The 288358-nt window shown below is 47.4% G+C and overlaps 1 protein-coding gene across 1 annotated transcript; it reads left to right on the top strand.

Moving 5' to 3' along the window:
* The first annotated feature begins 112013 nt into the window (after window positions 1-112013).
* prkcq (protein kinase C, theta) lies at window positions 112014-236070 on the top strand. The gene is made up of 17 exons (XM_086010751.1): window positions 112014-112328; window positions 132376-132575; window positions 137084-137144; window positions 153660-153822; window positions 156499-156530; window positions 156632-156717; window positions 161557-161686; window positions 163087-163196; window positions 168153-168267; window positions 177345-177499; window positions 182780-182953; window positions 193846-193937; window positions 198660-198722; window positions 204168-204306; window positions 215526-215714; window positions 218444-218572; window positions 232844-236070. The coding sequence occupies exons 1-17, from the start codon at window positions 112178-112180 to the stop codon at window positions 232994-232996; spliced, it is 2142 nt and encodes a 713-aa protein (XP_085866877.1). The 5' UTR covers window positions 112014-112177; the 3' UTR covers window positions 232997-236070.
* The last annotated feature ends 52288 nt before the right edge of the window (window positions 236071-288358 follow it).

The following is a 288358-nucleotide window of genomic DNA, read 5'->3' on the forward strand; positions in this document are numbered from 1 at the left end:
GGGAGAGCCTGGGTGCAGCCGTGCACCTTTGTGCAGTGCTTGTCAGTGTTTGCAGCACCTCAATGCTGCAGAACACTGACAGCACAACTGTCAAAATGAATTTGAGCATGGTCCCTTTAAGGAAACTGGCTGATGACGCGTCATCAAATTACGTCATCAGACCCGCTTCCTTTTAATTGGCCGGGAACCTCGCAGGGCGGGCTTAACAGGCCCAATCAATGGAAAATTCTTCTCACAGAGTGAGATGTGGCTGGGAGCGGGGTCGCAACCCACCACCTACCTCAGCCGCACTGAGCCCGCCTGGGTTGGTGAAGTCTCAGCCTTTGTGTAGGCTTTCAGATAGAGAGGCAGAGGCAAAAATCTTGTAGTCATTTAATACATAATTGAATGAGATTGGAGAGTGGTCATGAGAACGTGACTTTTCCTAATAGATGGCCTTCCTCTTCCATATTTTTCTTGTACCTTATGAAGTAGAAGTGGTTCTGTGCTGTTTTGGAGCTTCCACACCACTGACAGCAACAAAGGACCTACATGAGTTTGTGCAAGGGGGATTCAATGATGGTAATCCCCTTGACATTCAATGGCATTACCATCGCCGAATCCTCCACCAGCAACATCCTGGGGGTCACCATTGACCAGAAACTTAACTGGACCAGCCACATAAATACTGTGGCAACAAGAGCAGGTCAGAGGCTGGGTATTCTGTGGTGAGTGTCTCACCTCCTGACTCCCCAAAGCCTTTCCACCATCTACAAGGCACAAGTCAGGAGTGTGATGGAATACTCTCCACTTGCCTGGATGAGTGCAGGTCTAACAACACTCAAGAAGCTCAACAACATCCAGGACAAATCAGCCCACTTGATCGGCATTCCATCCACCACCTCGGGTCCAAGAACACCATTTTTGAAACTTGTTGTTTAGGGGATTTGCCTGACACACACTCTCCTAATGTAGTGATGTCTGAGGATTGTGCTTCTCTCATGCACTAATGGCATAGAGTGCTTTTTGGTTAATGGGCATCTTCTCCGCACGAACAGCCCCTTGCAGCTGGCACCTTCTGATATCACACCGTCAGTTATGTAATATCTGCTACACCGCAGGTTTTGTTCTGCAGTGTATTCAGTAATCATCTTGTCACTAAGTGAACCCATACAGGGATGCCAGTTCCAGCTTGCCCTCAATAGCACCAGAGAGAACCATGCAGACTGATTCCTAAAACAAAGTTATGTCACCTCTACCACCTAGAAGGACAAGGGCAGCAGGCGCATGGGAACACCACCACCTCCAAGTTCCCCTCCAAGTTACACACCATCCTGACTTGGAAATATATCGGCCGTTCCTTCATCGTCGCTGGGTCAAAATCATGGAACACCCTCCCTAACAGCACTGTGGGAGCACCTTCACCACACGGACTGCAGTGGTTCAAGGAGGCGGCTCACCACCACCTGCTCGAGGGCAATTAGGGATGGGAATAAATGCTGGCCTTGCCAGCGATGCCCACATCCCATAAATGAATATTTATAAAAAAGCACAGTCGTTTGAAAGTCACAAAATATGACTTAATTTCTGGCAGCTGGTCTAACCTGGCATCTGGGGGAGGTTGATACTGCGACTGGCAAACTGCATCACTGGTCTCTCATAGGTGAGCTCAGCTGGCCATGGCAGAGAGAAATGACAGCTGATGGCACGAACAACATCACTTATATTGTCGATTGACAGCACTGCTTCTAGGAAAACCATCCCTCAGGGTGGTTCTCAGCATCTCTGGAGGCAACAGCATCATCTCATTTGCTTTACAGTACAGGTAGACTATCCTTTATCCGAAAACCTCGGGACCAGCCGTGTTTTGGTTTTCGGAAAATTTCGGATTTCAGAAGGTATTTTATAAGACTGGGAAATTTGTCGGGGGTGGGGGTCAGCGGGGGGGTCGGCGGGGGTCGGGGGTCGGCGGGGGGTCGGGTGTCGGCGGGGGGTCGGGGTCGGCGGGGGGGTCGGCGGGGGTCGGCGGGGGGTCGGCGGGGGTCGGGGTCGGCGGGGGGTCGGGGTGGGGGTCGGCGGGGGTCGGGGTCGGCGGGGGGTCAGTGGGGGGTCGGGGGTGGGGCTCGGCGGGGGTCGGGGTCGTGCGCACAACTTACGCTGAACGAAACCTTTCGGTTTTCAGAGGATTTCGGTTTTCGGGAGTGCGGATAAAGGATACACTATCCCTTATCCGAAAGGGTGGGGGGTCGGTGGGGGGTCGGCGGTGGTCGGGGTCGTGCGCACGACTTACGCTGAACGAAAAAACCTTCGGTTTTTAGAGGGTTTTGGTTTTCGGAAGTTCGGATAAAGGGTACACTATCCCTTATCCGAAAGGGTAGGGCGGCAGCATTGTAGGAATATAGGAACAGTAGTAGGTCTTTCAGCCCCTCGAGCTTGTTCTGCCATTCAATGTTATCATGACATCTGTGTCTTAACTCCATCCACCTGCCTTGGCTTCATATCCCTTAAAACCCTTGGCTAGCAAAAATCTATCGATCTCAGATTTAAAATGATTGTTTGAGCCCCAGCATCTACTGCTGTCTGTGGGAGAGAGTTCCACACTTCTACCACCCTCTGCATGAAGAAATGTTTCCTAACTTCTGTCCTGAACAGCCTGGCTCTGATTTTTAGATCATGCCCCCTAGTCCTATACTCGCCAACCAGCAGAAAAACGTTCTCTCTATCCAACCTATCAATTCCTTTCAAAAACCTAAATACCTGTAAAAGGGGTCATCAGACCAAAGCCGTCCTGGACACATGTGAGCAGCGAAAAACGCTAATCAATAAATAATATAAAGAATACAGTGCATGCCAACAAAGTATACCGAAAGAAAGAAAGACTTACATTTCTATAGCGCCTTTTGTTGGATCCGTGGTTCAGTGGATAAATAATCACACGGATGCTGTACATTAACAAATAACAGGTCTTTACTGGAGGAGGGTAGTTTCTAGACTGGGGGTACAGAGGCATGCGCAAAGCTTATATACCAGTGTGGTCACTGCCGGTACTACAGTATACAGGAGCTGTAAAAGTAGTTCTGACTTAAAGGCACATACACTACAATTCCTCCCCTTTTAGATTAGTAATACCCCTAATATTCAAATAACAATTAACATTTCAACATGTACATTAAACAACAAAAGTCCATTTATAGATTCAGTCTTTGAGGAGGCTTCCGGACCCTTTCGGGATAGTGCCTTTCCAGAGGTTCTTGTTCTTGGTGCAGAGGCGATTTTGACCCCTTTTCATCAGGTAGTTCATCGGGTTCCACTGCTATTAGGTCTGAAGTAGATGCTACCGGTATGTCGGGTTCATCCCCAGGTACTCGAGACATGGGTTTGACGCGTTCCTGTGACGCTAAGATCTGATCGACGTGGCGTCTCACAATGTTCTCCCCGACATCCACTGTGTACATTAATGGCCCCTGCCTTGTACATATCGTTCCTGGTTGCCACTTCTCTGTTCGATAGTCACGGGCCAAGACTGGTTGCCCTACATTGAAGCTCCTTGTCGGCTTCTCATTGATGTGCTGGAATTGTTTGTCCTCAACATTTCTTCGCACATTTGGCCTGAGCAAGTCCAGACGAGATCTCAACCTTCGGTTAAAGAACATCATGGCCGGGGTCTGGTTGGTAACTGCATGTGTCGCGTTTCGGTAGGCTAATAAGAAATTGTCCATCTTATGCTGTAGTAGAATTTCATCGTCGCACATGGCCTTTATCGCCTTCTTAAAGGTTTGTACGAACCTCTCAGCCAATCCATTTGTGGCTGGATGATACGGGGCGGATGTGTAATGCCTTACCCCATTCCTTTTCATGAATTTTTGGAACTCGTCGGACACAAACTGTGGTCCATTATCAGAGCAAATCTGCTCTGGCAAACCGTTTGTGGCAAATATGGTCCGTAGGACTGCAATCGTTTTCTCTGAAGTGGTTGAAGACATTTTTATCACCTCAGGCCACTTTGAATGAGCATCCACTGCTATTAAGAACATTGAGTCCATGAATGGACCAGCGAAATCAATATGCACCCGTTGCCATGGAGAGGAGGGCCACTCCCATGGGTGTAGAGGGGCATCTGGTGGTGCATTTTGGACCTTCTGGCATCCTAAGCAGCTCTTAGTTAGGTCTTCGATTTGTTGATCGATTCCCGGCCACCACACATAAGCCCTAGCAAGGCTTTTCATTTTCACTCCCCCCAGATGACCTTCATGTAGCTCATTTAGCACTCTCTCCCTTAACTTGGGTGGAATCACCACTCTGGATCCACACATCACTGTCCCCTGGCATACTGACAGCTGTTCTCTTCTGGATGAGAATGCTGGCAACAGTGAGTCGCCATGCGTTGGCCATCCCCTCACCGTCAATTCATATACCCGTGACAGCGTCGGATCATTGTGGGTCTCCTTCTCTATATCCGTGTTTGTTACTGGCAATCGTTCAATTATTGACGAATAAAATATCTCGATAGGGTCCACTGCTGGTGCTTCCTCCACAGTAGGCAGTGGCAGGCGCGATAGCCCATCAGCGTTCCCATGCTGTTTCGTGCCTTTATATTCTATTTCATATTGATTTGCCCCTAGAAACAGGGACCATCTTTGTAACCGCTGTGCAGTCATCACTGGAACGCCCTTCTTAGGATTAAAGATGGAGACAAGTGGTTGGTGGTCAGTCAGCAAGGTGAACTTCTGCCCATGCAGATAGTGGTTGAATTTTTTTACTCCCCATACTAGGCTGAGCGCCTCCCTGTCAATCTGGGCGTAGTTGCGCTCGGCTGAGGTTAGTGACCAAGACGCAAAGGCTACTGGCCTCTCCAACCCGTCTGGGAATTTGTGCGACAGCACCGCTCCAATACCGTAGGGTGATGCATCACATGCCAAACGAATTGGTAGTGCTGGGTTGAAATGGGCCAACACCTCTTTTGATGTGATCAATTCTTTACACTTCTGGAAAGCTCGTCTACGTTCATCATCCCACTTCCATGGTACCCCTGTTTGCAGTAGGGTGTTCAGCGGGTGTAATACCGTAGACAAATTTGGTAAGAACTTGTGGTAGTAGTTTACCAGCCCGAGGAACGACCTCAGTTGTGACACATTTTCCGGTGCTGGAGCCTTGACTACTGCCTCAATCTTGTCAGGGGACTTATGTAACCCCTCTTCATTGATGACGTGGCCACAATACGAGATCTGTTTCTGGAAAAACTCGCACTTCTGGCGATTAGCTCGTAGCCCATGTATTGATTTCCTTGTGGGTTCAATGATGAGACATTTATAAAAAAGAATAACTTTTAATCTAAGGTTTGTTCAAGACTTTATACAGCTTTTCAGGAGACACGATGCTTCAGCTCCAGCTAAAGTGAAACTAAAAACTCTCAGCCTGCTTGTCTCGTCACATGACCTCTGCTGGTCAGGCACAAGCAATCAATACCTGCAATCATGCTATTAAGGCATCATAATCGAACAGGCAAATAACATCACTATTTGCTGATATCATTACATCTCCCTTTCTTAAAACAAAAGTATTTTACTTTTAACTAACAACATGTTTTCTTTGTATTAATCTGCATTTTAACTGTAACACTTAATGAACTTACATTATCATTATCATGATCAAGGTTTTTTAACCTTGCTTTGTGTGTTCACATGAAATATGTCAATACACTAGAACTTGAAGAAAGAATAAGATAACATTACTTCCTTCTATAACAATAGTCCTTAAATTTGCTCAATGAGTCTCTCAGGAGGCTTCACGTGTCTTGAGGATTTTCTGATTGATTGTCCTTGAATCTGAGTTGTTGCCTCAGATGATGTGTTCTCAGCTGTGTGATCAGGTTGTTCAACAGTATCAGTCTCTTGACCTGCTGCGGCTGGTCCCATGAGAAGATCTCGACGATTTCTTCTCAGAACAGCACCCTCATCTGTCTGAATGGTGTATGATCTTGGTTGAACTTCACTCAGGACAGTTCCCTTCTCAGTCCATGTGTTTGTTTTGTCTTTGAACCTTACTTGGTCACCAGTGTGGAGTTCAGGTAGGTTTTGTGTTCCTCTGTCATAGTAGTACTTTTGCTTTTTTTTCTGTTGTTCTTTGAACTTCCTCACTTTCTCCCCCTCTTTTGTTTTCAGGAGGTTCTCCGGGATGGGTAGGTTTGACCTTAGCCGACGTCCCATCAGGAGTTGGGCTGGTGACATACCACACTCGAGCGGCGTTGTGCGGTATACAAGCATGCTTTGGTAGAAGTCAGTTCCACTGTCTTTTGCCTTGCACATCAGTCTTTTCACTGTCTGGACCAATTTTTCCACTAGTCCATTGGACTGTGGATAGTGAGGACTTGACGTTGTGTGGACAAAGTCCCACTCTTTGGCAAAGTGTCGGAAATTTGCATTGTTAAACTGGGGTCCGTTGTCTGTGAAGACCTCGCTTGCCACGCCATGTCTGGAGAATATGGCTTTCATACTTCTTATCACAGCTTCTGCTGTGGTGGTGTACAGTCTACAAACCTCTGGATACAGGGAGTAATAGTCTGTGACGACAAGATAGTCCTTCCCTTGACATACGAATAGGTCAGCGCCTACCTTCTGGTAAGGTCTGTCTGGTGCTGGGTGTGGCTTTCGTGGTTCTACCGGATTGCTTGCTCGATATTTCAGGCATATTGTGCAGTTTGACACCTCATTTGTCACATCTTGGTTGATTCGTGGCCAGTACATCACCTCTCGTGCTCTTTTCTTACACTTTTCGATTCCCAGATGTCCTCCATGGATCTTTTTTAGCATCTCTTTTCTCAGGCTCTTTGGGATAACTATTTTACTTCCTTTGTAGATGATGTCTTCGACCACTGATAGTTCCGCCCTGCAGTTCCAGTACTCTGCTATGTCAGGTGAGCAGTCTTGCTTCATGTTGGGCCATCCATCCAAGGTGCTTTTCTTCAGTCGTCTCATTGTTTCATCTTTGTTTGTCTCAGTCTTTATGAGCTCCATTTTTGCATCTGCTATGGGCAGTGCACTTGTGATCATGTCCACGTAGGCGTTCACTTTTTCATCCATTGTGGTGTTTGCGGGCTCACTTGGGTCAACAGCTCTGGACAACGTGTCTGCTGTATACATCAGCTTACCCGGTGTGTACGCAACATTCAGTGTATAGCGTTGCAGCCTGATCATCATTCTTTGTATTCTAAGCGGACAGCTATTCAGTGGCTTTTGGAACAATGCAATCAAGGGCTTATGGTCAGTCTCACAATGCAATCAAGGGCTTATGGTCAGTCTCTACACTGATTGCTTGTCCTGCCACAAACTGGTGAAATCTTTCACAGGCGTATGTGATGCTGAGCAGCTCCTTTTCTATTTGAGCATATCGCGTCTCCGCCTCTGTCATTGAGCGCGATGCATATGCAATAGGTTGCCAGTAGTCATATTGTTGCAGAAGAACGGCACCGAGCCCACTCTGTGATGCATCTGATGATATCTTGATGGGTCTCGCTGGGTCATAAAACCTCAGAACTGGTTCCTCTGTGAGCAGTTTCTTTAGATCGCTCCATGACTTCTCATGCACATGATTCCATTCCCATTCTATGTTCTTTTCAGTTAGTCTTCTCAGTGGCGCTATTTTTTCTGAGAGGTTGGATATGAATTTACCCATGTAGTTGATCATTCCATTAAACCTCTGCACGTCCTTTTTGCATTGTGGCCTTGGCATATTCTCAATGGCGGACACCTTTCTGGGATCTGGTCTGATGCCCTCACTGCTAAGGATATCTCCCACGAATTTCAGTTCTGTCACCCCGAGCTGGCATTTCTCTCTATTCAGCTTCAGGTTTGTTTTCCTTGTTGCTTCCAGCACTTTTTTCAGTCTCTCGTCATGCTCAGTTCTCGTGGTTCCCCATACTATGATGTCATCCATTGATGTATCAACTCCCTCCAGGTGCTCATAGATCATATGGATAGTCTTGTGATACACTTCAGGAGCTGAGGCAATGCCAAATGGTAACCTTAGGAATCTGTATCTGCCATATAGAGTGTTGAACGTGCACAGTCTTGAACTTGCTTCGTCCAGCTTCATCTGCCAAAATCCTGAGGATGCATCTAACTTGCTGAAATATTTTGCATTTGCAAACTGTGCCATGATTTCCTCACATGTAGGAAGCTTGAAGTGCTCTCTCTTTATTGCTCTGTTTAGATCTCTTGGATCCAGGCAAATTCTGAGCTTTCCATTCTTTTTGTCCACTACGGCGAGGGAACTCACCCACTCAGTTGGCTCATCTATCTTCTGAATCACGTTCAGGCTTTCCATCCTGTCCAACTCTGCCTTCAGTTGCTTTTGAAGAGCAAACGGAACTTTTCTGCATGGATGTATGACCGGTGTCACACTTTTATCTACTCTGATCGTGTGTTCTCCTGGAATGCAGCCTAGACCCTTAAATAGGTCTTTGTACTCTTTCATGAGTTCATCATAGACTGTCTCTCCTTCGCTTTCCACAACGAGGACTCTCTTTACCAGGTTCAGTCTCTCACAGGCTTTTAAACCTAGTATGGCTTGCACATCCTTTGGCACCACGATTAATGCTAGCGTGTACTCTCTGTCCTTGTGTGTTACTTTGACAATGCATTTTCCTTTCACTGGTATATCAGTACCTGAGTATCCGGTCACTTTCACTTGTATTCCATGTAACTTTGGTCTGGGTCTAATTCTCTTAAAATCGGTCTCTGATATCACATTAACTTGTGCTCCAGTATCCAATTTAAATGGAATGTGTGTGTCATTCACTTTTAGTGTCAACATCCAGTCTCTTTCTTCTTTTTTGTTTTCAGACACAACATCTACATTGAATTCCTCTATCTCGCTTTCATCTACTGTATGGACCTTGCTTTGTTGCGCTTGGTTCTTACAGCAACAGGCATAATGGTTGTTTTTGTTGCATCTATTGCATGTTTTACCATATGCTGGACACTTTCTTGGTGGATGCTGTGTACCGCATCGATTACATGACTTCCGATTGTCCCTTTCATTTTCGTTTGCTGGCCACGTCTCTTTTTTCACATTGGCGCTCTCTTTGTTAAACGGTTTGTATCCGTTCTTTCTCACTGCATCCACGTTGCAGCTACTGTCACTGAACAGCTCCTTTGCCTGCAACTTCACAGTCTCTGTAGCCCTACACAGTGCTATGGCTTTTCCGAGGTCTAGATCTTGCTCTCGTAGCAGTCTTTCGCTTAGACCATTATCTGGAATACCACACACCAGTCTGTCTTTTATCAGCGAGTCTGTGCGTCCCCCAAATTCACACGATTTGCTTCGGTTTCTCAGTTCAGTCATATACTGATCAATAGTCTCGCCGATTTTCTGTACACATGTGAAAAATTTGTGCCTCTCAAAGGTCACGTTGCGTTTAGGTATGCAGTAGGCCTCAAACTGTTCCATTATTTTATCTAGCTTCATTTTGTCTCCATCAACATCAAATGTGAAGTTATTATACACCTCGAGCGCTTCATCACCCATGACATGTAAGAACACGGACGATTTCTGTTTATCACTTTTCTCGTCAGCTCCGATTGCCGCTAAATACAACCCCAAACGCTGTTTGAACTTTCTCCAATTTTCAGCCACATTACCTGACAACTGAAGCGTCGCTGGTGGGTGTAATCCTTCCATTTTTTCACTTCGTTAGCTATTCTCCAAGGTAAGTAACGATTTTCTCTTTTGGCTTGCTAATATGCGGAGAGCTGATTTAACTTGCGATTTTTTTTTTTCGATTTTTTTTTCGATTCTCTTTCAGCCACTTCTGACACCATGTATTGATTTCCTTCTGGGTTCAATGATGAGACATTTATAAAAATGAATAACTTTTAATCTAAGGTTTGTTCAAGACTTTATACAGCTTTTCAGGAGACACCATGCTTCAGCTCCAGCTAAAGTGAAGTAAAAACTCTCAGCCTGCTTGTCTGGTCACATGACCTCTGCTGGTCAGGCACAAGCAATCAATACCTGCAATCATGCTATTAAGGCATCATAATCGAACAGGCAAATAACATCACTATTTGCTGATATCATTACAGCCCATACTCCTTTAATCTGGTGAGCACCTTCTCCAAGTTGGCGAGGTGATCACCGTCATTTTCGCCCGTGACCAAGATGTCGTCCAAATAACACTGGGTCCCTGGAATCCCTTGCAGGACCTGATCCGTCGCCCTTTGCCAGATGGCCGGAGCCGAGGCTACTCCAAACACCAGCCGGTTGTATTGATAGAGACCTTTATGAGTGTTGATCGTAAGGTAATGTTTCGAAGGTTCTTCTACCTCCATTTGCAAGTACGCCTGGGCTAGATCAATTTTGGTGAAGCATTTACCTCCAGATAGCGAGGCGAAAATATCCTCAATTCGTGGAAGCGGATATTGCACCGTGTGAAGGACTGGGTTCACTGTCACCTTAAAATCCCCACAGATGCGGACCTTCTTTGTTTCCCCAGGCTTATTACTCAACGACCTCTTCATTACAGGAACGATGGGTGTAGCCCACTCGCTCCAGTCCACTTTGGACAGTACTCCTGAACATTCCAACCCTTCCAGCTCTGCTTCAACAGCTGGTCTGATCACATAAGGCACTGGTCTGGCCTTCAGAAACTTTGGGCTTGCATTTTCCTCTATTTTAATCGTTGCTGTTATTCCTTTTAGTGTTCCTAGTCCCTCCTGGAACACTTCTTTTGCGTCAGTTAGCATTTTTGACAGTCGTCCAGGTGTGACGTCGTCATCCTTTTTGGCCTCAACCTTCAGTGCCTGTATGGAATGCCAATCTAATTGTATCTTCCGGATCCATTCACGTCCTAGCAGTGGTGGTCCTCCATTTGGCAATACATATATATCCATTTTAGGTATTTCCTGGCCTTTATATGTCACTTTCACCCTTATTTTTCCTTTGGGGTAGACTTTTTGCCCCGTATACGTCTTCAAGACAATCTCTGTAGCTTTCAAGGGTATGTGTGAAAATAGCCGCTTGTAGTCTCTTTGATTTATGACTGTTAGAGCTGACCCTGTGTCCAATTCCATTTCCACTTGGACTCCGTCTATCTTGAGTGTAACCCAGATAGTCTGGTGATCCTCCATTTCGGTTACCTTATGTAGTTTCAGATAACCCAGCTCCTTGCTTCCGGAGTCTGTGTCACTTTTCTGTTCGTCTGAACCACTGTCCATCACCTGGTGTACCTTTTTGTACTTCTCCTGTGGAGATTTCTTACTGTTGGTTTTCTTCCCAGACCTGCAGACTCTTGCTATGTGTCCTGCTTTCCCACACTGTCTGCACACTTGGTCCTTGAACCAACAATCTTTCTGGTCATGTGTTGTTCTGCCGCAGCAATAGCACTTCCCTGTTCCATAGGACATTTCATTGGTGCCATATTCTTGCGGTCGCCATTGTATCTCTGCAGCGCCCCTTGCGGCTGCTTCGTGTGATACTGCCATACTGAAAGCCTTGTCCAGCGTAAGGTCCTTTTCTGATAGAAGCCGTTTCTGGGTTCCTTCACTTTGTAGCCCACACACAAACTTGTCCCTTAACATGTCTGCTAGTCCTGCTCCAAACTGGCAGTGTTTCGATAGCTTGCGCAGTTCCGTTAGGTACTCAGCTTTGCTTTCGTCTTTGTGTTGGTTCCTTTTATGGAACTTAAATCATTCTGCTATCAGCAGCGGTGTGGGGTTTAATTGGTCCTGTAGGATTCCTACTATGCTTTCAAAATCCTTGTTTACCGGCTTCTCTGGGGTTATTAGATTTCGCAGTAACCCATAAGTTTTTGCACCCATGGAATTTAACAGAACCAGTGCTTTATTAGCATCTGGCACTTCATTCGCCCTGCAGTACACCTCAATACGTTCCACATATGTCGCCCAATCTTCGACTTCATTGTCGAACGTAGAGATACTGCCACTCTTCGGCATCCTTGAGTGTGAGTTAACTATCACCAATGGCGCCTCCCACGCTTCCCCTTCTTCTCCGCTGGCACAAAATGGCATCTCCCGCGCTTTCCTTCCTTCCCGCGCTCGCCCTTCTTCTCCGTTGCGGCTTCTAAAAATGGCGCCTCCCATGCTCTTCCTTCTTCTCCGTGGCTCAATGGCGTCTCCCCTTTCTTCACACCGCGGACCCTGTTCAGCCCGTGAGCACTGGCTGTGCTCTGCACGTTCTTCTTTTTGTATTTTTCGACGCCGCTCAGTCTAGAACCCGGCTGTTTCTTACCCTCTCTCTCTCCGGTTTGTTTTATTTTTCTCGACGCCGCTCGGTGTTCAACCCCCGGCTGCGCCCTGCGCTCTTCACCCTCTGTCTTACCCCGTCGACGCTGCTCGGCTTTCTCTCCGCCGTCGGTCGGCTCCAGCCGCCGCTGCTCGGGAAGGGTCTGCGCTGGACCTGTCGTCGGTCTCTTACTGCTCGTTGTGGCTGGGGAACCAAGCCCGGCTCTCCACAGCCTCCCCTGCGAAGTTGGACCTCTGCCTGACTGCTGGGCGGTTGCTCGTGGTCGACGCCCGTGTTCCTGGCCTCGACTATTTTTTTTTTTTATGTTGCAGGTAGATTCGAATCGACACTCGTCGCCACTGTTGGATTCGTGTTTCAGTGGATAAATAATCACACGGATGCTGTACATTAACAAATAACAGGTCTTTACTGGAGGAGGGTAGTTTCTAGACTGGGGGTACAGAGGCATGCGCAAAGCTTATATACCGGTGTGGTCACTGCCGGTACTACAGTATACAGGAGCTGTAAAAGTAGTTCTGACTTAAAGGCACATACACTGCACCTTTCACAACCACGGGACATCGCAAAGCGCTTTACAGCCAATGAAGTATTATTTGGAGTGTAGTCACTGTTGTAACGTGAGAAATGCGGCAGCCAATTTGCGCACAGCAAGCTCCCAAAAACAGCAATGTGATAATGACCAGATAATCTGTTTTTGTGATGTTGGTTTAGGTATAAATATTGGCCAGGACACCGGGGAGAACTCCCCTGCTCTTCTTCGAAATAGTGCCCTGGGATCTTTTACGCCCACCTGAGAGAGCAGACGGGGCCTCGGATTAACGTCTCATCCAAAGGACGGCACCTTTGACAGTGTAGCACTGCCTCAGCACTGCACTAGAGTGTCAGCCTAGCTTTATGTGCTCAAGTCCCTGGAGCGGGACTATGAACCCACAACCTTCTGACTCAGAGGTGAGAGTGCTGCCCACTGAGTCACAGCTGACACTATAAAACAATAACCAAATCACAAAGTCACAAACAATTCAAGTTTTACTTTTGCAGTTTAGGACGTCACAGAACACCTCAGTTCAATTCCTACCTTTCACCTTACTGAACCCAGTATCATAAAGAGGTTTACAAGAACTGCACTTTGTACACTTCAACTTGATACAGTTCCATTGTGGATGATAATATTAGTGGGAATAAGAAATTCAGTATTTTGAAGGGTGAGATTGGAGACCTATGATTTGAGACCCGTGATTGGAGACCAGGATTCAGTGCAATGGTCTAAAATTAAATCAAAGGGAAGATAGCGAGGTGGAATCTTTCTAACAATGCTCGCATAAGGGTGTGTAAGATGGCTTTCAGCTGTGTAGTTATGCTATGAACAAGTTTTTGCTGGAGATCAGTCTGATGACTTGATGAAACCAGGAGGGCATAGCATCACTACCCATTGTAATCTACTATGTATTGTCGAGAGAGAGAAAGCTGAGAATGATTGAAGGAACATGAAAGGGCAGATCCAGACAATGGCATTGACAAGCCAGCATTGGCTGGGCATGGTATTGGGACAGTAGCTAATCAACACTCTCTAATGGTGGATCATTGGCCAAGAGAAAGATTATCTTCCTTTATTCCGGCTATCAGCGTGCGCTCAAAAGCAATACCTCCCACAACTTTCCATTTGACATTAACTGTCTGTGACCCACAAGGCATAGAGCAGAAGCAACCAGCGTCATTGACCTTTGAAACAAGAGTATATCCATCTCAGTGAGCATACAGAAGGATCGATGTGTGATATGTTCCATTCATGCTCACTGTTTTCATTCATGAATGAACAAAGGATTTTGTATCAAATCAAGTAATGTAAGTGTTTTTTTAATCCATTCTTGGGATGTGGGCGTCGCTGGCAAGGCCAGCATTTATTGCCCATCCCTAGCTGCCCTTGAGAAGGTGGTGGTGAGCTGCCTTCTTGAACCGCTGCAGTCCATGTGGTGAAGGTACTCCCACAGTGCTGTTAGGGAGGGAGTTCCAGGATTTTGATCCAGCGATGATGAAGGAACAGCAATATACTTCCAAGTCAGGATGGTGTGTGACTTGGAGGGGAACTTGGAGGTGGTGGTGTTCCCGTGCGCCTGCTGTCCTTGTCCTTCTAGGGGAAAGAGGTTGCGGGTTTGAGAGGTGCCACCGAAGAAGCCTTGGCGAGTTGCTGCAGTGCATCTTGTAGATGGTACACACTGCAGCCACGGTGCGCCGGTGGTGGAGGGAGTGAATGTTTAAGGTGGTGGATGGGGTGCCAATCAAGCGGGCTGCTTTGTCCTGGATGGTGTCGAGCTTCTCGAGTGTTGTTGGAGCTGCACTCGTCCAGGCAAGTGGAGAGTGTTCCATCACACTCCTGACTTGTGCCTTGTAGATGGTGGAAAGGCTTTGGGGAGTCAGGAGGTGAGACACTCGCCGCAGAATACCCAGCCTCTGACCTATTAAAGGGAATCTTACTGCAAACTCGGTTGGATTAAGGATAATTTCATCACAATTAATGCATTTTTATTGTAGGACACATTTAAAATTGATCATGCGACGTTGGTTGGCATGTTGGCCCTTTTTATTGGTACTCCAACAGGCTGCTTTATGTTCACACTAAGGTTCTTGGCTACAGGCTGCAACATCAAGGTAGGTGTCAAGTCAGGTGCTTCCTGGAGGGCGAATACCTAAGCCCAGGTCATTAATATATATCAAAAAGAGCAGCGGTCCTAATAGCGACCCCTGGGGGACACCACTGTATACCTCCCCCCAGTCTGAAAAACAATCACTCGCCGCTACTCTCTGCTTTCTTTCACTTAGCCAAACTTGTATCCACGTTGCCGCTGTCCCTTTAATCCCATGGGCTTTAATTTTGTTAAAAAGTCTATTATGTGGTGCTTTGTCAAACGGCTTTTGAAAGTCCATATACACAACATCCACCACACTACCCTCATCAACCCTCTCCGTTATTTCATCAAAGAAGCATTCAATTTATAGGGAAATGTGTTTTGTAAAGATAACTCCCTACAAAATTAACATGACTGGAACAATGGATAATAAGCTTTAACTGTAGGAGGGAGAGTAGCTCAAGCAGTGCTGCGGGCGACTCCCAAGCTGGATAAGGAAGCCATTGCATTAGATTCATTCTACTCAGACTAGAAAATCATTTTACCCAGTATATGTTCTTCACTGTGTCAGACCTGTCCTCAACAGTCTAGACAGGAGTCCCGCCACAGACAGCTCCATGCCTCTTGGCAATAGCGCTCCTCGATCGATCCACCAGGAGACCTGCTTGAGCATGATGGTTCATTAAACTGTGGACGGGTCTCAATTTACAACGATTAAAATGCGGAGATTATTCTGGTCTTTAATGAGCTGTTAGGAGCTGAAACAAACACTTTTTTTTAAGCCTTGCACAGTTTCTTTGATGTCCCTTTTAGCTGCTAGCCATGTATTCAGGAGATCAAACATCTCTTACAAGGGTTTCATGTTTAGCGGCTAAATAAATCAGAGACTCTCCACATGGGTTGGTTGATTGAGACAAGCATACATACTAAAACTGCAGTATTAGTTGATTCATTGTGACAGTCCGCCCATTCCATTTAGTTACCTGGAACTCATTCGCTCATCAGTCCATTTTGTTTGTGCCGGAGCATTTATTCTGCTAATAATTTAGAAAGATAGAAACATGGAAGATAGGAGCAGGAGTAGGCCATTCGGCCCCTCGAGGCTGTTCCGCCATTTAATGAGATCATGGCTGATCATCCAAATTCAGTACCCGGTCCCTGCCTTCTCCCCATATCCCTTGATCCCTTTAGCCTTAAGAAATATATCCAACTCCTTCTTGAATATATTTAATGAATTGGCATCAACTGCTTTCTGTGGTACAGAATTCCACAGGTTCACCACTCTCTGGGTGAAGAAATTCCTCCTCATCCCTGTCCTAAATGGCTTACCCCTTATCCTTAGACTGTAACCCCTGGTTCTGGACTCCCCGGCCTAATTTCTGCCTCACGGCTACATTTTGCTGATCTGATTAGTGTTAAATCCGTGAATTTTGATGTATGGTGTCCTTCAATAAATCGACAGAGACTGCAGAGGAACAATCAACAGGTGTTTACTGGATGAGGGTTACTCTAAAAACTAAAGTACAGATCACTGCTCAGGGTTTATATAGAGGTGTGGTCACTGCCGGTACTACAGTATACAGGAGCTGTAAAAAGTAGTTCTCCCCTTAAAGGTACATACACTACAATTCCTCCCCTTTTAGATTAACAGTACCATAACACTCATTTAACAATCAAATATCAACTAATTACAATTAACACTTTTAACATGCAACATTAACTGCAAATAGTCCATTTATAAATTCAGTCTTTGGGGCAGCTTCCTGATCCTTTCTGGATAGCGCCTTTCCTGAGTGTCTTGCTCTTGGTGCGGAGGCGATTCTGCCCCCCTGTCATCGGTTGGTTCATCAGCTCCTGATGCTACTGTTTCTGGGGTAGATGCTACCTGTATGTCGGGTTCATCACCAGGTACGCGAGACCTGGGGTTGACTCGTTCCTGTGACTCTAGGGTCTGGTCAACATGGCGTCTCACAATGTTCTCCCCAACATCCACTGTGTACATTAGTGGCCCCTGCCGTGTGCATATCGTTCCTGGTTGCCATTTCTCTGTTTTGAGGTCGCGGGCCAAGACTGGTTGCCCTACATTGAAGCTCCTTGTCGGCTTCTCATTGATGTGCTGGAATTGCTTATTCTCAACATCTCTTCGTACATTTGGTCTGAGCAAATCCAGACGAGATCTCAACCTTCGGTTAAAGAACATCACGGCCGGGGTCTGGTTGGTGACTGCATGTGTCGCATTTCTGTAGGCTAACAGGAAATTGTCCACCTTATGCTGCAGTGGAATGTCGTCATCGCAAATGGCCCTTACTGCTTTTTTAAAGGTTTGTACAAACCTCTCAGCTAATCCATTTGTGGCTGGATGATACGGGGCGGATGTGTAATGCCTTACCCCATTCCTTTTCATAAATCTTCGAAACTCTTCGGATACAAACTGTGGTCCGTTATCAGAGCAAATCTGCTCTGACAAGCCGTTCCTGGCAAATATGGTCCGTAGGACTGCAATAGTTTTCTCCGTGGTGGTGGAGGACATTTTGATCACCTCAGGCCATTTCGAGTGCGCATCCACGGCTATTAAAAACATTGAGTCCATGAATGGACCAGCAAAATCAATATGCACCCATTGCCATGGAGATGAGGGCCACTCCCATGGGTGTAGAGGGGCATGTGGTGGTGCATTTTGGACCTTCTGGCATCCTGAGCAGCTCTTTGTCAGGTCCTCGATTTGCTGATCGATCCCCGGCCACCACACATAAGCCCTAGCAAGGCTTTTCATTTTCACCCCTCCCAGATGGCCTTCGTGAAGCTCATTGAGCACTCTCTCCCTTAACTTGGGTGGAATTACCACTCGGGATCCACACATCAAGGTCCACGGGCATACTGACAGCTGTTCTCTTCTGGATGAGAATGCTGGCAACAGTGAGCCGCCATGTGCTGGCCATCCCTTCACCGTCAAATCATATACCCGAGACAGTGTCGGGTCATTTCGGGTCTCCTTCTTTATACCAGCGTTAGTTACTGGCAAGCATTCAATTATAGTCGAATGAAATATTTCGACAGGATCCACCGCTGGTGCTTCCTCTGCAGTAGGCAGTGGAAGGCGTGATAGCCCATCAGCGTTTCCATGCTGTTTCGTGCCCTTATACTCGATATCATATTGGTGCGCCCCTAGAAAAAGGGACCATCTTTGTAGCCGTTGCGCAGTCATCACCGGAACGCCCTTCTTTGGATTAAAGATGGAGACAAGTGGTTGGTGGTCAGTCAGCAAGGTGAACTTCTGCCCGTGCAGATAGTGGTTGAACTTTTTCACTCCCCACACTAGGCTGAGGGCCTCCCTGTCAATCTGGGCGTAGTTACGCTCGGCTGAGGTTAGTGGCCGAGACAGAAAGGCTACTGGCCTCTCCGAGCCGTCCGGGAATTTGTGCGACAGCACCGCTCCAATGCCATAGGGTGATGCATCACATGCCAGCCGAATTGGTAGTGCTGGGTTGAAATGAGCCAACACCTCTTTTGATGTGATCAATTCTTTGCACTTCTGGAAAGTTAATTTACATTCGTCATTCCACTTCCATGGTACCCCCGTTTGCAGTAGGGTGTTCAGTGGGTGTAGTACTGTAGACAAATTCGGCAAGAACTTATGATAGTAGTTCACCAACCCGAGGAACGACCTCAGTTGTGACACATTTTCCAGTGCTGGAGCCTTGACTACTGCCTCAATCTTTTCAGGGGACTTATGTAACCCCTCTTCATCAATAACGTGGCCACAATACGAGATCTGCTTCTGGAAAAATTTGCATTTGTGGCGATTAGCTCGGAGCCCATAATCCTTCAATCTATTGAGCACCTGCTCCAGGTGGGCGAGGTGATCACTGTCATTTTCGCCCGTGACCAGGATGTCGTCCAAATAACACTGGGTCCCTGGAATCCCTTGTAGGACTTGATCCATTGCCCTTTGCCAAATAGCCGGAGCTGATGCTACCCCGAACACCAGCCGGTCGTATTGGTAGAGACCTTTATGAGTGTTGATCGTGAAGTACTGTTTCGAGGCTTCTTCTACCTCCATTTGCAGGTACGCCTGGGCCAGATCAATCTTAGTGAAGCATTTCCCTCCAGATAGCGAGGCGAAAATATCTTCAATCCGCAGAAGCGGATATTGTACAGTGTGAAGGACTGGGTTCACTGTCACCTTAAAGTCCCCACAGATGCAAACCTTCGTATTACTCAACGACCTCTTCATTACAGGAACGATGGGTGTAGCCCACTCGCTCCAGTCCACTTTGGATTGTACTCCTGAACGTTCCAAACCTTCCAGCTCTGCTTCGACGGCTGGGCGGATCGCATAAGGTACCGGTCTGGCCTTAAAAAACTTTGGGCTTGCATTTTCCTCTATTTTGATCATTGCTGTTATGCCTTTTAGTGTTCCGAGTCCCTCCTGGAACACTTCTTGTGCGCCAGTTAGCATTTTTGACAGTCGTCCAGGTGTGACGTCGTCATCCTTTTTGGCATCTACAGTCAGTGCTTGTATGGAATGCCAATCTAGCTGTATCTTCCGGATACATTCACGCCCTAGTAGTGGTGGTCCTCCATCTGGCAATACATATATGTCCATTTTTGGTGTTTCCTTGCCGTTGTATATCACGTTCACCCTTATTTTTCCTTTGGGGTAGACTTTTTGCCCCATGTACGTCTTCAAGACAATCTCTGTATCTCTCAAGGGTATATGTGAGAATAGCCGCTTGTAGTCCCTTCGGTTTATGACTGTTAGGGCTGATCCTGTGTCCAATTCCATTTTCACTTGGACTCCGTCTATCTTGAGCGTGACCCAGATAGTTTGGTGATCCTCCATTTTGATTACATGATGTAGTTTCAGACAACCCAGCTCCTTGCTTCCGGAGTCTGTATCACTTTTCTGTTCGTCTGAACTACTCTCCGTCACCTTATGTACCTTTTTGTACTTCTCCTGTGGAGATTTCTTGCTGCTGGTTTTCTTTCCTGACCTGCAGACACTTGCTATGTGTCCTACTTTTCCACAGTGTCTGCACACTTGGTCCTTGAACCAACAATCCTTATTGTCGTGTGTTGTTCTGCCGCAGCGATAACACTTCACTGCTCCATATGACATTTCATTTGTGCCATATTCTTGCGATCTCCGTTGTATCTCTGCAGCGACCCGTGCGGCTGCTTCGTGTGATACTGCCATGCTGAAAGCCTTGTCCAGCGTAAGTTCCTTTTCTGATAGAAGCTGTTTCTGGGTTCCTTCACTTTGAAGCCCACACACAAACTTGTCCCTTAAAGTATCTGCTAGTCCCGTTCCAAACTGGCAGTGTTTCGATAGTTTGCGCAGTTCCGTTAAATACTCAGCATTACTTTTGTCTTTATGCTGGTTCCTTTTGTGAAACTTAAATCTTGCTGCTATCAGTAGCGGTGTGGGGTTTAAGTGGTCCTGTAGGATTGCCACTATGCTTTCAAAATCCTTTTCCACTGGCTTCTCTGGGGTTACTAGGTTTCGCAGTAAGCCGTACGTTTTTGCACCCATGGAATTCAACAATACCAGTGCTTTCCTGGCATCTGGCACTTCATTCGCCTTGCAGTACACTTCTACGCGTTCTATATATGTTGCCCAATCTTCGACTTCATTGTCGAACGCTGTGACACTGCCACTCTTCTGCATCCCTGGGTGTGGTTAGACTGGCTAAAAATGGCGTCTCCCGTGCTCTCCCTTCTTCTCCACTGGCTCAAAATGACGTCTCCCACGCTTCCTTTCTTCCCCCGCGGACGCTGCTCAGCCCTTGAAATCCCGGCCGCGCTCTGCGCGTTTTCCCTTCTCTCGTTGACGCCGCTCGGTCTTCAACCCCGGCTGCGCCCTGTGCGCTTTACCCTCTCTCTTACCCTGTTGACGCTGCTCGGCCTTTTTCTGTGCCGTCGGTCGGCTGCAGCCGCCGCCGTCCGGGAAGTGTCTGCGCCGTACCTGCTGCCAGCCCGCTGCGCTGGATCGTCGCGACTGGGGAACCAAGCCCAGCTCTCCACAGCCTCCTCTGCGATGTTCAAGTCCTCTCCGGATGGTCGACGCCCGCACTGGTGGAATCAGCCTTCTTCTACAGAGTTGCAGGTAGGTTCGAATCGACTCGTCGCCACTGTTAAATCCGTGAATTTTGATGTATGGTGTCCTTCAATAAATCGACAGAGACTGCAGAGGAACAATCAACAGGTGTTTACTGGATGCAGGTTACTCTAAAAACTAAAGTACAGATCCCTACTCAGGGTTTATATACAGGTGTGGTCACTGCCGGTACTACAGTATACAGGAGCTGTAAAAAGTAGTTCTCCCCTTAAAGGTACATACACTACAATTAGACTGCTGGTTTATTCGAACTTTTTGTTGGTATTCTGAGTTTTTATTGATCTCAAACTGCCTCAAAAATATATTTTTGGTGCGGAAGTGACAAGAGAGCCACATGCCTTCAGCCGCCTTGACACAGTGATTATTAACTCTTAATGCTCCAACATGTCTAACGCCTTTACGGAAGCAAAATACTGCAGATGCTGGAAATCTGAAATGAAAACAGAGAATGCTGGAAGCACTCAGCATCTGTGGAGAGGGAAATAGAGTTAATGTTTCAGGTCTGTGACCTTTTGCCAGAACTGGAACCGTTTTTACGTTCAACACCTTGCTGTGCGCAAATTGGCCGCCGCGTTTCCCACATTACAAACAGTGACTACACTTCAAAAAGTACTTCATTGGCTGTAAAGTGCATTGGGACGTCCTGAGGGCGTGAAAGGCGCTGTAGAAATACAAGTAACACCATCTGGCCTCCTTCGCACCTCAGTGGTTACACAAAACATAGAAACATAGAAGATAGGAGCAGGAGTAGGCCATTCGGCCCCTCGAGCCTGCTCCGCCATTCAATGCGATCATGGCTGATCATCCAAGTCCAGTACCCTGTCCCTGCCTTCTCTCCATATCCCTTGATCCCTTTAGCCTTAAGAAATATATCCAACTCCTTCTTGAATATATTTAATGAATTGGCCTCTACTGCCTTCTATGGTAGAGAATTCCACAGGTTCACCACTCTCTGGGTGAAAAAATTCCTCCTCATTTCTGTCCTAAAAGGCCTACCCCTTATCCTTAGACTGTGACCCCTGGTTCTGAACTCCCCGACAATCACTACCGCAGCCCGAAGAAAGCTGTCCAGACCAACAGTTTTAATTGTACGTGTAGATTACAAATAAAAAACAAATATCCAAAAGGAATTAGATGATCGTCATCCAGACTTACTCGCATCTTCACTTGGACTTTTGCCTTCAATTCAGTTCGCTCGCTATCCTGTCAGTATTTATGGCCACAGCCACATTTCAATGGGCTAAAAGAAAGCAACGCTGCTTGTTATATAGTTTGGAGAAAATATGCCTCCACTGTTCGTTATTGGGACAATCCCATTTGCTGTTGTTCCTCTCTGCTCTTCCTCTTCTTAGGCAGTCCCTCGGAACCGAGGATGACTTGCTTCCACATTAAAAATGAGTTCTCAGGTGACTGATGAGTCCAATGCGGGACCAACAGTCTCTGTCACAGGTGGGGTAGATGGTGGTTGAAAGGACGGGTGGGGTGCTTGGGTTGACGTGCACTCCTTGCGCTGCCTGCGCTTGTCTTCTGCTTGCTCCCAGCGAAGAGACTCGAGGTGTTCGGCGCCTTCCCGGATGCTTCTCCTCCACTTTGTGCGGTCTTGGGCCAGGGATTCCCAGGTGTTGGTGGGGATGTTACACTTTTTCAAGGAGGCTTTGAGGGTGCCCTTGAAGCGTTTCCTCTGCCCACCTGGGGCTCTCTTGCCGTGCCGGAGCTCCGAGTAGAGCGCTTGTTTTGGGAGTCTCGTATCGGGCATGCGGACAATGTGACCCATCCATCGGAGCTGATCAAGCGTGGTCAAAGCTTCGATGCTGGGGATGTTGGCCTGAGTGAGAACACTGACGTTGGTGCGCCTATCATGCCAATGGATTTGCAGGATCTTGCGGAGGCAGCGTTGGTGGTACCTCTCCAGTGCATTGAGGTGCCTGCTGTACATGGTCCATGTCTCTGAGGCATACAGCAGGGCCCGCTGCTATATTGAAATTGGCTGAAAGATTTTCCCAGAACATCAAAGCTATGGAACTCATTACTGTAGCGTGGGACACGCAAGCAACTGGGAAGGTATGACCAGCAATGGATGTGTGTATAAATTTATATAATAATTTTCTTTTTAAAGATTCTTAAAAACTGTAATTTTTATCATAATGGAGAAATTTGACACTCCACAAAATTAAAATTAAGTTTTTCTGGGCCATGTTTGTTTAGCAGTCAATACGCTGTTAAAACCCCAACAAAGTCTAACATTTATTGGGGTATTTAACAGCGATATTACCGTGGAAAAGCCCAAGTTTTCATCAGTTTCACTGATTGCCGCCTATTGGGTGTGGGGGGGGCGGTGGCGCGTCCACAGCGCAGCCAGTGTCGGAGCAGTGAATGACTAATGGCAACTTCAGGATTTCCGTGTTAGGATGCGCACGTGCTACGTCCTGACGTTGCGGTCAGTTTCAAAGGGGTAATAACGGTGTACGCTGTTCGTTCGCTGTTGTTACCCACTGCAAATTCCGGCCCAATATAATCATTGGCGGTTAGGATCAGATCAGCCATGATCTTATTGAATGGCGGAGCAGGCTCGAGGGGCCGATTGGCCTACTCCTGCTCCTATTTCTTATGTTCTTATGAATCATAGAAACTTACAGCACAGAAGGAGGCCATTCGGCCCATCGTGTCTGTGCCGGCCGACAAAGAGCTCTCCAGCCTAATCCCACTTTCCAGCTCTCGGTCCGTAGCCCTGTAGGTGACGGCATTTCAAGTGCATATCCAAGCACTTTTTAAATGTGATGAAGGTTTCTGCCTCTACCACCCTTTCAGGCAGTGAGTTCCAGACCCCCACCACCCTCTGGGTAAAGAAATTTCTCCTCAACCCCCCTCTAAACCTTCTACCAATTACTTTAAATCTAGGCCCCCTGGTTCTTGACCTCTCTGCTAAGGGAAATAGGTCCTTCCTGTCCACTCTATCTAGGCCCCTCATAATTTTATACACCTCAATAAGGTCTCCCCTCAGCCTCCTCTGTTCCAAAGAAAACAACCCCAGCCTATCCAATCTTTCCTCATAGCCAAAATTCTTCAGTCCTGGCAACATCCTCGTAAATCTCCTCTATACCCTCTCTAGTGCAATCACACCTTTCCTGTAATGTGGTGACCAGAACTGCACGCAGTACTCTAGCTGCAGCCTAACTAGTGTTTTATACAGTTCAAGCGTAACCTCCCTGCTCTTGTATTCTATGCCTCGGCTAATAGAGGCAAGTATGCCTTCTTAACCACCTTATCTACTTGGTCTGCTACCTTCAGGGATCTGTGGAGTGGACATGCACTCCAAGGTCCCTTTGTTCCTCTGCACTTCTCAGTGTCCTACCATTTTTTTTGTATTCCCTTGCCTTGTTAGTCCTTCCCAAATGCATTACCTCACACTTCTCCAGATTGAATTCCATTTGCCACTGTCCTGCCCACCTGACCAGTCCATTGATATCTTCCTGCAGTCTACAGCTTTCTTCTTTATTATCAACCACATAGACGACTTTAGTATCATCTGCAAAATTCTTAATCATACCCCCTACATTCAAGTCTAGATCATTGATATATACCACAAAAAGCAAGAGACCCAGTACTGAGCCCTGTGGAACCCCACTGGAAACAGCCTTCCAGTCACAAAAACACCTTGCGCTGTTGTGTATTCACAAAGACTATTGAGCGAATGCTTGCTTTCATGCAACCTGTAATGTCCATGTGTAATTGAGACACGGACTGCAGAAGTTGGTTATAACAGGTGTTTACTAAATGGAGACAAAACTGGAACTACTATACAAAGTTACTTCACAGGCTTATATACAGGGGTGGTCACTACTGGTACTGCAGTATACAGGGGCTGCAGAATATAGTTCCTTCTTCAAGGTACATACAGTACAATTCCTCCCCTTTTAGCTAAACAGTACATAACATTCGATTAATAATTAAATAACATATTTACAATTACAGTTGCTATATACATTAGCTGAAGTTAATCAATTATAAATTCAGTCTTTGAGGAGGCTTCCTGATTCTGTCCGGATAACGCCTCTTTGGGGTATCAGGTTCTTCTGGCAAAGTTGATTTGGGATCAACGTCGTTATTTGGTTCGTCTGCTTCCATTATCACCGATTCTGAGGTAGATGCAATTGGTACTTCGGTTTCATCACCAGGTGTATAGAATCGTGGTGTAGATTTTACGTTTTCCAGTGACTCTAGAATCTGGTCAGCATGGCGTCTTACAATGCTCTCTCCAACGTCCACGGTATACATTAGAGGTCCTTGCCGTGTGCAGATCGTTCCTGGCTGCCATTTCTCTGTGCGGTAGTCCCGGGCCAAAACTGGTTGACCTATCTTGAAACTCCTGGTTGGCCTTTCATTCATATTCTGAAACTGCCTGTTCTCCACATCTCTTCTGATGTTTGGCTTAACCAAATCCAAGCGGCATCTTAGTCTTCGATTGAAGAACATCATGGCTGGAGTTTGGTTGGTAACCGCATGTGTCGCATTCCGGTAGGCAAACAAAAAGTTATCCACCTTGTGTTGTAGGGGTATGTCTTCATTACACATTGCCTTGATAGCCTTCTTGAATGTTTGAACGAACCTCTCAGCCAATCCATTGGTGGCTGGATGATATGGGGCGGATGTGTAATGCTTAACACCATTGTTCTTTAAGAACCTTCGGAACTCTTCAGACACAAACTGTGGTCCATTGTCGGAGCAAATCTGTTCAGGCAGCCCATTTCTGGCGAATATGGTTCGTAAGACTGTGATAGTTTTTTCTGTGGTGGTTGAGGACATTTTTATTACTTCTGGCCACTTTGAATGTGCATCCACCGCAATTAAAAACATCGCGGACCAGCAAAATCAATGTGTACCCTTTGCCATGGAGATGAGGGCCACTCCCATGGATGTAGAGGGGCTTGTGGTGGGGCGTTTTGGACCTTCTGGCATCCTGTACAGCTCTTGGTCATCTCTTCGGTTTCTCTATCGATTCCCGGCCACCACACTCTGGCTAAGTTCTTCATTTTTACCCCTCCCAGATGACACTCATGAAGCTCATTGAGCACTCTATCCTTCAATTTGGGTGGAATTACTACTCTGGATCCACACATCAAGGTTCCTCTGCACACTGACAGCTGTTCTCTTCTCGGCGAGAATGCTGGCAACAGTGGTTCGCCATGTGCTGGCCATCCCTTCACCGTTAAATCATAGACCCTGGAGAGTGTCGGGTCATTTCGTGTTTCCTTTTCTATGTTTGCATTCATCACAGGTAGACATTCGACTATGGTCGAGTGGAATATCTCCACAGGATCCACTGCAGGTGCTTCTTCCACCGTCGGCAACGGTAGGCGCGACAATCCATCAGCATTCCCATGCTGTTTAGTTCCTTTGTACTCGATGTCATATTGGTGTGCCCCTAGGAAAAGGGACCAACTCTGTAGCCGTTGTGCTGTCATTATCGGGACGCCCTTCTTAGGGTTGAAAATGGAGACAAGAGGTTGATGATCAGTTAGTAGAGTAAATTTCTGTCCGTGCAGGTAGTGATTGAACTTCTTCACCCCCCCACACCAGGCTGAGGGCCTCTCTGTCAATCTGGGCGTAGTTACGCTCGGCTGCAGTTAACGAGCGTGACGCAAAAGCTATCGGCCTCTCTGAACCATCAAGGGATTTATGTGACAGTACCGCTCCAACGCCGTAGGGAGACGCATCGCACGCCAGTCTTATCAGTAGTGATGGGTTGTAGTGAGCCAATACTTCTCTTGAAGTGATCAGGCCTTTACACTTCTGAAAGGCCCGCTTACATTCATCGCTCCATTTCCATGCTACTCCAGTTTGTAGCAGGGCGTTCAGTGGGTGCAGAATTGTGGACAAATTCGGCAAAAACTTATGGTAGTAATTCACCAATCCGAGGAATGACCTCAGTTGCGACACATTTTCAGGCACTGGAGCCTTAACTACCGCTTCAATTTTGTCAGGGGACTTATGTAACCCCTCTTCATCAATCACGTGGCCACAATACGATATTTGTTTCTTAAAAAACTCGCACTTGGGGCGATTGGCTCGTAGCCCATGTTCTCTTAGTCTAGTGAGCACCTGCTCTAGGTAGGCAAGGTGTTCACTGTCATTTTCACCTGTCACTAGGATGTCGTCCAAGTAACACTGAGTCCCCGGAATCCCTTGCAGGACTTGTTCCATCGCTCTTTGCCATATAGCTGGAGCTGATGCAAATCCGAATACCAGTCGATTATACTGGTAAAGACCTTTGTGAGTGTTTATCGTGAGATATTTCCTAGAGGATTCTTCAACCTCCATCTGCAAATATGCTTGCGCTAGGTCAATTTTTGTAAAACGTTTCCCTCCAGATAGTGAGGCGAAAATATCTTCTATCCTCGGAAGAGGATACTGTACTGTGTGAAGGACTGGGTTCACAGTCACCTTGAAGTCCCCACAGATGCGAACCTTCCTTGGCTCCTCAGACTTATTGTTTAACGTTTTCTTCATGACAGGAACGATGGGTGTCGCCCACTCGCTCCAGTCTACCTTAGATAACACGCCTGCATTCTCCAGATTCTCCAGCTCTGCCTCGACGGCTGGGCGAATTGCATACGGTACCAGTCTTGCTTTGAAAAACTTGGGAATTGCATTCTCTTCTATTTTTATCGAGGCGGTTACGCCTTTAAGAGTTCCCAGTCCTTGTTGAAATACCTCTTTAGCGTTAGCTAAGATTTTTGACAATCGTCCAGGTGTGACGTCGTCATCCTTTTTACCAGCCACAGTCAGTGCCTGAATGGAGTGCCAGTCTAAACTTATCTTTCTGATCCATTCACGTCCCAATAACGGTGGTCCACCATCTTGCAGTATGTACAGATACAATTTCTGTATTTCCTTGCCGTTGTATTTGACAGGCACCCTTATTTTCCCTCTGGGGTATACTTTCTGCCCCGTATATGTCTTCAAGACAATGGATGTGTCTTTCAAGGGTATGTGTGAGAATAGCCGCTCGTAGTCTCGTCGATTCATGATGGTCAGGGCTGATCCTGTATCCAATTCCATTTTGACTTGGGACCCTGCTATCGTGAGGGTGATCCAAATGGTTCGGTGATCCTCTTTTGCGATTATGTTGTGTAGTTTGAGACAGCTTAGTCTCTTGTTCCCGGATTCACTATCACTCTTCTGGTCTTCGGAACTACTGTCCGTCATCTTTTGTACTTTCCTGTACTGTTCCTTAGTAGTCTTTTTGTTGTCGTTAGTCTTCTTCCCGGACCTGCAAACTCGTGCAATGTATCCCATCTTTCCGCATTGCCTGCATGTTTTGTCCTTGGACCAGCAGTCCTTCTGGTCATGGGTTGTTCTGCCGCAGCGATAACATTTTTCAAATCCCCGTGTCATTTCATGGGTGCCGTATTCCTGTGGCTTTTGCTGTATTTCCGCAGCTCCCCTTGCTGCTGCTTCGTACGATACTGCCACGCTGAAAGCCTTATCTAGCGTCAGCTCTTTCTCTGAGAGTAACCTCTTCTGAGTTCCTTCGCTCAGGAGTCCACAGACAAATTTGTCCCGTAGGGTATCTGCCAGTCCTGCTCTGAACTGGCAGTGCTTTGATAGCTTGTGTAGTTCCGTAAGGTAATCAGCATTGCTCTCATCTTTATGCTGATTTCTCTTGTGGAATTTAAATCTTTCTGCTATCAGCAGCGGTGTAGGATTTAGGTGTTCCTGTAGGATATCAACAATTTCGTTAAAACTCTTCACCATCGGTTTGACTGGAGTGATCAGGTTCCGCAATAGGCCGTACGTTCTTGCGCCCATTAAGTTTAGTAGTACCGATGCCTTTTTCTCATTGGCTACTTCATTTGCCTTGCAATATACTTCGACTCTTTCCACATACGTGGTCCAGTCTTCTATTGCATTATCGAAGGCAGTGATATTGCCAGTCTTCGGCATCTTGGCGATCTAAGATGGTGCCTCCCGCGCTTTGCCTTCTTCCCCGATTGAACAAAATGGCGCCTCCCGTGCTTTGCCTTCTTCCCCGCTGGATTAAGATGGCGCCTCCCGCGCTTTCTGCCTTTTCCGCTGCTGCCAGCGCTGTTGCTGGCGTTTTTATGCCTTGATGGCGACGCCCTATGGTCTTCGCGCGCTTCCCCCCCGCTGCGCTGCTGCCAACGCCGCTCTCCGCGGTCCCCGTGGCAAACTGCAGCTCCTCACGGCTTCCTGCGCTTCTAATTTCTTTTTCTTTTATTTTAATTACTGCTCCCGTCGTCAGAGCAGACCCTATGGGACACTTCCCTCCCTCTTCTTGGGTCTGTACGCTGCCCGGCTTAGTAGCACTGGCCGCGCCCTGTGTGCTCCACCCTCTCTCTCTCTCTCTTCCCGACAACGCTGCTCGGCCCCGTTGAAAAGCCACCCGATCGAGCTCTAGCCCGCCGCAGCCCAGGAAGGATCAGTGTACTACCTGCCACCAGCCCGATTAGCTGGAACACCATAGACAGGATAACCAAGCCCCGCTCTCGACAGCCTCTCCTGCAAATCTTTGAATTCGATGAATCGGAGGGCGGTTGCCCACGGTCGACGTCCGTTTCTTCTGTTTGTTTTTGGATTTCTTCCTTCTGGCTTCGACCTCTAATAACTTCGCTTCAGGGATGAATCCCCGTGAGGTGGTGCAGAACTGTAGGTAAGTTCGGATCTGTTCGTCGCCAATGTAATGTCCGTGTGTAATTGAGACACGGACTGCAGAAGTTGGTTATAACAGGTGTTTACTGAATGGAGACAAAACTGGAACTACTATACAAAGTTACTACACAGGCTTATATACAGGGGTGGTCACTACTGGTACTGCAGTATACAGGGGCTGCAGAATATAGTTCCTTCTTCAAGGTACATACAGTACATAACCTTTAGGAAAATTAAATGTCAGCACAGTTAATGTTATAATGTCTCTGAGTGTGTATAATAATGACCTAACCTCCTTGTTCATGTCGGCTATGATCTAAGCTGACACTCCCGTGCAGTGCTGAGGGAGTGCTGCACTGTCAGAGGTGCCTTCTTTCGGATGAGACGTTAAACCGAGGCCCCGTCTGCCCTCTAAGGTGGATGTAAAAGATCCCACGGCACTATTTCGAAGAAGAGCAGGGGAGTTCTCTCTGATGTCCTGGGCCAATATTTATCCCTCAACCAACATCACTAAAACAGATTATCTGGTCATTATCACATTGCTGTTTGTGGGAGCTTGCTGTGCACAAAATTGGCCGCCGCGTTTCCTACATTACAACAGTGACTACACCTCAAAAAGTACTTCATTGGCTGTAAAGCCCTTTGGGACATCCTGAGGTCGCGAAAGGCGCTATAGAAATGCAAGTCTTTCTTTATTTTTATGTCTGCTATGATGGTGTAGAAGGGGCTGTGTAAATAGGTGGTCTTTGTATGGAAAAGTGAAATACGAAAATGAGTATCCATGCCTGATAGCAAGTAGCCTTAGGGTTGTAGTCAAAGCGAGGCACAGATGTCCTGTAGTCAGGATTGAGCAAGGACAGCTCATCGATGCAGTAAACAAGTTAGGTATAAATACAATGCGGATAGCCATAGCTTGTTGGAGCAGGCTCGAGAGGCTGGCGTGCTGAAACCGCTGTATTTGAGTTCCAGGACTGAGGTTTTTATAATCTTTCTGTATTTTGCAGTGCTGCTGATAAAGGCATTACAGACAATTTGTTGCCGTGGGATTTACTGTCTGGTGCGTTATTGTATGAATTAACAGATGACACATGGTCCATGTGATCTCCTAGCTGGTTTTGATTGTCTGAGGAGGTTGTAGAGGAATTGTCCAGTGTATTCGCTTATTGGCCCGAGGTTTTTTGCCTGGTTTTTTGCCTCTCGCTGGAGATTACACGGCTGCGGGGGCAGATAGGAAGTGTCTAGTCTTGATGCTCTGGCCATCATGAGTGTGGGGCAGGCTTGATGGACCAGATGGTCTTTTCCTGCCCATCATTTTCATCTGTTCCGTACATGCCTGAAATCATAAGACTTCTCTCATTAAAATCAATATTACCTTCCTCAGTCTTCCCTTCCTTGTCCAGTCTGCAGGCTTTTAAAACCACTATCTCTTCATCTACCTAGTTCTCTCTCCTCTTATCAACCTTGTTATTGTCCTGCCCTGTGGCCCTGGTCCTTTAGCTGGATTTCTCGATAAAAAGTAGTTGGACTATGGGAACGTAGGAGAAATCTGTCAAGCCTTCTTCGGCAGCACCTCCCAAACCCGTGACCTCTACCACCTAGAAGGACAAGAGCAGCAGGTGCATGGGAACACCATCACCTCCAAGTTCCCCTCCAAGTCACACACCATCCTGACTTGGAAATATATCAGCTATTCCTTCATCGTCGCAGTCAAAATCCTGGAACTCCCTCCCTAACAGCACCATGGGAGCACCTTCACCGCACGGACTGCAGCGGTTCAAGAAGGCGGCTCACCACCACCTTCTCAAGGGCGATTAGCGATTGGCAATAAATGCTGACCTTGCCAGCGACGCCCACATCCCGTGAATGAATTTTTTTTAAACCCTGGAGCCAATATCAAATAAAGCTTATTGCAAATTAATAAGAATATAGTATCAGTAGAGGATTGAAGGAGCAGTCAACATTATCTCACAGGACTGCACTAAACATAATTGCTCCAGATATCACACAAGCAGCAATACCATTACATGTAATGATTGTGTTGGGACTTCAGCAAAGGAAACTGACGTGTGGTTTGAGAGAGTCTGAGGTTTGAATAATACATTCCAGCTACCACTTTGAAACATCAGTTTCTATGCTGTTGAAAAAATTCAAGTCGCAACACTGGGGTGCTTCGCAATAATCTTCCACATGGTGGCTGCTGTACGGTTTCCCTCTGTACTGAATCTAGGTGGCACTGAAATGTAAGTTTTGGTAAAGGAATGTGAAGATTGAATAATCTTCCACTGCATCATGCATTCCCTGTCTTCTCTTGTGATGTTATTTATTAACAATTCCCATACTGTACATTGTACACTTTACAGTAGAGCTAATAAAACCATTTATTCAATGCAATTCATTCCCAGAGCTTGCAGGATTGGTCCTTGTTGGACTGCCTTTGTGTCCATGTTGTCCCGTTCGCCCATCACCCCTGTGCTCGCTAACCTACATTGGCTCCCGGTTAAACAGGGCCTCGATTTCAAAATTCTCATCCTTGCTTTCAGGTTCCTCCATGGCCTCGCCCCTCCCTATCTCTGTAATCTCCTTCAGCCCCACAACCCCCCCCCCCGAGATATCTGCGCTCCTCTAATTCTGCCCTCTTGAGCATCCCCGATTATAATCGCTCAACCATTGGCGGCCGTGCCTTCTGTTGCCAAGGCCCTAAGCTCTGGAATTCCCTGCCTAAACCTCTCCGCCTCGCTACCTCTCTTTCCTCCTTTAAGACGCTCCTTAAAACCTACCTCTTTGACCAAGCTTTTGGTCACCTGCCCTAATATCTCCTTATGCGGCTCAGTGTCAATTTTTTTTGTCTTATAACACTCCTGTGCAGCGTTTTACTACGTTAAAGGTGCTATATAAATACAAGTTGTAGTTGTTGTTGTCTTTGAACACCTATCTTCCCAGGTCCCTCAATAAGAGGAAAGTCCCTAAGGAGCCACCCTTTCTCCCAGTGCTTATGGAAAGACGTGCACATTACTAAATCTCTGCGTAAGATCTCAAAGCAAAGTAACCGTTGTGTAGGCAAACACAGCAGCACACGATACCCACAAATGAGTGTTGGTTGAGGAAAGGACATTGGCTAAGGCACCAGGAGAATTTCATTCTGTTTTTTGAATAGTGTCCCGGCATATTTAACCTCCACCTGAGAAGGTTGTATGTTTTATTTAAAAGGGCCCAACAATGCAGCACTCCCACAGTACCGCACGAAAGGCCTGGATTTTAGCCTGGAGACGAGTTCTGTGTGGTGGGGGCTGTTGTGAGGTCAGGAAACCCGGAAGAACGGGTTTCCCAAATGTCCTGCAGAATTTAACTGCTTTAATTTTTTTTCTTCTGTGGTGTTGGGTGGGGGTGGGTTCCCGCCCTGTACAGATGGCCTGATTGGCAGGCTGGAGGCCGCTCGGGCGGGAAGCCTGTTTCACAAGGCCGAAGCATACGGGGAGCAGGTAGGTGTGTTGGGGGAAGCGAGAGAGATCGTGGCGGGGAAGGTCCGGATCGCCGCAGGGGGTGGGGGGGGTCCCGATCACAGGGAGGTTTCGGATCGTGGGGGGTCCGATGGCGGTCTGGGGGGTCCCATAGTGGGGGTTGGGGGAAACGGTCTGGGTCGCTTGTTGGGCCTGGAGGAAACACTCCTGTGCCTCCTGGCCCACAAGCAGAGTTATAAAGGCACTTCACCTCATGGATTCAGCCCTTCGCGCCTCCTTTAAGCTGCCGAGTTTCCCGAGGCCTGGGAGACCCGGCCGCCTGTCGTTAAAAATAGAATCACTGGTGAAATGAAGGCAGGCAGCCTCATTATAATATTTAATGACCAACCCGCTTCCCGTGAGCGGATTGGTCGCCCGCCCCTCGTTCCGCCTCCGTTAAAACCGGAAGTGGGCGGGTTCGGTTCCTGTTCCAGAACTTTTTGCATTTTAACCTCTGGCGCGACCCCAACCCACCCGTTTTTGGGAGATAAGATTCAGCCCGAAATGTCAGCCTAGGTAATGCACTAAAGAACTCAAGTGGGGCCCAAACTGAAAACCTTCTCATTCAGAGGCAAGAATGCCACCAACACTAGCCTAGCCATCACATAACATGCACAATCCCTCAGATAATGTTATTGTCAGACAATTTCCTGTTATAAGAGGATATAACCTTCTACTGCCCAGTTTCAACATTTTTTTTTGAGTAACGATTTTATGTTTCACAGGATACAGAAAATACTGGTGGCCTAAATGTATATTTTGTGCTTGGGAGCTGCCTCAAGTTACAAATCTATAATTTTTCAAAAGCCAAGATTTCCTCCTTTGGTTGACCCCCCTCCCCCTCCCCCTCAGTTCTCAGCGTTGTTCATGATGATCTGTTAATTGTCCATCTATCTGCAAGCCCAGCCTGTGTAAACATTCTACTCTAACTTCCCTAAAGTGAAAAATATTTTACTCACTTTCAATATATGTATATTGCTTTTTGCAGAACATCTGCCATCAGGATTCTCTAGACTTCTCTGTCGACAAATTTTCTCTAAATGAGAATTAACTTTTATTTATATTCAGGCCAATTATAACCGTCCGAAATCAGCGCTAACGGAATGGTGACAGCCCCTGAATGGGGCCGGTGGACTTACCGCTACATTGCCGCTGCCACGCTGACCGCCACAATTTGAAAGGGGCTTTCACTTGGGCGGCCAGATCACCTGCCTGTTTCAGGCAGTAGATCTCTAGTTTATGCAAATCGGGGTACTATAGCGTACTGAGCCCCCCCATCCCCGATTGATATGTTAAGGGACCCGCGGGCGCAGCGTGAGCAATGCATGCTCCTCCCATGTATCCTGGCGTTGAGTGGGATGAGCAGCGGTCCTTAAAGGGACTGCTGCTCTCCGCTCCTGAAACAGCCCCCTAAAACCTTTGACAAGTTATATTTTTGTAGAAGGGAGCGGGGCTTTTGGGTCCAAATTCCCTCTGTTTTTCTATTTAACTATAAATCATAAAATAAAATAAAATAATTCTATAAAAGTAAGGACAGAACATATAACTTTAAAACGGCGACAGAATTACCTCTATGCAACTTGGTCCAATTAACCCCTGCCCTCTAACCAGAAAGACTTGCATTTCTATAGCACCTTTCATGACCTCAGGACATCCCAAAGCACTTTACAGCCAATGAAGTCCTTTTGAAATGTAGTCACTGTTGTAATATAGGTAACGTGGCAGCCAATTTGTGCACAGCAAGCTATCACAAACAGCAATGTGATAATGACCAGATAATCTGTTTTAGTGATGTTGATTGAGGGATAAATATTGTCCAGGACACCGGGGAGAACTCCCCTGCTCTTCTTCGAAATAGTGCCGTGGGATCTTTTACCTCCAACTGAGAGGGCAGACGGGGCCTCGGTTTAATGTCTCATCTGAAAGACGGCACCTCTGACAGTGCAGCACTCCCTCAGCACTGCCCTGGAGAGTCAGCCTGGATTGCCTACATGTGCAGTATCACAGGAGATCAGCTGCTGCATTTACCATTATTGTGAGGGTTTGGGCAACAGTTTCACTGCCTGGTAAAATGACTATTTATTCAGTGAAATTGAGAGCTTAATGTAATGTAATGAAACATCCCAAGGTGTTTCAGAGGAAAGGGGGAAATCAGATACTGAAAAGAAATTGGGAGAAAATTTAAGGGAGGTGATTGAAAGTGAGATTGGGGAGATGAGTTTACAAAGGCTTCTTGGGTGGTATTTGTTGGCAGGAGCATCCCTTGATTTTCTTTGAATATTGCCATGGAAGTAAGAACATAAGAACATAAGACGTAGGAGCAGGAGTCGGCCATTCGGCCCCTCGAGGCTGCTCCGCCATTCAATAAGATCATGGCTGATCTGATCTTGGCCTCAACTCCACTTCCCTGCCCGCTCCCCATAACCCTTGACTCCCTTATCGTTCAAAAATCTGTCAATCTCCGCCTTGAATATATTCACTGACTCCGCCTCCACAGCTCTCTGGGGTAGAGAATTCCAAAGACTCACGACCCTCAGAGAAGAAATTCCTCCTCGTCTCCGTCTTAAATGGGCGACCCCTTATTCTGAAACTATGCCCCCTCGTTCCAGATTCCCCCACGAGGGGAAACATCCTCTCTGCATCTACCCTGTCAATACCCCTCAGAATCTTATATGTTTCAATAAGATCACCTCTCATTCTTCTAAACTCCAATGAGTATAGGCCCAACCTGCTCAACCTTTTCTCATAAGACAACCCCTTCATCTCAGGAATCAACCTGCACATTCATTGATGCTGAACTATATTAAAATAATACAGACAACAATTCAACATAGACACATTAACAGAGTAAAATAATGCACAGAGAGAACTAAACCCCCAGTGGTGGCATAATTGGCTTATTACAGCATCACGACTGTGGAATCATTATTTTTATTATTTCCATAATTCAAGGCCACAAGGGCATTATGAATACAGAGTAACTCCTCATGGAATAGCTAAAATCTTTTTGCATTTAAAAGAAAATGTAATTCATAAGTCCCAGAGGCATAAGTGAGTCATGCAAGTAAGTCTTGCACACTTGTGAAAGGCCATGTATATTAGCAGCAGGGAATAACTCATTTTCTATTGCATCAGTCGATAGCTAGGTTATAGAGGTTGTGAAGTCCAAACACTGTGTAAATTTCCATAGACTTTAATAAACATTTCCTTTAATGAGTAAATTTATGTTCAGTGAGGTCTTTCGGGCTGGTTTGTCTAACAGTTGACATAAGAGACACAAGAATTAGGAGCAGGAGTCGAGCTATTCAATAAGATCATGGCTGATCTTCGACCTCAACTCCACTTTCCCGCCCAATCCCTATATCCCTCGATTCCCTTAAGTTAACACACAAGGTGGGGGGCGCATGTGAAGCAGGCATTCCCTGCTGAAGTGATGATTTTAAATTCTAGGTTGAATTGTACATAATTTCCTCTTTGAAACAGGCTCATACGTGGCTGACTTGTTGTCATCAGAGAAGGTGAATGCAAGGATAGACTTCATTAAATTATAATACTGGAATTAAGCTTGCATTTGCTGATATCTCTGATAGTTGGTGAACTTGCCAGCCTGCCACAGATAGGTGGGAAAGCAAATTGTGTGGAGGACGCAAAGAATCTCCAAAGGGATCTAGATAGGCTAAGTGAGTGGGCAAAAATCTGGCAGATGGAGTTTAATGTGGGAAACATATAAGATTCTGAGTGGGCTTGACAGGGTAGATGCAGAGAGGCTGTTTCCCCTCGTGGGGGAATCTAGAACTAGGGGGCATAATTGCAGAATAAGGGGTCACCCTTTTAAAACGGAGATGAGGAGGAATTTCTTCTCTCAGAGGGTCGTGAATCTGTGGAATTCTCTTCCTTGGAGAGCTCTGGAGGCGGGGTCTTTGAATATATTTATGGTGGAGACAGACAGATTTTTGAACGATAAGGGAGTCGAGGGTTATGTGCAGCGGGCAGGGAAGTGGAGTTGAGGCCAAGGTCAGATCAGCCATGATCTTATTGAATGGCGGAGCAGGCTCGAGAGGCCAAATGACCTACTCCTGCTTGTAATGATCAATAACATGTCATTCTAGAATAGTACACTAGGTGGAGCTATAGAGCTGTAGAGCTGTATACTGCTGTGTGTTTAGTTGAATGTGTTTAAGACTACACTACCCACGATGCACTAGGCTACCCAGAAGGCAGTAGTCAAGATGGCTGCCTGCACACAGAAGCACACATGCTGAATCTCTACAGATGCTGTACCTAGAGAACATGTACTGAATAAATGATTAGCTAGAAGCTAGCTGTGTTCATAATAATAATGTCTAGTTATTAATGAACATAACATGGTACCAGGATTGGTGAAGATCTGCTAAAAAATTGTGAAACGCGACATGGAGTCTTTGAAGCCACCAGGAGGTTTGAATCTCACGGGAAATGTCGACTACAATTGGCGGACTTTCAAACAACAATTCGAACTCTACATTGCTGCCATCGGATTCGGTACGAAGCCAGACACAAGGAAAATAGCGTTGCTGCTCACGGTTGCAGGCACACAGGCGATAGAGGTATTTAATACATTTGTATTTAATCCAGAGGAGAACAGAGAAAAATTAGACGATGTGCTAAATAAATTTGATACACATTGTTCTCCCAAAACGAACGAAAACTATGAGAAGTATGTTTTCTGTTCTCGGACACAGCAGCAAAATGAGGCTTTTGATAGCTTTTTGACTGATCTGAAACTGAAAGCACAGACATGTAATTTCTCTGAGCTGAAATCATCCATGATTTGTGACCAGATTGTGTTTGGTATTCAGGATAAAAAGGTCAGGGAACATCTGTTGAGAGAAACCGAACTGACATTGGAAAATGCTGTGAAAATATGCCAAGCCAGTGAGCTAGCTCGACAGCACGCGAAGACTTTCAGTGAAATCAATAATAATGCGATTGTAGTAAGTGCTGCTGTCGGTGCTGTGTCCTACAAAGGGAAGAAACATGGGCAGAACAGAAATGAAAAGCAATCGGAGGAAGGAATTTTTAATTGTAAACGCTCTGGTTACAAACACCAGTTAAAACAATGCCCAGCGTTTGGAAAAATGTGCACAAAATGTTATGAAAAGAATCACTTTGCCAAACAATGCTTTTCAAAAGTAAAAACAAAGAAAGGGCAACAAGTCCAAGTCAATGTGATTGAGGTCACTGATTTAAGTGAGACATTTTTTGTAGGAATGGTGTCATGTGACAATATAGAAAAGGATACAGAAAATGTGCAGCCCTCAGATATGGACAATGCTGAACATAAAATTAATGCAGTAAAAGAGGACAAATGGATGATCCCACTGCAGGTAAATGGAGCATTAGTTACATTGAAACTAGACACTGGGGCAAAAGCAAACTTAATCAGTATGAGTGACATTAAAAATATGAAAGAAAAGCGCAAAATACAGAAAAAGTCAGTACTACTGAAGGACTATAATGGACAGAAAATAGATAGCTTAGGTGTATGCAGACTTAAAATGACAGTCAAAGACAAAGTGCATCATCTCATGTTTTCTGTTGTGGCTGAAGGACTTGATTCACTACTAGGTGACAAAGCTTGTGAGGACTTAGAACTGGTCAAGAGAGTATACCGTATAAACTGTGCCATAAACAGACCAGATGATTCGGTGGATTCTGTAGTAAATAATTTCCAGGATGTGTTCAAAGGATTTGGAGTTCTACCATTCACTTACAAGATCCAGCTAAAGGGGGATGCTCAGCCAGTGGTACATGCTCCACGAAGAGTTCCAGCACCCCTACGTGACCGGCTCAAGAAAGAACTGGACAGAATGACCACACTAGGAGTCATCAGGAAAGTCGAAGAGCCAACAGACTGGGTTAACTCCATGGTATGTGTAAAGAAAAAGAACAATGATCTAAGAATATGCATGGATCCAAAGGACTTAAATGCAAATATAAAACGTGAACACTACCAGATTCCCAAGCGAGAAGAAATCACCAGTGAAATGTCAGGTGCCAGATACTTTACAAAGCTCGATGCCTCACAAGGATTTTGGCAACTAAAACTGGATGAAGAGAGCACCAAATACTGTACCTTCAACACACCATTTGGCAGGTATTGTTTCCTCAGAATGCCTTTCGGGATAATATCTGCATCTGAAATCTTTCATAGAGCGATGGAACACATAATTGAAGGTCTGGAATGAGTCCGGGTCTATGTTGATGACATCATCATCTGGGGCTCCACACTGAAAGAACACAATGAGAGACTGACTAAAGTGCTACAGAGCATACGCCGGAATGGACTGAAGCTCAACAAAGCCAAGTGTCAGTTTGGCATCCAGGAAGTCACTTTCCTAGGAGATAATCTATCTGGTAAAGGAATAGAGCCAGATATGGAAAAAGTAAATGCCATACTCAACATGCCTCGACCCACTGACAAAAAAGGAGTGCTACGCATCATGGGAATGATAAACTTCATTGGAAAGTTCATTCCTAACTTGTCAGCCAAGACAGCCTGTCTGCGAGACCTGCTACATAAAACAAATGAGTTCGCATGGACAGAAAGACATGAACAAGAGTGGATGAACCTCAAAACAGTGCTGACAACCACACGTGTACTCACTTTCTTTGACCCGACAAAGAGAATCAAAGTGTCAACGGATGCATCAAAGGATGGCCTAGGTGCGGTCTTGCTACAAGCAGAGGGTGAAGATTGGAAGCCTGTTGCCTATGCCTCCAGGTCTATGACTGATACTGAGTGTCGATACGCCCAGATTGAAAAGGAATGTCTAGGCTTGGTAGTTGGATTAGAAAAGTTCCATGGCTACATATATGGACTTCCCACCTTTACAGTTGAGACAGACCACAGCCCACTGGTTGCCATCATAAAAAAAAATCTGAATGAGATGTCTCCAAGGGTTCAACGACTCATGATGAGGCTGCAAAGATATGACTTTGAACTGATCTACACACCAGGCAAACACATGGTGTTAGCAGATGCACTATCCCGAGCACCCACAATGAGTCATGTGAGCTCTACTGGGGAAGACGTGGATGTTCATGTGAGTATGGTCACTGCTGCGCTGCCTGTGTCAGACACAAAATCAAAGCAAATAGCAGAAGAAACAGTAAAAGATACAGTGTTACAAACAGTAATAGAGAACATTCATCCAAAAGGTTCCTGTCCAAAATACTTTCACATAAGGTCAGAATTGAGTGTCGCAAGTGGACAATTATTAAAACAGAACAGAATAGTCATTCCACAGGCCCTACGTCAAGACATCCTCAAAAGGATTCATGAGGGACACCTCGGAATTGAAAAATGCAAAAGGAGAGCAAGAGACACTGTTTATTGGCCTGGCATAAATAAGGACATTGAGAACATGATAGGCAAATGTGAGACATGTCAGAAACACCAAAACAAATAAACAAAGGGACCAATGATAGTAGCTGACTTACCAACAGCACCATGGCAGAAGGTTGGTATGGACCTCTTTCATTTGAATGGTAAAGAATATCTAATAGTGGTTGACTACTATTCTAACTATCCTGAGATGGCGCTGCTCTCAAGCACCACAGCAAGCAGTGTCATAATGCATGTTAAATCCATCTTCGCCAGACATGGAATTCCCAGGATTGCCATTAGCGACAATGGTCCGTGCTTCAACTGTAAGGAGTGGCAACAGTTTGCAGCACATTATGACTTTCAGCACATCACATCCAGTCCTTTGTATGCTCAGTCGAATGGTAAGGCAGAGAAAGGTGTTCAAGTTCTCAAACAGCTACTGAAGAAAGCGACAGAAAGCAAGCCTGATCCTTATCTCGCCCTGCTGAACTACCGAGCCTCACCTTTAGACTCTGGTTCTTCACCTGCTGAACTACTAATGGGTCACAAGTTGCGCACCACGCTACCCTGCTATGCAAAAGAAAAGCAAAGTATGGAACTGAGACAGACACTTCAACTGTTAAAGCTGAAACAGAAATCATACTATGACAAGTCATCCAAAACTCTAAAACCATTGACAAGGGATGATGTTGTCAGGATTGAGGATCCAGATGCATGGAACAGGAAAGCTACAGTTCTTGAGGAAGTACGACCAAGGTCATACACTGTTAGAACTGAGGAAGGACAGATTCTCAGGAGGAACCGCCGTTCCCTCCTAAAAACACAAGAAACTATCCAACAGCAAATCGATGACAATGCCGCAACTGAATCTTGTCATTCACCACCAGAACAATCTTATGAAAACACATCAGACTTACCTGTGTTGAGAAGATCCACACGTGAAGTAAAAAAGCCTGATAGACTTAATCTTTGAGTATAAAGTAAAGCTTTGAAAATGTGTTGACTGTTGTGAAAATGTTTATGTTTATAGAGCACTAACAAAAGTGTTACTGATATCTTCTTTATCGTGTTTCTTGAAAGTTGATTGATATTGATTTTGTTTAACCTCAAAGAAAGGGGGATGTAATGATCAATAACATGTCATTCTAGAATAGTACACTAGGTGGAGCTATAGAGCTGTAGAGCTGTATACTGCTGTGTGTTTAGTTGAATGTGTTTAAGACTACACTACCCACGATGCACTAGGCTACCCAGAAGGCAGTAGTCAAGATGGCTGCCTGCACACAGAAGCACACATGCTGAATCTCTACAGATGCTGTACCTAGAGAACATGTACTGAATAAATGATTAGCTAGAAGCTAGCTGTGTTCATAATAATAATGTCTAGTTATTAATGAACATAACATGGTACCAGGATTGGTGAAGATCTGCTAAAAAATTGTGAAATGCGACATGGAGTCTTTGAAGCCACCAGGAGGTTTGAATCTCACGGGAAATGTTGACTACAATTGGCGGACTTTCAAACAACAATTCGAACTCTACATTGCTGCCATCGGATTCGGTACGAAGCCAGACACAAGGAAAATAGCGTTGCTGCTCACGGTTGCAGGCACACAGGCGATAGAGGTATTTAATACATTTGTATTTAATCCAGAGGAGAACAGAGAAAAATTAGACGATGTGCTAAATAAATTTGATACACATTGTTCTCCCAAAACGAACGAAAACTATGAGAAGTATGTTTTCTGTTCTCGGACACAGCAGCAAAATGAGGCTTTTGATAGCTTTTTGTCTGATCTGAAACTGAAAGCACAGACATGTAATTTCTCTGAGCTGAAATCATCCATGATTTGTGACCAGATTGTGTTTGGTATTCAGGATAAAAAGGTCAGGGAACATCTGTTGAGAGAAACCGAACTGACATTGGAAAATGCTGTGAAAATATGCCAAGCCAGTGAGCTAGCTCGACAGCACGCGAAGACTTTCAGTGAAATCAATAATGATGCGATTGTAGTAAGTGCTGCTGTCGGTGCTGTGTCCTACAAAGGGAAGAAACATGGGCAGAACAGAAATGAAAAGCAATCGGAGGAAGGAATTTTTAATTGTAAACGCTCTGGTTACAAACACCAGTTAAAACAATGCCCAGCGTTTGGAAAAATGTGCACAAAATGTTATGAAAAGAATCACTTTGCCAAACAATGCTTTTCAAAAGTAAAAACAAAGAAAGGGCAACAAGTCCAAGTCAATGTGATTGAGGTCACTGATTTAAGTGAGACATTTTTTGTAGGAATGGTGTCATGTGACAATATAGAAAAGGATACAGAAAATGTGCAGCCCTCAGATATGGACAATGCTGAACATAAAATTAATGTAGTAAAAGAGGACAAATGGATGATCCCACTGCAGGTAAATGGAGCATTAGTTACATTGAAACTAGACACTGGGGCAAAAGCAAACTTAATCAGTATGAGTGACATTAAAAATATGAAAGAAAAGCGCAAAATACAGAAAAAGTCAGTACTACTGAAGGACTATAATGGACAGAAAATAGATAGCTTAGGTGTATGCAGACTTAAAATGACAGTCAAAGACAAAGTGCATCATCTCATGTTTTCTGTTGTGGCTGAAGGACTTGATTCACTACTAGGTGACAAAGCTTGTGAGGACTTAGAACTGGTCAAGAGAGTATACCGTATAAACTGTGCCATAAACAGACCAGATGATTCGGTGGATTCTGTAGTAAATAATTTCCAGGATGTGTTCAAAGGATTTGGAGTTCTACCATTCACTTACAAGATCCAGCTAAAGGAGGATGCTCAGCCAGTGGTACATGCTCCACGAAGAGTTCCAGCACCCCTACGTGACCGGCTCAAGAAAGAACTGGACAGAATGACCACACTAGGAGTCATCAGGAAAGTCGAAGAGCCAACAGACTGGGTTAACTCCATGGTATGTGTAAAGAAAAAGAACAATGATCTAAGAATATGCATGGATCCAAAGGACTTAAATGCAAATATAAAACGTGAACACTACCAGATTCCCAAGCGAGAAGAAATCACCAGTGAAATGTCAGGTGCCAGATACTTTACAAAGCTCGATGCCTCACAAGGATTTTGGCAACTAAAACTGGATGAAGAGAGCACCAAATACTGTACCTTCAACACACCATTTGGCAGGTATTGTTTCCTCAGAATGCCTTTCGGGATAATATCTGCATCTGAAATCTTTCATAGAGCGATGGAACACATAATTGAAGGTCTGGAATGAGTCCGGGTCTATGTTGATGACATCATCATCTGGGGCTCCACACTGAAAGAACACAATGAGAGACTGACTAAAGTGCTACAGAGCATACGCCGGAATGGACTGAAGCTCAACAAAGCCAAGTGTCAGTTTGGCGTCCAGGAAGTCACTTTCCTAGGAGATAATCTATCTGGTAAAGGAATAGAGCCAGATATGGAAAAAGTAAATGCCATACTCAACATGCCTCGACCCACTGACAAAAAAGGAGTGCTACGCATCATGGGAATGATAAACTTCATTGGAAAGTTCATTCCTAACTTGTCAGCCAAGACAGCCTGTCTGCGAGACCTGCTACATAAAACAAATGAGTTCGCATGGACAGAAAGACATGAACAAGAGTGGATGAACCTCAAAACAGTGCTGACAACCACACGTGTACTCACTTTCTTTGACCCGACAAAGAGAATCAAAGTGTCAACGGATGCATCAAAGGATGGCCTAGGTGCGGTCTTGCTACAAGCAGAGGGTGAAGATTGGAAGCCTGTTGCCTATGCCTCCAGGTCTATGACTGATACTGAGTGTCGATACGCCCAGATTGAAAAGGAATGTCTAGGCTTGGTAGTTGGATTAGAAAAGTTCCATGGCTACATATATGGACTTCCCACCTTTACAGTTGAGACAGACCACAGCCCACTGGTTGCCATCATAAAAAAAAATCTGAATGAGATGTCTCCAAGGGTTCAACGACTCATGATGAGGCTGCAAAGATATGACTTTGAACTGATCTACACACCAGGCAAACACATGGTGTTAGCAGATGCACTATCCCGAGCACCCACAATGAGTCATGTGAGCTCTACTGAGGAAGACGTGGATGTTCATGTGAGTATGGTCACTGCTGCGCTGCCTGTGTCAGACACAAAATCAAAGCAAATAGCAGAAGAAACAGTAAAAGATACAGTGTTACAAACAGTAATAGAGAACATTCATCCAAAAGGTTCCTGTCCAAAATACTTTCACATAAGGTCAGAATTGAGTGTCGCAAGTGGACTATTACTAAAACAGAACAGAATAGTCATTCCACAGGCCCTACGTCAAGACATCCTCAAAAGGATTCATGAGGGACACCTCGGAATTGAAAAATGCAAAAGGAGAGCAAGAGACACTGTTTATTAGCCTGGCATAAATAAGGACATTGAGAACATGATAGGCAAATGTGAGACATGTCAGAAACACCAAAACAAATAAACAAAGGGACCAATGATAGTAGCTGACTTACCAACAGCACCATGGCAGAAGGTTGGTATGGACCTCTTTCATTTGAATGGTAAAGAATATCTAATAGTGATTGACTACTATTCTAACTATCCTGAGATGGCGCTGCTCTCAAGCACCACAGCAAGCAGTGTCATAATGCATGTTAAATCCATCTTCGCCAGACATGGAATTCCCAGGATTGCCGTTAGCGACAATGGTCCGTGCTTCAACTGTAAGGAGTGGCAACAGTTTGCAGCACATTATGACTTTCAGCACATCACATCCAGTCCTTTGTATGCTCAGTCGAATGGTAAGGCAGAGAAAGGTGTTCAAGTTCTCAAACAGCTACTGAAGAAAGCGACAGAAAGCAAGTCTGATCCTTATCTCGCCCTGCTGAACTACCGAGCCTCACCTTTAGACTCTGGTTCTTCACCTGCTGAACTACTAATGGGTCACAAGTTGCGCACCACGCTACCCTGCTATGCAAAAGAAAAGCAAAGTATGGAACTGAGACAGACACTTCAACTGTTAAAGCTGAAACAGAAATCATACTATGACAAGTCATCCAAAACTCTAAAACCATTGACAAGGGATGATGTTGTCAGGATTGAGGATCCAGATGCATGGAACAGGAAAGCTACAGTTCTTGAGGAAGTACGACCAAGGTCATACACTGTTAGAACTGAGGAAGGACAGATTCTCAGGAGGAACCGCCGTTCCCTCCTAAAAACACAAGAAACTATCCAACAGCAAATCGATGACAATGCCGCAACTGAATCTTGTCATTCACCACCAGAACAATCTTATGAAAACACATCAGACTTACCTGTGTTGAGAAGATCCACACGTGAAGTAAAAAAGCCTGATAGACTTAATCTTTGAGTATAAAGTAAAGCTTTGAAAATGTGTTGACTGTTGTGAAAATGTTTATGTTTATAGAGCACTAACAAAAGTGTTACTGATATCTTCTTTATCGTGTTTCTTGAAAGTTGATTGATATTGATTTTGTTTAACCTCAAAGAAAGGGGGATGTAATGATCAATAACATGTCATTCTAGAATAGTACACTAGGTGGAGCTATAGAGCTGTAGAGCTGTATACTGCTGTGTGTTTAGTTGAATGTGTTTAAGACTACACTACCCACGATGCACTAGGCTAGACAGAAGGCAGTAGTCAAGATGGCTGCCTGCACACAGAAGCACACATGCTGAATCTCTACAGATGCTGTACCTAGAGAACATGTACTGAATAAATGATTAGCTAGAAGCTAGCTGTGTTCATAATAATAATGTCTAGTTATTAATGAACATAACATGGTACCAGGATTGGTGAAGATCTGCTAAAAAATTGTGAAATGCGACATGGAGTCTTTGAAGCCACCAGGAGGTTTGAATCTCACGGGAAATGTTGACTACAATTGGCGGACTTTCAAACAACAATTCGAACTCTACATTGCTGCCATCGGATTCGGTACGAAGCCAGACACAAGGAAAATAGCGTTGCTGCTCACGGTTGCAGGCACACAGGCGATAGAGGTATTTAATACATTTGTATTTAATCCAGAGGAGAACAGAGAAAAATTAGACGATGTGCTAAATAAATTTGATACACATTGTTCTCCCAAAACGAACGAAAACTATGAGAAGTATGTTTTCTGTTCTCGGACACAGCAGCAAAATGAGGCTTTTGATAGCTTTTTGTCTGATCTGAAACTGAAAGCACAGACATGTAATTTCTCTGAGCTGAAATCATCCATGATTTGTGACCAGATTGTGTTTGGTATTCAGGATAAAAAGGTCAGGGAACATCTGTTGAGAGAAACCGAACTGACATTGGAAAATGCTGTGAAAATATGCCAAGCCAGTGAGCTAGCTCGACAGCACGCGAAGACTTTCAGTGAAATCAATAATGATGCGATTGTAGTAAGTGCTGCTGTCGGTGCTGTGTCCTACAAAGGGAAGAAACATGGGCAGAACAGAAATGAAAAGCAATCGGAGGAAGGAATTTTTAATTGTAAACGCTCTGGTTACAAACACCAGTTAAAACAATGCCCAGCGTTTGGAAAAATGTGCACAAAATGTTATGAAAAGAATCACTTTGCCAAACAATGCTTTTCAAAAGTAAAAACAAAGAAAGGGCAACAAGTCCAAGTCAATGTGATTGAGGTCACTGATTTAAGTGAGACATTTTTTGTAGGAATGGTGTCATGTGACAATATAGAAAAGGATACAGAAAATGTGCAGCCCTCAGATATGGACAATGCTGAACATAAAATTAATGTAGTAAAAGAGGACAAATGGATGATCCCACTGCAGGTAAATGGAGCATTAGTTACATTGAAACTAGACACTGGGGCAAAAGCAAACTTAATCAGTATGAGTGACATTAAAAATATGAAAGAAAAGCGCAAAATACAGAAAAAGTCAGTACTACTGAAGGACTATAATGGACAGAAAATAGATAGCTTAGGTGTATGCAGACTTAAAATGACAGTCAAAGACAAAGTGCATCATCTCATGTTTTCTGTTGTGGCTGAAGGACTTGATTCACTACTAGGTGACAAAGCTTGTGAGGACTTAGAACTGGTCAAGAGAGTATACCGTATAAACTGTGCCATAAACAGACCAGATGATTCGGTGGATTCTGTAGTAAATAATTTCCAGGATGTGTTCAAAGGATTTGGAGTTCTACCATTCACTTACAAGATCCAGCTAAAGGAGGATGCTCAGCCAGTGGTACATGCTCCACGAAGAGTTCCAGCACCCCTACGTGACCGGCTCAAGAAAGAACTGGACAGAATGACCACACTAGGAGTCATCAGGAAAGTCGAAGAGCCAACAGACTGGGTTAACTCCATGGTATGTGTAAAGAAAAAGAACAATGATCTAAGAATATGCATGGATCCAAAGGACTTAAATGCAAATATAAAACGTGAACACTACCAGATTCCCAAGCGAGAAGAAATCACCAGTGAAATGTCAGGTGCCAGATACTTTACAAAGCTCGATGCCTCACAAGGATTTTGGCAACTAAAACTGGATGAAGAGAGCACCAAATACTGTACCTTCAACACACCATTTGGCAGGTATTGTTTCCTCAGAATGCCTTTCGGGATAATATCTGCATCTGAAATCTTTCATAGAGCGATGGAACACATAATTGAAGGTCTGGAATGAGTCCGGGTCTATGTTGATGACATCATCATCTGGGGCTCCACACTGAAAGAACACAATGAGAGACTGACTAAAGTGCTACAGAGCATACGCCGGAATGGACTGAAGCTCAACAAAGCCAAGTGTCAGTTTGGCATCCAGGAAGTCACTTTCCTAGGAGATAATCTATCTGGTAAAGGAATAGAGCCAGATATGGAAAAAGTAAATGCCATACTCAACATGCCTCGACCCACTGACAAAAAAGGAGTGCTACGCATCATGGGAATGATAAACTTCATTGGAAAGTTCATTCCTAACTTGTCAGCCAAGACAGCCTGTCTGCGAGACCTGCTACATAAAACAAATGAGTTCGCATGGACAGAAAGACATGAACAAGAGTGGATGAACCTCAAAACAGTGCTGACAACCACACGTGTACTCACTTTCTTTGACCCGACAAAGAGAATCAAAGTGTCAACGGATGCATCAAAGGATGGCCTAGGTGCGGTCTTGCTACAAGCAGAGGGTGAAGATTGGAAGCCTGTTGCCTATGCCTCCAGGTCTATGACTGATACTGAGTGTCGATACGCCCAGATTGAAAAGGAATGTCTAGGCTTGGTAGTTGGATTAGAAAAGTTCCATGGCTACATATATGGACTTCCCACCTTTACAGTTGAGACAGACCACAGCCCACTGGTTGCCATCATAAAAAAAAATCTGAATGAGATGTCTCCAAGGGTTCAACGACTCATGATGAGGCTGCAAAGATATGACTTTGAACTGATCTACACACCAGGCAAACACATGGTGTTAGCAGATGCACTATCCCGAGCACCCACAATGAGTCATGTGAGCTCTACTGAGGAAGACGTGGATGTTCATGTGAGTATGGTCACTGCTGCGCTGCCTGTGTCAGACACAAAATCAAAGCAAATAGCAGAAGAAACAGTAAAAGATACAGTGTTACAAACAGTAATAGAGAACATTCATCCAAAAGGTTCCTGTCCAAAATACTTTCACATAAGGTCAGAATTGAGTGTCGCAAGTGGACTATTACTAAAACAGAACAGAATAGTCATTCCACAGGCCCTACGTCAAGACATCCTCAAAAGGATTCATGAGGGACACCTCGGAATTGAAAAATGCAAAAGGAGAGCAAGAGACACTGTTTATTAGCCTGGCATAAATAAGGACATTGAGAACATGATAGGCAAATGTGAGACATGTCAGAAACACCAAAACAAATAAACAAAGGGACCAATGATAGTAGCTGACTTACCAACAGCACCATGGCAGAAGGTTGGTATGGACCTCTTTCATTTGAATGGTAAAGAATATCTAATAGTGATTGACTACTATTCTAACTATCCTGAGATGGCGCTGCTCTCAAGCACCACAGCAAGCAGTGTCATAATGCATGTTAAATCCATCTTCGCCAGACATGGAATTCCCAGGATTGCCGTTAGCGACAATGGTCCGTGCTTCAACTGTAAGGAGTGGCAACAGTTTGCAGCACATTATGACTTTCAGCACATCACATCCAGTCCTTTGTATGCTCAGTCGAATGGTAAGGCAGAGAAAGGTGTTCAAGTTCTCAAACAGCTACTGAAGAAAGCGACAGAAAGCAAGTCTGATCCTTATCTCGCCCTGCTGAACTACCGAGCCTCACCTTTAGACTCTGGTTCTTCACCTGCTGAACTACTAATGGGTCACAAGTTGCGCACCACGCTACCCTGCTATGCAAAAGAAAAGCAAAGTATGGAACTGAGACAGACACTTCAACTGTTAAAGCTGAAACAGAAATCATACTATGACAAGTCATCCAAAACTCTAAAACCATTGACAAGGGATGATGTTGTCAGGATTGAGGATCCAGATGCATGGAACAGGAAAGCTACAGTTCTTGAGGAAGTACGACCAAGGTCATACACTGTTAGAACTGAGGAAGGACAGATTCTCAGGAGGAACCGCCGTTCCCTCCTAAAAACACAAGAAACTATCCAACAGCAAATCGATGACAATGCCGCAACTGAATCTTGTCATTCACCACCAGAACAATCTTATGAAAACACATCAGACTTACCTGTGTTGAGAAGATCCACACGTGAAGTAAAAAAGCCTGATAGACTTAATCTTTGAGTATAAAGTAAAGCTTTGAAAATGTGTTGACTGTTGTGAAAATGTTTATGTTTATAGAGCACTAACAAAAGTGTTACTGATATCTTCTTTATCGTGTTTCTTGAAAGTTGATTGATATTGATTTTGTTTAACCTCAAAGAAAGGGGGATGTAATGATCAATAACATGTCATTCTAGAATAGTACACTAGGTGGAGCTATAGAGCTGTAGAGCTGTATACTGCTGTGTGTTTAGTTGAATGTGTTTAAGACTACACTACCCACGATGCACTAGGCTACCCAGAAGGCAGTAGTCAAGATGGCTGCCTGCACACAGAAGCACACATGCTGAATCTCTACAGATGCTGTACCTAGAGAACATGTACTGAATAAATGATTAGCTAGAAGCTAGCTGTGTTCATAATAATAATGTCTAGTTATTAATGAACATAACATGGTACCAGGATTGGTGAAGATCTGCTAAAAAATTGTGAAATGCGACATGGAGTCTTTGAAGCCACCAGGAGGTTTGAATCTCATGGGAAATGTCGACTACAATTGGCGGACTTTCAAACAACAATTCGAACTCTACATTGCTGCCATCGGATTCGGTACGAAGCCAGACACAAGGAAAATAGCGTTGCTGCTCACGGTTGCAGGCACACAGGCGATAGAGGTATTTAATACATTTGTATTTAATCCAGAGGAGAACAGAGAAAAATTAGACGATGTGCTAAATAAATTTGATACACATTGTTCTCCCAAAACGAACGAAAACTATGAGAAGTATGTTTTCTGTTCTCGGACACAGCAGCAAAATGAGGCTTTTGATAGCTTTTTGACTGATCTGAAACTGAAAGCACAGACATGTAATTTCTCTGAGCTGAAATCATCCATGATTTGTGACCAGATTGTGTTTGGTATTCAGGATAAAAAGGTCAGGGAACATCTGTTGAGAGAAACCGAACTGACATTGGAAAATGCTGTGAAAATATGCCAAGCCAGTGAGCTAGCTCGACAGCACGCGAAGACTTTCAGTGAAATCAATAATGATGCGATTGTAGTAAGTGCTGCTGTCGGTGCTGTGTCCTACAAAGGGAAGAAACATGGGCAGAACAGAAATGAAAAGCAATCGGAGGAAGGAATTTTTAATTGTAAACGCTCTGGTTACAAACACCAGTTAAAACAATGCCCAGCGTTTGGAAAAATGTGCACAAAATGTTATGAAAAGAATCACTTTGCCAAACAATGCTTTTCAAAAGTAAAAACAAAGAAAGGGCAACAAGTCCAAGTCAATGTGATTGAGGTCACTGATTTAAGTGAGACATTTTTTGTAGGAATGGTGTCATGTGACAATATAGAAAAGGATACAGAAAATGTGCAGCCCTCAGATATGGACAATGCTGAACATAAAATTAATGTAGTAAAAGAGGACAAATGGATGATCCCACTGCAGGTAAATGGAGCATTAGTTACATTGAAACTAGACACTGGGGCAAAAGCAAACTTAATCAGTATGAGTGACATTAAAAATATGAAAGAAAAGCGCAAAATACAGAAAAAGTCAGTACTACTGAAGGACTATAATGGACAGAAAATAGATAGCTTAGGTGTATGCAGACTTAAAATGACAGTCAAAGACAAAGTGCATCATCTCATGTTTTCTGTTGTGGCTGAAGGACTTGATTCACTACTAGGTGACAAAGCTTGTGAGGACTTAGAACTGGTCAAGAGAGTATACCGTATAAACTGTGCCATAAACAGACCAGATGATTCGGTGGATTCTGTAGTAAATAATTTCCAGGATGTGTTCAAAGGATTTGGAGTTCTACCATTCACTTACAAGATCCAGCTAAAGGAGGATGCTCAGCCAGTGGTACATGCTCCACGAAGAGTTCCAGCACCCCTACGTGACCGGCTCAAGAAAGAACTGGACAGAATGACCACACTAGGAGTCATCAGGAAAGTCGAAGAGCCAACAGACTGGGTTAACTCCATGGTATGTGTAAAGAAAAAGAACAATGATCTAAGAATATGCATGGATCCAAAGGACTTAAATGCAAATATAAAACGTGAACACTACCAGATTCCCAAGCGAGAAGAAATCACCAGTGAAATGTCAGGTGCCAGATACTTTACAAAGCTCGATGCCTCACAAGGATTTTGGCAACTAAAACTGGATGAAGAGAGCACCAAATACTGTACCTTCAACACACCATTTGGCAGGTATTGTTTCCTCAGAATGCCTTTCGGGATAATATCTGCATCTGAAATCTTTCATAGAGCGATGGAACACATAATTGAAGGTCTGGAATGAGTCCGGGTCTATGTTGATGACATCATCATCTGGGGCTCCACACTGAAAGAACACAATGAGAGACTGACTAAAGTGCTACAGAGCATACGCCGGAATGGACTGAAGCTCAACAAAGCCAAGTGTCAGTTTGGCGTCCAGGAAGTCACTTTCCTAGGAGATAATCTATCTGGTAAAGGAATAGAGCCAGATATGGAAAAAGTAAATGCCATACTCAACATGCCTCGACCCACTGACAAAAAAGGAGTGCTACGCATCATGGGAATGATAAACTTCATTGGAAAGTTCATTCCTAACTTGTCAGCCAAGACAGCCTGTCTGCGAGACCTGCTACATAAAACAAATGAGTTCGCATGGACAGAAAGACATGAACAAGAGTGGATGAACCTCAAAACAGTGCTGACAACCACACGTGTACTCACTTTCTTTGACCCGACAAAGAGAATCAAAGTGTCAACGGATGCATCAAAGGATGGCCTAGGTGCGGTCTTGCTACAAGCAGAGGGTGAAGATTGGAAGCCTGTTGCCTATGCCTCCAGGTCTATGACTGATACTGAGTGTCGATACGCCCAGATTGAAAAGGAATGTCTAGGCTTGGTAGTTGGATTAGAAAAGTTCCATGGCTACATATATGGACTTCCCACCTTTACAGTTGAGACAGACCACAGCCCACTGGTTGCCATCATAAAAAAAAATCTGAATGAGATGTCTCCAAGGGTTCAACGACTCATGATGAGGCTGCAAAGATATGACTTTGAACTGATCTACACACCAGGCAAACACATGGTGTTAGCAGATGCACTATCCCGAGCACCCACAATGAGTCATGTGAGCTCTACTGAGGAAGACGTGGATGTTCATGTGAGTATGGTCACTGCTGCGCTGCCTGTGTCAGACACAAAATCAAAGCAAATAGCAGAAGAAACAGTAAAAGATACAGTGTTACAAACAGTAATAGAGAACATTCATCCAAAAGGTTCCTGTCCAAAATACTTTCACATAAGGTCAGAATTGAGTGTCGCAAGTGGACTATTACTAAAACAGAACAGAATAGTCATTCCACAGGCCCTACGTCAAGACATCCTCAAAAGGATTCATGAGGGACACCTCGGAATTGAAAAATGCAAAAGGAGAGCAAGAGACACTGTTTATTAGCCTGGCATAAATAAGGACATTGAGAACATGATAGGCAAATGTGAGACATGTCAGAAACACCAAAACAAATAAACAAAGGGACCAATGATAGTAGCTGACTTACCAACAGCACCATGGCAGAAGGTTGGTATGGACCTCTTTCATTTGAATGGTAAAGAATATCTAATAGTGATTGACTACTATTCTAACTATCCTGAGATGGCGCTGCTCTCAAGCACCACAGCAAGCAGTGTCATAATGCATGTTAAATCCATCTTCGCCAGACATGGAATTCCCAGGATTGCCGTTAGCGACAATGGTCCGTGCTTCAACTGTAAGGAGTGGCAACAGTTTGCAGCACATTATGACTTTCAGCACATCACATCCAGTCCTTTGTATGCTCAGTCGAATGGTAAGGCAGAGAAAGGTGTTCAAGTTCTCAAACAGCTACTGAAGAAAGCGACAGAAAGCAAGTCTGATCCTTATCTCGCCCTGCTGAACTACCGAGCCTCACCTTTAGACTCTGGTTCTTCACCTGCTGAACTACTAATGGGTCACAAGTTGCGCGCCACGCTACCCTGCTATGCAAAAGAAAAGCAAAGTATGGAACTGAGACAGACACTTCAACTGTTAAAGCTGAAACAGAAATCATACTATGACAAGTCATCCAAAACTCTAAAACCATTGACAAGGGATGATGTTGTCAGGATTGAGGATCCAGATGCATGGAACAGGAAAGCTACAGTTCTTGAGGAAGTACGACCAAGGTCATACACTGTTAGAACTGAGGAAGGACAGATTCTCAGGAGGAACCGCCGTTCCCTCCTAAAAACACAAGAAACTATCCAACAGCAAATCGATGACAATGCCGCAACTGAATCTTGTCATTCACCACCAGAACAATCTTATGAAAACACATCAGACTTACCTGTGTTGAGAAGATCCACACGTGAAGTAAAAAAGCCTGATAGACTTAATCTTTGAGTATAAAGTAAAGCTTTGAAAATGTGTTGACTGTTGTGAAAATGTTTATGTTTATAGAGCACTAACAAAAGTGTTACTGATATCTTCTTTATCGTGTTTCTTGAAAGTTGATTGATATTGATTTTGTTTAACCTCAAAGAAAGGGGGATGTAATGATCAATAACATGTCATTCTAGAATAGTACACTAGGTGGAGCTATAGAGCTGTAGAGCTGTATACTGCTGTGTGTTTAGTTGAATGTGTTTAAGACTACACTACCCACGATGCACTAGGCTACCCAGAAGGCAGTAGTCAAGATGGCTGCCTGCACACAGAAGCACACATGCTGAATCTCTACAGATGCTGTACCTAGAGAACGTGTACTGAATAAATGACTAGCTAGAAGCTAGCTGTGTTCATAATAAGAATATCTAGTTATTAATGAACATAACACTGCTCCTACGTCTTATATGGATCTAGGTCCTCACAAAGGATACTGTTATACTGACAGGTACAGGGCGCTGAGCCCAGTGCACAGAGCTCTGCTCACTGACCAGTTAATCTTCAATATTAATGGAGTTTAGAAGACTGAGAGGTGATCTCATTGAAACATGTAAGATTCTGAGGGGGATTGACAGGGTAGGTGCTGAGAGGTTGTTTCCCCCTGGCTGGACTGTCTAGAACTAGGGGACACAGTCTCAGGATAAGGGGTCAGCCATTTAGGACTGAGATTAGGAGGAATTTCTTCACTCAGAGGGTTGTGAATCTGTGGAATTCTCTACCCCAGAGAGCTGTGGAGGCTCGGTCATTGAGTATATTCAAGGCTGAGATAGATAGATTTTTGGACTCTAGGGGTATGGAGATTGGGCCGGAAAGTGGATTTGAGGTCGAAGATCAGCCATGATCTTATTGAATAGTGGAGCAGGCTCCAGGGGCCGTATGGCCAACTCCTGCTCCTATTTCTTATGTTCTTAACAATAGCTCTCACGATTAGCCTCCCATTAAAGGGCTTGAGTTTGGATCCCACTTTCAATTGGTGTACTGGTGCTTGCCTACTGAGAGAGCAAACTGGGCCTCGGTTTAACATCTCATCCGAAAGATGGCACCTCCGACAGTGCAGCACTCCCTCAGTACTGCACTGGGAGTGTCAGCCTAGATTTTTGTGCTCAAATCTCTGGAGTGGGGACTATGAACCCACAACCTTCTGACTCAGAGGTGAGAGTGCTGCCCACTGAGCCACGGAAGAGGAGGAGAGATTCAGTGCAGAGGAACTGGTAAGCCAATCTCATTTAATACAACTCCGACCCCAGATAATAGTAAAATAATAAATAAGTGAATTACTAAGCTATTACAGAGATGCAAATAGGACTTATCATGTGATGTGATGAGCATCTCGCCGACTGAGCCTGATTGCAGCTTCACTAGTGGAAATGTTTCTTAAACCTCTCTCCTCCCCATCCCACAGTCTTTCTCTCTCCTTCCTTTCCTCCACTTCCCACCGTTTTAACTAGCTTTTATGGTTGTGGCCTTCTAATGATACCAGTAAGGTGGATCTAGGATCTGGGATCTACTCACTGATGCCTTTGGGACTAGAATGAAATTCCTGCTGCTCTCTGGATTCTCCCAACATTTCTAAACGTCAAAATAACAACAGAAAATGCTGGAAAAACTCAGCAGGCCAGGCAACATCCGTAGAGAGAGAAATAGAATCAACGTTTCAGGTCGAAACCCTTTATCAAGACTGAAAAAGCACAGGAAATGAAACAGATTAAAAGGCCAGTTTGGGGGCTGGGAAATGGGGATGAGAGAACAAAAGAGAAGTGAAGAGACATTAAGAGGTATTCAAAACCAGACGAGATGGTGATCGGACTAGTGGAGACAAAAGACGGCTCTAGATTAGGTGTGAAATGCGTGGCAGAATGGGAGACAGCTGCCTTGTGGGATAGAAAAAAAGGGGGAAGGGCCAAAACAAAGGTGTGGATAAAAAATATAAGTAAAAATGTAATAGGGGCCGAGGTTATGATCTGAAATTGTTGAACTCAATGTTGAGTCCGGAAGGCTGTAAAGTGCCTAATCGGAAGATGAGGTGCTGTTCCTCGAGCTTTTTCAGTCTTGACAAAGGGTTTCGACCTGAAACGTTGACTCTATTTCTCTCTCCACGGATGTTGCCTGGCCTGCTGAGATTTTCCAGCATTTTCTGTTGTTATTTCGGATTTCCAGCATATTTTGCTATAATTTCTAAACATCACCTGTTTTTGAGGTTTAGATTTAGTTTTATTTTGTCTTTTGGCAAAATGTTCCCTTTTCAGATGGTGACGGTACCTCCTAAAACCATAGTAATCGTAGAATAGTACAGCACAGAAGGAGGCCATTTGGCCCATCAAGTCTGTGCCGGCTCTTTCGAAGAGCAATCCAGTTAGTCCCACTCCCCCCCTCTTTCCCCATATTCCTGCAATTGTTTCTCCTTCAAGTATTTATCTAATTCCCTTTTGAAGGTTACTATTGAATCTGCCTCCACCGCCCTATCAGGCAGCGCATTCCAAATCCTAACCACTCGCTGCGTTAAAAAGGTTTTCCTCATGTCGCCTCTGGTTCTTTTGCCAATCGCCTTAAATCTGTGCCCTCGGGTTATTGACCCTTCAGCCACTGGAAACAGTTTCTCTTTATTTACTCTATCTAAACCCTGATGAAACCAATAAACTCACCACATGTTTGATTTTTAGCTGGTCGAGTTTTCTCATCGCCTCATTGTGTGATTCGGCCGTGGAGCCGTGTGCAACTAACTAACGCCATACTTTCCATTCTGTTTATCGCTCTCAACGCCCAAAGTAATGGGCATCTCTTCCCAGTAACTTCGACTTCTGTAAATGCTTGATCAGTGTCAAGATTTCAACAGGGCGGGTGGAATTCAAACACCGGAAAGAAAGCACACACAACTGGGTGCTAAACTGAGGTAATTTTTTCCAAGAAAGATATCACAACCCTTTAACTACAGCACGAAGTTTCCGACCCTGTGGTGCCCACAAAATTTTATCAGGCGACCCGATTCTTCTTTCAAAAAAAAAATTATACAGATACAACAACGTGTCGAAAAAGGCACTAGATATCAGGCTGCCAGGAATCTCCAGAAACTGCTGGTACTGAGATCCCCTGCGCTGATAGCTACTTCTGATGTGAGTCGAATTTTCCGTCAGAATCGACGAGCATCTGACACTAACTGGGGGAATGACAGAAGGGAGCTGGTATTTAACACTGCTACAAAGAGAAAGACTTGCATTTCTATAGTGCCTTCCACGACCAACAGACGTCCCAAAGCGCTTTACAGCCAATGAACTATTTTTGAAGTGTGGTCACTGTTATAATGTAGGAAACGCAGCAGCCAATTTGCGCACAGCAAGCTCCCACAAACAGCAATGTGACAATATCTGATGCTAATATTTCTGTGTGATTATTTTAAATCGATGAACTATCGTTATCATCAACACGGAGAGACCGAATGGGCATTTGTAAAAGCGTTGCTCATTTATAAATGTTAGTATATCACCGAACACTATTTGGGAATCATTGAACATGCAGTAAGCCGCTCTCGATTTTTCAGACATTAATCCCCTGAAAATGCTGGAAATGCTCTGCAAGTCAAGCAGCATCTGTGGAGAGAGAGAAACAGAGTTAACGTTTCAGGTCGATGACCTTTCGTCAGAACTCATCGACCTGAAAGGTTAACTCTGATTCTCTCTCCACAGGTGCTGCCTGACCTGCCGAGTGTTTCCAGCATTTTCTGTTTTCATTTCAGATTTCCAGCATCCACAGTGTGTTGGTTGCCTTTGTGTTAATCCCCTGGAGCAGGATGGGTTCAGGCTAACTGTCCCAGGTTGGTTGGCATTGCAGGCTCCCATGTCCCGCTATGCCCCCACCCCTCCACCTGACAATAAACCAGGTGCAATAAATCATACCCGGGTTCTTATATTATGGTTTTTTTTTAGGGCGATGCTCTTGGCTTCTCAAAAACCCTCCACTTCCCCCACTGAAAGGCACTGTTTGATTTTGCTCTCTTGCCCCCGCTGTTTGGTGTGTGGGTGTTTTTTTTTGTCGACCACATACGCTCCATTTGAAAGGCATGTTTTAAAAAAAATTCAAACAACTCCTTTACGTCTCAAACCGTGTCATTTGTGTTTGAGGGGGTAAGAAGTGTCTGGAACTGCACTAATTAGTATATAGAAAACAGCAATTAGTATTTATAAGACTGTAATCCGAGTGCACATTCCTCCTGTTGAATAACTGGGAGAGGTTCCGATTTTTATATTCAATACTGGAAGTAATGTTTGGGATTGCAGACTGTTGCAGTTTTGGGCGTTCTGGGAAGGTTAACTCGAGTTGAAAATTTTTAAAAAAAACACACTGTGGATTGAGGACTTTCTGTAAAAAGGCTTAAGTGTTGCAGTAAAGAGAGCGCTGTACATGTCTCGGTGTCAATTTCAAACCAGTTGCCAAGAGCAAGTGACAGCCTCCCTTGACTGACAGCTCCCCTTGCCCAATCACAGGCAGCCTCGGCTCATCAAGCGCCCACGAGGCCTTTTGGAGCACCAATCGGCGTTGGGTACAGGCGGGGTCTCTGGTGTTGGCTACATTAGTGTCAGACACATGTTGTCACACTGAGTGGTTGAGACCAGGCGCATTGTGAGGAAGGAGCTTGTCTACATATTTTATACACTGTTACAGTATTAAGACAAAAGCTTATTCCGGTGAGTCTTTTTCACTTGTTTAAGATCTGCTTTCAGTTTTTGGAAGATTGGATGCTGAAAACATCTAGTATTTTTTTTTAATGCAAACCTTTTCTGTATTGTGTAAATATATCGTGCTTCTGGAGTATGCTAAAGTGTGCATGATGTTCAAGGTGGTGTTTGTAAGTGTGTGTATGCAGATAACAACATTCTACACAAGTTTGGAAGCAAATCTGTAAAGCACTTGATGTGAAATTAGGATTCTAAAACATACTTGCTACGGATCAAGAGCTGGAAAGTGGGATTAGGCTGGAGAGCTCTTCTTTGGCCGGCACAGACACGATGGGCAGAACGGCCATCTCCTGTGCTGTGAATTTCTATGATTCTATGAGAAAATAATTGCAGGGATATGAGGAAAGAGCGGGAGGAGTGGGACTAACTAGATTGCTCTTCAAAAGAGCCGGCGCAGACTCGATGGGCCGAATGGCCTCCTTCTGTGCTGTACTGTTTTATGATGCTATAAGTGTTATCTACATGGCCTCGCCCCCTTCCTATCTCTGTAATCTCTTTCAGCCCACAACCCCCCGAGATATCTGCGCTCCTCTAATTCTGCCCTCTTGAGTATCTCTGATTATAATCGCTCCACCATTGGTGGCTGTGTCTTCTGTTGCCTGGGCCCTAAGCTCTGGAATTCCCTCCCTAAACCTCTCCACCTCGCTACCTCTCTCTCCTCCTTTAAGACGCTCCTTAAAACCTACCTCTTTGTCCAAGCTTTTGGTCACCTGCCCTAATTTATCCTTATGTGGCTCGGTGTCAAATTTTTTGTCTTAAAATGCTCCTGTGCAGCGCCTTGGGACGTTTTACTACGTTAAAGGCGCAAGTCGTTATTGTGTTGTCCAATACATTAGCCATGTGTGGTAGTCTTTGGACATGTGATCTCAATGCTCAGATTCGCACGGCGTAGGCATTTGTACTTTAACATTTTGTGCATTTCTTGGCAAAACGGTAAAACGAAAAGCGGACTGCACTAGTGTTTACTTTGATCGTTGTGAGTGCTTTACTGCCCTGACTACTGAATGGTGGCAGATGTTTGTTAAGTGAATATCCATTTGAAGTACATTTACCTGTACTGTGTGGACATTTTCTAAACTCAGTGCCTGTGGCTAAAAAGGTGTCACCATAACCGTGGCCACAGCCATGATCAGCCATGATCTCATTAAATGGCGGAGCAGGCTCGAGGGGCCGAATGGCCTACTCCTGCTCCTATCTTCTATGTTTCACACCTATGGCTCATCAGTGATTTCTATTGGATCACACTGTTCTACAACTCTGCCTGCATGACAAGGTGTTCGGCAAACCTCGTTTTACATAGCATGTCGACAAACTATGTCAAAACACATCATCACATCGCTTGCATGAAGTCACACAACACCAGGTTATAGTCCAACAGCTTTATTTGAAATCACAAGCTTTCGGAGCGCTGCTCCTTCATCAGGTGAAGTGAAGAGATGCATATAGGCACTGTATATATAGTCAGAGAGCACTGCCAGATGATTACAGGTCATCTTTCTAACTGCCCTTTATCCCACCTCGGCAGAGAGATAATCACAGCAGTCAAAGGTGTGGATGGTGTCCAAACAGGCCAGTCAGGAAAACATTACATCAAAGAACAATGAGGTGGGGTCACCAGGGGGCAAATGTTGCAGATGCTGGGGTCTGTATGAAAAACAAAAAACAAACAAAAAAAAAAAGATTTTTTTTGCTGGAAATCACAGCAGGTCCGGCCACATCTGTGTAGAGAGAACAAGCCAACGACTACTCGAGTCTGGATGACTCTACGTCAGGTGGGGTTACATGTAGCGTGACATGAACCCAAGATCCCGGTTGAGGCCGTCCTCATGAGTGCGGAACTTGGCTATCAGTTTCTGCTCGACGATTTTGCGTTGTCATGTGTCTCGAAGGCCGCCTTGGAGAATGCTTACCCGAAGATCGGAGGCTGAATGTCCTTGACTGCTGAAGTGTTCCCCGACTGGGAGGGAACACTCCTGCCTGGCGATTGTTGTGCGGTGTCCGTTCATCCGATACTGCGACAACAGATGAACGGACACCGCACAACAATCGCCAGGCAGGAGTGTTCCCTCCCAGTCGGGGAACACTTCAGCAGTCAAGGATATTCAGCCTCCGATCTTCGGGTAAGCATTCTCCAAGGCGGCCTTCGAGACACATGACAACGCAAAATCGTCGAGCAGAAACTGATAGCCAAGTTCCGCACTCATGAGGACGGCCTCAACCGGGATCTTGGGTTCATGTCACGCTACATGTAACCCCACCTGACATAGAGTCATCCAGACTCGAGTAGTCGTTGGCTTGTTCTCTCTACACAGATGTGGCTGGACCTGCTGTGATTTCCAGCAAAAAAAATCTTTTTTTTTTATTGTTCTTTGTTTGTTTTTTGTTTTTCATACAGACCCCAGCATCTGTAACATTTGACCCCTGGTGACCCCACCTCATTGTTCTTTGATGTAATGTCTTCCTGACTGGCCTGTTTGGACACCATCCACACCTTTGATTGCTGTGATTATCTCTCTGCCGAGGTGGGATAAAGGGCAGTTAGAAAGATTACCTGTAATCATCTGGCAGTGCTCTCTGACTATATATGCTGTGCCTATATGCATCTCTTCACTTCACCTGACGAAGGAGCAGCGCTCCGAAAGCTTGTGATTTCAAATAAAGCTGTTGGACTATAACCTGGTGTTGTGTGACTTCTCACATTTGTCCACCCCAGTCCAACACCGGCATCTCCACATCATCACTTGCATGTGAGAGGTCATGTTGTCAATAATTGGAATACTCAAAATTGAGTTCTGATGAAGCATTTAACTAAGAGACTCAATGACATGTTTTAAGCAGAGCCAAAGCAGGCAACTCCTTGGGCTCCAGTGCTTCCTCAAGACGTCTGCTTGGAACTCCCCTTTATAAATCACAAGTTGTTGGCAGCACTAGAGGTGATACGGCAGCACACTGGCACATAGCTGTCAGCTGTGGCTCAGTTGGAAGCACTTTTGCCTCTGAGTCAGAAGGTTGTGTGTTCAAGTCCCACTCCATGAAACTTGAGCACAAAACTCCAGCCTGACACACCAATGCAGTGCTGAGGGAGTGCTGCACTGTCAGCTGGTGCTGTCTTTCAGATGAGATGTTAAACCTAGGCCCTGTCTGCTCTCTCAGGTGGATGTGAAAGATCCCAATTTGGCGCTATTTTGAAGAAGAGCAGGGGAGCCAACACTGGTGTCCTGGCCAATATTTATCCCTCAATCAATATAACGAAAACCTGATTATATGGTCATTATCACATAGCTGTTTGTGGGAGCTTGCTGTGCGCAAATTGGCTGCTGCGTTTCCCACATTACAACAGTGACTACACTTCAAAAGTACTTCAGTGGCTGTAAAGCGCTTTGGGACATCCTGAGGTCGTGAAAGGCGCTATAGAAATGCAAGTCTTTCTTTTTTCCTCGTAGAATCATAGAAAGTTACAGCACGGAAGGAGGCCATTTCGGCCCATCGTGTCCGCGCCGGCCAACAAAGAGCTATCCAGCCTAATCCCACTTCCCAGCTCTTGGTCCGTAGCCCTGCAGGTTAGAGCATCCCAAGTGCACATCCAAGTACTTTTTAAATGTGATTAGGGTTCCTGCCTCTACCACCCTTTCAGGCAGTGAGTTCCAGACCCCCACAACCCTCTGGGTGAAGAAATTTCCCCTCAAATCCCCGCTAAGCCTTCCACCAATTACTTTAAATCTGTGCCCGCTGGTTTTTGACCCCTCTGCTAAGGGAAATAGGTCCTTTCTATCCACTCTATCTAGGCCCCTCATAATTTTATACACTTCAATAAGGTCTCCCCTCAGCCTCCTCTGTTCCAAGGAAAACAGACCCAGCCTATCCAGTCTTTCCTCAGAGCTAAGATTCTCTACTCCCGGCAACATCCTTGTAAATCTCCTTTGTACCCTCTCTAGTGCAATCACATCTTTCCTTTAATGTGGTGACCAGAACTGCACACAGTACTCTAGCTGAGGCCTAACTAGTGTCCAAAAAATAAACCTCACATTTTTACTGAAGACCGTATCCTTGTAAGGAAGATCTGGTTCTGGCCTCCTCCATAGTTATTGTCATATTATAAAGCTGTTTCCTTAGATGGTTAGGAGTAAGTAATGATGCAGTGCCAATTGAGCACAGGGGGAATGTAGAAATTAATTTTTGTAGGAAATGTACATTTCCCATTCACAGCAAGACATTTCTCTTAGTGCATCACTTATCATAGCGCCCAAGGGCTGCACAAAAAAGAATTAAAATGTGAACACTTTAAGATTCAGGGAACACCGAATTGAAGATAACACGATTTAATTTATTACAAGCAGAGTGATGCTAAAATTTAAACAGCTTTCATCAACAGCTGCATGACTAATGTGAAGCATCACACCGGTTCGTAAAAACAACCAAATTGTCGATGTTGGGAATGATAATGGAAGTGGCAATAAATAAAACACAGTTAGAAATACCAATTGCAATAAAAAGTACTGACTGCAATAAAAAGAAAATTGCTCGTTCACTCTATTGCAGCTGGGCTCTGCTTGCTGACCTGCTTTGCTGCTCCTTATCAATACCACTGATGTTGTGCCACTGCCACCTGATGTTGCCTCAACAACATATTTCGCGTTAGGGTTTGTGATGTAACTTTCCTCTTCTACTGATATTCCCACTTTTTATGTCTTCAATCCTTACTATCCTTTATTATCCTCCTTCAGCGTAGAATGATGCTCTGGTCCTGGAATCCTGAATAACCACCATTAATGCCTTCCATATTGACATTGGCATTAACTTAAAAAATCTTCCGCATCGCCCCCCCCCCCCCCCCCGACGCCCCGCCACCGCCCCCCCCCCCCCGCCTCAATCCCAGCAATGGACACTCTCATAGATTGTATATCAGCCTGAGGATCTGACAGCAATCATTAAAACTTACTGGTTCAGAGAAGACAAGCACCACTATATCAATCGAGAGCAGGATCCAAACTCAAGCCCTCTGAATGGGAGGCTAATCATGAGAGCTACTGTTAAGAACATAAGAATTAGGAGCAGAAGTCGGCCATTCGGCCCCTCGAGCCTGCTCCGCCATTCAATGAGATCATGGCTGATCATCCAAATTCAGTACCCTGTCCCTGCCTTCTCCCCATATCCCTTGATCCCTTTAGCCTTAAGAAATATATCCAACTCCTTCTTGAATATATTTAATGAATTGGCCTCTACTGCCTTCTGTGGTAGAGAATTCCACAGGTTCACCGCTCTCTGAGTGAAGAAATTCCTCCTCATCTCTGTCCTAAATGGCTTACCCCTTATCCTTAGACTGTGACCCCTGGTTCTGGGCTCCCCGACCATCGGGAACATCCTTCCTGCATCTAGTCTGTCTAGTCCTGTTAGAATTTTATAAGCTTCAATGAGATCCCCTCTCACAGCTGATCTTTGACCTCAACTCCACTTTCCCGCCCGATCCCCATATCCCTTGATTCCCCTAGAGTCCAAAAATCTATTGATCTCAGCCTTGAATATTCTCAACGACTCAGCACCCTCAGCCCTCTGGGGCAGAGAATTCCAAAGATTCACAACCCTCCGAGTGAAGAAATTCTTCCTCATCTCAGTCTTAAATGGCCGACCCCTTATCCTGAGACTCTGACCCCGAGTTCTAGACTCTCCAGCCAGGGGAAACAACCTCTCAGCCTCTACCCTGTCAACCCACTTCAGAACCTTCACCCCAATTGGTTTGTTCAATCAATACAATTTCTACTCACTGTGCCGTTTAATGAATGAAAGCACAATAAGGGTCGACAAACGTTCCAACAAAACAATTTTTGACGAGTCAGTAATGCAGAGAGAAAAAAAAGCATTAGACATAGCACTGCAGCATTGGGACCGATATTATAATTAGAGGCACAATTGTTTAAGGGCGGGTCTATTACCATTGCTGCTTCTTTTAAGAAGCTGTGGCTTGGGGGAGTTGCCAAGCCCGATGCTGTGAGGAAGCTGAATTGGAAACAGTAGACATCTTGTTATCTGTCAGGGATCATGCTGTTTTAGTCGTGTGTGTTAATTCAACTCACTTGCATTGTCAGTCTCAGTAATCTTTCCCTGCCAGTACCACAAACCTTCCGCCCACCTCCCACTCCCAGTGATGTTAGCAGTGCTTGCTGTTTAAAATAAATATCTCTCAGTGGGATTTGTAGTAGAACGTCAGCGTCATTTTCTCCTTGTCCTCCTCTCTGTTCTGCTCTAGTCTACCCTTCCCTTGCTTATATCAGGGGTTGCTGTGATGAGGGCATTCATGGGGTCGTTGGATTAAGTGGATCAGCAGCAGAAAGCAGCCCCTCTCCACCCCCATTGCCTGGTGTTCTCTCAGTAGCAGAGAAAGTCCATGCTTTACCCATTCAGGTTGACACATATCCTACAGGTGTTTTTATCTTATTGCTGGGGGACCTCAGCAGGAGGCAACATCTCCATCCTCAGACCATCATCTGTGCCAGCTTACGCATACAAAGGATCTCCGGACCTCTGAACAACAGACCAAGCAGATCCAAGCCTAGGTTTGGTGGGACTGTGATGACCTCACCGTGAAACTTTGTGGTTTCACCACAGAAAAGAAAGACTTGCATTTATATAGCGCCTTTTGTGACCAACAAAGAAATCATTATTTTAATGAAAGGTTGGGTAAAACAGCAGGATGAAAACAGGGAAATAAAAACAATTAGCACACATGCTAATGCAGCGAGTGCAACTCTGAGCCATACAGACAGACCCTGGAGGTCCCATGGCTTAATTCCCTATCTGTGCCACATTAGCTGATCTATGCCAGGATGGTGCTAGTGATACTACAACTGACCTTGTTGGTTCTCAGCTAGGTAGGGAAAAACCATGCAGGGTTCCCAGTCCTGACCGCTATCCAGTGACCACTGATAGAAAGTGCACATGCTGAAGTCAGGTGAGGACACTGTCGATCTTGGCGTCACCATCAGCACAACAACAACAACCTGCATTTGTATAGCGCCTTTAACGTAGTAAAACGTCCCAATGCACTTCACAGGATTGTCATAAAACAAAATTTGACACAGAGCCACATAAGGAGAAATTAGGGCGGATGAAAGAGGTAGTTTTTAAGGAGCGTCTTAAAGGAAGAAAGAAAGGTAGAGAGGCGGAGAGGTTTAGGGAGGGTATTCCAGAGCTTAGGGCCTCGGCAGCTGAAGGCACGGCCACCAATAGTGGAGAGGTGAAAATCTGGGATGCTCAAGAGGGCAGGATTAGAGGAGTGCAGATATCTCGGGGGGTTGTGGGGCTGGAGGAGATTGCAGAGATAGGGAGGGGCGAGGCCATGGAGGGATTTGAAAACCAGGATGAGAATTTTTAAATCGAGGCGCTGTCGGACCGGGAGCCAATGTAGGGGAGTTGGGTGAACGGGACTTGATGCAATCAAATAGCCAGCCATCACTCACTGTCTAGGCTCACGCTCAGCTACTTGATTGACATAGCAGATGGCGGAACAGTATGCCAGCACGAATGTGGGCTTATAGGGCAGGAGGTGTGAAGACAGAAGCTGTTTGAAGAGATGCAGAAATTACCCATTTCCAGTGGATGTGGCAGCCAGTTCTTTAATAGACATCAGATGCCAGCGATTGAATAATTAGGCATCAACCTCTGACCAAAAGCAAAAGGAGTACCATCAGAGGAATACACCTGTGCATTTTTCAAAAGTAAACACAGCCGTTTCTGATATCACGCAGGATGTGAGCTAACCACCGACTACAAGCAAGTATACAGGAAGCCTCAGTAATAACATGGTAGGTTGTTAACTGTGTCATCATTATGGCTGTGCGCAGGTCTTTATCCAAAACATCTGCCATAGTGCTCAATTATGCAAACCACTGTATAAAATTTCCAGCTATTTTTCATTCAATTAAATGTGTTTTTTTTCTTTTGACTATCCTACTTCGGTTTTAATCTGCTTTGTACGCCAATTGTGTATGGAGGGAACTACACATGTACCAAGTGTATAAAATGATGAGGGGCCGAGACAGAGCGGATAGGAAGGAGCTATTTCCCTTAGCAGAGAGGTCAATAACCAGGGGACATGGATTTAAAGTAATTAGTAGAAGGATTAGAGGGGAGTTGAGGAGAACTGTCTTCACCCAGAGGGTGGTGGGGGTCTGGAACTCACTGCCTGAAAGGGTGGGAGAGGCAGAAACCCTCATCACATTTAAAAAGTACTTGGATATTCACTTGAAGTGCCGTAACCCACGGGGCTACGGACCAAGAGCTGGACAGTGGGATTAGGCTGGAGAGATCTTTGTCGGCCGGCACAAACACGATGGGCCGAATGGCCTCCTCCTGTGCTGTGAATTTCTATGATTCAACAAGAAAAGAAAGCAGCTTTATGCCAATAATGGGTGGGGTGTTTGATGCCAAATTTAAGATTGTGAAGGTAGAGGTTTAGAGCCAAGGAGGTGGTTAGAGCCAAGTCCGTCTCATTACCAAGGCGGTGATCTGAACGGACCGCTCAGCCCTGGGATACCTTCATCTTTGCTTAGTTATATTAATTAGAGTCACTTAACGAAAAGAAGCAAAAAGGTTTGAATATGTACATTGGTAAAACACAGAGACGCAGTTCTTTATATATTTGAAATGCTGACACTGAAACCTTGGCAATAGAATCCCATTTGTTCACTGATTTAAATAGGCATTGTTGCTATAATGAGGGACTTTAGGTCATGCTCAGGTCCTGAGATTGGCAGGATCAATCAGGCAAGAAAGAAAGACGTCTTTATATATAATCAACTCACTTTAATTCAAAGTTGCTTCATTCCAATTATCTGATCATTCAAATTTTTTTAGGACTATAAAGAAAGACTTGCATTTCTATAGCACCTTTCACGACCACTGGATGTTCCAAAATGCTTTACAGCCAGTGAAGTACTTCTTGAAGTGTAGTCACTGTTGTAATATAGGAAACGCGGCAGCCAATTGCACACGGCAAGCTCCCACAAACAGCAATGTGATAATGACCGGATGTTAGTGATGTTGGTTGAGGGATAAATATTGGCCAGGATACTGGGGATAACTCCCCTGCTCTTCTTTGAAATAGTGCCGCGGGATCTTTTACATCCACCATAGAGAGCAGACGGGGCCTTGGTTTAACGTCTCATCTGAAAGACGGCCCCTCCGACAGTGCAGCACACCCTCAGTAATACTTTGAAGTGCAATGAATGTTAGCTTTTTCTTCTAATGATTTAAGAAATTTTAAGAGGAGATGGCATTGGCAACATAATTGCTGTTATGTAGGCAAGCGCAATGGCCATTTTCCACACAGCAAGATCCCACAAATAGAAATGAGGCGAAATACCAATTAATCTGTTTGTGGTTGCTGCTCGAGAGAGAGGAATGTTGGTGCAAACCCAAGAGAATGTCTTACTCTTCTTCACATAGTGGAAGCATTCAGCAGGACCAGTTGAACAGGCAGACGTTCAAATCTCATGTGAAGGACAGAACCTTTGACAATAGAGCACTCCCTCTGCACTGGAGTGTCAGCTCGGATTATGTGCCCTAGACCTGGTGTGGGACTTGAATAAAGAACCTCTGTAAACCCCATCACAGAGGCAAAATACTTTTTCGCTGTTTCTTCTGTTGATTGAAGAATCTGTAAGAGGAGATGGAATTGGCAATGGAATTAAATCATTGGGTTGTTGTGCATTCCTCAATTTACAAACTTCAGCATCGGGAGTCTCTTTACCTATAATCTTGGGTGAAGGGTGTAATAAGAAAAGATGAATTATTGTGTGATTCTAAATTAGTTGTATGGGTAAATTCTTCGAATTCCCATTACGCAGTCAGTTCTCACTACAAATTGTAAAAAGTGATGCACTGTTAACCTTTTGATAATTAGTTCAATAACATAAAAAAATCCAGAGTGAGAAAAGACCATTTGTCCCATCAAGCCAACTTCATGCAGTGTCCATGGGGGTCATTCTGACTGTGTACGATAGAGGGAAATGAGTGATAATGAATCAGCAGCCCATTTTACATAGAATCATAGAATGGTTACAGCACAGGAGGCCCTTCGGCCCGTCGAGCCCGTGCCAGCTCTCTGCAAGAGCACTTCAGCTAGTCCCACTCCCCCGCCCTTTCCCCGTAGCCCTGCAAATTTCTTTCCTTCAGTTACTTATCCAACTCCCTTTTGAAAGCAGTGATTGAGTCTGTCTCCACCACCCTTTTAAGCAGTGCATTCCAGATCCTAACCACTCGCTGTGTAAAAAAGTTTTTCCTCATGTCGCCTTTGGTTCTTTTGCCAAACACTTTAAATCTGAGTCCTCTGGTTCTCACCCCTTCCGCCAATGGGAACAGTTTCTCTCTATCTGCTCTGTCAAGATTACGACTTCCATTGACTTCCATTGACAGCAGCCTATTTTACACTATCGCACAATATCAAAATGATTCCCCATGTGCGATTATTCTATTATGGACATCCTCCACTACAACCAGTTGATCCCTGACTTTAAGAAAGAAAGACTTGCATTTATTTAGCGCTTTTCATGACCTCAGGATGTCCCAAAGTGCTTTACAGCGAATGAAGTACTTTTTGAAGTGTAGTCACTGTTGTAATGTAGGAAATGCAGCAGCCAATTTGCGCACAGCAAGCTCCCACAAACAGCAATGTGATAATGACCAGATAATCTGTTTCAGTGATGTTGACTGAGGGATAAATATTGGCCAGGACACCGGGGAGAACTCCCCTGCTCTTCTTCGAAATAGTGGCCATGGGATCTTTTACATCCACCTGAGAGAGCAGACCTTGGTTTAACGTTTCATCTGAAAGACAGCACCTTTCGACAGTGCAGCACTCCCTCAGCACTGCAATGTAAAGTCAGGGTAGATTTTTGTGCTCAAGTCTCTGGAGTAGGACTTGAACCCACAACCTTCTGACTCAGTGGCAAGGGTGCTACCCACTGAACCATTGGCTGACACTAAGTTACCCCCTCCACCCACCCCCCTCTGCCTTGAAAAAAATCAAGCAGTGTTGTTGGCAAATCTGAAGCCCCCCTTATACCTGAATTTTTTTGGGGTGCATTTGCTTTGATGGATCTCTTTAAACCTTGTACCAATGATCTGCACTGTGGGAGAAGCACTGCCGAACCTATCCTAAGCAGAGTTAAGTGGGTCAGTTCAAGTCAATGATATGCAGGATTGTACATGCTCTGTGAAAGGAACAGCCTTTCTCTTACCGTGCTTTCCTATTATATGTGAGGTGGGCTACTCTGGCAAATCAGTGCCATTATTGAAAAATTCTTCCAGTAATTGTTTACAGGAGACCTCAACCAGAAACCCACAATGAAGTTCGTTGATGCCAGTTAGGGAAGTAGGGGGTGGCGTGTGGTGGTGTTGTTTGGCACGTGCGCCCAGTCAGTTATGCCTCTGACTGTTTTGTGAGCGGTTCGAATCGCTCCCATGCCCCTGGGTTCTAGACACCGGACTTAGGTACAAGGCGGCGGTACAGAGAAGACTAGAGTAGACAGGTGATTGGATGTAAACAAAAACCAAGATTTTATTAAAAAGGAAAAACTGATACAATCTTACGGAAAATTACTAGCGTACACTTCTGCAGGCGAAAATACAAAAGAAGAATAACTATACTTATACAGGGAATGGGGAACATACGGCACATCGAGGGGAAACAACTATCTTAACAATCCCCTTATCCTTATCCCACCCCCTATACCTAACTAGATTAAGCTATGAGGGGTCAGAACTTCATGCTCACCAATCAAAACGTTTGTTGGACTCAAAACAGCGGCGGGGTTCGGGGTTCGCTCTTGGTGCTCTCTGGAGCCTGCCGTCATCACGTGGTCTCCGGGCGCTGCAAGGGCGTTGTCCAGGTTCGAGTACCCCAAAGTTAAAGTCTCTGCTTGGGTACTTTACCTTGCAGGGATGATTCTTCGTCGCCAGCCGACAGTTTGAGTTGGTGTGCAGATATTCGAAGGTCGGCTGAGGCTGAAGGCCCGATAATTCGAAGCCTCCCCTCAGTTCGTCTCCTCAGTTGGTCTTCTTCAGCCGGTCTTCCTCAGGTGGCCTTCCCTCTGGTGGTCTTCCCTCCTCCCCTCGTCGCGTCCCGCCTCGCCTGGCCTGAATTGCCCGTGTCCGCCCGACCCGGTGCCGGGGCGATTCCAGATGGAGTGGGGAAAAGGCACGGGCAAAGGCCAGAGGGTAAGCGCGGGACAGGGAAAGAGCGGCAGCCACGAGGGTGAGGGGCCGAAAAGCAGAGAGAGCAGCAGCACAGCACACCGATTGCTACCCAGGGGCCTTCAATTATACCTTTTTCGAAAACCCTTATCTGTGCACCAAATCAGGTTAGTTCTTTGTCTTAATCTTGGCGGGCTATTTTAAATAATGGTAGCAATCCATACTAACTGTTTTTAGATGGCCGGTAATTGCGTCTACCAGCCCGATAATTGACTTGTATTGTCATGAAAGTTCCTTGATGGGCCTGTCCAGCCTCGATGGCTCTGTTAATCTGTTTCCGATAATATATGTAGACTGCTTGATGGCCTTAACTATAGGCCTAAACTGAATTTAGATTTTGTCTCCAATTCGGTCTAATGCATAATTCAGAGTCCTGTCTGGTTTCAAAATACAAAGTCTCTCTTCACAGAAACTGCAGCTTGGGTTTCGATCCACAAGCTGTCTGCATTGCAGAGTCCAATTTAAAATCCCACAGGCTTTCTGCCACAAGGCACGGACGCCATCTTGGGTACCCTTTTTGATTTAAAATGTCCACGCAGGGTCCCGTTTATTAATAACAGCCTTCGGGGAAATGCAGAAATTTTGCAAATCTTACAGGGAAGTAAAAACAGGTTTACAGTTGGGCACAGCACCTCAGGATGAGACACATCAGTCTGAAGGTTGTGGATTCAAGTCCCACTCCAGAGACTTGAGCACAAAATTCTCGGCTGACACTCCAGTGCAGTACTGAGGGAGTGCTGCACTGCCGGAGGCGCCGTCTTTCGGATGAGATGTTAAACCGAGGTCCTGTCTGCTCCATAAGTGGATGTAAAAAATCCTCTGGCACTATGTCGAAGAAGAGCCGGGGAGTTATCCCTGGTGTCCTGGGGCCAATATTTATCCCTCAATCAACATAACAAAAGCAAATTATCTGGTCATTATCACATTGCTGTTTGTGGGACCTTGCTGTGTGCAAATTGGCGGCTGCGTTTCCTACAGTGCACTTCAAAAAAGTACTTTATTGGCCACAAAGCACTTTGGGATGCCCTGAGGTCGTGAAAGGCGCTATAGAAATGCAAGTCTTTCTTTCTTTCCAGCTCCATATGACCAGCCAGTGACCCGTGGTGCAAAGAATGCAGATGTCATTCCTGGGGTGCAAAGAGAAACAGATTCAACCATGATGGCCTAATTTCTCCCTCCCCGCCCCACCCCAACCAACACCCACACCCTCAGCCCCCGAAACAAATGATTTTCCAAACATTTTGTTTCATGAAGATGGTTCTTCCTCTTCAAACAAATTACAGTAAAGGGGTGAAATTGCCCCTTTAAAGAAAAACAACAACAACTACTTGTATTTATATAGCGCCTTTAACGTAGTACAATGTCCCAAGGTGCTTCACAGGAGTATTATGACAAAAAAAATTGACACTGAGCCACATAAGGAGTAATTATAGCAGATAACCAAAAACTTGGTCAAAGAGGTAGGTTTTAAGGAGCGTCTTAAAGGAGGAAAGGGAGGTAGCGAGGCGGAGAACTTTAGGCAGGGAATTCCAGAGCTTAGGGCCCAGGCAGCTGAAGGCATGGCCTCCAGTGGTGGAGGGATTATAATCAGGGATGTTCAAGAGGGCAGAATTAGAGAGGAGCGCAGATATCTCGGAGGGTTGTGGGGCTGAAGGAGATTACAGAGATAGGGAGGGGCGAGGCCATGGAGGGATTTGAAAACAAGGATGAGAATTTTGAAATTGAGGTGCTGCTTAACCGGGAGCCAATGTAGGCCAGTCAGCACAGGGCCACAAGTTTGTCTGGTTTTCTTTACGATTAATGGCCCACTAAGGAAATCGCATTCTCAGGAATTGAATATTTCCCAAGTTCATCAGCGAGTCATTACTTGAGGTTTTCATTAAAGGAGGCATTTCACCCTTTGAGGTCCTACCTTTCTGACCATTCATGGGGATGGAGAGGCAGCCATATTTCCAATTTTAGAACCAGGATGAAAAATTATAATGCAGTTAAAACTTAATTGGTAGTGATGTGTAGAGGGGCCCTGAAATTCCGAAGGGTGATCTACTTCCACCATTGCTATGGCAGGACACTGGGCTGAATTCCCAGGGAGATGACTTGGATGGCTGAAAACAGCCCTTTACACCATTTCCCTAGGGATTCTGTCGGTCTTCACCAGAATTCTGACGGGAGACCAATAGAACCTCTGCGGAATTTCAAGGCCAGTGTCTGTGGCTCAGCACCTTCATGCAAAGAAAGCACTGGGACAGCCAACAAAGCAAAGAGAAAAGGCATTGAAAGTTTGTTATAACATTCAATCCTAAATTAGCGTGTAGGAGTTTGTGGGAAAAAAATGGAAGTATCAATATAAGAACATATGATAAGAAACAGGAGCAGGAGTTGGCCATACAGCCCCTCGAACCTACTCCACCATTCAATGAGACTATGGCTGATCTTCGACCTCAACTCCACTTTCCCACCCCATCCCCATATCCCTTGATTCCCCTAGAGTCCAAAAATCTATCAGCCTTGAATATACTCAATGATTCAGCGTCCACAGCCCTCTGGGGTAAAGAATGCCAAAGACTCACAACCCTCTGAGTGAAGAAATTCCTCCTCATCTCAGTCTTAAATGGCTGACCCCTTATCCTGAGACTATGGGGGCGATTTTCTGACGTTGGAGGAGGCGGGTTTGGAGGCGGGAAAGGCGGGAAAATCAGATTCAAAGAGGTTGGGTTCGGAACCCGCCTCCAACCCGCCTCTGCGGGATTTTGCCGGTGACGGTTTTGGAGGTCCGGAAACGCTCCCGCCTCCAGCTGGCCATTGCGCTATTAAAGATCCTTAAATGCTCGTTAAGGGCCTCTCTAAGCCTATTTTGAGAGGCCTTCGTGATTTTTCCAGCTTTTCAGCATGATCCACGAATCTCCTAAACCATGCCAGTTAAACCTGGCGGGTTGACTCGTGGGTGGCCTCCTCACTGCTACAGGTCTAACAAGACATTGTTTATTGCAGCAAGGATTACTGGCAGGTGCCAGACCTTGGCTTTAAAAGGTCTCTGAGCACTTTTAGAAGGTCTTCCGAAGCCAGAAGTGCTGCAGCTTGAATCAATCAACTGTGGGACCTCCTTGGAAGACCCTCTCCCCGCTTGCAATGAGCGCTTCCCCAAAGGAGGCATCTACAAGCAGCATGGGAACCATTTGTTTTCTTTCTGCATGGACCTCAGATGAGGATGATGAGGAGGAGGAGGATCTGGAGGAGGAGGAGGAGGTCAGAGCGCCGGTGTATCGACCAGCGACAGTGGCAGCACACGAGCACATGGCTGCCCGGGATGCAAGGGATGAACTTATCATGGCCAGATTTGCATAGGTTGCCCATGTTGGCACATGTCCTTGGCTCCATCCTAGGACATCATTGACAATAGACATGACTCTCTGGCCTCCTTTCACTCAGGCCATCAACCTGACAATGCAAGTGTGGAGGTGCCCGCAGTGTGAAGCTGCCTAAGGCGAAGGAACAGATGGCATAACGCCAACATTTTGGCTTCAAATCATTTTAATGCTTTCCAACAGGGATGGCATTTCATCAATACACAGAAACAGTTTCCCAATCTGCACACAGATCTGGAGGTTATATTCCTTGCCAGCTGTACCCACACAGCCTTGGTTTCTTTGGCAGGCCTCTTCCTCCGAGATGAGTGGAAGAGCACCTCCATGCTAGCTCTCACCCCCTCCAACAACATTTGCAGCGCCTCATCCGGGTAGGCCCTTGCCTTGGAATTGGACATAGTGGTTTCTCAAAAGATGTTGGAGGTGGTGCAGGAGACGCAGAAATGCTGTGGAATGAGCCAAGGGAGCAAGAAGCCGAAAAGTGCTGTCAACAGAGGCGAGTTTCAGTCCTAAAACATTAATTGAGCAAGGGCATCCCACACCTCTGAAATCAAGTGGCCAATCATGGGAAAATCGCAAATTTTTGAAACCAATCAGTGGAGGCGGGTTTCAAACCCACCCAAACTGGAACCTGCCTCCATCTCGCCTCCAGTGGGAAAATCGCCCCCTGTGCCCCCTAGTTCTAGACTCTCCAGCCAGGGGAAACAACCTCTCAGCATCTACCCTGTCAATCCCCCTCAGAATCTTATATGCTTCAATGAGACCATCTCTCATTCTTCTAAACTCCAGAGAGTATAGGCCCATTCTACTCAACCTTTTAAATATTCGAATATCCTTAATGTCTGTAGCTGGGGAACTAACAATGGTTTAGAAATAACTAAATTCCTGACCAATTTAACATTGATATTGCAATTGGTATTCATTGTTATTAATTGCAATTTACGAGTTTAATGTCACTTTGTCACTACATCCTCATTAAGCTTATCTTTTCAAACTTGGTTATGTTCTTTCCTGTGAACCTTGACCCTTCATCTAGGTTTCCCAATAAAAATCTTTCTTTTAAATGTGAAATCTACGTCCGTACAGATTTTTCTTCACTTAGAAGAAAAAGGAAAGAACTTACATTTATATAGCATCTTTCCTGATCTCAGGACTTTTCAAAATGTTTTACAGACAATGGAGAACTTTTGAAGCGTAGTCAGTGTTGTAATGTAGGAAACGTGGCAGCCAATTTGCGCACAGCAAGATCCCACCACAATGAGATAATGACCAGATCATCTGTTTTTTCGTGCTGTTGATTGAGGGATAAATATTGATCAGGGCGCTGGGAGATCTCCTCTGCTCTTCTTTGAATGGTGCCACTGTTTCACACCTGAGAGGGTAAACGGGATCTCATCTCAAGGACGGCACCTCTGACAGTGCAGCGACTCAGCACCGCACTGAAGTGTCAGCCTAAATTTTGTGTTCAAGCACCTGCAGTGGGACTTGAACCCACAACCGTCTGACTCAGAGGAAAGAGTGCTAGCATTGGCACCTTGTTCTAATAATGCTGATTTGCATATTGTTGCAATGGTTTTACAGCACTTTGTCAGCTTGCCGCATTTAGAAGTCCCTGGGTCAAAAGGCTGTTGATTCAAACACATTCAAACAGTGCAGCACTGAGGAAGTGATGTATCGTCAGAGGTGTCATCCTTTTGATCAGAAGTGAAACTTAGTTTTTATCGACCTGTTCAGGTGGATAATGAATTGCAGTAAAGGGGAGATGGTAGGGTATGTATTCTGTGAAGATGGGACCTAATGGGTTGAAGGACTTTCATACTCAAATCTATCTTGAGACAATTTCTTAACGTAACATTTACAGGAGGATAAATTTGACGGAAAGAATTAGTCGGCAAAAATGTGCCTCTTGCTACATTAATTTTATATGCGCTCTACTTGGAGCTCCGGCATGGCAAGAGAGCCCCAGGTGGGCAGAGGAAACGCTTCAAGGACACCCTCAAAGCCTCCTTGAAAAAGTGTAACATCCCCACCGACACCTGGGAATCCCTGGCCCAAGACCGCACAAAGTGGAGGAGAAGCATCCGGGAAGGCGCTGACCACCTCGAGTCTCTTCGCCGGGAGCAAACGGAAGCCAAGCGGAAGGAGCGCAGGCAGCGCACGTCAACCCAAGCACCCCACCCACCCGCCCCTTCAACCACCGCCTGCCCCACCTGTGACAGAGACTGTAGGTCCCGCATTGGACTCATCAGTCACCTGCGAACTCATTTTTAATGTGGAAGCAAGTCATCCTCGGTTCCGAGGGACTGCCTAAGAGAGAAGATATGCTTCACAATCAGATTGGTCATGGGGAAGGGTTTTGGATATAACAACACCAAGAACATGCATTTATATAGCGCCTTTAACGTAGTAAAACGTCCGAAGGTACTTCACATGAGCACTATCAAGCAAAATTTGACACCAAGCCAGAGAAGGAGATATTAAGGCAGTTGCTTGGTCAAAGAGGTAGGTTTTAAGCAGCGTGTTAAAGGAGGAAAGAGAGGTAGAGAGGTTTAGGGAGGGAATTTCACATCCTTATCTTGTCTCCCTTTTCAACATTGGTCCTGCACTGTAAGTCTTGACCCTTCATTTAAGATTCTCAGTAATGAACATGCAGTTGACTGCACCTTTGGAATAGTCTATGTCTGCCTGACATTAACATTTCTTGTTTAATAATAATGTAATAATAAAGTATGCCCTATGCCAAGCACTTATTGACTGCAAGCATTCCTTTCCACAAATTAGTTACAAGTGTGCCTGATTACATTAGATATTTATGAATTCCATTAATGCATTTGCAGGAGTTTGTTGGTGCTAATTTGATGACATTTAGTTTGAACCAAATCCAAGTCATCACCATGGCAATTGCAAATTCGATCTTAATATGCTCAGACTAACATTATTGCAGCATTTGCACGGCTTTACGATCTCTCTCGGTATGTTATTTTCAGTCACTGACTACTTACTCTGGGTGCTTTACAGGGGGGCCATCCTCATTAAATAATTTTGAACAAACCTTTCTTCATTTGCAGACAATGCCATAATGCAATTCTCATTGAAACATTGCAATGCTTATTATGTGTGATTAAATGGCAGATAGCTCATCCCCTAACCTCAGAAATGGATTTGGAAAATTTATTTTCACCAAAATGCTGCTTGCTTTGATTTTTTTTTTAAGGTACGAATAAATCAGCAAAATGTATGCTGATGTTGCATTACGGCAATTTAATTTGTCGCGGCCTCAGTCCTTCCAGTACAGCCCCAAAATGGGTGCACGCAGCCAAGAATCTGGGTGAAAAACATTTTGTTTTCCCCGTGTAAAGTTTTGTAAAAAACCTTTCTCTTGTTACGCACATCCACCCACAGCCACATCACCACCCACACCCGTAGATAAGTATTCGCATCAGGAAAAGATGGGTCTGTGGCCCGCTGCCAGCCAGCCCCCCCCCTCTGTCTACGCTGTTTATAAAATGAACATCAGAACGTGCACAATAATGGGCCAGGGTGTTTTACTCTCAGATTCTATGAGGAAACACATCAACACATTGCGGTCCACTGAATCCAATATTTATCCAACAGGGTGAATTCAATATCAAAAACATACTTGTAGCTTAGTTGGTTATTTTTTATTCATTCTTGGGATGTGGGCGTCGCTGGCAAGGCCAGCATTTATTGCTTATCCCTAGTTGCCCTTGAGAAGGTGGTGTTGAGCCGCCTTCCTGAACCGCTGCAGTCCGTGTGGTGAAGGTGCTCCCACAGTGCTGTTAGGGAGGGAGTTCCAGGATTTTGACCCACTGACGATGAAGGAACGGCGATATATTTCTAAGTCAGGATGGTGTGTGACTTGGAGGGGAACTTGGAGGTGGTGGTGTTCCCATGCACCTGCTGCCCTTGTCCTTCTAGGTGGTAGAGGTCGCGGGTTTGGGAGGTGCTGCCGAAGAAGCCTTGGCGAGTTGCTGCAGTGCATCTTGTCGATGGTACACGCTGCAACCACGGTGCGCCGGTGGTGGAGGGAGTGAATGTTTAAGGTGGTGGATGGGGTGCCAATCAAACGGGCTGCTTTGTCCGGGATGGTGTCGAGCTTCTTCAGTCTTGTTGGAGCTGCACTCATCCAGGCACCTGATGTATTATCTGCCCGAGTTCACTCACTGGATAAATACTGGATCCAGTGTAGCGTGCCCTTGAAAGGCAGTTCTCTGCCCCCATATACTACAGCATGTTTTCTTTTGCTGTACATTGAAGAGGAAGGGCAGAGGCTCTGGCTGTATCAATGTGGTGACTGAGGTACGGCCATGGGTATTTGTTCCAGTTGGATGATACTATGGTCACAGTGTTGGGTAATTTTTATGAAGAAACCTAGGCTTATCATGCAGGACACCCATCCATTGGTAGCGGAGATGAAAAAACACCAATAGGTTATAGGTGGGTGATGTGAAACTTGTGTTTTAGAAACCTGTAAAAGAAAAGAAAGACTTGGGGGGGGAAAATTCAGTTGGTTGCGCCTCCCGTTAACGCCTTAAGAGGGCGCTAACGGGACGCAAACCAACTAGCGCCCAGGCGCGGCACTGCCTGCGCCTCCCGCAAAATTCAGCGGGAGGTTAGTGGTGGCGCTAACCGGTAGTGCCCTGCGCCGCTGGCGATGACGTCATTGGCGTGTGCAGCGCCCCGCTCACGCCCCGGCCACGATCTTCAGGAGTGCCCCCTGACTTACCGCCGGACGCTATGTCCGACAGGGTCGGGGGGGCGTACCTGCGGCCGGGGAGGCGCAATTTAAAGGCGAGGTGCAGGGCGACCATTTTTATTGCTGGCCGCCTGCCAGCACCTGCCTGCGTTCCCGTCCCAGACCTCCTGAAACGCCGCCCCCCCCCCACCCCCGCAGAGTGCTGGCTGCGCTCCAAGAGCCCGGCACTTCTCTTGAGTGGCGGGCTCTTTTGCCTGCACTCCCGATCCCCGGGAGCCCAGCTGGGCCCCAGGTCGCACTGCACAAGGCCCTTCCCCTTTAAGAAGGGGAGGAAGGCCTGCAATACCATGGCGCGACGTTCTGCAGCATGTGGCGCTGCGGCACATAACGCCGCAATATTGACTCACAGCGCCCCAAGAGGGATGCGGGGCGCTTCCAGTAGCGCCCCGCTTCCCCCTTGGGGTACAACCACTCAAGTTCCAGCGCGGAGGTGCTAATTTTTCTGAGTAGCGCCCCGGCGAAGTTAGCGCCCCAATTGGGGCACTACTCAATTTTTAGCCCTTGCATTTCTATAGCACCTTTCACCACCTTAGGATATCCCAAAGTGCTTTACAGCCAATGAAGTACTTTTTGAAGTGTAGTCACTGTTGTAATGTGGGAAACACAGCAGCCAATTTGTGCACAGCAAGCTCCCACAAACAGCAACGTGATAATGACTAGAATGATTACAGTTGTTGATAGTGCAGTGAGTCTTGACATCGTCGCATTGATGTAAGGAGGATGAAGTGTAGAGCTGTGTATTAGGGCAAAGAAAAGGGAAAATTTCAGTCGAGCAATGACCATTGTAGTATCAGTAACATAAAGAATGAGGAAAGGTTGCCATGGAGAGAGAGAAAGAAAGAGAGAGATAGACAGAGGTTGGAGGCGAGATATTCCACACTTAAAAGTAAATGCACTTACACCTCACACCCTATGTCAGGAGGTCAACAAGATCTGAGTGCCTTACTGTTTTAAAAAACAAACTGATCACTTATGGTGAAGCAAAATACTGCGGATGCTGGAAATCTGAAATAAAAGTGGAAAATGCTGGAAATACTCATCAGGTCAGGCAGCATCTGTGGAGAGAGAAACAGAGTTAACGTTTCAGGTCTGTGACCTTTCATCAGAACTGGAAAAGGTTAGAGATGTAACAGGTTTTGAGCAAGTGTAGGGGCAGGGAGAGGGGGGAGGGGAGGAAAGAACAAAAGGGAAGGTCTGTGATAGGATGGAGGGCAGGAGGGATTAAAAGACAAAAGGGATGATTGTATAAGGCAAAAGGAGAGGGTAATGGGACAAGTAAAGAAACAAAAGATGGGTCTAGAAGAGGTGTAAATGGGAATAGCAGAATCGTCAACAGCTGCCGTCCAAAAAAATGGGGGCCGAGGTTATGATCTGAAATTGTTGAACTCTATGTTGAGTCCAGAAGGCTATAAAGTGCCTAATCGAAAGATGAGGTGCGGTTCCCTGAGCTTACGATGAGCTTCATATGGTATTGCTTGTAGGTAGTTTGGGATCATGGGGGTGTAACTTCATGTGTATTTGCACATGTAATCGAGGCCTAAAGCAAATAGCTGGCGTAAAAGATTGAGAAAACTCCGGCACAACCGTGCTGTGCCCGAATTTCCTCACTCTTTTACGCCCGTCCATCAATCCCTGCGCCAAAATTCATTATTATGGCTCTGCCCACAGCTAAAGAGCCGTACGCGCGAATTTCCTGCAATTGTGTTGGGTTTAAAATGAGTGTAAAGTTAAGCCCAGAATTTTAAGCGCTGCAGGCGATAAAGTCATTCTTCTGGTGTTTCAATGCGCTTTTGTTTAATTTGTCCGAACCAAAACCAGGGCCGTGTTTTCTGCTTCTTTGGAATGTATTTTTATATTATCAGTATAAGTCACGTTAAAATTGAAACGCTTCTACGATTGCATATTCTTAAACATGCTGTGCCGAACATGCATGAATGATGGTTAGATGGCTTGAAACTTTAATTCTCATACTTAAAGGAAGAGATCTGTGACACTGTGGGCTGGATTTTGCGGGGGGGAGGAGGCGGTCAGCGGGCGCGATCGGTGGCGGGTCGGGTGGGAAAGTGTTTTTGTTTTCCCCACTGGGTCGGGACCCTGGTATCAACCTGCTGCCACGCGCTTTTACCAAATGTCAGGTCTGTCAGCGCTGAGCAGACCCGACAGGCAGCGGTGGGGGAGGAAATGACCTCGTTAACAGGGGATTAACAGCAACTTTGAGCTCACCTTTAGAATTCACCAGCTCGCCCATGGGGTCCACGCTGCTCGGGGATCACGTCTGTTCAGCTGGGCAGGAGTTGAATGGCCATGGAATCATCTCATTACTTGATAGCTGCAAATGTGCTATAAAAGCTCCCATCTCACAGCTGTTCACATTCCAAGCTCAGAAGCTGTTGCTTACTGCATTTGGAAGACAGATTGAGCTTTATGCAGGTTGCAAGTGTTTGGAGCAAACTCTCTATCCAGTGTCACCTCATTGAAACAACCTGACAGATTGCTTCTGTCATTCAAGTTCACCTGCCATCTATTCCATCAGCATGGGTACAGTTTATACTCTCTCACCTTGGTCCTCAGAATCTGACCACGATCAGCCCCAACACCAGCATCACCAGGCACACCAGCAGCACCAACAACAACACATAAGAACATAAGAAATAGGAGCAGGAGTAGGCCATTCGGCCCTTCGAGCCTGCTCCGCCATTCAATGAGAGCATGGCTGATCTTCTGCCTCAACTCCATTCACCAGCCCTATCGCCATATCCCTTGATGCCCTTACTAGTCAGAAATCTATCGACTTCTGTTTTGAATATACCCAATGACTGAGCCTCCACAGCCCTCTGGGGTGGAGAATTCCAAAGATATTCCAAAGAACACCAACCTTCTCCACAATCACCTGATGCTGTACAGGACACAGGGCATCAGCACCCGACCACATTGCTGCCCGGGAGGCCAGGGATGACCTCACCATGGCGACAGTTACTGCACTTGACGCTGCAAACCCTGGCTGCCACATGATGCGCCAGGTTGGCACCACCCCACACCATCACCATAAAGCATCCCTACAATGCCCAAACCATTCCTTTCACACTCAGCAACATTGCGGGGGGGGGGGGTGGTGGTACTGTTATATCTCACCATTCACTGCAACTCACTAAGCCACTTCCAAAGGTGCACACAAATCTGTCCAAGAATGCAATGTGTTGAAAATAAAGATTTCAAAGTTTGACAGCACATTAACAGAAACTTCACATGAACATTGGCTAAAACACCCAAGTGCCCACCCTTGTGTGTTGTTAGTTGTTATGATTGGACTAGGATGAGAGTGAGTGCGAGGGGGGACTAGTGAGATGGGGAAGTGATAATGTAGATAGAGAGGGATGGGTGGAGGTGCAAGGTAAGTTGGTGTGAGTAAGGATGTGCAGGAGTAGGGTAGGGAAGGCAGAATGATGGGGATGTGATGAGTGGCACAGCAGGATGAGGTTGAGTGTGGCTTTGTACTAACATTTTGTGATCTACTGAGATCATTGAAAGTTTGCGCCACTGCAGCCTGGTCCTCCTGACCACATCCCTGCTTGTGTCCTCCTGTGCAATGTGCAACCAGGCTGTGTTGGTCTCCTGTGGAGGTCTCTTCCGCCCATTGGAAGAGAAGAGAACCTCCCTGTGTGCTGTGACTCCCTCCATTATCATGATATATTGGCCAGGACACCAGGGATAACTCCCCTGCTCCTCTTCAAAATAGTGCCATGGGATCTTTTACGTCCACCCGAGAGAGCAGACAGGACCTCACTTTAACGTCTCATCTGAAAGACGGCATCTCCGGCAGTGCAGCACTCCCTGGAGTGTCAGCCTAGATTTTTGTGCTCAAGTCTTTGGAGTGGGACTTGAACCCACAACCTTCTGACTCAGAGGCGAGGGTGCTGCCCACTGAGCTACTGGCTGACACTGACAAAAATAGAAAGCAAGCCCGTCATTTCCTGCTGGTTTTTTTTTTTGACCTACAAATAAGCTGGCCTCTCCCACGAACAGGAGTCAACCAGACGTATAAGATCCCATTCCACTATTTTGAAGAAGAGTCATGGGAGAGCCTGGGTGCAGCCATGCACCTCTGTGCAATGCTTGTCAGTGTTTGCAGCACCTCAATACTGTAGAACACTGACAGCGCAAATATCAAAGTAAATTTGGCATAGTCCCTTTAAGGAACCCAGTTGATGACGTGTCATCAAATGACGTCATAAGACCCACTTCCTTAAATTGGTCGGGAAATGCGCTGGGCGGGCCTAACAAGCCCAATCAGGGGAAAGTCGCGTCGGACGCCGGGATGGAGCCAGCAGCGAGGCCGCGATCCGCCACCGACACCATGCGCCACAGACCCGCCGAGACACGGCCTGTGTGTCAGCTCAGTTGGTAGCACTCCCTCCTCTGAGTCGGAAGGACTTGAGCATATAATCTAGGCTGACACTCCAGTGCAGTGCTGAGGGAGTGCTGCACTGTCGGAGGTGCCATCTTTCGGATGAGATGTTAAACCGAGGCCCCGTCTGCTCTCTCAGGTGGATGTAAAAGATCCGATGGCACTATTTCGAAAAAAGGCAGGGGAGTTCTCCCCAGTGTCCTGGGGCCAATATTTATCCTTCAACCAACATCACTAAAACAGATTATCTGGTCATTATCACGTTGCTGTTTGTGGGATCTTGCTGTGCACAAATTAGCTGCTGCGTTTCCTAAATTACAACAGTGACGACACTTCAAACAAAGATACTTCATTGGCTGTAAAGCGCTTTGGGACGTCCAGTGGTCATGAAAGGCGCTATAGAAATGCAAGCCTTTCTTGACTATATGGTGTGAGTTTTATACTGTCCTTGGGACCCGATTATTTACACTGATTTCCACTTAATTCTGCCCAGTTTTGCATTCCAGTGTCTATTGATGAAATTGGCAAGAAGTTTGCGTAATAGACAGCGGCAAAACAGACGCATGAATGGGTGTAATTTTGGGTGGATCTTCCCAATTGCACCTCTGCAGAAAATTCCACCCTGTAATACCTAGGTGCTGTTCAGCAAGGACATGATGCCTGTCGGCAATTCAGCCATTACTGAGGTGCTCATTGTGGGCAAGCGATTGATAAATAAGAACATAAGAACGTAAGAAATAAGAGCAGGAGTAGGCCATTCGGCCCTTTGAACCTGCTCCGCCATTCAGTAAGATCATGGCTGATCTTCTACCTCATCACCACTTTCCCGCACTATCCCCATATCCCTTGATTCCCTTAATATTCAAAAATCTATCGATCTCTTTCTTGAATATACCCAATGACTGAGCCTCCACAGCCCTCTGGGGTAGAGAATTCCAAAGATTCACCACCCTCTGAGTGAAGAAATTTCTCCTCATCTCAGTCCTAAATGGCCATCCCCTTATTCTGAGACTGTGACCCCTGGTTCTAGACTCCCCAGCCAGGGGAAACATCCTCCCTGCATCTACCCTGTCTAGCCCTGTAAGAATTTTGTATGTTTCAATGAGATCACCTCTCATTCTTCTAAACTCCAGAGAATATAGGCCCATTCTACACAATCTCTCCTCATAGGACAGTCCCGCCATCCCAGGAACCAGACTGGTGAGCCGTTGTTGCACTCCCTCTATGGCAAGTATATCCTTCCTTAGGTAAGGAGAGCAAAACTGTACACAATACTCCAGGTGTGGTCTCACCAGGGCCCTGAGGTCAATTCCTGCTGTTGGAAGGTTTGCTAGATTGGCAACTGGTTGACTCCTGCTTGTGGGAGAGGCCAGCTTATTTGTAGGTAAAAAAAAAACCCAGCAGGAAATGATTGGCTTGCTTTTTATTTTTGTCAGTGTCAGTCAGTGGCTCAGTGGGCAGCACTCTCTCGCCTCTGATCTCATGGCACTATTTCGAGAGCAGGGGAGTTCTCCCCGGTGTCCTGGGGCCAATATTTATCCCTCAATCAACATCACCAAAACAGACTATCTGGTCATCATCACATTGCTGTTTGTGGGAGCTTGCTGTGCACAAATTGGCTGCCGTGTTTCCCACATTACAACAGTGACTACACTTCAAAAGGTATTTCATTGGCTGTAAAGTGCTTTGGGATGTCCAGAGGTCGTGAAAGGCGCTATATAAATGCAAGTCTTTCTTTCCACATACCTATTTTAAGATTATTCAGTTGCGATTTGTTAGTCTTTTGTACAATGTATGATTGGGAAAGTGAGAAGGATAGATTAGAACAGAAGACATTTCGATAGACAAAGGGACGGACTGGGGGACGACCTGGCTCCTGAATTTGCTATTGGGTGCATGAGGGCATTCCTCCCCTGCTGTTCTTGCAGCATTCTGATGCAATGATGCAAAAAGCACGCCAGAAATAAACTTGAAGTTGCCCGATTAATAATTATTCTGTGGTAAGAGAGGGTGCCTCACTTCACCTAATGAAACAGATGAAACGGTGCTTGAGGTATGGCAGCATGCAGCGTGTGGGCGGGGGTATGAACAATGAAGAATACCATTCTGCCCAATAATTCTATTTTCAGTGTCTTGCATTTCCAAACTCGTAAAATCTTTGACACGATGCCCTCTTCACAACACAGCTGAGTCATTCGAAGTGAGCTTGTTGGGACGTCAAATATTCAGCTTTAGTTTTGCTCATTAATTCAGAGGATAGAGAGAGAGACTGAAAATTGGATAATATGCACAAAACTTTTGATAAAATTGGCCTACAAGAGAAAGCAGGAAAATAAGAGAGAATTCAAGCTTTGAATTATTACAAGACAATTTCAGTATTTACATCGAATTGAAAGATACAGGAATAGCAAAAACCTGAATTTGAATATGTGTACATTTTATCTGTACTTGTTTCGTTCAAATAGGTCTGCAGGAAATAAAGTTAGATGTGAGTCTCAGTGTAACTGTTATTTCGGGGGGGATTTTCCCAGCCCTGGGGAGGCGGGTGTGGAGACGGCATTGCCAGGAAAATGGCAGAAACTGGGAGCAGGTACCGAACCCGCTCCCAACCCGCCTCCATGCCATCTTCCCAGGAGGCAAGTCCCCGAGTCGCGCAGGGACCCATCTTCTCGAGGCAGGAAGGGGATTAGAGCCAATTAACTGCCTGTTAACATGTAGTTAACAGCCAGTTAAGAGGCTTATCCCTATTTTATCCCTGCAAGTGCGGGCTTCCCGCCGGCTGCGAACCTCGCCAGGGTCAGCGAGGCAAGCAGTGGGTCTGCGGGGGTGAGAGGGGTCGAAAAGTACACTGTAGAGGTGAGTGATGGGGGCAAGTGTGGAGAGGTAAGTATGAGAGTTGAGTGTAAAGTGTTAGAAAAAGTTTACTTACCTTTGTTTCTTCCTGCAGGCTTCAACCTTTGGGGATCCGGAGGTGCCTCATCTCAACGGCAGAGATGACAGAATGTCTGCTGCATTCTCAGATGCAGCAGCCATCTGATTTCAGTCTTCAGTAGAAGGGCTCACCTTTAGAACAGAGTTTGTCAGTGTTTGACAGCTTCTCATACGCTGACGTCCTCTGTCACCGGCTTTCCCTTAATTGGCCTGCTATGCCCGCAGGGCAGGCTTAACAAGGTCAATCAAGGAAAAATAGCGTGGGTTGGCTGGATGTCATTGGGGGCGGGACTAATACCCAAAAACCAGCAGTCCCGCTCCCAACGCGCCCCCATTGACAAAATCCAGCCCAGCTGACTGAAATAGTAACAAGACCTCGTAACATGGGTGGTCGCAAGACCAAATCCTAGGCTCCGTGACCAACCTCTGTTGGTTAGAGAGTGGAAAAGAGAGAGAGAGAGAGAGAGAGAGAGATGTGAGATCAATAATCAAACATGGACAGAACTCCCTTTGACATTCACCATAAGATCCACCCTTGTGGTGTTGTATTGGTGCACTTGCAAGTTTTACACCGGTGAGAAAGGGTTGCGGTTGCACCAGTGTATAACCCACACGCCTAGGTTTGTAGGTCATTAAACCTACATTATGCATGAATGGCAGGCCTGAATCCCCATCTGATAGCACTGTGCAGCTCCCACAGTCTCCAGCGCTGCACAGTCATGTCCTGGAAATGTACCAGGTTCTGAGGAAAATCGCAAATTCACCTCTCTGTCTCTCTACCTCTCTCTCCTCCTTTAAAACACTCCATTGTTGGCTGTGGCTCAGTGGGTAGCACTCTTGCCTTCTGAGTCAGCACAAAAATCTAGGCTGACACTCCAGGGGAGTGCTGCACTGTTGGAGGTGCCGTCTTTTGGATGAGACGTTAAACCGAGGCCCCATCTGCCTTCTAAAGGTGGATGTAAAAGATCGCAGGGCACTATTTTGAAGAAGAGCAGGGGAGTTATCCCCGGTGTCCTGGGGCCAATATTTATCCATCAATCAACATCACTAAAACAGATGATCTGGTCATTATCACATTGCTGTTTGTGGGAGCTTGCTGTGCGCAAATTGGCTGCTGCGTTTCCTACATTACAACAGTGACTACACTTCAAAATTACTTCATTGGCTGTAAAGTGCTTTGAGACATCCAGTGGTCGTGAAAGGCGCTATAGAAAGGCAAGTCTTTCTAGTCTTTCTTTTTTAAAAACCTATCTCTTTGGCCAAGCTTTTGGTCACCTGTCCTAATATCTCCTTGTGTGGCTCAGTGTCAAATTTTGTCTTATAACGCTCCTGTGAAGTGCGATGTTTTACCACATTAAAGGCACTATATAAATGGAAGGTTGTTATTGTTGTAGCAACAACAACAACTTGCATTTATATGGCGCCTTTAACGTAGTAAAACGTCCCAAGGTGCTCAACAGGAGCGTAATAAGACAAAATTTGACACTGAGCCACGCAAGGAGATATTGGGACAGGTGACCAAAAGCTTGGCCAAAGAAGTAGGTTTTAAGGAGCAACTTAAAGGAGGGGAGAGAGGCGGAGAGGTTTAGGGAGGAAGTTCGAGAGCTGAAGGCACGGCCGCCAATGGTGGGACAAAGGGAATGGGAGACGCACAAAAGGCCAAAACTGGAAGAATGCAGAGTTCTCGGAGGGTTGTAGGGCTGGAGGAGAGATAGGGTGGGGCGAGGCCAGGGAGGGGTGAGGCCATGGAGGGATTTGAAAACATGGAGGGATTTGAAAAGAAAGACGAGAATTAGAGAGTACTCTAAAAAAGTGAAGGCTGATGCTCACAGACTCCACAGAATCTAAAGGTTTAAAGTACAAGCGTAGCAGCACTATGGGACAATAAGACTCTCTAGATAACTAATGCTCGCAGGGTTCGACAGATAGACAGGGCAAACAATCGGTGTGCCCTTTACTTGATCTTGATTAGGTTTTCCAAGGATGTAATAACAGATTGAAAACCTACAAAGAACAAAGGCAAACTGACATCAATTAAAACTGCTTGCCACTTCCGTCACGAGGCAATAGACTGATGGAGACACACAGTATATGTTAACAAATCCTGCAAGCTGAATTTCAGCAATGTTATTGGTAAATTATTAATCCAATAGCCTTGAGGTTACACTATGCAAATATCATCCAAATGTTTAACACCTTCATGTAAAATTCTTTTCTTCCCTGTTTAGGACTGAGGAGTTAACTGTTTACAGGAAACTTTCATTTAAACGGAGGTTAAATCTCCGGAAAGCTCTATCCACCGGCAAAATTCAGGAGTCGGTTCAGATAACTTTTTTTTACTTTTCGTTGCTTTTTTTCTCCATTCCTGGCTCTGCAAGCATCTAGCTGAAGCTGTTGCTTAGCTACAGAGACGCTTGCAAGCTGCGCCGACTGTTTTGAAGCTGTTGCTAAGCAACAGAGTTTGTTGCTATGGTTTAACATTAGCGCTGGTTTCTCCGGCAGTGTTGATCGACCGGCACCAGCTCGGTCCCGTCAGTGCCGGATACCAGAAAGTTTCCTGTATTTTAAATGGATTCACAACTCTGTCAAGAGCAGACAAAGGAATTTAACACAAACTCACGTGCTTTCCGCACCCAAAGTGCATCACCCGTCATATTGTAATCAAACAAAATAGCCATCAAAAGGAAGGTCCAGGGCCCATGCCTGAAACAGGTGTTAGGCCCGTTGCTTTTGCAAATAAGGGACCTAACGTCTGTTTGGGGCCCACTTTGTAAAATTGGGCTGAGCATATAGGAACAGGAGTAGGCCATTTAGCCCCTCGAGCCTGTTCCACCATTCAGTGAGAATTCCACCCTGTCCCCATACCCCTTTATCCCCTTTTCTTCAACCACCAGCTCCCACAGGGAGCAGTTGAGACGAATAGCATAGACACATTTAAGGGGAAGCTCGATCAGTACCTGAGGGAGCAGGGAATAGAAGGATATGTTGATAGGGTGAGGTGAGGTAGGGTGGGAGGAGCACTAACACCAGCATAGACCTGTTGGGCCGAGTGGCCTGTTTCTGTGCTGTAAATTCTGTGTTCAAAGTCCCATCAAAAGTTACAGTTGCACCTGTTAATGGTGTCCCAGATTTTATCTGTGTGTGTAGGTGACCCTTTGTAAATACTGACAGATTCACAGATTCACCCACAGGAAATATTGATGCACTCCGCGGCACCTCCTGCCCTAACTTCCAAAAACATAAGCTACTCAGAGTCAAACAGTGCTATCGTTGCAGATAGCAGCAACAGCAGTAACATGCTAACAGGTCGATAAATAGAGAAAGTATGTAGAATGCAGAATTCTCGAGACTTCTGTGTTCATGCCCAAACGCATGCAGCAGTTATTGAATAAGCTGCAGCGATCCCTTGAAAATATTTCTGAAATTTTCCAAGCCCAGTAAGATTAAACTGTCACACACTGAATAAAAGAGGAGTGACATCCCTGACAGATGACTTCCCTCTTTGTCTCCCCGTGGCCCATGCTCTGGCAACAGCTTGATTGAAAGATGTGGGGAGAGTGTGGATATTAATTTTCAGAACCAGCCCTTTGCAGATGTTTCACATAGCATTGGGTGAAGGAGGCGGTTCAGCCCATTTGGACCTTGTCCAGAATCTTGTAATTCCCATTGCACATCTAGCTGTTTCTGTCTCGGTGCCAGCTTCAACCAACCTTCCTGGCAACGTAATCGACCTGCTAATCGTCCTCCGCAGTTCTGCATCCAGCACTTAGTGGATGCACTAGTTTCCTGGCCAGTGTTATTAAAGATAGCCTCTTTTGCACAGTGCGTGATTATTTACCGACTCTGCACAACATTCCTTTACAGGATGTGGGCGTCGCTGGCAAGGCCGGCATTTATTGCCCGTCCCTAATTGCACTCGAGAAGGTGGTGGTGAGCCGCCTCCTTGAACCGCTGCAAGTCAAGTTACTCCCACAGTGCTGATTTTGTCAGCAGCGGTTTGGTACAACTGAGTGGCTTGCTAGGCCATTTCAGAGTCAACCACATTGCTGTGGGTCTGGAATCACATACAGGCCAGACCGGGTAAGGGCGATAGATTTCCTTCCCTAAAAGTAAGAGAAACCAGATAGGTTTTTACGACAATCCGGTAGTTTCGTGGTCACCATTACTGATACTAGCTTTTTAATTCCAGTTTTTTTTTAATTAATTGAATTTAAATCACCCAGCTGCCATGGTGGGATTTGAGCTCACATCTCTGGTTAATATTCCAGGCCTCTAGATTACTAGTCCAGTAGCATAACCAGTATGCTCCCGTACCGTACCATGGGTCAGACACTGCAGAACAGCATTCAGTGATTCAAAAGCAAAATACTGCGGATGCTGGAAATCTGAAATAAAAACAGAAAATGCTGGAAGCACTCAGCAGGTCAGGCAGCATCTGTGGAGAGAGAAACAGAGTTAACGTTTCAGGTCGATGACCCTTCATCTGAACCATTCAGTGATTGCTCCTTTACCTCTTCTAGCTACTGAATAATCCCCCACAGATCAGTTTTGATGTAATTTATGATCTCTTTATGTGTCACCTCCCAGCTATCATCCAGAGTATTCACTCCCTCTCCCACTCAGCTAATCACAATTTGTGAAATCATTCTATAAACTTTGCTTTAAAATACATACGGTTACAACTCAACAAAAACTAACTGCATGTTGATAAAAGAAATCAAGCAAAAGTTAAAGAACGTTATTCACCTATTTACAACAACAACTTGTATTTATATAGCGCCTTTAACGTGCAACTTTGAATAAACAGGAATGAAGTGTTCTCATAAGCCTAAGCATCCAATTCTCCTAGTGGGTTGATGTATCTGATTCTCCTGGTGTTCTGATAGGTTGATGTATCTGAATCTCCTGGTGTTCTGATAGGTTGATGTATCTGATTCTCCTGGTGTTCTGATAGGTTGATGTATCTGATTCTCCTGGTGTTCTGATAGGTTGATGTATGATTCTCCAGGTGTTCTGATAGGTTGATGTATCTGATTCTCCTGGTGTTCTGATAGGTTGATGTATCTGATTCTCCTGGTGTTCTGATAGGTTGATGTATCTGAATTTCTTGGTGTTCTGATAGGTTGATGTATCTGATTCTCCTGGTGTTCTGATAGGTTGATGTATCTGAATTTCTTGGTGTTCTGATAGGTTGATGTATCTGATTCTCCTGGTGATCTGATAGGTTGATGTATCTGATTCTCCTGGTGATCTGATAGGTTGATGTATCTGATTCTCCTGGTGATCTGATAGGTTGATGTATCTGATTCTCCTGGTGTTCTGATAGTTTGATATATCTGATTCTCTTGGTGTTCTGATAGGTTGATGTATCTGATTCTCCTGGTGTTCTGATAGGTTGATGTATCTGATTCTCCTGGTGTTCTGATAGGTTGATGTATCTGATTCTCCTGGTGTTCTGATAGGTTGATATATCTGATTCTCTTGGTGTTCTGATAGGTTGATGTATCTGATTCTCCTGGTGTTCTGATAGGTTGATATATCTGATTCTCTTGGTGTTCTGATAGGTTGATATATCTGATTCTCTTGGTGTTCTGATAGGTTGATGTATCTGATTCTCCTGGTGTTCTGATAGGTTGATATATCTGATTCTCTTGGTGTTCTGATAGGTTGATGTATCTGATTCTCCTGGTGTTCTGATAGGTTGATGTCTCTGAATTTCTTGGTGTTCTGATAGGTTGATGTATCTGATTCTCCTGGTGTTCTGATAGGTTGATGTATCTGATTCTCCTGGTGTTCTGATAGGTTGATGTATCTGATTCTCCTGGTGTTCTGATAGGTTGATGTATGATTCTCCTGGTGGTCTGATAGGTTGATGTCTTTGATTCTCCTGGTGGTCTGATAGGTTGATGTATCTGATTCTCCTGGTGTTCTGATAGGTTGATGTATCTGATTCTCCTGGTGTTCTGATAGGTTGATGTATGATTCTCCTGGTGTTCTGATAGGTTGATGTCTCTGATTCTCCTGGTGGTCTGATAGGTTGATGTATCTGATTCCACTTGTGATCTGATAGGTTGATGTATCTGATTCCACTTGTGATCTGATGTGTCTATGGCCCTGAAATTACTGTGTTCGGGAAGGGCCGGAAATAAGATTTGGAATGAGCACAATTCCACTGGAATTCCACCCTGACCAAAGTGCCTCTTTCAATTGTGGTGGGAAGTGCGTGTCTTGGGAACTTCCTGGAAACTCCACCCTAATAAGATATCAGGACTAATGATCTAGAGACGAGAGTTCAAATTCCACCACGGCAGCTGGGGAATTTAAATTCAGTTAATTAAATAAATCTGGAATAAAAAGCGAGTATCAGTGATGGTGACCATCAGACTGTCAGATTGTCGTAAAAATACAATGGTTCACTAATGTCCTTTAGGGAAGGAAAGCTGCCGTCCTTACCCGGTCTGGCTTATGTGTGACTCCAGACCTACAGCAATGTGGTTGATTCTTAACTGCCCCTCTGAAATGGCCTAGCGAGACACTCAGTTGTTTTAAGGGCAATTAGGGATGGGCAATAAATGCTGGCATTGCCAGTGACACCCACATCCCATGAATGAACTTTAAAAAAAATCAGGGAACCTAATGCCAGCTGAGAACTGGAGTGAGTTTTCATGAGGGCCTTCTGTAGGGCCCAAACCTTAACTAGGGAAATGTAATGAATCCCAGATTCCAACCAGCAGATCAGAGCAGAAGCCACTAAAGTGCTGCCTTTTGCCCTGATCCTTACTGTTGTTACAGCAATGCATTGTTGATCTTTTCCATCAAAATCTTTCATTAATTCCCATATCATCGGTGGCCCTTTTCACTTGTCCTAAATACAGAACAATGAAAGGGCCTAAAGCTGAGTGAAACAGAGTGTATATTAAAATGTTTAATGGTGAATTTTGCATATTACATATTGAATAAATGGCAGGGCTGCAGGTGTCAGCAGCATCTAGCACACTTGTGTCTGCCGTGGCTCAGTGGGTAGCATTCTTGTCTCTGAGTCAGAAGGTTGTGGGTTCAAGACCTGTTTCAGAAACTTAAGCATAAAAATCTAGGCTGACACTCCCAGTGCAGTACTGAGGGAGTGCTGCACTGTCAGAGGTGCCATCTTTCAGATGAGATGTTAAACTGAGGCCCCGTCTGCTCTTTCAGGTAGACATAAAAGGTCCCATGGCACTATTTTGAAGAAGAGCAGGGGAGTTCTTCCTGGGGCCAATCATTATCCCTCAATCAACATCACAAAAAACAGATTATCTGGTCATTATCACATTGCTGTTTGTGGGAGCTTGCTGTGCGCAAATTGGCTGCCGTGTTTCCCACATTACAACAGTGACTGTACTTCATTGGCTGTAAAGCGCTTTGGGATGTCCGGTGGTCATGAAAGGTGCTACATTTTGAGCATATTCAAGGCTGAGATAAATAGATCTTTGGACTCTAGGGGAATCAAGGGATATGGGGATCGGGCGGGAAAGTGGAGTTGAGGTCGATGATCAGCCATGGTCTTATTGAATGGCAGAGTGGGCTCGAGGGGCCGTGTGGCGGAGGGGGCTCGAGGGGCCGTGTGGCGGAGTGGGCTCGAGGGGCCGTGTGGCGGAGCGGGCTCGCGGGGCCGTGTGGCGGAGCGGGCTCGAGGGGCCGTGTGGCGGAGCGGGCTCGAGGGGCCGTGTGGGGGAGCGGGCTCGAGGGGCCGTGTGGCGGAGCAGGCTCGAGGGGCCGTGTGGCGGAGCGGGCTCGAGGGGCCGTGTGGCGGAGCAAGCTCAAGGGGCCGTGTGGCGGAGCGGGTTTGAGGGGCCGTGTGGCGGAGGGGGCTCGAGGGGCCGTATGGTGGAGCGGGCTCGAGGGGCCGTGTGGCGGAGCGGGCTCGAGGGGCCGTGTGGCGGTGTGGGCTCGAGGGGCTGTGTGGCGGAGCGGGCTCGAGGGGCCGTATGGCGGAGCGGGTTCGAGGGGCCATGTGGCGGAGCGGGCTCGAGGGGCCGTGTGGTGGAGCGGGCTCGAGGGGCCGTGTGGCGGAGCGGGCTCGAGGGGCCGTGTGGCGGAGCAAGCTTGAGGGGCCGTATGGCGGAGCGGGTTCGAGGGGCCGTGTGGCGGAGCGGGCTCGAGGGGCCGTGTGGCGGAGCGGGCTCGAGGGGCCGTGTGGCGGAGCGGGCTCGAGGGGCCGTGTGGCGGAGCGGGTTCGAGGGGCCGTGTGGCCGACTCCTGCTCTTATTTCTTATGTTCTTACATAAATGCAAGTCTTTCTTGTGCACATGTTGGATAAAAACAAAAGCTGTTATGATAATTTTGGGGTTCTTTATTTCATTTCTCCCGAGGAGACTATTACAAAGCTACGAATAGATAGCCATCATGTACAAAACGCACCCACACATTTCTAAAAGAACACCACCACAAATTAATGAGTCACCTTACTAATCTTAAACATACGGAAATACAGGCCCACAGAATATGTTGCACTCCATCTGGCCAGTTCCAAAAACTAACATCTCTTCATCGCCCACTCCCCAAATATTTTTCCAAATCACTTTTAAGTTATTCCACACTATCTGCCTCTGCCGCCTCCCTGAGCACTCCATTCCGTTAATTCACCACCCACTGCATGAAGCAATTAAATCTAAGCCGTCTGTGCACTTTCCCTCTTCTGAACTGAGCCTCCGTTTCTTGGTGCTGGAGTATGCGGCAATCTCAAACAGATTATCGGGGGTCCATTTATCTATTTCCTTAAGAATGTTAAATAACATCTGACCTGAGCCGTCCCTTCTCCAGAGAAAACAATCCCAGGTTCTTCGACCTCTCCTCGTGGCCCAGATACCTTAAGCCAAGTATCAATATGGTTGCCCTTTTCTGCCTCCAGTGTTTGGATATCCTTGCTGAAGAACGGCAGCCAGGATTGTAAGCGAATGAATTGCTTATTATTTACAGTCTATTGGGAAACAACATAAAAACGAACTCATTAATACCTGAACTACTTATCGTTTCAGAGCCTTTTTAGATGCTGAGAGGCTGTTTCCCCCTGGCTGGGGAGTCTAGAACTAGGGGGCATAGTCTCAGGATAAGGGGTCGGCCATTTAGGACTGAGATGAGGAGGAATTTCTTCACTCAGAGGGCTGCGAATCTTTGGAATTCTCTGCCCCAGAGGGCTGTGGATGCTGAATTGTTGACTATATTCAAGGCTGAGATCGATAGATTTTTGGACTCTACGGAAATCAAGGGATATGGAGATCGGGCGGGAAAGTGGAGTTGAGGTTGATGATCAGCCATGATCTTATTGAATGGCGGAGCAGGCTCGAGGGGCCGAATGGCCAACTCCTGCTCCTGTTTCTTATGTTCTTATGTTCATAATTTGCATAAGTACACCATGCTTTAAAAAACAACACTTAAAGTAACCAGACTTGATCCTATTACTTGCATCTTCTTTTATTTCTTTTTGTTGTTTCCTCTAAGGTTGTTCTCTCTGGTTTCCTCCCCTTCCTGTCCACCAGTCTTGCCATCTTCAATTTCTCCCCTCTCAGGTTCATTTTCCCTTTAATCCATACTTCAACCATTTGTAGTCTTCTGTCTTCCTTATCTCCTGCTGCCGTCCCAGGCTTGACTCCCCCTTGAATAAGCCCTCATCTGCACTCTGTGCCTCCCTTGGGCCCATCTAGGCACTTATCGCTGCATCCTTACCATCAGCAGTGTCCACTGCCCCATCATCCTTTCTGCCCAATGAGCCCATTGGAAGCTAACCTTTCCAACCTCCTGTCTTGCTCACCCCGCTCACTACTGTCCCCTTGGACTCTGTCAGCAGATCAACAATCACTGCCCCTCCACATTTCTCTCCAAAAAGGTCTGTTTGCTCATGAAGAAGGCCCTTGCCGTCCATAACCTTATTGTGGATGATCGCATTGACATCCTGGCTTTGACTGTTACTTGGCTGATGGGTGGTGACACCTTGCCCCTCACTGAAACCTCTTTGCCTAGCTATATTTTCCATCGCCCACCCCACCCAAACCACCTTAGTGGTGGTGGTGTGGCCTTTTTTCACTAAACCACACCCTAGTCTCTCTCTCTCTACTTCTCTGGTCTCCTCTCCTCCTTTGAACATCTCACCTTGTTCCACCTCTCTCGCCTCTCACAGAATCACAGAATCACAGAAACCCCACAGTGCAGATAGAGGCCATTTCGGCCCATCGAGCCTGCACCGACACATATCCCACCCGATCCCCGTAACCCCTACACCAACACATATCCCACCCTATCCCCGTAACCCCACGTATTTAATCCCCCTAACACTAAGGGTCAATTTATCATAGCCAATCAACCTAACCCGCACATCTTTGGACTGTGGGAGGAAACCGGAGCACCCGGAGGAAACCCATGCAAACACGGGGAGAATGTGCAAACTCCACACAGACAGTCACCCGAGGCTGGATTTGAACCCGGGTCCCTGGCGCTGTGAGGCAACAGTGCTAACCACTATGCCACCATGCTCCTTTAAAATCATCATTGTCTACTGCCTTCCCCAAAAACCAACCCGAGCTTCTCACTGACATCCTCCTTCCTTTCCTCCCTCAGCCCTCTCAACCTCGGAAGTTTCAATCTCTATCTCAGTTCCCTTTGTTCTCTCCCCTCTGAATTTACTACACTCCTGTCCTCCCTAAATCTCTCCCTCCATTTAAGTCATACCTAAAGTCACAACCGCCCTCTCGACCTTGCCATCTCCCATGAGCTATCGACTCCCCCCACCCCCCTGGTCTCCATCACAGAAAAGGCCATGTTGTGATCTTTACAGGGAAAAGGACATTTTTGTAGATTAAAGGCCTTGCATTATTGTAAGTTGTTGTTATTGTATTTGTGACACTTTTTCTCAAACCCTTTCTGTGGTAAAATGATAAGCAAAAAAGAGCTAAAGTGAGAGAACACGTAAAAGGGCGGGGATCAATCCCAAGGCATGCATTCTGTCTTTTCTGCACATATTGAATATAATTAGGTTTATATAAAAAAGTTGTTTAGCAAAATCAATACTTTTATCATTGAGAATTTTAATTTAAAAAATTATATAGTTGGGTTATATAGTATGGGGTTCGCTAGCATAGTGGTTATGTTACTTTTATAGTAATCCAGAGGCCTGGACTAATAATCCAGAGATGTGAGTTCACAATCCCACCATCGTGGCTGGGGATTTAAATTCAATTAATTAATAAATCTGGAATAAAAAGCTAGTATCAGTAATGGTGACCATGAAACTACTGGATAATCGTTAAAACCCATCTGGTTCACTAATGTTCTTAGGGAAGGAAATCTGCCGCTTTTACCCGGTCTGGCCGATATGTGACTCCAGACCCACAGCAATCTGGTTGACTCTTAACTGCCCCTCTGAAGTGGCCCAGCGAGACACTCAGTTGTCAAGAAGGCAGCTCACCACCACTTTCTCAAGGTCAATAAATGCTGGTCTTGCCGGCGACGCCCACATCCCATGAACAAATAAAAAATATATACAAAAGTGGATGCTGGAAATACTCAGTGGGTCAGGCAGCGTCTGTGGAGAGAGAAACAGAGTTAACGTTTCATCAGAACTGGAAAAAGTTAGAGATGTAACAGATTTTAAGCAAGTACAGAGGCAGGGAAAAGGAGGGAGGTGAGAAAAGAACAAAGGGGAAGGTCTGTGATTGGGTGGAAGGCAGGAGAGATTAAAAGACAAAGGGGATAACGGTGCGAGGCAAAAAGCAATGGTAATGGGACAAGTAAAGAAACAAATGATGGGTCTAGAAGATGTGTAAATGGAAATGGCAGAATCAGCAACAGCTGGAAGAATGGGGGGGGGTGCAGAGGTTATGATCTGAAATTGTTGAACTCAATGTTTAGTCCAGCCTTAACAGTTGAGAGTGCATTTTTTTAAATGATTTCTGCTGTTTGTGAATCTTTGACCAATTATGCACCAGTTAATGCCACTTAGGTGTGGTTGACATTGACAGTAGTTTTTCTCAATAGCATTTTGCAAGACAGCTTAATAGTTGACGATGCTCCTTATAAGTCAAATTGCAGTGTAGTTATGATATATGCAATAGTTCTGGATGGGAAACAGCTGCTGAATGAAAGGATTGACTCGTCCGACACTGACCAAGCAGAAAGCAAACTTGAAAGGGTAGTAGCTGGGATTTGCTTATTTCTAAATATAACCATGTGGCTAATGGTATTGTCCCTGCTTTGAACCAGAATGTTTAACCAGAATCTGCTGCAAAATGGAACATAATTATACTGAGGCTAATATAATCAAAGAGAGATGTGTCAAATTTGTATTAAAAAGGTCCAGCACTATTTTTGCTGATTCTAGAACTAATGTACGTCTTCCAAAGGGTGAGGAGGTCTTTGTTCATCAGAAGATTTTTTCCCTTTTCATCATCAAATGGACGTTCCACCTGAAACCTTCAGTTGCAGTTCTCCCTCACTGGGTGGTAGAAAAATACACCTAAAATGTCAACATCCAACACTTCTGGCTTTAAAAAACATCTTACAGTTTGCAATAGGGTAGTGTCCTTTTCAAGTATAAACTGTACATTTGCCATTAAAACAAATGGATTGAAATTATACTGGGGGTAATTTTAAGAACATAATAAGGAGCAGGAGGAGGCCACGCGGCCCCTCGAGCCTGCTCTGCCATTCAATAAGATCATCGCTGATCTTTGACCTCAACTCCATTTTCTCGCCCGATCCCCATATCCCTTGATTCCCCTAGAGTCCAAAAATCTATCAATCTCTGTCTTGAATATACTCAACGACTCAGCATCCACAGCCCTCTGGGGCAGAGAATTCCAAAGATTCACAACCCTCTGAGTGAAGAAATTCCTCCTCATCCCAGTCTTAAATGGCCGAACCCTTATCCTGAGACTGTGCCCCCTAGTTCTAGACTCTCCAGCCAGGGGGAAACAACCTCTCAGCATCTACCCTGTCAATCCCCCTCAGAATCTTGTATGTTTCAAATTTTGACTTTGTGCAGTAATGTAGTGATAGTGAATCGACAGTTTGTTTTATATCTCTCCCCATTTTTATTTCCTATGTTGACTTCAATGGAAATAAAAATGGGGAGAGCTGTTAACCGGGCTGCCGATTCGCTATCTCCCATTTTATACTGTAGTCTAAATCTACCCTACTCAATGAAGGTGTTAACACATTTATTTAAACAGGAACCTGTTTATTACTGATGTCTCACATTGCAATTTTAACACACAAAAGTCTTCTCTTCTTCTCAGGCAGTCCCTCGGAACCGAGGATGACTTGCTTCCACATTAAAAATGAGTTCTCAGGTGACCGATGAGTCCAATGCGGGACCTACAATTTCTATCACAGGTGGGGCAGACGGTGGTTGAAGGGGCGGGTGTGTGGGGTGCTTGGGTTGACGTGCGCTCCTTCCGCTGTTTGCGCTTGGTTTCCGCTTGCTCCCGGCGAAGAGACTCAAGGTGTTCGGCGCCTTCCCGGATGCTTCTCCTCCACTTTGTGCGGTCTTGGGCCAGGGATTCCCAGGTGTCGGTGGGGATATTGCACTGTTTCAAGGAGGCTTTGAGGGTGTCCTTGAAGCGTTTCCTCTGCCCACCTGGGGCTGTCTTGCCGTGCCGGAGCTCCGAGTAGAGCGCTTGTTTTGGGAGTCTCGTATCGGGCATGCGGACAAAAGTCTTACAACAGATATCACCCACCAGAACTGTCCTGTTGTGTGAATGACTGTCCAACAAGTAAAGGTCACATGGCTATAGTTTGTACTTGCCTTATATGTAGCGGTAAAGCAAATCTTTAGTAAGACTTCACGGCTCTGCTGTGTCAGCCCTGGCTCAGTGGGCAGCACTCTCTCGCCTCTGGGTCAGAAGGTCATGGGTTCGAAGTCCCACCCCAGAGACTTGAGCACAAAAATCTAGGCTGACACTCCAGTACTGAGGGGAGAACTCCCCTTGCTCTTCTTCGAAATAGTGCCTGTTACGTCCACCTTGGAGAGCAGACGGGGCCTCGGTTTTAACGGCTCAGCTGAACGACGGCACCTCCGACTGTGCAGCACTCCCTCAGCACTGCCCTGAGCACTGCCCTGGAGTGTCAGCCTAGCTTTTTGTTCCCAAGTCTCTGGAGTGGGGACTATGAACCCACAACCTTCTGACTGCAAGACGAAGGTTCTGCCCACTGAGCCACGGCTGACACAAGTAACAGTTCCATTTACATATCTCTAGAATATTTATATTCACTGATTTATTAAGATGATGGTGTTGTAGTTCAATGGTAGAATGCCCTGGTATAAATGAAGAAGCCCTCTTGCTCCGGTTATGCACTGAGGATTTCTCTAATATATATAAAACATTTGGTGACATTTTAAACTGACGTCCTTCATTGTGTTGCACAGAGAATTCATCATCCAGCCTTCAGTACACTCATAATGTCACCCTATTAAAATGCACATAACCATCTGTGTTTTATCCCAATGCACTAACATGAAGAGCTCTCGACATGCACAACGCCGCATGTAACAATTCATGTTATTTCTCCAGTTGAATGATTTTCAAAATGAAAGAAAGTCTTGCATTTCTATCGCGCTTCTCACGACCACCGGACGTCCCAAAGCGCTTTACAGCCAATGAAGTACTTTTTTGAAGTGGAGTCACTGTTGTAATGTAGGAAACGCGGCAGCTAATTTGCGCACAGCAAGCTCCCACAAACAGCAATGTGATAATGACCAGATCATCTGCTTTTTAGTGATGTGGTTTGGGGGATAATATTGGTCCCAGGGCACCGGGAAAATGGTAGAATCTTCAAATGGTTTTTCCAAGAGCCAGCAAGACAAAGAAATGAGAGAAGCCACCAAGACTGCTGGAAGAATTTTATTCAGTAACATTTCCTACACTCAAGTTTCCTTGACAGATGCCAGTGAATTTATTTTTAACCTTGTTGAGCTTATGTTGCCTCTCAAATGACCGGCCCTGTCAACAGTACCAAGGAAGAAGCAGTGGGCCTGGTAAAGCAGGCTCGACGCTGTCAATCTGGTCAACACTCATTGCTTCGCCTTCAGCTTAGATCAGGTGATCCCCCCCCACTCCCAACCAAAAGCCATTACTGCAGATGTTGGACAAGAAGAATGAGATTGTCCTTGGACTACTGCAAGAGGAGAGAGCAATGATGAGGCTGATTATGGCAAAAATGGTGACGCTCAGCAGGATACTCGTGTCCAGTGGGTGTGCCAACCGCCCCCCCACCCCCCCACCCCATCCCAATCATCGTATGGGCTGTGGGAGCCCATAAATCCCTCCTTCTGTACAGGACTAACCGCCCTATGGTTACAGCTACAGAAGGAGTGTTCAATCCTGGCCTGGCAGACTGTTAGTCAGCCTGCCAATCCTTCCACTACTTCACACTGTTCCCCAAGGGGTATAATGTGAAGATACAAACAACCGACCTCCAGAATTGAGAAGTCGTATAGAGAGAGAGAGAGGAGTTAAGTCACTTTATATTAAATAAATGAAGAAACCTGGCTTCAAGATCTGCTTTATAGACTAGAATATTGTCTATTGTAATAGGTGGCTGCCCAGTCTCTATTTGGCATTAAGTAATGACAAATGCAGGCTCGTGCAGATATGGTACAAAGGAGAGTTCTTTCTGTAGTTCTGCAAGAATGTGTGCACCCTCCCTGAGTTGTTGACAAAGTGATTATCCTTTAACCTCTAGGATCTGAGCAGACAGGTGGCCTTCACTCTCTGTTAACTGCCCGAGGAATTCAAACGCACAGGTATTAATTAGTCAGTCACAGTATAATTGTAAGTAAAGGCAGCTTTAACCCAGTCGTTTAGTGGTAAATACAGCACCCAGCATAGCACTGAGACATAGACACCAATGACAACAACAACTTGCATTTATATAGCGCCTTTAATGTAGTAAAACGTCCCAACGCGCTTCACAGGAGGGTTATCAAACAAAATTTGGCGCCAAGCCACATAAGGAGCTATTAGGGTAGATTTAGAGAGGTTTCAAGGAGCGTCTTAAAGGAGGAGAGAGAGAGAGGCGGAGCGGTTTAGGGAGGGTATTTCAGAGCTTAGGCCCTTGGAAGCTGCAGGCACAGCCAAGCAATGGTGGAGCAATTAAAATCGGAGATGCACAAGAGGCCAGAATGAGAGGAACGGAGATATCTTGGGGGGGTTGTAGGGCTGGACGAGGGTGTAGAGGTACGTCCCAGGTTTGATCCCTGGTCTGTACTGAGTTAGTGAACCTCAACTGACTATTACAGGTTGAACCCCGGTAATCCGGCACCCGGCGGTCCATAACCTTCAGTGGTCCGGCATGAGGAAGGTCCTGCTGTCACATTCCCTCCCTGGGATGGGTCCAGCTTGGGTCCCGGGACCGCCGCCGGGTCAGGATCAGCGCCTGGACCGTGCAGCATCACCGACGGCTCGGCGGAGCGATGGAGCCCGAGCAGCTCATGGGCGGCGGGGTCGGCGGCGGCACAGGGAGGGCAGCAGCAGGAAGAGGAGGAGCAGGTGGTGGCGGTGTTTGTGGTGACTTTCGACACCTTCAGTGGTTCGGAATTTTCAATGGTCCGGCACCGGCCTGGTCCTGAGGGTGCCGGATTACCGGGGTCCAACCTGTAATAGAATTGTCCTTTGTGCTCCTATGCTAGGGAGAGGAAATTAGCTAGGGGTCACGTTCCTGGTTGGTACCCAGTGGGGCCTTACTAGGGAATAGACATCAAGGAGAACAGGAACAGGTCGCTCTGTGGTGCTTTTCACGGAGCTACTGTTAGGAACAAGTCTGTGAGTTTTTTTTAAATTCGTTTATGGGATGTGGGCGTCGCTGGCAAGGCCGGCATTTATTGCCCATCACTAGTTGCCCTTGAGAAGGTGGTGGTGAGCCGCCTACTTGAACCGCTGCAGTCCGTGTGGTGAAGGTGCTCCCACAGCGCTGTTAGGGAGGGAGTTCCAGGATTTTGACCCAGTGACGATGAAGGATCGGCGATATACTTCTAAGTCAGGATGGTGTGTAACTTGGAGGGGAAGTTGGAGGTGGTGGTGTTCCCATGTGCCTGCTGCCCTTGTCCTTCTAGGTGAAAGAGGTCGCGGGTTTGGGAGGTGCTGCCGTAGAAGCCTTGGCGAGTTGCTGCAGTGCATCTTGTAGATGGTACACACTGACCAGTAAAGTAGCAGGGACTATAGAGAAGTGTACCACACAGGCTCCTTCAGCCTCCTGAGAGGCTGCTCTGATGTCTGAAGGCCGGAGAAACCTTTTAGACGAGGTTGGTGTTGCCAGTCTGTAGGCCGAGTGACCTTTTGTACTTGATGCGCAGGGTTGCTGTCGCAGAGAGAAGTTCCGGTTTTGTGTGGTGAGCTTTTGCTGATAATGTGAAAGTCAGCTTTTGGTGGTTACCATGGTTACCTACCTCCTGCGAAAGGCTGAATCAATAGTAGCAATTTGAAAATTGTCATTTGAACTTCTACAGCACCGCAATTTCAAATGATAAAAGTGACTCACGGGGGCATCACTGGAGTTTCTCCAGAGCAACGAGCAGTCACACTCAAAGATATAAAAATAAACACTAAACTGCCCCATGGATATTTCTGCATAAAAAGTGAAAGACTTGCATTTCTATAGCGTCTTTCACGTCCTTAGGACATCCCAAAGTGCTTTACAGCCAATGAAGTACTTTTTGAAGTGTGGTCACTGTGGTAATGTGGGAAACACAGCAGCCAATTTGTGCACAGCAAGCTCCCACAAACAGCAATGTGATAATTACCAGATAATCTGTTTTTAGTGTTGTTGATTGAGGGAGAAATATTGGCCAGGACACCGGGGAGAACTCCCCTGCTGTTTTACAAAATAGTGCCATGAGATCTTTTATGTCGACATGAGAGAGTCGACCAGGCCTCGGTTTAACATCTCATCCGAAAAACAGCACCTCTGACAGTGCAGCACTCCCTCACTACTGCACTCTCAGATGGGGTACGGTAGCATGGCGGTTATGTTACCGGACTAGTAATCCAGAGGCCTGGACTAATGATATGGAGATGTGAATTCAAATGCCCACCACGGCAGCTGGGAAATTTAAATTCAATTAAATAAATCTGGAATAAAAAGCTAGTACAGGTAGACTACCTTTTATCCGAACTTCCGAAAACCGAAACCCTCTAAAAACCGAAGGTTTTTTCGTTCAGCGTAAGTCGTGCGCACGACCCCGACCCCCGCGGACGACCCCCCGCCGACCCCCCCGGCCGACCCCGACTCCCGCCGACCCCCCCGCGGACCCCCCCGCCGACCCCCCCGGCGGACCCCCGCCGACTCCCCCGCCGACCCCGACTCCCGCCGACCCCCCCGCCGACCCCCACCCCCGACCCCCCCGCGGACCCCCCCGCGGACCCCCGACCCCCACCGACCCACCCCCGACAAATTTCCCAGTCTTATAAAATACCTTCCGAAATCCGAAATTTTCCGAAAACCGAAACGCGGCTGGTCCCGAGGTTTTCGGATAAAGGATAGTCTACCTGTATCAGTAATGGTGACCGGGAAACCACCAGATTATTGTAAAAACCCATCTGGTTCACTAATGTCCTTTAGGGAAGGAAATCTGCCGTCCTTACCCGGTCTGGCCTATATGTGGCTCCAGACCCACAGCAATGTGGTTGACTCTTAACTGCCCTCTGAAATGGCCCAGCAAGCCACTTATGAGGAAAGGTTGAGTAGGTTGGGCCTCTACTCATTGAAATTCAGAAGAATGAGAGGCGATCTTATCGAAACATATAAGATTGTGAGGGGGCTTGATCGGGTGGATGCGGGGAGGATGTTTCCACTGATGGGTGAAACTAGAACTAGGGGGCATAATCTTAGAATAAGGGGCTGCCCTTTCAAAACTGAGATGAGGAGAAACTTCTTCACTCAGAGGGTAGTAAATCTATGGAATTTGCTACCTCAGAGAGCTGTGGAAGCTGCGACATTAAATAAATTTAAAACGGAGATAGACAGTTTCCTAGCAGATAAGGGAATTAGGGGTTACGGGGAGAGGGCAGGGAAGTGGATGTGAGTCTAGGTTCGGATCAGCCATGATCCTATTGAATGGCGGAGCAGGCCCGAGGGGCCGTGTGGCCTACTCCTGCTCCTACTTCTTATGTTCTTATGTTCTCATGTTCTTATGCCACTCAGTTGTATTCAAGAAGGTGGCTCACCACCATCTTCTCAAGGGCAATTAGGGATGGGCAATAAATGCTGGCCTTGCCAGCGACACCCACTAATACTGTGAATAAATAAAACAAAAGCCTAAATTTAAGTCTTTGGAGGGGGTCTTGAACTCACAACCTTGTGACTCTGAGGCAAGAAACACAACCAAATGAGTCACTGGCTGACACTGCCTAATGTGCTGTTGAATCATACAGGCCAAGCAGCTTGGTTCAATCCTAATTTCTTTTAGAGTTCACTGTTCCCAGCTAGGTGGCAGCAGGCAATGCAGTCGGCCTCAGTGTCTTTGGGTGTGAGATAAGCAGAGGGCTCCTGCTCCTGATCGCTAACCTGCCGGAAAGTGTAGGCGTCAACTGAGGAAAGTTCAGGGTCAGCTGATAGTTTAAACGTCAGCCGTGGCTCACTTGGTAGCACCCTTGCCTCTGAGTCATGAAGATGGTTGGTTCGCGCCATGAAACTTGAGCACAAAAATCTAGGCTGACACTCCAGTGCAGTGCTGAGGGAGTGCTGCACTGTCGGAGGTGCTGTCCTTCGGATAAGGCGTTAAACCAAGGCCCCATCTGCTGCCCTCTCAGGTGGGCGTAAAAGAATTCTTGTTTTTTGAGATACAGGAGTGAGTGTGGCTCCCTAGAACTGTATCCCAACATGAGTCAAAGCCTTGAGGCGGTAACAGGAAGCAAAACAATGTAACATGTTCATGCAGTTACAGTGCTGACAGACCTCAACAGTATAAATGGCACAGGCTGTGTCTACTGGTGCATGGTGGGACTGTTCCTGCACTCGGGACTATTGGATTGTCTGGGCACAGGTAAATCAGGTGGGAAGGCGCACATGGCTGCAAGGGAGCCACTCGAGTTTCCCTCCACTGGTAAATCGCAAGTGCTCTGAATTCAATGCACCCAGTCAATCCGAAAACCCCAGAACCATGAGCAGGAAAACCTGCGCCAACCCATGCTAAACAACCCGTGAAATACTTGCACACTTTGGAGCATCTGCTTTTAATACTGATATTTTCCATGTGGAATAAATGACACCCTACACATAGGAACAGGAATGGGCCATTCAGCCCCTCGAGCCTGTTCTGTCGTTCAGTTAGATCATGGCTGGCCTGTACCTCAACTCGGTTCACCCGCCTTTGCTCCATATCCACACCCGTCTTTCAGCTGAGACATTAAACCGAGGCCCCGTCTGCTCCCTCAGGTGGATGTAAAAGATCCCATGGCACTATTTCGAAGAAGAGCAGGGGAGTTATCCCCAGTGTCCTGGCCAATATTTATCCCTCAACCAACATAACAAAAGCAGATTATCTGGTCATTATCACATTGCTGTTTGTGGGAGCTTGCTGTGCGCAAATTGGCTGCCGCGTTTCCCACATTACAACAGTGACTGCACTTCAAAAGTACTTCATTGGCTGTAAAGCCTGAGGATTGGGAGCAGTTTGGGATTCAACAAAGGAGGACAAAGGGATTAATTAATTAAGAAAGGGAAAATAGAATATGAGAGTAAGCTTGCAGGGAACATAAAAACTGACTGTAAAAGCTTTTATAGATATGTGAAGAGAAAAAGATTGGTGAAGTCAAGCGTAGGTCCCTTGCAGTCAGAATCAGGGGAATTTATAATGGGGAACAAAGAAATGGCAGACCAACTAAATACATATTTTGGTTCTGTCTTCACAAAGGAGGACACAAATAACCTCCCAGAGATGCCGGGAACATAGGGTCTGATGAAAGGGTGGAACTGAAAGAAATCAGTATTTGTAGGGGAATGGTGTTAGGAAAATTGATGGGACTGAAGGCCGATAAATCCCCAGGGCCTGATAATCTACATCCCAGGGTACTTAAGGAAGTGGCCCTAGAAATAGTAGATGCATTGCTGGTCATCTTCCAGAACTCGATAGACTCTGGAACAGTACCCATGGATTGGAGGGTAGCTAATGTTACCCCACTATTCAAAAAAGGTGGTAGAGAAAAAGTGGGGAATTGTAGACCGGTTAGCCTGGCATCGGTAGTGGGGAAAATGCTAGAGTCCATTATAAAAGATGTAATAGCAGAGCACTTGGAAAGCAGTGACTGGATCGGACAAAGTCAACATGGATTTACAAAAGGTAAATCATGCTTGACTAATCTACTGGAATTTTTTGAGGATGTAACTGGTAAAATAGATAAGGGAGAACCAGTGGATGTGGTGTATTTGGACTTTCAGAAGGCTTTCGATAAGGTCCCGCAAAATTAAGGCACATGGGATTGGGGACAAGGTATTGACTTGGATAGAGAACTGGTTGGCGGACAGAAAGCAAAGAGTTGGAATAAACAGGTCGTTTTCCGAGTGGCAGGCAGTGACTAGTGGGGTACTGCAAGGATCGGTCCTAGGACCCCAGCTGTTCACAATATATATTAATGATCTGGACGAGGGAATTGGATGTAATATCTCCAAATTTGCAGACGAAACAAAGCTGGGGGGGAGGGTATGCTGTGAGGAGGATGTCGTGAAACTCCAGCACGATTTGGACAGGTTGGGTGATTGGGCAGAAACATGGCAAATGCACTATAATGTGGATAAATGTGAGGTTATCCACTTTGGTGGCAAAAACAGGAAGGCAGATTATTATTTGAATGGCAATAGATTGGGAGAAGGGGAAGTGCAAAGAGACCTGGGTGTTCTTGTGCACCAGTCGCTGAAGGTAAGCATGCAGGTGCAGCAGGCGGTTAAGAAGGCAAATGGTATGTTGGCCTTCGTAGCGAGAGGGTTCGAGTACAGGAATAAGGATGTCTTGCTACAGTTGTACAGGGCCTTGGTGAGACCACACCTTGAGTATTGTGTGCAGTTTTGGTCGCCTTACCTGAGGAAGGACGTTCTTGCCATGGAAGGAGTGCAGCGAAGATTCACCAGGCTGATACCTGGGATGGCAGGAATGACGTATGAGGAGAGATTGTGTTGATTGGGCTTATACTCACTGGAGTTTAGAAGATTGAGAGGGGATCTCATCGAAACCTATAAAATTCTGTCAGGCCTGGACAGACTAGATGCAGGAAGGATGTTTCTGATGGCCGGGGAGTCCAGAACCAGGGGTCATAGTCTAAGGATAAGGGGTAAGCCATTTAGGACTGAAATGAGGAGGAATTTCTTCACCCAGAGAGTGGTGAACCTGTGGAATTCTCTGCCACAGAGGGCGGTGGAGGCCAGTTCATTAAGTATATTCAAGAAAGAGTTGGCTATATTTCTTAAGGCTAAAGGGATCAAGGGATATGGGGAGAAGGCAGGGACAGGGTACTGAATTTGGATGATCAGCCATGATCTCATTGAATGGCGGAGCAGGCTCGAGGGGCCGAATGGCCTACTCCTGCTCCTATCTTCTATGTTTCTATGTTTCTATGAGATGTCCGGTGGTCGTGAAAGGCGCTACAGAAATGCAAGTCTTTCTTTTTTTTATCTCTTGGTCTATCGATCTCAGTCATGAAAATTTCAATTGAGCCCCAGCGTCCACAGTCTTTTGCGGGGCCGGGTTCCAGATTTCCACTACCCTTTGTGTGAAAAAATGCTTCCTGGTTGTACTCCTAAAAGGCTTAACTCTAATTTTAACATTACCCCCCCCTTGTTTTCGATTCTCCTACCAAATAGTTTCTCCGTGTCTACACTATCGAGCCCCTTTAACATTTTAAACACCTCGATCAGATCACCCCTCGACCTTCTAACCGCAAAGGGAAAACAAACCAAGTTTATGCAACCTGGCCTCGTAATTTAACCCTTTTACGCCCGGTGGCATTCTGGCTTGATGGGCCAAATGGCTTTCGTCTGTGTCCTAGGTTTTATTATTGAGTTCTTTTCTTCAGTCCTGTACAAGCTGCCCCACTGACCAGCTCAAGTCTGGTAAAAACCCATCATTCAAGGGAATCACAGCACACCGACATTCTATAATTAAAAGCCAGAGTGCTGTAGGTCCACCTCCTACAAGTCGGCCGTAAAACACTGTTTAAAAGTGATTTTTAAAAGTACTTCCATTTATGATAGATTGGCAAAGCATTGCCTACTCTCTCCCTTCTGAAGTGGCCTACCTGAGAGCCAGGTTATTATATCCCACCAAAATGAAACCAAAATTCAGTTTGTCGCTGCTTAAATGATGGGTTGAGATTGCACTGAGTAACAAATGTGATGAGATGTTTTGGGAATTCCTCTGTGCACTATTCGAACAAAGACGTGAATCTTATACCGGTTAAGATTTTTGTTGAAATGATAGATAAAATCACTTCTCTTTTTTAAAAAAAAAATTGGCGGCTGTGCCTTCAGCTGCCGAGGCCCTAAGCTCCGGAATCCCCTCCCTAAACCTCTCCGCCTCTCTACTTCTCTCTCCTCCCTTAAGGCGCTCTTTAAAACCTACCTCTTTGACCAAGCTTTTGGTCACCTGCCCTAATATCGTCTTAAGTGGCTCGCTGTCAAATTTTGTTTTATAACACTCCTGTGAAGCGCCTTGGGACGTTTTACTGCATTAAAGGCGCTATATAAATAAAAGTCGTTGTTGTTTGTTGTTGAACGTGTCATCACAATAGTTACTAATATCACACATCATAATTTCAACTCCTGACTGAATATTATAATATGAGAAAGTGCTGCATTCTGCCATTTAATTCTCTGCTTTAACTTATGGATTTTTTTTTGTTGCTAATTTCCCCGCACCCCACTCCCCATTGTTCCGAAGGATTTGCTGCGATCAGCTAAATTAGCATAGACCAGGACTTGAAGCATAAACATAAACATTTGGCCCTTCATGAACCTTGTGCTCTGTTTCTCTTTGTATCAACTTTATTTTTATTTTTTAAAAACAGAAGTGATTGGAAGGGAGTGTGTACAAACCTTTGCGTTAAGTTACCTTTGAATTCAAGAAATCAAATAGGGAATTCAGAAGAAACTTCTTTACCCAGAGAGTGGTGAGAACGTGGAACTTGCTACCACAGGGAGTGGTTGAAGCGAATAGTATCGATGCATTTAAGGGGAGGCTGGACAAGCACATGAGGGAGGGGGGGAATAGAGGGTTACGCTGATAGAGTTAGATGAGGAAAGACGGGAGGAGGCTCGAGTGGAGCATAAATGCTGACATATCAGGAGAGAGGAAACCGCGATACAAACTGCAGTACAGCGGCACTCAGATTCTCCACACCAGGTGTGTAGGACGGTTCTATAGTAAGTTATCAGCATCCAGTTCTTATACATTTAAGGTGGAGATAGACAGATTTTTGCAAGATAAGAGAGTGAAGGGTTATGGGGAGCGGGCAGGGAAGTGGCTTTGAGCCCGAGATCAGCCATGATCTTAATGAATGGCGGAGCAGGCTCGAGGGGCCAAGTGGCCTATTCCTGCTCCTATTTCTTATGTTCCTATGGACTGGTTGGGCCGAATGGCCTGTTTCTGTGCCGTATATCCTATGTAAGTATATACGGTTTGAAATATTCCCTTTGAGACAATTCTGAAATTTGACCCCATACTTAATGCTGTGTGACATTTAGGTATGAGTGTGTAATGACCACACTCCCTTCACTCTTAGACCTTGCCAGCCTATTGCACGACTCCACCTCCCCGGTGACACATAAGGCTGCTTTGACCCAGCTTCTTCTTTTTTTCTCACCCTTTGCCTCACAGAAAAGGAAGTAAGTTAGCAGTTGATGCTTGATGTGCTGTTTTGTTCCTGGCAGACACACTTGGTCATGAGTGAGGCTCGGCGATTTGTTTGCTCCTCGATCTAACCACCACCCCCTCTCTGGTTGTTCATTATGTTATCCAAAGGTCTGACGGTCAAGATCTCCGAAATGTCGCCCTTCCTCCGGATTGGTTTCTCCAACTTTGACAACGGACCCTCCCAGCAGGCAGAAGATTTGCAGAGCCCTTACTGTGCTGTGATTGTGAAGGAGGCTGTGGACACAGGTAAAGCATTTAACTTGTCAAGTCCTCCGCTAGCCTTTTAATTCCCCCCCACTTCAACATAAACGAAACACCGCAATTGCGTTAAAATTAAACGGCGACGTGTAATACAAATTGTGTAATACCTGTACCCACCCAGCATCTCAGTGTGTTGCTGCAGGCAACTAGCCCAGTTAGCAATATTTTACAACTTTTGCTTGTTTGAAATGCTTTCATCTCAGCTTAACTTGACTCGAGCTGCTGTTTATTGCAGGGTTTTACCCAGCACTGCCTGTAATATCTAAGGGGAGCTATAGGGACTGTATCGGTGCTACTTTCACGCTGGTACCTGCTTCAAGCAATGCAGAACCAGCAGACCCGAGCTGTTGTCCCAGCTCCACATGGCTGTCCTGGTCAGAGTAAATGGAGGTCTATGCATATGTGTGTTTCCCTACCTGCACAGTGCCCCCTGTTGCGTTTGCAAAGATAATCCAGAGGCCGTAAGCAGAGTTCAGTTCATGTTGCTTTTTAATGGCTGCTCCACACACACACTCCCAGGCAAAAGCAATCGAATATCTATACACAATGCAATGATAACAGCACTATCAAACTCCATGTGCTCAGGCCAAGGCAATCGAGTACCTATCACCAATGTCAGACATAACATTCCCCACTCACAAATGGAAGTTAGTTAACTTTTAATGCAGCAAGTGGGCAGCTTTTTAATAGCAAACTCAGCAGGCCAAGCAGCATCCGTGGAGAGAGAAACAGAGTTAACGTTTCAGGTCTGGGACCCTTCATCAGAACTGGAAAAAGCTGGAGATGTAACGGATATTAAGCAGGTGCAGAGACAAGGGGGGAGCGGTTAGGAGGGGAGGAAGGAATTGAAAGAACATACTGTGCTTTTGTAAGAGGCAGGAAAGATAAAATGTTGCAAATGGGGATGGCAAAATCATACAGCATGAAAAATGGGGGCAGGGGTTATAGTTTGAAATTGTTGAACTCAATGTTGAGGCCAGAAGGCTTTAAAGTGCCTAATTGAAAGATGAGGTGCTGTTCCTCGAGCTTACGTTGAGCTACATTGGAACAGTGTAATAGGCCGAGGACAGAGAGATCAGAGTGGGAGTGAAGCGGTGAATTAAAGTGACAGGCGACCGGAAGCTCGGGGTCACCCTTACGGACTGAACGGAGGTGTTCCGCAAAGCGGTCACCCAATCTGCGTTTGGTCTCCCCAATGTAGAGGAGACCACATCGTGAGCAGCGAATACAGTGCACTAAATTGCAAGAAGTACAAGTAAATCGCTGTTTCACCTGGAAGATGGCTTCCCCCTATGGCGGTAGTTATACTGCAGCCTGTGTGAAACTGAAGGGGCTGTGAGAATAGCTGCTGAAAGTGGTCTCTCACTGCCTGCTTAAAGTCAATTTGTGGATTTGCCCTGAGTGACACTGCACAAATTGCACCACTTGCACAATTAAATCGCTTTACATATAGTCTGCAAGAGAGTTACATACCGCAAAAGGTGCAGCAAAGGTCGATGGCAGAGATAACTTTGGGATGAAAATTACACTTTGCATGTTAACATGTTCATATAAAATTCCTTTCCCTGCTATTTCAACAAAGGCCTTGATCTACTTCTCTTCAATGGGTTAACGCCTTCTTTGAAATAAGGGACAGGAGAATTTTGTACAGATGTGTTTGTTGCCAGTGTGGCACAGCACAATTCCAACCTGTTAATGTTGACCTGCGGTCACTGAATGGTGGCACTGCTTCACTCTCTTCTAAGGAGAGGCAATGCTCACTGCCTCAACCAGTTTACATGTGATTTGACTTCACTTATGAGGAGAGGTTGGAAAAGTTAGGACTGTTCTCCTTGGAACAGAGAAGGTTAAGAGGTGACCCAAGAGAGGTTTTCAAGCTGATGAGAGGTTTGGATCGAGTAAATAGGGAAAAAACTATTCCCTTTGGCGAGTTGGTCAATAACCAGAGGTCGTAGATTCAAAATCATTGGAAAAAGATCGAGAGGGAGATGAGGAGAAATGTTTTCACTCAGAGTGTTGTGGGGATTTGGAATGTTCGACCTGAAAAAGTAGTGGAAGCTGATTCCATAAATAATTTTAAGAGGGAGTTGGACGGCTACTTGAGGATGAGGAACTGACAGGGTTACGGACATACAGCGGTGATGTGGGACTGAGCACGACTGCTCTTTCAAATAGCCAGCACAGGCACGCCGGGCCGAATGGCCTCCTTCTGTGCTGCAAGTTTTTATGATTCTGTGAAACTTAATAATCAGAGTTAGCTGATTATTTTGCCCAGAGTGGTATTACTGTATTCAGAAAGACTGACTTGCATTTCTATAGCGCCTTTCACGACCACCGGACGTCCCAAAGCGCTTTACAGCCAATGAAGCACTTTTTGAAGTGTAGTCACTGTTGTAATGTCGGAAACGCGGCAGCCAATTTGTGCACAGCAAGCTCCCACAAACAGCAATGTGATATTGACCAGATAAACTTTTAGCGATGTTGATTGAGGGATAAATATTGGCCCCAGGACACTGGGGATAACTCCCCTGCCCTTCTTCGAAATAGTGGCCGTGGGATCTTTTACGTCCACCTGAGAGAGCAGACGGGGCCTCGGTTTAACGTCTCATCCGAAAGACGGCACCTCTGACAGTGCAGTACTCCCTCAGTACTGCCCTGGAGTGTCAGCCTAGATTATTGTACTCAAGTCTCTGGAGTGGGACTTGAACCCACAACCTTCTGACTCAGTAGGTGAGAGTGCTGCCCACTGAGCCACAGCTGACAGCACAGTGTTTAAATTGGTTGTCACTGCAAATCCTGAGACCACGGTGTGCACTATGACATTATACGGAAGAACAGATTGTGACAGTGTAAGTGCAAATTCAGTCTTCACAAGGTTCATGATAAGCTGGTTGATCTCCTGTGGCATTGCTCACAGACAAGAATCTTTTCAAAAGTGTCTTTCTTGGCCGGTAACTATCCCACCGCTGTCTCCAGATATTTCTGTCTCTCTCCTTCTTTATCCCTCTCTATATGGCATCCACACACTTGCTTTCAGGGCTGGGGTCGGTGGGGGGAGGTGGGGGGGCGTATTTCTTCAGGTCGCTATTTGTTAGTGACATCAATAATAGAGCAGAATTCCTAGCAAAGTCTGAAATTGATTCTTCTACAGTGGCGGTTCTCAAACCTTTCTGGTTGAAGGGGCCCTTTTCAAATTGATTAGTAATCATGGACCCCCCCCCCCGCCACCATCTAAATTTTAATACTCATAATGCGAAAGTGCTGCATGTAAAGTGTGTTTTAATAATGCTTTGAAGATAACAGGTATTGACTTACTGCTATCAATGAGATGGGTCTGCCGGCTTCTCACACCAGTTCTGGGCACTCCGCAGCAACCGATGGTCACTATTCGCCGCTTAGTGCCGGACAGTTTTTAAAGCCGTCCGCAGGCTGGCCAAGGTGAGTGAGGGCACGAGCACCCGCGCACGTGCTAGGACGCTGCTAAAAGCGCGACTCACCACCACACTGTCCCTCTGGCACGCTCTGTAACAGCTGCGCTGTGGGATTGTACGTGTTTGCGTGATCACATTCGGGCGTGTGTTTGAAGAGCCCCCGCAAGCGCTCTGATCACGTGTCAGGAGGGTGGCACACTGTCGCAGTGCCAGGGAGAGGAAACTGCTCGACCTGCAGGGCACGCTTGTTGCAAAGCGAGGGAGAGCTGTGGGCCTCTGTGAGGCGGTGGGCCCAGCCATTGAGAATAGTTCGTAAGAACTGAATCAGTGTCGGTTTTATAAAGAGGAGCAGGCTTGAAATTACCTCTGGTCACAGACCCCCTGGAAAGTCTTTAGGGACCTCAAGGGGTCCGCGGACACCAGTTTGAGAAACACCGTTCTAAAACGCTTACACAATTTTGCCAAATGCAACAAATATAGAAAATCTTTCTACGTGTACCATGTCACTACGACATTGTGACCAGCAGAAAGCTTTACCTCTAGTTGTCTGTATCTCTGTTTGTCTCCGACCCTTTTTCTCTCATCCATCGTCTCTATCTCTCTTTCCCTAAGAAGATTAGACCTTTAACTAAAGCAACATGGTCTTACTGTGATCTGGTTCGAGTTTTTGGACACATATCAAGACCTATCTACAAATGTACCTTTCCACCATCTGCAAGGCACAAGTCAGGAGTGTGATGGAATACTCTCCACTTGCCTGGATGAGTGCAGCTCCATTAACACTCAAGAAGCTCGACACCATCCAGGACAAAGCAGCCCGCTTGATTGGCACCCCATCCACCACCTTAAACATTCACTCCCTCCACCACCAGCGCACCGTGGCTGCAGTGTGTACCATCTACAAGATGCACTGCAGCAACTCGCCAAGGCTTCTTTGGCAGCACCTCCCAAATCCGCGACCTCTTCCACCTAAAAGGACAAGGGCAGCAGGCGCATGGGAACACCATCACCTCCAAGTTCCCCTCCAAGTCACACACCATCCTGACTTAGAAGTATATCGGCCGATCCTTCATCGTCGCTGGGTCAAAATCCTGGAACTCCCTCCCTAACAGCACTGTGGGAGTACCTTCACTCCATAGACTGCAGCGGTTCAAGAAAGCGGCTCACCACCACCTTCTCAAGGGCAACTAGGGATGGGCAATAAATGCTGGCTTTGCCAGCGACGCCCACATCCCATAAAAATGAATTTTAAAAATTTAAACATTAAAAATGTGACTTAACGTGATCTCATTCCTGGATATTTTCTCTACCAGTCACAATACCAACTGAGTCATTGTGGAAGCTTGTACTTTTCTTTCAATTTTAACATTTACTTTACTGTTGTAAAGAAATGTTCAGAGGCAAGGGTTAAAGTTCCTTGCTGTCTCCTGATGCCAAACTAGAAAGGTCCTCTGAACTATTCCCATCCCATGTTACCTGACTGTTTTCTAGAGACTAATGCAAATATTATTTTGAATGGTGTTCCTTCCATTTGCCATTTTATATCAAATTACTTCTACAACTTCACTGAATTTCCTCTCAGTTTATTACTGTGTCCAGGATACCATCCATCTGGTGCTGCTGCTGACATTACAACAGTGACTACATTTCGAAAGTACACTCCAGTGCAGTGCTGAGGGAGTGCTGCACTGTCGGAGGTGCCGTCTTTCAGATGAGACGTTAAACCGAGACCCCGTCTGCTCTCCCAGATGGATGTAAAACATCCCACGGCACTATTTCGAGGAAGAGCAGGGGAGTTATCCCCGGTGTCCTGGGGCCAATATTTATCCCTCAACCAACATCATTAAAGAAAAGATTAACTAGTGATTATCTCATTGCTGTTTGTGGGAGCTTGCTGTGCGCAAATTGGCTGCCGCGTTTCCTACATTACAACAGTGACGGCACTTCAAAAGTATTTGATTGGTTGTAAAGCGCTTTGGGACGTCCTGAGATCGTGAAAGGCGCTATAGAAATGCAAGTCTTTCTTTTTTTTCTTTCTCTCTCCTTTTTTCCATCCTTCCCTTTCTTTTCTCTCCCATAATGCAAGATGCTAATTGGTCAGTGAGAGAGGGCCAACTCATGAGAAACTATATCCAATGATAGAGCTTTGCGGATCTAGAAATTGACTAGAAACCGGCATATTTCTAGATTCAGCATTTATACTGACATACATTAGCATGTCATTTACATGGGTGCTCAAGAAGTTTGCAAATAACATTTTGAGGCAGCAAAGTGCTATCCCCAAGTCTAGTATGTCTCTTGTAGATGTGCATAGGGTATATTTTAGAACAACTGCTAGTTAAACCAGATTGTTTGATTCGAAGTAATGTGCCACGTAGGACATAAGGCACATGTTACATAGGATTACACAGGATATACAGCACAGAAACAGGCCATTCGGCCCAACCAGTCCATGCTAGCGTTTATGCTCCACTCAAGCCTCCTCCTGTCTTTCCTCATCTAACATCAGCATAACGCTCTATTCCCTTCTCCCACATATGCTTATCTAATCGCCCCTTAAATGCATCTGTTGGAGTCGACAGAAATCAACAGGCTGAGACTTTTCTTTAAGCAAAAACAAAACGTGTCTTTGATCAATCTCCACGAGGTCTGAAGGCTCAGCCCCATGCAGGGGCTATGACGTCATCATGCAACCGACGTCATGATGTCATCAAGTTCCTGACGCTCTTAATGGGACCCTGCACCCAATAACCCAACCCAGCATGTACATATCACAACATTGCTATACAAAGTGAATTGTGTTTAGGTACATATAACAGCATTGGCTATACATTGTGTTATTGTCCCTATGTGGTCTCCGCCACATACGTCCCCCCAGAATTCACTAGTACTGGCAATGTCAGTCGTTGGGGGGGGCGGATTACCCAGTTGGAACGGCTTCTCAATTCCGGGGTGGGGACCGGGGGGTTCGTCGGAGGGACCTCGGGCGCTCGGTGGTGGATTGAGGGTGTGGAAACCGGAGGTCGGCCCCGTCTCGGGGGCTGTGCCAACTCAACGGGTCGGTCCAGATCCAGGTGGGCGGCTTGAGACGGTCCACGGAAATGCAGTCCGGCTTACCGCCGACATCCACGACGAAGGTTTTGTCCCCGGTTTCCAGGACGCGGAATGGTCCATCGTAGGGTGGCTGAAGAGGTCCCCGGTGGGCGTCATGGCGGACGAAAACGTACTCCGCCGCACGAAGGTCGAGCGGAATGTGGGACTGCGGGAGGCCGTGCTGCGACGTGGGCACCGGAGCGAAAACCTTGGCGTTGTCCAGAAGGTCGGACCGCTGACGGGCTGCGGACCAAGGTTCCGTTGCGTTGGGGACGAAATCCGCAGCGGCTGTCCGTAGACGAGCTCGGCGGACGAGGATTGGAGGTCCTCCTTGGGAGCGGTCCTGAGTCCCAGCATGACCCACGGGGGTCTGTCGGTCCAGCCGTCGTCCCGGAGGCTGGCTCGGAGCGCGGCCTTCATGGAGCGATGAAAACGTTCGCACAGCCCGTTAGCCTGAGGGTGGTATGCTGTGATGCGGTGGAGTTTCAACCCGAGGCCTCGGGCGACAGCGTTCCAGAGCTCTGACGTGAACTGGGGCCCCCGGTCAGAGGAAATGTCAGATGGGGCGCCAAACCGGGCGACCCAAGTGCTGATGAACGCCCGAGCCACATCGGCGGCCGTCGTTGAAGACAGCAGGATGGCTTCCGGCCATCGGGTGGTTCTGTCAACCATTGTGAGGAGGTGGGTGAACCCACGGGAGGGCGGTAGGGGCCCCACCAGGTCCACGTTAACGTGGTCGAACCGCCTCTCGGGCACCGCAAAAGGCGCCAACGGGGCCTTAGTATGGCGATGTACTTTCGAGCGTTGGCATATCCCGCAGGTGCTGGCCCAGTCGCGAACATCTTTCCTGAGCCCATGCCAGACGAACTTGGCCGCCACCAGCTTCTGTGACAGCTTCCTGCCCGGGTGGGAAAGATTATGGACGGCGTCGAATACTTGCCATCTCCACCCTTCGGGCACGACGGGACGTGGCTGCCCAACGGAGACGTCGCACAGGAGTGTGGTGCCGGCAGCATCAAATGCATTGTCTGCTAGTTGAAGGCCCGTGACTGCCGTCCTGTAGGCCTGGACGTCCGGGTCGGAGGCCTGGTCGGCTGCCATGCGGGTGTAGTTGATGCCGAGGTGCACGGCGCTGGCGACGGCTCGGGAGAGACAGTCGGCGACGGGGTTGTCTTTCCCAGCCACATGCTGGATGTCTGTTGTAAACTCTGAAATGAAGGCCAACTGGCGTTGCTGACGGGCCGACCACGGCTCGGAGGCTTTGGCCATGGCGAAGGTCAACGGCTTGTCGTCCACGAACGCCGTGAACGGGCGGGCCTCCAGCAGGAAACGGAAGTGTCGGAGGGCGAGGTAGAGGCCGAGAAGCTCGCGATCAAAGGTACTGACCTTCCGCTCGTTGGGGCGGAGCTGCCAGCTGAAGAAGGCGAGCGGCTGCCAGGCGCCGTTGACCCACTGTTCGTGGACGGCGCCGACCGCATAATCCGAGGCGTCGGTGGTGAGAGCGATCGGCGCATCGGGCAACGGATGCGCCAGCATGGTTGCGTTAGCCAGGGCCCTTTTCGTGTCCGTGAAAGAATTGGCCATCTCATCAGGCCAGTTGACGGCGAGTTTGTCGGGCTTGCCTTTGAGGGCCTCGTAAAGGGGCCGCATAAACTGGGCTGCTCGGGGGACGAAACGATGGTAAAAGTTCACCATGCCCAAAAACTCCTGCAGGGCCTTAACGGTGAGGGGTCACGGGAAGTCCATCACGGCCTCCACTTTCGATGGGAGTGGCACCGCCCCGTCCTTCGTGATGCGGTGCCCGAGAAAGTCGATTGAGGACAGCCCGAACTGGCACTTGGCCGGGTTGACGATTAGGCCGTGTTGGCTGAGTTGTTTGAAAAGAGTCCGGAGGTGGGACACATGTTCCGTCCTGGAGGCACTGGCGATGAGGATGCCGTCCAGGTATACAAACAGGAACGTCAGGTCCTGTAACACGGTGTCCATAAGGCGTTGAAAAGCCTGTGCGGCGTTTTTGAGGCCGAATGGCATGCGGAGAAATTCGAATAGCCCGAACGGGGTGAACACCACGGTTTTCGGGACGTCCTGCGGCCGGACGGGGACCTGGTGATAACCTCGGACGAGGTCCACTTTCGAGAATACCAATTTCCCGGCCAGGCGGGCGGAAAAGTCCTGGATGTGTGGAATCGGATAGCGGTCAGGTGTCGTCGCGTCGTTGAGGCGCCGGTAGTCTCCGCACGGGTGCCACCCACTGCCTGGTTTCGGGGCGATGTGGAGGGGCGAAGCCCACGGACTGATCGACCGGCGGATGATGCCGAGGCGCTCCATGGTGTCGAACTCGGCTTTGGCGATGGCGAGCTTCCCTGGGTTGAGGCGCCGAGCGCGGGCATAGACGGGTGGACCGGTGGTCAAAATGTGATGTTCTACCCCGTGTTTGGTGGCGGCGGACGAGAATGTGGGTTTCGTAAGGTCCGGGAACTGGGCGAGGAGGCGGGAAAACTCGTCGGAAGCCGAGAGTGCACTGGACAACTGCGTCGTGCTGGACCCGCTGAGGGAACATGGGAGCGAGCTGAAGGTTTCCGCATTGATGAGACGTCGGTTCTTGACGTCCACCAAAAGGCCACTGGCGCAGAGGAAGTCAGCACCGAGAAGGGGGGTGGACACTTTTGCTGTGACAAAGTCCCAGGTGAACCATTGCCCGCCAAAACAAAGCGCCACGTTCTGTTTCCCGAAGGTGCGGATGGAACTGCCGTTGGCGGCTTCAAGGACGGGGCCGTGGTTCCCCCCTTGAATGTCTATGGTTGACGCGGGCAGGACGCTCACCTGGGCGCCCGTGTCGCAAAGGAAATGACGTCCGGAGTTGGTGTCTGTAATAAACAACAAACTGCCTGAACGGCCGACAGCCATGGCAGCCGACGAGTGGTCTTTAGTTTGCTTCGACGCGGGAAAACTGCACGGGGGCCGGTACTTCCTGGCTTTGGGGCCGAACTGCGCATGGTAGAAGCAGAGGCTTGAGGGTTGCCGCCATTGGGCTGTATCAGTGGGGGCAGGGCTCCGCGTGGCCGCGCAGTACTGTTGCCCGGCGGAGAAAAATTTGTCGGCCTCCTGGGCCAGGTCGCGGAAATCGGTAGTGGAAGAGTTGGCTAACGCCGACCGTACCTGACCTGGCAGCTGTTGGAGGAACAGTTCCTTGGAGAGAAAGCACGGCGTGTGTGTGCCCAGGAGAGCCAGCATGTGGTCCATCAGCTCCGAGGGCTTGGAGTCGCCCAGCCCGGGTAGAGAGAGAAGCCGGCGTGCGCGTTCGGCTTCGGTGAGTCCGAGAGTTCGCAAGAGGTGCGCCTTCAGCGTACCGTATTTGTTGAGATCCGGGGGGTTTTCGAGCAGGTTCACGACTCTGGCCGCGGTGGAGCTGCTGAGAGCAGAGATGACGTAGTAGTATCTCGTGTCGTCCGTGGTGATGTCCCGGATTGCAAAGTGAGCCTCGGCCTGGGCGAACCAAGCGGCAGCCTGTTGTTCCCAAAACTCAGGTAATTTGCCAGAAACGGCGTTCGTCGCCATTTCAGATGAGGTCTTTGGAATCGTCCAAAAGAGCAGCGGGGTCACCAATGTTGGAGTCGACAGAAATCAACAGGCTGAGACTTTTCTTTAAGCAAAAACAAAACGTGTCTTACTTTAATCAATCTCCACGAGGTCTGAAGGCTCAGCCCCGTGCAGGGGCTATGACGTCATCACGCAACCGACGTCATGATGTCATCACGTTCCCGACGCTCTTAAAGGGACCCTGCACCAATAACCCAACCCAGCATGTACATATCACAACATTGCTATACAAAGTGAATTGTGTTTAGGTACATATAACAGCATTGGCTATACATTGTGTTATTGTCCCTATGTGGTCTCCGCCACACATCTATATTATTCGCTTCAACCACTCCCTGTGGTACCAAGTTCCACATTCTCACCACTCTCTGGGTAAAGAAGTTTCTTCTGAATTCCCTATTTAATTTCTTGATGACTATCTTGTATTGACGGCCTCTAGTTTTGCTCTTCCCCACAAGTGGAAACACTCTCTCTGTATCTACTCTATCAAAACCTTTCATCATTTTAAAGACCTCTATTAGGTCGCCCCTCAGCCTTCTCTTTTCAAGAGAAAAGAGACCCAGCCTGTTCATCCTTTCCTGATAGGTATACCCTCGCATTATTGGTATCATCCTTGTAAATCTTCTCTGCACCCTCTCCAGTGCCTCTATATCCTTTTTATAATACGGTGACCAGAACTGCATGCAGTACTGCAAGTGTGTTCTAACCGAGGTTAGTACCCATGGTTAGCCATGCGGCGAGTTCCTAGACTTAATCATACCACCAGGAAAAAAAAACGCCATGAAAAGCGTACTTATCTTCACGGAGGAAAGCAAGGGTTAAGTCAGCTCTGGCTTCTCGTGTACCTTCTCGCACTGTCACTGGGCTAGGAGGAGCAGGCGTTGGCTGACCATCTTGGTCGTGAAGGATGTGTGAAGCAAAAAGGGGACGGACGTGAAGAAAAATCAGCTGGTTTTATTTAAGGGCCTACGACTACATCATACCACAATTCTGATTCCGCTGAACCTCTTTGCCGAAAGCACATGCAGCATGCGATTCACACCATAGTCTTGGATGGCCTGTTTCTTTAACAACGTATAATTCAAATGTCTATTTATTTAGTAAAAAGTCCATTCAATGGAAGGAAATCACAGAATCACAGAATCACAGAAACCCCACAGTGCAGATAGAGGCCATTTCGGCCCATCGAGCCTGCACCGACACATATCCCACCCGATCCCCGTAACCCCTACACCAACGCATATCCCACCCTATCCCCGTAACACCACGTATTTAATCCCACTAACACTATGGGTCAATTTATCATAGCCAATCATCCTAACCCGCACATCTTTGGACTGTGGGAGGAAACCGGAGCACCCGGAGGAAACCCACGCAAACACGGGGAGAATGTGCAAACTCCACACAGACAGTCGCCCGAGGCCGGATTCGAACCCGGGTCCCTGGCGCTGTGAGGCAACAGTGCTAACCACTATGCCACCGTGCTGTCTAACAAAGCTTCAAAGTAAAAGTTAATATCATTATTTAGGCAGGAATTTTGTCACTGTGTAATTGTTATTTTGAGTGCTGCACCATACGACCTCTGTCCCAATGAAGACTATATAGTTGGCTTGATTGGCACCTCTGCCACTGATCTTAATTTCCACCCCTCCACCACCAGCGCACTGAGGCTCCCGTACGTACTATCTACAGGATGCACTGAGAAACTCACCAAGATTACTTCAACAGTCATCCCTCCCCTGCAACCTCTATCCCCGAGAAGGACATAATATCAAATTATGAGGGGCTGAGATAGAGTGGATAGGAAGGACCTATTTCCCTTAGCAGAGAGGTCAATAACCAGGGGACATAGGGGGAAAAATTCAGTTGCTTGTGCCGCCCGTTAGCGCCTTAAGAGGGCGCTAATGGGGTGCAAAGCAACTAGCGCCCGGGCGCGGCGATGTTTGCGCCGCTTGTGAAATTAACTAGACATTTTGCGGCAGCGCTAAACACTACCGCCACGATCTCCTGCGCCGGCAGATAATGACGTCAGTCGAGTGCGCAACGCCCCGGTAGCACCCCGGACCAGATAATGAGTGGCGCCCCCTGCCTTACTGCTTGCCGCTAGCAACGACAGGTTGAGGGGAGCGTTATGCTGTCAGAAAGGGACTGGGGGAGCGCTATTTAAAGGCGACCGCTTCATGCCTTTTTTTGCCGGTGACATTTTTGCACCACGCAGTCAGAAAGAGAGAGAGAGAGAGAGAGACTTCTGGAGAGATTCAACACTGTGTGAAGGAGTTTTGGGTACGGAGCAGCACTTTGCAGGTTTATTTTGATTTGCCCTTCCTTGCTTCGCCCGCGCTCTGAGGTAGCGCCTCACTCCTCGGCGTCTGCGCCTTAAGACAGGTGTGAAGTGCCTGATTTAGCGCTCCAATCACCTCCAGGGGCGATAAAAGCCAAGTTTGCCGTCGGAGGCGATAATTAGCGCCAGGCGCTAAACTTTGCGCACGGCCGATAACGGCGCCCCAAATGGGGCATTACCGAATTTTTCCCCCATAGACTTTAAATAATTGTTAGAAAGATTTGAGGGGAGTTGAGGAGAAATCTTTTCACCCAGAGGGTGGTGGGGGTCTGGAACTCACTGCCTGAAAGGGTGGGAGAGGCAGGAACCCTCATCACATTTAAAAAGTATAGGCACTTACAAGGTGCCGGTGCCAAGCGTGCCATTTTCAGGCCACTTTTCTTCTTCTTAGGCAGTCCCTCGGAACCGAGGATGACTTGCTTCCACATTAAAAATGAGTTCGCAGGTGACTGATGAGTCCAATGAGGGACCTACAGTCTCTGTCGCAGGTGGGGCAGACGGTGGTTGAAGGGGCGGGTGGGTGGGGTGCTTGGGTTGACGTGCGCTCCTTGCGCTGCCTGCGCTTGGCTTCCGCTTGCACCCGGCGAAGAGACTCGAGGTGTTCGGCGCCTTCCCGATGCTTCTCCTCCACTTTGTGCGGTCTTGGGCCAGGGATTCCCAGGTGTCAGTGTGGTTGTTGCACTTTTTCAAGGAGGCTTTGAGGGTGTCCTTGAAGCGTTTCCTCTGCCCATCTGGGGCTCTCCTGCCGTGTCGGAGCTCCGAGTAGAGCGCTTGTTTTGGGAGTCTTGTATCGGGCATGCGGACAATGTGACCCGTCCATCGGAGCTGATCGAGCGTGGTCAAAGATTCGATGCTGGGGATGTTGGCCTGAGCAAGAACACTGACGTTGGTGCGCCTATCCTGCCAGTGGATTTGCAGGATCTTGCGGAGGCAGCGTTGGTGGTACCTCTCCGGTGCTTTGAGGCGCCTGCTGTACAATGTCCATGTCTCTGAGGCATTCAGGCCACTACCGCCGTGTTTGCGTCTGTGTTGATCCTTAAAATGGGCCTAGTGTATTTCCAGGAGTAGGGTCTTAACTGCCAGCGCAGTTCCTCTTAGTCAGTCCTTTGCTCAGTGATAGATTTGTTTTTGGAAGTCTTCACGATCACACGGGGCCTGATAAAGGACTGTAATCTCGGCGTTTATCACTACCAAAATTTCTTAGTCGAGATGTTCAAGTGACAGATTATACTTTGATGGTTATCTCAAAAATCTTGTCAAAAACCCAACATCTATATTTATTAAAAGGCACTGATGCATTGCATTAATGGTAACTGAAAATAGGAACATGTCACATTGGGAAACATAAAATAAGAAAAGGGATTGGCAGTGAATGAGATAAGGCAATTTGGCCCATTAAGCCCAGTCGTTTCTCAGACTTGGCACCATCTACCCTACAATATTCACCCGTTCTGTATCTCTGCTATTTAGAACCAGTTGTCAGAGGAACATGTTTGTGTACTGGCCTGTCCAGCTTTCAGTGGGCTGTAAGTTTATTTTTCATAAACTCGGCAGCAAAAGCCTGCTTTTGGAACATGTGGTCCAGTTTTAGACTGGTTTTATAAAAAATTACATAACTACATAAAGGCAGCTTTCTTGCTTCACTGAGCTGAGTCATTTATTTTTTATTTTCAGTCAGTACAGGGTACGGTAGCATAGTGGTTATGTTACTGGACTAGTAATCTCGTGGTCTGGACTAATGATCCAAGAGCCATGAGTTCATAACCTCACCACGAATTTAAATTCAGTTAAAATAAATCTGGAATTAAAAAGCTAGTATCAGTAATGGTGACCATGAAACTACCAGATTGTCGTAAAACCCCATCTGATTCACTAATGCCCTTTAGGGAAGGAAATCTGCCACCCTTACCCGGTCTGGCCTATATGTGACTCCAGACCCACAGCAATGACTGAAATGGCAGCTCACCACCACCACCACCTTCTCATGGGCAATAAATGCTGGTCTTGCCAGTGATGCCCACAATAAAAAAAACGCAATTTAGTATGGGCACGTTAAACCGGTACTGGTGCTTCATTTCTATCGTGCTGTGCGCCCAGTGAAAATAGGTGTTCCAAATAAGTACATCTTATATTGAAATAAAAACAGAAAATGCTGGAAATACTCCGCAGGCCAGCCAGCATCTGTGGAGAGAGAGAATCAGAGTTAACGTTTCAGGGTTGATGGAGAGGTGACAGGTTCTCAGCAAGTGGAGAGGCAGGGAAAGGGGGGAGGGTAGGAAAGAACAAAAGGGAAGGTCTGTGATAGGGTGGAAGGCAGGAGAGATTAAACCACTAAAGCAATACATCTGATATTGGAGAACATTTTAATCAATCTTCTAAGTTTTAAAACAACATTTTATTTAACATGGTTGATCAAAGTTGTACGGTTTGACATTTTTGAATGTTACCTCCTTCTTGGGGGAAGAGGAGAAAACTACAGAACTTTCTCTTGGGAGATTAAAGGGTTGAAGTTAATGTATTGCAAGCAGTTTCATGTCAGCCGTGGCTCAGTGGGTGGCACTCTGAGCCAGAAGGTTGTGGGTTCAAGTCCCACTCCAGACACTTGAGCACAGAAATCTAGGCTGACACTCCACTGCGGCGCTGAGGGAGAGCTGCACTGTCGGAGGTGCCGTCTTTCGGATGAGACGTTAAATTGCGACCCCATCTGATCTCTCTGGTAGACGTAAAAGATCCCATGGCGCTATTTCGAAGAAGAGCAGGGGAGTTCTCCCCGGTGTCCTGGGGTCAATATTTATCCCTCAACCAACATCACTAAAAAGCAGATTATCTGGTCATTATCACATTGCTGTTTGTGGGAGCTTGCTGTGCGCAAATTGGCTGCTGCATTTCCCACATTACAACAGTGACTACACAAAAAAAGTACTTCATTGGCTGTAAAGCGCTTTGGGATGCCTGGTGGTCATGAAAGGCGCTATGTAAAGGCAAGTCTTTCTTTCCTTCCCATTGTGCTATTTTAATCCATTTGTTAATTTTTAAGTGGGTTAATGACTGCCTTACAAAATCAGACAAGGAAATGTTCTACAAACGTAGGAACACGTTCATTCAAAACACCAGTGAAAGTAAATTCAACCCTTAGGAGAGTCGCGGTGCCTAAATTCTGGTAAAATAAGCTACTAAACTTAATGTGTGTTCGGCAGCTGCAGTGCTAACATCAATAAGGTCTCCTGAAGACACATTCCTATCGCTCGTGCATTGCCCCGCCCCCCTATCCTGTCAATGTCTGCATTTGGATTTGGCAAAAGACAGGAGTCCTATGTTTAGCCCTGGCCTGTTGCCGTCCACAGACCACATCCTCTCCTACGTCGCAAAGAAAACCCATGTGAGTATTTCACCATCCCCTGCCTAGCTTAATAAATATCCGAGATCGTACAGATGTAGAGCCTGATTCTTTCTTTTATCCACTTATTATGTGTGTTTTTAATATAGCGCCTTTAACGTAGTGAAACGCCCCAAGACACCTCACAGGTGTGGAATGAGACAGAGTTTGGCACTGAGCCACTTAAGATGATATTAGGACAGACGACCAAAAGCTGGGTCAAAGAGCATCTTAAAGGAGGAGAGAGAGGTGGGGAGGCGGAGAGGTTGAGGGAGGGAATTCCAGAGCTTAGGGCCCAGGCAGCTGAAGGCACGGCCGCCAGTGGTGGAGCGATTAACATCGGGATGCTCAAGAGGCCAGAATTGGAAGAGCGCAGAGATCTCGGAGGAATCTACAGCTAAATCGCTGAGCAGTATCTCTTAGCATTGTGGCTGAACTCAGTGGTGCGGAGGATCCCCTGCATGAGAGTAAACATGGCTTTCTCCACTCTGTGCCACCACGTTCAATGTGTTGTGCCACCTGCCTGCCCACTTCAGTTTTCCCCTCTCCAGTTTCCCCCTCTCCAATTATTTCCTTTCCTCCCCTCAAAGTGGCAACTCATGCAGGGTCAAATTCACTGGGCGCTCCCTGCCCTTCGGTCCATCACCTAAGAGGCCATTCTTCAAGTGAGAACCAATGAATGTCAGGAGTCAAATCAACCGTAGCGGGCACCGTGACCAAGCTCTGTATTATCCTCCCCAACACCCGTACACACACACACACTTTCCACGAGGAGATAGCTGGCTAATTCTCCTTTACCCCGGGGTTTTGGAAAAAAGAAAAGAAAGAAAGACTTGCATTTATATAGTGCCTTTCACGACCACCGAACATCCCAAACGCTTTTTGAAGTGTAGTCACTGTTGTAAATGTAGGAAATGTAGCAGCCAATTTGCGCACAGCAAGCTCCCACAAACAGCAATGTGATAATGACCAGATAACCTGTTTTTTAGTGATGTTGATTGAGGGATAAATATTGGCCCAGGACACCGGGGATAACTCCCCTGCTGTTCTTCAAAATAGTGGCCATGGGAACCTTTACGTCCACCTGAGACAGCAGACGGGGCCTCGGTTTAACATTTCATCCGAAAGCCAGCACCTCCGACAGTGCAGCACTCCCTCAGCACTGCCCTGGAGTGTCAGCCTAGATTTTTGAGTTCAAGTCTCTGGAGTGGGACTATGAAACCACAACCTCCTGACTCAGAGGTGAGAGTGCTGTCCACTGAGCCAGGGCTGACACAGTTAAAACCAATCATTGGAGCTCATCAATAACCCGATCGAGATTAATTTACAGACCAGCCCAAGACCAGGCTTTGGCCCTCTCTTTTATAAAACATGACACTTTTACAAATCAGCAAATATCAACATCCACAATTTTCTGAGCTGTTCCTACATTTCGAGGGATTGAATGGTGACATTTGTTCCCTTTGTGTTACTTCATTTGGTGCTAAAAATGGCACTTCTGCCCATTCCTGCGATGAACATTCTCTAAGAATGCAGCCCCAGGACGCTTGCGTTTCTGGAGTGACTTATAGGATGTGTGATCAGAGTGACAGCAACAACTCCGTATGGGGTGAGGAAACAAAAGTGGTTCTTATAGCTGTCAACTGCCAGAAGTGTTCTTCCTTCTAATGCAAACTCGAAGTATCTGTCTACGCGGATTCCCCATTTATCCTTGCGGTTAGAATAAGACGTATGCTGAAACGGAGAGTTGATGTGTGCTGGATGTAACACTTCCCAGTAATCCACTGCAGATCATTTCTCGGTAAACCTGCAGTAATAATGTCAGAATCATTCATCCTCACTGTGCGAATATCGGCATGTTATCAACACTCACAGCTGACACCCACCTTGACAGCACAGAAACTAGGCAAAGACAGAAGAAAAGTTCAATATAGCTTCGAAACAATTCTCTCGGAGAATTAATACCAGCAAGTGATTTTAGGGTTCAAATGGCAGCTGTGTATTGAGCTTCTGTCATAAGCGAGATCGTTGGATGGGGCTGTTGGATGGACTTTCTCTCCAGCCCAAAATACAGTTTTCGGGCACTGTAATTACACTATGGGATGTCAGCATATCAACGCTTATCGGGCCGGAAATTAGGATCGGGTGCTTGCCACGCGTGCAAGCCCCCGATCTGCACTCACCCGGCGCGCCGACATCTGGAGCCCGGGCCTGCTTGCATTTCCTGTCACAGGCCCGGTTCCAATGTCGGCGCGATGTGCTTACCTGATCCAGCGGCGTAGTTAGTGCGAGGTGCCGGCTGGGATCAGGTGAGCACTCTGCAGCCAATCAGGGGAGGGGAAACTCATTCATGAGTTTGATAGTAAAGACTGTCAAACTCATGAAAAGTACGGGCGACCAAAAGACTAGTTTAACTTTCATTAAAATTTTAAAAAACATCCCAATAATTAAATAAACTATAAATAACTTTTAAAAACTATTTAAAACAATTAATAAAATTTTTGAAAAAAATAATTTTTTACGAAATCGGGTCTAAAAATAAACTTACCTTACTGTAAAGTCCTTAAAAACAATGAAGCTGTGGAAAAAATGTAATAATTTTAAATAATAGACCACTTACCTGCAAGAATCCACTCCTTACGCCTCCTTTTTTCATTTCTAAAAAGTTCAGGCCCTTGCACACGCGCAAACCTGTCAAAAAGAAGGAAGTTCAACGCGTGCGCGCAGAGTCCTGCACGCACGCGTTGGACCTCTTAACCCCTTGGTTCGATGGAGAGGAAGTGCCGGTTTCCCGCGCATGCGCTGTGCATGCTGAAATCCGGCACTTCCAACGGGCCCGCGCGTGAGTACACCGTCCGTACTCACGCGTTGGGACCGGAATTACAGGCCCATCATGTTTGTGTGAAATACCTTTCTCTGTTATTTAGCAGAGGAGTTAATTGATTAGTTAAGTTAAGCGACTGGCGCCAAGTGTCAGCCGTGGCTCAGTGAGCAGCACTCTCGCCTCTGAGGCAGAGGTTGGTGAGTTCCGAGTCCTGCGCCAGAGTCGTGAGCACAAAGATCTGGGCTGACACTCCAGCGCCGCGCTGTCGGCGGTGCCGTCTTTCGGATGAGACGTTAAACCGAGGCCCCGTCTGCTCTCTCAGGTAAATGATCCCACGGCGCTATTTTGAAGAAGAGCAGGGGAGTTATCCCTGCTGTCCTGGGGCCAATATTTATCCCTCAACTAACATCACTAAAAACAGATTATCTGATCATTATCGCATTGCTGTTTGTGGGAGCTTGCTGTGCGCAAATTGGCTGCTGCGTTTCCTACATTACAACAGTGACTACACTCCAAAAGTACTTCATTGGCTGTAAACTGCATCTGGTGGTCACGAAAGGCACTATGTAAATGCGAGTCTTTCTTTTCTTTAATTTAGTTGCTCCGTTAAAATAGATGTGGAATTTCAGAAGAATTGGTTAAGCAATCGGACATTATTATCCTACTTCATAGTAACTTCAGGCCATATGTTAATATATAGCATGGTGTAATACCGACCTGTAGGGAGATACAGGACATCAGAAGATCGATATTTGGTGCCACATTGGATACGGGTTTAACTCCCCCTCCAGCATTCTGCAGTTTTCTAGATCTCAACCAAATTGTTGTTTGGAGGTGCCTGGCCTCAGCCCTTTTCCACATGGACATGGGAACATTAGGGGATTAAACTTCACCGGGCTGCTACTGGTCAACTGAAGGACAACATTGGTGTTGGACGAGGACTAGTCAGTGACCCACTCTCTGAGGTGAGGGTGGTGTGTAGCCTGTAACGTGGAGGAAAACAAATGAGAGGGTCTTCATACTGTCCAAACAAAGTGTGCACACAAGAACAGATTATCACCAGTTGAGGAGGAGCCAATGAGGAGCTGCATTGTCTCCCAGTAAAATTCACCGGGAAGTGTCATGTCTGAGGTGGTTCCTGGTTAGAGGGGCTATTGGCAGCAATTGGGGACCGGACCTTCTTGGCTGCAGAAGGAAGGGATAAAATAGTAGAAAAAAGGGGGAAAATTGCTCTTAAATGAAAGTTAGTTACGAACAATTATCCGTTATTCTATGTGTAGTCTTTTACTTGAGAGTCCCTCACTCTTGTTGACTCACTGTGTGCCTGGTGCCTCACTCACTCTTAACATGTATGAATACCTCAACAGAAAAAGGACAGATCTTCATTCAGAAGAAGCCCACCATGTACCCGCCTTGGAACAGCACCTTTGATGCACATATCAACAAGGGCCGAGTCATGCATATCGTCATCAAGGACAAAACCATTGAGTTGATCTCCGAGACCACGGTGGAACTGAATTCCCTGGCAGAGAAATGTAAACGCAATCAAGGAAAAGCAGACATCTGGGTAATATTTCAATGCTGAATTTGTTGGCAGTTCGTACTTATTTTATTGGCAGTGGATCAATCCCTCAGATGAGGCATTAAATTGAGGTCCTATCTGCCTGTTCAGATGAACGTCAAACTCTGTAATGGGAAAACAATAGAGGTGGTATGCTGGAAGGATGGGGCTTCTTTATTGAAACCAATATAATCAAATTAAGTGTATTAAAACTCTTGTCAGTTATACTGTGAGTCCAGGTACAAGGACAGAGTCTGGAAGTTTAAATCTAACCCCATTGTGTGCAAGTTTGAGAGCAGGAGGGGAGAAGACAGGTAAGAACAGGAATTACAATCAGCAATGTTCTCATCGAATGCTTAATGCATTGGAGGAGCGCAGAGACCTCGGAGGGTCGCGGGGCTAGAGGAGGTTACAAAGATAGGGAGGGGGCGAGGAGGCCATGGAGGGATTTGAAAACAAGGATGAGAATTTTTAACTCGAGGCGTTGCTGGACATTGTAGGTGAGCGAGCACAGGGGTGATGGGTGAATGTGAGCAAAAGAGTAAAACATACGGTTAAAGAAGCTGAACGTTTATGCATTGGATTGAATAAGCCAGAATCATAAAAATATTCTGTTAACTCAGGAATTCAGTTCTGTTATTACTGTATTTAATTTAATTATCAGAATACAGTGGAACGGCAGGTGGAAATCAATAAAACCTAGATAACTACCACAAAGAAGCTGTATTAACGGGTTAGTCTACTCTATCTTTTTCAGTCTTGATGTTCTTAGCAGATAATAGATGTGTGCTGCAGACAGCAAGTATTTTCAGTCGGAGTGAAGATTATAATCATGACAGCGGGAACTTGATTCATTGGGAAGAGATTCCATGGGGGTAATTTCAACCCCCCAGGATGGGCAGGGGGTGGGGTGTGGAGGTTCGGGGGGGGGGGGCTAAAAATTAAAAATAAATTGGAAACTCACCCACTTCCGGTTTTAACGGAGGTGGGTTGGGGGCGGGTGACTAACCCGCTCTCCAGAGGCGGATCCGTCGTTAAGATGTTTTAAAGAGGCTGCTGGCCTCAAATTTAACTTCTGTTTCGCATTTAAAGGAGGCGAGATGGGGTCGGCTCCATCAGGTGAGTGCTTTTCCCGCACTGCTTGTGGGCCAGGATGAGCAGGAGAGCTTCCACCGCCCCCCCGGCCCACCGAACTACCCTGTAAACCGCCCCACGATGCGACCCCTCGATCGGCCGACTGACCCCCACCCAACGCCACCCCCCACCCCGCGCAATCAGACTCCCGATGCCCGATTTCCAACCGCCCGCCCCCCCACATTGCGCGATCGGACCCCTGATGCCCGATTTCCAACTACCCCCCCCCCCCTCGCGCCCCCACCACGCAATGTCCAACTCATCTCCGCTTCACTCCCTGTCTGCCGACCCGCCTCTCACTCTGGCTGGCTGCAGCCGGGAAATCGATTAGAAAAAGTAATATCCGGTCCTGCAATTTAATTCGGCAGGACCTCCAGGAAACCGGTCATTCCTGGGGTTAACGGCTGCTAAACCTCCCCCCACACACCGACCCAGCTCCCTTCCCACCTCCCCGATATCATTGGGCCCTACATTCTTTACAGTAAGAAGTGAAAAATGAACAAGGCCCAAGTAGAGAACATTTTGGTCGAACATCTATTCCTGATGTATCATTCAGTACTGTGCTGGCTTCAGTCAGAGTCCTCCCTATTTCTGTAACCTCCTCCAGCCCCACAACCACCGCACCCCCCACAAGATCTCGCCACTCCTCTAATTCTGGCCTCTTGAGCATCCCCGATTTTAATCACTCCACCGTTGGCGGCCTTGTCTTCTGTTGCCTGGGCCCTAGGCTCTGGAATTCCCTGCCTAAACCTGTCCGCCTCTCTACCTTTCTTTCCTCCTTTAATACGCTCCTTAAAACCTACCCCTTTGACCAAGCTTTTGGTCATTTGCCTTAATATCTCCTTATGTGGCTGGGTGTCAAATTTTGTTTGATAATCGCTCCTGTGAAGCGCCTTGGGACATTTTACGATGTTAGCGGCGCTATGTAAATACAAGTTGTTGTTGTTGAATCAGCCAGCTATGAGGAAGGGGTATGTTTAGTTGTGGCCATAATGGTGGTTTTCAGTCAGAAATGGGCCCATGACTGGGATGTCTTGGTGGCACAGATGAAGAAGTGCTTGCTTCCCAAGCAGACGGATGTGGATTTTCAATCCCAGATCTGCCTGTCAGTTAGTAGTCTGTTGGACATGAGTTGATTTGATTCTTGATAGACAGAGCAGTGCACTATCGCCGGCACAGGCTCGACAGGCCGAATGGCCTCCTACTGTGCTGTAATGATTCTATGCTTCTATTCTACAATGGAAAATCTATTTCAAGGCACAGGGCAGAAAAGATACACCTGATTAAGCCCATTGCACGGGCCCTGATCACAGGGCCTAGGTTAAGGCCCTGGAGGAACCCACACCACCGATTGCTTCTCGCGTGATGCTGAGCACCTCGGCAGATAGAGCATGTGAAGAGGAACTGGGGATAAAACTAAACGTTAAAAAGAAACTGTGAAATGCAAATTGATCAAAACACCTGCTAACAGTTAGACGTAGAGTAGCTTGAGGTTGGCATTAGAATTTGTAGGAATCCAGGACTCATTCATGTAGAATGATACAGCACAGAAGGAGGCCATTCGGCCCATCGTGCCTATGCCGGAATTCCTCATCTCTTCTAGCTTAGATGAGAACCATGGAGAAAGGTATAGAGAGAAGACGCGGCTAAAGATTTAATGATAGACTTAAAAAGTGTGTTTATCCACTGCCTTCGGTTCCAATGCTTTTCCCTATGATCTTCGAGTGTGGGTGTGGCTGTCAGCCTTTCCTCCTCATTCGTTTACTGCTTCCTGAAATTAATACCTGGAAGTTAAAACTCGGAAAGAACATACACAATACCTCTTTAATTGTCAAAGTCCATTATGCGTATTCTCATTATCTGCTGCATGTTGGCCTTTCAGTCTTCGAAAGAAACTTTTAGTTGCTGCAGGGCTTTTTAACGATCTAATGTCATCATTTCATAAATTGCACGGGTCTGTTGATAAGCCAATATGACGGGGCCAGAGAGACAACAAGCTCCTGGAAATCATTAAAAGACAACGGGCCAGAAATTGATCAGGCGGTGAAGCAGAACGGGTGGTATCGGATTGGCCGCCCATTGTAATCAAAAAGGCTAATGGGATGCTAGCCTTTATATCCAGAGGACTAGAATACAAGGGGGTAGAAGTTATGCTGCAGCTGTACAAAACCTTGGTTAGACCACACCTGGAGCACTGGGAGCAGTTCTGGGCACCACACCTTAGGAAGGATATATTGGCCTTGGAGGGAGTGCAGCGTAGGTTTACCAGAATGATATCCAGGGGTTAAATTATGAGGAGAGATTACACAAATTAGGGTTGTATTCACTAGAATTTAGAAGGTTAAGGGGTGATCTGATCGAAGTTTTCAGGATATTAAGGGGAACTGATAGGGTAGACAGAGAGAAACTATTTCCGATAGCAAAATACTGCGGATGCTGGAAATCCGAAATAACAACAGAAAATGCTGGAAAAACTCAGCAGGCCAGGCAACATCCGTGGAGAGAAAATAGAGTCAACGTTTCGGGTCAAACCCTTTGTCAAGACTGGAAAGGCACAGGAAATGAAATAGATTGAAAGGCCAGGCTGGGAGAGAACAAAAGAGAAGAGACATTAAGAGGTATTCAAAACGAGACGAGATGGTGATAGGACTAGTGGAGACAAAAGACAGCTCTAGATTAGATGTGATATGTGCTGGCAAAATGGGAGACAGCTGCCATGTGGGAGAGAGAAGAAAAAAAGGGGGAAGGGCCAAAACTATTTCCGCTGGTTGGGGATTCTAGGACTAGGGGGCAGAGTCTAAAAATTACAGCCAGGCCTTTCAGGAGTGAAATTAGGAAACACTTCTACACACAAAGGGTGGTAGAAGTTTGGAACTCTCTTCTGCAAACGGCAATTGATGCTAGATCAATTGTTAGTTTTAAATCTGAGATTGAAAGATTTTTGTTAACCAAAGGTATTAAGGGATACGGGCCAAAGGCGAGTTAGGTCTCAGATCAGCCATGAATGGCCTCCTCCTGTTCCTGTGTTCCTATATACATACACAGCGCCCATCGCAGTCAGTGGAACTGAATTTCAGGTGTTGCGTATAACGATCCGCCGATCCGATACGGCCCGTTCTGCGCCACCCCCCGAGATGAATTTCTAGGCCAACTATTCCTTTTTTTCTAATCAGAAGAAATGTTTGCTGGGAAGAAGACAGTTAAAGGGGATCCAGGTATTTTTAACAGCTAAGAGTTCATCTTTGTTCTCTCTTTCCCTACTCCCACACACAGCTCTGACATTCTGAAATCCGCAGAAATATGTGAAAATCTCCTAATATTTCAGTCCTTTAATCGTCTTTTCTTTCTGCTGTTCATTCTTCCATTTCTCTTAAAAACAGCTGGATTTAAAGCCCCAAGGTCGAATGCTAATGAACGTGAAGTACTTTCTGGAACAAAGTGGTAAGTAACTGATCATATCATTCGTGATAATTATTTGAGGACTGTGGTAATATTTAATATCATGCCCTGAAACATCGGGAGATTGCAGTGATTTTAATTTTCACCCTTAATTTTATTATTATTGATTTAACTATTGGGTCAAATTTATAAAAGCTAATGCTGGAATTCAGCTTTTTTTTTATTCGTTTATGGGATGTGGGCGTCGCTGGCAAGGCCAGCATTTATTGCCCATCCTTAATTGCCCTTGAGAAGGTGGTGGTGAGCCGCCTTCCAGAACCGCTGCAGTCCGTGTGGTGAAGGTGCTCCCACAGTGCTGTTAGGGAGGGAGTTCCAGGATTTTGACCCAGCGACGATGAAGGAACAGCAATATATTTCCAAGTCAGGATGGTGTGTGACTTGGAGGGGAACTTGGAGGTGGTGGTGTTCCCATGCACCTGCTGCCCTTGTCCTTCTAGGTGGAAGAGGTCGCGGGTTTGGGAGGTGCTGCCGAAAAAGCCTTGGCGAGTTGCTGCAGTGCATCTTGTAGATGGTGACAAACTGCAACCACGGTGTGTCGGTGGTGGAGGGAGTGAATGTTTAAGGTGGTGGATGGGTGCCATTCAAGCATGCTGCTTTGTCCTGGATGGTGTCGAGCTTCTTGAGTGTTGTTGGAGCTGCACTCATCCAGGCAAGTGGAGAGTATTCCATCACACTCCTTACTTGTGCCTTGTAGATGGTGGAAAGGCTTTGGGGAGTCGGGAGGTGAGACACTCGCCGCAGAATACCTAGCCTCTGACCTGCTCTTGTAGCCACAGTATTTATGTGGCTGGTCCAGTTAAGTTCCTGGTCAATGGTGACCTCCAGGATGTTGATGATGGGGAATTCGGCGATGGTAATGCCGTTGAATGTCAATGGGCGGTGGTTAGACTCTCACTTGTTACCGATAGTCATTGCCTGGCACTTGTGTGGCGCGAATGTTACCTGCCACTTATCAGCCCAAGCCTGAATGTAGTCCAGGTCTTGTTACATGCAGGCATGGACTTCTTCATTATCTGAGGAGTTGCAAATGGCAGTGAATACTGTGCAGTCATCAGTGAACATTCCCTATTCTGACCTTATGTTCGAGAGAAGGTCATTGATGAAGCTGGGTGGGCGTGTGTGCTGTGAGGAGGACGCAGAGAAACTCCAGTATGATTTGGAGAGGTTGGGTGATTGGGCAGAAGCATGGCAAATGCAGTATAATGTGGATAAATGCGAGGTTATCCACTTCGGTGGCAAAAACAGGAAGACAGATTATTATCTGAACGGCAATAGATTGGGAAAAGGGGAAGTGCAACGAGACCTGGGGTCCTTGTGCACCAGTCGCTGAAGGTAAGCATGCAGGTGCAGCAGGCGGTTAAGAAGGCAAATGGTATGTTGGCCTTCATAGCGAGAGGATTCAAGTACAGGAGCAAGGATGTCTTGCTGCAGTTCTACAGGGCCTTGATGAGACCACACCTTGAGTATTGTGTGCAGTTTTGGTCACCTTATCTGAGGAAGGATGTTCTTGCCATGGAGAGAGTGCAGCGAAGATTCAACAGACTAATACCTGGGATGGCAGGAATGACGTATGAGGAGAGATTGGGTCGATTAGGCTTATATTCGTTAGAGTTTAGAAGAATGAGACGGGATCTCATTGAAACTTATAAAATTCTAACAGGACTAGACAGACTAGATGCAGGAAGGATGTTCCCGATGGCGGGGGAGTCCAGAACCAGGGGTCACAGGCCTAAAAATTCGGTGGGCTGCGCCACCAGTTAGTGCCTAGAGAGGGCACTCAGTGGCTTTAGCACCACTGGCCACGCCTCCCGCGAAATTTAGCGGGGCGCTAATGGCGGCGTTAGCCTGTAGCACTGCGCCGCCACCGATGATGTCATCGGTGTGTGCAGCGCCCCACTACTGCCCCGAACGCGATATTGGGTCGCGCCCCCCCCTGTAGCGCCGGCCACAAATCGCGACCGGTTCACGGGGCCTACCTGTGGCGGTAGTGGCGCAAATTAAGGGGGAGGTGCGGGGCGGCCATTTTTTTCAGCGGCCGCCTGCCAGCACCTCCTCGCGCCGCCCTCCCCGGCCTCCTGATCCCCCCCCCCTGGGCAGTGCCGGCTGTGTCCTGAGAGCCCAGCACTTCTCCTCGGTGCCGGGCTCTTTTCCCGGCACTTGCGATTGGTGATCGCGCTGGTGCAGGCCCCTCCCCCTTAAGAAGGGGAGGAAGGCCTGCAGTACCGCAGCGCGCCGTGCCGCAGCGTGTGGCGCTGCGGCACGTTGCGCTGCGATATTCAGTTTGAGCGCCCCAAGAGGGACGCGGGGAGCCTCGAGCAGCGCCCCCTTCCGTTTGGGGCGCTGAAACTGAATATCGCGCTGGCGCAAGCGGCTCCATCCGGAGCGGTAATTCCGGTGCCCAGGCGAGCTTGGCGCCCCAAACGCGGCGCCACCGAATTTCTAGGCCACAGTCTAAGGATAAGGGGTAAGCCATTTAGGACTGAGATGAGGAGAAAGGTGAACCTGTGGAATTCTCTACCACACAAGGCAGTTGAGGCCAATTCATTAAATAGATTCAAGAAGGAGTTAGATATATTTCTTAAGGCTAAAGGGATCAAGGGATATGGGGAGAAGGTAGGGACAGGGTACTGAATTTGGATGATCAGCCATGATCTCATTAAATGACGGAGCAGGCTCAAGGGGCCGAATGGACTACTCCTGCTCCTATGTTTCTATGTTGCTATGAAGCAGCTGAAGATGGTTGGACCTAGGACACTGCCCTGAGGAACTCTCGCAGCGATGTCCTAGGGCTGTGATGATTGACCTCCAACCACCACAACCATCTTCCTTTGTGCTCGGTATGACTTCAGCCAGTGGAGAGTTTTCCCTCCGATTCCCATTGACTTCAGTTTTACTGGGGCTCCTTGATGCCACACTCGGTCAAATGCTGCCTTGATGTCAAGGGCAGTCACCCTCACCTCACCTCTGGAATTCAGCTCCTTTGTCCATGTTTGGACCAATGTTATAATGAGGTCTGGAGCTGAGTGGTCTTGGCGGAACCCAAACTGGGCATCCGCGAACAGGTTATTGGTGAGTAAGTGCCACTTGATAGCACTGTCAATGACACCTTCCATCACTTTGCTGATGATTGAGAGTAGACTGATGGTCTGGTAATTGGCTGGATTGGATTTGTCCTGCTTTTTGTGGACAGGACATACCTGGGCAGTTTTCCACATTATTGGATAGATGCCAGTGTTGTAGCTGCACTAGAACAGCTTGGCTAGAGGCGCGGCTAGTTCTGGAGCACAAGTCCTCAGCACGACAGCCGGGATGTTGTCGGGGCCCATAGCCTTTGCTGTATCCAGTGCACTCAGCCGTTTCTTGATATCATGTGGAGTGAATCGAATTAGCTGAAGATTGGCTTCTGTGATGGTGGGGACCTCAGGAGGAGGCCGATATGGATCATCCACTCGGCACTTCTGGCTGAAGATGGTTGCAAATAATTCAGCCTTGTCTTTTTCACTCATGTGCTGGGCTCCACCATCATTGAGGATGGAGATATTTTTGGAGCCTCCTCCCGTTAGTTGTTTAATGGTACACCACCATTCATGACTGGACGTGGCAGGACTGCAGAGCTTTGATCAGATCCTTTGATTGTGGGATCGCTTAGCCCTGTCTATAGCATGCTGCTTTCGCTGTTTAGCGTGCATGTAGTCCTGTGCTGCAGCTTCCCCAGTTTGGCACCTCATTTTTAGGTACGCCTGGTGCTGCTCCTGGCATGCTCTTCTACACTCCTTATTGAACCAGGGTTGGTCCCCTGGCTTGACGGTAATGGTAGAGTGAGGGATATGCCGGGCCATGAGGTTACAGATTGTGGTGGAATACAATTCTGCTGCTGCTGATGACCCACAGCGCCTCATGGATGCCCAGTTTTGAGCTGCTAGATTTGTTCTGAATCTATCCCATTTAGCACGGTGGTAGTGCCACACAACTTGATGGAGGGTGTCCGCAGTGTGAAGATTGGACTTCGTCTCCACAATGCCTGTGCGGTGGTCACTGCTACCAATGCTGTAAAGGACAGATGCATCTGCGACAGGTAGATTGGTGAAGATGAGGTCAAGTAGGTTTTTCCCTCCTGTTGGTTCTCTCACCACCTGTCGCAGGCCCAGACTGGCAGCTATTTCCTTCAGGACTTGGCCAGCTCGGTCAGTAGTGGTGCTACCGAGCCATTCTTGGTGATGGACATTGAAGTCCCCCACCCAGAGTACGTTCTGTGCCCTTGCTACTCTCAGTGCTTCTTCCAAGTGGTGTTCAACATGGAGGAGTACTGATTCATTAGCTGAGGGAGGGCGGTAGGTGGTAATCAGCAGGAGGTTTCCTTGCCCATGCTTGATGCGAAGCCATGAGACTTCATGGGGTCCAGAGTCAATGTTGAAGACTCACAGGACCACTCCTTCCCGACTGTATACCACTGTGCCGCCACCCCTGGTGGGTCTGTCCACATTGGCTGAAAGGTATGATTCTGTGAGTATGACTATGTCAGTCTGTTGTTTGACTAGTCTGTGGGACAGCTCTCCCAATTTTGGCACAAGTCCCCAGATGTTGGTGAGGAGGACTTTGCAGGGACGACTGGGCTGGGTGTGCCGTTGTCGTGTCCGTAGCGGGTGCCGAGGTCGATGACGGGTGGTCCGTCCAGTTTTATTCTTAATATGTTTTTCGTAGCTCTTAGATAATGTTCCCTAGTATGTTTTGCCCTTGAAATTACATTTTGATTAATTGAAGGATCGCGTAGCCCCTTGAGCTCTTTTTATTATTTATTATTGTTTCCCAACTTCACCATATCCCCGCCATGCCATAACTACGTTAATAAATAGAGAGGCCTTGGACCTCACCCAGGCCTTAGGTACACACCAAGTGAAAGAGTGAGCCCTCGGGCAGGAGCTGAAAGTACAAGGTTTAGCTAAATTTGCTGGAGATTCAAAGGCTGATTTAAGCTCGCTGAAGGTTGTCATGGAGCCTTCATTTATCCTGTAAGAAGTCACACAACACCAGGTTATAGTCCAACAGCTTTATTTGAAATCACAAGCTTTTGGAGCGCTGCTCCTTCGTCAGGTGAAGTGGAGAGATGCATAAAGACACAGCTTATATAGTCAGAGAATACTGCCAGATGATTACAGGTAATCTTTCTAACTGCCCTTTATCACACCTCGACAGAGAGATAATCACAGCAATCAAAGGTGTGAATGGTGTCCAAACAGGTCAGTCAGGAAAACATTACATCATATGTTCTTTGTTACATTACATGTTCTTTGATGTAATGTTTTCCTGACTGACCTGTTTGGACACCATTCACACCTTTGATTGCTGTGATTATCTCTCTGCCGAGGTGTGATAAAGGGCAGTTAGAAAGATTACCTGTAATCATCTGGCAGTGCTCTCTGACTATATATGCTGTGCCTATATGCATCTCTTCACTTCACCTGACGAAGGAGCAGCGCTCCGAAAGCTTGTGATTTGAAATAAAGCTGTTGGACTATAACCTGGTGTTGTGTGACTTCTTACATTTGTCCACCCCAGTCCAACACCGGCATCTCCACTTCATTTATCCTGTTTGATACCAAGTGTACCACTAAACTAAGGCACCCGGTTATGCAACACCTCGATTTTAAAATTCTCATCCTTGTCTTCAAATCCCTCCATGGCCTCGCCCCTCCCTATCTCTGTAATCTCCTTCAGCCCTACAACCCCCCGAGATATCTGCGCTCCTCAAATTCTGGCTCTTGAGCATTCCCGATTTTAATCGCTCCACCATTGGCAGCCGTGCCTTCAGCTGCCGAGGCCCTAAGCTCTGGAATTCCCTCCCTAAACCTCTCCAGCTCTCCACCTCTCTCTCCTTTAAGATGCTCCTTAAAACTTATCTCTTTGACCAGGCTTTTGGTCATCTGTCCTAGTATCTCCTTATGTGGCTCGGTGTCAAATTTTGTTTGATAATCACTCCTGTGAAGCAGCTTGGGATGTTTTACTACGATAAAGGCGCTGTACGAATACAAGTTGTTGTTTTTGCAACAATGAGATAAGTGAGATGTACTCAAATATGCAGTGATTGTTCAGAAAAAGGTGCCACTCTCAAAAATAAATCACTTTCCAACTCTTCTGTGTAAACTGAGAACAACACAAGAGCCATGCAAGTAGGCTGGGGAGCTGGCGATCTTCCCTCCCTGTCAGGAGGTAGTCTCAGTTCCACTTGGCACCTCACTTTAGTGGCACAAATCCTGAATTGGAGGCATGAGGCATCATGAAAGTGAGCCCACTTCCTACACTCTGGCATCGCACATTGGCGTATCAGAGCACTGCCCTACTATGAGTCATTTTCCTTTATATAACAGAAAACTCCCCCAGAGCAATTTTACCTAGAGATAACCATCACAGTAAAATACAACTGAAGTATCTCGAAACAGCCCTAGATTTTGCAGGAGTGGTTACACATATGAACATAGGTCAGTCATGTAGCCTATTCTGTTAGCCATGGCAGCTCTAACTCACCTGATCCCAGTTTCTTACCCACATTATCCTTTCCTCCCTATCTCTGTAATCTCCTTCAGCCCCACAACCCCCCGAGATATCTGCGCTCCTCTAATCCTGCCCTCTTGAGCATCCCTGATTATAATCGCTCAACCATCGGTGGCCGTGCCTTCAGCTGCCAAGGCCCTAAGCTCTGGAATTCCCTGCCTAAACCTCTCCGCCTCGCTACCTCTCTTTCCTCCTTTGGAACCTGTGGAACTCTCTGCCACAGAAGGCTGTGGAGGCCAAGTCACTGAATATATTTAAGAAGGAGATAGATAGATTTCTAGACACAAAAGGCGTCAAGGGGTATGGGGAGAGAGCGGGAATATGGTATTGAGATAGAGGATCAACCATGATCATATTGAATGGCGGAGCAGGCTCGAAGGGCCGAACGGCCTACTCATGTTCCTATTTTTCTATGTTCTATGTTTAAGACATTCCTTAAAACCTACCTCTTTGACCAAGCTTTTGGTCACCTGCCCTAATTTATCTTTATGTGGCTCGGTGTGAAATTTTTTGTCTTATAATTCTCCTGTGAAGCGCCTTGGGATGTTTTACTACGTTAAAGGCGCTATATAAATACAAGTTATTGTTGTTGTTGTTGAAACGTTTACTTCCCAAATAAGCATCTGGGGCAACGTCTGGAGGTCCCGCCCAGGCCGCTCACCGGCTTTCATACGGGAGAAACCGCCCATGCGTGAAAGTTTGAATGGGCCACCCGGCCACTTAATGGGACGGCACAGCAAAAAAAAATAAGAGGGAACATTGGTCTGGGGTGGAAATTTCACCTCGGCCTGTTATTCAGGCATGAAATCGGCCTGAAGCCGGAGGCCCCAAGGCTCTCCCGAAATTGTCTCGGCAGCAGATTGTCAGCGAGCTGTGGACGCCAATCGGGGCGTCCAGAGGCGGCTCGCTGGTCCCACGCGGAGTAAGTGGGGCTGGCTGCCTCCCTGCTATCGGCCCTCAGGCAGGCCCTGCGCGGGAGGGAGGGGTCAAAAAATGGACCTTTTTCGGATGGAAGCCACCGGTGGTAACTTTAAGGACCGCTGGCGAGGCCGCGTGTAGACATGGTTATCCAGAGCGGAGCAGGCCCAGTAACCAGCTGCGTTTGAGGCAGCCCAGTTTCGGGAAGTGGGGCCTCAAACAAGCGTTAGGCCCCCCTATTTGTGCATCCAAAGGGCCTGACACCTGTTTCAGGCGAGGGCACTGGACACCTAGATTGCAGCCTTTACTAACATGGCGGGTGGCGCAGTTCGGGCGCGGGCATGCGCCTGCCATTTTGGATGCTTAGGCACCCATTTTACGCCTGTAAACTTGGTGCAGCATCAACAAATTTTCTCGCACTTTTAAACACCCCAATCATTTATGCATCTCTGAACATCTGAGACAGTGCATTCCACTTTCAGACACCCCTTTACGTGAAGTTCTGCATTCAATTTTCACCAGCGTAATTCCAATCCAAAGATGACATCCCCTTGTTCTGAATCCCGCTACAAGAGGAACGACGGTGTAACCTGAATAAAATAGAATCCAACAGATAGGAATGTCTCGGATTCAATCCCGAATGCCCAGACCAGAGGGAAGTGAAAATGGTCTATACAAAAGAAAAGGAAGACTTGCATTTCTATAGCGCCTTTCACAACCACTGGACGTCCCAAAGTGCTTTACAGCCAATGAAGCACTTTTTGAAGTACAGTCACTGTTGTAATGTAGGAAACGCGGCAGCCAATTTGCACACAGCAAGCTCCCACAAACAGCAATGTGATAATGACCAGATAATCTGTTTTAGTGATGTTGATTGAGGGATAAATATTGGCCCCAGGACACTGGGGAGAACGCTCCTGCTCTTCTTCGAAATAGTGCCACGGGATCTTTTACGTCCACCTGAGAGAGCAGACGGGGCCTCGGTTTAACGTCTGTTAACGATAGTATGAGGTGCGAGTTGGGTAGGATTGATTGGGGAATTTCACTCAAAGGGTTGACGGTGGATGGGCAATGGCAAACATTCAAAGATCGCATGGATGAACTACAGAATTTGTTCATCCCAGTTTGGCATAAAAATAAAACAAAAAAGGTGACTCAACCGTGGCTAACAAGGGAAATTAGGGATAGCATAAGATCCAAGGAGAGGACATATAAATTGGCCAGAAAAAGTAGTAAACCTGAGGATTGGGAGCAGTTTAGGACCCAACAAAGGAGGGCAAAGGGATTAATTAAGAGGGGGAAAATAGAGTATGAGAGTAAGCTTGCAGGGAACATAAAAACTGACTGTAAAAGCTTTTATAGATATGTGAAGAGAAAAAGATTGGTGAAGTCAAGCGTAGGTCCCTTGCAGCCAGAATCAGGGGAATTTATAATGGGGAACAAAGAAATGGCAGACCAATTAAATACATACTTTGGTTCTGTCTTCACAAAGGAGGACACAAATAATCTCCCAAAGATGTCGGGGAACATAGGATCTAATGAAAGGGAGGAACTGATAGAAATCAGTATTTGTAGGGAAATGGCGTTAGGGAAATTGATGAGATTGAGGGCCGATAAATCCCCAGGGCCTGATAATCTACATCCTAGGGTACTTAAGGAAGTGGCCCTAGAAATAGTAGATGCATTGCTGGTCATCTTCCAAAATTCGATAGACTCAGGAACAGTACCCATGGATTGGAGGGTAGCTAATGTTACCCCTCTGTTCAAAAAAGGTGGTAGAGAGAAAACGGGGAATTACAGACTGGTAAGCCTGACATCGGTAGTGGGGAAAATGCTAGAGTCCATTATAAAGGATGTAATGGCAGAGCACTTGGAAAAAAGTGACCGGATCGGACAAAGTCAACATGGTTTTACAAAAGGTAAATCGTGCTTGACTAATCTACTGAAATTTTTTGAGGATGTAACTGGTAAAATAGATAAGGGAGAACCAGTGGATGTGGTGTATTTGGATTTTCAAAAGGCTTTCGATAAGGTCCCGCATAAGAGATTAGCGTGTAAAATTAAGGCACATGGGATTGGGGGCAAGGTATTGGCTTGGATAGAGAACTGGTTGGCAGACAGAAAGCAAAGAGTTGGAATAAACGGCTCTTTTTCCGAGTGGCAGGCAGTGACTAGTGGGGTACCGCAGGGATCGGTCCTTGGACCCCAGCTATTCACAATATATATTAATGATCTGGACGAGGGAACTAGATGTAATATCTCCAAGTTTGCAGACGACACAAAGCTGGGTGGGCATGTGTGCTGTGAGGAGGATGCTGAGAAACTCCAGTATGATTTGGACAGGTTGGGTGATTGGGCAGAAGCGTGGCAGATGCAGTATAACGTGGATAAATGCGAGGTTATCCACTTTGATGGCAAAAACAGGAAGGCAGATTATTATCTAAATGGCAATAGATTGGGAGAAGGGGAAGTGCAATGAGACCTGGGCGTCCTTGTGCACCAGTCGCTGAAAGTAAGCATGCAGGTGCAGCAGGCGGTTAAGAAGGCAAATGGTATGCTGGCCTTCGTAGCGAGAGGGTTTGAGTACAGGAACAAGGATGTCTTGCTGCAGTTGTACAGGGCCTTGGCGAGACCACATCTTGAGTATAGTGTGCAGTTTTGTTCGCCTTATCTGAGGAAGGATGTTCTTGTCATGGAAGGAGTGCAGCGAAGATTCACCAGACTGATACCTGGGATGGCAGGAATGACGTATGAGGAGAGATTGGATCGATTGGGCTTGTACTCGCTGGAGTTTAGAAGAATGAGAGGGGATCTCATCGAAACTTATAAAATTCTAACAGGACTAGACAGACTAGATGCAGGAAGGATGTTCCCGATGGCGGGGGAGTCCAGAACCAGGGGTCACAGTCTAAGGATAAGGGGTAAGCCATTTAGGACAGGGATGAGGAGGAATTTCTTCACCCAGAGAGTGGTGAACCCGTGGAATTCTCTACCACAGAAGGCAGTAGAGGCCAATTCATTAAATATATTCAAGAAGGAGTTGGATATATTTCTTAAGGCTAAAGGGATCAAGGGATATGGGGAGAAGGCAGGGACAGGGTACTGAATTTGGATGATCAACCATGATCTCATTGAATGGCGGAGCAGGCTCGAGGGGCCGAATGGCCTACTCCTGCTCCTATCTTCTATGTTTCTATGTCTCACCTGAAAGACAGCACCTCCGACAATGCAGCATGTCAGCCTAGATTTTTGTGTTCAAGTCTCTGGAGTGGGGTTTGAACCCACAACCTTCTAACTCAGAGGCGAGAGTGCTACCAACAAGAACAAGAACCTAAATTCTAAAGCGGATTGGATGATCTTTTTTTCTTCCCTTTCCTTTTGTGTTTATTTACAGTGTGACATTGGAGAGCTGGAAGAATTTACTTTGGCCTGTAGCCATATGCCATTCCCTTCTCCCTCATGCTTATCTAGCCTCCCCTTAAATGCGTCTCTACCTTTCTTTTGAGCAGCCTGCAGTGGTCCCTTTAAAGACCACTGGTTGGGCCACTCAACACCAAGTATTAATGGAAGGATCGAGCGCAGCACATGCTCCGACCACTGGTCCTTTAAACTTGCATTGGCATCCCAGTAACATCATAGAAGCCCCGAGTTGCATGGGCTAACAGGGCACCCACTTGCTTCAGGCAGGCGCACGGGTTCACCTATTTCAAGAACCCCACCCAAAACGGCAGCGGCCCGGATGACGGTGGGAATGAGCCAGGAAGTGCTGTGCTCTACCATCCTGTTCCTGCCTGGTGGAAGGGATGACAATCGGCCTAAAGATGTAACTGAAGAAGTTTTACCCGATGTAAGCTGTGTGCTTTACTCAACCCGGCAATATTTAGGCCCCGTGTTTAGTGCTTGTCTGGGGAACGCAGCCTCCATGCACTGCTCTCACCCATTAACATTTGGTGGCAGGTGGTGTCCTCTGGAACCAGGCTGAGATCCACTCTATACTAGAGGCCGAGAGCAGGAACTGCTTTCTCATGCGTTCATTTTGTAGGAACAGGCAGCCTTAACCCAATGGTGGATTCATAGAAAGAAAGATAGACTTGCATTTCTATAGCACCTTTCACGACCACCGGGCGTCTCAAAGCGCTTTACAGCCAATGAAATACTTTTTGAAGTGAAGTCACTGTTGTAATGTGGGAAACGCAGCAGCCAATTTGCGCACAGCAAGCTCCCACAAACAGCAACATGATAATGACCAGATAATCTGTTTTAGTGATGTTGATTGAGGGATAAATATTGGCTAGGACACCAGGGATAACTCCCCCTGCTCTTTATCGAAATAGTGGCCATGGGATCTTTTACATCCACCTGAGAGAGCAGACAGGGCATTGGTTTAACATCTCATCCACAAGACAGCACCCCCAACAGTGCAGCACTCCCTCAGAGTGTCAGCCTAGATTTTTGTGCTCAAGTTTCTGGAGTGGGACTTGAAACCACAACCTTCTGACCCAGAGGCAAGGATGCTACCCACTGAGCCACTGATCCTATCAGGATAGTCAAGCCGGTCTTAGTGGGGTAGACACGGGGAGCCAACGCACGGATGTTACTTACCCACAATACCAAACTGCAGAACCGCTGAAGGTAAAAGTGCCTTAAGGGAAAAAACAATTGACCGAAGCCGAGGACGACTCCCAACTCTATCCTGGCAGCACGCCGCATTTACACACCAAGCACCTTACCAGATTGGTAAATCACGGTTTAACAAACAAACAGTAATTTAGGTCAAGCGAGATGAATAACTCAGCAAGTCTCCAATTGTTACCTCCAGTCACGAGCCTCTTTGTCATGCTGATAATGAGTTTAATGCTGGGGGCTGGGGAATTCAGCTGACTCACAGGATGTAACAATGAAGGTATTAAATGCTATGAAGAGCACAGAATAGTCGCCGGTCAAGCCCCCGCCATCAACGGAGAAAGCACATTTATAGCACACAGCTGTATTCCTTCCTGTGAGTGAAAAGAAAACTACTGTGCACAAAGAAGGCAATAAAAAATAAATACAGTTTCCGTCACTCAATGCAGAAGTGACTTATTTGCTGTTTATTATTCTCTTCATTATATGGCATACTGCACAGTCGCTTAGCTGCATCTCAGCTATGGCTCAGTGGGCGGCACCCTCGCCTGAGTCAGAGGGTTATGGGTTCAAAGTCCCACTCCAGAGATTTGAGCACAAAAATCTAGGCTGACACTCCCAGTGCAGTGCTGAAGGAGTGCTGCATTGTCAGAGCTGCTGTCTTTTGGATGAGAGGTTAAACCAAGGTTCTGTCTGCTCTCTCAGGTGGATGTAAAAGATCCTATGGCCACTATTTCGAAGAAGAGCAGGGGAGTTATCCCTGGTGTCCTGGCCAATATTTATCACTAAAACAGATGATCTGGTCATTATCACATTGCTGTTTGTGGGAGCTTGCTGTGCGCAAATTAGCTGCCGCGTTTCCTGCATTACTACACCTCAAAAGGTACTGCATTGGGATTGGTTGTAAAGCACTTTGGGACATCTGGTGGCTGTGAAAGGTGCTATATAAATGCAAGTCTTTCTTTCTTTCTCCCCAACTGTATTTTTCCATAAGTCTAGAAAAATGCAGTCCATGGTCCAAGTCACAGATATAACGTCCTGTGAGAAGATGCATCTGTTAAACAGATCACAACCCATAGTCTAATGAGTCACTGGAATGAATGGTCATTCCATTAACAATGATGCTCTACAGTTGCGTGTAACACTGGCAGTGCCAATGATGCCAACAAGAAATCAGCTGATGGAAAGAGCTAACACGTGTATGTTTGTTTAAAGGTGTCTTCTTCCTGTACAGAGGGGTTTTTCCAGAGAGGTTTGGTTCCACAATGGAATGCCCCAAAATACCCAACTATGAAAACTTAGCCACGCACGTGACCCTATTGGTTGTCAAGTTATTGTCACACTACTGAATCACAAAGTTTTTTTATTAACTAAGTTTCTTCTAAATTGTTTTTAAGTGAGCGTTTCATTGCATCTCATATCATTCATGACTCCCGTAGGCCATTTAGAATCATAGAATAGTGCAGCACAGAAGGAGGCCATTCGGCCCATCGAGTCTGCGCCGGCTCTTTCGAAAAGCGATCCAGTCAGTCCCACTCCCCCACTCATTCCCCATATCCCTGCAATTGTTTCTCCTTCAAGTATTTATCCAATTCCCTTTTGAAGGCTACTATTGAATCTGTCTCCACCGCCCTATCAGGCAGCGCATTCCAAATCCTAACCACTCGATGCGTAAAAAAGTTTTTCCTCATGTCACCCCTGGTGATAGCTCCCTTCTCACATACCACTTCACGTTCAGTGTCGCTAGTTGTTTTCACATATTGGTCCATACTCACGATTGTATTTGAGCTATCCGTTTTGTTGGGCCCTGTTTCAGCTCTTGTGACACTTTTAATCTGTTTTCTGTTAGCTTTCTAGATTGGTGTCTGTCTCTCCACTTGTCTCCCACTGTCTATTTTTTTCTGCCTTTCACCCTTTTTCTTATTGTCTCTACATCCGTCTGTCTCGCAGTCTTTCTCACTTTTACCTTGCTGCCTCTCGCTTTCTTTCAAAACCTCTTAAAAATTGTCTCTTTAACCACGCTTATGGTTCTCTCCCACACCACCACACCCCCGACCCCGTAGTTTCTCCAGCTCTTACTTAACATTCTCCCCTCCACCTTGTAAAACACTCTGAGATGTTCTTCTAGATGGTTCTGGTATATAAATGCAAGTTGTTGTTATTTATGTAGCCATATTTCTACAAATTTGCACTCCCCCCTCTCCCGTATTTCTCCCCTTCTCAGTGTGTGTCTGTCGTACAGTTTGTATCTGTATCTGTAGGAATGCCCTTTCATCTGCCTCAAAATTGTTTTTTCGGGCGCTGCTTGGACTGCTAAGGCCCCCGTATGGCGGGAAGGAAGCAAGCACACATTCCCGTTCGGAAGTGCGCCCTTCGCCATATTGGGTAGGACAAAAAATATGCGTCCTTTACCCACCCCTGAAACAGGCGTTAGATCCTTTTCATATGCAAATAAGAAAAGAAAAACTTGCATTTCTATAGCGCCTTTCACGACCAATTAAGTACTTTTGGAGTGTAGTCACTGTTGTAATGTGGGTAATGAGGGACCTAGCCTGCCTGAGGCCCACTCTCCAAGATTGGTTTGCCCTGAGGCAGCCGGTGCCAGCCGAGGGATCACCTGCTGGGCCCAACCAAAAAGACAAGTGAGTTACCTGGATGTGGAGCCACATTAAAGGAACCAATCACTGCTGCTCCCCCCTTCCCCCATGCCCAACCGCCACTTCCGGCCCCGAGCCTTGATCTCCCCCAGACCCGACCCCTGCGACCCCCGGACCCGACCCCGACTGCGACCCCAGACCCGACCCTCAGACCTGACCCCCAAACCCCACCCCGGACCTGACCCCGCGACCCCCGGACCCGACCCTGACTCCAACCCCGGACCCGACCCTCAGACCTGACCCCCGAACCCCACCCCGGACCTGACCCCGCGACCCCCGGACCCGACCCTGACTCCAACCCCGGACCCGACCCCCAGACCTGATCCTGCGACCCCCGAACCCGACCCCCAGACCTGACCCCGCGACCTCAGACCCGACCCCCAGACCTGATCCTGCGACCCCCGAACCCGACCCCCAGACCTGACCCCGCGACCTCAGACCCGACCCCCAGACCTGACCCCGCGACCCCCGGACCCAACCCTGAGACCCGATCCCCGGACCTGACCCCCCAGACCTGACCCTGCGCCCCCCGAACCCAACCCCGGACCCGACCGCCAGACCTGACCCCACGACCCCTGAACCCGACCCCCGCGACCTCCAGACCAGATCCCCGTGAGTGGATCCAGGGGTCACAGGGGAATTCCCTCCCTAAACCTCTAAATCCACATGGCTGTAAAAGATTCTGGGAAATCTTGATTTTTATTTGCTCTGTGTGAATTTTGTGGTTCCAATAACTTCATGTTCTAATAACTTCACACGCTCCTCTAATTCTGCCCTCTTGAGCATCCCTGATTTTAATCGCTCCACCATTGGTGGCCGTGCCTTCAGCTGCCGAGGCCCTAAGCTCTGGAATTTCCTGCCTAAACCTCTCCGCTTCTCTACCTCTCTCTCCTCCTTTAAGACGCTCCTTAAATCCTCCTTTAAGACGCTCCTTAAAACCTACCTCTTTGACCAAACTTTTGGTCACCTGCCCTAATTTCTCCTCGTGTGGCTCAGTGTCAAATTTTGTTTTATAACGCTCCTGTGACGTGTTTTGGCCCAGGGCCCTTGGGATGTTTGACTATGTTAAAGGCGCTAGTGTCAGCTGTGGCTCAGTGGGTGGCACACTCGCCTCTGAGTCAAAAGGTTGTGGGTTCACGTTCCACTCCAGGGCCTTGAGTACATAAAAATGCAGGCTGACACTCAAGTGCAGTGCTGAGGGAGTGCTGCACTGTCAGAGGTGCCGTCTTCAAACCGAAGCTCCGTCTGCTCTCTCAGGTGGACGTTAAAGATCCTATGACACTATTTGGAAGAAGAGCAGGGGAGTTCTCCCCGGTGTCCTGGCCAATATTTATCCCTCAACCAACATGACAAAAACAGATTATCTGGTCATTATCACATTGCTGTTTGTGGGAGCTTGCTGTGCGCAAATTGGCTGCCGCGTTTCCTACATTACAACAGTGACTACACTTCAAAAAGTACTTCATTGGCTGTAAAGTGCTTTGAGACGTCCGGTGGTCATGAAAGGCGCTATAGAAATGCAAGTCTTTCTTTTACATAAATACAAGTGTTTGATGTTGTTGCTATAGATAGATAAATGTCGCTTTACAATTTAAACGAGTGGCGCACTTTGTGCCAAGAGTCCGAACCATTGCTTTGTGGCACTGCCACTGAAGGAAAGTAGGTCATTGCTCTCTCAGCCCGTCCAGAGAGGAAGGTGTGATTTCTGCAGCGAGGTGCAATGACTGACATCTGGCTTTCCTCCCACTAGAAAACAAAGGAAATGCAGAAGGTGGAACAGAAGGCTTGTTCGCACTACACCAGCGAAGAGGAGCCATCAAGCAGGCCAAAGTTCATAATGTCAAGTGCCACGAGTTCATCGCCACCTTCTTTCCTCAGCCCACGTTTTGTTCTGTCTGCCATGAGTTTGTTTGGTACTTACCTTTCATTTGCCTCACATTGTAAACGCGGTATTGCATGTCCCTGTAATTCACGGTTAAAAAATAAGATATTTACGGTAAGATTATATAGAATCTTCATCCTTTTATTCAATATTTCATGGGAATTCCGTTTCGAAGCCGTAACAAGTGTGAGGTGCTCGTATCACACAGTGCGATTTAGCACTAGCTATTCCTTCAGGCTTATATTCGCTAGAGTTTAGAAGAATGAGAGGGGATCTCATTGAAACTTATAAAATTCTAACAGGACTAGACAGACTAGATGCAGGAAGGATGTTCCCAATGGCAGGGGAGTCCAGAACCAGGGGTCACAGTCTAAGGATAAGGGGTAAGCCATTTAGGACTGAGATGAGGAGGAATTTCTTCACCCAGAGAGTGGTGAACCTGTGGAATTCTCTACCACACAAGGCAGTTGAGGCCAATTCATTAAATATATTCAAGAAGGAGTTAAATATATTTCTTAAGGCTAAAGGGATCACGGGATATGGGGAGAAAGCAGGGACAGGGTACTGAATTTGGATGATCAGCCATGATCGCATTGAATGGTGGAACAGGCTTGAGGGGCCGAATGGCCTACTCCTGCTCCTATCTTCTATGTTTCAGCTCCCATGTCACATAGCAACTGCAGATCACAGTGCAAATATGGCAGCAAAAGAGCAAGAAGGAACATTGAGACAAAACACACTGCCATGTATTACACTGCCAAAAGTATCTGATATCTCTTTGTGAATTTAAAACAGTAACCTCACATGATTGTTCAACTGAAGAAGTTGTCATCTGAATCCCTCGATGGGAATATTGCCGTTGTAAGTCACTGAGAGATTTACATTCTCCTCAAATATATTATTGGATAAGAATTCCCCAATCTGTTTGCGAAGATTCTGCCTTTTGGTATTTCTAGCCAAGTCGCCAGTGTGTCCTTGTAAAATGTACGTGCACATCGCAGCTCTACCCCTATATTAGCATATAAGAACATAAGAAATAGGAGCAGGAGTCGGCCACTCGGCCCCTCGAGCCTGCTCCGCCATTCAACAAGATCATGGCTGATCTTCTACCTCATCTCCACTTTCCCGCCCAATCCCCACATCCCTAAATTCATGTATCATAGATTGGATTTTCTGGGGTGTCCACTGCCCCGTTTACACTGAAAAATGGAACGGGAGGCGAGTGATTTTTTTTTTTAAATAAACAAGTCCCGTCCATTGGCAGTACAAGGCCCACCCAGCTCAATTCTCGAGCGGGCCTAGAAATGGGTGGTCAGCACTCCCACCTGAAACAGGCGGGAGCCTCTTGTCAATGATTGACCCTGGGTTCTACGCCCATTGTAGGACCCCCGAGGTGATTTTTGGTGAGCCAATGGGTGGGGTGTGTGCCACATGCGCCTTGCCATTGGTCACTGGTCCCTGGTGTGGAGCAGCATAACCAGTGGTCCTTAAACGGACCGCTGCAGGCCGCTCCAAAAACGGGCCAAATTTGTTTTCTTTTGTGCCCTCCTGGCCCCCTATAAAAAACGCTTCAGCCCGCTGCTGGTCCCTGTGTCACCCCCTCCCCAGGATCGTCTTACCTCCCCCCCCTAAACCAGACTGTCATCTGGCTCGGCGTCAAGCACCCACCTACTTGTTGCTCTCCCCGATCGGCGTGCTGCCTCAGAGCGCCCAATCGGTGCTTGCATGCTGATGAAACCCGACCACCAAGCTGGTTTGGGCCTCTCGCTGATACGATCACAATACCCGCCGCCCGCCCGATTATCGCACCAGACGGATGTGACCCCCACCTGAACTCTGACTTGCTGCGATCGTGGATTAGAACATCAGGGGCAGCATGCGTGCTATTTTCCAATCCCCGCTCACATTGGGCCAGATACCTCACCGTGGACGAGGTCCTACCAACATATCTCAGCCTAATGATGACAGAGAGTTACAAAATTGGTCAAAATAAAAGATCAATAGGTTAACCTGAGACAATGGGCTCTGTAGAATGGATATCTCTAAGGTATTGCACTAAGTGATGATGTGCGCCTATGGTCCATTTATGAGTGAGAAGCATCTCACACATGAAAGGACAATGACATTTCCAGTGTGGTATTTAATCATAGTTGTAAAAACAGCAGAAAGGTTACCAAAGCTCTGTGCTGGTAAGCCACGCTGTTATAGCTCTTGGTCTGTAGCCCTGTAGGTTACGGCACTTCAAGTGCATATCTAAGTAATTTTTAAATGCAATGAAGGTTTCTGCCTCTCCCACCCTTTCAGGCAGTGAGTTCCAGACCCCCACCACCCTCTGGGTGAAAAAACCTCTCAACTCCCCTCTAATCCTTCTACCAATTACTTTAAATCTATGCCCCCTGGTTATTGACCTCTCTGCTAAGGGAAATAGGTCCTTCCTATCCACTCTATCTCCACGCCTGATAATTTTATACACCTCAGTCAAGTCTCCCCTCAGCCTCCTCTGTTCCAACCTGCGCCTAGAGCCGGTGGACTTGGGTTATCCCATTGAGAAGAAAGTGTGCATTCCACACCAGTCAAAACAAGAACGTGGGTTTCTCACTGGTTTGGTTTGGACACTCTTGGTCACGGCTTTCTGTGTGTGTCTCAGACACGCAATGGACCAAAGGAAAATGGATGGTTGAATTCTATTTATTCTTGTTTCTTTCAGGGGACTGAATAAGCAAGGCTACCAATGCAGAGGTAGGTTGTTTTGCACTTCCAAAATAATTCTAATTAAAATTTTTGACGTTGCTTGCTTTGAGTTTGAACGCATTAATTCCCGTCTTCTGTTTACTTTCCAGAGTGCAACGCTGCAATCCATAAGAAGTGCATCGATAAAATAATCGCTAAGTGTACGGGATCAGCGGTGAACAGTAGGGAAACCATTGTACGTACCGCGGCCCCAGAGCACACAGAGCCTTTGTGCAGATGTTGTACATTAGAACACAAGGGGAGAGAGAATTTGCCCAGTGCTGGTAGCAGAGTTCAAATCTAGTAGCCTTAACCGAGGGTTATCTCCAGAAAGCCGCATCAGTTGTAGCATATCAACACCTGCAACAGTAAATCTGTGCTGCAGTCACTTTAGCATCAGTAACCTCTCCTCCATCAATGCTTGACTAAATATCATCAGTCACCTGAGAACTCATTTTTAATGTGGAAGCAAGTCATCCTCGGTTCCGAGGGACTGCCTAAGAAGAAGAAGAAGAGAAATATCTGACTAATTACACAACCGACCCTGCGATAATGTATAAATGATTCATATATTTACCATGCTACACAGCTAGCGCTCCATTTCCTCATTTCTCAGACTATTCCACTCAGTTCCATATCGTCTAACAGGTGGATCTCTTCTTACCAAACCGCAACCATTGCTGTTAGTGGAAATAATCCCAACACTCTGGAAAGTTTGAGTGGTCTTCATTAGTGGGCTAGTGGGTACCAATCAAAAAGTAGCACGTGGTACAGCCTCGCTTTCTTTGTTACATTGGGCCAGAACTTCAGGTCCCCACGGGTGAGTACGCGCTGGGTACTCACGTGTAGACCCAACGAAAGTGCCGGTTTCGTGCATGCACTGCGCATGCGCGGGAAACCGGAACTTCCGTTCCCTTAAAGGAAGGGGTTCACAGGTCGAACGCGTGCGCCGGAGAGGCAGCGCGTACGCCTGGAACTTCCGTGTTTTTTGCAGGTTTCTCCGGGAGGGTAAGTCTCCAGCAGTAATTAACGAGCCTAAAAGGCAGTCGGCTGAACAAAAACTATAGTTTTTTCTGGGGGGGGGGGGAGAAGTTTCAAGTCAGCATTTTGATTGCTGCCTCACTATTAAAGTGTTTAGTGGTTAGAATGTGGGACTTGTGAGCAGGTGGAGTAGTTGAGGCGAATAGCATTTAAGGGGAGGCTAGATAAGTACATGAGGGGGAAAGGAATAGAAGGGTATGCCGCTAGGGTGAGATGAAGTAGGGTGAGTGGAGGCTCGTGCAGAGCATGAACCCCAGCACGGCACAGAGGGACTGAATGTTTCTATGCTGTAAATTCAGTGTAACAAAGAAAGTGAGACTGTACCACGTGCTACTTTTTGATTGGTACCCACTAGCCCACTAACTGGCCCACTAGCCCACTAACTGGCCCACTAGCCCACTAACTGGCCCACTAGCCCACTAACTGGCCCACTAGCCCACTAACTGGCCCACTAGCCCACTAACTGGCTCACTAGCCCACTAACTGGCCCACTAGCCCACTAACTGGCCCACTAGCCCACTAACTGGCCCACTAGCCCACTAACTGGCCCACTAGCCCACTAACTGGCCCACTAGCCCACTAACTGGCCCACTAGCCCACTAACTGGCCCACTAGCCCACTAACTGGACCACTAGCCCACTAACTGGACCACTAGCCCACTAACTTGCCCACTAGCCCACTAACTGGCCCACTAGCCCGCTAACTGGCCCACTAGCCCGCTAACTGGCCCACTAGCCCACTAACTGGCCCACTAGCCCACTAACTGGCCCACTAGCCCACTAACTTGCCCACTAGCCCACTAACTGGCCCACTAGCCCACTAACTGGACCACTAGCCCACTAACTTGCCCACTAGCCCACTAACTGGCCCACTAGCCCACTAACTGGCCCACTAGCCCACTAACTTGCCCACTAGCCCACTAACTAGCCCACTAACTGGCCCACTAGCCCACTAACTGGCCCACTAGCCCACTAACTGGACCACTAGCCCACTAACTGGCCCACTAGCCTACTAACTGGCCCACTAGCCCACTAACTGGACCACTAGCCCACTAACTGGCCCACTAGCCCACTAACTGGCCCACTAGCCCACTAACTGGATGTCACTTCGCGAGCATTGTGCTGGTGGTTTTTCACACATTAAAGGTCCAATTTTCTGAACATACGCACATCTGGGAATTAGGCTGCGCTCACCACAGCTTATAATCTATCTTTGATGGAAGGAGAAGCATGAGGAGTGCTCCGCAATTTCCTGATAGGTGCTTCCCAACGGGAAAGGTTCCTCACCGGGAGGGAACTTTTGTAAAATCGGTCATTGCGTGAAGACCACTGGAGGTAAATTAAATATTTTTAAAGAAAGGCCTTAATCCTGCAACTAATGAATAACCAGGTCCGAGACTCTGCCTCATTTCTACAAACAATCATAGGATCATAGAAATTTACAGCACAGAAGGCGGCTGTTCGGCCCATCGTGTCTGCACCGTTTTTTTTTACTTCTTAATCATGCCCCCTTCATTGAAGTCTAAATCATTGATATAAACCACAAAAAGCAATGGACCCTGAGCCCTGCGGAATCCCACTGGAAACAGCCTTCCAGTCACAAAAACAGCCGTCGACCATTACCCTTTGCTTCCCGCCACTAAGCCAGTTTTGGAGCCACTTTCCCTTGGATCCCGTGGGCTTTTACTTTTCGGACCAGTCTGCCACGTGGGACCTTGTCAAAAGCCTTGCTAAAATCCATGCAGACTACATCAAACGCGCTACCCTCATCGACCCCCCTTGTGACCCCCCTCAAAAAATTAAATCAAGTTAGTCAAACACGAAATAAAAACAGAAAATGTTGGAAACAATCAGCGGGTCAGGCAGCATCTGTGGAGAGAGAAACAGAGTTAACGTTTCAGGTCGATGATCTTTCATCAGAACTGGAAAAAGTTAGAGATATAACAGGTTTTTAAGCAACTGTAGGGGCAGGGAAAGGGGGGAGGGGAGGAAAGAACAAAAGGGAAGGTCTGTGATAGGATAGAAAGCAAGAGAGATTAAGGGGGAAAAATTCAGTTGTTTGCGCCTCCCGTTAGCGCCTTAACTAGCGCCCGGGCGCGGCGATGTTTGTGCCGCTCGCGAAATTAACTAGACAATTTGCGGCGGCGCTAAACACTACCGCCACGATCTCCTGCACCGGCAGATTGTGATGTTAGTCGAGTGTGCAACGCCCCGGTAGCGCCCCGGACCAGAAATTGAGTGGCGCCCCCTGCCTTACCGCCTGCCGCTAGCAACGACAGGTTGAGGGGAGCGTTTTGCTGTCAGAAAGGGACTGGGGGAGCGCTATTTAAAGGCGACCGCTTCCTGCCTTTTTTTGTCGGTGACATTTTTGCACCACGCATTCTGAGAGAGAGAGAGAGAGAGAGAGACTTCTGGAGAGATTCAACGCTGTGTGAAGGAGTTTTGGGTACTGAGCAGCACTTTGCAGTTTGATTTTGATTTGATCTTCCTTGCATCGATTTAGAAGAGACTGTGGGGGCTGCACTCTGAGCTCTTTCCCTGGGCCTCTCCATTGTTTTTTCCAGCAGATTTGATGTACAGGTCTCTCCAGGCCGAGATTCAAGGCTGCAATGAGCAGGGTGTGGATGGAGAGCAAGATCGACCCTCCCCTTTAAGAACTGGCCGGCGCCAGTGTCTCTGTGTTCCATTGCTGGCTGACATCACATGGGCTTCGCCAGCGCTCTGAGGTAGCGCCTCGCTCCTCGGTGTTAGCGCCTTAAGAGAGGTGTGTAGCGCCTGATTTAGCGCTCCAATCACCTCCAGGGGGCGATAGAAGCCAAGTTTGCAGTCGGAGGCGATAATTAGCGCCAGGCGCTAAACTTTGCGCCCGGCCGATAATTGCGCCCCAAATGGGGCGATACTGAATTTCTCCCCCTAAGAGACAAAAGGGATGATGGTGAAAGGCAAAAGGAGATGGTAATGGGACAAGTTAAGAAACAAAAGATGCCTCTTGTTGAAGTGTAAATGGCACTGGCAGAATGATCGACAGCTGCCATGTCAGAGAGAGAGAAAAAAAATGAAAAAAAGATAGGGGGCGAGGTTATGGTCTGAAATTGTTGAACTCTATGTTGAGTCCAGAAGGCTGTAAAGTGCCTAATCGAAAGATGAGGCGCTGTTCCTCGAGCTCACGCTGAGCTTCATTGGAACAGTGTAAGAGGCCGAGGACGGAGAGGTCAGAGTGGGAATGGAGCGGAGAATTAAAGTGACAGGCGACCGGAAGCTCGGGGTCACCCTTACGGACTGAACAGAGGTGTTCCACAAAGCGATCACTCAATCTACGTTTGGTCTCCCCAGTGTTGAGGAGACCGCATCGTGAGCAGCAAATACAGTATACCAAATTGCAAGAAGTACAAGTAAATCGCTACCTTCCCTTAACAAGTCATTCTTTACATGGAAACATAGGCACTTATGATCCCTAACACCAACTCCCCTTGACTAATATTAAATCAGTGCAACCTTCTGATTGTCCGGCCTCTAGTTACTGGACCAGACCTTCTGTTGATCTAGACCCTCTCCAGCCCTCAACACTGGGCACTAACCTCACTCCCTTCATGAAACTCTGACAAAAGAATCTACAACGATACTGGCAATATCTTGCGAGAGAGGAAACTAAATTGTTGTTTATGCTAACGGAAAAAAAAAATTTTAATTGTGACATTTGGCAAGGAAAAGTTTAGCTAGTCTTTGATCTGTGGAATCAACCCTTTTTGAGTCAGCTCAGCATTTCCAACCTAACACTTTTCTACTTGACTATACAATATTGACTGCAGCCAACACACAACTTAAGTCAGTGGTAGAACCCCTCTCCTGTATCTTGCCATTTTTGCCCACAGAAGTCATTTAATGTCTGCGTGCTGTGCCATGTTATGTGGCTGTATTTTAATCACATTTACTATTCTCTTTCAAGGGTCCACTAAGCTTTCCGCTCACCATCTGCATTCTCTTTTGCCTTCTAGTTTCACAAGGAGCGATTTAAAATAGACATGCCCCACAGGTTTAAAGTCTACAACTATAAGAGCCCAACGTTCTGTGAGCACTGTGGAACCCTGCTGTGGGGTTTGGCAAGGCAAGGCTTAAAGTGTGAAGGTAAATATAGGGATGGAAGACATTATGTTTCAAGCCTCCATGCTCCTCCTGGCCCCCAAAACAAAACCATTTAGAAAACTTTCCTCTGCTGTTTCCAGAGCGACCTCCGCTGGTCACCTTTAAAGGACCCCACTGCTTCGGCCGTTCCACGTCCAGTGCCAATGAACGGGAGCGTGCACAACATGTGCTCTGCCTATTCCTACCTGTAAATTGGACCGGGGCTCGATTTAAATATTGCAGTAAGGCGCCAGCCTGTTTTGGGCAAAAGCTCTGGTCGCTCACTTCGAGGCCGGTTTGAAAGTCGAGGTGGCAGGATTTCCCTCTGCCGACTGCCCCTGTTTTTCAGTGTGAGCAGGGCGGTCGACAGATCAGAATCACCCCCCGGGGTGTCTAATTGTGACAAAGGTACCTCACGGAAGTAATGCTCGGAGCAAGCTAAAGATCATTAGAGGGCCATTGAAAAAAACCTCTGCTTATCAGACTGCCAATATGGCAAAATCCCAGCTGAAAGGAACTAAGATTACTCCAAAATTCCTCATCCCCTCAGACTGCTAATTGGGTGAATTATGAATTATAGTGACTCTTTTTACTACCATTGCTCACCGCAAAGATAATCACGGATCTTGTAAATGAAAATTATACCTTGTCTGAGTTAAATTTCGGTTTATGAAAATCCAACAACTGACCTGTTTCCAACTCCCGTAGACTGCACGGTCTGTTTATGGGAAGCAGCTGAATATCATATAATCAGTCTTTTAGTGACTAGTGTAATAGGGTGAATCGGACAACCTCTGATCAGTCATTTTTTTTTATTCCTTCGCGGGATGTGGGCGTCGCTGGCAAGGCCAGCATTTATTGCCCATCCCTAATTGCCCTCGAGAAGATGGTGGTGAGCCGCCTTATACAATGGAGTGGCTCGCTGGGCCATTTCAGAGGACAGTTAAGAGTCAACCCCATTGTTGTGGGTCTGGAGTCACATATAGGCCAGACCGGGTCAGGGCGGTAGATTTCCTTCCCTAAAGTGCATCAGTGAACCAGATGGGTTTTTAACGACAATCCGGTAGTTACATGGTCACCGTTACTGATACCAGCTTTTTAAATTCCAGATTTATTTAGTTAACTGAATTTAAATTTCCCCAGCTGCCGTGGTGGGATTTGAACTCATCGCCGAGGAGTTTGTCGCGAGCAGTGGCGCAAAATGGAACTGAGTATCAAGCGCTGCGTATAGTGGGCGGCTGACCCGATGCCGCCCGTTCTGTGCGCCACCGCCTGTGTCGAATTTCTAGCCCCACGTCTCGCGGATCAGTCATCCGGGCCTGTGGATTACTGGTCCAGTAACATGACCACCATGCTGCTGCTCCCCAAGTAATGCCGTTGCGTTTGCTTGTCTTCCCTGCCAGAATGCTGCATGAATGTTCATCACAAGTGTCAGAACAAAGTAGCAAACCTGTGCGGGGTTAATCAGAAAATGATGGCTGAAGCTCTAGCTCAAATAGAGAGTGAACAACAGGTACGGAACCTATTGGTGTTTCTTGGGTTACCATTTTGAGTCAGCCTTGTGCAGTCTCCTGCGTCACAGAAAATGGCATGAAGTGAAAGGTCAGTAAATGCAAAGTAGCTCCCCTCTGAGTAATATTGGTTATTGTTCCATTAGCTGAATGGTCACACGAAGTACAAAACAACAGTTTCTTCTATATCAGCAAAATTAAGACAGTACAAGTATCTTACTGTAGAAAAGAAGTGTCTCGTTCGCACGTTTACGCCGGTTCATTGAACTGACCTTTTTTTACGGTCCAAAAAATCCTGCCCAGGTTGCCGCACAGCGCTTGCAGGGAAACATAATTCTTTCACTTATACTTGGTTTTTATTTTTAGCAAGTTATTTTTATTTGGGACTTCTCCTCGATGTACCCAAAGAGTGTTCAAGGTCTGCAGATAGCAAATCGCAGATAGGGGTGGGAGAGGTTTCGAAAGAAAAGAAAGACTTTCATTTCTATAGCGCCTTTCACCACCTCAGGACGTACCGAAGCGCTTTACAGCCAATGAAGTACTTTTTGAAGTGTAGTCACTGTTGTAATGTAAGAAACGTGGCAGCCACTTTGCGCACAGCAAGCTCCCACAAACAGCAATGTGATAATGATCAGATAATGTGTTTTTTAATGATGTTGGTTGAGAGATAAATATTGGCCAGGACACCGGGGATAACTCCCCTGCTCTTCTTCGAAATAGTGCCGTGGAATTTTTAAAAATTCATTTATTGTATGTGGGCGTCGCTGGCATGGCCAGCATTTATTGCTCATCTGTAATTGCCCTCGAGAAGGTGGTGGTGAGCCGCCTTCTTGAACCGCTGCAGTCCGTGTGGTGAAGGTACTCCCACAGTGCGGTTAGGGAGGGAGTTCCAGGATTTTGACCCAGCGACGATGAAGGAACGGCCGATATATTTCCAAGTCAGGATGGTGTGTGACTTGGAGGGGAACTTGGAGGTGGTGGTGTTCCCATGCGCCTGCTGCCCTTGTCCTTCTAGGTGGAAGAGGTCGCGGGTTTTACGCCCACCTGAGAGAGCAGACGGGGCCTCGGTTTATCGTCTCATTCGAAAGACAGCATCTCCGACAGTGCGGCGCTCCCTCAGCACTGCCCTGGAGTGTCAGCCTATAATTTTGTGCTCAAGTCTCTGGAGTGGGGCTTGAAACTGTCTGTGGTTAAAGTGGGGATGTGTTAAGATATATGATTTTTGATCATAGAGAATGTGCTGACCATTTACTCCATGAATCTTCCCAGCTGTTCTCGATCTCAGACGAAGGCCTGAATTAGACCCTTGGCATATTTAGGAGTGTAGTCACTGTTGTAATATATTTAGGAGTGAATATAAATTGAACGCGGTGTTGCCAGGGAGTGATTACAATGAACGGGCACCAATAATAATTCAATGTTAATGCAGAAACTCATGTGTATAACCATCGTGTGTAACCTGAGATTAGATAATGGTCCTGCATTCATCATCAACAACAACAACTTGCATTTATATGATGTCTTTCAAGCAATAAAATGTCCGAAGGCATTTCGCAGGAGTGTCATCAGTCAAAATTTGACACCGAGCCACATAAGGAAAAATTAGGGCAGAAGAGGTCGGTTTTAAGGAGCGTCTTAAAGGAGGAACGAGAGGTCGCGAGGCGGAGAGGTTTAGGGAGGGAATTCCCGAGCTTAGGGCCCCGACAACAGAAGGCACAGCCGCCAGTGGTGGAGCGATTAAAATCGGGGATGCTCAAGAGGTCAGAATTAGAGGAGCGCAAATATCTTGGAGGGTTGTGGGGCTGGAGGAGATTACAGAGATAGGGAGGGGGCGAGGCCATGGAGAGATTTGGAAACATGGATGAAAATGTTCCCAATAGGATACCTGCTATTATTGATAATAGGCATGGTAATTCATCAAATAGCTTTGTTGACAGCAGTGTGATGCTCAGAGCCAGTGTGTCTCATGTCATTAATACTCATTGATACCAGAGAATTAACTTGCGGTGGCATTGTTAGAAGTTTAATAAGAAATGATTAGCAGTTGATTCTGTTCCCAGTATTTATAATAATATTGGCAGCAAACCAAAGAGCATATGCATCTGCAAGCGCTAAAATTTTTGAAAATCAAGACGCAAGTATGTTATTCAAACGCCTGAGGTCACTCGTTTCCCTCTTCATGTGGGCATGCCTTCATTTATGCCGTTGAGCATCTTATAATACATCTTATAATACTAACTGAAAACCATACATATTTTAGAATAACCCCAGAAATAATGATTAATTGGCCCATAATCGCCGATCGGAGGCTTCCCGCGTGCGGAGGCCTCCGATCTGGAAAAAATCTACGCTCTTACCTGAGGGCTCCCGAGGTCCGGACACTTCCGATCCTGGGCCTCTCCACAGTCGAAATGCGCAGGGCCCACGTATCCCAAGGGCGCAGGTGGTTCGCAAGCGTCCCTGGGATCATGTGGGCCATGGGGAGCCAATGGGAGAAGGGAATCTCCCTTCATACACTTGACAGGTAGACCTGTCAAATATATGAATGGGGATCACTCCAAAAACACATCAAAACATTAAATTAATTTTTTTTTTAAATCATGTTTTTAAAATGAGTTAAAATTACATTAAATTAAATATTTTAAACAAAAATTTAATTTTTGGAAATAAAAAATTAAAGTTTTTAACGGGGCTAAAAATAAACTTACCTATTTTAAAAGTATTTTCAAATTGTAAATGAGTGAAAAAATTTTTTTTTAACTTTTTTAAACTCTTAGGGCTAGAAATTCAGTAGGCGTTGCGCCCAGTTTTCGCCCAAAGAGAGCTTTTGCGCCACTTGATGAGGTTGCGCCGATATTCAGCGCTGCGGTAATGGCGGCGTTAGCCAGTAGCGCTGCGCCGCCGCCGATGACGTCATCGGCGTGCGCAGTGCCCCGCTACCGCCCCGATACCAGCCCGACCGCCATATTGAGTAGCGGCCGCCTCTTCCGTAGCGGCCGCAAACAACGTTCAGAGACCGGGGCCGTACTGCAGCCTTAGTGGGGCGAGTTAAGGTGGAGGTGCGGCCGGCCGCTTTTTCGGCGGCCGCCTGCCCGCACCTCCTTCCCTGGCCTCCTCCACCACCCCCCCCCCCCCGCGGCATTGCCGGCTGTTTTCCGGGAGCCCCGCACTTCTCCGTGGTGCCGGGCTCATTTGCCGGCACTAGCGAGCGGCGATCTCGCTGTTGCAGGCACCTCCCCCTTAAGAGAGGGAGGAAGGCCCGCAGTACCGCAGCCTGCCGCTCCGCAGCGGGTGGCGCTGCGGCAACTAGCGCGCCGAAATTCAGTTTCAGCGCCCCAAGCGGGGGCGGCCACACCCTTGAACAGCGGCCGTCTTCGACTTGGGGCGCTGAAACTGAATATCCGACGGGCGCGAGTGCCTCCACGCCCAGCGGTAACTTCTGGGCGCAAGCGAGCTGGCGGGGCCTAACTGAATTTCTGGCCCTTATGCTGGTAAAAGCAGGCCTTACGCTGTTTTTACCAGGCGTAAGATTTCTAAGGGTTTTCTGCGGGCGGAGGTTCTCCAGAAAGCGGAACTCTCCCCCCGCAGAGGCTCTTCTCCAGGGCAGGCGGAGAATCTGTCAGGAGCATTCTTGACAGACCGGAAATGCCGGTTTTCAGCACATGCGCTGTGCATGCCTGAAACTGGCATTTGCGAGGTCCCTACGGGTGTGTACACAGCCCGTACACACCCGTAGGCATCGGAAAATACGGGCCATTATTTTCGGGCCGCTGCGCATTTGCCATGTATCAAAACCCATGACAATGCTGAGGAGCTTCCAAGCCAACCTACTGAGGAATCCACATAAACGGAGTTTCTGTTTGTGTGACAGGGAGTGCACGCGCTGTCCCCGTAGGGACATATGGCACTTAGCAAAGGCCAGTAAACCTAGGTGCAGGTTGGCAAGAGCCAAGGTCCAAGAATGTATAGGGGCGCTACTGAAGTTTAACCAGTCAACTTAACCAGAGGAGTGCCAGCCCTGGCTCAGTGGGTAGCACACTCGCCTCTGAGTCAGAAGGTTGTGGGTTCAAGTCCCAGAGAATTGAGCACAAAAATCTAGGCTGACACTCCAGTGCAGTACTGAGGGAGTGCTGCACTGTCAGAGGTGCCGTCTTTTGGATGAGATGTTAAACCGAGGCCCCGTCTGCTCTCTCAGGTGGATGTAAAAGATCCTGCAGCACCATTTCAAAGAAGAGCAGGTGTCCTGGCCAATAGTTAACCCTCAATCAACATCACTGAAGCAGATTATCTGGTCATTATCACATTGCTGTTTGTGGGAGCTTGCTGTGCGCAAATTGGATGCTTTTTTACTGCATTCTGACAGTGACTACACTTCAAAAGTACTTCATTGGTTGTAAAGTGCTTTGGGACGTCCGGTGGTCGTGAAAGGCGCTATATAAATGCAAGTCTTTCTTTCTTTCAGTTAAAACTTCAGAATCTGGGGCATTGTGTGCCAGAGCTACCTGAAGGCAAGTGGAATCTCAGCCCTCAAAGGACAGGGTCACCCTTCCAGGTCTCATCAATGAGCCAAGCTGACTGGTTAATCATCAGCAAGGCTGTTGAGGACTTGACTGTCTCAGATACCAGATTACTGCGTCTGAGACAGACGATTTGCTTTGTTTCCAATCCCCCATTGCCAGGCATAACATCTCAAACTGGACCTCAAAGAGACCCTGTTATCTCCTCCCCTCTCAGGAAGAAAAAGGCTAAAAATAGTAAATCAATGCCAGATAATTTTATCTGATTTTGGCAAATAATTCAATTCCAAATACATTTTGGTTGAGTAAGTACACATGAGCGTGCTGGGGATACTGGGATTAGAGTATCGGAGTGAATAGGAATGGACTCAGATTGTGTGTGGTGTTTTTTTCTTAGCCGCTGATTCTATAACGTCCTGTTTATGCGTCTCTTTGATCCAGGCACGTAATTTGCGTGATCATGAACAGGTAGGTCGGGAAGGACCTGTTGAAATTAACCAGGGCGTTCTCAAACAACCAACGGAAGTTGAACAGGCCGCTGCCTCTGTTAAGAGAGGTACTGTAACACATTTAGACCATTTTATTTATTGCTTTCCTGGTATGAAATTTATGTAATTTGTGAAAGAGATAAACCTTCTCTAAAACTTAACTATAACATGTCGAACCAGAATACAATAGATCTTATAAAACAGAAAATTGCTGGAAATACTCAGCAGGTCAGGCAGCATCTGTGAAGAGAGAAACAGAGTTAACAGGCTGGATTTTCACTGAGGAGGCGAGTAGGAGGCGGGACTACAACTTTTGGGGTTGTAGTCCCGCCTCCATCGAGTTGTGGCCAACCCACGCGATTTAGACTTGATTGACCTTGTTGAGCCCGCCCAGCGGGCTCAGCAGGCCAATTAAGGGCCACCCGGCAACAGCTAACGTCACAAATTGAAATTTCATCTGTCAAGACCTTTTGACAGATGAAATATCAGCGTTTCACAGCTGTTTGAAGCTGTCAAACACTGACAATCTGCACTCCAGGTTAATTCCTTCCTCTCAGGATGATTTAGAGATCTCCCCAGAACAGAAAGCAGAGGCTGCAGATTTTGACAGCTGGTGGCCATTCTGCTTTCTGTGCCGGTGAGATGAGGGACTCCCGAGACCTGAAGGAAGGAAGGCTATAAAGATAAGTAAAGGTTAGTAGAACTTCTTTAAACACTTTAGACAGACCAAACACACTTACCTCTGCACTCATGCACCCATCACTCACCTGAACACCGGACATCACGACCCCTCCAAGCCCTTCATCCCGACGGCCCGCCTCGCTAACTTGGCGTGGTTTGGAGCTGTCGGCAATCCCACATTTCAACAATGAAAATAGGGATTAGGCTAAATACTGCCTGTTAACTACCTGTTAACAGGCAGTTAATTGGCACTAATCCCCTTCCCGCCTCGCGGAGGCGGGTCCCAGTGCGGGGCGGGTACCCGCCTCCTTTGAAACTGGCATGGAGGTGGGTTGGGGGCGGGATGGGGTCGGGAACCCCAATTTCGGGATTCTAAACCCCCACACGCCTCCAATCCCGACTCCACGGCCCAAGGAAAATCCAGCCCAACGTTCCAGGTCGATGACCTTTCGTCTGACGAAAGGTCTTCGACCTGAAACGTTAACTCTGTTTCTCTCTTCACAGATGCTGCCTGACCTGCTGAGTATCTCCAGCATTTTCTGTTTTTATTTCAGATTTCCAGCATCTGCAGTATTTTCTTTTTGTACAATAGATCTTATATTGCTTTAGAAACTATACTAAAAAGGTTTTTATTTAGCCTCTCAATTAAAGATTCTTAACAGACGCATATAATATATATTAGATCCCTCTGAAAAGGGATAGTTACAGTATATGGAGTTAGGTCGCAGATCAGCCATGATCGCATTGAATGGTGGAACAGGCTCGAGGGGCTAAACGACCTCCTCCTGTTCCTGTGTTCCCATTAATAAGTTAAATTTCACTAGTAATTGACTTTATGACAGAATGTACATGTAGCTTAGAGATGAGTATCAGAGCTGAATTCTGACACACATCAGTCTACTTGGCCCAAAGTGTTGAACATTTGGCAAAGTCCATGCTGAGGTCTCACTGGGACTCAAAGTGACCCATCCCATTTCAAAAAGCACAAAGCTCAGGAACTTTCTGCACCTGAGTATTATAATCCTCCTTCGCCCTTCGCCCTGCAAAAAATAACAAAAAGATTGATTAAGAAAGGGAAGATAGATTATGAAAGTAAATTAGCAAAAAATATAAAAACAGATAGTAAGAGTTTTTATAGTTATATAAAAAGAAAAAGGGTGGCTAAAGTAAATGTTGGTCCCTTAGAGGATGAGACCAGGAAATGAATGGTGGGAAATATGGAGATGGCAAAAACACTGAATGAATATTTTATATCAGTCTTTACAGTAGAAGACACTAAGAATATCCCAACACTGGACAAACAGGGGGCTAAAGGGGGGGAGGAGCTAAACACGATCAAAATCACTAAGGAAGTGGTACTCGGTAAAATAATGGGACTCAAAGTGGATAAATCACCTGGACCTGATGGCTTACATCCTAGGGTCTTGAGGGAAGTGGCGGTAGGGATTGTGGATGCATTGGTAATAATTTTCCAAAACTCCCTGGACTCGGCAAAGGTCCCAGCAGACTGGAAAACTGCTAATGTAACACCCTTATTTAAAAAGGGCAGTAGACAGAAGGCTGGAAACTATAGACCGGTTAGCCTAACATCTGTGGTAGGTAAAATTTTGGAGTCCATTATTAAGGAGACAGTAACAGGACATTTGGATAATCATAATTTAATCGGACAAAGTCAGCATGGTTTTATGAAGGGGAAGTCATGTTTGACAAATTTGCTGGAGTTCTTTGAGGAAGTAACATATAGGGTGGATAAAGGGGAACCAGTGGACGTAGTGTATTTAGACTTCCAAAAGGCATTTGATAAGGTGCCTCACAAAAGATTATTGCTTAAGATAAAAAATCACGGGATTGGGGGTAATATTCTGGCATGGATAGAGGATTGGCTATCTAACAGAAGGCAGAGAGTTGGGATAAATGGTTCATTCTCAGACTGGCAATCAGTAACTAGTGGTGTTCCGCAGGGGTCAGTGCTGGGTCCCCAACTCTTTACAATCTATATTAACGATTTGGAGGAGGGGACCGAGTGTAACATATCAAAGTTTGCAGATGATACTAAGATGGGAGGGAAAGTAGTGAGTGAGGAGGACATAAAAAACCTGCAAGGGGACATAGACAGGCTAAGTAAGTGGGCAGAGATTTGGCAGATGGAATACAATACTGGAAAGTGTGAGGTTATGTACTTTGGCAGGAAAAATCGTAGAGCAAGTTATTATCTTAATGGCAAGAAACTGGAAAGTACTGAAGTACAAAGGGATCTGGGGGTCCTTGTGCACGAAACTCAAAAGGTTAGTATGCAGGTGCAGCAAGTGATTAAGAAGGCCAATGGAATGTTGGCTTTCATTGCTAGGGGGATAGAATATCAAAATAGGGAGGTATTGCTTCAGTTGTACAAGGTATTGGTGAGACTGCACCTGGAATACTGCGTACAGTTTTGGTGTCCATACTTAAGAAAGGACATACTTGCTCTCGAGTCAGTACAAAGAAGGTTCACTTGGTTAATCCCAGGGATGAGGGGATGGACATATGAGGAGAGGTTGAGTAGATTGGGACTCTACTCATTGGAGTTCAGAAGAATGAGAGGCGATCTTATTGAAACATATAAGATTGTGAAGGGGTTGGATCGGGTGGATGCGGGGAAGATGTTCCCGATGATGGGTGAAACTAGAACTAGGGGGCATAGTCTTAGAATAAGGGGCTGCTCTTTCAAAACTGAGATGAGTAGGAACTACTTCACTCAGAGGGTGGTAGGTCCATGGAATATGCTGCCCCAAAAAGCTGTAGAAGCTACATCATTACATAAATTTAAAACAGAAATAGACAGTTTCCTAGAAGTAAAGGGAATTAAGGGTTACGGGGAGCGGGCAGGAATTTGGACATGAGTCTAGGTTCGGATCGGTCATGGCCCTGTGGGTAGCGGAGCGGGCCCAGGGGCCGTGTAGCCTGATCCTGCTCCTATTTCGTGTGTCTAATTCTGTTAGATTCAGGAGATGGTTCTGTGATAGTGGATGGGCGGTTAGGGTCAGATCAGCCATGATCTTATTGAATGGCGGAGCAGGCTCGAGGGGCCGATTGGCCTACTCCTGCTCCTATTTCTTATGTGCTTATCCTTCGCGCATTATAAGTACAGCCTAAATTGATAGGTTCTGGGGAAACCAGATGCGAAACATGAACATGAAAATATATCCATAATGTTGCAGATAGACAGTGCTGAGCATGACCTCCTACTCCTGTGACACATAAAGCACCTCCACCATTGAGCCAGTTTGTTTTCTTCAAATAAAGGTTTATTTGCTTCTCACATCGGACATCCCGTGGCCAAAACTGGGACAAAATCCCCAGCCTTGCCACAGGAGTAGGTTCGATTAGATAGACATTAGGGTATCAATGTCTGATAGGGTTATTTAATCTGCCCTGTCCGGATTTTTGTGTTTTCTTATCAGGTTTCTCTGAGATTTAGGGGGGAAAATTGGGTTGCTTTACGCCTCCCGTTTGCGCCCCGAGGGGGTGTTAACGGGGCGCAAAGCACCTAGCGCCCGGGCGTGACGCGCTTATGCCTTCCACGAAATTCAGCAGGAGGTTAACGGCGGCGGTAGCTGGTAGCGCCCCGTGGCACTGCGCCTCCGGCGATGTCGGCATCGCCGTGCACTGCACCCCGCTCACGCCCTGGATGCAAACTTGGGTTGCGCCCCCTGACCTACCGCTGGACGCTATGCCTGACGGGGTCAGGGTGCCGTGTGTGCGACCAGGGCGGCGCAAATTAAAGGGCAGGTGCCGGGCGGCCATTTTTTTGGGGCCGCATGCCAGCAGCTGCCCCCTCAGGCCTCCTCCTGCGGGGTGCCGGCCACAATCGGTCAGCCCACCACTCCTCTTGAGTGCCAGGCTCTTTTGCTGGCACCCCGCTCCCCGGTGGCCCAGCAGGGTCCTGGTGCATGCTGCACTAGGCCCCTCCCCTTTAATCAGGGGAGGGAGGCCTGCAGTACCGTGGTGCTACGTGCTGATGCACGTGACGCTGTTGCACGTAGGGCCGCGATATTGAAAGGTAGCACCCCAAGAGGGAGAGGGAGTGCTTCCAGTAGCACCACGCCTCCTGCTTGGGGCGCTACCATTCAATTTCCGGTGTGGGGGCGCTAACTTTTTTGGGGTACTAAAAGTAGCGCCCCGGTGAAGTTAATGCCCCAAAGGGGACGCGACCCAATTTTTCCCCCTTAAGGTGTTGGCACCAGCTGGCGCTGGGGGATGGGCCTTCAGGAAATACCATGTGGACTGTCCTTTTCAGGACCAACAGAAGAAAAAGCTATGCACTTAGGTCATCTGGTAGCATCAGTAAACAATCCTATCCTCCCTAGGTGCCCATACAAAGAGCAAATGAAGCAGGTTAATAAAAGAATCTTAGGATATAAGGGCCTGAGACACAAACTGGAGTTTTACCCTCAGTTTGGACTGTGTGCCTATGCCTACCTCTGAAAAAACGAAGTACCCACACCATAGCTGCACCAGTATCTGGCAAAGGCTTTAAATACAGTGAAAAATGTACTACACGATTCACGAGCATCTAGGCAATAGCGATCATAACATCATAAGTTTTAAGATAATGATTGAGAGAAACATAAGTAAGACAAAGACCAAAGTAATAGGTTTGGCGGGGGGGGAGATAATTATAAGGGATGAAGATGGAAGGTAAACTGGTAAAAAATATTGACAAAGAGAACAGCAGTGGAAAATATTTAGCAAGGTGTTCAATCGAGTTCAGGAGAAATATATACCGCTAAACAACAAGAACAAACTAGCCAATAATGAGACACCGTGGATGAATAAAGAGATTAGGGTAAAATTGAAACCAAAGAAAATGGCACACACTAAGTAAATAGACAATAAAGGAGAGGATGACAAAAGGGTATACGAAGACGTTCGGAAATAAGTCAAAAAAACAATTAGGAAGGCAAAGGGGAGCTACAAAATGAAATTATCAAAGAATATAAAAAGAAATAGTATTCTACAGACACATAAACAACAGAAGGAAATTTTAGATAAGGAAAAGGCCCCTTAGGGATGCACAAGTTAAACTCAGGTAATGACAGTGAAATGGCAGAAATATTGAATAATTACTTTGCCTCAGTATTCACCAGGGAGTCTAATAAGGTGGACATGACATTAGAAGAAGAAATCAAAAAGGATATCAAGACATTTAAGATAGAAAGAAAGGAGATAATTGATAAACTAGACAAACGTGGAGAGGATAAAACCCCTGGCGCATACTAAAAGAAGGAAGAGATAGCAGAGGCACCTATAAAATTCAATAGAAAAGTGAACTGACAGACAGTTAATATTATTCCTATATTTAAAAAGGGAGATAGAACAAAATCCAGGGTATTATAAACCAGTTAGCTTCATGTCAGAAAACAAAGATCAGCATAGACCTGTTGGGCCTACAAAAAAATCACTAGATTTAAGTGTAAATGATAAACTAAAGACTTGGGGTCTGAAATTATATTGTGCGATACGAGTAATAATCAGTAATATGTTCATCTGAAATCCCGCTTTTTCCTATTTTAGCAGAGGAGTTAACTCATTTAAACTTAATGAGTTAACACATCCCCCAAAACAATCAAGATCATTCAGGAGAAACTTCTTTCCCCAGAGAGTGGTGAGAATGTGGAACTCGCTATCACAGGGAGTGGTTGAGGCGAATCGTATCGAGGCATTTAAGGGGAAGCTGGATAAACACATGAGGGAGAAAGGAAGAGAAGGATATGCTGATAGGGTTAGAGGAAGAGGGGCGGGAGGAGGCTCGTGTGGAGGATAAACACCGGCACGGACCAGTTGGGCCGAATGGCCTGTTTCTGTGCTGTACAGTCTATGTAATGTAATGAACTTCAGATGAATGTGTTAATGATTGTCACCTAGTATCCTTCAGCATAATCTCAGGGTTTTCAAGTACACAATGATGAATTTATACACCTGCCAGTCTGAAACATTTGCTTCTTCCTTTCGCCTGGGGGTCTTGCCTCCCTTATATAATAGCTCAAATCTTCAGGAAAATCCTCGAGCTAGCTGTGGTTATAACTCAAGAACTTCAAAAGCTGTCAGACTTCTCCCACTGTGGCAGCTCTTTTCTCTTTCAGACGAGTTACAGCCTCAATGTCTTCAGGGTCTATTCAACCTACCCTTCCCCCTCCCTCAGGAGGCGAGCGAGTCTCACGTCTGATTTCACTTAATGGGTTTCAGTTACACACATAATTTTCTATAAATATACAAGTACTTGGCAGATTCATGTCTTCAAAAATCACAGACTACTTGAATGGTCATATTTTAAATCTGCGGTTGCCTTGAGGCAGCGCGGTCCCTTCTATACCAATGGTACCCTCCAGCAAGCTGCTGTGCAGTCTTCTGGTCACATTGTTTAATATCAATCAGCTGCTGGATAAGTTCAGTGTCACTCTTTCCTCACAAGTGACTCGCCGCAACGTAAACGATTTTGTGCTGCTTTGATTTCCCAGTATAAATTGTTAACCTGAAGACCATGAGGGAAAAGACAGGGTCTGGCAGGTGTTGCTTGTGTTTCATGTTTACTTTCAGTTGTGAGGGAATGCGATCACTGACCGTGCTCAGTGTCCACTCCCTCTTTCTCCCTCAAGTGGCTATTTCAGGAACAATAAATGAATGAAATAAAGACTTGCATTTATATACCTGCCATAAGAACACAAGAATTAGGAGCAGGAGTCGGCCATTCAGCCCCTCAACCCTGCTCCGCCATTCAATAAGATCATGGCTGATCTTTGACCTCAACTCCACCTTCCCTCCCAATCTCTATATGTCTTGATTCCCCTATAGGCCAAAAATCTTATCTATCTCAGCCTTGAATATACTCGACGATTCAGCATGAATCTTTGGGGTAGAGAATTCCAAAGATTCACAACCCTCTGAGTGAAGAAATTCCTCCTCATCTCAGTCTTAAATGGCCGACCCCTTATCCTGAGACTATGACCCCTGAGTTCTAGACACCCCAGCCAGGGGAAACAACCCCTCAGCATCTACCCTGTCAATCCCCCTCAGAATCTTAGATGTTCCAATGAGATCATCTCTCATTATTCTAAACTCCAGAGAGTATAGCCCCATTCTACTCAATCTCTCCTCATAGGACAACCCTCTCATCCCAGGAATCAATCTAGTGAACCTTCATTGCACCGCCTCCAAGGCAAGTATATCCTTCCTTAGATAAGGAGACCAGAACTGTGCACAGTACTCCAGGTGTGGTCTCACCAAGGCCCTGTACAATTTTAGCAAAACTTCCTTACTCTTATACTCCAACCCCCTTGCAATAAAGGCCAACATGCCATTTCTCTTCCTAATTGCTTGCTGTACCTGCATGTTAACTCTCTGTGTTTCTTGCACTAGGACACCTAAATCTCTCTGAACACCAATACCACCTTACAACATCTCTTAGAAGTGTCTCCATGTACAGTGACTTACTTTGAAATGTAATGGCTGTCGTTATGTATGGAAGAGCAGCAGCCAGTTCATGCAAAGCAGGATCCCACAAACAACAATGAGATAAATCACCAGTTAATCTGTATTTGGTGATAATAGTTGAGAGAGGAATGTTGGCAGAGCTCTCTATTCTTCATATAGTACCATGGGATAGACATTGGTTTTATATCACATCAGAGGGACAGCACCTCCAGCAAGGTAGCAGTTCCTCAGCACTGTACCGGAGATTCAGTTTGAATTATGATTTAATGGAACATAGAAACATAGAAGATAGGAGCAGGAGTAGGCCATTCGGCCCCTCGAGCCTACTCCGCCATTCAATGCGATCATGGCTGATCATCCAAATTCAGTACCCAGTCCCTGCTTTCTCCCCATACCCCTTGATCCCTTTAGCCTTAAGAAACATATCCAACTCCTTCTTGAATATATTTAATGTATTGGCCTCTACTGCCTTCTGTGGTAGAGAATTCCACAGGTTCACCACTCTCTGGGTGAAGAAATTCCTCCTCATTTCTGTCCTAAATGGCCTACCCCTTATCCTTAGACTGTGACCCCTGGTTCTGGACTCCCCCGCCATAGGGAACATCCTTCCTGCATCTAGTCTGTCTAGTCCTGTCAGAATTTTATAAGTTTCAATGAGATCCCCTCTCATTCTTCTAAACTCCAGCGAGTACAAACCCAATCGACCCAACATAGGAACAGGAGGAGGCCATTAAGCCCCTCGAGCCTGTTCCGCCATTCAATGAGATCGTGACTGATCTGTATCTTAACTCCATTCAATGATTGCAAGTTATCTTTCACCGATATGAATTACCTCTTGAGAAAAGTAACCCCATTCTGTGGTCAGGACCAGTTCTGTAAGAAGGAAGGAAATATCTATTCTCAAATTTTTTTCATGGCAATGCGAATCTGATTTCCCTGCCTGTTCCTGAGATTTCCACGCCTGTTCCTGAGATTTCCACATTTCTGTCTCCAGACGTGCAGGGAATCACCTGGGAAATGCCAATAGAAGAAGAGGACACAGCCCCCGACTCGCCCACATATGAAGAACCCACCAGAATCGACCAGCACAGGTTTACAGTTGACGACTTTATCCTGCACAAAATGTTAGGAAAAGGTAGCTTTGGTAAGGTAAGAACAGTCAGATTTTGTACAGCAAACAGCGTATGTTAGAGGTGAATAATAGGTACAAATGACTGCGCGAGTACACGCACGGACCCAGAAACATAAAAACATAAGAACATAAGAATTAGGAGCAGGAGTCGGCCATTCGGCCCCTCAGCCATTCAATAAGATCATGGCTGATCTCCGACCTCAACTCTGCTTTCCCGCCCAGAGAAACTATTGAGGAAGCCCCACCCCCAATGTTCCCTTTAAGCTGCACGGCTGCACAGCGCTCTCGAGATCCCGCGCATAGAAAAACCGCGCATGCGTGGAATTTTGAGTGGTCCGCGCAGCCCATTAAAGGGGTCACACAGGCCAAAGAAATATTAGAGGGAACGTTGCCCCCCACCACCGCCCCCCCCCGCCCCCCCACCCACCCCCACCACCACCCCCCGCCCCCCCCACACCCCCCCCCGACCACCCTCCCACCCCCCACCCCACCCCACCCCACCCGTGCATACTGTGCTTTCTCATCTGCTCCTTTACTATTTATGGAAGCTCAGTCATTGGGTATATTCAAAACAAAAGGCGATAGATTTCTGACTAGTAAAGGCATCAAAGGATATGGCGATAGGGCCGGTGAATGGAACTGAGGCCGAAGATCAGCCATGATCTCATTGAATGGCGGGGCAGGCTCGAAGGGCCGAATGGCCTACTCATGCTCCTATTTCTTATGTTCTTATTTCATATATTATATACTGTGGATTAGATTATGGGGCTTTATTTCAAGGGCTTTCGCGGTCGCCCTTTGGTCATAAAAATAAAGTCCATTTGTCACATCAGTGGTCTTACCAGCAGACATGTTATTCATGAAGGTAAGCCACATAAGCTTGCCTTGGATGAGGTGGCATCACAGCTGAGGTGAGAGGTAGTAATGAAGAGAGAGAGGGAGAGGGAGAGATTGCCCCCACAGGCCAGTCTTCACGAAATGCCTGATGGAGGCCTCACTAATCCTTGTTACCATTGCTGAGTAGCCAGGAAATACTGTTTGCCAGTGTAGCAATCAGAGCTTTGTCCCGGCAGCCTCCTGCACTCTGTCCACATAGAATTCATTCTATCCACTGTGTATCCGTCTTACAAAGTATTGAATATGAAGACGAGGGGGTAGGATTTCAATGGGGGTTCTTCCAATTGGCTGACAGCCCAGGGAAGCAGCGAGACAACCTCCGCAGAAAGTCAAGGTGAAAGTTTTCGATTGAAACTCTTGAAACAATTGAAACACCATTTTTTAAATGGTGAGAAACTTTCAAATATTGGTGTTCAGAGAGATTTAGGTGTCCTCGTGCAAGAAACACAGAAAGTTAGCATGCGGGTACAGCAAGCAATAAGGAAGGCAAATGTCATGTTGGCCTTTATTGCAAGGGAATTGGAGTATAAGAGTAAGGAAGTCTTGCTACAATTGTACAGGGCCTTGGTGAGACCACACCTGGAGTACTGTGCACAGTTTTGGTCTCCTTATCTAAGGAAGGATATACTTGCCTTGGAGGCGGTGCAACGAAGGTTCACTAGATTGATTCCTGGGATGAGAGGGCTGTCCTATGAGGAGAGATTGTGTAGAATGGGCCGATACTCTCTGGAGTTTAGAAGAATGAGAGGTGATCTCATTGAAACATACAAGATTCTGAGGGGGATTGACAGGGTAGATGCTGAGAGGTTGTTTCCCCTGGCTGGAGAGTCTAGAACCAGGGGGCATAGTCGCAGATTAAGGGGTCGGCCATTTAAGACTGAGATGAGGAGGAATTTCTTCACTCAGAGGGTTGTGAATCTTTGGAATTCTCTACCCCAGAGGGCTGTGAATGCTGAGTTATTGAGTATATTCAAGGCTGAGATAGATAGATTTTTGGACTCTAGGGGAATCAAGGGATACGGAGATAGGGCGGGAAAGTGGAGTTGAGGTCGACGATCAGCCATGATCTTATTGAATGGCGGAGCAGGCTCAAGGGGCCATTTGGCCGACTCCTGCTCTTATTTCTTATGTTCTTATGAAACCCCATTGGAATCGAAGAAATTTAGACAACAGGTTTAAAACTGATAAGGTTGAAGTCACGCTGTTCAATATTCGTAACCAAGGTACTAACGTGACTTTCTGACAATCCCCTGCTTCTTACCAAAGGCTTTGACCCACTTAAAATAAATGGAGTTATGTCTTTGTTGAAAAAGTGAATGAAGGAATGCACACATTACTGATATTGTACAGCCTGATTCCAAAGCAAATGTCTCGCAGAATGGTTTCCAATGTGGAGTATCATGCTGAGCTGTTGGTTGTTCTATGGGTCGTCACTTGTAGTTACTATTCATGTAGTTGCTCTCTGTAAATCCGCATGGCTGTAAAAGAATCGTGATTTTTATTTGCTCTCTGTGAATTTTGTGGCTCTAATAACTTCATGTTCTAATAACTCCTCTAATTCTGGCCTCTTGAGCATCCCTGATTTTAATCGCTCCACCCTTGGTGGCCATGCTTCCGAGGCCCTAAGCTCTGGAATTCCCTCCCTAAACCTCTCCGCCTCTCTCTCCTCCTTTAAGATACTTCTTAAAACCTACCTCTTTGACCAAGCTTTTGGTCACCTGTCCTAATTCCTCCTTATGTGGCTCGGTGTCAAATTTTTCATCTTATAATACTCCTGTTCAACACCTTGGGACGTTTTACTACATTAAAGGCATTATATAAATACAAGTTGTTGTATTAAAGGTGCTATATAAATATAAGTTGTTGTTGCTGCTGTTTTAGAACTCTTATCCGATTTTGTTGGAAATAGTGAATGCAGGAAATCTTCCCACTATGTCCAGATGTCGTTAACGCACAGAAGGAAATCTCGCCCTGCGGACATCCTATTAGATAAATATCCACCAAATAGCAAAATATTCTGTGAGTTAAAAGCAGAGAATGCTGAAGGTGCACAGTATGTCAAGGAGGTTAATATTTCAGTTTGATCTCCTTCATCGGAAGAATTCCGATGAGGAGTTGAGCACAGAATGTGAAGCTTCCTTTTCTCTTCAAAATGATGATAAACCTGATGTCTATTTCCAGCATTTTTCTATTTTTATTTCAGATTTCCAGAATTTGCTATATTTTTTTCCCACATATAACACTGTGTCACCTTTGTCTTCAGGAAAATCCACTTGGTAACATAACACGTAAATCAGTGCGATATGTGGAAATCCACATGTTTTAAGGCCACAGTTAAAATAAACCAGGACTAAATATATTATAAATCAATGTTACTGCCTTACACATCTACATAAAGCAAGCAGTGAGTAAAACTATTACTCCTGAACTCTCAGTACTTGGTGGGACTGCCTATCATGAAATTGAGCACTCCCCAATCTATGATTTTTCCATCTATTAATTGGATTCCATTAATGGTTGGAATATCGCAGGATGGAGGCGCGCAATTTCACATCGGCCCAGATTTTGCGGTCAGTGGTCAAGTGATGGAGCTCACCCACCGCTGACCCCGCAAAAAGCTGCCCACAAAGGTTCAGCGTGCTCTGGAGCGTCGATTTCTGCTATGACTTTGAATCTGGCACCATCTATAGGGAATCTGTAGTGCCCAGCAACAGTGATGTCATCAAGCAGGCTCAGCAACCAATCAGACTGTATAATCCTCACAGACCGCAAACCAGGAAGTAAAAAGCACGGATTATCATTCACTTTTTACAGAAAGCGAAAGAACATGCACATGGGATTAAGGTGAAAGCTGAAATATCATAAACAGACTTTAAAAAAGTAAAATAAAAGATTATTCTTTTAAAAATCATGGAATTTTTATCATGGAAGGGGGAGAATGGCACTCCACACTTATAAAATTAGTTTTTCAGGGCCAGAGAGGTTGACCAGCAGTAATTATGCCTTAGTACACAGTTAAAAACTCAGCTGCACCTCATCCAATGGTTTTTTACAGTGAGAATAGTGCATAAAAAGTTGCGCCCACGTCAAATCGCTGATTCTATGTTGATTGCATCGGTGAGGACTGCAACAGCGCACCCTGTGGCGGAGCAGGGTATCACTGACGGCAGCTTCAGATTTCCACCTTTAACTGCGCATGTGCGGATGCCAGAAGTTGCTGTCAGTTTCAGAGGGGTAATGACGGCGAGCGCTGACAGTTTCACCGTCATTTACAACCGCAAATTCCATTATTCATTATACATTCCCAGCAGAAGAAAAATTTCCTTTTTGAGGTGTCTAAACTGTGGCCTGCGAGTCCTACCATTCTGATCCTCAAAATCTAGGCGGCTCGGTTTTATCTAGTTCTTAAAGATAGAAAAGGAAGACTTGCATTTCTGCAGCACCTTTCACGACCACCGGACGTCCCAAAGCACCTTACTGCCAATGAAGTACTTTTGAAGTGTAATCACTGTTGTAATGTGGGAACTCATTTGTCCAGTTTGAGTTTCGTGGGCCTTGGCGTTTGGAAAGGTCTGTTTAATGCTGAGGCCTCATTGATCAAAACACCAAGACCTGTTAGTTTCAGTAACTTGAAGTTATAACTTTATATGTGGGCCACTTGGCTAAATTAAAGAGGAAATAAAGAAAGACTTGCATTTATATAGCGTCCTTCACGACCTCAGGACGTACCACGGATGACCCAAAGCATTTTCCAGCCAATTAAGAACTTCTGAAGCGTAATCAATGTTGTAAATTGTAAGCAAAAAGTGTCCCATGAGTACAAATAAACTTGGCCCTCCTGTATTAAAGTCTAGAAACAATTGAGGTGAAATGCCTTCCTCAGCGTGTTCATCTCTGAGTAATTAGAATGACCTAAATATAGAATCATAGAACAGTACAGCACAGAAGGAGGCCATTCGGCCCACCCAGTCTGCGCCGGCTCTTTTGAAGAGCAATCCAGTCAGCCCCACTCCCCCGCTCTTTCCCCATATCCCAGCAATTTTTTCTCCTTCAAGTATTTATCCAATTCCCTTTTGAAGGCGACTATTGAATCTGTATCCACCGCCCTATCAGGCAGCGCAATCCAAATCCGAACCACTCGTTGTGTAAAAAAGTTTTTCCTCATCTCGCCTCTGGTCCTTTTGCCAATCACCTTAAATCTGTGTCCTCTGGTTATCGACCCTTCAGCCACTGGAAACAGTTTCTTTATTTATTCTATCTAAAACCTTCATGATTTTAAACACCTCCATCAAATCTCCTCTTATTAGTGGAACTTTCTTTTATTGTGAAACCTTTATGACGTTCCTTTGAATCAAATTAGTAACAGCAGCCCTCCTATTTGTGTTTTCACTCCTGTTCAGGTCTTCCTTGCAGAGCTAAAGGAAAAGAATCAGTTCTTTGCCATTAAAGCACTGAAGAAGGACGTGGTGTTGATGGACGATGATGTGGAATGCACCATGGTTGAAAAAAGGGTTCTCTCTCTTGCTTGGGAACATCCATTTCTCACTCATCTCTACTGCACATTCCAAACTAAGGTAGGATTTTTTTTTTAGATCATTTTAATTTTTACAAATACAGAAAACTCTTTTTACCAGCACCTAAATAACCGGAAATCTCTCTTAACCGGCAAAATTCAGGAGTAGGTCAGGTAAGTTTCATTTCATATTAGTGGCCGTGTAACCGGGGTTCCTGGATCTGTGGCCGTGTAACCGGGATTCCTGCACCTGTTGCCATGCAACAGGGACGCCTGGATCTGTGGCCGTGTAACCGGGGTTTCTGCACCTGTTGCCGTGCAACAGGGACGCCTGGATCTGTGGCCGTGTAACCGGGGTTCCTGCACCTGTTGCCGTGCAACAGGGACGCCTGGATCTGTGGCCGTGTAACCGGGGTTCCTGCACCTGTTGTCGTGCAACAGGGACGCCTGGATCTGTGGCCGTGTAACCGGGGTTCCTGCACCTGTGGCCATGTAACCGGGGTTCCTGCACCTGTTGCCATGCAACAGGGATGCCTGCACCTGTGGCCGTGTACGGGGCTCTCGTACCTTGGTAAGTATACCTCTCTGTAATCCGGACTTTTTGATCAACCGGCACCACGCCGGTCCCGTCAGTGCCAGATAAAAAAGAGTTTATTATTGAACTGGGTTTCATATTGTTAAGTATACAAAGAACCCAGTGGTACAACACGCTGATTCAGTAGTGTACTATGCTCTGGACCTCAACCTCCTTTGATTTCCCCCATGTCATGAATTTCTAAGCCTGCCAAGGTTCTCTTGCCTGATGGTGGGATAGAAATTCAAAAGACAATTCAATCCACATTTCCCTGGGACACTTGCTTAAGGACAGCATTAGGATAGGTCTCGGGGTAGCTCACCTGCCCACTCCATCGGGCTGAAATTGGTGACGAGCACTGGGGATGAAATCTAGGGTGGCATGAGAAAATAACTGGCAAGGTGGTTGGTTTGGAAGCAATAAAAATAATAGTCAACGTAAAGAACCAACAGCTCATCACTGACCCAACAGCAGAGGTCCCTGGCTTCGACCTCCCTCGGAGACGGCGGTCAGTGCTCAACCCAATCCGCACGGGGCACGGACGATGCAGCCACCTGCTCCACCAGTGGAAGGTGAGGGACGGCCCGAAGTCCAACTGTGGCCCTGAGTCCCAGACCGTGGAACACATCACATCAACCCGCCCACTGAGATCTGTGGCGGGAGGCACCTCATTTCTCCACTCACCACCTCAGGAGGCCGTCGAATGGAGAGCCAAACTAGACATCCCATTATAAGCTTTTCCTGTCATACGAAACAACAACCAACAATTAATTCAGATAAGAGTGTGTTGATTGTACTTGCGCAGTGCCATTAAATCAAGTGATTAAGTCACAGGTATGCCAGTGAGAACGATGACATTTTAGTGTCATTACCTGTGCACATGACATCACTTCCGGTGTGTCACTTCCTGTACACATGGCATCACTTCCTGTGCAGATGACATCCTTTCTCTACAGGAATAAACTGGAATAAGTTTAATCCTATGTATTTTTTTTATTTACCCTCTTGAGTATTTGTGAAGCCAGACATTTTGACCCATTCTGGTTATGCCACCTACTGAGCTCCTCCAGCAGTTGTAGATTAGAGAGTTTATAAACTATATGGACCTGAAATAGTCTTTAAATTAGATATCAGCCTCAGGCTGATTTAGACTGGATATTTTGATGTAACATTAAAGGGGAACTGTGTCTCATACAAAAAAAAACAAAATCAACCACCTTTCCTGCCAAACTGATGCAGCGGGTGATCACCATCCGTGTAAAGAAACGCTTTAGGCATCTGTCCTCAACTTGCCCTTCACAACCCTTAGCTTGCACCCTCTTGTACTAGTGCTCTGGTGTATCGGAAAGAATTGTCTTCGGTTTATTTTCTCTATCCCATTAAGTATCATATATCTCAATAATTCCCATCTGAAACATTTAATTTTGAGGCCGATGAGCCCTCGTTTATCTAGTCATGTGAAAGAGGAATCCCGCTCATCTCTTTTCTCTAAGGGGAGTTCCATTGATGTTATTTTTTCGAAGTATCTTGGATACAATGCCATTGTTGTGTCTCTGACAGTGCAATGTAACACTCCATATCATTTTAGCTCATGGATACTTTATACAATGTCGGTAAGTAAGTTGTCGTGTAAAAGCAGGTAATTAACCAGACAATATAGGCACTATCCTAATACGGGCTAAAAACATATCCTTATATCCTCATCCTTATCCTTACCCAGATACCAGGCAATATCCTTATCCTTATCCGTGCTGACAGTGGAACCAATTCAGCATGGTGTAGAAATTTGGGGGGTGAAATTGGGCATGGGTGGGACGCAAAACAGGCGCTATCTCATCGGTCACCTGTTATACGTCCCGCCCGATATTCAGTCCCATTGACTTCAACAGAACTGACTATCGGGCGTGTGCTATAGCGGGCGGTGAAAGTGATTCCGCCTGTTTTGCATCTCCAGCCAAGTCCAATTTTAGCTCCACAGTCTTAAAGTAGCACAGAGCAATGTTCCCTGTGAGCTGTGCTTTGTTCTGTGCGGCTCGTTTCTTTTAGTGCGAGGTCCCTTTAAATTTACGTGCGTGCGCAGTATTTGCAGTGGCGAAGCTGGTGAGCGGCCTGCGCGGTACCTTTCCCGCGGCCATGCAGCTTAGAGGGAACATTGGCATAGTTTTGTGTCCATGGTTTACTGTACAATGAGTTTGTGATCCTGTCCACATGGCAATGCTGAGCAGAGTCCGGGTCGGAGGTAAAAAAATCAAAGGGATTCACCACACAGCACTTTTTGCATGCCTCCAGGCAGCCAGCTGAAGGCTGGCATATTTGCCTTCTCTGCCAGAGATGGTGTGTGACACTGAAGACGCTAGAAAGCAAAAGAAGAGAAAAGGGGAACACATGAAATGCAAAAAAAATAATAGAAGGCATTGGCCCTGGATTCACGGTCGGTATGACGGCGTACTCTCAGAATACACCGTCATACCACCTTTGGAATTGACCGCAAGTTCGGGATTTACGCAACTTTGGGCATGTGCTAAATGCTGAAGTTGCGATCCGTCAAGTTCCGACTCCGCATTGGCTTCGCTGCACATCTCACCTGCCCATTGAAATCAACAGGCTGATGAAAAGTTGGGCTAATCGCCCACCTACTGCGCATTAATTACCCTGAAAATTATTACGCCTGGTGCAAACAGGCGCAGGAGCCTGTTATGCAGCGTAAGGGGCGGGGATGAGAAAATTGTATAATTTTGAGCTTAGGTTTATACTACAGCCCATAAAAAGCATCCTAATCAAGTTTCATGGTTTTAAGGACACCTTCAGTAAAAAGTATCACAAAACTTTTCAGTGTTTGATCAAATTGTATTAATGCTGAAATCTTCATTTGCGCATTAAATACTATTGCAATGATTGTAATTTATTAATAAAATAGCATTTCTGGCAGCTAAATTATTTTAAATGTCCAGCAATCCAGTCAGCCCCACTCTCCCGCTCTTTCCCCATATCCCTGCAATTTTTTCTCCTTCGAGTATTTATCCAATTCCCTTTTGAAGGCGACTATTGAATCTGTATCCACCGCCCTATCAGGCAGCGCATTCCAAATCCTAACCACTCGCTGCGTAAAAAAGTTTTTCCTCATGTCGCCTCTGGTTCTTTCACCAATCACCTTAAATCTGTGCCCTCTGGTTATCGACCCTTCAGCCATTGGAAACAGTTTCTCTTTATTTACTCTATCTAAATCCTTTATGATTTTAAACACCTCCATCAAATCTCCTCTTAGCCTTCTCTGCTCCAAGGAGAACAACCCCAGCTTCTCTAGTCTATCCCCATAACTGTAGTTCCTCAGCCCTGGAACCACTCTAGTAAATCGCTTCTGCACCCTCTCCAAAGCCCTCACGTCCTTCCTAAAGTGCGGTGCCCAGAATCGGACACAAGACCCCAGCTGGGGCCCAATTCTGAAATTCCAGAATGAATCAATACTTGTAGACAAAAATGTAGACAAAGGGACAGACAACTCACATAAACAAGATAGATTCCTGAATAATTCACACCCTCAGATACAGCTTAATCGACATTTACCAAAATAGTCCAAAGGACAAGGTAATAATGCCAAAATTTCACTCTAATGTGATGGAGCGTTCCTCAGAGAATCATTCAAGTGGAACCATTTTGTAATAAAATAAACTATTTACTTGCATTAATGCTATTAAAATGATAAATAACACTAAACATTTATTAGTCAAGCTGTAAATGGCAGTGGTGAGTCAGGTGAGGGAACACTGCCACCTAGGGATTACACGTCCTCTGTTCCTGCACTCCGTGCTGTGCTTTACAGAAAATTCTTTTGTGCGCTATTTTTGTTACTGTTGTTAACCCACTTAAAATAAACTCTAGCAAAGAGAATGTAACCTCCTGACGTCTTCCACCCACCACCACACCCACCCCTGCCTGTGAATCAACCAACGCTTTGTCTCCCCACTTACAGTCACGTATGATCAGTTTATTTCTAGCTAAACACAAATCCATACTTGGACCATAACTCAGCGCCAGGATTAGCTTTCCTGCCCCGGAAGCACTGCGTGTTATTGACTTTTTTAATATATTGCCCGTTATTGATAAAAGACACACAGCTTTATACCAAAATAAATCTGTACAACAGGTTAAACAAAACGTCACCAGAATGGAGCGATGCAATGTTTTATGTGTACTCGGTTAACACATGAATTATTACATCGAGAATAATGAATACGTGTCCATATTTATGTAGGGAATATTAGATACCAGGGAATGATTACATAATGAATATTAAATGCCTCAGGAGTGAGTATGTAGTGATTACTGGAGTGATTGGACAGAGCATAACGGATAATTGAGGGGGGTCTGTGAAGAATAGAGGATATCTGGCAGTAATTACAAAGCAGATTTGTTTGTTTAACAAAGACTTGCAAAGTGTTCAAATCTGCCATTGTATTTGTGACATTTGTTCGCTATTGCTAAATATATATACACAGTCAGCCTTGAATGTAATAAAAGGTGTCTGCGAAACTAAAAGTTCATTATACGCAGGAATACAAGTTCATTCAATTAGCGATGTTTTGATTGTACTCACTTGCTGTCCTTTTTGATATGCTGTGGCATTCTTCAGTTCACTGTTACTTATGCGCTACTCATGTCTTCATATTATTTCCTTGTACAAAATAACTCATTATTTAGTAGGGTATTTACACAGTATGAAAAGAAAGACAACTGGAGAAGGAAATCTATAGAATCACAGAATTTTATGGCACAGAAGGAGGCCAATCCGCCCATTGTGTCCGTGCCGGCCGACAAAGAGCTCTCCAGCCTAATCCCACTTTCCAGCTCTTGGTCCGTAGCCCTGTGGGTTACGGCACTTCAAGTGCATATCCAAGTACTTTTTAAATGTGTTGAGGGTTTCTGCCTCTACCACCTTTTCAGGCAGTGAGTTCCAGACCCCCACCCCCCTCTGGGCAAAAAAAGTTCTCCTCAACTCCCCTCTAATCCTTCTACTTTCAATCTATGCCCCCTGGTTATTGATCTCTCTGCTAAGGGAAATAGGCCCTTCCTATCCACTCTATCTAGGCCCCTCATAATTGTATACACCTCAATCAAGACTCCCCTCAGCCTTCTCTGTTCCAAAGAAAACAACCCCAGCCTATCCAATACAGCGCAGAATTAGAGATGATGCATTTAAGGAAGGAAATACAGAGAGAGGAGATTTAAATTCAGAACCAGTCCAGTGGGACAGATAAGGTTAAATCTCCACTCTATGTAACTATCCTGCTGGGCTGTCTCTGATTTAAGATGCATTTGCATTTATATCACTCCTTAATGAAGTAAATGTTCCAAGATGCTTCACAGAGCAGAAACAGATGCCAAGCAATAACAGAAGAGTTAGGAAAGACAGACAGAAGTGTGGTCAGGGAGAAAGGTTTTGAAGAGGCTTTTTAAAGTGGGAGAGAAACCGTACGTTAGAGTGGTTGATGGTGGGAGTTCCAGAGATGACACAGTGATGGTTCCATCAGCAATCGTGGAGCAAAAGAGAGACGGGTGCAGGGAAGGACTGAAGGACAAATTGAAGCGTAGAGCTGGAAGATGCTGCAGAACTGGCGTGGAGCAAGGGATTTGTAAGCATGGATAAAGGCTTTGGGGGAAATATTCAGTTGCTTGCGCCTCCCGTTAGTGCCTTAAAAGGGCGCTAATGGGGCGCAAAGCAACTAGAGGCCTGGCGCGGCGATGTTTGCGCCGATGGCGAAATTAACTAGACATTTTGCGGCGGCGCTAAACACTACCGCCACGATCTCCTGCGCCGGCAGATCGTGACGTCAGTCGAGTGCGCAACGCCCCAGTAGCGCCCCGGACCGGCTATTGAGTGGTGCCCCCTGCCTTACCGCCTGCCACTAGCAACGACAGGTTGAGGGGAGCGTTTTGCAGTCAGAAAGGGACTGGGGGAGCGCTATTTAAAGGCGACCGCTTCCTGCCTTTTTTTGTTGGTGATATTTTTGCACCATGCATTCTGAGAGAGAGAGAGAGAGACTTCTGGAGAGATTCAACGCTGTGTGGAGGAGTTTTGGGTACTGAGCAGCACTTTGCAGGTTCATTTTGATTTGCCCTTCCTTGCTTCGCCAGCGCTCTGAGGTAGCGCCTCGCTCCTCGGCGTTTGCGCCTTAAGACAGGTGTGAAGCGCCTGATTTAGCGCTCCAATCACCTCCAGGGGCAATAAAAGCCAAGTTTGCAGTCGGAGGCGATAATTAGCGCCAGGCGCTGAACTTTGCGCACGGCCGATAATGGCGCCCCAAACGGGGCGATACTGAATTTCTCCCCCTTTGAATGTTACACGTTTGGGAGGTGGGACCAGGTAGTGGTCAGCGAGGATGGAAGTGATCGGCGAGTAAATCTTACCGCGGAACGGGCTGTGGGCAGCGGAGTTTTGGATGAGTTGCGAGTTTGTGTCGGATGAAACTTGAGAGACCGGTGAGGAGGGCGTCAGCAAAGTTGAGTCTAGAGATATCTAAAGGGCTTTAGCAGCAGTAGGCGTGAGGTACAGGAAAAGGAGATTTGAAATTGGAAAACAGATCATTAAATATTTTGGTACGATAGCAAAATACTGCAGATGTTGGAAATCCGAAATAACAACAGAAAATACTGGAAAAACTCAGCAGGTCAGGCAACATCTGTGGAGAGAAATTTGAGTTGACGTTTCGGGTCGAACCCTTCTTCAAAACTGGAAAGAAAAGAAATTAGATCGAAGGCAGGGCTGCGATCGGACAAAAGGAGTGAAAGAAACAAAAGAGCTAGACGAGATGGTAATAGGCTGAGATTAGGTGTGAAGTGTACTGGCAGGGCAAGAGATAGCTGCCAGGTGTGAGAGAGAAACAAAAGGAAAAGGGGGGGGGGGAAAGGAGTGGAAAAATTACAAGAAAAAATGTGCAATAGGGGCCGAGTTTATGATCTGAAATTGTTGAACTCGATATTGAGTCCGGAAGGCTGCAAAGTGCCTAATCGGAAGATGAGGTGCTGTTCCTCGAGTTTACATTGAGCTTCCGTGGAACAATACAAGAGGCCAAGGACGGTGAGGTCTTTTTCCTGCTGAGTATTTTCACAACTCGCAGCCAAAAAATTGGCAATAAAGAATATAAAAGGATTACAAAGCCATTCGAAGTTGTGGATTGTTCTATGCATGCAGTATTTACACAGAGTAACACTGCATGTAATTGGGAGCATGAGGATTGGGGGAACAATTGAAAAAATGTAGGTCATAAACAGATATGTATGTATGTATGAAGTGCCATTAAGTTTGTCTGAAGCTATCAGAAGTGCTTGTGTTCATAGAAACATAGAAACATAGAAGATAGGAGCAGGAGTAGGCCATTCGGCCCCTCGAGCCTTCTCCGCCATTCAATGCGATCATGGCTAATCATCCAAATTCAGTACCCTGTCCCTGCTTTCTTCCCATATCCCTTGATCCCCTTAGCCTTAAGAAATATATCTAACTCCTTCTTGAATATATTTAATGAATTGGCCTCAACTGTCTTCTGTGGTAGAGAATTCCACAGGTTCACCACTCTCTGGGTGAAGAAATTCCTCCTCATAGAGTCATAGAGTTTTACAGCACAGAAAGAGGCCCTTCGGCCCATCGTGTCTGCGCCGTCCATCAATCCCTGTCCAGTCTAATCCCATTTTCCAGCATTTGGTCCGTAGCCTTGTATGCAATGGCATTTCAAGTGCTCATCCAAATGCTTCTTGAATGTTGTGAGGGTTCCTGCCTCTACCACCCTTTCAGGCAGTGAGTTCCAGACTCCAACCACCCTCTGGGTGAAAAAGTTCCTCCTCAAATCCCCTCTAAATCTCCTGCCCCTTACCCTGAATCTATGCCCCCTTGTTATTGACCCCCCTACTAAGGGGAAAAGTTCCTCTTTATCCACCCTATCGATGCCCCTCATCATTTTGTACACCTCAATCAGGTCCCCCCTCAGCCTTCTTTGCTCCAAGGAAAACAACCCCAGCCTGTTTAGCCTTTCTTCATAGCTGAGGTGCTCCATCCCAGGTAACATCCTGGTGAATCTTCTCTGCACCCTCTCCAAAGCAATCACATCCTTTCTATAGTGAGGCGACCAGAACTGCACACAGTACTCCAGCTGTGGCCTCACCAGCGTTTTGTACAGCTCCATCATAACCTCCCTGCTCTTATATTCTATGCCTCGGCTAATGAAGGCAAGTATCCCATATGCCTTTTTAACCACCTTATCTACCTGTTCCGCTGCCTTCAGGGATCTATGTACATGTACACCAAGGTCCCTCTGACCCTCTGTACTTCCTAGGGTCCTACCACTCATTGTGTATTCCCTTGCCTTATTTGTCCGTCCAAAATGCATCACCTCGCACTTTTCAGGGTTAAATTCCATTTGCCACTTTTCCGCCCATCTGACCAACCCGTTTATATCGTCCTGTAGCCTGAGGCTTTCCTCCTCGCAATTTACCACCCCACCAATTTTTGTGTCATCTGCGAACTTACTGATCATACCTTTTACATTCTCATCCAAGTCATTTATGTAGATCACAAACAGCAAGGGACCCAGCACCGATCCCTGAGGTACCCCACTGGACACAGGCTTCCAATCACAAAAGCAACCTTCGACCATCACCCTCTGCCTCCTGCCACTCAGCCAGTTTAGGATCCAACGCACCAAGGCACCCTGGATCCCTCATCTCAGTCCTAAATGGCTTACCCCTTATCCTTAGACTGTGACCCCTGGTTCTGGACTCCCCCGCCATCGGGAACATCCATCCTGCATCTAGTCTGTCTAGTCCTGTTAGAATTTCATACCTAACAGTTTAAACAATACAATAAAATCTGGTGCTTAATCAGACCACAGCTTTCATTCTTTACCCCAGGGACATATACAGAAGGTTTGCAGGAAAAATAAATGGGATGATTCGTTGTTCAGACACAAAAGCATTGTTCATTGACTTTAAGGGACTCTTACCCAAGTCTTAACCTCCTCATCACACATATGTTCAGATACTGTACTGTTAGTATGTGCCAATTATTATACTTCATATATTACTTATAATTCTGAATAAGTTATTAATTGCTTTAGCCTATACACCTGCACGGTAATGTCCGCTTATTGAAAAGATTTGCGAGCATAGCATGAGACTTTGTTAAATCCAGTGAAATGACTGGAAAGCTCGATGTGTTGTCCGGCCGATTTACAGGGACTCCATTTCCAGCATTTTCTCACCTTAGAGATAAAAGAGAATTGCATTTCTATAGCGCCGTTCACGACCTCAGGACGTCCCAAAGCGCTTTACAGCCAATGAAGCACTTTTTTGAAGTGTAGTCACTGCTGTAATGTAGGATCGAGCAAACTGCTCTGTCCCGAGGATGCCGAGCTACTTGTGTGTTGTTGCAGGCTTGCAGCTATTCAGGCAAGTGGTGCGTATTCCACCACACTCCTGACTTGGGCTTTGTGGAGAGTCGTTGAGATGCAAGCAGGTGAGCCACTTGTCACGTGGACTACCCAGCCTCTGACTTGCTCTTGTAGACAGTGTTGATACGGATGGCCCAGTTAAGCTGCTGGTCAACGGGGAACCTCAAGATGTTGATGGTGAGGAGACTTGGTGATAGTGGTGATGTTTAAGGTTAGTGTTTTATACTGTACCTGACGTTATTTTGGTTAATATACAACTGATTCAGCATGGCCAACCTGGCCAACTCTAATTGTCAAAATGAGATTAGCTATTGAGTTTTTTCGAATCCAGATTGACTTCCATTTGACGATGGGGTGTCTGCCCGTGCAGTTTGTAGCAGCTTCACGTCTCAGCTTCTTATGTTGTTCAAGTATAGAAGATGTTGCCAGGACTGGAGAATTTTAGCTATGAGGAAAGATTGCAGAGGCTGGGGTTGTTTGCCTTGAAACAGAGGAGGCCGAGGGGAGACTTAATTGAGGTGTATAAAGTTATGAGGGTCCGAGATAGAGCGGATAGGAAGGAACTGTTTCAGGCAGCAGAGAGGTCAATAACTAGGGGGCATCGATTTAAAGTAATTGGTCGAAGGATTAGAGGGGAGTTGAGGAGAACTTATTTCCCCCAGAGGGTGGTGGGGGTCTGGAACTCACTGCCTGAAAGGGTGGTCGAGGCAGAAACCCTCATCACATTTAAAAAGTACTTGGCTATGCACTTGAAGTGCCGTAACCTACAGGGCTGCGGACCAAGAGCTGGAAAGTGGGATTAGGCTGGAGAGCTCTTTATCGGCCGGCACAGACACGATGGGCCGAATGGCCTCCTCCTGTGCTGTAACTTTCTGTGATTCTATGAGAACTGATGGCCATCTTCTGTGATTCTATGATCTTTCCGATTTCTGCTTGCTACAGGAGAACCTGTTTTTTGTAATGGAATACCTGAATGGCGGGGACCTGATGTTTCACATTCAGAGTTGCCAAAAGTTTGATGTGGCAAGAACAACGTAAGTGGACCTTTATTCTGAAGCTTTGTTTGATTGCCTAGGTAACAAGTCGGCAGGATCTACCAATCCCAGAACATGCTTAAGGCAGCATTACCGAAACATGATAGCAAAATACTGCGGATGCTGGAAATCCGAAATAACAACAGAAAACGTTGGAAAAACTCAGCAGGCCAGGGCAGCATCCGTGGAGAGAGAAACGGAGTCAATGTTTCAGGTCGAAGACCCTTCTACAGGTGACCCCGAGCTTCCGGTCGCCTGTCATTTCAATTCACCGCCCCATTCCCACTCAGACCTCACCATCCGCGGCCTCTTGCATTGTTCCACGGAAGCTCAGCGTAAACTCGAGGAACAGCACCTCATCTTCCGATTAGGCACTTTACAGCCTTCCGGACTCAATATCGAGTTCAACAATTTCAGTTCATAACCTCGGCCCCTATTATATTTTTATATTTTTTATCCACACTTTTGGTTTGTGCCTTTTCCTTTTTCCTCTCTCTCCCACATGGCAGCTGTCTCTCACTCTGCCAGTGCATTTCACACTTCATCTAGAGCCATTGTTTGTTTCTTTACCTGTCCTATTACCATCTCGTCTCACCTTGAATATCTCTTAATGTCTCTTCTTTCCTCCCCTCCCCCATTTCCCAGCCCCCAAACTGCCTTTTAATCTGTTTCATTTCCTGCGTTGTCTCTCAGTCCTGACGATGGGTTTCGACCCGAAATGCTGACTCTGTTTCTCTCTCCACGGATGTTGCCTGGCCTGCTGAGTTTTTCCAGCATTTTCTTTTGTTATTACCGAAACATTACAACGGGAAACCCCCGGGAAGACCCGGAAAAGGCGATAAATGAAACTCAACAAAAAAGTATACCAAATGTTGTCGGCGCCTTCGCAGGCATCTTCAAAACTCTCAAAAGTTGAGAGAACTTAAGATACGTTCCCACCTAACAAAGACATTCCTTAATAAAAACAGAAAATGCTGGAGGAACTCAGCAGGTCAGGCAGCATCTGTGAAGAGAGAAACAGAGTTAACGTTTCAGGTCGATGACCTTTCGTCAGAACTGGAAAAAAGCAGGAAATGGAACAGATTTTTAAGCGAGTGTAGGGGCTGGGAAATGGGGGAGGGGATGAAAGAACAAAAGGGAAGGTCTGTGATAGGATAGAAGGCAGGAGAGGTTAAGAGACATTAAGAGATATTCAAGGCAAGAGGAGGTGGTAATGGGACAGGTTAAGAAACAAAGGATGGCTCGAGATGAAGTGTGAATTGCGCTGGCAGAATGAAAGACAGCTGCCCTGTGGGAGAGAAGAAAAAAAGACACAGACAAAAGGTGTGGATAAAAAATATGTATATATGATAGGGACCGAGGTAATGGTCTGAAATTGTTGAACTCTATGTTGAGTCCAGAAGGCTGTATCAGCCATGATCTCATTAAATGGCGGAACAGGCTCGAGGGGCCGAATGGCCTACTCCTGCTCCTATCTTCTATGTAAAGTGCCTAATCGGAAGATGAGGTGCTGTTCCTCGAGCTTACGCTGAGCTTCCGTGGAACAATGCAAGAGGCCGAGGACGGTGAGGTCTGAGTGGGAGTGGAGCGGAGAATTAAAGTGACAGGCGACCGGAAGCTCGGGGTCCCCTTTGTGGACTGAACGGTAGGTGTTCCGCAAAGCGGTCACCGAGTCTGTGTTTGGTCTCCCCAGTGTAGAGGAGACCACATTGTGAGCAGCGAATACAGTGTACTAAATTGCAAGAAGACATTCCTTATCTTGATGCCTATAAAAGAAGTGATAAGACTGAGTAAGATTCTTAGGCTAAAGATTTCTGTGGTTGCTTGTGAATAGATCAAAAAAGTTAGAAATATGATTTAATGCTCGCTGAGACTTTTAAGCCTTTCAGGAGATGCATCAAAGCCTTTCTTTTCTTGTGCCGCTGTTCACTTAGCGCTCCAGGCACTATGTTTGACCTGTTGAATGCCAAACCATCTTTTCTCCTTCAATAACAACAATGAGAAAATCAACCAGTCACTGCCTCTTGGGAATATGCAGAATGTATCCATTTATAAAGTTGTCCTTAGGCAAGATTTCCCTTATGGAGCTGAGGAGGTGGGGGGGTGAGTGGTGCAGTGGGAATAAGCATTGCCTTTTCACCCCTGTGACCTCGATTCAAATCCAGCCCAGACTGGTGGGCGAAGTCTCCTCTGTTCTTTGGCTATGACGGTCCGATGAAGGAAGGAACAAAGGAACAGGAGGAGGCCATTCAGCCCCCCGAGCCTGTTCTGCCAGTCAATTAGAGCATGGCTGACAACACGTGACATGTGTTTAGACAATTTCAACCAACACGGGACTGCCCTAATTCTGCACCTATTGGAAATCTCACTCAGAGGGACTGCAGGATGGCTGGAATAATGTTACACCCTTACTGTTAGAGGTGCTGTCCCGAGGATAAAGTTTGAGGGGCTTTGCTGGGAAAGAATAGAGAGACCTGTGCTCCTTATCCAACCTGGCTATATCCAACCCATCAGTGTTTGGATTGGGTCCCAGAAATAGACATCCTTCTATTTCCCAGCACTAATATTTTTCACCTAAATGAGCACCAAACAAGAAAGTTAAATGACTTCTCTTATTGGGATTTCCCCTTTTCGCCTGCTGCTTTTTGTTAATGAATAGAAGTAAAGCACTTATTGAAAGGTCCCGTAAAAAGACAGAGATCCAGTTTGTGCTGAAGGTCTACCAGGGAGCTGCCACAGGCGCGATGGGCCGAAGGGCCTCTTTCTATGCTGTATCATTCTATGATGTTACACAGTGTAACAGCCCATTTCAATGTCTTTCCCTCTTTCCCCATGGACAACACCCAGCCTCCCGTTGATGCTTTCCCCGCTTGGCGTCAGGAATTCCTGAAGTCAGGAAGCTGCTGTGGGGAATCAGAAACCATAGCAAGTCAGAGCTCTGGGAGACCACACCACCGCGCTACCCCCACTCATTGCCAATTCAATTTGGGGGTAAAATCGCTCCATCGCTCCATTGACATTAACAGAAAACGAAAACAGAAAATGCTGGAAACACTCGGCAGGTCAGGCAGCATCTGTGGAGAGAGAGAGAGAAACAGAGTTAACGTTTCAGGTTCTGACGAAAGGGTCATCGACCCGAAACATTGACTCTGTCTCTCTCTCCACGGACACTGCCCGACCTGCGGAGCGTTTCCAGCATTTTCTGTTTTTATTTCAGATTTCCAGCACCCGCGGTATTTTGCCTTTTTGTTTTTCACGCTAACATGTTTGTGTGAAATTCCTCTTCTTTCATCCCCTCCCCCTTTTCCCAGCCCCCAACTTGCTTTAAAATCTGTCCCCTTTCCTGCTTTTTTTCCAGTTCTGACGAAGGGTCATCGACCTGAAACGTTAACTCCGTTTCTATCTCCACGGATGCTGCCTGGCCTGCTGAGTGTTTCCAGCGTTTTCTGTTGTTATTACCTGTACCTTATTTTGCTTCTTTTGCTACAGCCCAGCACTGTGCTGACGGTTTCAGAGATGTATCCACTATACCCCTCGATCTCTTTCTTGACCAGCATGATGCCCAACTGTTCCATAGTTGGTTTTGGTTCCTAGCTCACAAGTTCATTATTCCAAACATATATTTTTTTAACTTAAAGAAAGAAAGATTTGCATTTCTATAGCGCCTTTCACGAACTCAGGACACCCCAAAGTGCATTGCAGCCAATGAAGTACTTTGTGAAGTGTCGTCGCTGTTGTAATGTAGTAAACACGGCAACCAATTTGCACACAGCAAGCTCCCACAAACAGCAATGTGATAATGACCAGATAATCTGTTTTTTAGTGATTTTGGTTGAGGGATAAATATTGGCCAGAACTCCCCCTGCTCGTCTTCGTGATAGTGGCCGCGGGATCTTTTACGTCCACCTGAGAGAGCAGACGGGGCCTCGGTTTAACGTCTCATCTGAAAACTTGGCAAATCTCTATCTCTCATGCCTTTAATCTCTTTCTCTATCAAACATCTATCCAGTTTTATCCTGAATTTGCCAACAGTTTCTACCTCACTGGGCAATCTGTTCCAAATATTCATTACCTACCCTCCTGTGCAAAGTAGTTGAATCTCAACAACTCACACCTTTTGATTCTCTTGCCAGTATTATTAAGGCACCCACCTTTAAAATCTCATTGAAATATAAGAGGGATTGACAGGGTAGATGCAGGGAGGATGTTTCCCCCTGTCTGGGGAGTCTAGAACCAGGGGTCACAGTCTCAGGATAAGGGGTCGGCCATTTAGGACTGAGATGAGGAGAAATTTCTTCACTCAGAGGGTGGTGAATCTTAGGAATTCTCTGCCCCAGAGGGCTGTGGAGGCTCAGTCGTTGAGTATATTCAAGGCTGAGATCGATAGATTTTTGGGCACTAAGGGAGTCAAGGGATAGGGGGATAGAGCAGGGAAGTGGACGTTCTGACTCAGAGGCGAGAGTGCTACCCACTGAGCCACTGCTGATACTGACACAGAGAGTGTCACCAGCCTGCGGGACCCCACTGAGTAAGTGAGTGCCTTCAGAAGCGCAGGGTAGAAAACTGTCACATAACAAGCTATAATGAGAGAGAGAAGAACAGAAGATAATGACTGTTGACGATCAGTTGGAGAGGAGGTGATAGCAGGATAATATGTATTAATCATATTCTTGCAGATATTGTTTATGTTAAACTTTCTCATGGAAATATATTTCCTTGCAGGTTTTATGCTGCAGAAATCATTTGTGGTCTCCAGTTTCTTCATGCCAAAGGAATTATTTACAGGTACTTGAGGTGCAAGACAGCACATTTTGCTGTAAAACTTGTTTTTAGTTGCAGATTAAATATTAAACACCTCCAATAAGCCGAAACCGACAAATTTGTTTGTGTACAAACACCGGTTCCCTTTCTCCGAGGTGCTAACCTTGTTTAAAGGAAACTGGTTAACGTCTCTGTTAAAATAGGGAATGTCATGCAAATGTGTTATGAGTAATATTGCAAACCATCATTTCTAGGCTTTATTGGTAGTTGCAGAAAGTATGGGGGTGAAATTGGTTTTGGGGCGGTTGTTAATGTTCTAATTTTGTCTGGCGGGCTGCGCGGGCCATTCAGAACACCGCGCATGTGCGTTTTTTGTATTAAAAAGCCGGTTGCGCGGGTTCTCTGGAGCGCCGTGCGGCCGCACAGGTTACAGGGAACATTGGTGGTCGTGCCAAAACGGCCCATTGTACTCTTCGCCCCAGAAAAGAAGCCAGACAGGGTGTAAAACGGGCGATTGATCCACTATCGCCTGCCCCGCGCTAGAGCCCAAGATGCACTTCACCCGTGACGCATCACATAACTTTATTGGCTGGGAGAGGAGATGTTAAAGTCACTTAATCAAGGTATTGCATTCAGAATACCCAATTGCAACAAATGAGTGCCTAGAGTACCCCACAATCCGGGCATGTTGGGGGTAATTTTCAGCTTCACTGCCCGACAGTCATCTGGAAATAACCTGGCAGTAACCGTAACCTGGAACACACTGGCAGTAACCTGGCAGTACCCTGACAGTACCCTGACAGTAACCTGGCAGTACCCTGACAGTACCCTGACAGTACCCTGGCAGTAACCTGGCAGTACCTTGACAGTACCCTGGCAGTAACCTGGCAGTACCTTGACAGTACCCTGGCAGCAACCTGGCAGTACCCTGGCAGTACCCTGGCAGTACCTTGGCAGCAACCTGGCAGTACCCTGGCAGTACCCTGGCAGCAACCTGGCAGTAACCTGGCAGTACCCTGGCAGCAACCTGGCAGTAACCTGGCAGTACCCTGGCAGCAACCTGGCAGTAACCTGGCAGTACCCTGGCAGTAACCTGGCAGTACCTTGACAGTACCCTGGCAGCAACCTGGCAGTACCCTGGCAGTACCCTGGCAGTACCTTGGCAGCACCCTGGCAGCAACCTGGCAGTAACCTGGCAGTACCTTGACAGTACCCTGGCAGCAACCTGGCAGTACCCTGGCAGTACCATGGCAGCAACCTGGCAGTACCCTGGTAGTACCCTGGCAGCAACCTGGCAGTAACCTGGCAGTACCCTGGCAGTACCTTGACAGTACCCTGGCAGCAACCTGGCAGTACCCTGGCAGTACCTTGACAGTACCCTGGCAGCAACCTGGCAGTAACCTGGCAGTACCCTGGCAGTACCTTGGCAGTACCGTGGCAGTAACTGTAACCTGCCAGTAACCGTAACCTGGCAGTACCCTGGCAGCAACCTGGCAGTAACCTGGCAGTAACCGTAACCTGGCAGTAACCGTACCCTGGCAGCAACCTGGCAGTAACCTGGCAGTAACCGTAACCTGGCAGTAACCTGGCAGTACCCTGCCAGTGCGGATCGCCCGTCCATTGTAGAACCCGCCCAATATCCGTTGAATTGAAATCAATGGAACGACAGTCGGAGGGGGAGGAGGGGGTCTATAAAGAAATGTTCAATCCCTCCCCGTTCAGAGAATTCTGGATCTATAAATAAATTGTGGGAAATACACAGCCGGTCTGACCGCATCTGAGAAAGGGGAAAAGATGTTTCAGACACAGACCTTTGATCAGCATCCTGACATGAAGCTGTTCTTCAATCGCCAGGTGAACTCGCCGTAATAACCAGCACGCTCTGCTTTTAGTTTAGACTCTCAGGATCTTTTTAAATCCAAGAGGATCACAACACTGCCTATTAACGGTTCTAATCTGAAACTAAAGTCAGTTTGCCTTGGTGCAAAGCTTCATGGATCGGTCTCCATTACTCTCCTCTTCTGTAATTTGACCCCCTCACATCTGCATGTATTTACTCTTAATTGTGCTGTAAGCAACAATCATTTTAATCCGGCCCTATTGCCAGGAGAGAATCCGTCCTTACCAATTTTGTAAAATAATTCTTGTTAAGCAAGCTGCAAAGCTCGAGCACGAAATGTAAATTGATTTTTGGAGATGGCATGGGCCCGTTAGTGTTCAGAGGGCTGCATTCTGGAGGGCTCTGATGCATGTTCCTGCCCAGCCATTTCCAACCTGACCCATTCCACCATGCAGTAAGTGCTGCAAAAGAGCTGAATAAATATTTGGTTGGGAATGCAATTGGTGGTTGTAAGGATAGATAAGATAATCAAATGCTCAATGGCACACAATGGTTCCTAAGGTGTGTAGGTGGAGAGCACGTTGTATGTAAATAACAATAGAGCGGGGTTGAATATCTCAAGTTGCGAGGGTGGATGAATACTTTGATATTTTGCTTAATTGCCTTTAGGGATTAGTCAGTAACTTAAGTCGAGCTTTCTCTCATGAGATTAAGGGGGTCCATGATATGGTAGATTGTATGTGGACTGAGGAAGGAGCCAGCTCGATGGGCAGAATGGTCTTGCAGGGTAAATTTTCTGATTGCCTGCCTAGACCCGGAGCCTCACCCACTAGAAGCACAAATAGGGAAATCTGTGTGAAGATTTTTCCTAACGTGCAGTCCTGGTGGGCAAGGGTCTGTTCGAGGAGCGCGCTATCAGAAAACATACTCTTGACAAAGGATTGCACAGGATATATGGCACAGAAACAGGCCATTCGGCCCAACCAGTCCATGCCGGCGTTTATGCTCCACTCGAGCCTCCTCCCGTCTTTCCTGATCTAACTCTATCAGCATAACCCTCTATTCCTCTCTCCCTCCTGTGCTTATCCAGCCTCCCCTGAAATGCATCTATACTATTCGCTTCAACCACTCCCTGTGGCAGCGAGTTCCACATTCTCACCACTCTCTGGGTAAAGAAGTTTCTTCTGAATTCCCTATTTGATTTCTTGGTGACTATCTTATATTGATGGCCTCTAGTTATGCTCTTCCCCACAAGTGGAAACATTCTCTCTGTATCCACTCTATCAAAACCTTTCATAATTTTAAAGACCTCTATTAGGTCACCCTTCAGCCTTCTCTTTTCAAGAGAAAAGAGACGCAGCCTGTTCTCAATAGTGTTCTTATGAGTCAAGGCTAAAGGTATCAATGAACGATGAGTCAATATGATGCCTGGCATAGGCTGAAGGCTTTAAAAAAGAGAGAGAAACACTTTGGCCGCGATTTTATCGATTGATGCGGCTTGGGAGCGGGTCAGGTGGCTTCTGGGTTCCAGCCCCACCCTCAACTACATCCAGCCCACAGACGTGATTTTACGCCTTGTTAAGCCCACCCTGCGGGCTTGCCGGCCAATTAAGATGAAGCCGGTCAGATGACGTCATTTGATGACGCGTCATCTGCCGGTTTTCTTAAAGGGACCACACACAATTTTCTTTGACAGCTCATTTCTCAGTGTTTGACAGCATTGAGATGCTGCAAACACTGACAATCACTGTTCACAGGTGAGTTCTTGCACCCAGGCTCTCCAGTGACTCCCTCCTTAGGCTACAGGTGAGGTTACAGAAGCGATCTGTCACTGGTGAGCGAGGTTCTCCCAATGAGGTGGGATTAGACGTACAATTCAAAACTTGTTACCTACAGAAAAGTCTAAATGCATTAAAAATGAATTTCCCAACATTTTCTTACCTCTGAAACTCACCAGTGCACCATTGGATCCTTCACACCACTTCTGCAGCGGTCATAAATGCAGAAACATTACAGCAGACCCACAGCACGCCACACTTACCTGGCGTGGCATCCGGACATCGGGAAGCCCGAAGTAGAAGTGTCAAAATTGAAAAAAGAGCCTGTTAACTGCCTGTTAACAACCTTTAACAGGCAGTTAAGTGGCTATAATCCTCTTCCCGCCACTAGGTGTCGGGTCCATGCGGAAATCGGGGACCCGACACTTGGGAAGATTGATTGGAGGCGGGTTGACAGCGGGTTTCCTGCCCGCTGTCAATCTTTGCGATTTTGCCAGATGCCCCATCTCCAAACCCGCCCCCTGAGCACTCTCTCATAATTCCTAACTTAGTCATCTTCCCACTGTACACTATTAAAGGTATAGTTAGTAGAGAGCTCAAAAATGTGTGCATCTTTATATTCCTCTGTGTGTAAGTTTGTATCTGTGTGTCTATATATATCTGATTATGCAAATGTACATGTATGTGTGTGTATATGTACATACCTGAGTATATATAGAGCATATATAGAGAGTATGGTCTAGAAATTCAGTCGCGTTTGCGCCCACTTAGGGGCGAAAGAGTGGGTTGCGCCGGAAGTTTTTTAGTGCCCGAAATTAAGTTGGTCCCTAACAGCGGCGTTAGCCGGTAGCGCTGCGCCGGCACCGATGACGTCATCGGTGTGTGCAGCGCCCCGGTTCCAACGCGATTCCGTGCCGAAGGCCAAATTCAGTTGCGGCCGCCTCGCCCGCAGCGGCCGCAAACAACGTTTGAAAAACAGGGCCTTGCAGCTCCGAGAGGCCAGCGCATAAAGGTGGAGGGGCGGCCGGCCGCTTTCCCGGCGGCCGCATGGCCGCACCTCCCTCCCCGGACTCCTGCACCACCCCCCCGCGGCATTGCTGTCTGACTCCCGCGAGCCCGGCACTTCTCCGTGGTGCCGGGCTCATTTGCCAGGGGAATCCAGCGGCGATCTCACGGCTGCAGGCAGCTCCTCCTTAAGAGAAGGAGGAGGCCTGCAGTACCCCAGCCTGCCGCACCGCCTCGGGTGGCGCAGCGGCAGCTGGACGCCTGAAATAGACTTTCATCGCCCCAAGCGAGGCGGCCAAACCCTGCAATAGCGCCCGCCTCCGTCTTGGCCCGTCGCAACTGAATTTCAGGCGGGCGCTACGGGAATCCGGGCGAGCGCTAAATTTCGGGCGCTAAAGACCTGGCGGGGCCTTACTGAATTTCTAGGCCTATGTATATAATCTGTGCATATATGCCTCTCTGTATGTATGCATACAGCTATAAACATACACACAGAGGTATCCCATATGTATGTATCTACGTATGTTTATGTAGATTATGTGTGCAGATGTGCATATTTCATTTTTTAAGCACTGAATACTTACCTCTCTAGCGTAAAATAAAAACAGAAAAGGCTGGAAATACTCAGCAGGTCAGGCAGCATCTGTAGAGAGAGAAACAGAGTTAACCTTTCGGGTCGGTGACCTTTCATCAGATGTCATCGACCTGAAACGTTAACTCTGTTTCTCTCTCCACAGACGCTGCCTGACCTGCTGAGTGTTTCCAGCATTTTCTGGTTTTATTTCAGATTTCCAGCATCCACAATATTTCGCTTCTGTGCTCACCTTTCTGATGTTTTTTTTTAAGAGACCTGAAGTTGGACAATGTTCTGCTGGACGGAGATGGCCACATTAAGATTGCCGATTTTGGCATGTGCAAAGAGAATATCCTTAATGGTGCGAGGACCAGCACATTCTGTGGAACCCCTGATTATATCGCCCCAGAGGTCAGTGTGTCTGTTAACATTGCAGCTATCGTGACCACAACCATAAGTAAATACTTTTGCAATGCTTATTATAGTTTAGTTGACGAAATTTTCAGATCGATTGTGGAATAGATTGCCACCGAATAAATACTGAATCAACTGGAAGGTGTGGAAATAAAAACAGAAAATCTTAATACCCGGCAGGTCAGTCAGTATCTGAAGGAGAAACTTAGAGACATGTTTCAGTACAAACGCTTCATCGGTCTGGTATGCTCACATTCACTAAACTTACTCTTTAAGTACTGAGGAATAAATTGTTAGTCCATAAAAGATTACGATCTAATTAAAGAGAAAAATTAAATGGTTGCCTTGACAATTATACTTTGAGTTACAAGACACTGGATGATCTTTGGTTAGCTATTAATGCTTGTTGAATCTGTATGTTCCAGTTAGGTTTAGGATCAATCACTGGACACAGACAACAAGAATAACTTTTAACAGGTCTTTACTATTTGAAGGTCAGGGTTGAACTGCCCAGCAAATCCTTGCACAACACTTATATACCGGTGTGGTCACCACCGGTATTACAGTATTACAGTATACAGCAGCCAAGAGAAAGTAGTACATCTCTTAAGGTAGTTCTCTTAAGGTGGAACAGGTTACATACACCACAATCCTCCCTTTTTAGCTTAACAGCTATATCCCCATTTAACATAACATAATAACATATATATATACAACTTCATGCAAAACAGTTCAAAGATTCAGTCTCTGAGGAGGCCTCCTGATTCGAGTTGGATAACGCCTTTCAGGGGTCTCTGATCCTCGTTGCTGGGGTGACTCATCTAGTTGGTCTCTTATGGATTGGACATCATCATCAGGTACATTCACTTCTGAGGTAGATGCTTCAGGTTCACTAACTTCTTTCACGGTTGTCTCTGCCGTAACCATGGGTTCGACCCTTGTTCTCGATTCTACCAGTTGGTCAGCATGACGCCGTATTACATTTTCACCAATATCTACCGTGTACATCAGGGGTCCTTGTCTGGCCCGAATTGTTCCAGATTGCCATTTCTCGTTTTTATAGTCCCGGGCTAACACTGGTTGTCCTATTTCGAAACTCCGAGTGGTCTTGTTATTTATATGCTGGAACTGTTTGTTTTCAACTTCCCTCCGCACATTTGGTTTTAATAAGTCCAACCTGGACCGCAACCTCCTGTTGTAGAACATCATGGCAGGACTTTGGTTTGTCACTGCATGAGTGGCGTTTCGATATGCCAGTAGGAATTTGTCCACCTTGTGTTGTAGTGGAATCTGATCTTCGCTCATGGCCTTTATTGCTTTTTTAAACGTTTGTACAAATCTCTCGGCCAACCTGTTTGTAGCCGGATGATATGGGGCAGAGGTATAATGTTTCACCCCATTCTTCTTCATGAATCCCTGGAATTCTTCTGACACGAACTGCGGTCCGTTGTCTGAACATATTTGTTCTGGCAATCCATTTCTCGCAAATATCGTTCTTAACACCGCGATCGTCTTTTCCGAGGTAGTGGTAGTCATCTTAATCACTTCTGGCCATTTAGAATGTGCGTCCACCGCAATTAAAAACATGGAGTCCATGAAAGGACCAGCAAAGTCAATATGTACACGTTGCCATGGGGTTGAAGGCCATTCCCATGGATGCAGCGGTGCAATCGGAGGTGCATTTTGCACTTTTTGGCACCCTGAGCAGCTTTTCGTCAGCTCCTCTATCTGTTGGTCGATACCCGGCCACCACACATAAGCCCTAGCAAGGCTTTTCATCTTGACTCCCCCCAGATGACCTTCATGCAGTTCCTTTAGAGCTCTCGCTCTTAACTTAGGAGGAATAATCACCCTTGTTCCATACATCAATGTTCCTTGACAGACGGACAGCTGTTCTCGTCTTGCTGAGAATGCCGGTAACAGTGGATCACCATGTGCTGGCCATCCCTTCACTGTCACTTCGTAGACCCTGGACAGTGTCGGGTCGTTCCTGGTTTCTCTTTCAATACTTGCATTGGTGACTGGTAAACATTCGATGATGGTCGAGTGAAATAACTCAACAGGGTCAACCGTCGGTGCCTCCTCCTCTGTAGGTAGTGGCAGGCGCGACAGCCCATCAGCATTACCATGCTGCTTTGTACCTTTGAATTCTATCTGACATTGATGTGCCCCTAGGAAAAGGGACCATCTCTGGAGTCTCTGTGCTGTCATCACCGAAACACCCTTCTTAGGGTTAAAAATGGATACCAACGGCTGGTGGTCTGTCAGAAGCGTAAACTTTTGGCCCTGCAGGTAATGATTAAACTTCTTTACTCCCCACACAAGGCTGAGAGCCTCCCTATCTATCTGAGCATAATTGCGCTCAGCGGAGGTCAATGATCTGGATGCGAACGCAACTGGCCTCTCCTGGCCATTTGGCAACTTGTGTGAGAGTACTGCCCCAATACCATATGGAGAAGCATCATAAGCCAAACGAATAGGCAGCATTGGGTTGAAGTGAGCCAACACTTCCTCTGAGGTGATCAATGCCTTGCTTTCGCGAAAGGCCCTCTTACAGTCCTCGCTCCACTTCCATGGTACTCCCTTCTGCAAAAGAGCGTTCAGCGGGTGCAGCACCGTGGATAAATTTGGCAGAAACTTATGGTAATAGTTAATCAACCCTAGAAACGACCTCAATTGGGATACATTATCCGGAGCGGGAGCCTTCACAACAGCTTCAATCTTGTCAGGAGACTTATGAAGCCCCTCCTGGTCAATGACATGACCACAGTACGAGATCTGCTTCTGAAAGAATTCACATTTCTGGCAATTAACTCGAAGACCATATTCTTTCAATCTGGTGAGCACCAGTTCCAAGTTTGCAAGGTGTTCCTCGTCATCATCTCCTGTAATCAGAATATCGTCCAGGTAACATTGTGTACCTGGAATTCCCTGTAATACCTGCTCCATGGCCCTCTGCCAAATTGCTGGAGCCAATGCCACTCCAAAAACCAGTCTATTATACCGGTACAAGCCTCTATGCGTGTTGATCGTGAGATACTGGCGTGACTCTTCCTCAACTTCCATCTGTAAGTACGCCTGCGCCAGGTCTATCTTGGTGAAGTGTTTCCCGCCAGAAAATGAAGCGAAGATATCCTCAATCCGTGGAAGCGGATACTGCACCGTGTGAAGCACCGGATTAACAGTGATCTTGAAATCACCACAGATGCGAACCTTCCCCGGTTCCCCCGGCTTGTTGCTCGATGAACGCTTCATGACTGGGACAATGGGCGTGGCCCACTCACTCCAGTCTACCTTAGACAGTACTCCTGAACGTTCTAGCCCTTCCAGCTCAGCTTCCACAGCAGGTCGTATTGCATAAGGTACCGGTCTGGCTTTGAAAAATTTCGGGTTTGCATGTTCTTCAATCTTGATGTTTGCCGTAATTCCTCTCAGTGTTCCCAGTCCTTGTTGGAACACCTCTTTAGCATCGTCCAATATTCTGGACAATCGTTTAGGTTTGACATCTTTTGTACCGGAATCTACCGTTAGTGCTTTTAAGGAATGCCAGTCCATATTTATTTTCCTAATCCACTCCCGTCCCAGTAGTGGTGGACCTCCCTCAGGTAGCACATATAAGTCCATTCCTCGGCTTTCTTTGCCCTTGTGGACCACCTTTACCTCTATCTTCCCAATGGGGTATACTCTTTGCCCCGTGTATGTTTTCAATACAATCTCCGTATCCCGTAGGGGAATATGTGGGAATAACCTTTTGTAATCTTTCTTATTCATGACCGTCAATGCCGATCCAGTGTCCAATTCCATCTTCACTTGGACTCCTGCTATCTGAAGTGTGACCCAAATTGTTTGGAGGTCTGCTTCCTTACCAACATTGTGTACTCTTAGACTACCCAGTTCATTACTGCTGGCGTCTGAATCTGACTTCTGTTCGTTCGAACTGTTCTCTGTCACCTTGTGTACCTTTTTGTACTTTTCCTGCGGTGGCTTTTTGTTGCTGGTCTTCTTTCCTGACCGGCATACTTTAGCTATGTGACCAAGCCTGCCACATTTTCTGCATTCCTGATTTTTGAACCAGCACTGGTTCTGATCGTGTGTTGTCTTTCCACAACGATAACATTTTACTGTACTCAAGACCATTTGATTGGTACAGAGTTCCGGTGACCGTAGCTGCATTTCCGCAGTGCCTCTTGCTGCGGCTTCTTGCGATGCTGCAATAGTGACAGCTTTATCAAGCGTAAGATCATTCTCTTCAAGCAGTCGCTTTTGTGTTCCTTCTTTTAACAATCCACACACAAATTTATCTCTCAGCGCATCTGCTAGCCCTGTCCCAAACTGACAGTACTTCGATAGCTTACATAGTTCAATTAAAAATTCAGCGTTGCTTTCGTCTTTCAACTGCGTTCTTCTGTAAAATTTAAATCATTCCGCTATCATCAGCGGCGTGGGGTTTAAATGATTTTTCAGGACAGTAACAATATTCGCGAAGGTCTGATCCGCCGGTTTAATTGGTGATAGAAGGTGCTTCAATAGCCCGTATGTCTTCACCCCCATTGAGCTTAATAAGGTTAATGCTTTCTCATCATCTGGTACCTTATTTGCTTTACAATAAACTTCCATGTGTTCTACATACGTGGTCCAATCTTCGACATCACTATCAAAGGTATTAATGCTCCCATGTTTAGGCATCCTTGCAAGTTTAAAAAAAAAAATTTTAAATGGCGGCTTCCCGCACTTGTCTTCTTCCCCCGCCTACTAAAATGGCGGCTTCCCGCGCTTGGCGGTCTTTCCCGCGCTCGTCTTCTTCCCCCGCCGACTACAATGGCGGATTCCCGCGTTTGCCTTCTTCCCCCGCTGGCTGCAATGGCGATTGCCTTGCTGCTGCCGTTGTCGCCTCCCCAGCGGTTCTCACTCCCCGACGCTGCTTTGCCTTGCAGCCCGGTCCTTTACACCGGCTGCGTTTGAATTCTCCGCGGCTCTCGTGCCTTAAGCTTCTCAACTCCCCGCCGCTGTTTTGCCTCGCAGCCCCGCTCGCAGCCCGGTCCTGTACACCGGCTGCATTTGAGTTCTCCGCGGCTCTCGAGCCTTAAGCTGCCCCAGTCGCTGCGCCTCTCGGCCTCGATTGCAGCCCGGCCCTTTCTACCGGCCGTGGTCGAGCTCTCCGCCCTTATTCCTCCGTTTTCCCTCCCCTACTCCACAGTCAACGCGGCCGACTTTCTGCTCGTGTCGCTGATCGGCTTACCCACCACCGTGGTAGAAGGGATGAACACTGCCTGTCGCTGATGGAGGGCTTCATGGTCAGAATTCTTTTTCTTTTTTTTTTAACCCGGGTTCTCTATGCCTCCCGTGCGATGGTGCTCAGCAGGATGATGAGGGCGGATGCCTCTTCTCGACGCCCGTTTTGAGGACGAAGCTGCCTTGGATGTAATTTTGCCGCAGGGTAAGATCGGACTCGTCGCCACTGTTGAGTCTGTATGTTCCAGTTAGGTTTAGGATCAATCACTGGACACAGACAACAAGAATAACTTTTAACAGGTCTTTACTATTCGAAGGTCAGGGCTGAACTGCCCAGCAAATCCTTGCACAACACTTATATACCGGTGTGGTCACCACCGGTATTACAGTATTACAGTATACAGCAGCCAAGAGAAAGTAGTACATCTCTTAAGGTAGTTCTCTTAAGGTGGAACAGGTTACATACACCACAATGCTCAATGGCTGATATTAAATTCGGAGCACTACACTGAAAGATTAAGTAAATAAAGAGAGACTGATTCTAATGGCTGAAGGGTCGATAATCAGAGGACACAGATTTAAGGTGATTGGCAAAAGAACCAGAGGCGACATGAGGAAAAAAATTTTCACACAACGAGTGGTTAGAATCTGGAATGCACTGCCTGATAGGGCGGTGGATACAGAGTCAATTGTCGCCTTCAAAAGGGAATTGAATAAATACTTGAAGGAGAAAAAATTGCAGGGATATGGGGACAGAGCGGGGGAGTGGGACTGACTGGATTGCTCTTCAAAAGAGCCGGCGCAGACTCGATGGGCTGAATGGCCTCCTTCTGTGCTGTACTATTCTAAGATTCTATGATTGAACAGACTGGGGAGGGATGGGGGGTGACCGAGTAGAGGTCTTTAAAATTAGGAAGGGGTTTGGTAGGGTAGGCATAGAGATGAGATGTTTCCATTTGTGGGGGAATCCAAAAATAGGGGCCATAAATACAAGATACAGAAAACTCTCTTTTTACCGGCACCTAAATAACCGGAAATCTCTCTTAACCGGCAAAATTCAGGAGTAGGTTCAGGTAAGTTTTACTTCATATTAGTGGCCGTGTAACCGGGGTTCCTGCACCTGTTGCCATGCAACAGGGACACCTGGATCTGTGGCCGTGTACGGGGCTCTCGTACCTTGGTAAGTATACCTCTCTGTAATCCGGACTTTTTGATCAACCGGCACCACGCCGGTCCCGTCGGTGCCGGATAAAAAAGAGTTTCCTGTAGTTACTAATAAATCCAATAGGGAATTCAGGAGAAACCTCTTTACTCAGAGAGTGGTGAGAACTGTTGCCTCACAGCGCCAGGGACCCGGGTTCGAATCCGGCCTCGGGTGACTGTCTGAGTGGCGTTTGCACATTCTCCCCGTGTTTGCGTGGGTTTCCTCCGGGTGCGCCGGTTTCCTCCCACAGTCCAAAGATGTGCGGGTTAGGATGATTGGCTATGATAAATTGACCCTTAGTGTTAGGGGGATTAAATACATGGGGTTACGGGGATCGGGTGGGATATGTGTCGGTGCAGGCTCGATGGGCCGAAATGGCCTCTATCTGCACTGTGGGGTTTCTGTGATTCTGTGAATGTGGAACTCGCTACCACAGGAAGTGGTTGAGGCTATGAGCAGAGATGCATTTAATGGGAAGCTAGATAAATACATGAGAGAGAAAGGAATAGAATAACATATGCTGATGGGGTGAGATGAAGAGGGGTGGGAGGAGGCTGGTGTGGAGCATAAACACCGACACGGACCAGTTGGGCCGAATGGCCTCTTTCTGTGCCAGAAATTCTTTAATTCTATGCAATACACACTGGGCAGGCATGCCTGATACACTGACAGTTTTATCCCTTACAGTACAGTGCCAAATCTTTTAAAATAATTTTTATAGCTGAATATATAACTTATATACTAGATTGATCCCCGGGATGAGAGGGTTGCCCTATGATGAGAGATTGTGTAGAATGGGCCTATACTCTCTGGAGTTTAGAAGAATGAGAGGTGATCTCATTGGAACATACAAGATTCTGAAGGGGATTGACAGGGTAGATGCTGAGAGGTTGTTTCCCCCTGGCTGGAGTGTCTAGAACTGTGGGGCATAGTCTCAGGATAAGGGGTCGGCCATTTAAGACTGAGATGAGGAGGAATTTCTTCACTCAGAGGGTTGTGAATCTTTGGAATTCTCTGCTTCAGAGGGCTGTGGATGCTGAGTCGTTGAGTATATTCAAAGCTGAGATCGATAGATTTCTGGACTCTAGGGGAATCAAGGGATATGGAGATCGGGCGGGAAAGTGGAGCTGAGGTCGATGATCAGCCATGGTCTTATAGAATGGCGGAGCGGGCTCGAGGGGCTGAATGGCCGACTCCTACTTCTAATTCTTATGTTCTTATGTATATAACTTGCTTTTTGCATACGAGTGTACAATATGCACTGATGAGAACAGACAGTACGGAATGTTAGGTACCAGGAGGCTTTTAATAGTGGCAGCATGCTTCAGATAACATGGCTAGCTGAACAGCTATTTATAAATAAAGAAAAGCGCAGTAAGATTTTTTTGGTTTTATTGGGAAACCTAAGTGCAGGACACCACAAAGATTGAAAGGAGTAAAAGAGAAGGAAAATCAAGAAGTTGTGGTGAGGTGAGGCGAAGTTTGGGTTTTAGAAGCATTTACATTGTGGGGGGGTGAGAGGGGGGCAGGGGAGAATGAGGGGGATGGACCAATGTTCCCGTTAATTTTTTTTTTGGGTGCGCGCCCCTTCAAATTTACCATTTAAAAGCCGGCTCGCCGGCTGCGCGGGAGGTCCAGAGAACTGCGCGGGAGGTCCAGAGAGCTGCGCGGGAGGCCCAGAGAGCTGCGCGGGAGGCCCAGAGAGCTGCGCGGGAGGTCCAGAGAGCTGCGCGGGAGGCCCAGAGAGCTGCGCCGGAGGTCGAGAGAGCTGCGCGGGAGGTCCAGAGAGCTGCGCCGGAGGTCCAGAGAGCTGCACCGGAGGTCCAGAGAGCTGCGCCGGAGGTCCAGAGAGCTGCGCCGGAGGTCCTGAGAGCTGCACCGGAGGTCCAGAGAGCTGCGCGGGAGGTCCAGAGAGCTGCGCGGGAGGTCCAGAGAACTGCGCGGGAGGTCCAGAGAGCTGCACCGGAGGTCCAGAGAGCTGCGCGGGAGGTCCAGAGAGCTGCACCGGAGGTCCAGAGAACTGCGCGGGAGGTCCTGAGAGCTGCGCGGGAGGTCCTGAGAGCTGCGCGGGAGGCCCAGAGAGCTGCGCGGGAGGTCCAGAGAGCTGCGCGGGAGGTCCAGAGAGCTGCGCGGGAGGTCCAGAGAGCTGCACCGGAGGTCCAGAGAGCTGCACCGGAGGTCCAGAGAGCTGCGCGGGAGGCCCAGAGAGCTGCGCGGGAGGTCCAGAGAGCTGCGCCGGAGGTCGAGAGAGCTGCGCGGGAGGTCCAGAGAGCTGCGCGGGAGGTCCAGAGAGCTGCGCGGGAGGTCCAGAGAGCTGCGCGGGAGGTCCAGAGAGCTGCGCGGGAGGTCCAGAGAGCTGCGCGGGAGGCCCAGAGAGCTGCGCGGGAGGTCCAGAGAGCTGCGCGGGAGGTCCAGAGAGCTGCGCGGGAGGCCCAGAGAGCTGCGCGGGAGGTCCAGAGAGCTGCACCGGAGGTCCAGAGAGCTGCGCGGGAGGTCCAGAGAACTGCGCGGGAGGTCCAGAGAGCTGCGCGGGAGGCCCAGAGAGCTGCGCGGGAGGTCCAGAGAGCTGCACCGGAGGTCCAGAGAGCTGCGCGGGAGGCCCAGAGAGCTGCGCGGGAGGTCCAGAGAGCTGCACCGGAGGTCCAGAGAGCTGCGCGGGAGGTCCAGAGAGCTGCGCGGTCGCGCGGCTCAAAGGCCACATTGGGATGGATCCGTAATTTTAGTTCGGGAAGAACAAGAGGGGAAAGTCCAGAGGACCAATGGCCATTGTGGTGGCATTCTGATATATCAGGTCAGATCCTCAGAAAGCAGACACTCAGCTGGTCTCAGCAGATTCTCCATCAGCAGCAGTTCCACGCTGGTATCATGGTTTGCCATCCTTCTCAGTTCAGGTTGCCAAGCTGGGTAAGTCAGTCATTTCAAACTCCAGTGCCAGCAGGAAGAGCATTAAATGATGGACTCTTCCTAACAGATGGAAGCAATGACTAATATCCCTTTCTTCTTTAATCCAATTCATTCCTCGTCCTTCAGATGAGATGCTAAACCGAGACTCGGGCCCTGAAATTCTGCGGTGTTGGGGGGGGGGTTCTGCCCGACCCCCGCTGTAACTCCGGCAGGAGAAACGACGGAACCTCTAGGAAAATGGCGTAAACAGCCATTTACGTTGTTGCGCCGGCGTCCTGCTGAAATTATGACGGGAGACTGGCTGATAGCTACCCCCCCCCGCACCAGCCCCCCCACCGCCCCCCGCACCCCTTCCTGGGCCTCAGGGCCTCAGTCTTTCTGGTCCTGTGGTTCAGCTGGATGTTGAAAGTCCCAATGCCCCAATCCAGGACAGGAAGAGCAGGATGCCCCTCCCAGTGTCCTGGCCAACGTCCCTCCCGTTGACCAAAAACCACCAAAAGCAGATTAGCATCTCATTGTGCAATCTGACGATGTGCAAAGTGGCTGCTCCATTTGCAAGCATAACAACAGTTGCAACACCTCAAAGTCATTCATAGCATGTGACATGAATCAGTCATTCATGAAAGAAAGACTTATGAAATAATACTGAGCGGCCTGCGGGTGGCACTGTCCAGGGAGAGTATAAATACTCGGGCACGGGCCCAGCTTGCGCAGGATATTCTTAACAGCAACTAGTGAAGGACACATCTAGACCTCCATGTTGTAAAACAGTTGATTAAAGCTTTGTTTAACGCTTAGACCGAGTGCCTAGTAGTTTTCTTACGTCAGCATGTGAAGTGCTTTTGAGGCAATTCTGAGAGCTGTGATAAGATGCTATCTTCATGCAGGAATTATTCTTTCTGAAAATGGAGCATTTTACATTAAGACCAAACTTAATCTTGCGAACAATTACAGTGCATTTTTACATTTTACATTAAGAACAATCTTCCCTCTTTGGCAACACTCCGCAATAAACAACATTAAGTTTGGATGGACCAGAATCAAAGGTGCAGGGCTCTGAACTTGATGGTCCAGGTTCATTCCCTGCGGGTTGGGCTGTCTGACACTAAGGGGGAAAAATTGGGTTGATTTGCGCCCGGGCGCGGCGCCGCTGACGCCTCCCGTGAAATTCAGCGGGTGGTTAGCGGCGGCGGTAGCTGGTAGCGCCCCTCAGCGCTGCACCTCCGGCGATGACGTCATTGCCATGTGCAGCACCCCACTTATGCCCCGGCCGCAAACTTCCCTTGCTCCCCCGACCTATCGCCAGACGATATGTCCGACAGGGTCAGGGGGGCGCTTTTGCAGTGGCGGCGGCGCAAGTTAAAGGGGCAGGTGTCGGGTGGCCATTTTTATTTTGGCCACCTGACAGCACCTGCCCCCTTCCCCTTTTTTATGCAGGGTGCCGGCCACCAACGCTCAGCCCGGCGCTCCTCTTGAGTGCCGGGCTGTTTTCCTGGCACCCCGCTCCCCGGTGGTCCAGCAGGGCCCCGGTGCACGCAGCGCTAGGCCCCTCCCCTTTAATCAGGGGAGGGAGGCCTGCAGTGATGCGGCGCTACGTGCCGACGCGCGTGGCGCTGTTGCACGTAGCGCCGCGAACTTCAGTAGTAGCGCCCCAAGAGGGAGGGGGTGCGCTTCCAGTAGCCCCGCCTCCTGCTTGGGGCACTACCACTGAATTTCCGGCGGGCGGCGCTAACCTTTTCGGGGCGTTAACCCGGCGACGTTAGCGCCCCAAAAGGGGCCCCACCCAATTTTTCCTCCTAAAAACTTTTACTGATGATATCACTGGTGTGTGCTGTGAGTCTTGCATCAACCATTCCAAAACTCTTCCACTCTGCAGATCCTGCTGGGACAGAAGTACAGTACGTCAGTGGACTGGTGGTCATTTGGCGTTCTCCTCTACGAGATGCTGATCGGCCAGTCTCCATTCCACGGTGGTGATGAAGACGAGCTCTTTCAATCCATCCGCACCGATGACCCCATCTACCCTCGCTGGCTGGGCAAAGAAGCGAAAGACATTCTAGTCAGGGTAAGAGCTCCCTCAAATATGTTTCCTTTTTCTTTACTGGTGCGGGTACTCAGCCTCTCTTAATGTCCCAGATAAATCCTGGCGTCACTATCGTACTGGTTCCCTAACATTATTAAATATAGTACTGGTTCCCCCTCATTATTAAATATAGTACTGGTTTCCCCTCATTAAAAATGAATGCATACATTTTCATTTATTATTAACTGTTCTGTGCCTTAGCCTATGATTTAAGATAGAGTGGAGGTTGCAGTGTTCCATAATTACAGTTTTCTTCTCTGTGAAGTTCAGAGTAACCAGGTGTACATGCTGGAGATTTCATTGTATGGCGTCGGGATGGAGATCCTTGACCGTACTGTGCGGATCTGACCTCTGCACTCCAGTCCCAGTTGCTGCCAGTCTTAGAGCCAGGGTCTAAGAGTCAGGTGCTCAGAGACCCTCTGCTTCATGAAGAGCGCTTTATAAGCCCAATCCACGGAGCAAAATCGGGAGCTGTGCCTACTTTCATGGACTGATATCCGCTAACTAAAACAAAATACCCGCCACAAGGCTGTGCCCTGCTGCGTTTAGTTGGTGCAGAAACACAGGTGTGGATTGTTAGCTATACAGGCCCAGGGAGGTCCTGGCTCGAACTCCAGTCTGTGCTGACTTACCTGCTCCCAGCCTCGGCAGCAGTGGCGGTGCCATAGTTGATTCTGATGTCCCTGGACTAGGGAAGGGAATAATCAGCCATGGCTCATGAGAACATAAGAAACAGGAGCAGGAGTCGGCCACACGGCCCCTCGAGCCCGCTCCGCCACACGGCCCCTCGAGCCCGCTCCGCCACACGGCCCCTCGAGCCCGCTCCGCCACACGGCCCCACGAGCCCGCTCCGCCACACGGCCCCTCGAGCCCGCTCCGCCACACGGACCCTCGAGCCCGCTCCGCCACACGGCCCCTCGAGCCCGCTCCGCCACACGGCCCCACGAGCCCACTCCGCCACACGGACCCTCGAGCCCGCTCCGCCACACGGACCCTCGAGCCCGCTCCGCCACGCGGCCCCTCGAGCCCGCTCCGCCACGCGGCCCCACGAGCCCGCTCCGCCACACGGACCCTCGAGCCCGCTCCGCCACACGGACCCTCGAGCCCGCTCCGCCACGCGGCCCCTCGAGCCCGCTCCGCCACGCGGCCCCTCGAGCCCGCTCCGCCACGCGGCCCCTCGAGCCCGCGCCGCCACGCGGCCCCTCGAGCCCGCTCCGCCACGCGGCCCCTCGAGCCCGCTCCGCCACGCGGCCCCTCGAGCCCGCTCCGCCACGTGGCCCCTCGAGCCCGCTCCGCCACGCGGCCCCGCGAGCCCGCTCCGCCACGCGGCCCCTCGAGCCCGCTCCGCCACGCGGCCCCTCGAGCCCGCTCCGCCACGCGGCCCCTCGAGCCCGCTCCGCCACGCGGCCCCTCGAGCCCGCTCCGCCACGCGGCCCCTCGAGCCCGCTCCGCCACTCGGCCCCTCGAGCCCGCTCCGCCACGCGGCCCCTCGAGCCCGCTCTGCCACGCGGCCCCTCGAGCCCGCTCCGCCACTCGGCCCCTCGAGCCCGCTCCGCTACACGGCCCCTCGAGCCCGCTCCGCCACACGGCCCCTCGAGCCCGCTCCGCCACACGGCCCCTCGAGCCCGCTCCGCCACACGGCCCCTCGAGCCCGCTCCGCCACACGGCCCCTCGAGCCCGCTCCGCCACACGGCCCCTCGAGCCCGCTCCGCCACACGGCCCCTCGAGCCCGATCCGCCACACGGCCCCTCGAGCCCGCTCCGCCACACGGCCCCTCGAGCCCGCTCCGCCACACGGCCCCTCGAGCCCGCTCCGCCACACGGCCCCTCGAGCCCGCTCCGCCACACGGCCCCTCGAACCCGCTCCGCCACACGGCCCCTCGAGCCTGCTCCGCCATACGGTCCCTCGAGCCTGCTCTGCCACACGGCCCCTCGAGCCTGCTCCGCCATTCAATAAGATCATGGCTGATCTTTGACCTCAACTCCACTTTCCCGCCCGATCTCCGTGTCCCTTGATTCCCCTGGAGTCTAAAAATCTATCGATCTCAACCTTGAATATACTCAACGATTCAGCATCCACAGCCCTCTGGGGCAGAGAATTCCAAAGATTCACAACCCCCTGAGTGAAGAAATTTCTCCTTATTTCAGCCCTAAATGGCCGACCCCTTATCCTGAGACTGTGCCCCCTGGTTCTAGACTCCCCAGCCAGGGGAAACAACCTCTCAGCATCTACCCTGTCAATCCCCCTTGGAATCTTGCGTGTTCCAATGCTCCTGCTCCTGATCGGTGTCCGCTGACTGCTGGCGGAAGGTGGGCATTGGATGAGGATTGTGTTCTGCTGCGATGCTCCACCCAGTCGAATAGCCTGCTGGCACTCACTGTCCCGACTTACACTTGAAGAATGGCCACTTGGAGGACATGCAGAAAAGCAGAGGGCACCGCAGCAGGGAGTCATCGACCTCAGGAGCTAAGGGGAGCGAACGACAGGAGGATAAAATCTTTTTTTTTTAAAGTGTCATAATATTGAATATTTTTAGAAAGAGCAAACCAAACGGCCGGCTCTGAGGCTTTAATATTACGCAGTTTGTGTTTTTATGTCCTGTATGAACAAAAGTTTTTTAATGATAGTACAGTACACGGTTGCCTGGACTTATTGTTGGTATCCAGGGCCTATTGCCGACAGATAAAGTGACTCTTGTGTGCCTGTTTTAGCTCTTTGTGAGGGAACCAGAGAGAAGACTTGGTATAAAAGGAAGCATTCGACAGCACGCCTTTTTCCGAGATATTAACTGGCAGGCACTGGAAAACAGGGACGTGGAACCGCCTTTCAAACCCACAGTGGTAAGATAATGACTTGACCTGAGTTCGTTTTCCTGCTGTTTTCCCCCCACCCCCGCCCCCTGTTTTCACATCACATTACTTTTCTTCCGCAGTTATTGTTTCTCTCCTTGTGCGTTTAGTAAATCTCATAATCAGGCTAACTAGGAAATACCAATTAGAATTTTATTGAAGGCTCTCATTACAATATGGGCTGGATTTTCATTGAGGAGGCGGGTAGGAGGCAGGACTACAACTTTCGGGGTTGTAGTCCCGCCTCCATCGAGTTCTAGCCAACCCACGCGATTGTGACTTGATTGACCTTGTTGAGCCCGCCCAGCAGGTTCAGCAGGCCAATCAAGGGCCACCCAGCAACAGGTGACGTCACAGATTGATATTTCATCTGTCAAGAGCTTTTGACAGATGAAATATCAGCGTTTCACAGCTGTTTGAAGCTGTCAAACACTGACAATCTGTACTCCAGGTTAATTCCTTCCTCTCAGGCTGATTTAGAGATCTCCCCGGAACAGAAAGCTGAATGCTGGAACTTTTCACAGATCGCAGCCATTCTGCTTTCTGTGCCGGTGAGATGAGGGACTCCCGAGACCTGAAGGAAGGAAGGCTGTAAAGGTAAGTACATGTAAGTAAAACTTCTTTAAACACTTTACACACACCAAACACACTTACCTCTGCACTCATGCACCCATCACTCACCTGAACACCGGACGTCTCGACTCCTCCAAGCCCTTCATCCCGACGGCCCGCCTCGCTAACTTGGCGTGGTTTGGAGCTGTCGGGAATCCCACATTTCAACAATGAAAATAGGGATTAGGCTAAAAACTGCCTGTTAACTACCTGTTAACAGGCAGTTAATTGGCACTAATCCCCTTCCCGCCTCGGGGAGGCGGCTCCCAGTGCGGGGCGGGTACCCGCCTCCTTTGAAACTGGCATGGAGGCGGGTTGGGGGCGGGATGGGTTCGTGCTCCCCGATTTCGGGATTCTAACCCCCCACACGCCTCCAATCCCGCCTCCACGTCCCAATGAAAATCCTGCCCTATGACTCCAAAGTGTAAGCACCGTTTGCCTGCCGTGGCTGAACATGCCGTTTTAAACCAGCCCGTTGTTACACCGTTCAGTTTACTCACAAAAGCCACAGGCACTGTGTGGGAAGCCTTGCGCGAGCTGAGTGAGAACAGAAAGCAGCAGTAAAAATGGCTGCAAACTGGGAAATAGCAGCACCCCCTCCCCCTCCCCCGCCATTGTTATTCCGTCGTTTCCTCTGCTCAGTGGTGAAAGACGGAATAGTGACCGCTGAGCTTCAGTCGGAAAGGGATTGGGGGGTGGGCGGGGGGGAGAGGCAGATGGTATATTCGGGCAGGTGTTAAACAGGGGGTTCCCGTAACCTTTAGAAACCTGACTGAACCGGAGCCACAAAGTGCCGCGAAGGGAATGGTCATCTGCTAATCAGAGGCAGAGAGCATTGTAAAGGCCAGTTAATGCGGGGGGGGATGTAGATTTACACGAGAAGTCACCGTGCAGCTGGTGCTGCGGTTCCGAGCTACATGTATTAAACACCATCGACACAGCAAACCCCATTCTGTCCCTCAACTGAAAGGCAGCAGGAACCCTCACTGCTGCACTTGTCTGTGTCTGCAGTGGGGGGTTGCCACATACCAGGCTACCAGATTACAGTGGCAGATCGCAGGTCAGTGCTGTACCACATAGCACAAGGTAACTATTGCAATCATTCCCCTGCCACACAGTACTGCCCCCCGATTATCAAAATCCATGACAAGGCCTTGGACAACGTGGACCACTTTCCATACCTCGGGAGCCTACTGTCAACAAGGGCAGACGTCGATAACGAAGTCCAACACTGCCTTCAGTGTGCCAGTGCAGCCTTCGGTCGCCTGAGGAAGAGAGTGTTTGAAGACCAGGACCTCAAACCCGGCACTAAGCTCATAGTCTACAGAGCAGCAGTGATACCCACCCTGCTGTATGCCTCAGTGACATGGACCATGTACAGCAGGCATCTCAAAGCACTGGAGAGGTACCACCAACGCTGCCTCCGCAAGATCCTGCAAATCCATTGGCAGGATAGGCGCACCAACGTCCATGTTCCCGCTCAGGCCAACATCCCCAGCATCGAAGCTTTGACCACGCTCGATCAGCTCCAATGGACAGGTCACATTGTCCACATGCCCGATGCGAGACTCCCGAAACAAGCGCTCTACTCGGAGCTCCGGCACGGCAAGAGAGCCCCAGGTGGGCAGAGGAAACGCTTCAAGGACACCCTCAAAGCCTCCTTGAAAAAGTGTAACATCCCCACCGACACCTGGGAAGCTCTGGCCCAAGACCGCACAAAGTGTAGGAGAAGCATCCGGGAAGGCGCCGAACACCTCAAGTCTCTTCGCCGGGAGCAAGCGGAAACCAAGCGCAGGCAGCGCAAGGAGCGCACGTCAACCCAAGCACCCCACCCACCCGCCCCTTCAACCACCGTCTGCCCCACCGGTGACAGAGACGGTCGGTCCCACATCGGACTCATCAGTCACCTGAGAACTCGTTTTTAATGTGGAAGCAAGTCACCCTTGGTTCCGAGGGACTGCCTAAGAAGAAGACATAGCACAAGGTAACTCTATTGCGATCATTACCCTGTGGCCCTATTTTCGGTATCTGCTTGCATAATTGCACAGCAGCTGTTTCTCTGTCGAACAAAGAGCCAGGTGGCACTTGTTAGTCGCACTACCGAATAGATGTGTCCTTTCGAATACCAACAATCAATATCTTGACTTGAGCACATAAAGCTAGGCTGACACTCCCAGTGCAATGCTGAGGGAGTGCGGCACTGTCAGAGGTGCCGTCTTTCGGATGAGACGTTAAACCGAGGCCCCATCTGCTCTCTCAGGTGGATGTAAAAGATCCCATGGCACTATTTTGAAGAAGAGATGGGGAGTTCGCCCCGGTATCCTGGCCAATATTTATCCCTCAATCAACATCACTAAAACAGATTATCTGGTCTTTATCACATTGCTGTTTGTGGGAGCTTGCTGTGCGCAAATTGGCTGCCGCGTTTCCCACATTACAACAGTGACTACACTTCAAAAAGCACTTCATTGGCTGTAAAGCGCTTTGAGACGTCCGGTGGTCGTGAAAGGCGCTATAGAAATGCAAGTCTTTCTTTCTTTATTATCATTATAAATGCATTGCTCCAGCCCAGCCCATGAACTGACCCAGGCATGGCTCTCTGTATAAATCCTTGGGGAAATCACATTCAGATACGGGGTGGGGACTTTCTGAGCAAAGCTTGTTCTGGTGTGATTGGCTGCTGCAGATGAGGTAACTCAGCCTGCAGTAGTCCAACTTGTTTTAACACACACATATAAAAACACATTGAAGATTGAGCTGATGCATCTCTGATGTGACCTAGCTAACCTTTAGCATCCTGGCACCGGACTGGCTGAATAATTCGCTTTTGGAGTTAACATTCAGCCAATCGGAGACCAATTCCTCCCATGCTGGCCTCACCTCCGACCCCTCCAGTGGGACCCAGAAGGCAGAGGGAAACGAGTCAAAAATGTTTTCAGGTTGAAAAGTTTAAAGTTTGAAATAAGAATTCGGGATGGGCAATAAATGCTGGCCTTGCCAGCGACGCCCACAGCCCGCGAATGACTAAAAACGAAAGCAGATACGGAAAATGGGGAAGGAGAGAAAATAGAGCAAGAAATGGGAAGGCAAGGCGAACAGAAATGGTCGTAATGTTTTTAATGTTTATTTGAGTTGTATAGCGTCAATGTCACAATAATAACGTTTCTCCTGTAATCCAAGTAGCTTTAATTGATGAGGGGGTTGACTTATGAAGCAAGGCTGAGCAGGCTGGGCCTACACTCATTGGAGTTTAGAAGAATGAGAGGTGATCTTATTGAAACATATAAGATACTGAGGGGGCTCAACAAGGTAGATGCACAGAGGATGTTTCCACTCGTGGGGAAATCTAGAACTCGGGGGCACAGTCTCAGAATAAAGGGGCGCCCTTTTAGAACTGAGATGAGGAGGAATTTCTTCTCTCAGAGGGTCGTAAATCTGTGGAATTCTCTGCCCCAGAGAGCCGTGGAGGCTGGGTCATTGAATACATTTAAGGTGGAGATAGACAGATTTTTACAAGATAAGGGAGTGAAGGGTTATGGGGAGCGGGCAGGGAAGTGGCTTTGAGCCCAAGATCAGCCATGATCTTATTGAATGGCGGAGCCGGCTCGAGAGGCCTATTCCTGCTCCTATTTCTTATGTTCTTATCTTAGTGTTTCTCACCGTGATGCAGAATGTGAGTTGAAAACCTAACAAAAATAATCATCAGCCCAATGAGACTGGGTTTTCTTTGGACCCATCAGCAGTCTGGAGGTTGAAAGGAAAAGAGCAGCTGTACTCGAGCTGTGCTGTCACCTCACACGTTTTAGCTCGCGGAAGTTGTTGAAATGGACTTTCTACTTTCCAATCCTTTGAAAATCGAGCAGGCGGTTGGAACTCCGCGTGCAAATATAAATAGAGTAAAAGAATAGGAAGTTGAAAGAACTTGTGTGACATTTAAAAGTACAAGTCATGGCCGATATACCAGGGGTCATGGAGTGATCTTGAGAGGCTGAGAAAATCAAAGTGTCCACTTTATTGAGAGCATTAAAAAAAATTAATTGGTGCATTTCCTCAGTTTGAACTGTGTCATCAAACATGCATGAAAATAGCAACACTTCTACAATGATTGTTAAAAACTATTGCATCGTATTTCATAGAAACATAGAAGATAGGAGCAGGAGTAGGCCATTCGGCCCCTCGAGCCTGCCCCACCATTCAATGAGATCATGGCTGATCATCCAAATTCAGTACCCTGTCCCTGCTTTCTCCCCATATCCCTTGATCCCTTTAGCCTTAAGAAATATATCTAACTCCTTCTTGAATATATTTAATGAATTGGCCTCCACTGCCTTCTGTGGTAGAGAATTCCACAGGTTCACCACTCTCTGGGTGAAGTAATTCCTCCTCATCTCTGTCCTAAATGGCTTACCCCTTACCCTTAGACTGTGACCCCTGGTTCTGGAATCCCCCGCCATCGGGAACATCCTTCCTGCATCTAGTCTGTCTCATCCTGTTAGAATTTTATAAGTTTCAATGAGATCCCCTCTCATTCTTCTAAACTCCAGCGAGTATAAGCCCAATCGACCCAATCTCTCCTTATACGTCATTCCTGCCATCCCAGGTGTGATAAAAATGATAACATCCGGGAAGTTATGTCATCACTTCCTATGAACTATGAACTGTGTACATACCTCACTTCCTGTCATATGTCACTTCCTGTTGGACTGGTATAAATACTGGTCTGTTCAGTATTGTAAGAGGCTTCTACCAGAGGCATGGTAAAGACCTCTCGTGTATATAGTGTGTTTATAAGTTACTTAAAGCTTACTTTAAAGTTACTTGATGGTAAGTCTCCTTTTTCTTACATCACCAGGTATGTTATTTTAAGGTTATTTCCTTAAAATAACATACTTTCCTTACTGTAATCGCAAGTTGGCCTCTTGTTCTTGTTCAGTAAGCTACCTCTTGATGTATCTAAAGATGTCCTTATTGGATTTCCTCCCTGAGTTTGCTAATGTTCTCAATATCTCCAGATTACTGGAACTCCTAGACAGAAAGCTCCATGTCCCACTGGACCACAAAGAAATTGTCACCTGAAATTCAAAGCACCTTCTACAGTTTCTGCCCACTGACTACGAATGGTGTACGTCTATCCCGAATGTTCCCAAATACTACCCAAAAAATGGTCTCCTCGGACCTGAATGTTCATGTCTGCTCAACATACAATCGAAGCTAATCCACCTGTAATTACACCTTCCTGGAGGGTTTCACAAGGGTGAATAGGGAAAGATTATTACTTCTGGCTGAGGACCCTGCAAATGAGGGGAGTCATCAATTTAAAATTGTCACCAAGACAGAGTGAGAAGAAGGACTAAGAGGAATTTCTTCATGCAGAGGGGTTTTTGGAGCGTGGAATGCTTTGTCGCAGGGAGTAGCTGAGGCAGAAACAGCGGCATATTTTTTACATCTGTCTGCCAAACCTCCCCTCCAAACGAATCTCCGCCCGCAAAATTGGCCAACCCCCCCCGCCCCCCCAACACTCAAATTCGAGTATCCTCCAATAGCTCTTGCCCGGGGTAAGGGGGCACGGGTGGGAGGTCTCAACATGGCGACCAGATTTTCAGGTGCAGAAGGAAACATAGGCCTGGATAGTTAGTGGGGTGGGTTACGTAGGCGGGGGGCGGGGGGGGGAAGGTTTCGGATGGGTTTCCCCACACGCAGTGGGGTTTTAACTCCACAGCTTGTGTCTTTTGGCCTTGAAGTCAATCTGATTGACAGGCTTGGCTTCCAGCCGGGTGGGGAGCAGGCCGCAGGACCAGGTAAGTCCAATCCCCGACCCCAGGGGTTCCAATCCCGGGGGGATCCCTGATCCCTGACCTCTATTTACTGGTTGTAGTTCTATTCAAAGAGAAGCAGGGGAGTTCTCCTGGTGTCCTGGTCAACATTTATCCCTCAACCAACATTATTAAAAAAAAACTGCTTATCTGGTCATTCATTTCACTGCTGTTTGTCGGACCTTGCTGTGCGCTAATTGGCTGCTGCATTTCCCTACACTCTGACAGTGACTACACTGTATATAATTGGCTGTGAAGCGCTTTGGGACATCCTGAAAGGCACTTTATCTTTCTTTCTCTGTGGTTACAAATGTGCAGACTGGTTCAAAGAAAGCGGCAGAATGGTCCCTGTTGAGCTTGTGCACCACAGAGTACTGACCCCTCCCCTGACCCCAATGGTGAGCTGTGCTCAAAGGTTGTGTGGGCTGACTATTTTTTTAAGTTTGCAAATTGTGAAGCTGAAACAAATACTAATACCACGCAGTAAGAACGTAGATGTAACTTTATTACTGTGACAATAACCTCGCATAACATAAACACTGAAAATCTTAAAGAAAAATACCAAACTCAAAACACTTTACTTCTTTTTCTTAATTCATTCACGAGATGTGGGCGTCACTGGCGATGCCAACATTTATTGCCCATCCCTAATTGCCCTTCAGAAGGTGGTGGTGAGCCGCCTTCTTGAACCGCTGCAGTCCGTGTGCTGAAGGCGCTCCCACAACGCTGTTAGGGAGTTCCAGGATTTTGACCCAGCGACGATGAAGGAACGGACGATATATTTCCAAGTCAGGATGGTGTATGACTTGGAGGGGAACTTGGAGGTGGTGGTGTTCCCATGCGCCTGCTGCCCTTGTCCTTCTAGGTGGAAGAGGTCGCGGGTTTGGGAGGTGCTGCCGAAGAAGCCTTGGCGAGTTGCTGCAGTGCATCTTGTGGTGCATCTACATTCTTACCACGCGGTATTAGTATTTGTTTCAGCTTAACAATTTGCAAACATGGCTCCGTGTCGATGAGCTTGAGACCAAGCTTCAGACACTGCGACACATCAGGGAGGGGGAGTGTTACCTGGACTCTGTGTTTCAGGAGGTAGTCACACCAATTAGATTAATTAATTCAGATGTAGTCCGTGGCCAGGGTCAGGATGGTGTGACTAGAAGTGAGGCAGGTACGGGGATCCAGGAGGTAGTGTTGGAGGAGCCGCAGCCCTTGCTCTTGTCCAACAGGTTTGAGGCTCTTACTCCCTGTGAGGATGGGAACGGGGACTGCGGGGAGGATGAGCAACCTGGCCACAGCACCGTGGAGCGGGGGGCCATTCAAGTGGGGGGAGATAAAAGAAATGTTGTAGTGGTAGGGGATAGTATCGTTAGGGGGATAGATAGGGTTCTTTGCAGCCGAGAGCGAGAGTCCCGAAGGCTGTGTTGCCTGCCCGGTGCCAGGGTTAAGGACATCTCCTCTGGGCTGGAGAGAAAGTGGGAGGGGGAGGATCCAGTTGTCGTGGTCCATGTTGGTACCAACGACATAGATAGGACAAGGAAAGAGGTTCTGCTGAGGGAGCTTGAGCAGCTAGGGGCCAAATTAAAAAGCAGAACCACAAGGGTAATAATCTCTGGATTACTACCTGAGCCACGTGCAAATTTGGCTAGGGTAAATAAAATTAGAGAGTTGAATGCGTGGCTCAAAGACTGGTGTGAGAGAAATGGGTTTTGCTTCTTGGGACACTGGCACCAGTACTGGGACAGGAGAGAGCTGTTCCGTTGGGACGGACTTCACTTGGCCAGTGCTGGGACTAGAATCCTGGTGAATTGAATAACTAGGGCTGTAGCGAGAGCTTTAAACTAATTAGTGGGGGGGAGGTTTTAAGAAAGCGAAAAATAAAAATGACAGTGGCGAAGGCAATAGAGCAAGGTAGCAGTGGGGGAATTAAAAACCAGAGCATGTCAGGAAGGGACAGAATGTATGATGATAAAGGTAAAGTAGTAAAAGGGGTAAAAACAGGAATAAATTGTCAGAAAACATAATTGAAAGTTCTTTATCTGAATGCACGCAGCATTCGTAACAAAATAGACGAGTTGATGGTACAAATAACTACACATGGTTATGATCTGGTGGCCATTACGGAAACATGGCTGCAAGATGATCATGACTGGGAACTAAACATACAAGGGTATTTGACAATTAGGAACGACAGACAGGAAGGAAAGGGAGGTGGGGTTGCTATGTTAATCAAGGATGGAATCACTGTAATAGTCAGAAATGATATTGGGTCAAAGGATCAGGATAGTGAAACAGTTTGGGTGGAGATAAGGAATAATAAGGGGAAAAAGTCACTAGTGGGCGTAGTCTATAGGCCTCCTAACAGTTGCAACTCTGTTGGTCGGAGTATAAATCAAGAAATAGTTGGGGCTTGTAATAAGGGAACAGCTATAATCATGGGGGATTTTAACTTTCATATTGACTGGACTAATCAAATTGGGCATGGCAGCCTTGAGGAAGAGTTCATAGAGTGTATTAGGGACGGGTTTCTTGAGCAGTATGTAACTGAACCAACCAGGGGGCAGGCAATCTTAGATCTGGTCCTGTGTAATGAGACAGGATTAATAAAAAATGTCCTAGTAAAGGATCCCCTTGGAATGAGTGACCATAATATGGTTGAATTCCAAATTCAGTTTGAGGGTGAGAGAGTTGGATCTCAAACCAGCATACTGAGCTTAAATAAAGGAGACTATGAAGGTATGAGAGTAGAATTGACTAAAGTGGACTGGGAAAACAGATTAAAGTGTAAGACGGTATAAGAGCAGTGGTCTACATTCAAGGAGATAGTTCACATCTTTCAAGAAAAATATATTCCACTGAGGAAAAAGGGGAGTAAAAGAAAAGACAGCCATCCATGGCTTAGTAAAGTAATAAAGGATAGTATCCGACTGAAAACAAGGGCATATAAAGTAGCCAAATCTAGTGGGAGGATAGAAGATTGGGAAGCATTTAAAAGCCAGCAAAGAATAACTAAAAGATTAATTAAGAAAGGGAAGATAGCTTATGAAAGTAAACTAGCAAAAAATATAAAAACAGATAGCAAGAGTTTCGACAGCTATATAAAAAGAAAAAGGGTGGCTAAAGTGAACGTTGGTCCCTTAGAGGATGAGACCGGGAAACTAGTGGTGGGGAATATGGAGATGGCAAAGACGCTGAACAAATATTTTGTATCAGTCTTTACAGTAAAGGACACTAAAAATATCCCAACACTGGACAAACAGGGGGCAATGAGGGGGGGGGGAGGAGCTAAACACGATTAAAATCACTAAGGAGGTGGTACTCGGTAAAATAATGGGACTTAAGGCAGATAAATCCCCTGGACCTGATGGCCTACATCCTAGGGTCTTGAGAGAAGTAGCAGTAGGGATTGTGGATGCATTGGTGATTATTTTCCAGAACTCCCTGGACTCAGGAAAGGTCCCGGCAGATTGGAAAACTGCTAATGTAACACCCTTATTTAAGAAGGGAAGTAGACAAAAAGCTGGAAACTATAGACCAGTTAGCCTAACATCTGTGGTTGGCAAAATGTTGGAGTCCATTATTAAGGAAACAGTAACAGAGCATTTGGATAAACATAATTTAATAGGACAGAGACAGCATGGTTTTATGAAGGGGAAGTCATGTTTGACAAATTTGCTCGAATTCTTTGAGGACGTAACATACAGGGTGGATAAAGGGGAACCAGTGGATGTAGTGTATTTGGACTTCCAAAAGGCATTTGACAAGGTGCCACACAAAAGATTACTGATCAAGATAAAAAATCACGGGATTGGGGGTAATATACTGGCACGGGTGGAAGAATAGCTATCTAACAGAAAACAAAGAGTTGGGATAAATGGTTCGTTCTCGGGCTGGCAATCAGTAACTAGTGGTGTTCCGCAGGGGTCAGCGCTGGGACCCCAACTCTTTACAATCTATATTAATGATTTGGAGGAAGGGACCGAGTGCAACATATCCAAGTTTGCCGACGATACAAAGATGGGAGGGAAAGCAGTGAGTGAGGAGGACATAAAAAACCTGCAATAGGACATAGACAGGCTAAGTGAGTGGGCAGAGATTTGGCAGATGGAATATAATATTGGAAAGTGTGAGGTTATGCACTTTGGCAGAAAAAAATCAAAGAGCAAGTTATTATCTAAATGGAGAGAAACTGCAAAGTGCTACAGTACAAAGGGATCTGGGGGTCCTGGTGCATGAAACACAAAAAGTTAGTATGCAGGTGATCAGGAAGGCCAATGGAATCTTGGCTTTTATTGCAAGGGGGATGGAGTATAAAAACAGGGAAGTCTTGCTGCAGTTTTACAGGGTATTGGTGAGGCCACACCTGGAACACTGCGTGCAGTTTTGGTTTCCATATTTAAGAAAAGATATACTTGCTCTCGAGGCGGTTCAGAGAAGGTTCATTCGGTTGATTCCGGAGATGAGGGGGTTGACGTATGAGGAAAGGTTGAGTAGGTTGGGCCTCTACTCATTGGAGTTCAGAAGAATGAGAGGCGATCTTATCGAAACGTATAAGATTGTGAGGGGGATTGATCGGGTGGATGCGGTGAGGATGTTTCCACTGATGGGTGAGACTAGAACTAGGGGGCATAATCTTAGAATAAGGGGCTGCCCTTTCAAAACTGAGATGAGGAGAAACTTCTTTACTCAGAGGGTAGTAAATCTATGGAATTTGCTACCCCAGAGAGCTGTGGAAGCTGCAACATTAAATAGATTTAAAACCGAGATAGACAGTTTCCTAGCAGATAAGGGAATTAGGGGTTACGGGGAGAGGGCAGGGAAGTGGACGTGAGTCTAGGTTCGGATCAGCCATGATCCTATTGATTGGCGGAGCAGGCCCGAGGGGCCGTACGGCCTACTCCTGCTCCTATTTCTTATGTTCTTATGACACACTGCAGCCACGGTACGCCGGTGGTGGAGGGAGTGAATGTTTAAGGTGGTGGATGGGGTGCCAATCAAGCGGGCTGCTTTGTCCTGGATGGTGTCCACTGTTTTGCTAATACAAAGATGCCATTTGAAGCCTATCAGGACTGGAAATTCCTCCATGCATTATATTTACCGGCAAGGTCAGGTAACCATTGTGACTTTGCCTGTGAGATAAGTGAAATGCATGGAGTAATTTCCAACCAGAACCAAGACGTTATAATTTAACATTCAATTAAATGATGAAGCCTCATTCCAAATTTGAATGAATGAAAGACACAGGCCTAGAAATTCGGTGGGCTGCGCCACCAGTTAGCGCCTAAAGAGGGCACTCAGTGGCTTTAGCGCCACTGGCCACGCCTCCCGCGATATTTAGCTGGGGCGCTAATGGCAGCGTTAGCCTGTTGCGCTGCGCCGCCACCAATGACGTCATCGGTGTGCGCAGCGCCCCGCTACCGCCCCGATCTCGATATTCGGTAGCGCCCGCCTCTGTAGCGCCGTTCGCAAATCGCGCCCGGTTCACGGGGCCTACCTGTGGCGGCAGTGGCGCAAATTAAGGTGGAGGTGCGGGGCGGCTGTTTTTTCGGCGGCCGCCTGCCAGCACCTCCGTCCCTGGCCTCCTGATCTCCCTCCGCGGCAGTGCCGGCTGTTTTCCGAGAGCCCGGCACTTCTCCTCGGTGCCGGGCTCTTTTGCCGGCACTCGCGATCTCCGATCGCGCTGGTGCAGGCCCCTCCCCCTTAAGAATGGGAGGAAGGCCTGCAGTACTGCAGCGCGCCGTGCTGCAGCGTGTGGCGCTGCGGCACGTTGCGCTGCGATAATTCAGTTTCAGCGCCCTAAGAGGGACACGGAGCGCCTCGAGCCTCGCCCCGTGTCCCTCTTGGGGCGCTCAAGCTGAATTTCCAGTGGTCGCAACTGCTCCGATCGCAGCGCTAATTCCGGCGCCCAGGCGAGCTTGGCGCCCCATTTGTGGCTCCACTGAATTTCTCCCCCACAGTGTGATACTGCAGCTTTTATGCTATTATTTTTGTCATTTTTTTTGAGTGAGTTTTTGTGCTTGCCAAGATTATTGGTACTGGGGGATTTGTGTATTTACATCACCCATCGAACATTCAGGTCAGATATAGCACAGGCCAGACGCAGAATAAAGCTCCATCTTTACCTACTGAAAGGCTGAAGAAGTGAATGAGAGGACTCGTGTAAAAGACCCGATATCCAGTTCAGATCGCAAGGGGGTTCCTACAGTAACACTCCTGGGCTATGCTATCATTTAACTAGATTTGGAGCAATCACACTCCTGACTATAAGATACTTACAAGAGTGACCGAAGGCAGGCCCGAGACTTACAACAGTTATTCTATTTGTACAAAGCCTTTTGAGCCTTGAAGAATGATCCAGTTGTAACTCGAAGTACAACTGCAGTCTTCTTTCATTATAATGGCCAGTACAATAATGTCACATTTGGTGACAAATTGAGATTCACCGCACAATAAGCCTAATTTCTGCTGCTATTGTGCCGATATTGCGAGGCGCATTTTGTCACTCAGTTCCAAAGTGACACTGCCCACTCTCTTCGGGATCAACAATAGCAGTGACACTGCATGTTAAGGAGCAAGTCAACGTAACAGTACCTACCTGTTCCCTCCAATATGTTGGCACCTGGTAGACAGAGTAGGTAATGACATATTGAAAATATTGCACGATGGAAAATCCTTTCTACCAAATACTGTGGCATGGAGTGATGATGATGGGCACTTTCTTAGGCAGGTAAGTCAATTAGATGACTAGAAACAAAATTCACCCCAGCTACCTACTGTAAGGAAACGCTCATTGCCGGTCCATTTTTCCTCTTCTAAACTGAGAAGAGGGAAGGTGAACAGAACAGTTTGGATTTCAGTATTTTACTCAGAGGTGGTGAATATATAAAGCAGACTGCCCAGGGAAGCAGTGAAGACGGATAGTGTTATTAATTCAGGAGAGAGCTAGATAGATACTTGCAGAAAAAGCTGTTAAGGGATACAAGTGATGGAGTAGGGCATGGTAAGGATGGTCGGCAATGGTCTGTCAAAAATCCTGTACATTCCTATGTTCTGAATTAAAAACACCTCATGTAGTGGGTTATAAGAACATAAGAAATAGGAGCAGGAATAGGCCACTTAGCCCCTCGAGCCGGCTCCGCCATTCAATAAGATCATGGCTGATCTCGGGCTCAAAGCCACTTTCCTGCCCGCTCCCCATAACCCTTCACTCCCTTATCTTGCAAAAATCTGTCTATCTCCACCTTAAATGTATTTAATGACCCAGCCTCCACAGCTCTCTGGGGCAGAGAATTCCACGGATTTATGACCCTCTGAGAGAAGAAATTCCTCCTTATCTCAGTTCTAAAAGGGCGACCCTTTATTCTGAAACTATGCCCGAGTTCTAGATTTCCCCACGAGGGGAAGCATCCTCTCTGCATCTACCCTGTCGAGCCCCCTCAGTATCTTATACGTTTCAATAAGATTACCTCTCATTCTTCTAAACTCCAATGAGTATAGGCCCAGCCTGCTCAACCTTTCTTCATAAGTCAAACCCCTCATCTCAGGAATCAACCGAGTGAATCGTCTCTGAACTGCCTCCAATGCAAGTATATCCTTCCTTAAATAAGGAGACCAAAACTGTACGCAGTACTCCAGGTGTGGTCTCACCAATATCCTGTACAGTTGTAGCAAGACTTCCCTACTTTTATACTCCAACCCCCTTGCAATAAAGGCCAACATTCCATTTGCCTTTTTGATTACTTGCTGTACCTGCATGCTAACTTTTTGTGTTTCATGCACAAGGTTATTCAAGATGAGCCTGTCAGATTTTCAAATGCTTTAATTATTTTTTTTTATTTGACAGAAATCGGCAAGTGACTGCAGCAACTTTGACAAAGAGTTCTTGAATGAGAAACCCAGACTGTCCTGTGCAGACAGGACCCTCATCAACAGTATGGACCAAAACATGTTCAACAACTTTTCGTTCACGAACCCCAAAATGGAGCAAATACTTTGATGAAGATCACATGGCAGTCGGAGAATATCTTAACCTCTGTAACACTGAAGAGTTTGACGTTCTACATTCACCCATGATGACAGCATGGTCTTAAACACAGTGCTCGCTAGATTCTATGTTAAAACATGTGGCATGAAATAGTGGTATCATGTATGTTAAATCTACCGGAATGTCCCTGGACATCTGTGTTGAAAGCCATTTTGTGAGAACATTCATCGCATCCGAGAAGAGATCCTAATTGTTTTTGGACTAGAAGGAAGAGGCAGATGTGCCTAAACCTGATGTCTATAATCTTTGAGCACAGTCGCTGAAGAACTGAGACCAACACTGCATGTGGAAACATTTAGCTTTCAAAGTGTTTTTAGAAGTATTCATTTCCGCCTGGATCGCCATTGGAGCAAAAATGCAAATAACGGCCGTTTCTTGGAAAGTATTTTTTTTCCCTTTCCACCGCGTGCATGCGATAACACTTCATTCTCCAGTACTGACAGGGCTCGCAGTGAACTGGTGCAGGCAGGGCCCGCTGAAAGAAGAAGAAGAATTCACAGCCTCGCCCCAGTCCATACTAACGGCCCCAAGGGCAAAGCACGCACTGCTCTTTATAAACTGTGGGATTATTTAAGGATTGTCATTTTTCCGCAAAATCAGACCACTGCAGTGGTGGGCTTGCTGCCTAATATGAGCCAGCAAACCCTAACATTTGAGAGACCTCCCTCCAACCCTCATCTCCCCCAGAACTACAACCAGTAAATCAAGCTGTTTCTGCCAATGCTTCCCTTCATAATGGAAGTCAATGTTCAGCCTTGCTCGTCGACCCGCATGGTGGGCAACTTCAAATACTGGCTTGATTTACAAAGCTACGTGTAGAAGATGGAACAAGTTGCTCAACCAATGTGGCTGCATCAACAGAAATACAAGGTTTTAATATTTTCTTAGCAACGGGGTGACCAAGGTGTCACACAAGCTGTTGAAACTCAGCTTTCTTTATCTCAGCGTTGGGTGTCAGGAAATCACTCTGCGTGTAAGCTTTTCTTCCATCACTGAGGTCGTGAGGTCAGCTCTACTACTGCTAGTCGCCATGGTTCCAGTAACTACATTCAGCATCAGCCCGGTGAGGTCAGTCACACGCGACTGTAGGAAGATGTGAAAACGTTACCGGGCCGTATTAGTGTGCGGCTGATGTTGGACGGAACCAAAATGCTTCATGAACTTTGAAAAAGCCCGAGCGTGCTGCAATGTGTCAGGAGTATCTTTAGTGCGATCTTACCACCAAGTCTCCAGACTAGGCAGGCAACTCGGATTAATCAAGCACTGACCTCAAACACAGAAAATAAGCAGGAATGGGACTGGACAACACAGGGGAAACTTGCAAATATTGGGACAGTGCATCATCTTGAAGGAAGGGCTGAAATGTGATTGAGATCGTCATATCTATAGACATTTGTAGAGGTTCTGCGATTCAAGAATTTGGGAAGGGCAACCCAATAAAAAGGGTCATGGACTATTGTTCAGTCAACCATTTTCACACAGACCCAACCTAACTCGAGTAGTAATTACTTAGGTAGTGATCTCATCTCTGACCTGCGACTTTTCTCTGTTGTAACCTTTTTCACTTCATTTAATCAATACTACTATGGATTTTTTATTCTCTCAATTTTCTACTAAACTCCAATACGACGTCATCCAGCACTCTTCATTCTTGCCATTCATCCTCAGTGAGTTGAAATCAGGATTCAACTCACCACCCCTTCCTCTAGTTCAGTCTTTCCCAGGACCTCATAACTACGAAAGTCCTTACTTCCCTCGGTCTTTCCTTCCTCTTACTACCTACAGCAATGTTCCCTCTAAGCCGCGCAGTAATGGGAAAGGCCCCACGCAGGCCGCTCACTGGCTTTTCTGTTGTAAGTAGCGCGCAGTGAAAGAAACGGGCCACGCTGAAGAAACCGCAGCTTACAGGGGACATTGATTTACAGATGTTTAAATCCAAACTAACTACTTGATTTATCTCATCTTCCCCCCACCCACCACCCGCCCTACTCTTTTCAACCTTACTGCAGTCCTACACCTTTGGCCCTTCAAGAAAAAGTGAGTAGTATTTTCAAAGTGGCATTGCTACGTTACAAATGGTACCTGACACTCGCGTTACCGTAGGAGTTACCTGAGTGGAAACATTACTGTTAACGTAGCTTGTTACTGCATGCACTGTGCATTTTTATTACTGTGAAGGCAAGTTTTGCATTATACATTATCCTGTAAATGCTTACATTAACCCTGGAATCCTCACAATTACTTTCCACGCTCTTGAAGTTTGTCATTAACATACTTTACTCGCCCAGTTGTACTTGAAGTGGAAGGCATTCAGGGGTTTTACAGTTTTCTTGTGGAGATCGAGGTTTAACGCTGCTTCTTTACATGTGGGCACTGCCCGCTGTTCACCGGCCTTCGTTCTGCAGCTGGCAGGGTCTCGCTGCGGAGAGTAGAGGTCAAAGCCCCTCATAAACAAGACCTTGACCTCAGCCACGACAGTGTGAAACAACAGCACAAGGCCAATGGGCCAGCGGGCGAAAGCACAGTCTTGCGGCACACTGGCCAGGATGGTTTCAGGTTTGACCCCTGACCTGTGCCGCATTAGTTGACCTCAGTCGGGGTTAAGGAGGGGGCACTGCTCTGGAGCCCGTGCCCCTAAGCTTGGGTGGGGAAAGGCAGAAGGGGTTCCTGTTTCTGATCGAGTGATTCCTCCTAAATAACATGCATTTGTGGATTTTGAGGGAGACCAGGTTCAGTCTTAATTGTGACGACTTGTTATGGGAATTGGATATATATTTGAAAAGGAAAGAATTTGCAGGGCTAAGGGGAAAGAGCAGAGGAGTGGGGCTAATTGGAGAGCTCCTTCAAAGAGCCGGCACAGGCACAATAAGCCGACTGGCCTCTTTCTGTGCTGTATCATTCTCTGATGCCGTTCCCCACCAATGTTCCTGTAAAGTCTGTGGGTTGTTTAGTTAATTAATGCACAGACTCCAAGAGTAACTTAAAACAGGACTTTACTATTCGAAGGTCAAGGCGAATCTGCCAAATAATCCTGACACAGCACTTATATACCGGTGTGGTCACTGTCGGTATTACAGTATACAGAAGCCAACAAAGTAGTGCCACACCTAAAATAGTTCTCTTAAAGGTGAACGGTTACATACAATGGTTTTCTTAAAGGTAGACGGAGACATACACTACAATCCTCCCTTTTTAGCTTACAACATACTTAGTCCCCCATTAAACATAACATATATTCAACTTCATGTAAAACAATTCACAGGTATAATCTATGCGGGAAACAGTTTACAGATTCAGTCTCTGCGGGAACAGTTCACAGATTCAGTCTCTGGTCTTGACTCGGTCCGAACAACATCTCTGTGGTGTAGCCGGTTCACATTGCTAGCGTGACTCGTCCAATAGTCTTTCCCTTGACTTAACAGCTTGAACTTCCGTCCTGCTGAACCAGCAGTGCTGACTTTTACAAACAGCTGGACTGCCTTGGTAATTTTTCCTACTTGCCAACTGATTTGGCTCCCTTCGTAGGGCCCACGTACATGATCTGGTAGAAGTGATAATGATTTAGATGGTTATCACTTTCTGCTTCGTCTTTTTCTTTTCTGCTTCTTGGAGACTCTCGGGGCTCCCTTATCAGCTGCCAGCTGTAGCGCCACCATCTCCCTATGTTCCTTAGACTTTAAGTGCTTCATCCTGATTTCTGCACTTTGGGAGTTTTCATCACAAGCTGGGCAGACCAAGTCCTCGTAATATTCCGTGTCACTCAACAGGTCATGGTAATATTCGGTGTCGTCCTGAACTAGTCTAGCGAGAGGGCCTGCTACTTCTTCCTTACCCAACCGGATGTTAGCCGACTGTTGTTCCCTCCCTAGACATCTTTCCTGAAGAGACTTCTTCATGCGTTCATATTCATCCCGCTCTTCCTGGGTTTCCTACCAATCCCTCATTAATGACCTCATTTGTGATTCCAATACTTCCCCTTCCATCGGGGATTGATTGATCGGGCTATTCAATCCTTCTACTGGAGCAGCTGTTTCAACATTCTGTAGTTCACATTGACGTGATTCAGCGTACTTTCGACAGCCCCGTAAAATCTGTGTTGCAACCTCAACTATTCCCCAAACTTTTGAGAGCTCCGAACCCCTTCCCTTTGAAGATTGAAGCTCGTGTTCAAATGGTTCCCCTTGCAGAGTCTTGTCTCTCAGCATATGAAGGAGTTGGCTGACCATTAACTCTTCCACGGGGACCCTGTGGATCAGAGTCTTCTCCATTTCATCCACCTTTTCCTCCAAAGCTTTCACCTTTTTTTCCTCTTGTACTTTGGCTTTAAGCGCTCGGAGAAGTTGCGCCTTGATGCTCTCTAGCTCATGTTCAGGGGCCATTCTTACAGTCTCTGTGTTTCTTACAGTTGCCTTTTCTTCCACTGAAAGAATTCCCAGTTGAATCTGTTCTTCAAGTTGTTGAACCTCGGTCATTGCCGCCTCATATTTGTCTTGGATTTCCTTCAATATTTTTATGAGTTCTTGGACACCTTGACTTTCATGTTCTGCCATGTCTTTCACCTCTAATTTCTCATCTATGGATGGAACTTCTACCGATGAGTCTGTCTTGGCCTTGAGCTCATTAAGAATTTCCTGCAGCCTTTGGACTTCTTGTTCATGTTCAACCTTTAGTTGCTCATATGCTTCCACTGAAACTAGCTTTTCGGAGGTTGCCGAGTTAACCCCCTCCAGGATTGTAGCCTGGGCCTGTTCATACTGTTCCTTCAACTTCTCAAACTCTGCTTGTAAGGAGTCGTAGAGAAGAACTGGAATAAAATCCTGGCTTCCTGAAGATTCCTCTTCATTTGCTTCTTTCTGCAAATATTCTAACTCCTGAACATCATAAGGGAGATGTGATCGGTGATTGGTCACGATGGCTCTATGGTCGCTCTCTGCTTGAGCTAGCTGCTTCTGTTGTCTTTCCAGATTCTCCCATTCGGTGTCATAGAACTTTTTCATTGTTTTCATCTCTTGTACGAGACGGTAACTCAATTGTTCTAATTGTTGTCGTGATTTGAAATAAAGTTGAGTCCGAGCTCGGTGTTCTTCCGTCATGGATATGTCCTTAAACTGAACAGACTCAGAATTCTCTGTCAAACTATGTTGTCGTTGTTTGGTGGAGATCTGTTCTGAAACTTTGTTCTTCTCGGGAGCATAAGCCTTTCTGCATGCCTTCGTTTTTCCAACCTTAGTCGGCAAGTCCATTTTAGCCTTGTCTTTCACATTTGGGTTGGTCTTATCGTCATCCGATTCAGAATCTGAGCTGATTGTCTGCACCGAGTCCTCACTCGTTATGGCTTTTAGATAGTGCCATTCCATGTCTATTTTCTTGATCCACTCCCATCCTAGAAGTGGTGGTCCTCCCTCAGGTAGTACGTATAAGTTCATTCTTGGGTGTTCTTTACCCCTATCTCTCACCTTGACTCTTATCTTTCCCATGGGGTATACTTTATGCCCCGTGTATGTCTGCAATACGAACTTGGTATCTCTTAAGGGTATATGTGAGAATAGCCGGTGGTAATCCCTTCGATTTATGACTGATAGAGCTGATCCAGTGTCCAACTCCATTTTCACTTGGACTCCAGCTATTTTTAGCATGACCCAGATAGTTTGTAGGTCAGCTTCCTTACTCACATTGTGAATTCTCAGACTACCCAGCTCCTGGCCGTTTGGGTCTGAGTCCGAATTCTGTTCGTCTGAACTCTTCTCAGCCACCTTGTGTACCTTGTTGTACTTTTCCTGTGATGGCTTCCTTTGGTTGTTGGTCCTTTGGTCGTTGGTCTTCTTCCCTGACCGGCATACCTTAGCTATGTGACCCAGTTTGCCACATTTCCTACATTCCTGGTTCTTAAACCAGCATTGGTTCTGGTCGTGTGTTGTCTTCCCACAACGATAGCATTTTGTTGTTGTCGAGGTAATTTGATCCACACTGAGTGCCGCTGTCTTTAGCTGCATTTCCGCAGTTCCCTTCGCTGCGGCTTCGTGCGATGCTGCAATAAGGACAGCCCTGTCAAGTGTAAGGTCGTTCTCTTCGAGTAGTCGCTTTTGCGTTCCTTCCTTTACCAATCCGCACACGAACTTGTCTCGCAATGCCTCTGTCAGATTCCCTCCAAACTGGCAGTATTTCGCTAGTCTATGCAGTTCGACCAAGTATTCTGCGTTGCTTTCGTCTTTCCGTTGCGTTCTCGCATAGAATTTGAATCGTTCCGCCAACATCAACGGTGTGGGGTTCAAGTGATCCTTCAGAACAGCCACAATATCATCGAAAGTCTGATCCGCCGGTTTAGCCGGTGATAGTAGATGCTTCAAGAGCCCGTATGTCTTCGCGCCCATCGAGTTTAGCAAGGTTATAGCTTTGTCATCTTCTTCTATTTTATTGGCCTCACAATAGATCTCAATGCGTTCCACATACGTGGCCCAGTCTTCTACCTCGGAATTAAAATCGTTGATGTTACCACGCTTAGGCATCTTCCTCTCTTCCTGATAACACCACGGATTATTTCTTTAAATTTTCTTTTTTTTTCAAGATGGCGGTTCCCGCGAAGATGGCGGTTTCCCGCGCTTATCTTCTCTCCCCGCCCACTTCAATGGCGGTTCCCCGCTTCTGTCTTCTTCTCCGCCTAATGGCGGTTTCCCGCGTTTCTTCCCCTGGCGGGAGGGGTACACTTTCCCACGGGCAACGGCCGCTGGCTTTCAGGTTCACAGCCTGCGCGTCGGCTTCAGTGCTTTCCCTTTTCTCGGCAGGGCAACCGGCGCTGGGTACACCCCGTTGACGGCGAACAGTTTCAGCCGCTGGGCTGGCTTTCGCTCAGTTCCCCTTGCTCAGGCTCTGCCTCTCCCGCTCGCTCGGCTCCCAATCACGCCTCCCAGCCCTCTCGCAGTCCGGTGCTTCCCTCCCCGGCTGCGGCTGAGTTTTTATATCTTCCTGCGCCTACGCTCCCGGTCGCAGCGCTTCGTGGCTACGGTCGCTGCCCGGCCTTTTTCGCCGGTCGCGGTCTAGCTGTCTCACGACGCCGTTGCGTCCCCAGCCTGTCTGTACCGCGGCTTCCTTGCTCCACGCTGCCCCAGTCTCAGCGCCTCTGGGCCCGACTTCTGTCCGGCTCCTTTCCCCCTCGACCGTGGTCGAGTGCACCGCCCTTATCCTCCGGTTATTCTTTTTACTTTCCCTTACTCACAGTCACCGTGGCCGCCTTGCTTCTCGTGCTGATCGGCTCACTCCTCACCGTGGCAGAAGGGACAGTCAGTGCCTGTTGCTGATGGAAGTCTTTGTCTCTAAATTCTTCCTCCTTTCTAGTTCTGCAGCCTCGAGTTTTCTCCCAGCAGAACGACGAGGGCGGTTGCCGCTTCTCGACGCTCGTTAACTGCTTCGGAAGTATTGTTGCCGCAGGGTACGATCGGACTCGTCGCCACTGTAAAGTCTGTGGGTTGTTTAGTTAATTAATGCACAGACTCCAAGAGTAACTTAAAACAGGACTTTACTATTCGAAGGTCAGGGCGAATCTGCCAAATAATCCTGACACAGCACTTATATACCGGTGTGGTCACCGTCGGTATTACAGTATACAGAAGCCAACAAAGTAGTGCCACACCTAAAATAGTTCTCTTAAAGGTGAACGGTTACATACAATGGTTTTCTTAAAGGTAGACGGAGACATACACTACAGTTCCCACTAAGGTGCGCGCGCGCGGCTGTGCGGTAATCGGCAGGGCTCCCGCGCCAGGCACTCACCGGCTTTCATATTGTGAACACCGCGTACGCCCAGAAATTTAAAGGGACCGCGCATTGAAAGAAACGGGCCGCGCGGAACAAAGCCCAGCTCACAGGGAACATTGCCCCCCGCCCCCACAGCCCCCCCCCCCCCCCGCCAAATCAGGTCACCTGCTGACGTTGGACAAGGCACTGGAAGGCAAGCCGTGCCCAAACATGTCACAACTTGGGAGAAAACTGGAAAATCAAAAAAAAAGACGTAAAAACCTAATATTTATGTTTAACTGACTCAGGTACTTTAATGATAAACTATGCATCGTAATATTTGTGTGGGTTACAGAATTAACCAGCTGCAAACCCCCCTCACCCCCCCCCCAAAAAAAATTAATTTCCTTCATTTGGGTATTTTTAGACAACGCAATGTCTTCGGAATGCCATTATCCTTGCTTTCTGTTTACACAAAAAATAAACTGAGGTGCAATTTGTAACATTTTCTACCTGTAAGATATTCTGTGAATAAGGCCGAGGCAAAATCGATTAGGCCTGACAGGAAAGGCAGCAAATTCTGAAACATTTTAAGTAACGCAGCGATGAAAAGCAACTAAAGAGATTGTTGAGCTGAAAGCTTCTGTGTTGTTTCATCTGGCCAGTGAACGGGATATAGATGAATTCTACTGGGTTATCCATTATATTAAGTGGTTCATAAGGTCTCTTTTTAAATATATGGGTTCCCTACTTGACGTGGGCAGACATTAATGCCTCTGCTGTCGTTGCCTTTGTCAAAGTATGTGAAGCGCACTGCAGTATTGTACAAATTCTGAGATACTGGAAGATAGCATACTAACGCACCACAATACAGAATTTTGACAAGCACATTGAGATAGGGGCATTTCTGTTGGGTTTATGCGATGTTGATGTCCAATGCTGGAGGCACTTTATTTGAGACAGAACGTTTCTATAATGTTGGCACCATAGTCAAAGTTAAACATCAAGATGCGTCAAGATCTAGTTACATAGTGAGTTGTAACAGTCTACTTAGTCCCTGGGGGGAGCAGAGATTTGAATAGAGCTGGAAGCCTCCGCTCACTGCTGACTGCAATATCCTAAGTGATATAAGTTTCAGCAATAAAGCTGCCCATAGTTTGGCACACATTGAACTCGCCTGGTCTGTTCGTGGCCTGGGAATGCCTGTTGTTGACACTATGTGCCAAACAGTGAAAAGACGTTCCAGTCTCCAGCATTGACATCTTGCGTGCCCTCGACTTGCGCCTATATTCACCCTAACAATAAAGTAAATACACGGATGTTAGTGTTGAACGAGACCATGAAAATGGCAAGATGTCAATGTATAATTACCTCATTAGTCTACTTGTACAGAGTAAAATCATGTTGGATAATGATCATAACGGCTACCCGTGTATTTCTTGAGTTGTGTTGTTCACGCCACGTGTTCCCCTCCATTCCTCGTCAATGAACCTCACCCTTAAAATGACACTTGCAAATCAGAATTTGCAAACATAGAAACATAGAAGATAGAAGCAGGAGTAGGCCATTCGGCCCCTCGAGCCTGCTCCGCCATTCAATGTGATCATGGCTGATCATCCAAATTCAGTACCCTGTTCCTGCTTTCTCCCCATATCCCTTGATCCCTTTAGCCTTAAGAAATATATCTAACTCCTTCTTGAATATATTTAATGAATTGGCCTCTACTGCCTTCTGTGGCAGAGAATTCCACAGGTTCACCACTCTCTGGGTGAAGAAATTCCTCCTCATCTCTGTCCTAAATGGCTTACCCCTTATCCTTAGACTGTGACCCCTGGTTCTGCACTCCCCCGCCATCGGGAACATCCTTCCTGCATCTAGTTTCTGCATAGGCCTGGGATTGCAGTTGTTGATATTGATGTTATGTCTACAGACACCACAAGTACAACAACAACAACTTGCATTTATAGAGCGCCTTTAACATAGTCTTCTTTCTTTCGTATGGTAGTAACAAAGCAAATCCGATGTCAATATCTAAGTCAGCTATCCAGGCCAAAGCTTCCGGTGTAACAGGGTGGATATCTTATAGGCTGCCTGTGAATTTCCTCTGAGGGCAGTGCTCGATGATGTGCTCATAGTAAAACATCCCAAGGCGCTTCACAGGAGCGTTAACATAAGATTCATTTCAATATCAGTTTGAATATTAACTTTGATTAAGAAACAGCCTTTTTGGCAGTAGCTGCCCAGGGTTTGGGGAAGGTGGAAAGAGATTCATTATACACTATCCAAATAGATTATTTCAAGAGCCAGGGTACAAGGCCGATACTATGCCAGTGCTGCTCTCTCATTGGCTGGACAGTCGGAGTCCAGCCCCATTCATGGATAAACACATTGGCCCGTAATTTCCGATCGGAGGTTTCCTGCGAGCGGAGGCCTCCTATCGGAAAAAAAATCTACGCCCTTACCCGAGGGCTCCCAAGGTGAGGACACTTCTGATCCTAGGCCTCCCTAAACTCGAAATGCGCAGGGCCCGGGTATCCCAGGGGCACAGGCGGTTCGTAAGCGTCCCTGGGATCACGTGGGCCATGGGGAGCCAGTAGGAGAAGGGAATCTCCCTTCATACACTTGACAGATAGACCTGTCAAATATATGAATGGAGATCACCCCAAAAGACACTAAGGCCTAGAAATTCAGTTGGTTGCGCCAGCAGTTAGCGCCTTAAGAGAAGTGAATTTCGGGCGCTATGCGTGTAGCGCCCGGGCGCAGCGCAGTTTGCGCCTCGCCCCAAATTAAGTTGACCCTTAGCGCCGGCGTAAAGTTTAGCGCCCGCCCGGCTGCGCGCGCAGAAAATGACGTCACATCCTCGTGCAACGCCCTTTGCGCGCCCCGATTCCAAACTTCAGTCGGACCGCCCCATTGTGCGGCTGGCGGCCAGAGCGTTTGTAAAATGGAACGCAACACAGCCGACGCGGGCCCCGGGGAGCGCTAATTAAAGGGCACGTACCCTGCAGTATAAAGGGCAGCCATTTTGCAGCAAACACTCTTGTGCAACGGACTTCTGGACACACAACAAGGAGGAGAGCTAACTGGTTTCGTGCAGCAATAGCTCAGGTATTTTTGGACTCAGGCCAAAGCGCTGCAAGTGCCCTGTTGGAAATTTGACTGTTTGCCAGCATTTGATGGGGGCTGCATGGGGTGCCAACGCGGAGTTTCAGCGCCATGTGCGTAGGGCTCGCAGACGCGGGGTCAGAGGGACAGCCTTGGCTAGAGGCAGAGGGGGCAACAGGCGTCGGCAACATAGGCCTTACCCAGTCAGGGTATACCGCCAGCAGCGCTCCTACCTCACCATGAGTGGCGTGCGATGTGTAAGAAGGCTGAGATTCCGAAAGGAGGTGGTTGCAGAGATCTGCCACCTGCTTCGCAGAGATCTGCGTCCAAAGCTCAGCTGCAGGACGTCTCTGTCGGTGGAAGTGAAGGTGACGGTGGCATTGAACTTCTATGCCACCGGCTCCTTCCAATCCGCTGTTGGGGACATAGCGAACATATCCCAGTTCAGCGTGCATCGCTGCATCCGCCAGGTGACCGATGCCCTTTTCAGAAGGAGACGCCAATTCATCTCCTTCCCCATGGCCCTGGAGAGCCAGCATCAGCGTGCAGTGGGATTTGCTAGACTCGCGGCCTTCCCCTTGGTGCAGGGCGCCATTGACTGTACGCATGTGGCTTTGCGGGCACCTCTGGAACATGGCGAGCAGTATCGCAACCGGAAGGGCTACCATTCTCTCAATGTGCAGCTGGTGTGTGACCACAAGCAGCACATCCTGGCTGTCAATGCCTGCTTTCCAGGCAGCTGCCACGATGCCTTTATCCTGCGGCAGAGTACTGTGCATGACATGTTCGAGGCACAGCCTCCCCCAAGAGGATGGCTACTCGGGGACAAAGGCTATCCTTTGTGTACCTGGCTCATGACCCCGCTCCGCGCGCCCAGGACCGCTGCTGAAGAGGCATACAACGAGAGCCATCAAAGGAGCAGAAACATCATCGAGCAAACTATTGGGGTCCTCAAGCAGCGGTTCCGCTGCCTTGATCGTTCCGGCGGATCTCTGCAGTATTCGCCGCACTGGGTCTCCCAATTTGTCGTGGCTCTCTGCAGGATCCAGGCACTGCCACCTGATGTTGGACCACCACCTCAGGAGGAGGAGCAGGAGGAGCAGGAGGAGGAGGAGGAGGAGGAGGAGTACGTTCCCAGGAGGGAGCGACAAGGTCCAAGGGCCGTCCGTCGCCAGCTTATTGAACGTAACTTCTAAGCCCCCTGTCAGGGAATGCCTTGTGGCCATGAAGCAAGATGAATGCAGCCGCTCCGCAAGCCCTCAGCCGGCGAAGGCAACAAAGACTAACAAGAACAACCATGGACACTGTCTGAATAAAGATAAATTTATATTTGACAAAAATGAAACCCCTTCCCACATGAATCCCAAAAACAATCAACGGCCCCCACAAAAAGTGCAACAAACGACTCACTCCCACAACCTGCGGAGGAGTAACTCCACATTTGAACAAACCAGGCCTCAACCTCGGCCTTAACGCAAAAAACATACCCATAAACAAAACAACCATGGGCAAAATAAAGATGTCCACCGCCATATAAAATGAAAGCTGGCCACACCCTCTACTTAGTGGCCCGCGAGGGCGAGACCTTGTCCAGCCTTTTGGTGCCCCTGCCCGGCCTGCTGCTCCTCCGCAAGCTCTGCCCAGTGGCTGCTGAGAGGCTGGGGGAAGGCGCCTGAGGGTCAGATGTCCTTCCGCCAGATGGCCTTGGGGGGCGGCCTACACGGGCTTTGGGCCTCGAGGGGCCGGCTGTTGATTGGCGCACATGTGCATGCCCGCCATCAGCTCCAGCCGCTTGCCGTTGACGCTCCACTGGGGGCGTGGCGGCGACGGATGGCGCAATGTGGGCAAGCTGGCGTATTGGAGGTGCTGGCTGGTGATGTCGCACGCTGGCACTCGCCCGGGCACGCACTGCACGATCCGCACCAATCAGCCGAAGGGCGGATCGCTGTGCTGCTGCAGCGCGGCGGGTGTCCTGGCGATGCCTGGCTGAGGCAGCGCGTGTGGCAGCAGTGAGTGCCCCTGTTGCCCTGGTCTGCGCCCGCATCACATCCGCCACTGACTTGACGGCATCAGCCAGCGACTCCATCGCCAGAGGCATCCGTTCCACTACCTCCATCATCATCCGGCCACTCTCGGCATTTGATGCCCCAAACTCCCACACACTGGTCGCCAGCGACTCGATGGCCTCAGGCATCCATCCCACCACCTGCATGAGCTCTGTGTGGCGGCGGTCCGAATCCTCGGCCATTTGGTCCAGCTGGCGCACCTCCTCCGAGGTGAAGGTGGCCGGACTGGAGGCGGGACTCTCCCGCTGGGGAGCAGGGGTCCGAGCTAGGCGACCCTTGGCACGTTGCTGGCGCCGAATGTCCGCAGCAACTGCACTCCCCTCCGATCCTTCCCCCCTCTGGGGGGAAGGCCGCGGCCCACCCGCAGCCCTCCTGGGTGGCTGGACGCCACTGGTCCCAGCAGCTGCACTCCCCTCCGAAAGTTGCTCCAGGCTCTCGTCCAGGGAAGACGTGTCCAACACTTCGCCCTCTGCTGCGGGACCTGAGTCCTCCCCTGATGGTCCGGGTTGCTCTTCCTCCTCCTCCTCCTCCTCCTCCTCCTGTTCGGAGGGGCTGTCACTGGCAGCTTCAGGGAGCTCTTCGTCACCAGCTGAAAGCAGGAAGGCACAAGAGTAGCTTCAGAGTGAGGAGAGGGCGTCAGCGAGGGAGTCATGACTGGTGGCATTCAGCGCAGTGGCAAAGGAGGTAGCTCAGATGCGCAAGTGCGACGAGAGAGGGCCAAAAGGCGAGGTCCTTGCCATTGCCGGGCAGCGGAGGGTCGGCTTCTCCGCACGCTCTGGGCACAATCACGCGGCCTCCCATGAGGCCACTCACGCGCTCCTCCAGGGGAGTGAGCTTCTGGAACTTGGCGCGGCCTCCCCCGGTGATGTCGCGGCGCTTGCGATTATTCGCAAGTTTAGCCTGAAAGAGAAAGGACGGGCTCTAAGTACGGTGTGTAGCCGTGACGTAGTGTGCACTGCCTCCCATGGTGGAATAGCTTGGCCAGAGTGTAGCCCTGATCTATTGTGCACTGCCTCTCATGGTGGAATAGCTTGGCCAGAGTGTAGCCCTGATCTAGTGTGCACTGCCTCTCATGGTGGAATAGCTTGGCCAGAGTGTAGCCCTGATCTAGTGTGCACTGCCTCTCATGGTGGAATAGCTTGGCCAGTGTGTAAAGTGCAGAATGTGCAATTGATGCTCATGACTGTCCCAAAGCTGCTGGCTGAGGGCTGCCCATTAGGCCTTTCAGGTCCCTTTGCCCATCATGTCAGGTGTACATGCAAGAATGAGGAGGAGAGTGGAAAGGGTACTCACCCTGACAATCCTGGTCAGGTCATTGTATTTCTTCCGACATTGTACCTTGTCCCTGGGGGCATCGCCGTAGGACGACACCCTGGTGGCGATCTCCCTCCAGGCTTTGGTGTAGACGCGGTGGGTGGGATTCCTGCCATTGTCTGGGAACAAGATCCTGCGCCTCTTCTCCAATGCTGTCAGCATGATATCCAGATCACGCTCTGAGAAGCGCAGGGCACGCTCACGGGCCTTATCATGCGTTGCCATGGCTCCTTGGGCTCAGCAGCAGTGTTGAGGCCTAGTTTGAAAGCTGCAGTGTGCAGGGCGTGGCAGCAGACCAAATCGTCCCTTCCCCCTTTAAGAGCTGGCCGGCGCCACGGGGTCTGCTGTCAATCAAAAAATGACCGCACCCGCGCTGCGCCCCGCCTCGGCGCTATCCCTCTGCACCGCCGGCTTAGCGCCTAAAGATAGTCGTGTAACGCCTCTTTTAGCGCTCCAGCAACCTCTAAGGGCGAAGCAACTGAATTTCGGCGAAGGGGGCGCAACTTTGGGGCGGGCGCTAAAGTCGGGCGGGCGCTAACGTTAGCGCCCCAAAACTGGCAAAACTGAATTTCTAGGCCTAAAACATTTTTTTTTTTTATTTAAAAACCATCACATTTTTAAAATGAGTTAAAATTACATTAAATTAAATATTTTAAACAAAAATGTAATTTAAAAAAAAAATAATTAAAGCTTTTTACGAGGCTAAAAAACTTACCTTTTTTAAATTATAAATGAGTGAAAAAACATTTTTTGTTTTACTTTTTTCAAATCTTATGCTGGTTAAAGCAGACCTTTCTAAGGGTTTTCTGCGGGCGGATGTTCTGCAGAAAGCGGAACTCTCCCCCCGCAGAGGCCCTTCTCCAGGGCAGGCGTCCGATCTGTCGAGAGCATTCTTGACAGATCGGAAATACCGGTTTTCAGCGCATGCGCTTCACATGCCTGAAACCGGCATTTCCGATGTCCCTACGGGTGTGTACACAGCCCGCACCCTCCCGTAGGGATCGGAAAATACGGACCATTATTGTAAGTGTTAAAACCTGACTTTGAAGCAGGTGCATTTTTGCATCTTGAGCATCAATGTTTTAATAACATGAAACCTAAAAATGTGATTTGAATCCTCAATCATCTTGAGTTATTACATTCTCATTACCTCTCTGGGGCCTGGGTTTGAATGCAGCCTTGACTTGCTGAGATCAAATCCTGAACCTGGGGGAAATGAATTGATTGTAAAGAATGCTCACGAGACACGCCATTAAAGGCAGAGGTCCCAACAGTCTGCAAATTCTCTAAAGCTGACTATGATTAAAATAGTTTTGTGGTACATGAAAAAATGTTTTGTGGGTAACATGTTGGCACTATTAACATAAAGTGCCACGGGGCAGCGATGGATTCGGATGTGAATCCCAATTAGTTTCCAGTCTAAGCCACATCAAGCAGGTAAAAGTTGAACAGAGGCTGAAGTATCTTAGGAGAGGAAAGGGAGAATAGAGTCATATCTGGAGATTCCATGATACCTCTTAGCACGAAGGAACAATAGTGTTCGCATTAAATGCACATTTCTCTCAACCTTCCCCTCCTACACTTGGTGTGCATTTTCTTTATATTTGTTCTCGAGATGTGGGCAATGCTGGCAAGGTTACACGCATTGGCCCGTCCCTAGTTGCCCTGAGAAGGTGGTAGCGGACCTTCTTGTCCCTGTGGTGATAGTGATGGTGCTGTGCAGGGAATTCAAGGATATTGACCCAGCGACGATGAAGGAACGGTGAGAGATCTCCAAGTCAGGGTGGTGTAACACTTGGAGCGGAAGTTGGAGGTGATGGCGTTCCCATGACATGGCCGTTCTTGTGGTATTCAGTGGTAGAGGCTGCAAGGGAACGAGGGGCTGTCAAAGTAACCAGGTGAGTGGTTAGTGTTCCATCACACTTGTGGCACCATTTCCAATTCACAGAATCACAGAATCACAGAAACCCCACAGTGCAGATAGAGGCCATTTCGGCCCATCGAGCCTGCACCGACACATATCATCCCACCCGATCCCCGTAACCCCTACACCAACACATATCCCAGTAACCCCACGTATTTAATCCCCCCTAACACTAAGGGTCAATTTATCATAGCCAATCATCCTAACCCGCACATCTTTGGACTGTGGGAGGAAACCGGAGCACCCGGAGGAAACCCACGCAAACACGGGGAGAATGTGCAAACTCCACACAGACAGTCACCCGAGGCCGGATTCGAACCCGGGTCCCTGGCGCTGTGAGGCAACAGTGCTAACCACTATGCCACCGTGCTGCCCTTTCTCAGTTCTCAGTTCTCAGATTAATAAATTCCGTATTAAAATTCTGTCTATTTTAAACATAAATTATGAATGCTGAGGAGCTATTTATACAATGCAAAGCAAGAGATGCTCAATGGATCAACATAAGATTTCCTCACATAATTTATCATGATAGACACTTTGAGATCAAAAACAGAAACTTCTGTTAACATACAGCAGACTGCTCATTGGAATGTTTTGCAATGAATTCATTTGTTCAATTAAAACAAAATTAATTTTAATATCAACCAAACATTAATAATTAGAAAGAAGAATGTTCAGTAAGCTAAATATATTTTGAAATGTGTGACAGTTACTAAAATTAGTGAATCTGAACAGTTAATGGAATGAGCTTAATTTAAGAACATAAGAAATAGGAACAGGAGTAGGCAAACCTGCTCCGCCATTCAGAATGATACCCGGACTTCAAGGGTTAAGTTACGAGGAATAATTACATAAACGAGGGTTGTATTCCCTAGAATTTAGAAGGTTAAGGGGAGATCTGATCAAAGTTTTCAAGATATTAAGGGGAACGGATAGGGTAGATAGAGAGAAACTATTTCCACAGGTTGGGGATTCTAGGACTAGGGGGCAGAGTCTAAAAATTAGAGCCGGATCTTTCAGGAGTGAAATTAGGAAACACTTCTACACACAAAGGGTGGTAGAAGTTCGGAACTCTCTTCCTCAAATGGCAATTGATGCTCGGTCAATTGTTAATTTTAAATCAGAGATTGATAGCTTTTTGTTAACCTAAGATATTAAGGGATATGGGCCAATGGCGAGTACATGGAGTTAGGTCACAGATCAGCCATTGAATGGCGGAACAGGCTCGCAGGCCTGAACGGCCTCCTTCTGTTCTTATGTTCCTATAATAAGATCATGGCTGATCTTTTGCATCAACTCCACTTTCCCGCCCGATCCCCATATCCCTTGATTCCCCTAGAGTCCAAAAATCTATCGATCTCCGCCTTGAATATACTCAAAGATTCAGCATTCACAGCCCTCTGGGGCAGAGAGTTCCAAGGACTCACAAACCTCTGAGTGAAGAAACTCCTCCTCATCTCAGTCTTAAATGGCCAACCTCTTATCCTGAGACTGTGACCCCTAGTCTTTCAGATGAGACGTTAAACCCTGTCTGCTCTCTCAGGTGGACGTAAAAGATCCCATGGCACTTGATGCGCTATCAACAACACCAAAGACTACGAGATGGACTTATATGAAGTAGGCTTTTATTGACTAAGAACTGGAGCATGCCTCTGCTAGTGAATCCACCCTAAGAGCTCCCGGGGGAAGGGTGGTGAGTCACCTTTATACCCGGGCTTAGGGGTGGAGCCAGGGGTGGAGACATGCCCGGACTTGTACAGAGTTAACAGTGGTTTACCACACAGACATGTACAGGGTTAACAGTGGTTTACCACATTCACCCCTCGTTTAAAAAAAGAGTCCGGCGGGGTGAAGTGTTTCAAAAGTTCGTATACGAAAGTCTCTCCGGGGGTCTTGTCTGCCGTAATGATCTTCGTGGTGCCGGTTGCGGCGGTTCTTTGCCCGCGGCCACATCTCGCGTGGGACGGAGCACTGGCGTGTCATCCTCTCGGGGTAGGGATGGCACCGGCATGTCGTCAGTTCGTGGTAGACACCCCGGTGTTGCGTCGTGGGTAGTGGTGGTGGGTGGAGGTAGTGGATGGTGATCGATGGTGTTTCGGGTGGTACCTGAGGGTGCAAGGTCTCGAATTGAGACTGTGTCCTCCCGCCCGTCCGGATACGCCACGTAGGCGTACTGTGGGTTGGCGTGGAGGAGGTGAACCTTTTCGACCAGGGGGTCCGTCTTATGGCTCCTCACGTGTTTCCTGAGCAAGACGGGTCCCGGAGACGTCAGCCATGGCGGTAGTGATGTCCCCGAGGTGGATTTCCTGGGGAAGACGAACATCTTCTCGTGAGGGGTGGCGTTTGTGGCAGTACAGAGCAGTGATCGTATGGAGTGGAGCGCATCGGGGAGGACATCTTGCCAGCGGGAGATTGGGAGGCCCTTGGATTTTAGGGCGAGCATGGCGGTCTTCCACACCGTTGCGTTCTCCCTCTCTACCTGTCCGTTACCCCGGGGGTTGTAGCTGGTAGTCCTGCTCGTGGCTATGCCCTTCTCGAGCAGGTACTGGCGCAGCTCGTCGCTCATGAACGACGAGCCCCTGTCGCTGTGGATGTAATTGGGGAAGCCAAATATGGCGAACAGGTCGTTGAGGCACCTGATGACTGTGGCGCTGGTCATGTCCGGGCAGGGGATGGCGAAGGGGAAACGGGAGTACTCGTCAATAATATTGAGGAAGTACGTGTTGCGGTCAGAGGAGGGAAGGGGCCCCTTGAAATCGACGCTGAGACGTTCGAAGGGGCGGGTGGCTTTAATCAGGTGTGCCCTGTCTGGCCTATAAAAATGTGGTTTGCATTCGGCGCAGACCTGGCAGTTCCTGGTCATGGTCCTGACCTCCTCGATGGAGTAAGGCAGGTTGCGAGCTTTAATAAAGTGGAAGAACCTGGTGACCCCCGGGTGGCAGAGATCAATGTGGAGGGTCCGTAGCCTATCGACTTGTGCGTTGGCACATGTCCCACGGGATAGGGCGTCTGGGGGCTCATTAAGTTTCCCGGGCCGGTATAAGATATCGTAGTTGTAGGTGGATAACCCGATCCTCCACCGCAATATCTTATCATTTTTGATTTTCCCCCTTTGTCTGTTGTTAAACATAAATGCTACTGACCGTTGGTCAGTGAGCAGGGTGAAACGTTTACCGGCCAGGTAATGCCTCCAGTACCGTACAGCCTCCACTATCGCCTGGGCCTCCTTCTTGACTGAGGAGTGTCGAATTTCGGGGCCCTGGAGGGTCCGTGAAAAGAAGGCCACGGGTCTCCCCGCCTGGTTAAGGGTTGCGGCTAGGGCGAAGTCGGATGCATCGCTCTCCACTTGGAAAGGGATGGACTCATCCACTGCGTGCATTGTGGCCTTCGCAATGTCCTCTTTTATGAGGGTGAAGGCCGCACGGGCCTCTGCCGTCAGGGGGAAGGAGGTTGACTTGATGAGGGGCCGGGCTTTGTCCGCATAGTTGGGCACCCACTGGGCGTAGTAAGAGAAGAACCCTAGGCATCTCTTCAGGGCTTTTAGGCAGTGGGGGGGGGGGGTAGTTCCAGCAGGGGGCGCATTCGGTCGGGGTCGGGGCCGATGACTCCGTTTTCCACCACGCAGCCAAGAATAGCGAGGCGCGCGGTGCGGAACATACATTTTTCTCTGTTGTATGTCAGATTCAGCCGTTGGGCCGTACGGAGGAATTTTTCTAGGTTGGCGTCGTGGTCCTGCCGGTCATGGCCGCAGATGGTGACGTTGTCTAGATAGGGGAAGGTGGCCTGCAGCGCGTTCTGGTCAACCATCCGGTCCATCTCCCTTTGGAAGACCGAGACCCCGTTGATGACGCCGAAGGGGACTCGGAGGAAGTGGTAGAGGCGACCGTCAGCCTCGAAGGCCGTGTACTGGCGGTCCTCAGGCCTGATGGGGAGCTGGTGGTATGCCGACTTCAGATCAATCGTCGAGAATACCCGGTATTGTGCTATCTGGTTGACCATGTCAGATATGCGGGGAAGTGGGTATGCGTCTAATTGCATGTATCGATTGATCGTCTGGCTGTAATCAATAACCAGGCGCTGTTTTTCACCGGTCTTTACTACCACCACTTGGGCTCGCCATGGGCTGGTGCTGCCCTTGATAATCCCTTCCCTCAGGAGTCTTTCTACTTCTGATTTAATAAAGCTCCTATCCCTGGCACTGTACCGCCTGCTTTTAATAGCAATTGGCTTGCAGTCTTTGGCGAAGTTAGCGAACAACGGGGGGGGTTTGACCTTCAGGGTGGACAGGCTGCATACTTTGCGCGGCGCCGTGTTTAAATTCTGCCGGCTGCAGACTGTAAGTGGGGGCTGGGGCCCGCCATATGCCATCGTGACGCTCTCCAGATGGCACTGGAAGTCTAATCCTAGCAGTACGGGAGCGCAGAGCTGTGGCAAGACGAGGAATTTAAACTCTCTGTACTCCACGCCGTTCACTGTCAGAGTCGCTACACAGTAGCCACCGCCGTCCGCCGTATGGGACTTTGAGGCCATAAAGACCTGGTGGCGTGTGTGCATAACCGATAGGGAGTAGCATCGCACCATGTCAGGGTGGATGAAGCTCTCCGTGCTTCCGCAGTCGAAAAGGCAATTTGTGGCATGGCCATTTACCTTTACGTTCATCATGGACCTGGCTAGTTGATGGGGCCTAGATTGGTCCAGGGTGATGGAGGCCATCGTCGAGGTCGGTGGGTCGCTGTAGTATTCGCCCGCGCCGGGGGCCTGGTCCCGGAATGGTGTCCAAGATGGCGGCTCCCCCTCAGCTGGTGGTGCCCAAAATGGCGGCCCGCACGGCTCACACGTGGTTGGTGGGGTCCAAAATGGCGGCCTGTATGGTTCACACACGGCGCTGCTGGAATTGGGGGTCGATTTCGCCCTGCACACTCTCGCGTAGTGGCCTTTCTTGCCGCATTTGGAGCAGGTCGCGTCCTTTGCTGGGCATTGCTGTCTGGGGTGCTTGGCCTGGCCGCAGAAGTAGCATTTCTGGCCTCTGGTCATTGCAGCTGTAGTTGGGCTGCTGGCGGCTTGTGGCCTTACCGGGTCCCAAGATGGCTGCTCCCGTGGCATCCACGTGGCCATCCGGTCAGGGGGGTAGGCGTCCATGTTCTGGAGGGCCACGTCTAGCGAGTTAGCGAGGGCCACCGTCTTCTGCAGGTCGAGCCCCCTCTGTTCCAGCAGCCTCTGCCGAGTATAGTTGGACCTGATGCCGGCTACATAGGCGTCTCGGATCAGGTCTTCCGTGCATTCCTTGGCCGTCACCGCTTTGCAATTACAGTCCCGGCCGAGGACTCTCAGTGCCAGTAAATATTCGGCGCCCGATTCCCCGAGGCGCTGTTTTCGGGTAGCCAGGAGGTGTCTGGCGTAGACCTCGTTAACAGGCCTCACGTATTTTTCCTTTAGCGTCGCGATGGCGGCCGCGTAAGTAGTGGCGTCTCGGATGATCGGTGGCTCACCCGTGAGTTCAAGACAAGCCGTTTCGCGTCATCTGTAGTGACGGCAGTGCTGGAGGCCTCCAGGAAGGCTTTGAAACAGCTCAGCCAGTTCAAAGTTATTGGCTGCATCTGCTGCTTGAGGATCCAGGTCTAAATGTTCCGGCTTCAAGATTTGCTCCATGTCGAAAATTAGTCAATAAAATTGATGCGCTATCAACAACACCAAAGACTACGAGATGGACTTATATGAAGTAGGCTTTTATTGACTAAGAACTGGAGCATGCCTCTGCTAGTGAATCCATCCTAAGAGCTCCCGGGGGAAGGGTGGTGAGTCACCTTTATACCCGGGCTTAGGGGTGGAGCCAGGGGTGGAGACATGCCCGGACTTGTACAGAGTTAACAGTGGTTTACCACACAGACATGTACAGGGTTAACAGTGGTTTACCACAGCACTATTTTGAAGAAGAGCAGGGGAGTTCTCCCCGGTGTCCTGGGCCAATATTTCTCCCTCAACCAACATAACAAAACCAGATTATCTGGTCATTATCACATTGCTGTTTGTGGGAGCTTGCTGTGCACAAATTGGCTGCCACGCTTCCCACATTACAACAGTGACTCCAAAAGTACTTCATTGGCTGTAAAGCGCTTTGAGACGTCCGGTGGTCGTGAAAGGCGCTCTAGAAATGCAAGTCTTCCTTAATAAGATCATGGCTGATCTTTGACCTCAACTCCACTTTCCCGCCCGATCCCCATATCCTTTGAATCCAAAAACCTATCGATCTCAGCCTTGAATATACTCAACGACTGAGCCTCCACAGCCCTCGAGAATTCCGAAGATTCACCCACTGAGTGAAGAAATTCCTCCTCATCTCAGTCCTAAATGGCCGACCCCTTATTCTGAGACTGTGACCCCTGGTTCTAGACACTCCAGCCAGGGGAAACATCCTCCCAGCAAATTTTCAACATCAATTTGCATTGATGTTGTGCCTTTAACGCAGACAAATGGCCCAAGGTGCTTCACAGAAGCAAAATCAGATGAAAACCTACACCACGCCAAAGAAGGCGCTTTTCGAAGTGGTGACCAAAAGCTTGGTCAAAGAGGTAGGGTTTCAAGGAGGGTCTTAAAGGGGGAGAGAGAGATAGAGAGGCGCAGGGGTTTAGGGAGGGAACTCCACAACTGTTGCATCTCCATGTAATTATTTGAGGGACTAAGTGCGGGAAATGGAACATGGATCCTGCAGAGATGTTTTTTTAAGCATATCCTATTTTCAATCTTGGCTGGGGAACCGCAAGGCTTTTGCATGAGATGTACTGGTTTATTTTGATCAGTGTACAGTAAAAGGCAGGCTGATGGCCTATTAATTGATTAATTTATTGATTGCCGCCCAAATTGTGTACAAAGCAGAGATAAGAGCAAATCAACAGTGGAATTAGATTGCGCTTGTTGGACCCTTTTAGTGGGACGTGTTTTTAATCAATAATGACACCAACTGGGGCCATTTATCTTCCGTTAAGTACTTAGGTCACTTGTAATTGATGAGTCAAAACAGGACTTGAGTTCCTGTTTTGTCTCCAGGACAGTCTCTGACTTGATTATAACATCTTGCTCTGGGATCCCGACACATCAAAATGAAACCTGCTGCTTTAATTCAGCAAGCAGCGTTAAGTCATGTTACTGAAGTTTAGTGTGTGGAGCTTAGAGCTTCAAAAGTAGACCGTACCCAAATGATCGCCTCAGGGCAGGCCTCCATGAGTCACGTAGCCGGCTTTGTGGTGTGACAGGTGCGATGTCACCAGCAGGTGTGCCTATGTTCCGTGGTAAGTTTAATCAAATACTCATCAAGTGTGCACTCGCCTCACGAATATTCTCATTGCTAAAGCTGCACAGGAATAAATGAATGTCTCAACAGCACTAAGTCGAGCTGCAGTTTGTGCACCATGGTGTAATGTAATAACCACAGCAATTTTGAAATAAGTGATTAACTCCAATTTGGCCTGTTGCACATCCTAATGAAAGGTTAGAATATAATGAGCAATGTGCAATCTTCAGATCCTTGCAACATTACAGTGATATTAAAGGGACAGACTGTACAATGACAAAAAAGCACCAAATATCATTATTCCAGCTAATATTCATGGATGTTGAATCCTATTTAAGACTCTACCCCAGTGTCTTTGTTCATTTTACCCAGTTTCCTTCTCTTATTTGCCTTCATCTTTCTTCCTTTAAGAAGGAACTTTCAAAAGGCGTTTGACAAAGTACCACTTTTTAAATCAAATTAATGCCCATGATATTAAAGGGACAGCAGCAGCACGGATACAAAATTCGCTAAGGGACTGAAAGGAGAGGGTAGTGGTGAACAATGTTCCCGTTAAGCTATGCGGCCGTGGGCTGGAGGTCCCGCGCGGGCCGCTTAACGGCTTTACAATTGAAATAACCGAGCCTGCGCGAGAAATTGATTGGGCCGGGCAGCCAGTTAGAGGGCCCACACACCAAAAGAAAATTACAGGGAGCATTGGTGTTGGACGGTTGGTTTTCGGTCTGGAGGGAAGGATACAGTGGTGTCCCCCAGGGGTCGGTATTAGGACCGCAGCTCTTTTTAATATATATTAATGACCCGGACTTGGGGGTACAGGGCATAATTTCAAAGTTTGCAGATGACACAAAACTCGGAAATGCAGTAAACAATGAGAAGGATAGTAACAGACTTCAGGAGGACTGGTGAGATGGGCAGACACATGGCAGATGAAATTTAATGCAGAGAAGTGTGAAGTGATACATTTTGGAAGGAAGAATGAGGAGAGGCAATATAAACTAAATGGTACAATTTTAAAGGGGGTGCAGGAACAGAGTGATCTCGGGGTGTATGTACACAAATCTTAAAGGTGGCAGGACAAGTTGAGAAGGCTGTTCAAAAAGCAAACGGGATCCTTGGCTTTATTAATAGAGGAATAGAGTACAAAGGCAAGGGAGTTATGCTAAACCTTTAAAAAACACTGGTTAGGCCCCAGCTGGAGTATTGTGTTCAGTTCTGGGCACCGCACTTTAGGAAGGATGTCAACAACAACAACAACAACTTGTATTTATATAGCACCTTTAACATAGTAAAACGTCCCAAGGTGCTGCACTGGAGTATTTTAAGACAAAAAATTTGACACCGATCCACAATAAAGATAAATGAGGGCAGGTGACCAAAAGTTTGGTCAAAGAGATAGGTTTTAAGGAGCGTCTTAAAGGAGGAAAGAGAGGTAGCGAGGCGGAGAGGTTTAGGCAGGGAATTCCAGAGCTTAGGGCCTAGGCAACAGAAGGCACGGCCGCCAATGGTGGAGCGATTATAATCAGGGATGCTCAAGAGGGCAGAATTAGAGGAGCGCAGATATCTCGGGGGGGTTGTGGGGCTGGAGGAGATTACAGAGATAGGGAGGGGCGAGGCCATGGAGGGATTTGAAAACAATGATGAGAATTTTGAAATCGAGGCGTTGCTTAACTGGGAGCCAATGTAGGTCAGCGAGCACAGGGGTGATGGGTGAACGGGACTTGGTGCGAGTTAGGACACGGGCAGCTGAGTTTTGGATGACCTCAGGGGAGAAATTCGGTTGGTTGCGCCACCCATTAGCGCCTAAAGAGGCCGAGAAGTGGGGTGGTAACCAACTAGCGCCTGGGCACAGCGAGCCCTGCGCCTCTTCCCATATTGAGCGGACATTTCACGCCGGCGCTAAACCTTAGCGCTTGCTCACAGGCGCAGGCAGATTATGACGTCATTTCAGTGTGCAACGCCTTTTGGGCACCCCGGACCGGAAATTCAGTGGCGCGCCCCTCTGTTCCGCCTGGCGCTAATAAGGACAGCTTACCTGGAACGTTCCCCAGTCGCTGTCGGGCTGGGGGGGCATTCTTTAAAGCGGACTGCTGTGGTATAAAAGCGGCAGCCATTTTTGGAGCACAACTTCTTCGAGAGTTAGAGAGAGTTGCTGAGCTGCACACTGAGAGCCATTTCACCACTGAGCCAGCGCTGGCAGAAGAACTTCAGCCTTCTGACCATCACCTTGCTGTTGGTGAGCATATCAAACGGGGAGACTTTCTGTGCGCACTTATTATGGGGGCTGCATTGGAGGGGAACGTCCTGCTGCTAAATCATCTGGAAAGGGCACAGAGACGCAGGGAGAGAGGGGCAGGCATGGCCAGACGGAGGAGGGCCAACAGACGTCGCCACACCAGACCTTACGCTGCCAGGGTTTTCCAACAACAGTTTTCCTACTTGAACATGTCGGAGGAGCAGTGTATCAGAAGGCTGCGCTTTAGAAAGGAGGTGGTGACTGAGCTGTGCCACCTGCTTCAGCCAGATCTGCAGCCTCAGATAAGGTGCAGGACATCTCTGTCGCTGGCTGTGAAGATGAATGTTGCCCTAAACTTCTACGCAAGCGGCTCCTTTCAGGCCGCGACTGGGGACATAGCCAACATCTCGCAGTTTGCAGTGCATTGCTGCATCTGTCAAGTGACTGATGCCCTGTTTAAAAGGAGGCGGCAGTACATCTCCTTCCCAATGACCCCGGACAAGCAGCGGGAGTGCGCAGAGGGCTTCGCAGCAATAGCGGACTTCCCCATGGTGCAGAGTGCCATTGACTGCACGCACGTGGCTTTGCGGGCGCCTGTATTGAATCTGGAGGAGTTCCGCAACCGCAAGGGGTTCCATTCCTTGAATGTCCAGCTGGTCTGTGACCACCAACAGCTGATCCTCGCAGTGAATGCACAGTTCCCAGGCAGCAGCCACGACGCCTTCATCCTGCGCCAGACTTCTGTTGCAGACCTTTTCGAGGCCCCGGCTCACCCAGGAGGCTGGCTTCTCGGGGACAAGGGCTATCCTCTGTGCCCATGGCTGATGACCCCGCTCCGTTCGCCCAGCACCCCTGCTGAAGAACGCTACAATGCGAGCCATCAGGCGACGAGGAACATTGTGGAGCACACAATCGGCGTGCTGAAGCAGCGGTTCTGCTGTCTGGACCATTCTGGAGGAGCCCTGCAGTACTCACATGAGCGAGTCTCCCACTTCGTGGTTGTATGTTGCATGCTACATAACCTCGCTATCCTACGGACCCAGCCAATGCCACCAGACATTGAAGCACCAGCAGAGGAGGAGGAGGAGGAGGAGGAGGAGGAGGAGCAGGACCATGATGGGAGGGAGGCACAAACTGGAAGGGCCGTCCGTCAGAGGCTGATCAGAAGTCGCTTCTAGGCCCCTCTCACGGAATGCTTGCTGCCATTCCAAGAACAGGAATGGAACCGTTCTGATACCCCAAAGCCTGTGATGGGCAAAATGCATGTAAATAGCAGACATGGCCATTGTAAATAAAGAAAGTTTTTTATTGTACAAAATGTGCTTCCTTCCAACAAGACAAAGCAATGGCAACAGAAAGCAAAACTAACACACTGACACATTAGTGCCTCGCACACCCAGGAGACTGTCCAGAACACAACTAACATTCAGACCAGCATCCTCGGCCTTGATTTCTACAAATAAGTCGTTTCAGCAGCACCTTCTACTCTTTCCCCCTTGATGGTGATCTGCTTCTCTTGCGAGATTGGCCCCTTCCCTCCCTGCAGCTCCTCCGTAATGGGACCCCAGTGGCTGGAGCAAGGCTGGGGGAGGCATGCTGACTGTCCGAAAGCGCAGATGCCCCTGAGGGACGGCCTGGACGACCTCTGGGCCTGGAGGGCCTGGCTGCTGACTGCTCCAACTGTGCATGGGTGGAAGCAGTCTGTCCTGCAGGTGGTGGCAGCTGCAGTGGAGATGTGCCAGCGGTGGCATCAGGAATGCTGTCATCCTGAGAGCGGACTGCAGCTCCCTGGTTGGCCGACACACTGGCACTCTGACGGGGCAGCACCGCAGCATGCGCAGCAATCGGATGGTCCACAGATTGCTGGCCTGCTGTGGTGCTGCAAGGGCCCCGGGTAATCCTGCCTGATCCAGCGAGGGTGGCAGCAGTCAGTGGTCGCGTGGCCTCAATCTGCGTCTGCATTAGACCAGTGAGTGACTGCGTGGCAGCACTCAGCAGTTGCATGGCAGGTGCCAGTGCTTCGGTGAAGCCCTGGACAGTCCTTTCCAGTGCTGTCCCGAAGTCCTGGACAGTCCTTTCCAGTGCTGTCCCGAAGTCCTGCGCACTCCTTGCCTGTGCTGCGCCGAAGTCTTGGAGACTCCTTGCCTGTGCTGCGCCGAAGTCTTGGACACTCCTTGCCAGTGTCTCGATGGATTCAGGCATCCTTGACACTGCAGCCATGAGCTCAGTGTGCCTCAGCTCAGCCTGGGCGCTCATTTCTGCGAGGGCACGCACCTCTTCTGCGCTCTGTGCAGCAGCACTCGCGGCCTGACTCGCCCTCCGGGGAGACGGCCCCCGAGCTTCCCTACCCCCCTTGCGTTGCTGCAGCCCGCTGGTTCCTGGAACTGGTTCCTCCTCAGAGCATTCCCCCCCGCTCCCCTCCAGGGAAGTAGTCTCCCCAGTCTGCAGAGGGGCTGGCTTGCCTGAGGGTGGTAGGGATGGTCTGGCTTCCTCCTGCTCGTCGCCTCCGAAGTCAGTGGCAGTGGCAGCTTGAGGGCCTGGCTCCCGAGCTGGTGATGCAGCATCTGAAAGCAGGGAGGTTGAAGAGTGGCTTTAGCGAAAGGACAGGGTGGCAGCAAGGGATGCATGAGTGCTGCAATGTGCTGACTTGGGTCCAAAGTGAAAAAGCATGCTGGTGGGGGGAACAAGTGGAAGGAGAGAGTTCAAAAAGGTGATGACCTTACCATCGCTGTGCACAATGGGGTCGGCAGCTCCAGAGGTGACAGGACCACTCATCCGGCTTCCAACAATCTGGTGAACTCGCTCCTTGAGGTCTGTGAGGGTCTGCAGGTGAGGCCGGCCTCCTCCGGTACGAAGCTGCTCCCTACGGTTCCTGGTCAGCTTGGCCTGCAGGAGAAAGGACGGGAATTGATGAAACATGCTGCCCTGAGTTGACATTACATGCCCCCCATGGTAGAATAGCCCTTACATTATGCACTGAGCTGAATGTGCGTGTGTGTTTCCAGAAAGGGCCATGGGTGCTGGCTGGCAGATGGCCATTGGGGCTTCGCGCACCCTCTGGCCATAAAGTCAGGTGCAGATGGAGGAATGAAGATGATTGTGAAAAAGGCACTCACCCTAACGACCCGAGTGAGGTCGTTGAACTTCTTCCTGCATTGCACAGGAGTCCTGGGCACCACGCTGCTGGAGGTGACTCTTTGGGCAACATCCCTCCAAGCTCTGCAGTATTCGCTCTGATGAGGCCTCCTGCCATTCTCGGGGTACAGCACAGCTCGCCGGTGCTCCACTGCGCCAACCAGATCATCCAATGCCCCATCGCTAAAGCGCTCCGCTCTCTGCCTGACCCTCTCCATGTCTTGGAAGTTTTGAACGCCGATTTTGAGGCCTACAAGGCGTAGAGTGTGGCTGCTGATGTTAATTGACCCGCCCCTTTAAGAGCTGGCCGGCGCCAGCGTGTCTCGGGGAAATCAATTATTGACAGCACCTGCGCTGCGCCCGGCCGCCAAGAAATTGAGTAGCGCCGCCGGGTTAGCGCCTTAAGAGTACCGTGCAGCGCCTGATTTAGCGCCGCAATCACCTTCAGGGGCGCTGCAACCCAATATCGCTCGAGGTGGCGATAAGCTGCGCCTGGCGCTAAACTTTGCATACCGCCAATACTAGCACCCCAAGCGGGGCGATACCGAATTTATCCCCCCTCAAGTTTACGTAGGGTGGAATGTGGGAGGCCAGCCAGGAGTGCATTGGAATAGTCAAGTCTAGAGGTAACAAAGGCATGGATGAGGGTTTCAGCAGCAGATGAGCTGAGGCAGGGGCGGAGACGGCCGATGTTACGGAGGTGGAAATAGGCGGGCTTAGTTATGCTGCGGATATGTGGTCGGAAGCTCATTTCAGGGTCAAATATGACACCAAGGTTGCGAACAGTGTGATTCAGCCTCAGACAGATGTTAGGGAGAGGGATGGAGTCAGTGGCTGGGGAATGGAGTTTGTGGCGGGGACCGCAAACAATGGCTTCGGTCTTCCCAATATTTAATTGGAGAAAATTTCTACTCATCCAGAACTGTATGTCGGACAAGCAGTCTGACAATTTAGAGACCGTGGAGGGGTTGAGCAGAGGTGGTGAGGTAGAGCTGGGTGTCGTCAGCGTACATGTGGAAACTGACACTGTGTTTTCGGATGCTGTCGCCAAGGGGCAGCATGTAGATGAGAAATAGGAGGGGCCAAGGATAGATCCTTGGGGAACACCAGAGGTAACGATGCGGGAGCGGGAAGAGAAACCATTGCAGGTGATTCTCTGGTTACGATTAGATAGATAAGAATAGAACCAGACGAGTGCAGTCCCACCCAGCTGGACGACGGTGGAGAGGCGTTGGAGGAGGATAAGAACATAAGAACATAAGAAATAGGAGCAGGAGTAGGCCAATCGGCCCCTCGAGCCTGCTCCGCCATTCAATAAGATCATGGCTGATCTGATCCTAACCGCCAATCCACTATCTCAGAACCATCTCCTGAATCTAACAGAATTAGACACATGAAATAGGAGCAGGATCAGGCTACACGGCCCCTGGGCGCGCTCCGCTACCCACAGGGCCATGACCGATCCGAACCTAGACTCATGTCCAAATTCCTGCCCGCTCCCCGTAACCCTTAATTCCCTTTACTTCTAGGAAACTGTCTATTTCTGTTTTAAATTTATGTAATGATGTAGCTTCTACAGCTTTTTGGGGCAGCATATTCCATGGACCTAACACCCTCTGAGTGAAGTAGTTCCTCCTCATCTCAGTTTTGAAAGAGCAGCCCCTTATTCTAAGACTATGCCCCCTAGTTCTAGTTTCACCCATCATCGGGAACATCCTCCCCGCATCCACCCGATCCAACCCCTTCACAATCTTATATGTTTCAATAAGATCGCCTCTCATTCTTCTAAACTCCAATGAGTAGAGTCCCAATCTACTCAACCTCTCCTCATATGTCCATCCCCTCATCCCCGGGATTAACCGAGTGAACCTTCTTTGTACTGACTCGAGAGCAAGTATGTCCTTTCTTAAGTATGGACACCAAAACTGTACGCAGTATTCCAGGTGCGGTCTCACCAATACCTTGTACAACTGAAGCAATACCTCCCTATTTTTATATTCTATCCCCCTAGCAATGAAAGCCAACATTCCATTGGCCTTCTTAATCACTTGCTGCACCTGCATACTAACCTTTTGAGTTTCATGCACCAGGACCCCCAGATCCCTTTGCACTTCAGTACTTTCCAGTTTCTTGCCATTAAGATAATAACTTGCTCTACGATTTTTCCTGCCAAAGTGCATAACCTCACACTTTCCAGTATTGTATTCCATCTGCCAAATCTCTGCCCACTTACTTAGCTTGTCTATGTCCCCTTGCAGGTTTTTTATGTCCTCCTCACTACTTTCCCTCCCATCTTAGTATCATCTGCAAACTTTGATATGTTACACTCGGTCCCCTCCTCCAAATCGCTAATATAAATTGTAAAGAGTTGGGGACCCAGCACTGACCCCTGCGGAACACCACTAGTTACTGATTGCCAGTCTGAGAATGAACCATTTATCCCAACTCTCTGCCTTCTGTTAGATAGCCAATCCTCTATCCATGCCAGAATATTACCCCCAATCCCATGATTTTTTATCTTAAGCAATAATCTTTTGTGTGGCACCTTGTCAAATGCCTTTTGGAAGTCTAAATACACTACGTCCATTGGTTCCCCTTTATCCACCCTATATGTTACTTCCTCAAAGAACTCCAGCAAATTTGTCAAACATGACTTCCCCTTCATAAAACCATGCTGACTTTGTCCTATTAAATTATGATTATCCAAATGCCCTGTTACTGTCTCCTTAATAATGGACTCCAAAATTTTACCTACCACAGATGTTAGGCTAACCGGTCTATAGTTTCCAGCCTTCTGTCTACTGCCCTTTTTAAATAAGGGTGTCACATTAGCAGTTTTCCAGTCTGCCGGGACCTTTGCCGAGTCCAGGGAGTTTTGGAAAATTATTACCAATGCATCCATAATCCCTACCGCCACTTCCCTCAAGACCCTAGGATGTAAGCCATCAGGTCCAGGTGATTTATCCGCCTTGAGTCCCATTATTTTACCGAGTACCACTTCCTTAGTGATTTTGATCATGTTTAGCTCCTCCCCCCCTTTAGCCCCCTGTTTGTCCAGTGTTGGGATATTCTTAGTGTCTTCTACTGTAAAGACTGATATAAAATATTCATTCAGTGTTTTTGCCATCTCCATATTTCCCACCATTAATTTCCCGGTCTCATCCTCTAAGGGACCAACATTTACTTTAGCCACCCTTTTTCTTTTTATATAACTATAAAAACTCTAACTATCTGTTTTTATATTTTTTGCTCATTTACTTTCATAATCTATCTTCCCTTTCTTAATCAATCTTTTTGTTATTTTTTGCTGTCTTTTAAAGTTTTCCCAATCCTTTATCCTCCCACTAGATTTGGCTATCTTATATGCCCTTGTTTTTAGTCGAATACTATCCTTAATTTCTTTACTTAGCCACGAATGGCTGTCTTTTCTTTTACACCCTTTTCTTCTCAGTGGAATATATATTTTTTGGAAGTTGTAAAATAACTCCTTAAATGTACACCACTGATCATGTATTGTCTTACCCTTTAATCTATTTTCCCAATCCACTCTACTCAATTCCGCTCTCATACCTTCATAGTCTCCTTTACTCAAGCTTAGCACACTTGTTTGAGATCCAACCTTCTCACCCTCTAATTGAATATGGAATTCAACCATGTTATGGTCACTCATTCCAAGGGGATCCTTTACTGGGACATTTTTAATTAAATTTAATTTAATGGAATGTAAAAGGCTGTAGACAAGTCAAGAAGGATGAGGATGGATAGTTTACCTTTGTCACAGTCACAAAGGATGTCATTTGTGACTTTGATGAGAGCTGTTTCGGTACAGTGGCAAGGGCGGATACCTGATTGGAGGGATTCAAACATGGAATTGCGGGAAAGATGGACACGGATTTGGGAGGCGACAACATGTTCAAGGACTTTGGAGAGGAAAGGGAGGTTGGAGATGGGGTCCTAGTTTGCAAGGACGGAGGGCTCAAGGTTTGTTTTTTTTGAGGAGAGGGGTGCAGAAAAGATTTACTAGAATGGTACCAGGGATGAGGGACATCAGTTATGTGGAGAAACTGGAGAAGCTGGGACTGTTCTCCTTGGAGCAAAGAAGGTTAAGAGGAGACAATAGCAAAATACTGCGGATGCTGGAAATCTGAAATAACAACAGAAAATGCTGGAAACACTCAGCGGGTCAGGCAGCATCTGTGGAGAGAGAAACAGAGTTAAGGTTTCAGGTCTGTGACCCTTCATCAGAACTGGAAAAGTTAGAGATGTAACAGATTTTAACCAGATGCAGAGGCAGGGAAGGGGGTGATCTATGATATGGTGGAATGCAGGAGTATTTAAATGCTGCAAATGGGAATGGCAGAATCATCAACATCTGCCGTCTGAAAAAATAGAGGCAGAGGTTATGGTCTGAAATTGTTGAACTCAATGTTGAGCCCAGAAGACTGTAGAGTGCCTAATCGAAAGATGAGGTGCTGTTCCTTGAGCTTACGTTGAGCTTTGTTGGAACAGTGTAATAGGCAGGGCACGGAGAGGTCAGAGTGGGAGTGGAGCGGAGAATTAAAGTGACAGGCGACCGGAAGCTCGGGGTCACCCTTACAGACTGAACGGAGGTGTTCTGCAAAGCGGTTACCCAATCTGCATCTCCACCTGGCTGAACTTGTTCTCACATTGAACAACTTCTCCTTTGACTCCACTCACTTCCTCCAAATTAAAGGTGTTGTTGTGGGAACCCGCATGGGTCCTAGCTATACCTGCTTTTCGTGGGATATGTGGAACATTCTTTGTTCCAGTCCTACTCAGGTCCCCTCCCTCACCTCTTTTTCTGGTACATTGATGACTGTGTCGGTGCTATTTCCTGCTCTCGCCCTGAACTAGACAATTTCATTCATTTTGCTTCCAATTTCAAACTCTTCCCTCACCTTCACATGATCCACCTCCGGCTCGTCCCTTCCCTTCCTCAACTTCTCTGTCTCCATTTCTGGGGATAGGTTATCGACAAACATCCACTATAAGCCCACTGACTCTCACAACTGCCTGGACTACACTTCCTCCCACCCCGCTTCCTGTAAGGACTCTATTCCATTCTCCCAGCTTCTCCGTCTCTGGCGCATCTGTTCTGACGATGCCACCTTCCATACTAGTGCTTCCGACATGTCTTCCTTTTTCCTCAACCGAGGATTCCCCTCTACTGTGGTTGAAATGGCCCTTGACCGTGTCCGTTCTATCTCCCGCACTTCTGCTCTCACCCTTTCCCCTCCCTCCCAGAACCACAATAGGGTTCCCCTTGTCCTCACATTTCACCCCACCAACCTCCACATTCAACGGATCATCTAGGCTGACGCTCCCAGTGCAGTACTAAGGGAGCGCTGCACTGTCGGAGGTGCCGTCTTTCAGATAAGACATTAAACCAAGGCCCTGTCTGCTCTCCCAGTTGGGTGTAAAAGATCCCATGGTACTATATCGAAGAGCAGGGGAGTTATCCCTGGTGTCCTGACCAATATTTACCCCGCAGTCAACATAACAAGAACAGATTATCTGGTCATTATCACATTGCTGTTAGTGGGAGCTTGCTGTGCGCAAATTGGCTGCCACATTTCCTACATTACAACAGTGACTACACTTCAAAAAATCTCTTCATTGGCTGTAAAGCACTTTGGAACGTCCTGAGGTGGTAAAAGGCGCTATAGAAATGGAAGTCTGCCTTTCTTTAATTTGAACAATATCATTGCAGCCAACTGCAAACAAAACAAATTAGATTCAGCAGACAATTAATCTTTTGAGCACTAAATTTCCGTGGACCGGTGAGTAACGTCAACCAATTTTTCATCACCTAACATTTGTGAGTGAGACATTTGATATTTTTAATGCCAAGTGTGAGGGAAGGAATACGAATGAATTAGACAACATGGGGCTCTTTTGGGTATAAACATTCTTTGTAGGAAACCCTGGATCTTATTATTCACCTGAAATGGATTTAAAAAAGACTTCGGGCCTAATCGAATTGCACCAATAAATAAAGTCGGATAATGTAGACAGCTCTGGTTTTACAACACTAAAATATAGCTCAACCCTTAGCAAGGTCCAAGTGACCTATCCACCTTGAAAAGAAAAACTGATTGCTGCTCTAATGTGTTGGTAATAAATAAAATGTATAGTTATGTGATAATCATAGGTTTAGCTTTCTGGTCAGCTCAGCAATGATTCTATGTTTGAGTTGTTTACATGAGGGATACAATTGAAAAGTAGTGAAGTTATGCTGAACCTTGGTTAGGCCACACTTGCAGTACTGCGTAAAGTTCTGGTCGCCATATTATAAAAAGGATATAGAGGCACTGGAGAGGGTGCAGAGAAGATTTACAAGGATGATACCAGAAATGCGAGGGTATACCTATCAGGAAAGGATGAACAGGCTGTGTCTCTTTTCTCTTGAAAAAAGAAGGCTGAGGGGTGACCTAATAGAGGTCTTTAAAATTACGAAAGGTTTTGATAGAGTGGATACAGAGAGAATGTGTCCACTTGTGGGGAAGAGCAAAACTAGAGGCCGTCAATATAAGATAGTCACCAAGAAATCCAATAGGGAATTCAGAAGAAACTTCTTTACCCAGAGAGTGGTGAGAATGTGGAACTCGCTGCCACAGGGAGTGGGTGAGGCGAATAGTATCGATGCATTTCAGGGGAGGCTGAACAAACATATGAGGGAGAAGGGAATAGAGGGTTATACTGATAGAGTTAGATGAGGAAAGACGGGAGGAGGCTCGAGTGGAGCATAAACACCGGCATGGACTGGTTGGGCCGAATGGCCTGTTTCTGTGCCATATATCCTATGTAATCCTATGTAATGATATATAGTAGTGGCCTACACCAGATCGGGGGAGATTGGAACAATTTTGGTCTCCTTATCTAAGGAAGGATATACTTACCTTGGAGGGGGTGCAACGGAGGTTCACTAGATTGATTCCTGGGATGAGAGGGCTGTCCTATGAGGAGAGATTGAGTAGATTGGGCCGATACTCTCTGGAGTTTAGAAGACTGAGAGGTGATCTCATTGAAACATATAAAATCCTTAGAGGGTTTGACAGGGTAGATGCTGAGAGGCTGTTTCCCCCTGGCTGGAGAGTCTAGAACTAGAGGGCATAGTCTCAGGATAAGGGGTTGGCCACTCAGGAGATGAGGAAAAACTTCTTCACTCCGAGGGTTGTGAATCTTTGGAATTCTCTACCCCACAGGGCTGTGGATGATGAATCGTTGAGTATATTCAAGACTGAGAGCGATAGATTTTTGGGGATTAAGGGAATCACGTGATATGGGGATCAGGTGGGAGAGTGGAGTTGAGGTCAAAGATCAGCCATGATCTTACAGAATGGCGGAGCAGGCTCGAGGGGCCGAATGGCCGACTTTTGCTCCTATTTCTTATGTTCTTATAGAACAGCCAGAGCAAATTGAATTGAATGCATCAGAGCAGTTATATTGCAGACATCAAACTGAGACGACTACCTACTTTCAGCAGTGTGCAGTCGGCAGACCTAAGGTACATCAGCGGGTCCACACTCCCAGGGAAAAACAAATTCTGATTCACCTGACACACAAGCAAAGGGGCAGAAATTTCTAGGGAAAAGTGCTGGAAATACTCAGCAGGTCAGGCAGCATCTACGGAGAGAGAAACAGAGTTAACGTTTCAGGTCGATGCCCTTTCATCAAAACTGGAAAAAGTTAGAGATGTAACAGAATTTAAGCAAGTGCAGAGAGGAAGAAAGAAGGGAGGGGAGGAAAGAACAAAAGGGAAGGTCTGTGATAGGGTGGAAGGCCGGAGAGATTAAATGACAAAAGGGATGATGGTGCAAGGCCAAAGGAGATGGTAATGGGACAAGTGAAGAAACAAAAGATGGGTCTAGAGGAGGTGTAAATGACGATAGCAGTATCAGTCTGTTTCGACCTACATCTCCGACTCTAGACGCCCTCCACCACTTCAACACTTTCCAGTACCCTGGACCTAACCGTCTCCTTTTCACATTGGATGTTCGATCCCTCTACACCTCCATCCCCCAACAAAACGTTAAATCGGTTTCTCTCTCCCCAGACGCTGCCTGACCTGCTGAGTATTTCCAGCATTTTCTGTGTTTATTTCAGATTTCCAGCATCCGCAGTGTTTTGCTTTTGTGGCAGAAGTTTCTAATTTGACAATTTTATTTCACACATGTTATGGGCTTTGTTAAACGGTTTAAGCGATTTATTGTGAAATAGTGCTCCGAGGAATTTCTACTGCAGTCTCCCGCCACCTGGGGTCAGTGATGGGGGGGTCAGTGATGGGGGGTCAGTGATGGGGGGGTCAGTGATGGGGGGGTCAGTGATGGGGGTCAGTGATGGGGGGGTCAGTGATGGGGGGGTCAGTGATGGGGGAGTCAGTGATGGGGGGGTCGGTGATGGGGGTCAGTGATGGGGGGTCAGTGATGGGGGGTCAGTGGTGGGGGGTCAGTGATGGGGGGTCGGTGAGGGGGGTCAGTGTTGGGGGGGTCAGTGTTGGGGGGGTCAGTGATGGGGGGTCAGTGATGGGGGTCAGTGATGGGGGGGTCAGTGATGGGGGGTCAGTGTTGGGGGGTCAGTGAGGGGGTCAGTGAGGGGGGTCAGTGATGGGGGTCAGTGATGGGGGGTCAGTGATGGGGGGGTCAGTGTTGGGGGGGTCAGTGATGGGGGGTCAGTGATGGGGGTCAGTGATGGGGGGTCAGTGATGGGGGGTCAGTGATGGGGGGGTCAATGATGGGGGGTCAGTGATGGGAGGTCAGTGATGGGAGGTCAGTGATGGGGGGGTCAGTGATGGGGGTCAGTGATGGGGGGTCAGTGATGGGGGGGTCAGTGATGGGGGTCAGTGATGGGGGGTCAGTGATGGGGGGGTCAGTGATGGGGGGTCGGTGATGGGGGGTCAGTGATGGGGGGTCAGTGATGGGAGGTCAGTGATGGGAGGTCAGTGATGGGGGGGTCAGTGATGGGGGTCAGTGATGGGGGGTCAGTGATGGGAGGTCAGTGATGGGAGGTCAGTGATGGGAGGTCAGTGATGTGGGGTCGGTGATGGGGGGTCAGTGATGGGGGGTCAGTGATGGGGGGTCGGTGATGGGGGGTCAGTGATCGGGGTCAGTGATGGGGGGGTCAGTGATGGGGGGTCAGTGATGGGGGGTCAGTGATGGGGGGTCAGTGATGGGGGGTCGGTGATGGGAGGGTCAGTGAGGGGGGGTCAGTGATTGGGGGGTCAGTGATGGGGGGTCAGTGATGGGGGGTCGGTGATGGGGGGTCAGTGATGGGGGGTCGGTGATGGGGGGTCAGTGAGGGGGGGTCAGTGATGGGGGGTCAGTGATGGGGGGTCGGTGATGGGGGGTCAGTGATGGAGGTCAGTGATGGGGGGTCGGTGATGGGGGGTCAGTGAGGGGGGGTCAGTGATGGGGGGGTCGGTGTTGGGGGGGTCGGTGATGGGGGGTCAGTGATGGGGGGTCGGTGTTGGGGGGTCAGTTATGGGGGGTCAGTGATGGGGGGTCAGTGATGGGGGGTCAGTGATGGGGGGTCAGTGATGGGGGGTCAGTGATGGGGGGTCGGTGATGGGGGGTCAGTGAGGGGGGGTCAGTGATGGGGGGTCAGTGATGGGGGGTCAGTGATGGAGGTCAGTGATGGGGGTCAGTGATGGGAGGTCAGTGATGGGGGGGTCGGTGTTGGGGGGGTCGGTGATGGGGGGTCAGTGATGGAGGTCAGTGATGGGGGTCAGTGATGGGAGGTCAGTGATGGGGGGGTCGGTGTTGGGGGGGTCAGTGATGGGGGGGTCGGTGTTGGGGGGGTCGGTGATGGGGGGTCAGTGATGGAGGTCAGTGATGGGGGTCAGTGATGGGAGGTCAGTGATGGGGGGGTCGGTGTTGGGGGGGTCGGTGATGGGGGGTCAGTGATGGGGGGTCGGTGTTGGGGGGTCAGTTATGGGGGGTCAGTGATGGGGGGTCAGTGATGGGGGGTCAGTGATTGGGGGTCAGTGATGGGGGGTCAGTGATGGGGGGTCAGTGATGGGGGGTCAGTGATGGGGGTCAGTGATGGGGGGTCGGTGAGGGGGGGTCAGTGATGGGGGGTCCGTGAGGGGGGGTCGGTGTTGGGGGGGTCGGTGATGGGGGGGTCAGTGATGGGGGGTCAGTGATTGGGGGGTCAGTGATGGGGGGGTCGGTGAGAGGGGGTCAGTGATGGGGGGTCAGTGATGGGGGGTCACTGATGGGGGGTCAGTGAGGGGGGGTCGGTGATGGGGGGTCAGTGATGGGGGTCAGTGAGGGGGGTGTCAGTGAGGGGGTCAGTGTTGGGGGGGTCGGTGATGGGGGGTCAGTGATGGGGGGTCGGTGATGGGGGGTCAGTGATGGGGGGTCAGTGATGGGGGGTCGGTGATGGGGGGGTCAGTGAGGGGGGGTCGGTGACGGGGGGTCAGTGATGGGGGGTCCGTGAGGGGGGGTCGGTGTTGGGGGGGGTCGGTGATGGGAGGGTCAGTGATGGGGGGTCAGTGATTGGGGGGGTCAGTGATGGGGGGGTCGGTGAGAGGGGGTCAGTGATGGGGGGTCAGTGATGGGGGGTCACTGATGGGGGGTCAGTGAGGGGGGGTTGGTGATGGGGGGTCAGTGATGGGGGTCAGTGAGGGGGGTGTCAGTGAGGGGGTCAGTGTTGGGGGGGTCGGTGATGGGGGGTCAGTGATGGGGGGTCAGTGAGGGGGGGTCAGTGATGGGGGGTCAGTGATGGGGGGGTCGGTGAGAGGGGGTCAGTGATGGGGGGTCAGTGATGGGGGGTCACTGATGGGGGGTCAGTGAGGGGGGGTCGGTGATGGGGGGTCAGTGATGGGGGTCAGTGAGGGGGGGTCAGTGATGGGGGTCAGTGAGGGGGGTGTCAGTGAGGGGGTCAGTGTTGGGGGGGTCGGTGATGGGGGGTCAGTGATGGGGGGTCAGTGAGGGGGGTCAGTGAGGGGGGGTCAGTGTTGGGGGGGTCAGTGATGGGGGGTCAGTGATGGGGGGTCAGTGAGGGGGGTCAGTGAGGGGGGTCAGTGTTGAGGGGGTCAGTGATGGGGGGTCGGTGATGGGGGGTCGGTGATGGGGGGTCAGTGATGAGGGAGTTGGTGAGGGGGGGTCGGTGTTGGGGGGGCAACATTTCAGGTCGATGGACTTTCACGAGAACTATTCTTTCCACAGAAGCTGTCTGACACCCTCTGCCCCCGCCCACATTGCCTCAATCAATCCTATAAAGGGGTTCTCCAGCCTAATAGGATCCGTTGTGAGTGCAGAATTTTCAGGTTTTATCTCAGACTTGCAGTATTCAGCATTTGCCCCACTATTTCTGGACTGACACAAATCAGATGTTCATTTGTAGTGAAGCCTGTGATGTACAGTACTGAAGCAATAACTCTAGTGGACTCAGTACGGAGTGAAATATGAAATAAATATCTATATGTCTGTGCATGCCCATGGAGGGAAGCCGAGGACTGATCCATTTGGACTCAACATGGACTCAACAGCAGGTGCAGCAGGCGGTTAAGAAGGCAAATGGTATGCTGGCCTTCGTAGCGAGAGGGTTCGAGTACAGGAACAAGGATGTCTTGCTGTAATTGTACAGGGCCTTGGTGAGACCACACCTTGAGTATTGTGTGCAGTTTTGGTCCCCTTATCTGAGGAAGGATGTTCTTGCCATGGAGGGAGTGCAGCGAAGATTCACCAGACTGATACCTGGGATGGCAGGAATGACGTATGAGGAGAGATTGGGTCGATTGGGCTTATACTCGCTGGAGTTTAGAAGAATGAGAGGGGATCTCATTGAAACTTATAAAATTCTAACAGGACTAGACAGACTAGATGTAGGAAGGATGTTCCCGATGGCGGGGGAGTCCAGAACCAGGGGTCACAGTCTAAGGATAAAGGGTAAGCCATTTAGGACAGAGATGAGGAGGAATTTCTTCACCCAGAGAGTGGTGAACCTGTGGAATTCTCTACCACAAAAGGCAGTAGAGGCCAATTCATTAAATATATTCAAGAAGGAGTTAGATATATTTCTTAAGGCTAAAGGGATCAAGGGATATGGGGAGAAGGCAGGGACAGGGTACTGAATTTGGATGATCAGCCATCATCATTGAATGGCAGAGCAGGCTCGAGGGGCCGAATGGCCTACTCCTGCTCCTATCTTCTATGTTTCTATGTAACATCAACACTGAACCATGGATTGATAAAATAAAGATTTGGGTGGAAGGGAGAGAGTTAGGCATGGCTTCTAGAGCCTGACTGTTCCCCTCACAGCAGAACAGAGCAACCAAACAGGATGGGGAAGGAAGAAAATTGAGAATAAAGAATTCTACATTTAGGATTTCATCAAAAGATACTTGCAAGATACTGAGGGAGTGCTGCACTGTCGGAGGTGCTGTCTTTCAGATGAGACGTTAAACCGAGGCCCCGTCTGCTCTCTCAGGTGGATGTAAAAGATCCCACGGCCACTATTTCGAAGAAGAGCAGGGGAGTTCTCCCCGGTGTCCTGGGGCCAGTACAGGAAGCTTTCGATTTACTGGCACCTAAATAACCGGAAATCTCGGTTAACCGGCAAAATTCAGGAGTAGGTTCAGGTAAGTTTTACTTCATATTGTATTTGCCTTCCTCGATCTGTTGCTGTGCAAGGGTGTGGCTGCAGCTGTTGCTAAGCTACAGAGACGCTTGGAACTTGTGGCCATTGTTCTGAACCTGTTGCTAAGCAACAGGGTTTGTTGCTTTATACGGAGCTCTCGGCTCTCCCTATCTTTTACTACAGCTCTCGGTTATCCGGAATTTTTGATGGTGCACCACGTCGGTCCCGTCGGTGCCGGATAAAAAAAAGTTTCCTGTATTTATCTCTCAATCAACATCACTAAAACAGATTATCCGGTCATTATCACATTGCTGTTTGTGGGATCTTGCTGTGCGCAAATTGGCTGCTGCGTTTCCCACATTACAACAGTGACTACACTTGGAAAAAAGTACTTCATTGGCTGTAAGGCGCTTTGGGACGTCTGGTGGTCGTGAAAGACACTACAGAAATCCAAGTCTTTCTTTCTTTATCGTGTTTGTACATCAATTCAAACCTTACAACGCAATTTGATAAATGCCAGTTGTTCGCTGTATTGCTAAACGTGACTGGAATCCACAATCCATTATTTTGGCCTTAAACCTCAAGAGCCAGAATCAATTCTTTCACAGCAGTCACCTAGTAACCATTGCTCTGATGTCCCTGTGGTTTTAATGCTCCTTTATTGAACCACCAGAGTCAGTAAATATTTGTCAAAGAAATAGTTGTGGGCAAGGGTCCCACCTCACACATTCGCCTGCCTGCCTCTTTTAAGAGGCTGATTGACCTCCCTATCTGTTTTAATTTTCCAACGTATGTTGAAATGCTGATGCAATCTCTTTGCAGGCGCGAGAGAAGATTTGTATTATAATCGCAGAGAAGGTATTTGAACAGTTTGGTAACAGTTTCTGATATCCAGACCTCTTTATTATGCTTCGAATGATGCTTATTTAGATCGAGTCCGCAGCAAACGTTGGGTCACAGCACCCTCTGGTGGCCTGACTGCAGCTCACACCCAGCCCCACAGTGAAGGCCAGTCATGAATTTCTAAAGGGGCCCCGTCCTATGGGGAAGCACCACATGTGGGGATATACGTTTGCTGTATTCGATACCTTTTTCAATAGTTATGTAGATGCAACGTGTCAGCCATAATCAAACCTTTTCATTAAGTTGCCCAATTGATCTCGGCTAGTTTTCATTGGCTCGACAGCGCTTTAAACATAAGAGCATAAGAAATAGGAGCAGGAATAGGCCCCTCGAGCCTGCTCCGCCATTCAATGAGATCATGGCTGATCTTGGGCTCAAAGCCACTTCCCAGCCCACTCCCCATAACCCTTCACTCCCTTATCTTGCAAAAATCTGTCTATCTCCACCTTAAATGTATTTAATGACCCAGCCTCCACGGCTCTCTGGGGCAGAGAATTCCACAGATTTACGACCCTCTGAGAGAAGAAATTCCTCCTCATCTCAGTTCTAAAAGGGCGACCCTTTGGGACGTCCTGAGGTCGTGAAAGGGGTTATATAAATGCAAGTCTTTCTTGATGTGCAGTGAGAAAAATAAAGGTTTGGAACACCGGACGCTGACCCGAAATCCGATGGGCAATATGATGCGTCGGAGTTTCACAGGGTGGCGTATGTGGGATGATTTCTGGGACCTGGGTTAAAAGCTAACCAGAAAGGGTGAAACATCGTAACATTGTCCGACTCCACCCCGTCTCAGCCCATCTGCTGCTGAAACCCTCATCCATGCCTTTGTTACCTCCAGACTCTCCTCTCCTGGTCCCTCAATACCTCCTCTCTGGTGAAGAAGGCCCAGCAGCGCCTATATTTCCTAAGGAGGCTGAAGGGATGTAACCTGTCACCCCTGATCCTCTCTAACTTTTGCCGCTGCACTATAGAGAGCATCCTGACAAACTGTATCACAGTATGGTATGGCAGCTGTAGCTACTATGACCGGAAAGCCCTGCAGCGGGTAGTCAAAACTGCCCAACGCATTACCGGCTACCGACCATAGAGCACATATACCAGAAACGCTGTTTACGGAGGTCACGGTCCATCATCAAAGACCCTACCCACCCCAGCCACAGTCTGTTCGCCCTCCTGCCATCTGGGAGACGCTACAGATGCATTCGCACCCGTACGACCAGATTTAGGAACAGCTTCTTTCCCAGGGCTGTCATCCTACTGAACTCCACAAATAAACTCTAAAGCCTGCACATCTGCCAATGCACTTTATTATGGTTATGTTTATGTCAATATATTACAAGCCAAATGTATGTTGAATGTTTAAATGTCTTAATCTAAATGTACACTCTCAGGAGCCGCAAGCCTACATTTCGTTGTACTGCACTTGTGCACTAACAATGACAATAAAAGTTGATTTGATTTTGATTTGATTTGACTTGACTATTCCAACACACTCCTAGTTGGACTCCCATTTTCCACCCTCCATAAACTTCAGCTCATAAAACTCTGCTGCCTGTGTCCTAACTCACGCCAAGTCCCGCTCACCCATCACCCCCTGTGCTCACTGACCTACATTGGCTCCCGGTTAAGCAGCGCCTCGATTTTAAAAGTCTCATCCTTATTTTCAAATCCCTCCATGGCCTTGCCCCTCCCTATCTCCAGCCCCACAACCCTCCGAGATATCTGCACTCGTCTAATTCTGGCCTCTTGCATATCCCCGATTTTAATCGCTCCGCCATTGGCGGCCGTGCTTTCAGCTGCCTGGGCCCTAAGCTCTGGAATTCCCTCCCTAAACCTCTCCGCCTCGCTACCTCTCTTTCCTCCTTTAAGATGCTCCTGAAAACGTACCTCTTTGACCAAGTTTTTGGTCATCTGCCCTAATGTCTCTTTATGTGGCTCAGTGTCAATATTTTGTTTTACAACACTCCTGTGCAGCGCCTTGGGATGTTTTACTACATTAAAGGTGCTGTGTAAATATAAGTTGCTGTTGTTGTTGTTGAAAGTCTTAGCGTTGCATGGCTCAAAGGTGGAGAATTCCTACTTTAATGAGAAACATTAGAATACCTGTATTTCTGTCTGATTAACAATCTGGACATCGAAAGAGGCCGCTGATGTAATAAAACTCACTACGTACTTGGTTTGAGTATAACGCAAGGCTTTAATCACCTTGTTTCAGAACATGGAGGTCTAGTTGTACTTCACTAGTTCCTTGTCTTACAAAATGTCCCTGGACAGCTGGGGCCGACGCCCGAGTATTTATACTCCTTGGACGGCGCCACCAGCTGGCCGTCCAGCGTTATTTCACGAGTAGTTTCTTGATGAATGATGAGATTTATGACAGCCGCCATGGGAGATGGTGCAGGAAGGGAAAGCTGACGATGGGATTATGTATCCGAGCTTCAGGTTGAGACACGTTCTTGTGGCAGTGAAAAGGGAATTTTGCTCAGTGATCGCCCATGTGCCACTTGACCTGACTGCTCAATGCCCATTACTGATGACCACAAAATATTTGCAGCCTCCGCTCCCCGCTCCACAAAAAGAAATGAGCTCAGCTGTTTGATTGTTGCTTGTGTGTGTGCGCGGCAGTGTCAAGTTTCGTGACAAAAAGTCTTGCGTCTCGTGCGTTGCCTGTCCTGCTTTGTTACAAATGCAAAATATTCTTTTTTTTAAATTACAGAAGAAAGCCAGTCATAACTGTGTGGTTTTACTCACTTCTGGGAAGAGCCAGGGATTATTAAAGAGAAATAATTACCCGTGACCGGGCCTCAGGATGTGCCTGTTTACACCAATTAGACCTTGTGATCATAAAAGGGCAGGTTTCATTACACGCAGTCCCTCCATGGTAGTAAAGCAACAAATTGCGCATTTCATAGTATAATGCTCATAGAACACAGCCCAATCTCTAATATACTATGGGCACACCATATTGTCAGCCATGACTCTGTCTTCTAAGTCAGAAGGTTGTGGTTTCAAGTCCCACTCCAGAGACTTGAGCACAAAAATCTAGGCTGACACTCCAGTGCAGTACTGAGGGAGTGCTGCACTGGCGGAGGTGCCGACTTTCAGATGAGACGTTAAACCGAGGCCCCGTCTGCTCTCTCAGGTGGACGTAAAAGATCCCACGGCCACTATTTCAAAGAAGTGTGGGGGAGTTCTCCCCGGTGTCCTGGGGCCAATATTTATCTCTCAATCAACATCACTAAAAAAACAGACTATCTGGTCATTATCACATTGCTGTTTGTGGGAGCTTGCTGTGCGCAAATTGGCTGCTGCGTTTCCCACATTACAACAGTGACCACGCTTCAAAAGTACCTCATTGGCTGTTTTGGGACGTCCTGCGGTCATGAAAGGCGCTATAGAAATGCAAGTCTTTCTTTTTTTAGTGTAATATTCCAATTACTCAGCCCCATTGCCATATTTCTGTTAGTTTTGTCCAAACCCCAGGAGAAATGGTCTACATTTTAGAATAGATCACCTGGTCATGTCTACAAGCTGTGATGTGAAACAATTTATCAGCGCACGCTTCAATAAAGCAGCACAATAGGGGTCTTTTCACCCCAGTACGCCATTCTGAAAAATGGCCCAACACACTGTACACTTGTCACCTTGATCAAGGAGAACTAGGGAAGTAGTCCATGGCCTCAAAGAAAACCATTCAAGCAACGTGCCTTGGTTATTACAGTGACACGAAGGAAAATGTAGCAAAACATATTTCCCAAGATGTACACACCATTAACCTAATAATTCAGTGGCGAAAAATGATCAAGGGCTTGAAGCCGCACTGTGCGATAATAATAAGAATCTCAAATAAAATAATAGACAATGGAATTGCATATCAACGTGCCAAATGGTGGGGTGGGAAGGGGTGTGTTACAGGTTCCTGTTGGTGATCATTAGGAAAAAGAGGGTGGTCAGCAGCAGTGTTGGCCCCTTAAAAACTGAAAGCGGTGATACTGTCAATGATAATAAGGAAATGGGGGACATGTTGAATAATTACGTTGCGTCAGGATTTAGAGTAGAAGAGGAGGATAGCATGCAAGAAATCCCAAGGAAACTAATATTGAACCGGGGACAGGGACTCAATAAAATTAATGTAAGTAAAATAACATTAATGAAGAAAATAATGGCACTAAAGAGTGACAAATCCCCAGGACCAGATGGTTTCCATCGCAGGGTTTTAAAGGAAGTAGGTGAGAACATTGCAGATGCCCTAACTATAATCTTCCAAAGTTCTCTAGATTCAGGAAACGTCTCTTTAGATTGGCGAGAGAGGGAAACCAGGGAATTATAGACTGTTAAATCTCAAGAGTTTAATAACCTTGCTTGTATAACAATGAAAAGAGTACGCAGGAGACAGAATGATAGCAAAATACTGCAGATGTTGGAAATCCGAAATAACAACAGAAAATGCTGGAAAAACTCAGCAGGTCAGGCAACATCCGTGGAGAGAAATTTGAGTTGACGTTTCGGGTTTGACCCTTCTTCAAAACTGGAGAGAAAAGGAACTAGATCGAAGGCAGGGCTGCGATCGGACAAAAGAATAAAAGACCCAAAAGAAGTAAAAGAGATTAGAAGCTAGACGAGATGGTAATATGCTGGGATTAGGTGTAAAGTGTACTGGCAGGGCAAAAGATAGCTGCCAGGTGTGAGAGAGAAACAAAAGGAGAGGGGGGGGGGAGGAAAGGAGTGGAAAAATATAAGTAAAAATGAAATAGGGGCCGAGGTTATGATCTGAAATTGTTGAACTCGATATTGAGACCGGAAGGCTGCAGAGTGCCTAATCGGAAGATGAGGTGCTGTTCCTCGAGTTTACGTTGAGCTTCCGTGGAACAGTACAAGAGGCCAAGGACGGTCCGATTAGGCACTCTGCAGCCTTCCGGTCTCAATATCGAGTTCAACAATTTCAGATCATAACCTCGGCCCCTATTTCATTTTTACTTATATTTTTCCACTCCTTTCCTCCCCCCCCCCTCTCCTTTTGTTTCTCTCTCACACCTGGCAGCTATCTTTTGCCCTGCCAGTACACTTTACACCTAATCCCAGCATATTACCATCTCGTCTAGCTTCTAATCTCTTTTACTTCTTTTGGGTCTTTTATTCTTTTGTCCGATCGCAGCCCTGCCTTCGATCTAGTTCCTTTTCTCTCCAGTTTTGAAGAAGGGTCAAACCCGAAACGTCAACTCAAATTTCTCTCCACGGATGTTGCCTGACCTGCTGAGTTTTTCCAGCATTTTCTGTTGTTATTTCGCAGGAGGCAGAGTTCAGTTAACAGCCATGACTTTCCAGAATCTTCTTTACTTCATGCACTCTATTTCCCACAGTGCATTGCACATCACAACTACGGTAAGCTATGTGGGACAATTCAAATACAACATTCAAAATACACAACATCTCCTCCCCTCTTACATTAGATGTCCCAATAGAACCACAAAATTTAAAAACACAATAATTCAAAAAATTTTCAAACACAGATAAAGGATAAGCCTCTGAACTATAAGTTCAAACGTATAGGGGGCCGCCGCTCTCTGGTAGGATACCGGCGGTCAACCCGGCTCTCCAGTTCATTGTCTCTCACAGGTGACGTCAACACAGGTGTAGGCGGCTGAGGTGCCTGTATACAGGTCTCCCTTGCTGATGAGATAGGGGCTGAAGCGGCTGCTTCCTCAGAAGGTGAGCCTCTCGGTGTAGAAGGCGGATGACCCACAGCGTCACCCAATGGCAGATAAACTGCTGTTGGTGGTTCAGTGGGTGTTGCTGCACTTCGTAGAAGCTGATCGGTGTGTCTCTTCCAGACAATGTCCTTGGGTGTCTGTACAGTGTAGGATACTGGACCAGTCTGTGCAATGAAAGTAGCAGGAACCCACTTAGGTCCACCACTGTAGTTCCGTGCCAACACATGTTCACCTGGACTGAAGACTCTGTCTTTGGAGCGTTGTTCACGTCGCTTGATCTGCTTGTCCTGCTGATACTGTACCACGTCTTTCACCTTTGGCGGTTTCAGCAGGTCAAAGTTGGTTCGTAGCTCCCTTTTGAGCAGTAGAATGGCAGGTGATGCTTTTGTGGTTGCATGTGGTGTGTTCCTGTAACTCAACAGGAAACTATTCAGGCGCTGATGAAGTGTTCCCTGGCCTTGCGATGCCTTTAGAGAGTGTTTCATGGTCTGAACAAACCTCTCAGCTAGACCATTGGTCGCAGGGTGGTATGGTGCAGCCCTGATATGTTGTACGCCATTCACCTGCAGGAATGTAGCCATTTCTTGCGACACCCACTGTGGACCGTTGTCTGAGACAAGTTGCATCAGAGATCCAAATCGGCTGAACACCTCACCTAACTTCTCGATGGTCTTCTCAGCGGTGGTGGACCTCATTATAACAACCTCTGGCCACTTACTGTGCGCGTCAACAGCCACCAGGAACATTCTCTCCTCGAATGGACCTGCAAAGTCTACATGAATGCGGTGCCATGCTTCCTCCGGAAAGTCCCAGGGGTGAAGAGGTGCAAGCTGTGGCACATTACAAACTCTCTGACATGAGGAACAGGTTTTAGCTTTGTCCTCAATCTGTCCATCCATACCCGGCCACCAGAAGTAGCTCCTTGCTATTTCTTTCATACAAACCATTCCGCAGTGTCCGGAGTGTAGTTGCTGTAACACTGGTTTTCGTAGCGATGATGGAATAACCACTCTCCTCCCCCACAGCAAACATCCAGACTGCACCGACAGTTCGTTTCTCCTTAAGAGATATGGTTTCAGGTTTGGGTCATCGTTGTCAAGCTTGCCCCTGACGATAATGTCCAGCACTGCAGACAACACTGGGTCGTTTCTGGTGTTTTGTCGGACCTGTGTCGAAGTAACAGGTGTGTTCTCCGCCTGCCTAAAATAGCAGATGTCCATGCTACGCGTCATAGGCTTGGTAACAGGCAGCGGCAACCTTGAAAGACCGTCGGCGTTGCCGTGCAGGTCAGACTTGCGATATCTAATGTCAAATGTGTGTGCAGACAACAGCAACGCCCACCTTTGCATTCTGCTCGCAGCAAGTGACGGAATCCCTGTATGTGGTCCGAAGATGGTCGTGAGAGGGCAGTGATCTGTTAGTAGGGTGAACTGTCTCCCGTACAAATATTGGTGAAACTTGCCAACGCCAAAAACGATGCTCAGTGCTTCTCGTTCTATTTGGGCGTAGTTAGTTTCAGCTCTGTTCAAAGTCCTAGATGCGAATGCTATCGGCTTCTCTTCTCCGTTTGGCATGATATGAGAAACGACCGCTCCCACACCATCTGACGATGCATCGCAAGCTAACTGTATTGGTAATGAAGGGTTAAAATGCGTCAAAGCCTCTGACTTCAGGAGTGTGTCCTTTGCTGTCATGAATGCCTCCTGGCACTTGTTAGTCCATTCCCACTTCTTGTCTTTACATACCAACCAATGCAGCGGCCTCAGCATCGAGGCTAGGTTCGGTATGAACCGTCCATGGTAGTTCAGTAACCCTAGAAAAGAACGCAGCTGGCTGATATTTTCAGGTGCTGGGGCATCCACGATTGCCTTGGTCTTGGACGGTGCCTTGTGAAGGCCCGTGACATCGATCACATGACCGAGGTACTCAACTGATGCCTGAAAAAAATCGCATTTATCCCTGCGAACTCTGAGTCCGTAATCCCTCAGTCTCTGTAGCGTTGCATCCAAGTTACGCAGATGGTCTTGGTCATCACACCCAGTAACTAAGATATCATCTAAGTAGCACTGAACTCCAGGCAATCCACTAAGGATCTGGTCCATAGCACGTTGGAAAAGCGCTGGAGCTGATGTAATTCCGAAAGGGAGTCAACGATACCTAAATAGGCCCTTATGCGTCACAATAGTCAGCATTTCTCATGACTGTTCATCCACATGCATTTGCAGGTAGGCTTGACAGAGGTTGATTGTGCTAAACTTCTGGCCCCCAGCAAGTCCCGCAAACAAATCATCAATATGGGGAAGCGGATATTGCTCCACTGACAATACAGGGTTAACAGTTACTTTAAAATCTCCACATATCCTAACTCCACCCCCTTTCTTGAGCACTGGTACGATGGGCGTTGCCCATTCACTCACGCTGACTGGTTCTAGTACTCCGCTTTCAACTAGGGCTTCTAAGTCAGCCTCGACTTTTGGCCTGATGGCATAAGGTACGGGTCGTGCCTTCATGAACTTGGGTTTGCTATCCTGCTTAATACGAAGCTTCACAGTAATATCTTTCATGCTACCCAGTTCTCCATTAAAGACTTCTGCATGTTTCTTTAAGATGGCGGGTAAGCCTGGATCATTGTGTGACATCATGTAGACTGATAACCAGTCTAATTTTATTCCCTCCATCCACGAATGTCCCAGCAGGGAGGGGCAGTCTCCTTTAACTACGTACAGTGGTAACTTCCTAGTTTGTCCATTCAACTGAACTGTGACCTCAGTGATACCTCTCACGGTTACTCTTTCACCGGTATATGTCTTTAACGCTATGTTAGCTGGCTGAAGTGGAAGGTGCTTTAATGTCTTTTTGTAGACTGTCTCTGACATAAGAGTTACTGCTGCCCCGGTATCGATCTGCATTCGCACAGGCTGCCCCTCTAGCAAGGGTGAGACCCAGTAGCCATGTGAATCCCCAGCTACAGTCAGCACGTTCAGTAATAGTTCCTCCTCTGAAGTGTCACTTGCCTCTGTTTTGTCCTGTTCTACAGAGCGGACATGCTTCTTTGTCTTTTGTCTGAATGTTTTTTTTCTTCCTTCCGTCTTTGACGTTTTCTCTGTATCCTTTTTATTTCTGCATGCGCGCTGAATATGTCCCTTTTTACCACAGCTGTGGCAATCCATGTCCACACACCAGCATGCAGACGCAAGATGCCCCGTTTTGCCACAACGGAAGCATGGCCCTTGGCTCTCTGTTCTTACTTTGTGCACTTTTTCTGTTGCACCCAACTGTTGAGCTTCCTTAGCTGCCAATTCCATGGAAATACTGATTTCAATGGCCTTTTGTAGAGTCAGATTACTCTCCGTTAATAGTCTCTTCTGTATGGCTTCAGTTCTCATACCACACACTAGCCTGTCTCTTATAGTATCATTTAGCACATCATTAAACTCACAGTGCTCTGATAGTCTTTTTAGTGCAGCTACAAACATGGTCACTGTTTCTCCTTCTTCCTGGTTACGCCTGTGGAACCTAAACCTCTCAGCTATGACTAGGGGTTTGGGTGAAAAATGCCCTTTTAGTATCTCACAATTTTGCTATATTGTTTAGTCCCTGGTTTATCTGGATGCACTAAAGTAAGCAAAAGATTGAAAGTCTTTGGTCCCATCACACTTAACAATGTAGGTACTACTTTGTTCCCTGCAATGTCATTTGCTTGTGTGAAGTATTCAAATCGTTCTGTGTATGAGCTCCATTGTTCGACATTCTCATCAAACTGTCCAATGTTACCGATAATTCCAGCAATTTTCCTTCTCTTAGGCTCCTAATTATCATTCACTAAGGATCCTTCCAATGTTGAACTCAACTAAAATCACTATCAGTTATTTAGTGCTTCAATTCACAGATCGTTTCACAGTTGAATAAATGACCTTCCCGATTTACTCACTTTAATTAACTGTCCACGGCAAAAATAACAATTTTAAACACGTAAAACCTGACTATCTCCTGCACAGCAGAGCCACGTACGTTCAGACGTCCTCGTCGCCAGTTTTGTTAAATCTCAAGAGTTTAATAACCTTGCTTGTATATAACAATTAAAAGAGTACGCAGGCGACAGAGTTCAGTTAACAGCCATGGCTTTCCAGAATCTTCTTTACTTCATGCACTCTATTTCCCACAGTGCATTGCACATCACAACTACGGTAAGCTATGTGGGACAATACAACATTCAAAATACACAACATAGACCAGTTAGGCTAACATCTGTTGTCGAGAAATTGCTCGAGTCTATAATTAAGCATAGGGTGACTGAACACCTCGAAAAATTGATCAGAGAGCCAGCATGGATTTGTAAAAGGTAGGTCATGCCTGACAAACCTGATTGAATTTTTTGAGGAGGTGACTAAAGTAGTGGACAGGGGAATGTCTATGGATGTTATTTATATGGACTTCCAGAAGGCATTTGATAAAGTCCCACATAAGAGACTGTGATCAAAGGTAGAAGCTCTCGGAATTGAGGGCAAATTATTGACCTGGTTAGGAAATTGGCTGAGCGGCAGGAGACAGAGAGTAGGGATAATGGGTAGGTACTCAAACTGGCAGAATGTGACTAGTGGTGTCCCGCAGGGATCTGTGTTGGAGCCTCAACTATTCACTGTATTTATTAACGACTTAGATGATGGGATAGAAAGCCACATATCCAAATTTGCCAGTGACACAAAGATAGGCGGCATTGTAGGCAGTGTAGAAGAAAGCATAAAATTATAAAGGGGTATTGAGAGATTAAGTGAATGGGCAAAACTGTGGCAAATGGATTTCAATGTAGGCAAATGTGAGGTCACCCACATTGGACCTAAAAAGGATCGAACAGGGAACTTTCTAAATGATGAAAAGCTAAAGACAGTGGCGGTCCAGAGAGACTCGGGGGGTCCAGGTACATCGATCATTAAAATGTCATGAACAAGCACAGAAAATAATCAAAAAGGCTAATGGAATGCTGGCCTTTATATCGAGAGGACTAGAATACAAGGGGGTAGAAGTTATGCTGCAGCTGTACAAAGCCCTGGTTAGACCACACCTGGAGCACTGGGAGCAGTTCTGGGCCCCACACCTTAGGAAGGATATATTGGCCTTGGAGGGAGTGCAGCGTAGGTTTACCAAAATGATACCCGGACTTCAAGGGTTAAATTACGAGGAGAGATTACACAAATTAGGCCCTAGAATTTAGATGGTTAAGAGGTGATCTAAACAAAGTTTTTAGGATATTAAGGGGAACAGAGAGGGTAGATAGAGAGAAACTATTTCCGCTGGTTGGGGAGTCTCGGACTAGGGGGCAGAGTCTAAAAATTAGAGCCAGACCTTTCAGGAGTGAAATTAGGAAACACTTCTACACACAAAGGGTGGTAGAAGTTTGGAACTCTCTTCCGCAAACAGCAACTGATGCTGGATCAATTGTTAATTTTAAATCTGAGATTGACAGATTTTTGTTAACCAAAGGTATTAAGGGATATGGGCCAAAGGCGGGTATATGGAGTTAGGTCGCAGATCGGCCATGATCTCATTGAATGGTGGAACAGGCTCGAGGGGCTGAATGGCCTCCTCCTGTTCCTTTTTCCTATGGATGTCCTGAAGTCGTGAACGGCGCTATATAAATGCAAGTCTTTCTTTAATTTTATTCCACTGCTTGCTGATATTAGTCTTAAATGAACCTTGTATTACAGGAAACTTTGTTATATCCGGCACCGACGGGACCGAGCTGTTGCCGATCTATCAAAACTGCCGGACATACCAGCGTTAATGTTGAAGCATACGGAGGTTTTCATCTCCGTATCTGACAACAAGCACTGTTGCTTAGCAACAGCTTCTAAACAGTCGGCCCGTACCTTAGAAGCGTCTCTGTACCTTAGCAACAGCTTCAGAGAGACTTTCCAGAGCCTGACTGTTGAAAAAAAAGCCACGAGAAGAAAAAAACCTAACAAAACGGCTCCTGATTTCTGCCGGTAGATCGAGGTTTCCGGACATACAACCTCTGGATAAACCAAAGTTTCCTGTAGTTTGAACTTGTGTCCCTTTCTTTCGATTTAACGTAACATAATATTCCAGCATTTCCATTCCTTTAAACAATCTTACAAACCTCTATAAGATCGTCCCTAAGACACTTCTTTTTCAGGCTGCAAAGCACAGGAATTTCCATTCCAGTCTTTCCTCATAACTTGGACCTTTGCCTTTGGTGATTAGCTCCGTAGCTCTTTGCACTGCCTCCAGCAATTCAATGTCTCCCTGGTGTCTTAGCAGCCAGAACTAGCCAAAGGTGTGGTCTGACCAGGGGACTGTGCAGGTTGATCCCTTTTTCCACGGACCTCTGCGTTCCCCTCCGAGTAACACACCATCCTGACTTGGAAGTATATCGGCTGATCCTTCATCGTCGCTGGGTCAAAATCCTGGAACTCCCTCCCTAACAGCACTGTGGCAGCACCTTCACCACACGGACTGCAGCGGTTCAAGAAGGCGGCTCACCGGCACCTTCTCAAGGGCAATTAGGGATGGGCAATAAATGCCGGCCTTGCCAGCAACGCCCACATCCCATGAATTAATAAAAACTCACATCGGACTTGCATCCTGTCATCCATGGCTCTGATTCCACTCCTATGTGACTCATGTTACCAACTCTGCTCCTGCATCACATGTCTATTTTCACCACAGAGGCATTTCAACACGGAACAAAAAGCTGTAACAAGCCTGCTGAATGGGCTTATTTAAGGCCAGCGAGGCCCCAATAAACCAGCAACAATGACGTTTCCTCAATTCTGCTCAACGACATTCAGCATTCAGAGCGGACAGACAATCCATTTGGTGGTTCTTACTTGACAACAAAATTGTGCACGTTAAAAGCCTTTCTGTGCTCCCAGTGATAACAGGCGTGTCATAATATGTCTGATAACACGTGTGTGTACAAGGTCTGTTAGAAATTCTATTTTTGCAAAAAAGTTTGTTCCAACACAGTTCCTAATCATGCATGATTATTAGGCTTCAATTCTGCTGTTTAAAGAGTACAAGATTCGAATGTTAAAATGTAGCATTAGCCGATTTTTTTGCTCCGAAATGTATTTTATTTTTACCCTTCAGTTTTCTCTGCTCCTCTCCTGCAGGCACTGACCCATGAAGGTGTACAATGCCACACATTCTCCCTCGTCTCCGGGGCTCCTTCTCAGTGAGCGTTGCCAAACTATTCAACGGTAGGGTGCACGACAGCTGAGCCAGGTCCAGTCCTCAGCCGGGCTAGCACCCGAGGAGCAGGAACCCCAGCTGATTCCCCC

This window comes from Somniosus microcephalus, chromosome 17 (genome assembly GCF_052327205.1).
Source record: "Somniosus microcephalus isolate GS21.2 chromosome 17, FLI_Smic_1.0, whole genome shotgun sequence".
NCBI classification, from domain to species: Eukaryota; Metazoa; Chordata; class Chondrichthyes; order Squaliformes; family Somniosidae; genus Somniosus; species Somniosus microcephalus.

Coding starts and splice junctions, on each gene's coding strand:
- prkcq (XM_086010751.1), top strand. CDS start 112,178: ATGTTATCCAAAGGTCTGACGGTCAAGATCTCCGAAATGTCGCCCTTC. Junction 198,723..204,167: donor GCCAAAGGAATTATTTACAG/GTACTTGAGGTG, acceptor TTTTTTTTTAAG/AGACCTGAAGTTGGACAATG. Junction 204,307..215,525: donor CTGATTATATCGCCCCAGAG/GTCAGTGTGTCT, acceptor TCCACTCTGCAG/ATCCTGCTGGGACAGAAGTA.